The 217992-nt window shown below is 37.2% G+C and overlaps 1 protein-coding gene and 1 non-coding gene across 2 annotated transcripts; both read right to left on the bottom strand.

Moving 5' to 3' along the window:
* Window positions 1–813: 813 nt before the first annotated feature.
* ESR1 (estrogen receptor 1) lies at window positions 814–182668 on the bottom strand. The gene is made up of 10 exons (XM_062573729.1): window positions 182644–182668; window positions 175615–175673; window positions 129371–129875; window positions 97826–98016; window positions 82729–82845; window positions 56252–56587; window positions 28280–28418; window positions 9901–10034; window positions 2765–2948; window positions 814–1337 (listed from the first exon to the last, which is right to left on the bottom strand). The coding sequence occupies exons 2-10, from the start codon at window positions 175661–175663 to the stop codon at window positions 1103–1105; spliced, it is 1890 nt and encodes a 629-aa protein (XP_062429713.1). The 5' UTR covers window positions 175664–175673; window positions 182644–182668; the 3' UTR covers window positions 814–1102.
* On the bottom strand, window positions 9159–9230 carry TRNAE-UUC (transfer RNA glutamic acid (anticodon UUC)). The gene has a single exon. It is a non-coding gene; the product is annotated as a tRNA-Glu (tRNA).
* Window positions 182669–217992: the final 35324 nt, after the last annotated feature.

Here is a 217992-nt window from a genome sequence, read left to right as displayed (position 1 = left end):
CGCAACGAGAGCAGAAGCAAGGAAAGGTAATGTAAAGCATACAGCTCTGGCTGCAATGCCAACCCTCTTCTACCTGGGTAGGCAAGACTCTGACAAGTGCAATGGGATAGTCTCACCTGGCTATGTCAACCTCCTACTGTCATCCTGGCCCCTGAGTTGTTAGGGCAACAAAGTAAAGTAAAGCAGGTTTTTTTTTCATAAAATAGTACTAGATCATATATGTGTGTGTAAATTTCTTTTTTAAAAAGACCTGACAATTTCTGTAAATATTTAGTCTGATTTAAGAGCAATTGTTTGTTATCACTGTTTGCCGTGTTGTCCTTTGTACACATACTACAAAGCAACAGAGTGATTTAGCTTTATAAAATCAGACAAGATAGGGTGCACCCAATGCAATCTGGATAGAGGGTATAGTAAGAGGACTTGAAAGCTTGGTCAGTATGACCTTGAAAAGGAATAATCTGCTGATGTAGACCACTGTAAGGTAAAAGAAACCAGGAAAAGAAAAGAAGAAGAAAAATTATTCACAGACAGGGGTTCTTTTCTAGTGTAGGAAGAGAGGTGGGAATCTCCCTCAGTACTTTAATGAGGCAGTCACTAGCAGTGGAGTTTCACTACGGCACACTAAGATGCCAGTCAGCTATCCAGCATCCCTCACTGAAATACATCTGGGATCTCTACCAACCAGTTTCAAAGTTTCAAGCAAGTAAAGGATTAAATGGGCTCAGAATTTGGGATAGATACCAACAAAGGCTACCACTGTGCAACTACCTGTATGCACTGCTGGAATGGCCTATTAATTTACGTAGAATGAACGTTTATATTCAGATACCCAACTTACATGCAAAAGTAAATAAAAACACTGCAAATTTCAATTTAAGTTAGCCTGACAATCCAATCCTTGCTGGCTGTCCGTAGCAACAACATGTCTTCCATTTAGGAAGAACAATCAATTTAGGCAAGCGCTTGACAAACACTCAAATGGAAAATACAGGTGACTGATGTCACTGGAGTGTTTACATAGGTGGCATTATAGCTGAAATGAAGCATGAACTAGGTAGTATGCTGCTGGGTTTCTCATACCATTATAAGCTGTTTCTTTTTATATTGTATTCTGCATATTCTCCTCTTCTCTGTTGCTCATATAAAAAGACTGCAAGGAATGCGATGAAGCCGATGCAGTTGTCAGCTGGCTACGGTTCTCCTCTTCCATCGGTGCAGCACTCCTGGCTGCTGGGGCATGCAGTCGGTGAGCGTCCAGCATCTCCAGCAGAAGATCATAGAGAGGAACTACATTTTTGCACTTCATATTGTACAGGTGCTCCATTCCTTTGTTGCTGTGGGTTTTGATGAAAACAGATTACATTCCAAAATGCACTATAAAAAAGCTATCAGTTGCTCGGTTCATATACATTCTGGCTTATATAAAACACAAAATCTAACTTAATGTTGCAGTTGTTGTAGGCTCTTTTTTCCAGTAAGAAGAAGGTAGCATCTTAAAAGAACAATTCAGCCTGTTTATGAGCAGATCTGCTTTCTATGGGTGGCTCTCTTGTTCTCCTTTTCCTAAAAGACAACCTAGAACAAATGAACTCCTAATTTAGGCACTTCGATGAAGTGGGTAGGATGAATCTGGGCTTCCCCATAATAAAATCTAAAATATTGTCTTCTTCCTAGAAAATAACCTCAGTCAATTTGTTAGCAAATGCTCACTTGTAGCAATATCCATTCCCAAAACTGCAGAAACAATACGTAACTTTACTACATCTGGAACTTCACTAATTGTACAAATCCTTAAGAAAAAAAGAAAAGAAAAAGGATGGATCAACACGCAGACAAAGAAAGTCTACAACCTCCTCCCACCAAACACTCACACAGCTTGGCTTTTTCTTGAAGATCTGTACCAGCCCAGCAAGTAAAATCTGTATGTTTCAGCGTTAGTAGCTGTGATGTGGTGCTTACCACTATTTTAATTTTATCATTGAGCTAATGAAAATTAATATTTGTGTAACAATAATGTCACTTGTTGCTTTAAAAGAATAAAATCTATACTGTCTCTTTGTACTGTTTCTTTGTATAGGCACATTACTAACATGCCAGCCACTGAATAGCTACCTTAAAAGGTAATTAAGATTATAAGAATCACTGCTGAGACCAGTAGTGAATAGATTGCCTCACGCACTTTATCTCTAATTAGCAAAGGGCACAGTGCTCTAGACTGGGATTCAGGAGATCTGCATTTTATCTTTATCTATAAAATATCAATAATGATACTAATCTCCTTTCTAAAGTGGTTTGCAATCAAGCCACTTGTGAAAAGTGGCCATATAAAAGCAACAGTTTTATTAAGCCTTGTCTTACAGGAAACTAAGTCTCTAGAACTAGGCTTCTGTTACGTTATTATCATCTAGTGCAGTGCTTTTCAAACAGAATAAAAGAAGCACGTAATATTAGATGTAGATACTGCTTATGGCACTATCGAATAAGCAAAGGAGAAGAAAAGTAGAAGTAATAAATAGGGAAAAGCTTATTCTTTTCATACAGTAATCCAGCATACTATTTAGCACACAAGTTCCCTGTGTCTTTACAGAAAATAAACATTGATTTTTATTTTTATTTTTACGTTTTTTTGTAACAACAGCTCTATACAGTTTGTATTCCCACTTCTGGAGGAAAGTGCTATTCTGGGTGTTCCTCTGTGTGTCTGTGAAACCTTCCCTGCACCCCTACAGCGCAGCAGGGCTGACCACATGCTTGCTCTCACCTCATGTGCCTGATGTGCGAGAGGATGAGCAGGAGCTGAGCTAGTCGTCTGTGTTGCTGCTGCAGAGAAAGACCCGACTTAGCCATTAAGTGTATCAGAGTATCTGTGACTTTGTCCAGAACGCGGTGAATATAGTCTCTCTCTTCCAGAGATTTCAAGGTGCTGGAAAGAAAAGTGTACACACCTGGAGTAGGAAGGAAAAAGAAAACAAACCACAGACAAAAATTACTTTGATAGAGTCAGACTTGCCCAAGGGATGCCTCATGGCTGGCTTCTCTGGCTGCATTAAACCACAGGACCTGGCTGTACGTCAGCTCTCCTCTCCCTTCCCCTCCATCCTCTCTGCCTCCACAGTCTGCTTTGGCGAGAGGCAACTCTGGCTGCCCGAGACACAGTGAAGCACAGCGCTCGCCAAGCCAGTTGTTGACAGGAATAATCAGGAAGCCCGATGTGAGGCAGCACACCCTGCACCACGTCCTGGAAGGCGTGCTGGCTCATGCACATCTCCAGGCAGCCAGGAGGGATGTGGGGACAGTCACTACAGAGCACTGAGACACACGGGGGAAAGCACAAACCAACCAGATCTCTCAAGCAGGCTATTGGGAAATGGAGGTGTTATCCAGGAGCTTGTACGCAGAATCCATCAGCCCAAACTTCACAGGTTCATAAAGAAAACAACCCTTGCCCTGACAAAACTCACCCTGCTCCAGAGCTTGGTTTTGGCCACCCTGGCCAAAGAAGGGAGAGGAAGGCACCTCTTCCAAACCTGGCTCCATTCCACAGCCCAAGGCAGCTGCCCTTGGTGATGAGGAACATGTGCACCCAAGAGCTAGACCTAACTGTACGCTGTTCCTCTCATTCCTTGACTCCAAAACCTTGAGGAGACATTGTTCCTCCTCAAGAGCTCTGTGCTACTTACTAACCCAGCCCAGGCAATCCGCAGTATGTTCATTTTACTGTGTGAACAAAGCCAGTTTTTATTTGGCCACACTCACCTCAACAGGGACTTCCAAACCAACCAAGACCAAACCAATCAAACAACAACCTTGTAAGGTGCAATCCTTCACCTGCAAACCTGATTCTCTTCTAAAAGCTATGCCCAGAGCAAACCATGTAAACATGGTCATTTTATCTAGAAAGTGAGCAGCCAGAAGCTTTGGACTGGAAAGAAATTTTTTCTAGGGATGAAAACACCTTCAAACTCATCACCCAGCACCTCTTCTATGTCTATGTGCTCTAATCCCAAAGGCTTCCACTGGCAGCAATTCTTTGATACATGAAGCTTACCAGTTGTCTAAATAAGAAATTCTGAACTATTTTGCAGTTTTTGTCATAAATTTGTTCTGGAACACAGCACACAACGTCACACACTGGAAAAAAAAGAGAGTGAATTAAAACTGCTGTTTACCATTAAATAACTTAAGTGTACTTCAGGCACCTTAATACCCAGACTACAAATCTGAACAGTCAGTTGGTCTTCTGAATTGTGCTTTATACTGGTCTCTTGAACTCTCTAGTTTTTCCTGCTTTTTGAGGGGGGAGGGGGCGGGGGGGGGAGGCAGGGGTAGATGGCAGGGGGAGAATGAGGGGATAGAAGAATAACTTAGCTGGAATTCTCTGGAAAGGCAAAGTATTAAGCATTTCCACATAAAGCAGAGAATGACAGCTGGTAGCCTGGCAGAGTAATGGGAAGCTGGCCGTCAAGACCAATACGGATATACCTCTGAATTATCTGGACCAGTTAGATTCAGACCAAAAGAACAAGATGCTGACATCCAGCACCATGATGCAAATACAGGCAGTTCAGGTAGCTCACTTGCACATCAGACTCATAGCTGTGAAGCCAATGGTCAGTAGTATGGAGAACATACAAATTATTTGTGATCCAAGAAAAAATGCAAACACTTTGTTTGGAAAAAAAATCAAAGAGAAACAGAGACAGGAAAGGAAAGAAAGAGATCAAGATTATTAAAAAAAGAACAGCTGACATACAGCACAACCTCTGAAAAACATCAGTCAGAGCTCTTAATTCTGATGGTTTCCACATACTAGAACATTGCTTCGAATTTGACATATAAGAATAGCGCAATGATCTCTTTTCTCACATAGCTTTTTATTGTATTTTTGACTGAAATAAACTCACCAAAAATAACCCCAAAATTCTTTAGGCTTTTGTCAGCTGAATGACTCTTAACCATCCTTACATATGCCTACCGACAACACCAGGCATTATAGCACAGTAGTTTCCTGTAGGGACAACTTTCTTAACATGACTGATAAAATATAATCCATTAGAGGGAAATATTATTCTCATAATCCCATAGTGCTTCCATGGCATTTTAGTTCAGGCAGAGAATACTAGTGTGCCCTTGTAGGCTCACCTTAGTTTCATAGCTTTGAAATCAGCAAACAGAAATTCCTTGCAAGAGGAGCTGTTTCTCACTTAGGTCTAGTCCAGAAGCTAGTACAACTTATAAATCAAAAAAGTACTCAAAAAAAAAAAAAAAAAGAAAAAAAGAAAAAAAAAGCAACTTCAGGCAATTGCCAATCTATAACAACAGCCAAAAAAAAAGACTGTTGGTTTTCATTACTGCCCCAGGTGATTGCTCCTGCCCCAAGCCAACGACCTGAAATTTCCCCAAAAGAAATACCAGCTATCCACACACACACACACAAAGAGAGATTTGGAAGAAGAGAGCATAACGACTGTCCTAGAAAAGTAAAATTTAACAGCCTCAAAGGTCTTTCCAAGCTCTGAAGCAGAAAGAAAACCTTAATAGAATGAAGTTGTTTTCCAACTCTATATAGTATGTCAGTATCGTAAAATACTATAGGAGAGAGGTTGAAAAAGTATCACCCTGCAAGCACATGCCTACCTGCCTGTGTCTGCAACTGTTATGCACAGAACAGGTTCTCTCGGGGACTGCTGTCTTACCATGCCAGAAGTTGGCAAACAGTGGTAAAGGAATTTTTTGATATTACTGGAAGGAAAAAAGCCCTCCTCACCTGTTCTGTCAAAAAAAAAAAAAAAAAAAAAAAAAACAAAAAAACAAAAACAAAAAAACCAAAAAAACAGTTTAAAGCATCTTTATACACCAAACAATATCCCTGACTCTTCATCCCCCTCCACTATGCCTCACTCCTACATGTCTCCATCCCTGTAGCAAGCCGGACTGATCTCTGAGTAAATTCGGCCAAAAGAGAAAATAAATAAAAAGCATAATTTAAAAGGAGCTGGAAAAATCAAGAGAAAAGATGACAAACAATAGCCGCATGAAATAAGGCATCAAAAGGTCTGCAGGCTGCATGAAATCAACTAAATCTTTCCATCTGTATGGGCTAAACAATTAGGTGAATTAGTTGCTAAGGCAGAAGAGACCCATAGCTTCAAGTCCAAAATGAAAGCTCGTTGCTGTGCCACATAGCATCACTCTTCTTCTCAGATCTACTCAAAAAGTAAAGGTCTGGCAATGTGTTACCCTTCTTTGATATTTCTAATACTTGTTTTCTAGTGTTCCAGCATTCTATTGTTGGGCTAGATCTGTTTTTCAAGAATATAATTTTTTTTTAATTGAAAGGTTTATTGCTGTAGCTTTTAAGGGTAACTTGCATGCAATGATCCATGTATAATGTATACAGCAGAGACACCAAAATTCATTGTGCGTTTTTCTGCCGCTTCTTTAGTATAAGGTATATGTTTATTTCAGTATCTAATCACTGAATAAAATTTAGGTTTGAAGGAGGGGTCTGGAGATCATCTAGTTCAACTTCCTGCTCAAACAAGGCTTATTTCAGAGCTGGATTAAGCTGCTCAAAGCATCATCCAATTGAATTTTGTATCTCTGAAGACAGGGATCCTACAGTCCCCCTTACTGACCTGTTCCAGTACTTTATTTCTCCCTCTGTTAAGAACTTTCTCTGTTCATCTCATCAACATCCCCTTTGCTGCAGTTTGTCTCCATCACACCTGGTCCTTTCATTCTGCACCTCTGAGAAGCTTCTGGCCCTGGCTTCTCTATAACCCACTCGTTAGCTGCCTCAGTGCTGCAATTAAGTTCTCCCTTAGCCTTCCTTTTTCCAGGTGGAAGAAACCCTGTGCTATCCTCAGACATCCTGTACATCACGTGCTGTAAAGTACTTCACATTTACTGTGTGTCCAACACTGCACCTAAAGAAGGTTAAATATAGTCTGCCAAGAGAAGTATCTCAGAGGATAGTTCAGTGTACCTATGCTAAATAACAGCCATGCAGCTATTATACATACCCCAAATTATCTTATTTATCTGTCTCTGCAGCCTTGCCTCCTAATTTGCGCATCTAAAGGATCTGACAGCCAGAGATCCATGCCCACATTCCCAATTCCCAGAAAATAATTATTCCAATATTTCTAAAATTCATAGGCTATAGGAGTACAAAAACTGAAATAGAAAAGTAATTATGTTTATCCATTAAGGCAATTACAAGCAATATAGACACGCATTCCACAAACATATATGCATATATGTTTAGTTTACACTGTACTCAGATATACCATGCAGCACACAAGCCAGAATAAAACATGATGATTTGCATAACAAAGGTGTAAATTACTTTCACCATGAACCTGCAGCAGCTTTACTTGAACTGTGCCTTCTCACCTATTACCATCAAGACTCTTCTAAAACATGCAACTTCTGAAAAGCTACAAACATTCATTTAGTGTAAGAAAACAAAACAAAAAACTCCACAAAATCAGATCATTCAGCTCTGACCGTGTAGCACACACAACACCACTGAGCTGAAACACTTGCTGTGCAGTACTGAACATTGTAGGAGTTCAAGAGTTCAAGAGCTAGTATCTCCTAGCCTCACCCAATGGGCTCATCTCTTTTATGTGGAGAAGCATATCTGTCTCTGATTATCTGTCCACTGACTTCACTTGCAGTATTTTTTCACTATTTTTCCTTAGAGGAATCTTGAAACAAAAATCCCATTTTGAATGGATTGAATGGAATGAAACTGGGATGTGCTTATAAAGTATACCCGACAATGTCTGGCAGGGCATTGCCTAAATAACAAATCCAGTTTTCTGGATCAATACTAAATACAGCAGTGGGACAAAAACTCTTAACAGTGTGAGTCAATGACTTCAAATTCAAGACGAGAACCTTCAACGCATTTCATGCAAGCTTCCGATTCTACTTATGTTCTAACTTCAATTCAAATTTTTTATAAATCAAATATATATTCTAGATTTATTTAAGAGGATTATTACATTTGAACACATTAGTTAAAAATCTGGAGGAACATCACTTTTCATAAGGAACTAGAAAATACTCTTTTATAATCACCAAGATTATGAAAGGAAAATAAAATGTCAGACTTAATGTTTAATTACAGTTATCACACCTTGACATCCAAGATAAAATCAATAGCCCTTCATTCTTTGTATGCCAGGTGTTTGTTTCAGATGTCACCCTTTGGTAATTAGTGGTAATCACAACAAAACCTGAACCACATTAATATCTCATTGAACTTTAGTGTCAAATTTTATATTTAACAATGTTAATGTAACATATTGTTGGAACTTCAATCTTTTTTTTCTTTTTTCCTGACTAGATTAGGTCCAAATGTCCATAAAGGAATTAGTGCCTGGTTAATAAGGCACGTTTAGAACTGGCCGTTGGCGGAATTAGCTGAACTCATATTTCTTACAACTTGAAAAAATGCTCTGTTAAGCTACCAGATAGAAAAGACAGGCAGTCCTCCACAGGTGTTTTGTGCAGAGGCTAATACCATCTATGAGCTTAGGCTCAGTAGGAAAAGTGGCGAACAAGCGAGTCCTGGTCTCTCTTCCCTCTCAGGGAGTGCTATTAAATTCTGGCATCTCTAGCCATTAGGTAAGAGCTTAGCAGACACTTGAGTCTAAAATTTCAACTTCGGTGCCTCCATTATTGTTTTAGAGCTCTATCATTGCCATGAGAATATTGTGAGCTTCAACTCTGCATTTAAATGGAAATTGTCTGGAAATTTTTGTCATCTTAAACAGACAAAAAACCCTCCAGTGTGCAATAGAAAATATTTTCTGTCACACTCCACAACCTCTATTTCCTTATTTCAACCATGTGATGCAGAATTCATCTCAGCTGACTTCAGATATTTATGACATCTACATCTAAACTGGTTATCTAGCCACCTATTTTGATTTTTATAAACATACATATATTTATATAACCTGTATCATGGAATCATAGAATTGATAAGGTTGGAAGGGACCTCTGGAGATCATCCAGTCCAACTCTCAAGCGAGTGGTCCATATGGGGTTCAAACCCATGATCTTGGCATTATTAGCACCATGCTCTAACCAACTGAGCTAAACCTAACCCCCCAAAACTGATACCAACATGCCCTGGATTCCCACACCGGGAGTCGAACCCGGGCCGCCTGGGTGAAAACCAGGAATCCTGACCACTAGACCATATGGGAGCCCCTATACACACACATATATATATATATCTATATAAATATATATATTCATTTTTATCTTTTTTAATTCAGTCACCTATTTTTGAAGATTTACTTTAGAATGAGGTTTACACCCTAAAATACTTACATTTCATCAATTATAAAGGTAAAATGATCACATCAAGTTTAGATGTTTGCATTTTACTATAATGTAATCTATGATCTTTATATCAGTTTTGAAAAACCTAGTCACATCTTTGCCATCATTCCCCTCTATTTTACCATTACCAAAAAAAGGAAAGCATAGGCCCTATTTTAAAATTAGGCCTTGCTTTTGGATGGCATAAGTGTGACTCCAGCTACTTCAGTCTCTCCTAGTCCACACTTTGTCATGACCTGCCAGTACCTAACTCAGAACAATGGAAAAAAAAAAAAAATCACCCTTTATGTCTGCTGCGCTCTGTATATCAACTTCTTTTTGCATTAAATCACTGGCTCCTAAGTATAGCACTGAACAGGTTTACCATCCTTTATCCTTGCCTGATGGTCCCACACTGTATCTATGTTGATAGTTCCCTTTCAATTGCTGCTGTTTCAAAATGAAAACATCGTTCAGTGATAACAACCAGCATTAAAACCACATGCAGAAGCAGGAGCAATTACTCGAGTGAGAGCAAAGCACACCACTTACCAGAATTGAGCAGGATGATGGACTTAAGGCACACAAATTCCTCTCCCTGAAGATTCATCATGCGGAACCGAGCAGCAGTAGCCAGCAGCATGTCAAAGATTTCCACCATGCCCTCTACACACTTCCCTTGATTCCTGTGTGAAAACCATCAAGGGGGAGACATTCACAGCTTTAACCCTACAGCATGAGCTTTTCAATCCTGGATCATTCTCCTGAATTTGATTTCTCAAACACTGTCTCACTGCGTAGCACTTGATGTCCTAGTTTATGCTCATTTGGCATACATGTGATTACAAAAACATGATTCCCCGCATGCCACATCAAATGAATGAATAAATATTCTTTTTCCCAAAGCCATGACAATTTCACAGACTCGTCATCAGGAGGCATTACTGTGGTGGAAGGTATGAGACTGACTATATCAAAATTCACCTGGAGGACAAAGATTTGCTTAAATATCATTTTGATTTTTTTTGTGCTTCACTTTAATTTGTCCTTTTTTTTTAATTTCAAAGGTTCCAATTCTGTGAATTCATTTCTAACTAATGTTTTGTTCTTGTTTATACCTGCCCTTGCAACCTTTAATGTTCCAACCTGCTCCTTCTAATTTTCTTATATCAGCACTGTGCCTCCTTAAAGTCTAAAGTTTATTTATGAGCTGAAAGAAGGACTTTTGAGGCTAAAATTTTGTCTATATGAGGGGGTCTGATCTCCCCTCCACAAGCCTCACCTCTCTCCACAAGCCTCACCTCTTTTTTAATTATAACTTTAAACAAACTTAAAGTCCAAAGCTTCTGGGAAGCCTTCAACCATTCATTAATAATGGTAATTAATACTACCCTCTGCTCAAAATACTAGTTGTCTTCACTCGGCTGATGTTCATCTTGCACACCCAACCCACAGGCTGAGAATTAACATAAATTGTACATATTTTTCTTGAGAATCTTGCCTGCAACTTTGCTCATCACAAAACTTTAGATCATACATATTTCTACTATTTTTATCCATTTCTACTTTTATTAGGATTTCCTGGGTGAAATTTTGATTTCTCATAGTTTATGAGTGATGAGTAAATTTGCTGATTAAAAACATACCATTTTTAAACTATAGCTTTTATGACAAGAATTTTAAAGATCTTTACTATAGGAAACTGTAAAAGAAACTTCAAATTATCAGATGGCTATTCCATTTTAATCTGTATTTCAAACATCAGCTGAGCATTTCCTAATCTCTTTGTGACAAAAACAACAATTATTTGACTACTGGCGTAGATACACTGCCTCAGTCCTCATACAGTCACACTGTGGATACTCTTTAGCTGATGTCCAAACTTCCACAGGACTCTCTAGCCAAGCATTCACCACCTTTCATAAGACAGGTTTGGTTTCTCCTTCTTGTTCCAGCTCTCTGTTGGCTACTAAGCAGCTGCTTGCTGAGTGTCCTAAGTGCCTAATTCTCCCCATAGACTTCATCAGCACTTAGCTCAGAATTAGGATTTCCTTGGCAGGGCAGGATGCAGCACTTGGCAATGCAAAATTAATGGCCCTTCATAGATCTTAAAAATCTCACTGAAGAAATGATGGTTCAAACTATAACAGCTTCTCACATATGCCCAACAATCCTCTGATGATTTCATATATTAGGATGACAAATGCTATGGCAACAAGTGCAGCATAAAAAGAACTTAGACAAAAGATTAGCAGGCTTAAGATTAACGTGCAGGCAGGCTCGATGCAATGTTCCACTTAAAATCTGTTTTGCCTTTGGTATGCTCATTTAAAACGCCTTGAAAGAGGAACTGAACTAAAGGACTGGCCTCAGCCTGCTACATTTGAACGTAACTTTACTGAAATTAATAGTTCTGCCTCTTTTGTATCAAGGATGACTCTGAACTTGGAAATGCAGTTTTCAATTATTTGATGACTTATCAACTCTACACTTTAATGCTGGATGTGGAGAGCTCTTCACTGACAACCATCTTGCTGTCCTGATGAATCCTGTCTCAAGAGAATAAGGCTGAAAAACTGAACTAGTTGGTCTCTACTATATTTCTTTTCTGCTTGGACAGTGATAAGACAAACAAAGGCAATGCAATACTCAGTAGCACCACTGGCAAAACAGAAAGAGGCAAAAATCAGTCACTCAGAATAAGGCAGGAATATACAAAATTTACTACTGCCTCAGAATCTATTTTTTGTGTTAAAATTTAAATCCTATTGAAGCAAAAAAAATGCATGAATTTTTATAGTGGGAAAAATTCCTCTGCTTCTGATACAATGAATATTTTGCCTATGACTATTGGGGGATTAACTTTATGTATAAAAAATTAAGCAGTTTCAGAGGACTAAAAGCTTTTAAGCTTTTTTGCATTTAACTTAAATAATGCCCAAAATAGAAGCTTTGTTTAAGAATTTAGAATTTCAAAATTATGTAGAGAAGAAAAGTTTTCCATAAATCATATGGCAAATGGCCCATATTAAAAAAAAATAATAATAATCCTTTATGGCTAGTTAAGATATTCGCTTGCTTTCTAAAAACCTCAAATTAATGCTAGTCACTGTTCAAAACACTTTATAATATTACAGAATCTGGACAAATTGCCAAGACCACAATTAAAAAAAAAAAAAAAAAAAAAAGTAATCTCTTTTTAAAATGAGGCCTTTTAAAATACCTTGTGGTCATGCATGAGATGGAAAAGATATGTTAATAACAAATAAGAATTATTGCCAGGCACTCTATAAAAATAATTTAATGGATTGTAGTTTACAAGATCAATATTCTAATGTCTTATCAAGTGGTATAACCTACAGACAAAACTTGATTTTCAGTCCTATATGCCTTAGGAAAACAGATCTTATTTACCTTGTCTAAATTTCCATGTGTGCATATTTCACACCAATTCAATTCACATGATCAGTAAGAAATAAAAAAAGATGTAAAATTAAGAGACTGTAAATATCTTCTAACCTCATTTGCTTCGGTATCTATTGTGTGCAAAATACACAACATCTGTTGTCTGTGGCACCAGAGAACTCCATAAAAAAAAGAATAGACAAAGCACTAACGGCAAAGTGAGATACCTGGCTTTAGGTGTTCAGGTGTGCAAGCAATAATTTAGGAAATTTTGTTTTATTATCAGACTTAGACTGCAGATCCTGCCTCACTGAAATCAACGGGGAACTGGAGGAGTTTAGCATCTTTGAAATGCAGGCTTCTTATCAAATATTTTTATTATCTTGGCTACAACACTGGTTTTCTTTGTTACCCAACAGAAACTATTTGAAATAGGTGTTCCAGAGGAGAAAACAACCCTGTTCAGAAAACTCTTTTCTACTTGTTTGTCTCATTTCAGTGACTCTTTTCAGTGAGGATGATTTTTACAGCAAATTACAGGCATACTATGTATATAGTGATGCTGTCTCCAGTTCTCCTAAACTACCTTCCTACTTTTTAACATAAAAAGACAATATTATCACAGAATCACATCATGTGTTTATAGATGTATGTCCAATTGACAAAGCCTAGATAACATCACTGAAGCACAGATTAACCAATAGATTGTCTTTACCCCACCAACATGCTGTTGTCTATGTGTACTTTCAGCTTACTGAAAATAAAAGAGTAAAGGCATGTTTACTGCAAGGTGACAAATTACATTCTCAGAAGAATTCTTAAAATTGGCTATTGGGAAATGTTTAGGGAAATTAAGGCAAGTGAATTAGGCTGTTAAGTTTAATTATTAAACTGCATTAAGCTAATGCATATGAGTACCATGTGCTTTATAGTAAGTCTATAGAATCCCAAATCATTCAGGCAGAAAGGCTCAGGAAGCCTCAGTCCTACCTCCTGCTCAAAGCAGGGTTAGCTGTGAGCTCAAATCAGGTCACTCTGGATTTTATTCAGTCGGGTCTTGAAAATCTCCAAGACTGTACAACCTCTCTAGGCTAACTGTTATAATGCTTAATTACTTTCATAGTGAATATAGTGAATTATTTTCTCTCTTATATCCAGTAAAAAAAAAAAAACTCCTCTTTATCACCCCTCTATCTCCCGCCATGCATCTTAATAAAGAGCCTTAACAACATCCTAGTGGCTATTAGAAGGTTAGATATCCCTGGAGCTTTCTCTTCTCCAGGCTGAGCAGGCTCAGCTCCCTCAGCCTCTCCTCACAGGACACATGCTCTAGCGTCCAACCATCTTGGTGGCTCTCGACTAGACATGCTCAAGTTTATAAACATCCTTCTTATAATGAGAGGCCCAACACCAGATGTAGTATTCCAGATATGATATGATTCCAGATATGGTTTAATAAGTCTCAAGTAAAAGGGAAATAATCACTTCCCTTGATTTACTGGTTACATTACCATTGATACAGTCCAGGATACTGTTGGCTTTCATTGCTGCCAGGGTGCACTGCTGGCCCATTCTCAGCTTTCTCTCCAGCAGGAACCAGGTCCTATTCAGTAGAGCTGCTTCCTAGCCAGTTAGTCCCAGCTTGAACTGTAGCAATAGGCTAAGTCCATCATTTTTGTTGCTGGATTTCATGAGGTACCTGTCAGCCCATTCTTCCACCCTGTCTCTCTGAATGGCAGACCTGCCCTTGAGCATATTGACTGCACCTCTCAGTTTGGTGTCATTTGCAAACCTGCTGATAGTATGCTCCATCTCCTCCTCCAGCTCACTGACAAAGGGAATAAACCAAGTCTCATGGACTCTCCGGAGGAACTTCACTTGTAACTAGCATCCACATAGAGTGCAAGCCATTAACCACAAAGCTAGCCATTTTATCACAGACGGAAATGGGGTTGGTGAGGCATGATTTACCCTTTGTAAATCTACGGTAATTCCATCTCTGCTTCTCCTTTCTGTGCCCAGAAATGGCTTCCAAAAGGATTTGCTCTATGATTTTCCAAGGGACCAAAGTGATGCTCACTGACTAGCTCCAGATTATTTTTCTTTCCCTTTTTTGGAGCTGGGTGCAAAATTTTACTTTTTGTAATCATTGGGGACCTTCCCTAGTCTCCATAACCTCTCAGAGATGATAGAGAGTAGCCTTGCAATGACATCATCCAGCACTCTTGGATGTAGCCCACCCCACAGACTTGTATGTGTTCAGATTTCTCAGGAGATCCATAATTCAGTCCTCTTTTACTACCTCACTCCTCTCCTCCTTGAATTATGCATCCAGGTACTAATAGTCTAAATGTTACTTATGTCTTGGCAAGCCCTACATATTGGGAATGTCTTTTGCAACAATATAAGATCAAGTGAAAGACAAATGGGAAGGAGGGGATAGACCAAATTGCCATCTACAACTGTTTGAAAAGATGATGGAAGCAAACTCTTCTCAGTAGTGGCAGGTGTTAAAACAAAAGACAATGGCCACAAGCTGCTGCATGGAAAGTTCAGGCTGGATAGCAGGAAAAACTTAATCACTAGGATAGTAGTGCAGCCCTGAAACAGGTACTGAGAGGATACACAGCTGGCCTAAGCTAGTGTTGGCAATGGTCCTGCTTCAACTGGGAGATTGAACTAAATGACTTGCAACCAACATTGCTGTGATTCTAAGTGAATTTCTGGAGAAGTTCCTGAGAGAAGTTAGTTTCAGAGGGTTTGGTTAGAAGCAAGAATTTATTGCTAGTGTTGAGCTTTTTAATGAAGGATTCAAACATGCAGCCAGTACCTGACTACAGAATAAGAACAAACTTTAAATCATACATTTTGAATGAGATTTCCTCCACTAATGCAGTGGTAAAAACCCTATTCTATTACAGCTCTTTGGCTTCAGTTTAAAATCTGGAACAGAATATAAAATAGAAAAGAAAAAATAAAATACAAGAGTTAATCTGACTTTCTCATAATCTGAAACCTTTTTATAAGTTTAAACTTGTTTTGTATTTTGTACAAAGCTTAAGAAAAAGTGCAGTCCTGTCCTATTCATAATAATCTGTACATTATCAATACATAGCTCCTCAACATTTCATCCTCCTTATATTCCATTCACATATTTCTATTTGGTTAGGATTTGCTTATATTTCAAAGTCATGGCATAGGAAAGAAAATTGTTTATCTGTCCAGAGACAGGAACACAAATACAGAGGGAGGAAACCTAAAGTAACAGCATGCACATTTGTCAGAAAGGTACCTTTTTTTGTTTTTAGTTGACTAAAATCTTTTTCAGTTGATTTAGTACTCTGTTACAGTAATTATTTCATGTTGTTCAAATACAATATTTTTGGCTACTTATGCAAAAATATGTGCCATTAGTGTCAACATATGAATCACAGTCTGAGAATCACTAACAGCTGGGCAATTGGAGTAGTAAGAAACTGGAATTAGCATAGTTCAATGTGGAATCAATCTTTTTTTTGCCTTAAAGCAAGAGAAAGAGTTGCTTGAATCAGACACTTGCAATTAGATCTATAGATCTAATTAGATCTATAAGAAATGAAACTAAAGCATCAGTACCAAACACAATTTTGAGTGAAGAAAAGCAGCAGGACCAGATAAACACTCCAAGAGCAAGTCTACTTGAACATCAATGCTCATGGCTTCTATGACAAAAAAGCAACAATTAGGACTGAATCTGAGGTTCACATAGGCAATTCCCGTGTCTTCCAGCACTGACAAAGTCACCATCTGAACCTTTTATGATGTCTATTTTCTTTGTTCTTTGGATCAGCTCTGAAACAAAAGCTGCTGGCTTATCCATAGCCCAAAGGGGAGATGTTAAAATAAACCCAAACAAGAAAAAGAAATTCAGGAAGGCTTGGAATAGATAAAGGAAAAATTCAGCACAACCATGATTTCCTGTGCTATTTCTGAAGTATAGAAGATCTCTGAAAACCTTTTAAGAATTTGTATGTCCTATCCATTCAAGCATTATTGTAGGCTTTATACATAAATTGTGCCTGTCTTCAGGCCAAGAGACAATGTTTATATATGTTAACGCATTCTATTAATAGACATTGCTAAACACTTTCTACTCCTATGTAAAGTAAAGCACCCAAATATCTTAAGTTTGCTGTTGGGAAAGCTTCATCACTAGAGGTTTTGAGACCAAATCAGACAAACATCTTTCAGGACGTCTTAAGTATTGTCAAATCTGCTTTGGAGCATAGAGTGGACTCTAACTCTTTGAGGATTCATCCTTTTCTACAGTACTATGATTTATCAGTAATTAAAATACAACAAAAATGTGGAAAAGGTTTGGGGGGGGGATGAGCAGGAAAAAATAAAATCTAAAATAAGAACTCCTCTAACTTCCTGAAAAAAAGAACAAACTCCAAAGAACTTTGTCCCAAGGTAGGACAAAGAGAAGCAGAGATTATAAGTAAAATAAACCCCAGTATCAAATATAAGGCCTACTGATGACTAAAGAGAGAGAAATGCTTAGCTTACTTGTTGTTCTGTGTAGGTATTCATGAAGGTAAACAGCATTTGGCTTTTAAAAAAGTTGTTTTGGTCACAATAATCAGACTTGTACAGTCACATGAACTTGCAGCTGATCAGGTCTCCAGCTTCTGAGAGAGAGAGAAATGAAAAATACAGGGCTTCCTCTGACTTGTTTCTACATGATCTCTTTTTAGGATCAATTTGTTCATGTGCTTTTATTACTAAAGTTGATAACAAAGTAATTCATGGGTGATAACTTCTTTTACTCATCTCATTTTTCCCCAAACACTATCCTTCAGATGGCAGATCCTGAAGACACTACAGACTATAAGAAAGCACTTTATGATAAGAATAAAGTTCCCTTTAAAATTAATTTAAATTAAATTTAAATGTAATTCAATATAAATATCCATTGGTGTTTTTACATCCTCCTTTTCCTGTAGCATACTAAGAGAGCCTTTCTGTTTCCTTTTTGGTATAAGCTTCTCATCAGATAAAAAGTATGGATTGACTGCTGGCTAACATCTATTTTAAGCATTTTAAAGTAAGTTTGAAATTTAAAAGTCATTATGGCTGAATAGAAGATAATCATAGAATCACAGAATCGGTAAGGTTGGAAGGGACCTCTGGAGATCATCTAGTCCAACCCCCCTGCTCAGTAGGGTCACCTAGAGCATGTTAGACAGGGTTGCATCCAGGTGGGCCTTGAAGATCTCCAGAGAAGGAGACTCCACAACCTCTCTGCGCAACCTGTGCCAGTGCTCCATCACTCTCCCAGGGAAGAAATTCTCCCTCACAGTCAGGCGGAACTTCCTATGCTTCAATTTCTGCCCATTGCCTCTTGTCCTGTCACATGAGACAACTGAAAAGAGTTTGTCCCCGTCCCCTTGACACCCTCCCTTCAGGTACTTATACACATTGGTAAGATCCCCTCTGAAACTGCTCTTCCCTAGGCTGAAGAGGCCCAGCTCTCACAGCTGTTCCTCATAGGGCAGATGCTCCAGCCCTCTGATCATCTTTGTAGCCCTATGCTGGACTCTCTCCAGTAGCTCCATGTCTCTCTTGTACAGGGGAGCCCAGAACTGGATGCAGTAGTCGAGATGAGGCCTCAGCAGGGCTGAGTAGAGGAGCAGGATCACCTCCCTCGACCTGCTGGTAACACTCTTCCTAATGCAGCCCAGGAGACCACTGGCCTTCCTGGCCACAAGGGCACATTGCTGGCTCATGGTCAACTTGTCATCCACCAGCACTCCCAGGTCTTTCTCTGCAGAGCTGTTCTCCAGAAGGTCAGCCCTCAGGTTGTACTGATGCCTAGGGTTATTTTTCCATAGGAGCAGGACTCTGCAGTTGCCCTTGTTGAACCTCATGAGATTCCTATCCACCCAACTCTCCAGCCTGTCCAGGTCTCTCTGAATGGCAGCACAGCCCTCAGGTGTGTCAGCCACTCCTCCCAGCTTGGTAGCATCAGCAAACCTGCTGAGGAGGCAATCTGTCCCTTCATCCAGGTCACTGATGAAAAAGTTGAACAGGATGGGACCACGTACTGAGCCCTGGGGGATGCCACTAGCCACAGGCCTCCAACTAGACTCCATGCCACTGATGACGACCCTCTGAGCTCTGCCTTTCAGACAGTTCTCAATCTACCTCACTGTCCGCTCGTCTAACCCACACTTCCTGAGCTTATCTAGGAGGATGTTATGGGAGACAGTGTCAAAAGCCTTGCTGAAGTCAAGGTACACAACACTGCTCTCCCCTCCTCTACCCAGCCAGTCATTCCATCATAGAAGGCTATCAGGTTGGTTAAGCAGGATTTCCCCTTGGAGAATCCATGCTGGCTACTCCTGATCACCTTCTTTTCCTCCATATGCCTGGAGATGACATCCAGAATGAGCTGTTCCATCACCTTTCTAGGGATGGAGGTGAGGCTGACGGGCCTATAGTTGCCTGGGTCCTCCTTCTTGCCCTTCTTGAAGACTGGAGTGACACTGGCTTTCTTCCAGCACTCAGGCACCTCTCCAGTTCTCCAGGACCTTTCAAAGATGATGGAGAAAATGGAGATGATGGAGAGTTGCCTGGCAACAACATCCGCCAGCTCCCTCAGTACCCGTGGGTGCATCCCATCTGGGCCCATGGATCTGTGGATGTCTAGCCTGCCCAGAAGGTCTCTAATCCTATCCTCCTCAACCAAAGGAAAGTCTTCCCTTCTCCAGACCTTCTCCCTCACGTCCAGGCTGCAGGATTCATGGGGGCTGCCCTTAGCAGTGAAGACTGAAGCAAAGGAGGCATTCAGTAATTCTGCCTTCTCTGTATCCCTTGTCACCCGGGCCCCCGCCCCATTCAGTAGTGGGCCCACATTTTCCCTAGTCCTCCTCTGGCTGCTGATGTATTTGAAGAACCCCTTGCTATTGTCCTTAACATCCCTTGCAAGAGTCAATTCCAGCTGAGCCTTAGCATTCCTCGCAGCATCTCTACATGCTCTGGCTGCATTCCTATAATTCTCCCTAGTAGCCTGTCCCCTCTTCCACATTCTGTGTATTTTCTTCTTCTGTTTGAATTTGGCCAAGAGTTCCTTGCTCACCCATGCAGGTCTCCTGCCCCTTTTGCTGCACTTCTTAGTCACAGGGACGCACCACTCTTGAGCTTGGAGGAAGTGATATTTGAATATTAGCCAGCTATATACAATATCTATAATATTTGCAATAGATATTTTAGAGATGCACATTTATAGATAAAAACAAGTAACAAAAGTCTAATTTAAAGTGTTCTTCATCTATGAGTAGTCACAGAATCACAGAATGGCTGAGGTTGGAAGGGCCCTTGTGGAGATCAAACCAAATACCTGCTCAGAGCAGGGTCAGCTAGAGCAGGTTGCTCAGGGTCGTCTTTAGCAAGGCTTTGAATATCTCCAAGGATGGAGACTCCACAATCTCTCTGGCCAACCTGTACCTGTCTTTAACCATCCTCACAGTAAAAAAAGTATTTTCTTATGGTTAAGTGGATTTTCCTGTATTTCATTTTGTGCCCTTTGCCTCTTTTACTCTCACTATGAGAACAGTCTTGGTCTGTCATCCTTATAGCCTCTTATCAGGTATTTAAATACACTGGTAAGATTCTCCCTGAGCCTTCTCTTCTCCAGCCTGAATCAACCCAGCTCTCTTAGCCTCTTCTCAGATGAGACATGCTCCAAAACATTAATCATCTTTGTGGCCTTTGCTGGACTATCTCCAGTAAATCCATGTCTTTTTTACACTGGGAAGCCCAGAACTGAAGATAGCACTCCCAATGCGGCTTCAGCAGTGCTGACGAGAGGGGAAGGATCACCTTCCTTAACCTGCTGGTCACACTCTTCCTAATGCAGCACAGGATACCATTGATCTTTGCTGCAAGAGCCTTAGCTGTTAGTCAACCAGTTTCCATCAAGACCCCCAAGTTCTTCTTTGCAAAGCTGTTCTTCAGTTGGTTAGTGCCCAGCCTGTACTGGTGCATAGCATTATTTCTCCCAATGTGCAGGCACTTGTATTTCCTCTTGTTGAACTTCATGATATTCCTGTCATCCCATTTGTCCTTCCTGGTAAGGTCTCTCTGAATGGCAGCACGACCATCTGGTATACCAGCCACATGTTCCAGTTTTACATTATCTGAAAATTTGCTGAATGTGCACTCTGTCCCATCTTCATTAATGATGATTAATGTTATACAGGTATCAAGGTGAGACAGACAGGTCTGTAGTTCCCAGGTCCTCCTTCTTGCCCTTCTTGAAGATAGAAGTGGCATGTGTTTTCTTCTAGTCCTCAGGAACCTCTCCCAGTCAACACAAGATTTCAAAGATATCAAGAGTGGTCTCACAATGACATCAGCCAGCTCCCTCAGTACTCACAGGTACGTCCTATGGTCATGGACTCGTGTATGTCCATTTCGTTTAAATGTTCCTGATCCTCCTCCATCAACAGTAAGTCTTCACTAACCAGACTTCTACTCTGGTATGTGAAGCTTGGGATTCCTGAAGGCAACTCTTACCAGTAAAGACAAAGGTGAAATAAGCATTCAGCCTTTCCTTTGTTCTTTGTCACCAGGTCTCCTCCCCAGTTCCACAACAGATCCACATTTCCCCTAGTCTTCTTTTTGCTGCTGATGCACCTGTACAAACCCTTCATGCTGCCCACATTGTTTCCAACTCCTGCATACTTCCTTTCTGTGTATGAGTTTAATCAGGAGCTCCTTGTTCATCCATGCAGGTCTCCTGTCAACTCTGCCTGTTGTTGAGCTGGAAGTGATTCTTCAATACTAACCAGCTCTCCCTCTTCTCTCCAGAGCCATATCCCATAGGCTTTTCCAAGTAGGTCCTTAAGGAGGCCAAAGTACGTTCTCCTGAATTTCAGGGTCGTGACCTGCTATCTGCCTTGCTCCTCTTAGGAACTCTACCATCAGAAATTCCTCCCGGATTCCACCAGGCAATCTGCAGCAGACATCCACCACAACATCAATCACGGTCTGCCAACTAATCTCAACTCTTCATCTCTCAACAGGCTCATCACCTGTCCCCAGGCAGAGCTCCACGCATTCCCTAATAATTAATCTCAAAACTAACAATAAAGGGAAAGGTGAAAGAGAAATGCCATTATTTCAAGAGATTCATTAGTCCTCTACAGCTTGATGCATTCAATTCTATCATGTGAGTAACCTGATTGTCTGAGTTGGACTTTCAGTGAAGGACACATTGCAATAAAAGATGAGATGAAAATAAAATGCATTTTTTTTTTCAAATTTATTTTGAATTGCAACTTTGGATTTACTTAGTACATACGGATTTGTTCCCTAGGCAATACAGAGCAGCAGGTCACTAAAAAAGTGTTCGGAATCAAACATCTGTAACCTTTTTCCTTCTATTTTTCTGATAAGTCAATGGTAATTAATACACCCAAAATAACCCAATGCCAATAAACAAACAAACAAATAAATAAGTAAATATTCATTTGCTCAAGAGACAGACTGACTAACAGTATGATGTCCTGAGGTATTTGGAATATTTTGCAAGGTGACAGCCTAGCAAAACATTCTGTGATTTCATTCTGCGATTTCATTCTGCTACTGTTCTTTTGTATCTAATCTTTTGTCTGTCAAAACGTCTGAAAGTGCACAGAAAACTTCAGAAGATACTGTTTTCAGAAGTGGTGGGAAACTTGCAGACAATATCCATAAAAACCATAAATTATTCAGCTGCACAGTCATTGTGAATGTCATAAGTCTTTATGCTATTAACACTAGCTGTGGTAAAAAAGAGAACCACAGCCACCTGCCATTGCTCAGTAAAGGGAGAACTCTTCAGTTTCTTCTGGATGAGAAAAAGAGATGAAAACGCTACATCGAGAACTGGAAAGGGAAATGAACAGCAGTTTCCAAATACAAATGTGAATATTAGACACCTAGATTTTTCCATAAAAAGAAGAAAATAACCTGAAATAACTACATTTAACTGTTTTTTGAAGTTCTTAGACTGATTGTTTGCTGCTAGATAGTTTTTCAATAACAGTAAGAAAATAACAATAGAACATAACAGGAGAACAACCATACTGACTCGTACCAATGGTTTATCTAGCCCTTGGTGAAACATACAGACCTTTGCTTAATACTGGGTCTCCTGTATTAAGAAACATCATTTGTTTGTTTTAAAATTGCATCTGTTAATTTCATGTGATTACCTCTATTTCCAGTTTGGAAGAGATAAATAGTGGATTATTATGGATCTCAATGTGCTCATGACTTTAGAGAATTCCTATCAGTTCTGTTTCATTCTCCTTCCTCCATTTAGCTTCACAAGTAGAACAGTCACTCTAAAGAGTTATTTTTTGTACGGAAGCTCATCTTTGTCTTTGATCACTTGTTTTACCGTTCTGGGTACCTATCCTAGTTTTATAAGATTCCTGTTAAAAGTGGGAAAAATCAGAAAGGCACAGTCTTCAAAGTACTGATGCAACATTGATTTACACAGCAGTAAAATGATGTTACGTATTACTTCTTTTTCCTATCATAATGATTCCTAGGAAGGGAGGTATAGTCTATTTACTTTCAAACTCTTCGTGAGCAATGAATTGTTGATTCCACAGAACTCATTACTTTAACAGTGAGATCTTGTTTGGGGTGGAACAGTCAGCTAAGGATCCAGTTTATAAAGGTTAGGACTATTCTCTTCGTATGTGTACCAGCTGCTTTTGTCAACACAAAATTTCTCCTTTTTTTTTTTTTTTTTTTTTGTCAATAATTCGCATTCAATATTGTAAAGGTCTTTTTGCAGTTCTCACCTGTATTAATTTGATAACTTAAAGTCATCAGCAAACTTTATTGAGTTTACACACCTTTTTCCAGATCATGTATACTAGTTGAATAGTATAGATCACTATATGAACTCCAGATATGAAATATCTGAGAAAACTGACCATTTACTCCTCTCTTTTCCTTTAAGAATTTACTTAATCTATTTGATGACCTTCGCTCTTATCTCATGGAATCTTAGTTTCTTTAAGAATCTTTCGTTATCATTCTTGTTTAATACTTTTGGAAATCAAATGAGATCTCCCTCATCCATTTGCTTTTTAATTTCCTCAGAGAACTCATATATATTTTTGACACACGACTTCCCTTTACAAAACACACGGTGACACTGTCATACTTACCCATGCCTCCACTCATTCTCTTCATTACACTATCTGTTCTATCAGTTCTCCTAGAATGGACATCAGGCTTATCTGCCTGAAGTTTCACCAACTTTTTTGAAAAAGCAGCACTGCATTTTCCATTATGCTGACACTGAGGGTGTTTTGGGTGAGAAGTCATCTACCTCAGCTAGCAATTCAGCTATTTCAATCAAGAGTTTCTTTACAATACTGGTATAAATACCATCTAGTTGGTAAGATACTTTTGAGTGACACTCCAAACCTTTAAGTAACCACAGATCACAGTGATATTTCAGTGTAACAGTTTTAGAAAAATGATGACATACGTCTCTTTCGTCTTTTTGGAGAAACATCACATTTTACTCAAAATTATAAACCGCCTACTGTCAGTCCTGAAAAATTTCAGTCCTGGTCTAATGACATTTTTAAGGTCTAGTTTCTTGGGAGCCCTCCAGACAGGAAACATCTGGTTCATCCCATTGGAAATCTAGGCCTGTACTTCTGGATTTGCCTCATACAAGTTACTAACTTTCAAAAACAGAATATTAAAGTATTGCATTTATAGGATTTTTTTTTTTACTGTATCAGGTACTGCACATTAATTGCAAGCTCTTTGAGCTTTTGTCTTTGCTAATTAGACCTATTTTTCCTAATCTATAATTATTGTCAGTTGAGATTTTTAATGGCATCAATTGTACATTGTAAAATAAACTCGTTATATGTGATGGATAGACTGCTAAAGGTCCTGATCTTGAACCAAGACTCAGGTACTACATTAACCAAATAAAAAATGTGCATTTCCCACAGAACATTCTATCTAATTACATGGTAGAATAGAAAGGGAAAATGAGATGATACTCATCTACACAACAAGCAGTAGTTTCAACATATTGGCAGTTTAATTGTTCCCCCCCTTTTTTTTTTAAATAAGTAAGGCGAAGTTTTAAGAAGGAATTTGAAGTGAGTCATGAAGGGCTGTTTTGCAGCTATTTTCAAGGAGTCTTCCAGGTGTGAATAGTTGCATGGGAAAATCACACAGGTATTTACTTGAAAATTTAACAAGAAGACTAACAGAATGGGAAGAGACAGTCTCTAAAAGATCTTCAAAGAGAAGACAAGCTGAAGTTTAATATGACACAACAGGAAGCATAAACTGGGAGAACAAAAAAATCAGAGATGTTCAAAAAATGGCAGAGTACGGGTATTATTCTAAATGCTTTTCAGATAGATATGAACAAAGCAACATTGTATTTTTCTAGCCCAGAGAGAAAGACGTTGTCATAATGAAATGACCTGAGCTTTACACACAGATTGATACCAAAGACTATATCTTTGAGACTTTAGACAGAAAGAATCTGTCAGATATAAGATAAGCCTGAATGTGAAAAATGAAAGAGATGTATAAATTAGAGATGATGTCGGGCAGGGAATGTTCTGACAGAGGTAGAGGTGTGGGCAGAGTGTGGCAAAGAGTTCCCTATTCATGACATTGAACTTGAGCTGAACTCCAGAAAAACACAGGTTAGAGACAGGCTAAGATTTTAGTGTCTGCATTTAGTGAGTCTGGATTAGAGGCAGCAGTTAAATTTATATTTGCAAATGCTGTTAACCCCATACATCACAGAACAGGAAAAAAGCAATGGAGATTCAGGACAGAATGCTGTGGGTCCTCATAGGGAGATGAAAATAGTGAAAAGGAGTACCCTATACTGAATACGCTGAAAATTAAGGGCAGAAGCACAGATGAAAGAAAATTGTATCACTGTGTTTATCTTTTCCATTATTTTAACCTTTAAATGGGATGATTTCATTATTTAAGTTGACAGCAGTCATTCATTAAACAACTTGCATTCTTCTTGCAATATTTGTCCAGGTATTTGATTCCGTAGAACAACTCCATTGACTTAAACACACTTTGAATCATGCTCTGTTCTGTCTTTTCAAATTTGACAAAGAATATGCTTTTGCCCTATAGCATTAAAAAAAGGCAAGCTGCCTAAACCAAGGCAGCACACTGCTAACATGTAGTGTTAGCACTAATTAATTAGTATATCAACAGTTAATTAGCATTCAGTTCTCCCCAATGTCCAGTGCTTTTAGTATATTAGTTTCAGCAGATATCACCACCAAGCAGAGTGAAACAAGTACATGATGCCTTAGAAATACAAAATATGTTATTTATTTGAAAATGAGAACATATATCTGCATTTTTAGAAACAGTCTTATCTGAAAGTCAGAAAACAAAAAGCTTATTATAAAGTTAGTTGATTTTTCATCTCTAAAATAATGTGTAGTTCCAGTTGCACACAACCGTTTTCTTTAATCCAGCAGAGAATTGGCTGAAACTGCATGAATCATCTACTCTTACTCCATTTTATTCAGCATATGGGAATTTTTATTGTTGAAGAAGAAGCTTCCCCAGTTCCTCCTCTTAGCTAAGAGGAAGATAAACAGTACTCTGGCTCTACTCTTCCGTTTTCAAATTTTTCTTATAATCTGCATTGTGAAACGTGGAATGGTTGGGTCTTTGGAAGCTAGATTACAATTTATAGTGCACTTTTCAATAATATACTAGTTTTGCTTTTCTGCAGTAGTAAATTATACTTCTCAAGTGAGCTAAAAAAATATTTTTAAATAGCTGTGTTTTCTTGACTTTTTGCTCGGTCTAATAAGGCCATACCTGTAGATATTTTCACTGCACAAAATGAGAATGTGTTTTATACATATCTTGTTCCATGTGACAGATCATGTGCTTCTATAGGTAGAACAGTGTTTTTATTACAGCGATAAATACATCTACTTTTTATTGCTACAAAATATTATTATTATATACATATTATGCTGTTAGGCATTATAATTTGTATTTCATTAAAACACAAAGTGTAAACTTTATTTTTTTTTTTTTGCAAATAGACTAAAAAAATCAGAGGTTTAGCATGGTACATATACAGAAATGAAAGCTCAGTTTCCCACAGCTAACAGAGCAAAGCTACTCAAAACACATAGCAATAGAACATTGTTAGTAACCCATCAGACATTTGGTCATTCAGTTTTGGAGCTTAATGAAGCAGTGATAGTAAATTTAAAAGAAATTTAACAGCCCAACTATTTTATTACTTACTATAATGTTGATGTTATCAATAGAAGAAGAGAATCAGCTTTTCTGCTAATAAGAGTTTTGTCTCCTTAACCTAACAACTGGCTGCAGCAGTTGAAGGCACTACCTTGGACTTTGTTCCCAACCTCTGCTATGCTCTTCTGTCCGTCTGGAAGCAGGGTTGAAAGAGCAGGGTGCACATCTAGATCTTGGCTGCTTCACCACATGTTCTAATGCCTTAGCTCAGCTCTTCCTTCATCCTCAGTTTACACCAAGGTGCCTAGCTCTGCATGAAAGTGACTGATGTCTACACACAATCTCCCTCCTGCCAACTCCGTTATGTGGGCGGTAACCTTCAATAGAGGAGCGCTACCAATAGCTAGGATAACTATATCTTTACCACTTGTCACTAGATTTGCCACGGTCTTTTGTCAAACCCTTAGTTCACTCACTATTCTCCTTTAACACTCTGTCTCGGAGCTGAAATTTTTCATGACTGGAAAAAAAGAGCAATTGTGTATACATTAAGATAGCTAGAACATATTTTCAAAGCCTATCAATCTTCCTGCTTTTATTCATGGAAAGACTGCCAGCAAAAATCCAAGATATTGTTGTATGACAGATGCATATTTTTCCATCTCTCATTTAGAAACACCTACAGCTTCTTAGCAAGGCCGGCTAGAAGAGTCTTAGGACAGCAAGCAAGCAATTTTCACACATTAGACTATGGTGTTCAGGAAAAAAAACTTCTCTTCAAATGAGCAACTCTATAGCCTAGACTCCTTTGGGATTTTGTCCTGTAATTTTGTCTGGCTGCTTGGATCGACCAATTTTAACTTAGTCTACATGAGAGGATTTAGGTAAGCAGAAGTAATAATCTGAAATAAAGTGATTAGAATTCAGGAGTTTATCCTTCTAAGTTTCTCAACAAACTGTACATATTGTAAAAGGAGCTTTCTGCTGCCTTTGAAAGAAAGTACTTCTGGCAGCAAGTGACTTTCCAAAGTTTTCCATATCTACTAAATTACCAGAATCACATTCTAGAGCATGTCTAGGGTTTAAGAGAACCTTTTCTATTCACAACTAGGTCAATTCTGATTAACTTACAACATACTGTCAAACTGCAATATTAGCGAGATAACCAGAAGCTAAAAATTATTCTGGTTGCAGCAGAAAGAAATTAACTTAAATAATTAACAACAATATGCACACTGACCTGTCCAGTAATAGGTTAGGTGCAAATAAAAGCTTTCCCGGGTGTTCCATGGAGCGCCAGACTAAGCCAATCATCAGTATCTCTAACCAGGCACATTCCAGTAGATGGACCTGATCATGGAGTGTTAAATCCACGAATCCTGAAAGAATAAATAGGAGACAGAGTAAACATACTCTAGTTTTGCAAGTGGAACAAAATTATTCAGAGAATTGGATTTAAAAGTGCCTTTGAGCTGGATAACCAAAAATGAAAAGCAGTAAAACAGACATTTGTCCTCTTTGCATCGTCTAGGTGAGTTTTGTTTAATTTTAGGTGCTGTGTGGCTCCAATCTACAGAACAATCATCACTTTCCAGGGTCCTGGCTGTGCCCTGGCTGCATCCCATCACCAGAGCAAAGCTAGAAGCAGTGGAGCATCTCCCTCCCTGTGCCTGTGGCTCATGGCCTGGGAAGCCAGGCACACTGCAGAAAGGAGCAGCAACCTGCTCCAGTTCTGGTTTGCCCAGGACATGATGAGGGCAAAATGGGAAAACAACTCATATAAAATGCAATGACAACTCTAATAATCAGCTAATCTCAGAACAGTTTTCTAGTGGAATATAATGTTTCAGGCTCAGGAACATTCAGCCTATTGCAAGTGCCACGTCTGGGTTAAAGAGAGCCTAATACAACATTTAAAATAAATCAGCAAGCAAATGCTGATCACAAAATAGTTGGAACTCATTGATGAATCATTTGCTTGTATTTATATTGGATTATAGCATCTGAAGGAAGAAGCTGCCCTCTTTCATTGAATGTTTAAAAACACTGGAAAGGATGGATTGAAAATGAGGACATGGCTTATAGCAATACTTCAGTATAAGAATAATAATGAAGGCAGACAAGAAAGTGTAATGACAGTGGGTCTTTCCTTGGTTTGTTTCACAGAATAAATGATATCACTGTCTCACAGAGAATCTCATTTTCACGAAAACTCCTTTCAGTCCAAAGACTGAAAGTCCAAAGTCTGAAAGTCTTTGGGATTACACAACACAGTTTGTTAGACCTTAGCATGAGGTATTCTTTAGTTGCATGAACTTGTTAGGACTAAAACATGCAGACGTTCCCTCAAAACAAATATTATTATCCCTTAATAACTGTTACATAGCAATGGCATGTCTGTCTGAAACATATTATTGATCTTTGCCACAGATTAATATTTTTTGTGCAATATTCTCACCAGAGGCAGTTTCAAATAACAAACCTGACATACTCTGGAGTACTATCAGGGGGCAGGGCAGGAGTAAGGCGTGTGTTTGTAAAGATAATGGTTGTGGTATAAAATACATTTTTGACATAACAAAAAGAGAAAGAAAAAAAGAGTTCACAGAAAAATTAGAAAATATTTCTATGATATCTGCTCTATAAAACACCAATAATATTTTATGAAAATATTTTAGAGCTAATCAGTCCATTCATAAAGAATCATTCAAAAATGGAATAAGTTTGACATATCTGAAATAAAGCCACTAGGAGTGGATTTAGAAAGCTGCATTACCTGCTCTTCTTCTGAACATGGTAGCTATCGTAAAAAAATAGTTTTCTTTTTTCCCCTGTATTTTTCCTTTACTATCAAATGAAAAGATGACTTTCAGAATTCACACAGATGGAATGGTATTTGTCTGAGTCACCAAACAGCCTGAAACAATATTGCTGAAACTTAAACCAGCAACGTTATTAACTACAAAGCACTAATTACAAACTAGCAAAAATGAACTGCTATCCACACACATAGAGAACAAACAATAAATGCTAAGTTCCCAATTAACTGTTGTCATATTTGCTTATGGCAACACGTCACATGATGGAGTTTTAATCTATGATTGACAAGCACCACAGCAGTTCCCCGTGTGGTACCACACAGTCCCTGTGTGGCATTTGACGTTTGCATTCAGGGCATTAAAAGTCAGTTATATTGCCATCATTTCACATGATTGCACGCTGTTCTACCGTGGAATGATTTCTTTGCTGCAGAAAAACTGAGTTTGCTGCAATTGTGCTAATTCACTTTACTGTAAAACTCTGCTCATTCTACGATACTCTGGGTGCCAAAATGTTTGGCAATGCTGTGAAGTCAGAGCCATTTCTCAAGTCTAAATTCAACATAAATGCACGAACAAAGAAAGCCACAGGTTTCTTTTCAAACTCAGTGCACATTAAATGACTTCTTACTTTTCAATAGTCTTTTCCCCTCAGAGTTTTGCAAAACTTAAAACAAAACATACAGAAATAACATCATCATGCATTGAAAAGTTGCTACCTTTCCTGGAGAGGACAGTAATTGTATGCTATAGCAGAAACCAAGTAGGAATTAACAAATCTCATAGGGCTCAAAAAAGGTTTGAACTTCTTTCTTCAGTATGCCAAACAAGACCCCTTTCTTTGTTTAATTCAATTTAACGGTGTGTCAATATTTTAAAGGATTAAATGATTTTGCAGCCTGACATGTACTTTGGTTTATATAACAGAACAGTTAACACAAGCTTTGATTAATACAGGTTTAAAAGGCTGTAATACAATAATGAACATCAACTATAATTCATATAAAACCTTATGAAATAAACTCAATGGCTTTTTAGATGATATTGGAAGTTTAGCTGATGGTGTTTTGATGAAACAGGCTTCTATGAGACATTTGATTTGATAATTCATGGTATTTTATAATAAAACTAGAATACAAAAAAAATCACCATGCAACAGATTAAGTGAATTAGAATATTTTAAATGACAGATTACAGTATGTAATGGTAAGAGGGTAATGATAATCCTCATTGAACTGACTTGTTTTTAGAGGAACTCCATACATACCCCATACCTTCCTCCTACATAATTTTTTTAATTGATGTAGTAGAAGAAAATAAATCATAATTCACATGGCATGTAGGAAATACTGCAAAAAGTAGGTTAATAATGGAAACAATCTAGATCACTGGCTAGCTTCATGATAATAAAGACATACATTTAAAATGATGAACATTAGCCATATATACAGGATGTAATAACAGTAGCTCTGAAAAGGCCTTAGATATGATGGAGAAAAAGCTTTCAGTGTGAAGCTGCATCTAGAAAGATAATGTGCTTCTTTATGAAAATCTAGGGAAACTTCAACAGAGTAAGAAAGTTAAATTAATTTTGTGTTACCTGAATCTGGTAACCACTGTTCAAGAAGGAGGATGATAAATTGAAGAGAATGATGGAGAAACATCAAAATGACTACAGCATTGAAAACCAAGGTTGCTAGGGAAGAATAGCCTTTTTGAAGCCAAATGGGCTGAAGGGGTTACATTATTGTAATTAGTAAATATCTAAACAAGAGAAAGAAAATGTCATTACAATGATTATGGCGTAACTTAGAAGAGCCCATACTGGAAGTTAAACCTGCACCAAGTTGGACTATAAATGAAGGTCAATTGTTGACCACAAAGATAGCTATTATACAAGCAGCATACTACATAGTTCCATGAGTCTGCTGTGATTAGAAATGTTAATCAAGATTTAATTATTAGACATAATCTTGTCCAAGCATGTTAATTCAGAATAATGTTACAGGAGGTTACATTAAATAATGAATAAATCATTAGTCGCTTCATCACTCAGAGCATGCTGCATTTTAATGCAGCTAAAATTATGTTTAGATATGCACTACATCAGTAGGTTTTTTTAATGGTGGCAAGTTTTGAAAAAGTATTTTTGGACTCTAAATTTTCAGTAATTGTACTCCAAAGGAAAAGAAAGCACCCCATTTCACTGTTGATAAATTAGTTGCAGCTTATGGATGTAACCTATACCTGACTCTGAGTAAGAGAGTGGCCTTTCAAGACTTATCAAAATCCTTGTGTCGCCAAAAATCGCAAGACCTAGACTGCCCTTATGCCATCATGCATCATAAACTTGACAAGAGCATTTGTGGTTTAAACGGCATGGCTAGACCATCCGAGGCTAAATCATCATCACAGAGATTAATTAATGGTATTTTTGAGTGACTGTTAAAACAGAACACAGTGATTGTTCCAAAAGCTCTTTTATAAATCTGAAAACTGAAGAAAATGTGAACTTCTGAAAAGCCAGAACCTGCATATAACACAGCTAAGGGTAGGTGGCAATTAGATTTATGTTCTTAGTATAGAACACAAAACAGTAATGTTTAAAATAAACTGATTAACCCTTCTAGCATAAAACATCAGTATGCACTGCATCTGTGACAATATGATACAGCTCTCTCTCTACCAGACAGTAAGACACTCTGAAGCAGCAGCAGATTCATGGAGGAAAAGCTATAAGAATCCCTACACCAGCAAGCAAGACTTATTCTATAGAGGTGAAACAAATCTTGGAAATCCAAAATTGTATGATCCTACCATCCTGCAAGAAGAAAGGCAATAACCATGCCCAATGGGAATGAGCAAACCCCTTGGTGATCTGAGAGTCTGGACTATTGTCCAAAGGGAAGGGTCACCATGAAAGAATACAAGGCTTGCTGAAAGGAGTTTTAGGCAGAACATATATCCTTGACAACAATACAGAAAAGGTTTATGCAGTAAGTTGTCTGGTTATAGTATGGAAGGATACAACGCTCAGTTGATTTCCATGTATTACTACTCTTACATATATTGTGAACCATGCAATATTCTGAGACAACTGCCAACTATGTAGATATAGATATATAGACGCAGATACACACTTTATTTTACCAACCAAATATTTTGAAACTAGTAAGTTTGTAACCTAACAACTTTTGACCTAATGACTAGCTTTTTATTTTATCAAATACAATTTTTTAATAATTAACATTCTCTGAGACTCAACATCCAAGTGTCATTGCAGATTTAATCCCATAAACAAAAAATAATTCCACCACTGTCACTAGCATCTGGGGATCATTTAATTACCATCATTTCATGGCTTCTACTAAAACTCTTAAGATGCAGGTATAAAGTGACTATTCCTCAGACTGTTTTTCTTCCACCAGCAAATGATAAAGCAATCTTATTTTTTTCATCTGATTCAATCATAATCCTGTCTATATGTCTATATCATACATCTTAATTACCATGATGGTACCCGAAGTATCAATTTTGGCCCATTTTTGCAAAGCAACAAGCAACGTTCTGCCAGAAAGGATGACTCTCGTTCTCCAGCTGCTTTGAAAGAAAATGAAACAAAAGTAGTAAAAAGTTTAAAAAGCAATACCAAAAGCCCATCCAGCATGTCACGTGCTTATGGCAAAACAGTTTTCTCAGGCTCCAGTGAATTGTAGCTCAGGGACTTCTGGAGCCAGAAATGGTCTTTCTGTACTTAATCTTCCTTAACCTTTTTCCTCCAAGTTTGTCTAGCTGCTTTTTGAACCCCGGTAGACTTTTCATCCACTTCAGATTTTTCATGTATTCTGGCAGTAATATCCTCTGGCAAAAGTTTCACACCTTAAGTTAATACTGTGAAAATAATCACCTCCTGTTGTTTGTTCTGCAAAATTTCTTACAGTCTTTTGATGTCCCTATCCATTTTATTGGAAGACACCATCATTCCCTAAGCCATCATTTTCCTTATGTTTTCATTGATTTCTATCACATCTCTGTCAATATTTTCTTTTCCAGAAAGAACAGTTTTAGTATATATTTTCAGCCATTCTTCAGATGAAAATTGTCCCTTTCACCCTTGAACATCCATATTGTCCTTCTCTGAGCATTTTCCAGAGCTGATGAGACAGACTGCAGTATTTCAGCTTGTCTGTATCTTCATCACCTTAGTTGGCTTCTTATTAGCAGTAATTTTTATAACCAGTATTCACTCCTTTTTTTTCAGTTAACTTGTTGAACAGAGTAAGCACACCTATCAGACTCCAAACACTTTTTTTAATCATCTGTCTGCTTATCTAAAATCTCTAACCTGATACATTATCTTCTATAACAAAAAATACAAAAAGAAATGTCATGAGAAATTAGAACATTTTGCATCACGTATCTTAAAATTCCATACATTAATAACTATCTTGTTCTATCTTTTTGCAAAGTTTTGAAAAATAGCAGCAATCACTGGAAAAGGCTGTTATTTACAATCCAATACAGTATCTCAGCTATGCAACAGTCATACACTAGGCCACATTTGGAACAAAACTCTAATTAGGTTGGCAAAGACAGTGGGAAAGTAGTGGTTAGTGCTGCTACATAATAGCTAGCAATCATTCAATAAAACAACCAAATTAATAGGTTTATACAGACACAAAATGTCTAAATAGATAAAACAGGAAAACAGAGAAATAATTCCTACAGCAAATTCCACTCTCAAGAAACATCCAGCAAGAGGGGAAACAGCATCTGTTTCTCCTAACCTAACACACCATGAAAGGATCAATAGCTCAGTCACCACTGTGAGAAGCCAGTTTGACCAAGACATGAAACCTGTGGTGGCTGCCGCAGGGAGTTGGGACGATGCACAGCTGGGGTGTCAGTATCCACATCTCCATTCCAAGCAGAGAGGGGTGATACATACACAATGATTTCTGTATCTTGGGCATAAGGCAAAGTTTCTATCCAAATTTGCATGGGCCTTTTGGACTGATCAAGGCCTAAGGCTGAGCTAGGAAACCTCTTAGTCTGGCTAAGTGGCTAAAGCTTACACCTTGCCTATAGACTTGTCTGTACCCAACAGTAGCAGCAAGGAAAACCAGAGTCCACAGACAGGTCAGTCAGGGAATCACCAACACTATACTCCGTATTCCAAGAGTGTCGCTTTTCCCCAGGGCTATTTCTTACATTTCTTATTCCTACTTTTTTCCACAGATCTGAACACCAAAATAATTGGAAATACTTAATCCCTCCCTTCTCAGTGCATTTGAAGAATGAAATGTACACACTGGCCTAATTCTTGACACAAACCCAATGTTTCAAATCAAGCTCTATTTTGAGGACTGATGATCAATAGTTTCTAAAATAACACAGAGCAAGTGGCACAAATGTAGGAGACTAAACATTTTGTCTACTCTTTCTTTCAGAGTTCTCTCTCTTTTCACTGCTTGTGTAATTATAATATAGCAGAATGCAAATCCAAACTTATAAACTCTCTCCTCTAAGCCTAGTCTGTCAGAAATGAAGTGAGATCAGAGAGAAGAGCATCAGCTCTTAAATACAGTTAATTATTTAAAAACAATAAAAAATATTTCACGTTTACCATTATAAGCTCTACTGGTTCTAACTCTCTCTCTGAAAAATAACAGTTACCACCTACAGCAATAAACATAATCACAGTTACGGATGTTGCAGGGGGTCATATTTGTTGCTTTTATTTCAAATCCTATTTTAGGAACTGGTCACTTACGTTTCCACCTAAAAGCTGCACTGTGACAATTCCAAAATGTGTTTGCCAGATGAATGAGAACTACTTCAACCATTTTTCATTTGCAGAAATGTGTAAAGTACTACCAGTTTGATCAATACGTCTTACTTTCACAAGAAGCACATACTTTCTTTAGGCCTACCCAGTTCATATCTTTTCTGGATTAAGAGAAGAAAAAGCACCTGAAGACACTCCTGGTTCAAACAGCTAATGCCTCTTTCAGGGAAGGAATTGCTCCTTCCTTCTTCTGATGCACTGCACTCTACACTATGATGCACAAACATATCTGAGTACATCACGTCATAAACACTGTCCTATGCCCAATTTCCTACACCTAAGCAAGCCTGTAAAGAACTTATCCAAGTAGGAGTTAACGTATTCAACTCCTATATTTTGCACCAAGCAAAAGCACTCAAGTGGTAATGACAGAAAATCGCCACAGGTCAGACACACATTATCTTCCCTGGATAAACCCTTGCAACATTTATATGATACTGCTGTCCTGCCTCAGAAAAACGTCAGAGGTCCCCAATGCAGCACTGAGATGGTTGGAGTTGTTCCTAGGGAGATACGCCCGGCGCCGGCCCAGCGGGGGCGTGTGAACCCCCACGCCGGGTCCGGGCTCCCAGCTTGGGAGTGCTCTTGGGGATTCAGCGGGTAGTAAACTCTGGCTGAACAGTAACACTGCGTGAATTAGTCTATAGGATTTGATTGCCTGGGAAAATCCGTCCTGAGCTGATGGATGGCCAAGCCATGTGTCCAAAGCTGAAGGTTTCTCCCCCTCTGTCTCTCCCTTGCACAGAAACAGTTTGGAGAGAGGATAGCTTGTACTGAAATGTAGCTCCAGTCTATGGCTGAAATGCAGCACCGACATACCCTATGAAGCCAAGTGTTTTAATTTCCTGATTTTCATTGCATGTGTCAGTACGTCTGACTTGACTAAAACCCAGTTTTTATTTTGCAACTGTTTTGCTTGGTTAACAAAAGAATATTCCAGAAAGTGCATTACCCGTAGCAGTTAACACAAATACATTGAGGCCTTTCATCAGGGAACATAATAAATGTAATCGGCACTCACATAGCACTTTACATTTTCAAAGGGCAGTAAAGCCATTAAGTATTATTAAATGCATTTTACAGATAGAGCACAGAGAGGTTAAGTGCCTTGTCCAAAAGGAGCCAGGATTAGGACAGAGATGTGGCGGGCTCTTAGCACACTCTCTAATCCTTTCAGCCACAAAATCTTTGGGATGCAGAAGACTCTCTGAAATCAAGTGCCAACTTTGTTTCTTGCAAATCAGAAAAAAAGGAGACAGTCAGAAGTAACTAAACTTGAGAAGAGAAGAGAAGAGAAGAGAAGAGAAGAGAAGAGAAGAGAAGAGAAGAGAAGAGAAAAAAAATTTCCCCAAATTAGAGCTGGGGAGAAAGTGTTTAAAATGTGAGCAGAAAACCTGGATGCAGTTAAGTAAATAAACATTAATTCCTTCCTGGTTTTAACACACTGATTAATATATGAAGGCTGCCTCCTGATTTGCTAGTGAAGGTTTATTATACCGATTTTATAAAGCAAAAAGGAATGTATACATATATCTTCTCTGCAAGAAACAAGCATCTCAAAAGAGCAAAGCAAAATGACTTTCATTATTAAATGACAATTTCCTGCAACACTACACCAGTCATTATTTAAAGCATGTTAATTATCCTTCATCCCTGGACTGAGTCAGAGACTCAGGACAGACTTTGACAAAAGTAAGATGCTCCTTTACGGTACCTTAATCACCGAGAGCTATGCTTTTTCTCAAGGAGTTCAGGCTTGCCAATAAAATATACAAGGCACTGCCTGCATACAGAGCATGAGATATACCTGAAGCTGTTCCCAATGACTTCAAATGTAGGAGCAGGCTATCAGCCCTAAGTTCAGGCTTTCTATTTCAAGTAAGTTCTCTGGATCTGTGACTACAGAGGTTAAGGAGGATGCTATGCACAATTTATTACCTGCAGCCTAAAATGCACAGGGTAAAGTATTATATCTCATTTTGTTTTATTGTCTCAGCAACACCTAGTTCCATTACTCTAAATTTATACCAATATTCAGGCCAGTTGCAAGCAGGGTTGGGTTTATGTGAATTTATAATTTTTGAGAGGTCACTGTTAAGCAAACTGTTTTCCATCAATAGCAGATCCAGCTAAAATCATTAGTGGTGCCGATCATGCATTCTTGCCTGACTTTTATGAACACAAAAGACACGCTAAAAAATACAAGTTGTCCTCTCCACGTCATTCTTCCCTCTCCTTTTCCCACCAGGGCTGCTATTCTCCTGGTCTATTCTGTTGCTTTAACTGTTCATCTAACTGCTTGAAATAACATGGCAAAAAGAGCATGAAAGGATAGCAATGGGCAGCCATGGAGTAGCAACCGCTTAAAATGTGCCACTGGTAGAATCCTTTGCGTAAACGGGCCGTGAGTTTTAAGCTGAAGTCTAGCAGGACGTGGATTTTTTTTTTTTGTATTCAGGCTGCCACCAAGAAAGAATAAGGTTTTTAGCATTCGGGTGATCATCTTACTAAAATACAGGTCTTGTGTTCCAATAACAATCTAAATCAATGCAAATAAGTGATGGTTTTGTGGCTGTTATGAGCAATCATTTGAGTAAATGCATAGTAATGCACGATTTCCCATGGTGTGGTGCAGGCTTGCTGAGAGCAGGCTTGGATAAGCATTGCACACGTGGTGTTTGCTACTGCTCCAGCAGATTGGCCCTTGCTGAATTAACTCAGGGTAGAGAGAGGCAATGCAGATGTCTTGCACACTCTAATGCCATCCAGGTGACAAGACAGGGGTGACAAGTGAATGAAACTCCAGATTAAAAAGTGTCTGGAGACCTACCCTACCGCAGACAGCTCACCACTACTTCTCTGCATCTCAGTTTCCCCACTCACATTAGCAATAAAAATATCTCCTCACTCAGTCTTGAGATCAGATTAGAAGAGACCTAAAGTTTATCATTACACATTTAAGAACATTTGGGTAAGAGAAACAATTTGGTTAATTTTCCTTTATAAGGTAACAGACTCAGATCAACTTCAGCCAGTCTTTCAAACTACCATTATTCATATTATAGAAGCAATTAGATGCTGAAATTAATGATTGCTAACCCTATTCTTTGCCAGTTTTTAAATGTATCTAAACTCCTGGGTTTATATTTTTGATTATTTCTAGGAATTTTTGAACTCTACTACAATTAAAATTTTCATCATTTCAACTTCTATCTCCATCTATGCCTGAAAGCATGAGAAACGTCAGTTTTGAATTTAACACATTTTTGACTATAACAACTTTCACTTGTTAGAATTAGGAATTCCTCCTTACCCTCCCCCATAATTCATAAAACTCAGTGAATAAAACACTAAGTTTTCTGCTCCACAGTCTATTCCATCCCAAGATCTACTGTACTTACCACTGAAACAATTAACATTCACAGCATCTGGAACTAGCAGAAGAGTGGATTATTTTGCAACCCAAGGAAAAGAAGGAAAAACTGTCAAGCCTATAGTGAACTTGAAGATTAAAACTGCTTCAAGACTACAAATAGAAACTGCTCAGAACATAACGTGCTGTACCCAAGAAATGAAGCATAACCTCAGAGTTCATGGTCTGGTCATTCTTTATAGTCATTAGGAAATAAAACTAGCTAGACTAAGGCACCTGCATCCATTTTATTTCTTCTGATTGTTCACTTTTGGAGAAGTCCTATTTTTGTCTATTGCCCATCTATGTGAGCAACACAAACTATTTACATATACACACACTTCTTACTCATTGCATTAGCTTGTACCAATATCAAAACAGAAACATAAACATATATAAGTAGGGCTCAGATGTTTATTTCCCATTCGATTCTTTTCACCCCTACACAACTGATTTTGAACAGAACCCAATCTCTGAAAAATTATCCAAGAAATTGTAATGACACATCAAAGAGAAAAAAAGACAGCAAAATTAATGGCAGCAATTTCCTTTAACCACTACAACAACAAGAGCATTTTAGCAGCTGTGTGGGAGTGTCACCATATGACAGAGCAGAGGAATACATTACAGGGAAAGCAAGACACTGGAATGTAGCTGACCATTTATATTCATTTTCTTGTCCAGGGAAACCTAATAAGTTAGCAAGCCGCATGTTCCCAGAAAACATTGTTCACTTAAGCCCCTTTTGTTGCACACTCTTCTTCAATGGATAACAAAATCACAGCAAATTTCAGCATCTGCCAGGCTTCAGACAATGTAAGGAAACTCATGTTGCACGCACCAGCAACTCATGTTGCATGCATCAACCATATGCATTTAAACAAAACATAGATACTGTACTTGGAGAATCGCCTCCTTGCACTCAAACTCCTATACCGTCTCTGAGACATACATTGAAGCTAGAGCAGATTAGAAGTCCTCAGACAGAACATTTTACAAGGGGAAGCGACAGGCTGACAAATTAAAAATGTTCTAGAAAACCTCTTGACTTCCAGAAAACAAAACAAAACAAACAAAAAATCAAACAGGCTAGGTAGGTGCTATCAGGGAACACCTAGCACTCCAATCAGCTTTCTCATTAGCTTTCAGTAGTCTGGCTGGCATCTATTCCTCCTCAAGATTGTGAAAGCTATCTAACCATCTACTAAATTTAGGCCCTTTTTGGCAAACTTCTCTTGTCCTGATTTTAAATAAGTGACATGGCCCTGGGCAACCTGCTCTAGTTGACCCTGCCTGAGCAGGGGAGTTTGGACCAGATGATCTCCAGAGGCACCTTCCAATCCCAACTATCCTGTGTGTGATTCTGTGTGTGACTAAAATATTCAAAATCTTAATTAAATGTATTCTTTTCTATTAAACAAAATGTTTCATTTCACCTGAAACAGTTACTATCTTTCAAAAAAGCTTAAAAATGTGATTTCGTATTAAGCTGAAATAATTCTTTTTTATTGTTTGGAACTGCCAGGAAACAAAGAAATTAATTATTCACACAACTCTGATGGAGACATCTGGAAAAGCTTTGGAACAGTGTACAAGTTCATCCAAACTAACTGGACCTATAAACCTTATTTATCATCCTGTGTCAGGACTGGAAAGTTGCATGGAATTCCATTACATTAAAAAAAAAATCATAGTAATATCTTCTAATAAGTAAAACAGTAGAAAATAAAGAAGAAAAAGAAAGAAAAAAAAATAGAAGAAAAATGTGTAACTTAAAATTCAAAAAGTTATTCCTGTAACTATAATGTAGTATTTTTTTCAAACTATAAAACGTGGCAATTTTCATCTTCCCCATTTACATACAATACCTGATCTATTTTGTTTTTCTTCTGTCTTTCATCTGCCTATGGAACATGAATTTGACAGATATTTCTCAGATGAAAATAAAACTTTTCGCTTAGGTCGGGAGACAGAACCATTCCATACTGTTCAGACATAGACCAAGAGAACAGTTTATGAATAGCATCAAGACATCAAGTTTATTAATATAAATAAGGCTTTTTCAGGCTGAAAGCCTCTGTTCTCAGAAGGAGAACTGTGTTTGGTGCAAAAAAACTGAGGCAGTAAATATCATCTGACTGCTGCCAAATGATGTTGCCCACAGCTGGTGTTATCCAGAAGGTTCTTATGGCTGGAACTATTACACACGTCTACAGCTAATATATATTTATAAGCTCATACAAACACACTTAGACATAGCCTTACCTCTGCAAAAGTCAATTACACTTAATGCACTTAGAAAATTGGGAGTAAAGAGGCACAGTGTCAGGCTGGCAGTTTGTTAAGAAGGGAGGGGTCATCTCATCAGAGTTATACTAAAATAGTCAGGGAAGAGCTAAGACAATTCTACCATCCCCTATCAAATTATTTCAGAGCAGTTACTGACAAGCTAATATCACTCTATCTGCCACCTAGTAAAAATCAGCATTTCAAAGCTATTCCGCAACATTACTTGTAAATAGAGTATCTCCTAGAAAAGCTGGTAAGAATTATTCACTGTCAGCTGAAGAAGAACAGACCTGAATATATCAGATTGCAATGATGGACTTTTACCAAAATCTCTTAGAAGGCCTACTACTGATAAAGAATGTTAAAAAGGCTCATCTGGAGTTTAAAGAAGAGAGTGCTATGACTGATCTATCTGCTGAAATAAGATTGTAAGGGAAATGTATTTATATTGCCAGGTAGTGTCTCATTCAGATGTTAATGTTAGGATCTTTCTCAAACAACTGACTAGAAGTGGCCCCTTCAAAAAAATAAGAAATACTTAGAGTGCAAAAAGGTACAAAAACAGAGAAGAAACAGAGCTGAGAAATAGAACAGATGTCAAATAAATTATGTATTTTACTATACTACATTATTTCAGGCTTGGATATAATTCAGTTTTTCTTACAGATACCTAAATAGCAGCATCAAAGATCACTTCTCAAGATAGGTTTGCATAACACCTGGATAAAGCACCACATAAAATTTCTTGAAGTAAGAGAACCTGTGGCTAAGAAAGGCATACTGATGAGTCATAAAATGGGAGCATAATAAGTACAATAAAAACATAACAGATTTAATTCATATTTATACCTGTAGCTAAGTTGACTATGAGCCAGCAAGGTGCCCTTGTGGCCAGGAAGGCCAATGGTATCCTGGGGTGCATTAGGAAGAGTGCTGCCAGCAGATCGAGGGAGGTGATCCTGCCCCTCTGCTCAGCCCTGGGGAGGCCTCATCTCGAGTGCTGTGTCCAGTTCTGGGCTCCCCAGTACAAGAGAGACATGGAGCTACTGGAGAGAGTCCAGCGTAGGACTACGAAGATGATCAGAGGGCTGGAGCACCTGCCCTATGAGGAACGGCTGCGAGAGCTGGGCCTGTTTAGCCTGGGGAAGAGAAGGCTGAAGGGGGATCTTATCAATGTGTGTAAGTACCTGAAGGGAGGGTGTCAAGGGGATGGGGACAAACTCTCTTCAGTTGTCCTGTTCAAAAGGACTAGAGGAAACAGGCACAAACTGAACCACAGGAACTTCCGCCTGACCGTGAGGGGGAATTTCTTCCCTGGGAGAGTGACGGAGCACTGGACCAGGTTGCCCAGAGAGGTTGTGGAGTCTCCTTCTCTGGAGATATTCAAGGCCTGCCTGGATGCAACCCTGTCTACCATGCTCTAGGTGACCCTGCTTGAGCAGGGAGGTTGGACTAGATGATCTCCAGAGGTCCCTTCCAACCTTACCCGTTCTGTGATTCTGTGTAACACTCGTCAGATCTGGTTTTGTTTGTTTCAGAATAAGTGAGTTTAGCATGCTTCACAGCACTCCTATGCAGCAAAGTACTGTAATGGCTGTTTAGGCATGGAAAAACTGGCATAATATAAGAGTTGCAGAAATTTAACGCAGGGAGACACTGGCAGAGCTAGGAGCAAAATGAAGGTTTCCCAACGGTAAGGCAACATTCTTCCCAAAAGGCCCTGTGCATATAACCCTATATGCGTACTTGGAAAAACAAAAGTGCATTTGGTATTCACGTCAGAGTCAGTGAGTCTCCATATCTATATTCACATAAATACTAAGGGGAAAAAATGAAGTCACAATAGACTAAATAAGAGGAAAAAATACACTAGGTTTTCACTGATAGCTCTTCTCTGTCAGTTGAGAACCTGCTTATACATACAGCTTTTAATACGTGCAAGACATCATTAACCCATTAATACAAGTGGCTTATTCCACCACCATCAAATAATACATACCACATCTTTCCTTTTCCACAAAATTTGCCTGATTCTGTTATGCAGAAGAAGAGTAGAAATCAGTCATTGATTCCAAGTTTGCCAGAAGTCTACATTGATTCAGTCACTATCTACCACCCATACAGCCCAGAGAACTTCCAGAATTTGGTGTCTTCCTGGAAGCAAAGACAGAAGAAGAACTTCTGAAAAATAACTGATAGGGCATAGAAAGCAAACCAGAGGCTTCCTGTAGCCTCCAAACAGCACAGGCAAATGAGCAGCTAGTCTGTTTCTGCGTAGTACAGTCTCTTGCACCCCAGGAATGGAGGCAAAGCTAACAACTATGACTCTCTACGAACTACAGCGCCTGCTGACATAACAGTTTGAGATCTTCTCTAGACTTTCAAAACAAGGAGCAATGGGAAAATTACCCTGCTGCCCTCTCCCCGCAGCTCTCCCAGCCCCTCACAGTTCTGACATAACATTTCAGAACATACTACAGAACAAATACAAAGCAGATGTACAATGTACATTTCAGCAAGCAGTATAAAGACTGTAAATGGGGCAGTAACTAGAAGACTCTTGCCTTTTATATAGGAGAGATTAGAAAAGTCCTCTCTGTTAAAGTAGAAATAAAGAAAAAATGAATTGGAAAAAGACCAAGTTAATGCTGTATTTTACTGTTAACAATACAGATAAATGAGTATTTTTTTCTCCAGCATCTTCCTCTTAACCAAGCTTATGCCTGTTCTAGTGTCAGCCTCTCACTTCAGCTGGCTCACCTTCTTGGTGGTGAGCTGGACTGGGGAACTCACCACAGTTACAGGTGACGCAAAAAAGTGGTTTATTTCTAATCCAGATCAGTTCCTCCATCCTGCTACCTGCACACCGTCCAAACACTGCTACCACAGTAACTCAGAGGGCAGCAGGAGAGCAGGAACCACTTCAGATGCACCATCACAGGCAGATATAGTTGTGAATCTACAGCAAGAGCATCTCTCCACAGCAGTTGATGTATACTAGTAACTGCAATCCCATCTTCATCCTCTCTTTCTTGAGTTGTACATACACCTGCATTTCTTTGACCATGTAGTGAGGCATATTGCTCTTTTGTAGGGCTTTTTGTAGCTCAGCTCCCTTCATGAGCTCATCACAGCTGCATTAGCATAATGCCAGTGACATCAAGAGGTAGTAACAGCATTTGGGGATGAGGGAAGGACTGGACTGTCACAGCTGGGTTTAGACCTGTTAAAGCTGCCATGGAAGTGCTTCTCACAATTTGTGTTAGGAGTAAATATATATTTAAATCAGCAGAGATTAAATCTGTAGTATTCTAGGGCATAAAAGGCCAGCTTAACATGGTATGGAACTATGGATTTTAATTTGCAGTAAGGGTGCAAAGTAAGGTTCCATCAGTGCCTGCAGATCTCCAAAGTATGTGCTATAAATCTATGTGAAACACATAAGAAACATTAGCTCTGTAGCAATCAAAGGGGATTTTTGAAATAGGTCAGGCATACTCAGTAATACTATATTCAATTATATTAGCATGACGCTAATAGCGTGTATATTTTGGCTATATTCTGGTCAGTTTTTTCTAATGTAATGAACATACCCAATTCGACTGTTCAGTGTTTTGGTAAACACTTGGCTCACTTCTTGTCAGCTGCCTATACAGCCATTTCTCAGTGGGCAGCCATGTTTTTTGAAGGATAGCAGCTGTTGTAGAAAGCACTTCAATATTAAGCTATTGATAAGATTTAATATTCTCTTGAAAATTTATAACCAACCTGGTATGCCACACTCGCTATCTTTGTGAATCAAATAAAACGAGGTTTCTTGAATTTTATTTTCGTAAAATACCTCCAATGCTCCAAAATATAATTTAACAGGGGACATACTACATTTTGCCTATAGTCTAGGCAAGACTTTGAACTGCAGCTTTCCCCTCATTTATATTCTAACCTTATTCCTAGGCAGGACAGTAAGTCCAATTCAAGATTTTAACTCATCCCCCCTGCTTCTAAGACTTCTTCATTCAAGGGGCTCAAGCGGCTTTAGACCTAGATCTATGCTCATGCATAATTCACTTACATCCCCCTGCTGAGGACTGTGGTGGTGAGCTACATTTCTTAGAATCAACCAAACCATCTGTAAGGAGGACAGGAGACAATGTTTTTTTAGCTGAGAATGAGCTCCTAGAGGAACAAGGCAATCACAGACTTCTCATTCCCAATTCTAGTCTGGGATATGCTTCAACTTGCTTTCGCTAGCATAAATTCACAGAAGTCCATAACTAAAACACAGACAAAACAACATGCTCATTACACACAGTCCATTTCCTGAAGAGATAATCAGAGAAAATAACTGAACTGTGTAACAGATGTGTCATATAATGCACTATGGTAGTGATGTATCGGGAATGATAGGGTAAGAGCCTATCTAGAAGAAGTCTACAATAAATCTTTCCTAGTTATTTTTATGTATCTTAAAAACCCCTATATGTCTAACATGAGATTTTAGTGAATGACTCACTTGAACAGAAAATTAAAGCAGATAATATTGAAATAACCTCTAAGACTGGAATTGCAGCCTGTTGTGCTCAGAGATGTAGCACTGGAAAGAAACTAAAAGGATTAGGCTGAAGTTATTAAACCTCAAGTAAAAAGACCAATTTGTGTGAATTATGTGAACAAAGAACAATGGGTATGTGCGCATGCACACAGATATCGCATCAGTGCTTTTCAACAATTGCGTATTCTTTTTGTAAATTATTTTAAGAAATAAATAAATCAGGAAGGATCATTACTTACTGTTTATTTAGAGTGGAAATTAACGAGCGTTTCTTGGAAAGCTCTAGGGTTCAACATAGCTGAAGACTCTAAGACAGATATGTTAGGCTGAGTGTAAATTACTTATCAGTTAAAGGAAAACATAAGGAAGTATAAAAGGATAAACTGTAATATTTTATTTCTAAAAGAAATAAAGTATTTCATTTCCTCACATTTTTGTCTAAAATATTAAAATTATTACTGCAGATTCTCATTTTTGTTTGTTTGCCAAGACCAATCAAATTTCATCTTCAAATGTTTATTATCAAATGAACATGTATATTATTGAATGAACAATGAACTCTAATACATAAGTTTTTATTATTAGAATAATGTTAGCTGCTCTTTATCTGTTGTGATATTTCTCATCTGTAACTGTACAACAAAAAGTTAAACAAGATTACTTATAGGACATTAGTACGTCAATTTTGCTTGCTCAAGATATTTGTTATTCAAGACAACTTGTCTTGAAGCTCCAACATTCAAAAATTCAAAATGGGAATTCAAATATTTTTTATCCTGGAAATTTCAGAGCAGAGTTGGCCTTGTAACAGCACTTTGGGTCTTGATTCTAAAATGACATTGTACATAGGGAACTTTGCTTATGTTGACTAGTTCCATAATCTTACCAAATGTATCTGGATATCTGCATATTTGTAGAAACAGAGACTTACACATTAATTTTGATTCAGGCTTAAATTTAAATTTCAGCACATACTCAATTTAGGGATATTTAGATGAAGAGAGGCTCTTGAGGTTCATTGTTCTAAAGAAGGTCATTTAAAAAAAAAAAAAAACTTGAGTAAAACATAATTACTGAGTTAATAAATGGATGACTTTGGAGGTCTGTATTAACTGTTTTTAAACCATACACTTCCACAAAGAAGTGAACTAAGACTTATAGCAGTCAATATTCATTGGCCAATTTCTTATTTTTTTGCCTTAAAGTATAGAACTCTGGGAAAAAATGTTGTAGCATTTAAAAAGAAATATTGACATTCTTACTGAATAAATGTCATGCAAAAATTTTGTTAGGTATATTTCTTTCTTTCCAAACTTCAGAAACACACTTCATGTGAGAAAAAAAGTAAACTTTTACTGTATGTTTCACACTCACCTCCATCTTAAGAGAAACTCATTTAATTAGAAGGGCCACAACCACCTCTCTGCAAATGAATTAACTCTGTGAGTGAGATGAGATTTTGTATTTCTATAATGCTTTCTATTCTACTTCGCTTTTACACTATTAGAAAGAATTACAGACATTTTACTATGCTTTTAAACAAAACATCACCTCACATGTAAGTAGAGCTCCTAGTTACAGCAAGGCTAGCCACAGAACCTTCTCAGAAAGGGAAGCAAGCAGACTGGGGAAGTTGCATAATGGCACCAATACATGACTTATTCTTCAGTGCTTCAGTGACTCATTATTTTTTTAAACAAAAGAAAAATTGGAAATTTGCAGAACTAGCTTTGGGAATTCATAAAAAAAATCTAGTAAGAATTAACAAAAAAATGTGAAATGCATAGTTGCAAGGTATGTATAGGAAAACCTTCAAGGAAATGCCTCTAATCTTATTCAAAGATTCCCTTTCTTTCTGATTAGGGGCATGACATATTAAATCTTATTTATATTCCTAGAACTTAAAACAGCAAGCAAAGTGGATGTCAGGAGAGGAAAAAAAAAAAAAAGGTCTCGAAGGCACATGTTTCAAGTCCAATCAAGGCAATCATTCAGTTCAAGGTCCTTGTGTAATGGTCAGGCTGGGGAAACGGTTACTACCTAACCTAAGAAGAATGTTGATTTAACTGCAGTCCTGGAGCGATGGCTTCCTCAGCTATTCAGTGTTTCTATCTCTGCAATGTGAACTTTAGAGTCATCTACACAGCAGGTAGAGGACACTGATGGCATCAGCTTACAGGACACTGAACATACCTCAGATGAAGGAAGCAAATAGTAACTCCTTTTATTTGCAAGCAGACAAATACTTCTCTAGAACATGGGTTTTTATTGATCCCAATGTTCTGTAATTGTTACCTGCCTGACAAGTCCATCCTCCTCTTTACGCTTCTGTGGCGTCTGGCCTACAACAACTGCCCTACCCCAGCTCAGCCACTGCTTGCCCACAGTGTCTCACCACCTCAATCTCAAAAGCCTCTCGCAGGCCCTGAGGACAGGCTGCAGTTCACCAGTGCCCGGTTTCAGGTCTGGCTGTGGCCTACAGACTGCACATGCAGCACTCCACTTAATAAGCCTGAAGGCTAACGTCAGCAAGTTTTCAAAATAATTTCAGAAATTCAATCCATGTAAAACATTTTGAGAATAGAAAATGTGATAGAGAAAAGAGATAACTTGATCATGTTAAAAGGCAACTATTTAACCTGGAAGCCTTAACTCAGATATAGAAACCTTGATGACAAAAAGACAAGCTAGGACAGCGGTTATCAAACTTCTCTTCTCCTCACTTTGTTTCCTCTGTTTGAGAATTTATGCAAGTTGAAATGCCCCACTTTGAATTCATTCTTAAACACCTCACTCCTGATAGAAGAGTGGGGCAGGAGGCTCTGAGCCGACAGCCAGGAAGAGCAGGCAACAGCACACGTCTCTTGCTGGGGTGGGGGAACAGGCAACAAACAGATCGCTCAGCATCAAAGAGCCCCCGAATAAGTCACCATCTTCTGGCAGAAGCCTTAGAAATGAATAAGAGAGCTAAGGGTGAACTGCTGAAATTACTATTGGCTCAGCAGACTGATTCCCACCATCTTTTTCTTCTGATCCTATTATTTGTGCAATCTAATTTTTCTCCCATGGTGCTGGTCAGCTTGCTAATCCTAGCCTTGATACCAGCATATCCCATCCCGCCTTCCCAGCGGCTCCCTACAGTTTCAGTACCAGTGCATTAGGATTTATTCCATAACTTTCCAATGGCATTGCTGTTATTCAAAGGCTATTTTTTTTATTTTACTTACAATAAATCACTTCACGTTTTTCCTCACATTATTGTTTTAGTTTCTTATTATATCAAATATTCAAAGCACTGATTATTTATATCTCTGATCCCACATATCCCTACAGCCAAAGTCTATGTTCCTTTCTGAACACTTCCGCTGATTTTTTCTTGGTTTTGGCTTTCTCCCTTCCGACACAAGCCTCCAATGCATATAATTCTCTCAAAATTCTTGCTGTTCTTTAGAATCAGCTTCTTTCCTTTCTTATTTCACCTGCAAAACTTTGTGCCACACTGTCTGGTCCATTTTTATACTTGAAATTTCTCTACAAGAGGAAATACACCTCATTGCACCTCAAAAGAGCTAAAAGGCAATTCTAGAAATACTAACAACACAATCTACTTGCAAGAGCAAGTTTGTCTCATACAGCACCCAGAAGCTGGAGGAGAAAGACAGTTTTTTGTTCGTGTGTTTTTTAAACAAAATATAGACATAAACAACAAAGATGCTTCCAAAATGAAAAAAACAGTGATGGAAAGCCTTTAATTGATATTCAGTAATTTAAACTGTACCCTGCTGCCTCTCATAATCATACTATTTATTACATGTTACCTGTTTTGGTTTGGTGATTAAATTCAAATATGATAATATGGTAAGTGATTGCTTTATTTCACTATAAAGATTGATTCTCATCTCATACATTCATGGTAATGAACTGAAATTTCACAGAAATGAAACTAGTAAAAAGCAGTTTTAATGTAGTATCTAGGTGCTTGTTATCACTTCTCAATTACTTGCATATCTATTTGCTTCCTTTATTTTTCTCTACGAAGTCGGGGTGGAGTTAGGGTAAGATTATGTCAAACTAAGTAACTGAAAGGCAGAGATTTTTATAAAATTGTTAAAAGTCTCCTCAGCAGACCCCACTAGCCAAAGGAGGAGAGACAATACAGCAGATATTTTGGTGATTTTAATAAAAACTATTACAGCAATTGCAGGGCATTATTTTTTTATGCTAAGCATAAATTATTGCCAGAAGAATCACTATACTTAGAAGCTCTGTAAACCGTTCTGCACCTAAACACATATAGGGTTATTAACACACTATCTAGAACTGCCTTCCTGCCACAAAAAGCTCACATTTTCGCTGCAAAGGTTTGTTGTCAGCAAAGCGCAGGGTAAAACTGTGGCTATTGTTGGCCTCTTTACACACTGTTCCTAATTTAACAAACAGAACAGTTTAGAAGGTCAAATAAGAAAACAATATCTTAAGAAAATAACAACTTCTGTAGCTTTGAAACAAAAAATTCAGTGCCAAAATGTTTATCTCCTCGGTTCATGAAGCCATAAAATAAGTACAGCACCGTGAATCATCTCAAAACTTCAAAGCTTGTATGCCCAGCGTACCATTTTAGAGCTATTAAACTGTACAGCTACTGTACTTGTAGTAAATAGTTATACAAGATTGTAGCAGCAGTGCCAAAGATTTCACTCTTACAGCAAAATTCCTTAAAGCTACACTCTTTACCATGAACTCACTATACAAGCTCGTTATGTACCTTAATGTCTCAAGAGCTTCTCTACAAAGAAAGCATTATTGATCATCGCATTGAAAATATCAGCTTCCGATACTGAACAGAGTACTCCAGATATGGAAATTATGATATAAATAGTAAATGAATAATAACATACAATGTGTTAATTCCTTAGACATATCAGCATTGCTGTAGAACAGCAAATGTTCTTGCTCACTGGAACAAAGACTATGAGTAAAATTCACTAAAAACCCTACAGTATCAGACCGAAGACCGTAGTACATCCTTGACATGTTATATAGGCCAAGAAGAGAAGACAGCCATGTTTTTCAGGATTATATGATTCAGAAACAAGCAGGACCTTTATTGTCTATTCTGATACCATACTTGAAAGTGATTTTAGTGATTTATCCCCGTTAAATGGTAAAAGGCTCAATTTACATGTATGTGTATAAACTCTAGCTCACCACAGTCTGTTTGCACCTGCCTTGCGTGCAGCTGCTGACTCTTCCAGCTGGCTTGGGTAATCAGAAGGCACCACTGGTGTCTTAAAGAGACCATTTGGGAGGATTTAAGCCAAAATACTCATTAGGCTATGTAAAGAGGTCCTGGGGAGTATCTTTAATTTTTTGCGTATGTCATAGGGCACTGTACCAGTTCTTTTTGTCTATGTCATCTGCAAACCCACTTGCACCAGTAGCCAAGGTTTCAAAGAAAAATTAAAACAAACTTTAATGCACTTGGTGTATTATGAATTGCATTATCATGGGAAAACTTTCTTATGACCTCAGTTAACAGTCACGTTATACTTAGACACTGAAGATTATTCTCTAAGGTTATAGACAAGAAACTGCTAAACTCTTTTCCCTAGCAATTTGTTAACATCACCAAGACTGCAGGGTCAGCTTAGGAAAACTTGTCAACATGAAGTCAAAAGTTCAAACTAATGTTGAACATGTTACAAAAAAAAAAAAATGTCGATCAGTTGTTGCAATGACTTCCCAGTCAAGGCATGCTGCAGAGGTATTCACCCCAACTTGGAGATTGTCCTCAGCATGGCTCTACTACCAACCTCTGCCTCTGTTACACTAGGTAGCCCATCAGAAATTTATTTTCATTATTACGTTATTCCAAGGAAAAAGATTTCCTTCTAACCAGTCCATCTTCTAACTAGCTGTTTTTTCTTCCACCAGCAGAAAGACCAGCTGACAAAAACAAGAACATTACTAAATGCTTTGACATACCATTTACAACATACACAGCATGATAACCTTTGAACAAATCCCTGGAAGTCCTTACACTTAACTTGTAAGCTGCATCTTCATTTCATTTCTACTCTTTTAATATCAACTTCTCAATCTACCCTCAGTTCAGCCACTCATGTTCACTTTACTCCTTCCTCGCCCTTAGCTAAGTGCCTGCATTTAGGTAAGTGAATTTGTACAATGTTTTGAGAGGTGCACACAGGTAAGGTTATTTCCTTTAATTGCCTTTCTATAGGTAAAAAGTATAACTGGTCTTTAGAAAAAATGTTTCCATTCTAGATTCTAAAGCTTTAAATCTTAGTAAATTAATGGAGAAAATAACGGAGTGGAATCCCACAATGTTGTTTTACAAAATTCTCCACAAAACAGAAAAAGCAGTTTTTCAGTTTCTATTTGTTTATGCATAAAGTATATAAAGGTACTCTCTAACAAAGCAGTATTATATAATTCTTAGCAATAAAGTAGTATTCAAAGGCAACACACAGCAGAGATGAAACTATGATATATACTACCTGACACATTTCTCTTTAGAGTACAGTTATTGCCAGCATATTCCAGCAGAAGGAAACTTAGGCAAATAGTCTAACCAAAGGCTCTATCTTTGAAAAGTGATCAGCATTTCTAAGATTTAATAGGGCTGAAGAACTGATAAGGTGCTAAAGATTAAATAGGTGCTAAGGATACTGAACCTTTGCTGGGATCAAGTGACAGATTCAAGAACAGATTTAAAGCAGGTCAAAAATTGCTACTTCCAAAACCCTACAGAGAATCTAATTGTAGAGACTCTATCAGGCCTCAGGCTTTCTTTTTTAAAAAAAAAAGTTTCTAAAACGCTTTAAGTTCTGTTTTTGATCATGCATGCAGGAATCCAAGCCATGACCCCAACCAGCTGGGTGTCAAGCTAACACAAAGTTTCAGAATCCCCAAAGTACTCACACTTCTGTCTCTGTCATTTTAGGACTTTGATTCAGTTTTCCACACAGTGCCTAACAGATCAAACTGTGGCTGGGAAGGGATTTTTTTTTGACTTAAGGTCACCTGTTTTATATCAAATCACCTATTAGAGTACTTACACATGTATGTAGATAGGTCATTCATCTCAATTTCTTCTTAAGAGCTATTTGACACTCAACAGGCACATTTATTTAAATTAAAATAGAATATACACAAATATGTGACAACCTTATGCATTTGCTTTTCAAATTTCAGAAGACTGCTTAGGAAATACAGGTATATTTAGTAAAGCCAGCTTTTTTTGATCTTCACCAGATGCAATCATCGTTTGACAAGCAGTTTTATGAAGTTTTCACAAGTAGCTTAATTAAAAATTAAGAATAGATCTGCATTCCCTAACATAGTTGCTATGTACGTAAACACATTTTGATTAATTACACTAACTATCCAAATCAAATGTCATAGAAGACAAATGTTTCCAGGTGAAATAGATTTAGACAGCATAATGAATTTATAATGTAGCATATTCCTGTTGGGTGTAAATTAATAGATTTTAACAGAATTAGATTAAGTATGTGTGTAAAATCAGTAGAGATGTCATTTGAATTTACCTGTTCTGATTATGAATAAATTTAATCACTACAGATGCACACTCATTTTTAAAAAGAATTTTGTGAAGGCATGATCCCAAGTGTATATAAATTAACAGGAAAAACAGCTCTTGACTCGAAAAGATTTGAGATCAAGCCTTCATTTATTTTTCTACATTCATACCATTGCAACTTTGTCACGGACAAAATTCTCACATGATTTCTTATGAGATACGATGAGAAATGAAACACTCACAGGTTCTCATTGATCATAGCTGGAGCCCACAAAGTGACATGTGAAAAGTGGTAAAAAGGGAACCCATGAGGACTGGAAAAGACTCAGATTTTATGGGTTATTGATTTACCAGGAAGAGCCTTGCCAAGTTTAAAGGAAGGACAACAGGAAAATGGCACAACCTAAGTAATGCTGTTGAGGTAATGCACTCAGTAAGTGAAAGCTGCGGTAGTGTTCTCTCACATCCCTTCATAAAACAGCTATACAATGTTCACAAAATAAAGGCCCACAGTAAAAATTTGAGAGATCAAAATTCCGATGAATTACAAAGTCTAAATTACCATATAAACTGATATTACCATGAAGCTAAAATTACAGCATGCACAATATATTTTTAATAAATATTTACACGTTAATTTATGACAAACAGCCCTGAAGACTTAATTCTTTGTTTTAGCCACAGAACAGTTTTTCCATCAACAACGTAATCCTCCTCAAATTGCCCTATGAGCAACTTATAATTCTAGTGAATTTCAGAGACTTTTTAAATGTCTATTCATGCCTCAGTCATACTGCTTGGATTGACACCAACTGTATCAATTGTGGTAGCACACTGTAATACGTGCATTTAATTCCATAAGCAACAGATCAGAGATAACTAGTCCATTTCACATAAATTATTACATCTTTTCACTGCTTTGATTTTCAGTCACGACAGACAAGGAAAAGGTTAATTCTGCAACCAAGGTCTGTAACTGGTCTTCTGGACCAGTCAGTCCAGTGCACCTGCTTTATAATTTGGGTTGTAGCAGTTATGAAGTCTAGGAATGACAAGAAAGGGAGATTTGCAGAAGGAAACCTCAGTTGGTTCTTTCAGACCAGCTATTTAACTGGAAAAGTGAATAAGTTTTCTGGCTTAGGCACCTGAACTTAACTTGAAACAACTTCTAAGTAAGTTAATGTAGCCAGTCTAAGCACAAGATCCTCTCCAAAGATGAAACTGGCTCAGTCTTGTCTGGCATTAGGGATAGCATTAATGTTCAGACAACCAGGTCATTACACAGGGCAGGAACCAATCCAGGTAAAAATTAATAGACCAAAGAAAATAAAAAGAAACTTAAAAAAATGGTGAACTTAAACTAATTATGAAACTACTTTCTCATTTCACTGACATTAATTAATTAAACCACATAAAAGAATAGATAATGAGCATATGCAGGTCAAGGGAGGTGATCCTGCCCCTCTACTCAGCCCTGGGGAGGCTTCATCTCGAATACTGTGTCCAGTTCTGGGCTCCCCAAGACGAGAGAGACATGGAGCTACTGGAGAGAGTCCAGCATAGGGCTATGAAGATAATCAGAGGGCTGGAGCACCTGCCCTATGAGGAACAGCTGTGAGAGCTGGGCCTCTTCAGCCTGGGGAAGAGAAGACTGAGGGGGGATCTTAACAATGTGTATAAGCACCTGAAGGGAGGGTGTCAAGGGGACAGGGACAAACTCTTTTCAGTTGTCCCATGTGAGAGGACAAGAGGCAATGGGTAGAAACTGAAGCACAGGAAGTTCTGCCTGACCGTGAGGGGGAATTTCTTCACTGTGACAGTGACGGAGCACTGGAACAAGTTGCTCAGAGAGGTGGTGGAGTCTCCTTGTCTGGAGATCTTCAGGCCCACCTGGATGCAACCCTGTCTAACATGCTGTAGGTGACTCTGCTTGAGCAGGGAGGTAGGACTAGATGATCTCCAGAGGTCTCTTCCAACCTGACCGATTCTGTGATTCTGTGTGTAACTTATGGTTAACCAAAAGTGTACATACTTCCCTCAATTCCAAAATTCCCTTCTAGAGAAGGGATTTTTTTTTTCTGGCTAAAGCTAAGCAACCACAATGCACCAAAATGATTAAGATAAAAACAGTCAGTTTCAGTAGGAAAAGCTTTTTCATAAAAAGTGGTTGTTCTAACTCTCTGTTTTCAGACCTGAAACTCACGGGAGATCAAATGTTTGAAAAGACAAACTTGTCAATTAAAATAAATAATTACTAGATGCTAATATTTATGGGCTCAAGAGAAATGATAATTTTATGGCATACATTACAGACATCTGAGCAACCCTTTTTTTCAAAAGAGGTCTAAATAGTTAACATAATTAGATTAGATCAAATTGTTCATATCAGGCTGCTGCTAATCTGTTGCTAAACTTGACTTGTACTTTTGCTGTCTGTTATCTGGAAAAAAGGATTTGCATTCCCAAAACTGTACCACATTCTATAGTTTGAGGAAAATAGCTTTTCTTGAATAAATCTTCCTTTTAAAAAGTCACTTTCATTGCCAGTCTTCTACAAACAAACATAACACGAAATTTCTGATGTTTTTATGCATCTATACTTAAATGAACAGCTCGTGTGAAATTAGGAAATTAAAATCTTATGTGGAGATTGAAATGTGGTAGATGTCATTTTTTATTGATTTGTCAAATTGAGCCTTTTACAGTCCACTGGGACTTTTTTCCTTACCTGGAACTCTCTTTGCCCAGTTGATCATGTGCACTAATTCTCTGTCTGCAAGGTTGGTCAACAGGGTCATCATAGAGGCTTCGTTGAAAGGTCTATTAGGGTCATACTCAGAATAAACTATGGGTGGCTCAGCTTCCAGCAAGGCACTGACCATCTGTTCTGCTGTCAGGGACAGGGCCGGACTGTTCTTCTTGTTATGTTTAATCACAAGTGGACTTGTCCAAAGGGTGGGAGCTCTCAGCTCCGTAGAAGAAGCCTCTCCATTCCTGGAATCCTGTTCCTCTCGTTGACGTTTTTGTTTCATCATTCGCCCACCTCTGCGGTCTTTACGGATTCCTGGAGACAAACAAGAATATAATCAACTCCTTGAACACATATGTTACCTACATATGGGTTCAGCCAGTCAGTAGATATTATTGAACAAATGCAGCATTAACTGCTGGTTTATTTTGTCAAGAGTCCTTCCTATATATAGTATCTTATATGAATAGTTGGGAATAAAAATTATTTTAAAAAAGTATAATGTTAGGTATACTGCTCTACTTGAAAATTCAGATCAAATGGGCTCAAACATGACTACAGACCAGTGACAATGTGTACCTACTTTTATTTTACAACAGGAAGTCAGTAAATGGAAATAAAAAAGTATTTCTTTACAGTACAAAGCTTCAAAATTATGTCCTAACAACTAGCATGCAACTACCTGCAGTGTCTTATTCCTCAGTGATTGATCAGTGGTAACTTATCAATCAGCTTATCAACTTATCTGATCTGGGCAGGTCAGACGGATCACAAAAGTAGCTTTCCAAAACTATCAAAGAAAGTTTCGCTCAAGTTCACCAATTATTTAACCAACCATCATGCTATTACTGAGGAGTATGTAATCTTCATAATTACATAAGAACAATTCAAAAAAGTTCTCATCATACAATGATCTTATATGGCAATAACGAGTGCCCTATAAGCAGATAAACAGAAGTAAGATGAGGAAAGAGAAGATAATTGCAACCACAGAATCTAATGAGGGAGACCTATTGTCAAAAGGCTGTTAAGAAGTGAAACAAAAATCATCTTTGTCATTACATTTCTGCAATGTGCTTTAGTGGTGTATGACCCTGAACCTTAGGATATTATCAAATGAGCTGTAGTAATTAGAACAACAATGTAAGACCTTACAGTAGAACAAAATCTCTCTCTGCGCAAAGGTTACAAGAAAAATATAATGATAAAGCCCACATAAATTCCAACTATAAAAGGAAGATTAAGGCTGGCTCTGAGTGGAGGAGGCACAGGCCTTTTGAGGCTGAGTTCAAAACTTAGATCAATCATCAAGTGGGGGTGTGGGACAAGGAATAATAAGGAGTGCACATGAGGAACTGAGCCAAGAGGAGAATGCAGGTTATGACAGGACTAGTTCATTTGCAACCCAAACTGCAATCTCATCGCCACTGTGTGGAGCAGTTTGCCAGGTGCTCCCTATGGGCAGCCCAAGCACTGACCATTCCACTCCCCCCAGTTCCTGCAGTTCATTAACCCTGGCAGAAGCAAGGCAGTAGAAAGCACTTGGTGGCTTATGCACTTTTACAAATGTAGAAGCTAGGCCACAGCTGTTTTCTCCCTCTCACTTTCTTGTAGAGAAAAGATATGAAGAAGCTAGCCTTCCAGATTAGATGTCTGCTATTTACAGCACGTCCCTTAGGCAACACCGTCTCCTCTTTCTGAAACTCAGAGAAAAAGAGACAATAATTTTCAGTTTGGGCTCCTTCCATTAGGAAAGCAGAGCCTTAGCTACTGAGCCCCCCAGAGAGCACTACTCACAATGTTATAATACAGATCTTTTTGAGGGATAGGGGAGATGGAAAACATAATCTTTCCTCAGTTTTTTTCAGGCCACTAAAATTTAATAATTGTTCCCAATTTATTTTAGTAGTACCTTTCCTTCAAATCTAGAATTTCTTCATATAAATGCTCACATGAATGGCTTTTGGATCATATCAGCAGATGTCCTTTCCCACACTCAAGGAACAGGGGGGATCTTTAGATAAGTATGCCTTTTTTTCTTTTTAATATGGTGATATTGTCCTGGAATTAATACTTGAAGATAAAGTCTTTCGATTCTAATTTGTTCAAATACTAGCAGGCCTCCTGAATGTATTCTATTAATCTTTCCAGATAGAGTGAGTTCAATAAATCTTTCATCACTCTAACTACTTAACCTCTCTATGTTTCCCCATTAGTTAAACTAATGATTTGTAGGCCAAATGTCTTAAGTGCATTGCTGCTCCCATTTTTCACTCACTGATACCAACTCTTCTCACTCCAAGCTGTTTCTGTTTCAAAGAGGAGGGGAAAAATTTTGCTTTTAAAGAAAATAAAAGACTTATTTTGACAAAACATATTCTCATTGGTAGATAACTTTAAACTTAAGAAGAGACTCAATAGTAAGTCTCTTCCTAAAAAAACTATTTTTGATGTATTCTGTATATCACTATAATATTGTTGAAGTAAAATTACCCTGAAAAACAAACAAATATAATCATGTAAACAAAAGCCACATGACTCATATACACTATATCATTTCTTAACTTTGCTACATTCCAAAATCTACATCTGCTCATTCAATAACTTTAAAGAGTAGTGAGTACAATATTAACAGGAATTAGATGGTTTAATATATTTCTTCTTCATTGTGATGAGCATGTAAGTCATAAACATTTTCTAAATCAAGTTAAATATGCAGATAAGTTCATTCTGAGTACAGAAGGAAAATGCCTGTTTTTATAGCTGTCAGTGCTAACTAAACACAGTGTCACAGATCCTCTGTGAGAGCAGAGCACATTAGCACATTAGAAGAGCATATTAGCACCCTGTCATGGGTAACTCAAACTCTAAAAGAAGTCCATTCCATATTTTTTTTTATTCCAAGTCAATATTTGACAGAAATTGTGTGTTCGGGTCAACATAGGAAAAAGGGGGAAAAAATATCCACAAAGGTAGTAGTAACTAACCTCATTTTAAGGCTCCTAGCTTTGTGGTTAAAAAAAGTCTACATCTATCCCCAGTGGAGAATTCAATATGGTATTAAATGCTACTCTTTTAGATGGTAGTAGTGGTAGACATTTAATAATACCCTGATTAAAATACCTATATCATAGAATCATAGAATCAGTCAGGTTGGAAGGGACCTCTAGAGATCATCTAGTCCAACCTCCCTGCCCAAGCAGAGTCACCTACAGCATGTTAGACAGGGTTGCATCCAGGTGGGCCTTGAAGATCTCCAGAGAAGGAGACTCCACAACCTCTCTGGGCAACCTGGTCCAGTGCTCTGTCACTCTCACAGGGAAGAAATTCCCCCTCACGGTCAAGCGGAACTTCCTGTGCTTCAATTTCTGCCCATTGCCTCTTGTCCTGTTACATGGGACAACTGAAAAGAATTTATCCCTGTCCCCTTGACACCTTCCCATCAGGAACTTATACGCATTGATAAGATCCCCCCTCAGTCTTCTCTTCCCCAGGCTGAAGAGGCCCAGCTCTCGCAGCCGTTCCTCATAGGGCAGGTGCTCCAGCCCCCTGATCATCTTCGTAGCCCTACGCTGGACTCTCTCCAGTAGCTATGATGTCCTAATAGAAGAGTCAAATGACCACAAAGATGAGTGTAGTGGAACTGAACCTGAAATGCTATGTCTCAAAGAACATTCACCTTATAGGATTTCCAGAATGAGAGAGCATTTCATGACTATAGGTCATGAGGAAAAATAGGGTAGACTGAGTCTATATATTAGAAGTAGCAATGAATGGGAGAGTTTCTCACTAAAACCTATTCATTTTTTTTTAATACCAACCTGATAATTTCATTTTCTTGATGGAATTCTGGTGCCTTACATTATCAACCATGACCAAATTCTAAACTGAAAATTAACTAAGTAATTCTCCTCCTGCTGAATATCAAGCAAAAAAAAATCTTATGGAAAATTAATGTTTCCTTTTTTTCTACTTTACATAGGCATATATATGAAGAAGAAATCAAAAGCAAGCCCCACAGCTGGCAAATAGCTGCTTTAATATATAAGCAGATATATATATAGAGAGATATATATAGATAGATATATATTTTAAACCAAACCCATAGTGTAGAAGAGATGTTTCTCAAGACAAAATCTAGGCTGTTAGGTACAAATCAATAGACAAGACCCTCCATGGTAGTATTTGCTGAAATCTTTCCAGAGATCAGTTAGAGGACGAAGCAGAAAGATACAGCAGCATAGTTGCAATGTGTGTTTGAGAAAATGATGAAAGGAAGAAACCTCAGATTCATTAGCAATGGGGGAAACATTGGAACAAAAGAATTCTGAATAGAAAGGCTTCAAAAATTTTGATTTAGGCCACAGAACTTAATGAGAAAGTTATCAGGGAATTTGCAACTAGAATTGGAGAAAAGTTCACAAGTATGAAGAACAAGCAGTTGAGAAGAACATGTTTTCCAGATTTCAATTCATAAAAACTCCTTATTCCCTAGAAAAAGCTGACAAAAAATAGCTAAGAAATAATCAAAAATATTTAGGACAAACAGTTCAATCTAAACAGGACACTGTTAAGCAGAAAGAACTAATAAAACCTAATAAATGAATCTGTGCTTTTGCACAAGGTTATTAGTCAAAGGGATTAGAGGGATACAATACAAGGGATTAGAACAGTTACCTTTAAACAAAAATATTGACATAATAGGCATATCAGAAATACAAGTAAAAGAAAACAATTAACAGTAGGCGGTAATAGCAGGGAACAAAAAATACAAGACAAGGTAGGCCATGTATAAGTTGGTTATGCACATAAACTAGTACATAGTATCTGGAAGCAAAAAAAAAATGATGGATTGAAATTTCAAGCCTAGCTAGGAAATCTGTAGGATGTCAGTAAACAGTGAGCAGTACATGAGGGAGAAGCTGTGTAAATGAAAACTTATGAATATTTTATATAAGTGTTACAGTGGGGCATAATACCACATCTAGATGCTTAGATGCTGGAGATGACTGTTTCATGGAGCTACTAGATGCAGTAACACAAGATGAAAAGCAGATCTTAATTTGTTCTTGAACTCTGTGCTTGATAAATTTCAAACTTGTTATCAAAGAGCTATTCTAAGAGGGTCCATAACGAACTTAAGATCCAGTGCCTAAAAGCCAGGAGGACTGAACTGCAACAAGAGAAACTACATAAAATGTTTGTTTCCGCCACTCTTGAGGCTTACAGGAAGAGTACCAGGAAAGAAAAATCCAAAAAGCTTTTGGAAGATCAAAAAAAGCTGGCGCATCTAAGCAGTAGGGTATGACAGACTATTAGAAGCAAAATGGGATCCTCCAAAAAGAATTTGTGTCTGAATGAGAAAAAAGAGAAAAAAAAAGAAAAAATCTCAAAGCATAACGATTTTTTTCGAATACATCAGGATCAAACAGCTAAAGAGTCTGGAGAGCCAACAGACAGTCAAGCTATATAAAGAGAAGTCATAAAAGATAATGCCGGAGCAGTCAAATTAAATGAGCTTTTAGTGTCTGTTAATTCTAAACAAACACAAAGGTTTCTGTATCACAAGTCTTCTTTATAAGAACATACCAAAGAACATACCTCAAACTGAAGTATGAGTAAAAGAGGTTAAGTTAATAGACTGACAAAATGGACAGAAACAAATTTTCAGGATAAGATGGCATTCCCTCTAGGGTTCCTAAAGAACTCAAGAATGAAATAACTGAAATATCATGGTGATGATGGTTACCACTTAGGTTCACACTAGGACAGTGTGAAATGTGGTACGAACTTTTAAACAATGGTTCTGGCAAGGCTATAGGGAACTACAAATTATTAAAACCAGCTTGAATTCTACAAGTATCCTTGTTGGGGGCTGTATTGTTTAACATACTTATAAGTAGATGGACTCTGAACTGATAAAATTCAGAAAAAAATATCTTGGGGTTATAACAATACTGTAAAAACATCAGATAAGTTAGTTTAAAAATACAATGTTTGAAATTACCAGAAAAGGAAGGGAGGACAAAGCAAATCAGAGACTTTATTAACCCATGAGACATATACCATGAATGTTATTTGCAGCTCTATTCTTCCCGTATCAGAAAGAGATATAATAGAGCTGAAAGGGGGAAAAGAGAAAGGCAAGAAAGATGACTCAAAATATAAAGTAAGTTCTGTGCAAGAAACAGTTAAATTGGCTAGGACTGCTCAGCATGCAGAGCCAGATACAAGTTGTCAAAATCATGAGTAGCAAGGAGATGAATGAGGAATGATTATTCATTCTTCTCTTCTAAAATAAGATGGCATCGAATGAAACTACTCTGTGGAAAGTTCAGAAAAGAGTAAAAGAGGTTCCATTTCACAGCATGAAGACAAAAGCTGAGCTTGTGAATACATTAGAAGTTGGCGCGTATTAGAAAGCTACAGGTCAAATCTGAGGAAGAGAAAAATCCATCAAGAGTTACTAAACGCAAATAGAGCACATTTGACTTAAGAAATCTCTATGCCACACATTACTGGAAGGTGGGGGAGGATTTTTTTTGTTTGTTTTATACCTGTTCTGAGTCTGCATTCTTAAGTAAAACACAGTGATAAGCATTTGACAGAACAAAGGGAGATGGCATGGCTAAGAATGTTTAGCTGCTTACAAATCAACTAGATGCTAAATGAGAAAAATAATTTAATTTTAAGTTCATCTGCAATTTTCACATCGGCATTTCTTTACACTGAAGAGAAGTGGTATATTGAACAGAATTGAGCTTAAGCTTTTGCACTTGGAGAAAATGGCCAGTGCAAATCTAGTTTTATATTTTTATTTCAGAATTTTAAAAAATTCCAGGAAGCCTATATTTGATTTTTTAGAGACTAGATCTGAAAAAAATTTTAAGGGAGAGGATGCATTCCTTCTGCATCACATCAGCAGCTTTTATGACCACAGACAGAAAGGTCTTTGAATCTCTATAACCATCACACTCATCAGAGATTTATAGAAATTACTACTAACTCTGACTATCCCCTAGATGGAGAAGCAAAATAGTGATTCTATTATTCATTTTCTTGGATCAAACAGGAGTGAGTATCTCTCTGAAAAATGTAAGTGCCTCCAAATTTCTTTCACTTTAATCAAATTTTATCTTGGTTAAAAAGAATAAAATAATAATAATAACACATGGTCACTGATTCCAAAAAAGACAACTCTCTCGAGCTATAATTTTATGGCAAAAAATGCAATGATACTGTAAGGTTTTTTTAAAATAAATGAACCTGAATTGCCAAAATAGTATGAAAACCATTATTCTACCAAAAATGGAAGTACTGTGTGTCTTGCAAAAGCACTCACATAATTTTCAACAGAAGTTTTAAAGCTACAGCAGTAATGATTGTCAGAAACAACTTTCTAAAAACACACTTCTAAATTTAGTCAGTCATCTAGATATGGTAAGGTGAAACTACCTTGAAGGGCAGTTTTGCGTCACAGCATCTTTTAAGGATCCACTGTGATTGTTTTCCAGTCAACATGGCCAAAAAACCTGCTGAGCAATGACATACTCCCGGAAGTCAGTCAAACCTGATCAGCAGTGAAATCACCTGCAGATTGTGGAACCAAACTTTAACCAGGTGAAGCACTTCACCAGTGCTTTCGAATAGCACAAATAAATAAATAAATGAGAAAAAAAGAAAAATCCACATTACTCAAAGAAATCCTAAATTACCAACATTACATGAATACAGAGTCTCAGTCATCCAACAGCCAGCTTCTTCCTGTCTACTACAGAGAAAAAACTTCATCTTCTTATCTTCCGTATTATGTAAAATATTTAAAAATATTTACAGGAGAAAGAGAAGGAGAACAAATAAAATAAATTTGTTTTGCTTTATATCAATCATAGAAATATGCCTTTGGATTTAGAGATACATGTACAATTTCTCTTAATAGCAAACTCTGTTCATCTCTTATGGACTGATTTATATAATATTCTTTATTTATTATTAGAAATTTTGTAGGAATATCTGTTAAACAAAGAATATTTATTGTTTGCATAGCATATTGTCAGCCTATTGCTTTTAAAAATTATTATTGTAAGTTTAAATCAAGGACGAAGGGATTTCATAACTCCCATAACCCCCAAAATTTTGATGCACTAGAACTGCAAAAGCCCTGCTTATCTGATAAATTCCAAATAGCCATAATAGCCAAATAGCCATAAAACCCAATAAATTTTTGCTGCACTGAAAGTGCAAAAGCTTATTTGATAAAATTCAAATAGCCAGTATGTTTCTCAGTTATTCCTTCTGTTCACTACTCTGGAAGTGCAAAACATGACAGTTACTGCCTCTCCTCATGCTTGGAACACCTACCGGCTATTTGGAACACTTGCCATGCTATTTTCATTAACAAGATACAAGTCATGCAAAAGATCTTCATCTTCTCTTTCCCCCGCATACACAACATTTGCTCTGCACATCCTCATGCAAGGGGTGGATAATCACTTAGAAACTGTATCTCTCTGTCAGTGTAAAGCCTATTCACCTGCTGCCTATTCATTAACCCATCTCTTCATGCTCCATTTCAATTATGCCGGAGATCTGAACAGCTTTCCTATAACTGCAAGGAAGAACTACAATAGTGTTATTTTCTACAAATAGTACTTCTCTTTGAAGGATAAAGCTTTCAGTTAAATTGTGAGTTTAACCTTATCTTGTCTACCTGCAAATGCAGAAAAGAACAACCATTCCCCAATATTTTCTGAATGAAACCTACTCCAAAAGTCTACAAATAACAAATAAAGTGATTCAGAAACATGACTGAATGAAAGATCTAGTCCTCTAACTGCATTTTCGTACATGAATTTTCAGCAAATCAGCTTTATGTCTATCTGTGTCTATGGTTTTCAATCCGCACAAACGCTCGAAGTACTTTGTATGTGAAGCATGGCCTCACAAACATAAACTCTCCTGGATCTGTGATGCTTTTCTCAGAAAAGGTGAGAAATCATCCCTGAGCAAGGTACCCAATACCAGGTGGACCAGGGACCATTCTTGCAAGTTAAGCTTAGCTACAAAAAGACTGGGAATCAGTGCTTTGGAGAAGCAGGCTGGTTTATCAGATTTGGACTGGACAATGACTGTCAGCAGACACACGGTCACACAAGCGAGGCCATGGACTTGCAAAGCACCGACATCCCTGTAGTTACAGCACCTGTGCCACTCCTACACAGTGATACCTATATGCAGCCTAAGGAAATGTAAACCACTGAAAAGGGAAAGCTACTTTACAGTTAGGAGGAGATGCTAGAGGATAACATTAAATCAGCATGCTCTTACACTGGCAAAGTTTATAGCCCTACTCTGTGCTAATCTGTTTTTGTGTCCACGGCCTATAAAACTTTGGGCACTCTTTAAATCTCTGTTTCAAATACATCTCCACACTTCAGTTCACAAAAACCTACAAAATCAGTTACTAACATCATGATGCAAATTTAACAGCAGCTACAGAAACAAAGTTTTACAACTTTACTGAGGACAAAGCATACTAATAAAACCATACCATAAAGCAGTCCAATACAGGTCACACTGCTAATCCGTGAATTTTCTAACATTTTAGTAATTGACTTTGCAATCTTAATCAACTATTAGCATTTAATCAACTGTTAATATATTTTATTAATATGCTTCACAATTGTATACATCATAATGCAGACATAGCTTTTCCAGCAACTGAAGTGTAGCTGTCGTTGTATGACACAAATGAGTCATCTAAAAACACTATGTTCTAGTTCAGGACAGGACATGACTATTGTACTTTATAGAACAATTTAAGTAGGTAGAATGTAATTGCACCAATTGGGAATTTAGCCAGGGACCAATATCTCTTGACTTGTGATAAGGATGTTGCAGCTGCAGTATTTTTCTCAGCATATTCCATTCAGCAAAACTGGGTTAATCCAACTGTTTGGTTTAGAATAACTCACAGTATGAAACTGAGAGTTGGAAGTCATCATCTTCTTTCAAGAAATCTAAAAGTCCATAAAGATAAATTCACTTCTGAAATGATTTCTTTTCACAGCTCTCCATCAGTATACTGCCCCCAGGCAGGTGTTGTTCAGTAAGAAACAGCAGCAGGTTTGCCTTCAGAATTACAGGTCTATACAATGGAATGATACAGTATTTTATCCAAGAAAATGCCATACAAAGTCTACAGGAGGTAGGACTTTCTATTTCATTTTTTTAAAACAAAGAATTTTACCTTTTATTGCATATGCTTTCTCTGTGGATACATTCACAATCAAATAAGAATTTGTTTTGCCTTTAGGAGAAGTATTTAGGGGGAAAAAAAAGATGACTAGTGAGATGTCTCATCCCACTCAGGAGTTGATTCCTGCAGAAGAATGAGAAAAAAGAAAAAAGATTTGTCTTTGCTCCTTTTTCTCCTTGAAACATTCAGCTTTCAAGGGACTACTCTGCTGCTTCTCCTTCCAGCCCTGGAAGAGCCGGTGTAGCACCTAAGAACCCACAGGGAAAGCAGAACAGATAGAAAAGAAAACTGAGAAAGCTAGAAAGATAGAATTGATGGAGATCTGAAGGGTCTGAAGACAACAGAACTAAAAGGGGAATGGGAGGACAAGGACTAATCAATGCTTCAGGGTAATAATTAACTACTGTAGTGGGAAATAGTTCTATGGCAGAATTTTTCATCGTTTTATAAATTTTCACTGCCAATGTACTCCATTCAGTTTAATTCCTGTTATCTTTTTTTCTGGTATATCATTCTTGTTTCATGACAGACACTTTTTCTTTTTTTTTTCTTTTTTTTTTTTTTTTTTTTTTTTTTGGTAAAGCTTGAAACAAACAAGTCTAAGTGTATCTTCATAAAATACTTGTTTAATAATATAGCAGTCAGCATATCCCCATCTCTTTTCCCTATAAATGCTAACTGCATCTTCTGCATCTTTTTCTCACAATTTGCTGAGTTTATACTGCACAAAACATTTTTGAAGTACTAAAAGAATAACATTCTAATCTATCCCTCCTTTCTTGGGCAGTGCCGTGGCAGAAAGAACTAGTCATTTGTCTTTCCTTATAGAAAAAGATTTGGCATGTATTCTGAATTTGCTTTTTTTTCTTCAGAAAGTAATATTGATTCCACAATACAAATCTACTTTTAGTAGTTTCTGTTATAGTCATACTACAGATCATCAGACACATCATATGAGTAGAAAAATCTATAACTGGTCACAGATTGTAGCTGTGATAAAGTTGTGAATGCTAATATACTCTAATGTTATATTTTTAATATTTTCATCTGAAAAGCTCAGGGGTCTTTTAGTCCTAATAATTTTAACTTCCCAGTGAACAAAAAATTAAAATCAAGGGTACAAAGACTGTAAATCACACAGTGAAAAAACTGAAAACAACACCTAGATCACCACTGGTAAACTCTACCAACTTCATGTTGGTATGCATGAATATCTTACGTCTTACTTGACTCTCATTTCAATTTAAAGCTTTAGGCACACAAAATGTTTCTGCTTCTAGTATGTGCTAGCCCTGATGTATGCAAACAGGATGGATATCTGCAGACAGCGTCTTGGTTTACACATTGTGTTTCTGTGACAACAGAAAGGCTTTTTAATATAATAACTAAAGATGATTTTAATATCAGTAATCCCATACACTCACAATTTGAGTAACCAGTACAATAGTTTTCTACTGGTACCAGGAAAAGTCATATTTATTCCAATTCTATTTCAGATTCTCTACTTCTTTACTGGAAGTAATTAGATTAAGAAAGGAAATCCAGGAAAATGACAAGTCAGTGAACCATTAAAGCCTGTCCTCTACATTGGTGGTAGGACATGTACGTCACAGCACATGTGCAGCCGTCCAGTAATCTTCACAATTGTCAATGCTCAGCAAATAACATCCACTGCGTACTTGAAAGACATTCAGATGGCATTTCAAGTATTTAAACTAGTGGAAACACAGTAGATCTGGAAACTTGACAACAGTCAAAACATAAAGGCAAGGTAACTGCCAGAATTGGAGAACTGGAGCTCTGTTTCTAGGCAACAGGCACATAAGCAATAGCTTCTTATTCATATCAGTGTTCTTTCATATCTTATTGGAGCTAACTTGCAAAATAAGTAACTTTTAAGCCAGGAAAAAAGCTTCTACTTAAAAACTGTCTACTCAGAAATGAGCTTTTAGCTTTGAAGGTTTTCTCCCTCATTTTTGGCTTCTGGCAATGCAGACTTTCCCCTTTTGTGGAATTTTGTCCATTTCAACAACACAGTTGCTGTGGCTCCAAGCAGGAACAGGTACAGAACAGGGCTAGCAGAACCGTTCTAGGAAAGGGGAGCACAAGGATGCACAAGAAAAGACTAGAATGCCTAGGTTAGACAGGATCACAACATTACGATGCTAGGTTCATCAACAAATTGGAGGAGAAAACTTGGAGCAGAGAGCAAGAATGTGAGAGTGCAATAGGAACTGGGCAGAAACCTCATATAGCATCACTCCTGATGGACACCAGTGGAAAGCTCCCTGCTCTGCCAGTGTGCTGCCCGCCTCCACCAGCACATGGTCTATGAAACTGTGCTGGATTTCCAATCAGCAGTGCATGGTTACCTCTAAGGGAGAAAAATACATAGCAGGAAGGAAATTGAGCTTTTTGTCTTGGAGTTTTTGTTTGGTTGGTTGAGGGTTTTTCTGTAAGAAGGCAATAAAAAGGTAGATCTATTATTGTTTGTACAAACAGTAATCAGTAAACAGCGCAGTTTGGAGTAACCCTTGAATTATCTCCTCAGCTCTGCCAGTGAATTCCAGATGGTAAGAAGCAGTTGACACTTCTCTACACACACACAGCCTGCAGCATTACTAGCCTGCAGCTTTGCCCTTACAGTATGTCACAGGAGTATTTCAAAAGTGCTTTGAAACGCTTTCTCTTCTACACAATTTGTTACTCTTCTAAACTAATCTACCACGTCCTAATGATGTTGAAAACGATCAAAGGGAAGGAACGTCCAGTGTTTAGTAAATCAAACTCTGCTTCACTACTTGGTAATGTAAGAGAATAAAAGGAAGATGTGTGTAGGCAGATAAAAGAGGTTATAAATAAGAAGACCCTTCAAAGAGCCAGAGAGTCTATAGCCCAGTTGATGATCAAAGTATTAAAGGAGTCTGCAGAGAAGAAAAGGCCATGGCAGAGAAGCCACATGTATCCTTTACATCAGTGCTCAACATGGAAGAAACTTAGCAAATTCTGTGTCAGGAAATCTTTATTTGAGGAGCTGCAAAGGAACTTTCTGAAAGTGAAGTGACAGCTTAAGATGACAAAAATCAAAAAGACAAAAGGAACCCTAATAAATCACAAATATCAGATAATATTCAAATATCAGATAATATCAGATAAATTCAGATGATTCTTGACACAATCTGTAGCAGATCTGTAGAATTTCTCACCAATGAAGGCACTTGGAAGAGAGATCTTCTGAGGATTTACAAACAGACAACATACATCTAACTCAAAAACATCCCTAAGTTAAAAATACTTGGAGACTGTATCAGAGTATTAGGTCATATATCATACATGATCTCCTTCTTCCTACTCTTCTTAGGCACCCACTTGTAGATACTGTTGGAGACTGTATAGTAGGCAAGGCAGGCCGTTGTTATGAAGAAGTATAGACATCCTTATGTTCTTAAGGTAACAGCTGAAACACGGAAGCTTGTAGTGGTGGAAAGAATGCATATAAGCGACCTTTCGAAATAGGCTACTTATCCCCACACTGCCTCCTATAACCATACTCTCCTATTCCTGTTCAGTAAATACGACTGCCCTCTCCCACTAGCAGAAAGTGAGACTTCCCACTACTTCTTCCCACAGCTGGAACCTCCAGCTTCATCTTCACCTTCCCCACACGGCAGTCTGAGCCCATTCGCAGTGAGTGACCACCAAGACATTAGATGATAGTGTAGCAGATCAGCTAGTTTTCTTCCTCTTTCCCTTCCTGGGCTTTCTTAACACACTTCCGTTGTTGCACTATGTATACATGGCTACCGGCCTCTCCAGTTGCAGCCTTCTGAAGAGACAGTGGTAACCTTTTCATGAATTATAATTATTTGAGATCAAACAAGATCTGACATTGTACCAGTGATGATTAAACTGGGAATGCAGGAATGTATTGATCAGTTCACTGTCAGAAACTGAATGATTTAGCATTCCTCCCTGTCCTTCTGAGGACCCTGTAACATCTTGAAAACAGAGAATTAGACTGAGTGACCTAAATTTTCCCTTCTACCCCTTGTGATATTCCACTATACAAATATTCTTCAAATGCCAGCCATTTTAACAGCTCAGTTTTATAATATTGTTGTGTTCTAAACACAAAACACACACACAAAACCAGAACTTTTCTTAGTCCCTGTAAAGCATTTCCCTATTCTCAATCAAATGTATTATAAAAAATAAGACAACTTAATGGGGAAAGTTTTGTAAAAGCAAGAGCCTTTTAGATGGTTTTGGTTATGGTGATATATAAAGAACAGATTTTTTACAGTGGGTAAAACAACACAGTGTTATAAATGTTACTGTTAAAGGGGCTGGTATTTGAAGATTCAACAAATAGATCTTTAATGGTTCTTGTGTTTTAAAGATGGCTAACAAAGTTCATGCAGAAACGATTAAAAAAGATTTTATAAGAAGCAGAAAGAAATATTGAATATCAAATCAGACAACATAAGGTTGAAAAAACATGGAAGGAATTGGAGAAAAAAAAATCTAACATAGTAATGACTATTTTTCACAAACTGCAAAACCAGAAGAAAATTCTGAACTGCCTATGACCAACAGGCTAAGCACTACATACACAGCAGGAAGGCAGGAGCATTAAAGTTTTGATGAAACAGAGATGAACTAATCTTAATGGAAGTTAAAAAAAAAAACCCAACAATTAATCATAGTGACTGATATGTACATTGATATGTACAAGTTTTAATAAAAACTTGTACATTATGGCCAGGTAAACAAAGGAATTAACATATAAATGTCATATTATCAAAAGCTCCTGTTGAACTGTTATATTAATTGTTTCTCCTTGTATAATAGAATATTAATGTATAGAGTAAAATATAAGAGAATGAACATTTTAAACCAATAAATGGTGTATAAATGAAAAACATCTTTAAAATCATATACCAATTTGTAAGCCATTTCATCAGTGTTTTGTGAAGAAAGGGAGAGGTTTTGAGTCCACTTAGTAATGTCTTAGGTATGCATATAGTGCTTAAATATAGTCTGAAGAGCACTGAAAAGGTGTTTTGGAAAAGGAAATAAGTTCTCTTTCTAATGCTGTGTTTTTTAAATAAAAGATTATATTTTTGGAAAAGAAATACATTGATTTTTTTTACTCCAGCAGACCATGGCTGAATATTCAGATTTTCAAATTTTGACAGAAATATTTGTTTCTTAGAGAGATGAAGTCTACATTTCTTTTTAGCATTTCTTTTTTCACTTTCAACAGAATGTAAAGTGTCATAAATAAAGCTGGAATATTTTTTGAAAATTCACAAACTATATGCAGCCTGGTTCTTGCAAAGATACTGTGGTGCTCTCATATTCACCAAAATATCATCAATACTGCAATTGCTAAGGGAACTTGCAATCAACAATTGTGCTTACATTAATCTCAGTGAGAAACTTCCTAACTTTGTATTTCATCACTACTGACTAAAAGCACTAATGCAGGCTGCATATATGGTGAAAAAAACAGATCAGGTTTCACCTGCACACAGGCTGCTACAAGCAGTGGTGAGTCGGTGCTATGTCCAAGATACAGGAAGGATCCTGGGGCTCAGTCTCGATTCACACTGGTGCCATGGATGGGCAAGATTTTTTACTGGTTCTTGGGCATGAAGCCCAAGAATAACAACGTGGACAAGCCCTCGGTGCTCGTACTGGCACAAAACTGAGTATCATCTAAGTACAACGGGCTTAAGGATCCACTGGCAAGCCAGCTCATTATGCTTCCAGTAGCTGTCTCCATCCAACCTCTTATAGCTGTTTTGCTTCATAGACAGCCTTCATTAATCATACTTCCACTGAATTCAAGTTTCTTATTGACTTCATTGGAAATGAAATAAGATCCTAAGACTTCCTCTAATACGTAAGGCCGCTGCTGCTGCTGTACACAAGTAGAGGTTAGGAATATAATTATTATTCTTGATACATTTGTAACCGATGGAGACTTGCTGAAGCCAGCTATGACTGCCATATAGGTCTTAATCTTATAATGTATAACACACACAGCACAGTGGTCCTCCCGAGGAGATTTTGAACACTTATGAGATCTAGATATCTTTTCTCTGATTTCTTCTCTCTCTACATGAAAACCTTATCTGGTCACACGAAAGTGCCACCAAACATTTTCCAAATTTAAATTTTACAGGCTTCATATATTACTTTTCTTAATATGAGCCAGACAATTAACCCATGTATTTCACATCCATTTCTCATCAGACATTAGACAAATGTAAATTGTGCTGAAAACCCAGGTGGGCTGACAATTGTTTTAAATGATAAACATTGAGTGAAATCATCTAAAAAAAAATCAGAATTTAATGTCTAATCTTAAACAGGAATGTCTCAAGTGACAGTGCTTAAAAGCCTGGTTTCTGACAGCATATCTAGACAATATAAGGCAATATCTAAGCAACAGTATCAATAAATAACAGATTAGAGTTTGGTCTATGCACCTGGATGAAGGTATTTTTTCTATTCCTGAGTGGCTGATGAATGCTGTATGTCTATTTATGCTTCATCCAGAAGAGACGGCTAGGAGATGAACAGAGAGAATGAATTAAAAGCACAGCTGGGATTTCATATGGTTTGAGAGGGGTAAGAATACCTCCCTATGCAACACTTGTAACCACAACCACTAAGAGCATTTTCAAATGCTGTTAAACCTGACATAAAGTAGGAAGTGCATATTTTGAAAGCTTTTCTGCAGTTTCATTAAGCACTTACTTCCTCAGTGGAGTTACTATTCTAATGCCTCTTATAATAATGGCATGTGGGAAAAGAATAATAAGCATCTTTTTTTCTGACCTATAAACCACTTTCTTATTTTTTTCATACTAAACTCAACTATCAATTAACAAAAACCTTTAGAAAAATATCGAAATGTTTTTTTTTTAGAAACTCTTTTTGCTATTGGGCTTCTCGCATTAAACACTTCTTTCTATGACCTGCTTGCAGAGGATACAGTGGACTACGTGCTGGAGACCTAGCTAACTTCTTAAAATGCCTCAAACAGTACATTTACCACACTTATGAGTGAAGAATGCCTTGCGGTTACCCAGTTATAGCAAATAATACTTAACATTAACTAGGCTAAGGTAAAATGCAAATAAAACCATGAACAACATCCAAAATCGAGAATATAATAGCAATGTTTATAAAAAAAATAGGTGAAAAACAAACAAACAAACAAAAAGATAATCTATCCCTAGTTCACTTAACCCTAGCTACATAAGTTATATTAGAAAGATTCCTCTCCCTATTTTTTAGCCGATTTGATATCTTTCCTGAAAAACTGGCAGCAATTGTAGTCTTTGTCACTTTACACACTTTACATCTAGTAGAGAGAACTTATTTGGAATCCTCCATCAGATAATTCACCCATAGAAAACACATTATGGGACTTTATTTGGCCTGACTACAAAAGATAGTGTAGATATAAGTGAGCCAACAGAGGAGCGAGGGCTCAAATCTTTGATTAGAGTGGGATTTTTTTAATGTCTGCAAGCTGTTATTTTCAATTGCTTGAAAAAGAGATTGATTGTGAAAAGGAAAAAAAAAAGTTGACTGTGAGAAGGGAAAATGATGTTTCTCACATATCATTTTTCTATTTGAGAATGTCACTCAGGTAAGGCTGAACAGTTCACACTCCAGTTACATAATCCACAATGCAACACAGGAAAGGCTGCCTCTGACTAGTATTTAACATTTTCTGCCATTCAGAAATAAGAATGAGGCACATTGGCAGAATAAGAGACAAAATGAGTTATAAATTTATCTTCATCCTTCTGTAACCCTAACTAACTAAATGTATAGCTCTTAGAAGAAAACCGCAGTTTGTTCACCTATCCATCTACAGTTTTCTCCTGTCTCTGTCTCATACACATGCACTAACTGAATGGTTATTTACTTTCCTACAGAATCCTTTCCTGTTTCACTGCAAATTCACAGTGAAATTCAAGACAGGCAGCCATATTCTACATAGCAAAATAGCAGATCTTAATTTTCTTTAGCATTTGGATCACATGTCAGTTTTCCTTTTAATAAGTTTTTAGGCAGGATCCCAAGAAAATCATGCTCTCAGTTTCTGGTTGTTGAGAAATAGTTCCTCTTTAAACTTTGAAAAAGATTGCATTTTGGCTGGCCCTGAAGTAAAGTTCATTTCCAGCAAACACTTGTGAGTGTACTGTGGGGGAAATGAAGAACTACAAAATACAGGTAAATTTATCCATACATTAGTGATATGATTTTTTTTCCCGAAGAACAGATTAGTATACAGAAATTTCTATTCAAAATGGATCCTGTTTAAAATAGAACAATATTTGGTCTTCACTCAGAAAATGGCTTTTAGATTTTTTTTCCACTCTACCAAACTAGATCTGTGACGTCTTGCAGAAATTTCCTGAAAAAAATGTCAAAACTGAAAGTGCTTCTATAAGAATATACAAATTTTTATCACACTTCCACTAACTTAATATCTTAATACTATTCCTGGCACACAGTCTTTTTTCTCTCTCCCTCTCCTCCTCTTCCTCTCTCTCCTGCTCTCCTCCCTACTGCTGCCCAATCCTATTTTTTCTCCTTTTTGTTGTGTTCTGTACTGCTTTCACTCTGAGTCCTCCCTGTCCAGTTCGACCTTCGGCCTCTTTAGAAATGTTTTTTAGCAATGAAACAACAAAGTCCTAAATTGTAAAAATAAAAGAGATACATGTTTTTCCCCAAACTGTTGTTAATTAGATAACCTTTCTAAAAATACATCTTTTCTCTTTTAATAAATTTTATATCTACTACCTAGAAATTTATTGCTACTATATACTTCCAAGATTTTCCTCAAAAATTGCTGCAGAAGCAATAACCCCAAGGCACATTTAGATCCTACTATCACCTTTCAGTTGAGTGGATTTGTTCTCCACAGTCAAGAGAATACTTGGACCTCATTTCAAGGAGAAACAGAATTCCAAAACTAACACTAAAGATATTGTGGACAAATCAGGTTATACTAAATTCAGCATATAAATTCCTTTAGTTAAAAATTATAATAAAAAAAAAGGAAGGTCAAATTACAGTTTTGAGCTCTCCAGAAAGACACCATGTTTATACTAGTGTTTATGGATTTAAAGTACCTAACTATGCAGAACAATTAATTCTGATCTTTAGAACTACATAAGGAAGGTAATGGTGTATTGTATGCTTCATTTGCATGGCTTATAAAAACAAATTTGTTATAACAGGATGGGTACTTCCTCAGTTCTGGATAGGCCAGAGAGACCTGGAAAGGAGGCAAGATATCCCTTCATCAATATAGAAATGCCTCCATTGTATAACAATTCTGAATGTATGTGATATATGTAGATATAGCAAAACTATAGAAATTTTGCAGTATTTGCAATATCAGTTTTGTCTCTGACACCCAACCCTGTTATGCTTCCTTACCCTTAGAGCCTTGCAGCTCAGGCAGGGCTATATCCATGTCTTCTCCACTTCAGCAAGGAAAAGGCTGGAGGCAAAGCAGCTGAATAATTCTGCCGAAGTCCCTGATGCTCAGTTATATCCTTGCTATGGAATTCTATTGAATGGTTGAAGAATCTACTAAAAAATCTTCAAATGTTACAGAATGCAATTATCCTAAACTCAATTAGGATTTAATTTATGTAACTTTTCTGTAACAGTACCACAGAATGGTGGTACGAACCTTACATATATGAAAGTTAGACTAATTCTTGATATATGCCGTGGAGTGCCAATACTTCCCATCAGATAAGCTTCAAAGGGTCCCGGTCAGCAGGCCAATTAATACAAAAATGAGGAGGGGGGGAAAGTAGTGCCCATCTCATTTAACAGAACAAGCTGCAAATGAGATGTAATATATGCCAGTTGCTAATATTAAACAGATTATAAATTATTTTGGAAGTAATATTTACAAGTCACTTGTTAATAAAAGCTTATGTAATATTTATAGCCAAGTACTTGATCGTCAAGATGCAAGTCTAATGAAAGAAATCACAAGTATTGCAGCTAGATCATCACCCCGGAAATGGACCTCATGTTGAATATTATATTCTTCCAAAGCAATAATTTTTCATCACTGTTTATCAATAGGTGAATAAAGTCTTGAGAACATGCTTGGAAAGACACTTAAATCTATTTCCCAGAAATGAGCAAGGAGGACCAGAGTCTAGCATACCTCAACAGTATTCCTCTCTCTTCCACAGTAATTCACTGATCCCAAGATTTTCAAAAGCCTCCATCAATTCAGGGCACTTCCATGTTTGGATATTTCACCTGGTATTGGGACTTCATGCAATTCCCTATTCTTGCTATTAGAGAATAAATTGTATTCAACAGGGTCATATCAGATGTTTGTACAGCACCTAGCACACAAACAAAAAATAACTCATACGGTGACTGGTCAGCCAGCCAGCATATCAGGTTTGAGATGGTTAAGATTAGGCAACTAAAAATAAAAATAAAGCCTTTTCAGGAACCATGCCTCAACAAGAATATGGAAAAGCCAACTAGTTTTAGAAGTATGAGTCCAACTATATTGGTCTCAAAGACCATGAGAAATTGTAAGAGCTGTATTTTAGAAACCTCAGAACCACATAAACTAGATAAATTATTTTGGATATTAAAGCGAGAAGACCTAATATATCAAAACTCATAGTAAGAGATTTGAACTATAAATGTTTAACCGAATGAACAACCCAAAGCTCAGAAACTCTAGACGTATCTAAAGCTCAGGAAGGAGAAGACACTAGGTACCTTGATCTTGCATAGCCTAGCTCAAAGTAGTCCACAGTGATGCCCTAAGGCACCTTTTATAGCAAGAACTGGGAGATCTGGTGACACTGCAGGAATCCTAAGCTTCATTTAAAATTTATCAACAACTTAAACAGGGATTGTCTCATTGTTATAAATATTATCATCACAACTAAAATTAAATTCCTAATTAGGAATTTTTAAAGCATGTAAATGGACAAATAAACAAATATTAACAGATATAGAGATGTACTTAGTTCATACAATCTCAAACAAATGTTCAAGGGTAAAACATCAAAAATTGTGCAGTATTAGGAAAAAAATTCTTACAATACTACTATAGTGTAGAAGCAAACATAAGGCACGTTGTCCAGTGAGAAGTGTTTACAGCAATGTTCTCTTCCTTTATTTTGGGGCAGAGTGGTGGAGGTTATATTTCAAGACAATTCAGTGATACTTGGAATGTGTACAAAAGGGGGAAGGGGAAAATCACCAAAAAGTAAAATTTCAATTCCATGTTCTTTTCCAAGAGGTTGTACTAAATTGAGACAACATTGCTTCAATGCTTTTGAGTACATGCTTTCAGCCCATCAATTACAGCTTAAAAATATACATTTCCTCATATGTGTATCAGGCCTTGCCTATTTGCCTGAGTACAGAACAGTATGTCTAATAAATACCATAAAGGCTCTCCTCGACAAACCAACATAGTTTTACATTGTTAAGCCATTTTCCTTCATTCACTAATTTCTATTTTAATAAAATATTTCATCAAAAGATAATGACATGAAAAACTAGAAAGTCTGGAGCCCTTCCAGTTGTTGCATCGGACGTAGATTTACCTCTGCTTCTGAGAATGATTTTAATAATCCTCCGGCCTTTTATATTTGATCATTTAACATTAGTAAACACAGCATTCAGCAAGAAAGCATAGCTCTCTCCATTTAAAGACAAAAATCAGGAGTGGTCTCTTCTGAGAGGACAGTAAAATTTGCCAAGTGTTTTTTTTCTTTTCTCTGTAAAAGTTTTTCTTACTTAGAAATATTGTCACATTGAACGAGACAGAATCCCCCTGTGGCTGTAGACGGGCAGCCAGTTCAATAGTATCTAAGAGGACAGCTTAAAAGAGAAATGGCTTTTACTACAGTCTCTGGCTGTTAATGAATGTTTCCACAGGCACCTGGCATTTGATAACAACACACAGTTGGAGCAAACACAGACTTTTGCTCCCCTGAGCTGTACTGCGGTAACATGTGCAAAGTCCTCAGGTACTTCTCTGGAAGTAGCGCCGGAGGATTTAGGCTTCAGATGTGCAGTCATTTCATCATCAAGAGAAATGACACTTCTCACTCAGAATTTTCTACCTACGTCAGGAAATTTCAGACTATTCAAAGGTAGTCAGTACCCCTGATCATAAATGTGATCACCTTCTGGACCTGGCATATGAGTATTCAAAACCTTAGTCACTGCCCTTCATACGATTTGAGGTTGGGAGGCTCTCAGAATTTGTCAGCTGACAGAATTATGTAGGTCTCAGAGTGGTCAAAAGGGGATTACCAGGTAAATAACTGTATTTTCATTAAGGATCTAGCAGCTAATGCTATGCTGAATTTTTGCCACTGATTCCTCTTCCACCCTGCTGCTCTGTTCCCGCGTGGTACGATTTGATGTTAAATCTGCCTTGTCACACATGAATGGAGGGGAAGAATGTAGCATGCTAATAACTAGAAAATCATATTCATTTATTACATTATAAAAATATTTAAATAATATAGGTGCTTTTGATTTCAGAGAATGGAGGCCCTGTGGATCCAAGTCACTAAAAAGTAATTAAAACAGTGAAGAAATGGAAAACAAAATCTATACTGGAACAGAGATCACCTGGACCATTCATATCATTGAAGCTTCAGGATTATAATTGCTGTAAAAACTTCATTTGGACTCTGGAAACACGTTGTAGGATCCAACATAGTGTAAAATAGTAAGTTATCCTCTTTTAAACCAGAACAGAAACAATCTTCAAGAAGTTATCAGTGGATCATTAAAAAACAAAGCTATTCTTCCCCGCTACCCAGCCTGACAAAAGAGGCCCATGACAAGGAGTTTATTCCTCATGACTCGTTTATATCCACATACAAACATAGGGGTGCACAGACTAAGTAACCAATGGTGTAAAATTTTAAGGTCTTCTGGGTTCATTCAGAAAGACAGAATGAAGCATCTGGACAAAATATGTTAGCTATAAATTCTGCCTCAGATGCTGACCACATCAGCAGAGAATCTGGCTGTCCAATTGTCTCTAAAAGCAACATAACAACAGACGCTGAGGGAAACACTTGCAAACAGAAGAAAATAATTCTTTAGTACTGAAAGCAGTTTTTAAAAGATCAAAGAAAAGCTGGATGAAAAAAAAAGGAAAAAAAAATCCACATACTCATAAATAGAGGCTCCCAGAGTGTAACTCAGGAGATCACTTGAGGCCTACAAATTTTCTGAATGAAGCCCCCAAAATATTTTTTTCAATTGTGTGCGCATTGCTAAAAATCATATATATGAATTTTTTTATGCTGCCTTCAGTTAATTGACTCTCTATGAGAAAAAACTCAGAAACTATAGCTTATAAATTATGTTAAAACAAAACAGGAACAATTAATCAAGATTTTATCTAGCTCTATTCCCCATTATTACTGAAACTGAATAATTAATATCAGCTGTTGCCCAGAAGTTATATGATACGTATAAAAGTCACAACTTACCACCTTTGACAACTTACAAAGAAAAGTTCCACTAATTCAGTGAAAAAGTAAATTTGAGATTGTTTAGACAAAAGAAACACTGCAGAAATTTTCAACTGTTTCTAAAAGCCGTATCATAAGAAAATAAATTGCAGACAGAGAGATATGAGTGAGATACAACACAGGTGAATAGTTTTCAAATATATAATAGAATTAATCCCTTCAAATAACAGAAATTCTTCTGTATTAACAAAAGGAGATTATTTCAAGAAAACTGTGAAGTACTAAAGAAAAATATGGATCTTCCAGTTAACCACAATACTATGATTCAAGAGTGTTGAAGAGAAGTGTTACAAGAGGTCTAACTATTACAACAGAAAAACTTAAGAGATCTTCTCAGGGAAAACAAAACCAAACAAAAACATTTAAAAGTGTCAGTCCAGGTGGCATGCAAAGAATGTTCACATAACCTTTATCTTCATCTGAGAGAAATATGACAATTGGCAAGTACTCACTGAAGGAAAGGATTTCTATCTCTGAAGCTACTTGGATTGAGAATGAGTTCAGGAGAACCTTGATACTTCATCTTACATTATCTTTCCCTTACTTTAATACCTTTAAAAGTAAGCTTTACCTGCAGGCATGCCAAATTTACCATTTGCATCTATGGGATGTCAAGAGACTCTTCCCAGACTTCATAAAATAAATACTCTTAAACTCTCATCTATGAACCAGCAATGTATTTTAGTGCATTATTGTTGGTCCTATAAGAGAGGCAGGATTTATGCATATGCTCTTGCTCTATGCACCTTGTCAGCTTAGTTAAAAAAAAATCACATTCAATATTTTTAAATTATCAGTTGCTGTAGTGACTAGAGAAATGTTGTATTATTGTAAAAGGAAAGGATGACACCCATAGAATTCTACTGTAAAGTGTGAGCCACTGTATGAAATATAAATTTCAGAACCTCTATATTAGAAAAGGAAATCTGGATGTAATTGCAGTCCTTTTTTGTTTTCTTTAATCAACAGAATACTAGCTGATAATTCTGTGCAGTTTTTATATGGTTGAACACAAATATAAATAGAACTTCACCAGTGGAAAAAATTATCACAATGCATATCACAGCAAACAATTAGGAAAAACATCTACACTGATACAGTGGATAATTAATTAAATACATAAAGGTACAAATATACAGTCTAAGTTTTAGAACTACTAAGAGATTAGACACCTTCATGCTTCTTGCATCCCAGAACTGAGTTTGACAAAATCAGTCTCAGCTCTTATCTGATCCTCGAGATGAGAAAAATGCATATTCAACATCAACATGCAGAAATACTTGATTAGTGATAGTGGCGTTTTTTCTTCATCTTTCCTTTCTGCCCCTCAACATTGTCAAACTTGGCCTATTTTGCCAGAATGAACTTACAAATGATCGGTTGGTGTGACATGGATAAAATACGATGAGGCACTCTTCTCTCTTGCCCCAAAACAGCTTATTTTTCATGGAACAAGTAAATATTAGATGCGCTAAAGAAAGGGGGAACCAACCTGTAATTTAACAATTAGCTCCTTTCACATACAAAAAAAAGGTTCCAGTTCCTTCTGTTCTGAACACTATTTTGCTAGGATTTCCTACAGAAATCGGTTTAGATAAAACTAGTGAATATTCTTCACTTATAAAACCAATCTGATAATCTGATATTTTCAGTCATGTACCACAAGACTGTATTCTGTTTTAGAGTGAATATTACTCATATGAAACTTTATGATTTCCTGTGCTTCTTAAATATTCTTAATTTGTAAGGACATAGATTTTTAAAGGATTAAAATTAGCAAATTTCCACCTGTTTTGGGTAATTCTAAGGTACTGTAACATAGAAGAGAAAGACAGTTATCATCATTAATCCCAAATTATATCACAAAATAACTCTTCCACTTGAAGATACAGTTGAAAATACTCTATAGTATATATTGTCATATATTTCTAATTTTGACTCCAAAAGTTACACATCATTAATCTAAATGAAACAAATTAGTGGTATGCCACAATCAGCCTTATTCGTTCAGGGTTGATTCTATGCTGACATCATTATTACACAAGTGTTTTCTAAGAAACTGTCTAGCATTTACCTGAGTTTGTCTAAAATAAGAGTAAGGCTTTTAGTATTGCAGGATGAAATTAATACACATATTGGTATGCAATTTTGGAACAGAGGATTTGACTCTCCCCTCCAGGACTCACAGAACAAATATTACATGTTTGGAGTTTTGTTTTAATGAACATAGACTGATTTGAGACTATCAATGTTTTTTACACTAGACTGCAAAATGATACAAAATCTTGGGTTAAGTTTCATCCATGTTCAGGAGTCTACCAACCAGAGACCAAAAAAAAAAAAAAAATTATATAACATTATCAGAAAAATCCTACCTTCAAAGACAACATTCCTATAATGTTAATTGAAATTTGGCCAAGCATATTATCACAGGATTTGTGATGTTTCCTTATTTAATTGCTGTTAGATTTAACGTACTTCAACTCAATAAACCGAGTTGCTTCCTTCTTTAGGAACCATATCGGTTGTCCAAAGAAGTTTTAAAATACAGCAAGGCAGACACGAATGCTGGGGATTTGTGTTCATTGCTGTGTACATACCACCTTTCATCATTCCCACTTCATAGCATTTTCGTAGTCGGCAGGCTTGGCAACTCTTTCTTCTGTTCTTGTCAATGGTGCACTGGTTAGTAGCTGGACACATATAGTCATTGTGCCCTGTAAAACCAGAGGGAGAGAAAAGTAAGGACACAGCTATAAACAATCTCCAATTACAGAAATTTCAAGACAGCCTAGAATACTTAACCTTATTTCTCACTGAGTGTTTAGTACATCACAGTACGGCACTTCAACACAGGGGGAAGGTAGGGTTGCGAACACAATTTATCATGAAAATATTGATATGGATAATGAAGCTAACAGCTATTCACAATACAGCTACTCACAAGTGCTTTAGAAGTACTGTTAAAAACAAAATGACAACTTCTATAGAATAATTAAAATAATTAACAATCAAAGCAGTCAAAAAGAGAGTAGATGAATATGAACAAACCACTTGACTTTCTTGTGTTTCGTTTAGCAAACACAATGCCATCTGATCTGTACGCCTTTTTTGATGCTTAATAAGCAGACTGAGCAAAATGAATACTGGTTTATAGAATGAAAAAGGCCTATATAAGGATATTTTTAAATATCTACCAGACTTTGGAGCAGTTAAAAACAAACAACAATAACATAAAATAGAAGCAGCAACCATTAATTTAATTGCATCTCAGGGACAAACTGATCTCTAATTCCAATGGCATGCCTAATGATATGAAATATATGCAAAAATTACAAATTGTTAAAATTACGGTGTGGTGCAGCCTAGGTTGATATTAGCACCTTTTCCTTCAGAGCTCACCTCCCTCCTTGAATACCCTCTACATCTCAATTTTTGCTAAAAACATTGTCAGCATACCGTAATTTGTTACTGTCAAGAGGCCTCAATTTTAATCCTTTCTTAAAAAGAAGTATCAAAGGTATTAAGTCTGCTTTAAAATTATTTTACAATCTTAGACGAAGTTCAGCAAAGATGAAAAGCACTATTCAATATCTTACTGGTTCTCTGTATTCATCTAAACACAACTAAGGTACAGCACACAACGAAACAATTTTACTGCAGAACTGTTTGTTCTTTCTTTCAGATCAAGGGATCAGCTTGAGGTAGAGTAGGGTGGGGGCTTGACAAGAGGCCTTGGTCTCATCAAATCATCTATCCTTGACTACAAATTAGAAAATAGAGTAAAAATGACTATCAGATTACACCAGGAACATCTGCTCTCTAATGCTACATAACTGGGAACCAATCAAAATAAGCAGCCAAACTGTAAACTTGTTAATATGGTGACAGCAGACTACACACTGTCTCAAATAGACAGAGTTATTATTTGTTAGCCCTGCTTAGTCGAATAGTATATGACTGGAAAAATCTGAATCCACAGGCTTTGCTCCAGGTCTGAGGTAAGGAGACAGAACAGAAATGCTACCACAATCTCAGCACGAAAGACCATTTTAATTTTCAGTTCTTCTGGTATGATACAGACTGTTCTATATCTGATTCAAAACACTTCACATGTAAGAAAAAAAATCAAGTCAGAAAGAAAACAGTCTCAACCATATAAAGATGCAATATCTACATGAAAAAGTAACAGAAAAAGTAAAAGCCACATTTATAAGAAAAGGTAATTTTATTTGGTCTCATTAAAAAACAGCAAAAAAAATTGTTGCACCTGTCCTCAATTGTCAGCCTTGTTTTATAAGCCAAGCTGAAATAGGATCAGGGATGGACTGCAAACTTCAATTACACTTTTTAAAAACAAAGTAAAACCTTGACAGTTACAGTCTCTGATCTTCATCCTAGGGAAGTTAAAAGGTAATATCATAAAGGGAACAAGTGCTTGCCCTGAATTCAGCAAGTCATTCAGAACAACATAACACTGTAGGACAATCAGACAAATGTTCCCAGTAAGGTCAAAGCTGAATACAAGCCTACCACCATTGCTGCACTGTGGCCCATTAGGTTCAACACTTCGAAAAAAAGTGACACTGTGCAAAAATCAAAAATCAAGTGGAATCAAAATCAACAACTGTCCTTTTTCAGAGCGGATACTTCCTCTTTTGCTCTGAACCTGGATTTCCCTACGCAAGCTGTAAGCTTATGGGAATAGGCACTTGGGCTTATAAAATAGTATACACAGAATTGTCCTATATATGGTCGAGCCACAGCCCCTATTGAAATGAATATGATTCACATTATCATATTTTCACAGTGAAATATTTTATTTTAAATATACACTTTAACGGTAATAATTTCTCTGTTCTCATGCACAAGACCTGCACTAGCAACAAGCAACAATTCTTTCAAAGTGCTTGACAAGCTTCCCAGAACAGATCCTGTAAAATTTTCAACGCAAAAAAGAAGCGTCTGTGTGTGACAGGCATAGTTCTTCAGATTATGAGTGCTGTAACTAACTTCATTGTTTAGACTTCATATATGCTATCATTCTAGGAGAAGCTAATGCACTTAATATTTTTCACTTTTTTGTTTTTTAATTGAGTTTAACCAATGCCTTAAGAAGACTGGAACAAACATAAAGAACCTGGAGAAAAAAAAAATATAGTTATGCAGAAGAAAAGATCTAATGCATGAAGGAAGAAGGGAAAGGAAGGAAGGAATCTTTCCTGCTTCTCCACAATACCATCTGGTTTCAAGTATTCAGGCAGAGGAAGTGAGGAAGGAAGTTTCCTATGTAAGGAACAGAGAAAGATGAGGGCATTCTAGCTTGGGATGGCACGGAGCGGGAAAAGGTAGAAGAGCACAATTAAGGAAGAGGTAGCACTCAGAGATGAGCTTTATTTATAAGATTTAATAACTTAAGAACTCTGCTGTAATGAGTATTGTCTCTTAACTTTTCTGCCTTTTCTTTTATCTTTAAAGCTTGTTTCTTGGCCAAGATGGTTCAGAATGATTTGACTAACTAGAAGGAATCCCTCACTGCTGTGTGTAGTTAACCTGCAAGTAGGAGACAGGAACAAGTGCCTAGCTGCCCTATACACTATTTTCATGGTATCGCGAGAGTAACATGTGCTATAAGAGATGCTAATTAGACCATTAGGGTAGTGGACTATTGAGTCAAAGGACTATTGAGAGAAAATGTCTTCAGCGACCTGTGATATCCTTAAATAGTACTTTTTTATTACTTATCTCACCTTGTTTCAGTCCTGACATATATATAATCTGCGCTGTTGTGAACTACAAAGAATGAGATCAGGAGAGCTTCCACAGGAGATTGGGGCAGTGTAGGGGGGAGGGGGAGCTGCTTTTTCATGGTATCTCACTCATTGTACTGTAAGGCACAGTAGAGTCAAGTATTTTTACATCACTTTCCAGAACAGGGTAGAAGATCTGACCCCTTTCCCAAAGCACTAATTTTAGATGTGGTATTCTGAATGATAGTGTCAACATGGGAGCAGGGGAAGCTGAGGAAGCACAGTGTCAACAAGAAGATAATGGTTGAAATCAAAATGATTTTGACCTTACTCTAAACCTACTCATCATAATCAGAGCTGTTTCATACTGTGCACGCAGCCTAACTTTCTATTGCCACCATGAGTCATATGGCTAGCGTTTATGTTCACAGGCTCACATAGTTGTCAGCGTAAGGGCTCTCATGATGCATGTCGTGTATGCAGCAGCAGAGCGTGCTTCAGGCAGAGTGGGAGTATCATTTATCTTTGAGGATTTCAGTCAGCAAAACACTTCATATTTCATTTCATTTAAGTATTACTAAATCCAGCAGAACATTTAAGCATCTGTGTACTTCTGAGGAGTATTTCCAGCACAGTATATATGGTTAAAACTAAACATATGCTTGAAGGTTTTGCTGATTTGCAACTTTGAAGATCTGAGTTCATTTTGTCCTTGACCAGCAAGGGTGAAAATTAGGGTCATTTTACTGTATTAACAGTAATTAACGTAACACACAAATATGTCTTTTTCTTAAATGCATAGACAGTTGCTGCGTTATACTCCAGCAACCATCAGAATTATCCTGAAAGAACAATTAAAGTAAGCATTAGAGGAAAAAAAAATCAAACAAAATGAACTAAAGAACCCACAGGTCAGCAATGACAAGAAATGGCTTTAAAATGTTCAGTAAGGTTTAATTCTACCAGGCAAATAAAGGAATGTTTCTAGTCTGATAAATTTTGCATAACACCTAAACTGATGTAATTGATTCAGCTCATTATGTATTTCAAATGAAAGCAGTGATAACCATTATTCCTCTAATTACATGCATTCTTCATTTGCATCTGTGTGATGTAAAGATTGAAATAATAAATAAATAAATAAATATTACAATCTTCACATCACACAACTCTTGAACTACTTCTTACCTATCTGCATGCAGACTGTAAGCCATTACATGGAAGCACCAGGTCATTTTATAAACTCACTGTGAGAGTGAAATCAGCAGAATTTCATATACCTAGGTGAAGGGAAGGCTAGAGTGTGGTGTCTATCTGCACCTTAGTGTGGATCAAAGAGCTCAGTGACAAGTAGGACGAATGGGTTATAGACTAAAGAGAAAACCTTGGAAAGAATACACTCAACAGCAAGAGGAAAGTTTCCAGAAACCATGAAAAAAAAAAAAAAAAAAAAAAAAAAAAAAAAAAAGTACCTGGACAATAGTATTGTTACATATGCTAATCCAATATGAACAAATACTGAATGTAAATTAAAAGTTACATAAATTTAAGTTAAACAGTCCCAGTAAAAGTGTATAATGATTTTAAAATCCCACTCTTTTCTAACAGGTTTCACAAAAGAACAGAAGGTCATGTCTAATTCCTTTATAATCACAGACACTCAAATTCACAGCTTAATTACCCTCAGACAAGGTCTTTGGATTTGGAACTTAAATTCTCTTAGCAACTACCTGACCCTGCTGAGAAGATGAACTCTCTTCTGTTTTTAAACTAGGAGGAAATTACTGTATATGATAGTAAGGAAATGGGCCTAGCAGATTGCAAAATATGTCTTCTTTGCATCTGATGAACAAGTCTTTTTTCTGCATATCTCTGAAAGAAAAATCACAGTCCCGTAAGTGAAAGAAAAAGGTCAAAATCTAAATACTCTGTAATCTCTCATTCAGCTGTGTCACACAGCTCCAGCACTGAGTGTTTATGTTCTAGTGGAAGCTTCTTGTCTTCGTGTGTGTATAGCATTCTTCATATGAGCTGTTAATTCAAGTTAAATTATAATGATGTTGACCTTTCCTTTAACCTTTTCTTACGCAATTTCAAAAAATAAGAAAAATAAAGAAAAAAGATGAACAAATACTGCATGAAGATATTGAATTTGCTGCCGCTTCAACAATTTAATAATTCAGGAATACATACATGCAGAAAGAGTGACATGTAAAAAGTAAAGCATTACTTAATCTTTACTTTAGCTTTATAATTATGTAATTATATACATTATAAATAATAGATGTGTGTGTGTATACACACACACACACACACACACATATATAAAATATATAGCAGACCATTTCAAAAATTTTCTTACTGGCCTGAGTCCTAAAATTTGAATTGGTGTTTCAATTGCTATTCCCGGATTAGGATACAATATGCAAATTTTACTTCTACCCCAACTCCAGCTCCGTCTTCTTAATTTTAGAAAGTACAATAAAATAGGAAGTATATTTTTTCCTCATGACAAAGACACCAATCTAGATCCCAATCTCTGTAAAATCTGGCAAGGAGTACAACATCTACTTTCTGTTTCCCTATCTGATAAATCACAATGGTTTTAAACCTTTGGCACATGATTAAACCAACAGCTGTGTTAAAGGAAAAACTCCCACAATGTATTACTCACAAGCATCTCAATATGATCCTTCCAGAGACAAAAAGCATTTTCAGTAGAGAGTCATAGGCAAGCCATGGCCATTTTACTCCTGCAGACTTTAAAAGATCTTTGTTGTACTTTTAGCATCCCAATTTATTCGAGCTAAAATGGCAAGAGGAAAAATTCTACTATGGAAAACTCCTTCAGCTAGGCCAAAAAGTAAAAACAATTGCTAAGCTACACTTGTGCATGTAAAATCCAATTAGTTATGTGCAACAAAAAAATTAATACACTTCTATTTTAATTTCACATATAACATCAGTCATTGGATGTTGAATAGTGATGGCATCTATTCAGTAAGTTTTGCTAGTCTTACCTTATAGTTGCATCTTAGGTAATTAAATGGTCCCTAACACTGTAAAGATCACAAGGAGCTGAAAAGTATTCACTCCTAGAGTACCTCTGTAAGAGAAAGTGCTAGTATTTCCATTAAATAGATGGAGGTCCAAAGGAAGGATTTTTCACTGCAAATGACAGTGTGCAATGGAGATGGTGTTTCAAAGCACAGAGAGTTTTCAGCACGGGAGACTGCAAAACAAATCGTAGTACAGTCATCTCCTGGTATGGTTAAAATATTACACTAATCTGTAACATCAGTACTTTGACAAAAATCCCCTTTTATACTTGTGCAACACTTTCTTGTGCAAAATAAAAACCAGTTACACTCTTCTTCCTTTTATTGATCTATATCTGTGCCCCTCAGCTTGCTCACTTACACTCTAGCAACACTCATATCCTATAGCAGATTCATCCATTTTACATCCAGAAGGAACAACAAAGATTTAGTTTGATGTCCTGCATACTTGGCCTCATTTTAGAGTGGGAAGTACCTCTGATATTCATTACAAGGAAGTCCAACTATTTCAATTATTTGTGACTAAATTAAAAGCACATCTTTGAAAGGAATACATGATCTTATTCAAATAATCCAGACAATGAAATATTTACCAGATCTGTTACTAAATCATTCCAGCAGAGAAGTGTCATGCTAGCTCAGTGAGTTTTATTTTACAGTAACCTTGAGCTAAATACTTCAATCAAATTAGTTTATAGTCTCCTTTTGAAACTAAACTATGCTAAAGATCAGCTACTTCCAGTACACTTGCCACATTAGTTATCTTACACAGTTCTCTCTACTTTGATTTCCACTTCTCAGAAGTGACTACAAAGGACAAACTTAACCTGCTGAAAGTCTGAAAGCTCATGGGAGTGGAGCTTATGAAGCTGGTTTAAACTAATAGACCCACCTAAAGGTTACAATAAAGTATTTCTCCTCACACTCTGTTTTACAGAGTGGAACAGTTAAGATCAACACACAAATGTGTTCTACAGTAATTAGCTCTTTCTTTTTCCTAGTCAATGTTCTGAAGGGCTGACAGGCATAGCACCAAGCTAGGAATAACATGAGTTTGCAAATGTATAATTTGCAACATATAACTACTTCCCTCATATTTATGTACAACTTAAATGACTTTTTGCCACTTTTGATGGTTTTCTTTTGGACCCTATTAAGATCATCAACACACTGAAAATGATATTTTGACAATCTTATCCCTATTATTAAAACAGTCTGCAATGTCTTTTGGCCCATGAGTTCAAATGGTCACATCAACACTTCACAAATCAGTCATTAGGATCCTTGACATTCATAAAATACAGCCTACCTTTATGATGGGATTTTCAAGACAACGTAGGAAAGAAGCTCAGCCTGATCACTGAACCCACTATCCTAGTGCACTGCCTATTAATATTGTTGCCACTATAAAAATGTCAGGATGCTCAAGACAAGAGTCATCATACCTTGGTGGTACACCAGCAAGCCTTGGTATAATACTGCAGCAAGATCTCCCCTCCCTGGCTCTCACTCTGACTGATCATGACTTCTTCTCACCCTCCTCACCCTCACAGACCTTGCCCAGTTTCTTTCCTCTCATTCTTCCCAAAAGCCTGAGAGATACAGGAAGGCCAGCAGAGGCTCCTGTGGGGGTGAGAAGTCTGCATGCACTGAAATGGACACGTTTGATGTCCTTTATTCCAAAGCAGCAGGAAGAAGGAGTAGAAATCGAAGAAAAGATGAGAAGAAGGCCAAAAAAGGGGAAAAGAGATTCTTGATTCCATTCACAACTGCTCTGCAGTCTTGAAGAGCAGTAAAATAATCTCACTCATCCCTGAAAGTCCCCATCTAAAATCCTGTAGAGATGTTTGCAGATTTTTTTTCCATTTCCTCTCCACATTAAACTCACTCTGCTACCTACTACACAAGTGAATTTTCTATAATCTGGGGAAACCTTCAGCTAGTTGTCCATACATATCTGACCATACCTGAGGGACTGGTAGTTCATTTGTTTTCTGAAAAGTACATTTTTACTGTAGTCACTATTAACCATGTCATTGTATTCAGTTCAGCATTTAAGCATACAGTTTTTAACCATTCTGAAGTACAGTTTGAGGGAACATGAAACACTGTTCAGCTTTTTTTAGTTGCTTGATAAGGCATACCAATCAAACAGAATCTTCTAGAGGAAGTAAAACACCATTAAAGCTAATAATACAGGATACATTAAGTATTGTTTCACAGGGCTAGGAAATTTGTCTAGGAGGCAGGAAAAGCTTTAGACTTGGCATAAGAAGAACCAATGGTGGTTTATAAAATCAGACAGCAATCAGTGGGTATTCTCTACTTTCTGGCAAAAAGTATGTTGCCCAATTTTAGAGAGGCTTTCCATATTATCTGGGTGACATTTCATGTGTGAGCTAGGAAAACAGTTCAGATGATTTGAGAAAATCAGTCATGGGGAGTTACTATCATAGTTCACTGTTAAAATAGAAGCTGATATTGAATCAGGCTTCATAGTGTCTCTCCTGGATTCAGTTCTATACAGTATTTTCCTCAGAGATGGGCAATGGACCAGAGAATATATTTTATTAAATGTTATTCTTTCACAGATTATATTTATAGGTGTTATAAGAACAAAGAAAAGACCAAACTACTCTGCTAGTGAGACAGAAATAAATCTGAAATAAACGGCAAGTCTTCTGGAGTCTACAGGATAAGAATTCAAAATTACCTTGGCAAACTGGAGATAGCAGGCAATACAAATCACTATGTTAAAACTGTAATAACCAGATTCACAAAACAAGGTGAGGAACAAGTTATTAGTTCTGTAGGAAGGTATGCTCGAGCTTATTCTGCATTGCACACTGACAACGAGTGAAAAGTGTCATGTTCTTGCAAATAAGGCAAATCCTACGGTAGGTTGACGTAGAGGAAGACCATCTGCTAGTACTGAAAGGTTCAGCAATGGTGAAGCATCTTCATAAATGTAATCATACTTCAAGAAAAAAAGAAAATAGGACAAACTGGAGAATGTCCAAAGTAGAGCAACCAGAAGATTAGAGGTATGGAGAACACAGTCTGCAAGAAAAGACTGAATAAACTGGATTTCTTCAGGGTAGGTAAAAGAGACTGAGACAAAGGTGTGATAACAGTCTTCTGTACAGAGGGAAAGAGAATAATTTGTTTTCTGCAGCATGATAGATAGGAAAACAAGTGATGAGCTTAACATGTAGGAAGGTTCAAATTCAAGTTTAATAATACCCTTCAAAGATGAGGAGAGTCAAATAGTGGAACAGACAACAGGTTTTTAAGAAGATAAACAAAAACATGTAAAGAATGACATAGTAAGAGCTGACCCTATCATAGGACAGAAAGATGGACTAGGTCTCAAGCTCCACTCCAGCCCAGTAATTTGCTCAGACCATGAAAAATAAGGAAGTGTCTTAGATGCAAACACCTTAAATCCACACGCTTGCTGAATGCAGCAATTAAAATTTGTCGGAGAAGTACCACATTCAAAGTTGATTGAAAAGGCGGAAAAAAAATATTGAAATTTGCCTGTCAATAACACCTAGGTTTCTGAAACAAGCTCACCGTTGATAAGAATGCTGATATTCAAAATGCGCATTAAAAGGCAGTGATTGGAGTACATATTTAACTCAAGGACCTCTAGAGAAAAAAAATACTAAGAATCATAAAAATAAAACATGTTTCAGAAGAACCTGCCTGTTCATTGGCTGTTGGAACTGTCAAATAATGGATAAACCCTTCTGTTTTTCCAACATATTTTCTACACTTCTAATGGTCAGCTACCTCTGAAACTGGAACTGTGTTTTTCCATCCTGAGACTAAATACTAGTCTGCAGTCCCCTGTTAAATGGGCTATGATTACCTCTGCATGTCTCACTTAGGCTTATGTTCCGCAGTCTTGCTCTTTCTGCTGACAACTCATAGAATCAGTGGATAAGCAGTCTTATTAGGGAATTTCTGTCTTCTCAGCTGCAGGATCTGTGCAGCATTTGCAGCTGTTATCAAACAGATTACAAGAAATACCATGAAAACAGAAAGCAGCAATGGAAAGCTAAAGGGAATATCTCAGAAACCCCCCAAACTGACAAACTTGCAATTGCTACCTTGTGGTATTACCTGATCACTCACTCACTAGGCATGTTTTGCCAATGAAAGTCTTCTCCCCAATTCAGAAGAAATTATGTATGTATGTACCACCTCTAATGTTAAAAAATTTGAACTACGTTGTCAACAAAGTACAGCTCTATCACTGTGAAGCTAAACAACTGATAACACTCAAAGTCCACTGCCAAACTCTCCTACTTGATGTTCAGAAGGCGTAACTGTTAAATACAATCCATTTTCAAGCCACATAACTAAAGGACTTCCCAGCTTCAAGATTTCCCACACTTTGAAGACCACTAGGTCTGTGTAATTTAAGACATAAATGGCAAGCCTTTGAAATCCCTCATCAAGGCTATTCATCGATTCTCAGATGTCAACCTATTTTTGCCTACCTTGTATCTCCTTGCATCATGGATTAATTTTTAAATGAATATTTGTGAAATTTGCCAGATTTTCGTGTGAGTCTGCAGCTAAGAGAAAAGTCAGAGAAAGCATTTATGAAAAAATCAGAACATAAAAAGGAGACAGGAAAATAGAACTGAAAATTTCTGAAATACTATGGCAGTTCTGAGACCAAGATACACTTCAAAATAAGGAGTTACACTTTTGTTTGTTCTGAATCTCATGTGCTCCCCCGAGGGTTCTCAGACCCACATACATATGCATTTGGACACTAGTCAGAGGTGATAAAAGCAATTCCTTCCTATCTCATGCCTTTTGATGGCTATCTAAATAATAGAACTAGAAGGAGGGGGAAAGAGTGTGCAAGTCACAGGTGATTTTTAATTTGTAAATGGTATTTGTGAGGCTGATGTTGAAATGTTTCACACAATTCTGTTATCCAAATTTTAAAGAGGTTATTAAGCTGTGGGAGGATCATAAAAGGTGTAAAAAAGGAAGTGACTTGGAAGATAAGATATACACTGGGAGACTTAAGCATTTTAGTTTACTTAAGATATCAATATGATTTCATTGTAACATATAAGAATTTCAAACAGGAGACCAATACCAGATATTAAGAGAAGTTCATGGAGTGATGTGAAAGCCAAAGTAATTCAAGCTAGAAAGGTATTCTTTTTTAGCAGGTGGGACAACAAATCATTAGAACAAGCTATCATTGGAAATATGTTCTTGAGCCCCACAAATCAAGGCTGATGTCTTCCAAAAGATTTACTTTCCATAGAGTTACTGGGCTCTGTACATGGATAACACATAAAGTTTACACTAAAAAGAGGCCAGACTTAATGATCTAATGGCCCCTCTTGGTCTTAAAATCCATAAATATTTTAATAGAGAAGTACAGTGTGCTGTGATGTGACTGCTTGTTATGCCTCTGGATTCAAGTCAGTTGACCAAGTACATTCCTGAAGGCTACATAGGCTGGGTGAGGAATAAAGCAGTCTTCTATCACCAAGCAACACAGTGTTCTTTGTGTCATATGATTTTTCTCTCTTGTGAAACACTGTACATTAATATCAGTCTGCACAGTGTTTTCTCAAAACAAAGACACTAAAATCACTATTGGGATATAAGCTAGCAAAAGGGACTGACATCTGCAAGTTTTGGAGGCACTGGAGATTTTCACCAACCATCTGTTGTTTAAACAAAATTCAGTAATTGTATGTAGTTGAGAGACAGTCACCAATACAGTCTGTCTTTTTAGCTTTTACTATTTAACAGTAAAGAAAGACTTTAGAATCTGAAATTCACAGATTATGTCCAGAACCATCCCCTCTGGTAAGGTCCAATGAGGATGTGATTTTTCACAAAATTAAAGTAGTTACTTATGCAAATAGAGACTTCACTATAGCAATTCTGCTATGAAATCTCTGATTAAAAGTATACAGTAGACCAGTCATCTCTGCATCTATGTCCACATTGGGAAATACAGCATAGAAAAGCATAAATGTAGTTTTTGCATATTAAGTGTTTTACTCTATAAGTACCAGCAACAAAAATCACTGCTTCATTGCTGAAAGAATTCTGTATTACAATACAAGGATGTCCAGTTTTACCTCAATACAGTTGAATCATATGATTCCCAGTGAATTTTATTCATATTTTAGGAATGCATATCTTATCTACATTCCCTATAATATTTACACATTCTTCTACACATACTCCTAACACCTATAGCACCTAGAAATAGACAGTATTAATCACAACCTCTTTTACATCTTCATAATTTACAAGATAAATGGTGTATTTTCTCACATATGCTGAATCAAAAAATTACCATCATTTTAGTAAACTGGGCATGTGTTCAAGGAGAATATGGAGTTGCAAAGGTAGACATCTCTTCCAATTCCAGGAGGAAATTCAAAGGGTCCATTAGCTCATCATTTTATGACTTATCACTTTATGTCTTTAAAAATCCTTTACAAGGCTTTTCATACCAGCTGCGATCAATTGATAATTACAATTCTCTCATAAATACTCATATTCTTGAATTAGTTTCTTGATACTTATTGAAGATATTTCTTATGATAGCTGTTACCGCTCAAAGATATGGATCAATTGGAGAAAGTACAGAGGCATTCAACAAATAGGATCAGAAATCTAGAAAACATGTTCTACTGAAGAAGTGGGTTTGTTTAGTCTAAAGAAGAGAAGACTGAGGAAAGATATGATAACAGTCTTCAACTATGTAAAAGGTTGTTTCAGTAATTCTTCTTCATTCCCACAAGGAATAGGGCAAGAATCAATGGGCTTAAATTACAGCAAACATGATCTAAATTAAAGATTAAAAAAAGCATTTTAAGGAACACTGAGACCTTAAGCTTTTCATTTTTAAAGTTCTCACATTTAAAAAAATATATTAGGTATGTAAATGTAGCAAGAACTAAATTTACTAATTAGTAAGTACTGCAGAACAAGTAGATGTCAGATCCATTGCTGTGAACCATAACAATTAGAGACTAGGGCAGAATTATCTGTCCCGATGCAGAGCAGTGGAACTAAATGAAACAGTCAGACACATTTTTTTTTTTTTAATGACCAAAAGCTGAAGATCTGTGCTATACAGTTACAGGATAGCTAGTCCTTTACTTTTGCTTAAAGTATTGCGATTTTCACTTTGCTGCTGGGTTGTCCAAAAGCCGGTAATGCCAGTAACAGATGCAACAATTTGATTCTGTCAACATGGTAATGTTCTAAATGATAAAAGGAAGCAGGGAAACAAGGCATACTTCTCATACTTCTTTAAAAAAAAAAAAAAAAAAGGTGTTCTGGGTAAGAGGACTTAGTTCAGTTTAAGCACAAGGACAGAATTTCAAAAATCTAAAATTCTAAGAATAATTAAGATGCAGTCAGAGGACTCAAAAAATAAAAGAGCTGTTCTCCCTACTTCACAAGTTTCAATAAATCATTCTGATGTTAACAACAGAAAAGCATTTCACCCTTTCTTCCTCCAGTCTTATTATTGACTGCTGGCTGTAAACACTGTCTTTTCTTAAAATCATTTAGATGAATCTGGAAAAGCAGAAATACAAGTAACTATTAACTAATCACTGACATTCAAATCATTTCATCACTGTCTCCCCTGGAGGCAATCTTTCACTTTTTTCTTTAAAGCTTGAAGAAATTCTTGAGCTGAATGTTGGAAGTCTTATTTAACTCCCCTCAGAGGTACTCATGCAACAAAACAGGTAATAATCACACCTCGTGATATGAGGCAAAAAATGTTTCTCACCATGCTTACTTAAAAAAAAAAAAAAAAAAAAAAAAGAGCTACCAGAATTTTTCTATGTGTGTATCACTTGGAGCTGTAGAAAACTACAGAGACCTAAGTATAGTGCTTTGCTAGTTTTCTACTTGGAAAGGTAGATTTTTTTTTCCTATTTTCTTCTCCAGTGTAAAACATATACTAATAAGATTTTCAGTAGAATCATAATTTCATCTTCCTCAATTTAAGAGATGTTGCACAAAGCATAGAAGTATTCATTCCACAGAGTGACAGACATCTTAGTCAAGAATCACCCTGGTCACAGCAGTTAACACTGCTCCTGGTAGATGTGCTCTACTCCATGGACTCTTTGTACAGTACACTTTTAGCCATGCCATGACTGTGAACTATACAATTCTGTATATAGTTCAAAGCTCTACTTTTCTGGCAAACACACATATAATTTCATACAAGAAACCTTCCTTTCCACATTAGTTCTCAAAAGACATCTGGTTTAGCTCAGTTGGTTAGAGTATGGTGCTGCTAATGTCAAGGTCGCGGGTTCAGTCCCATACGGGCTATGCTGAGGGTTGGACTAGATGACCTCCAGAGGTCCCTTCCAACCTTACTATTCTATGATTTCCAAGTAGCTGGGATTTGGACTGAACAATCTTGCTAATGGAGCACTGAATATAGATTAAAAAATCATTCAATGTGCATTGATCTTCACCTGAGAGGCAGTTCTCAAGAAAAAGTTGTTTTGAATAAGAACTTGTTCACAGAAAGGAGCTATGCATATCCTGAAAGAGTTGACTCAATATGGATTTTTAAATTGTATTTCTCACCACTTGCATGATCAGATATACAGAAGCCAAGCAGAATGTAGACAGGCTTTTTTCCCCCCATAGTTACCTGTGACTAAGTAATTACATACTATATACTTGCCAATAGAATTCACCAAATACAGTGCTCAAAATACATGGGAGAGCACAGCAGTTGCTGATGAACACCCACTAAATTTCATTCTCCTGGTCTCAGTCTGTAATGTCAAGTAGCTTCACATTTCCTTTGGAGAAAAGAGTTAAAGGGATTCACTTGAACTTATTACCTTGAATGCTTCTTTTGAAAAAGGCTTTGCAGCCCTCACAGGACCAGACCCCATAATGGTAGCCTGAGGCATAGTCATTGCACACAGCACAGTACCGCGTCTCCTTGGTGGACTCCATGGACAGGGTCCCTTTCTCGTTGGTGCTGGACATCCTCTCCCGGATATTGTGGCGCCTATTGTCAGAGCTTGGCCTGTTAATAATAAAAAACAAACACAAAACTCTCAGAAGTGTTAAGTCTCATCCTCTCCTGAAGACTGTAGGACAGAAGATCAGATCTAGTTTTGAAGCAACAGATTTACAGCAAAAAAATCTCATATCAACCTCTGCCCTCTTCTAATTGGAAAGGTGTAGAACAAATAAGATACAGGAGGACTCTTTTTTACAAATTAAGTTGGTGTTATTAGGGCAAAATCTCCTATCCAAAGGGAGATTGCAATATCAGTAGGTAGTGTGAAAATCTGAGGTAAAAAAAAAAACACTTTATGGCGTGCAAATTCTGATGCAAACATCTATATTATTTATCGGGCTGTTTTCAAGTGATTGCACAACTAAGTAGGCAAACTTTCCTTAAATTCTCAGGGATACCACATTGTATAGAATTAATCCCTATTCTCATTTCAAGACCACTTACATAAAAATTGTAAAAGTGTTTTATACACAAGAAGAAAAATCAGAACATATTAAAAATTGATGCTGAAGAGTTTTTGACTTAGTAGTTTAAAGGCCCTCTTGTGCAGCACACAGCTGAAAGAAAACTGAACAAATCTGTAGAGGAAATAGTAATGAGTTTACCTCTAGTAAGAGGCTGTTATGGGTAGTTACTGCAGGTTTGGTAGACAAGATTCAAAAAGATGAGGGGACATGCAATCACTAAGAGGAACAGTAACAATCTCCTTTCCATCTCTTGCTTTCCATTAGAGAGCAAGTTTGCACTACAAAGTGCCCAAGGGACAAATATAACCCAGTGCAACATGAAAAAGCCTACTGTATACATTAATTACCCATTTACCATGGATGCTTTAATTGCTGATTATCGAACAGGTGGCACTTATCTCCTCAGAGCACCATCCTTTTCTCAAACAAGCTTATCCTGGTTTTGAGCCTGGGAAACTGGGGGCTTTCTCTTTCAGATTCATTCTTACATTCCTAATTTTGCTGTATTCCCTCCTTAGTGCAGCAAAACTTGCCGTGTTTTGATGAGCTGAGGTGTCTGGCACCAAAGGCACCTTCCTGCCCTAAGCCAGTACTCCCAAACAGTTTTCTGATGACTCGTACGCTCAACTGCTCTCTTTCATCTCCAAAATTCCCTGACGTCTCCTGCTGCAGTCCGTCGCAACTCCCAGAATGTTCATACCAGCCAAAGCTACCTGGAAGCTCTCCCAGGTGCTGCCAGCCATCCCATGGAGACACTTTTTATATGCCTTCGTCCCCTAAATATGCTATATTTTAACAGCTTTGAATGAATATCACAGTCACAACAGAAACTTAGAAATGTGTTAGCTAGCAGAGATTGTTATTGGCATGATTTAAGAAAGTTGCTTTTTTTTAACTCCAAAGTTTTGTATCAAGCTTTATGTACCAGATCATTCTGAACACTTATTTTTGGTTTTCATGGGACTTGTACAAGATAGAAGGAACTGCAAATGGTGAAGTACTGACATGGCAAAACTCTGTTTTCCTGGTGAAATTAGACAGTCAGGGCAGATCAGGATTCTGACACCTTAACAACCTAAGCAGGAAAAAAAAAAATCCATGTGTATTTTAGATGTTACGTGTAAAAAGGTAAAAACAGTATCATTAATAAACAAATTATTTGTTATATGTATTCAACACATACATGGCTGGATGTAACTACTTTTACGGACCTGCCAGGTCTAGACAGTTGACTTGAATCTTTCTTTGAATGTATTTTATCTCAGTACCTCATTTAATTTACTTTGTTTTTCTGCTGAGCACTGATCAAAGCTGTTGTTTCTTATCTCCTCCATCCGATTCCGTATCACCTGCAGCTGGATCACCTAATCCATCCTCCCTGTATAATTTTAAATTAACCCAGATGTGCTTTAAAATAGTAAATTTAAGTGTAATAAATTCAAGGACATTTTAAATATTTTGATTTAAAGAAAAACTGCAAGCAAGCAAATAACTGTCAATATAATTTTAACAGTAGCAAGATAATTCTGTAGATTAGGTATACACGTCTACAGGATAGCTATTCATAATTTAAATTGTTTTTTGAAAACTGCTACAAATATGCATGTTACAGAAGACAAAATTCCCAAAATTGTTTTCATATCAAGAAGAAATCAAAATAAAGTACAATTTTATAAAACCAGACTTTTAAAATATCATTTAAAAACAGTCCATTAAAAAAAATAAAAAATAAAGGTAAAATGAAGAAAATATCACATTCCAAAGCAATTGAATACTTCTGTGGACATGTAGTACCTTTATAACACTCCCCACTTAGTAAAGCAATCCTAGCTGGATATAAAATAAAACATCTCAAATAATAATGTAAAACTAAGTAGAATAACAAAATACCAAAGAGTATCTACCAAAAAGTATCAGTCACCACTCATACCCAGTAATTTACATTTCCAGCTTTTCAAAATACTTATTTTCACCCAGATTAGGACTTCATTCACCAAGTCATTTTTATTAAAACTACATTTAAGGAAAGAAGAGGCTGAAAAATAGCCTGAAACAAACAATAATGCTTTTTCTATCTAGAACAGCTAAGAAATCTCATGGAAAAATATATCCTCCAGAGAGAAGACAGACTTATAAAAACTACTGAGGCAGATGCAGGAAGGATAGGCATACTTTGTCATGCTGCTTGAGGGAAGCCTATGCCACAGAGTCTGTCCATCCAGCTCCCAGCAGTGGGGCCACCTTTTCAGAGGAAGGCTACAGACAGCTTGCTGCAAGTAAGTGCACCGGGGCTCCACAGGGTGCAGGATCAAGAGAAGCAAGGGAGCAAGGCCACTGCCCATAATGCCCCTGCATTTCTTGTTTTACTTAGACCACCATCGCCTCTCTGCTTACCCACGCTCTGTCACCCACTTGCTATACTGAGAGACCACAACAGATCTCTAACACAGACCTTCACAAAACAAAGTGAACCCAAAGACGGCCTTGCTGGCTTTCCTCCCCAAAAGTCAGTGCCACTCAAGCACAACTTGGAGGAAAGGTTTTGAAAACTGGCCTTGCACAATCATCACACCCAGGCTCTAGGGAACCACAAGAGGAAGCAAATTAGAATGCCCCAGCCCCATCCTCTCTAGAAATAACATCCTGCCACCTCTTTCCATGTTCAAGGAAACTTCGGATTATTGCAACTGCAGTACTTATTTGAGAGGGTGAAGAGGTAAACTTTTGGGAAGAGAGGATTCCAGTAACACAGAGCTTGCTAAGTCAAAGTATCATCTCAAATTTCATCCAGAAATCAGCTGCTAGCTAGTGCACATCACAGACCGCTGATGCTGTGTGTTGACAAAAAATAACAGTCTGCCCTCCATCCAGTTTTCAGTTAGGTTTCAAGGGCTGGCCTTCTGAAGAACATATTGCAGTAACTTAACCCAACTTAAATAACTTTGGCAAGACTATCGTACCCAAAATACAATGGCCTAACCTTTTCAACAATTTCCTTTGTAATCTATGCAAACAATAACAAAAAGAGACCAAAAGCTCTTGACAACTATGTTTACCAAACAGAAACAAAAAATCAAAAGGAGAGAAAGCCCCAGATAACCCCCTCCCTCTAAAGCCCCCAGTAAAACAGACTAGATTAGAAAGTAAAAAAACCACAGAGAGAGCATGATTTACTGCTCTTTTCTAAATGTAATAATACAGCAGACAAATGGAAAGTGTTTTGGAATCTACAGTGCAAGACAAACTGTCTTCTACACTCACTTTTATGTTTCCCACCTATATCCCCTATAAATGTTCACTCAGTTTGCTAATAAACAATGCAGCCCTGCTTTAAACATTCACTAATTGCCTGTTGCTCTAAATCAGCTGGAGAGATCATTAACTCCATGTTGACTACAAAGTAAAATGTGTATATTAAGAAATTATATTTTTGTAATGTAAATTCACATTGTTACATCATAATATTCTGATTGGCAGACAGGGTGAATTTAGACTATCCTAGAGCACACAATCCATGCAAGGGTTGAGTATAGGCCAATTTATTCACCACCTCAGCCTTATTTGAAATAAAGAGATTTCATAGGTAGGTGAGATTAAGGTGATTAAGGAAGGATAGTTGTTTAAACAGGTGAAGGAGACACCTTGAGAAAGTCTAGGTTTCTGAATTTACACCTATACAAACAAATCTGCAACTGCTAAGCCTTTACAAAAACAACTTGAAAGTTCCCAGAGTAAAAAGCCTCATAACCAATATTCATTTCAAATGCAACCAAAGTCCAGTCTACTTTCTAAACACTGGACTTATTATAACCCCATTCTACTATTCAATATGAAATGAGTTAACTTGCTGTTAGTATATGAATTTCCATCTGGTGCAAAATACTTATGAAAGATTATTTGGACAGAATTAAATGCTTGAGAACATTTAAAAGACATCTCACAGAGAAGTACTGCAATACAAATGATTGAGTATAGAAAAGACCAGAAAATTGCCAAGTAAATCAAGCACCTCAAAGCTGTACTTTCAGGAAGTAGCTCCAATGAATCAAAAAAAAAAAAAAAAATCTATGTTATCCAAATCAAAATGTTGGCTTAAAAGAGGTACCCTGAGATGTCTAGCATTGTAATTACACTCCATCTTACTTGAAGGAGGAGACAGAAAATGTTGTATGGAGTTATATCTCAAACTCACAGAATCATGGAATATGCTAAGTTAGAAGGGACCTTGGGGCATTGCTGAGTTCAACCTCCACCTCACACCAGGCCAGCATCAACGTTAGCTCTGTTGCAGCAGCCAGGGAGCTGACAGCATTCCTTGGCTATACCTGCTCAATGCATCAGGTTGGCTGAGGTTCCTCTTTGGGGCCAAGTGTGAGCCATCCATGTCAGTGGCTTCAAGCATGTTTCATTCATGCAGCTAAGCTCTCTTCCTCCTCAGGACAGGGTGGTCTCATCTATGCTGGCTGCTGGCAAAGACCCTCGCATAGCTCCTACCTGCAGTTGCATCACCTGGGAGAGGGCTGCTTAGCCAGAGTAAACCAAGCCTGGGAACGTGAAACAAGGGAGAGCTGTCGGGCCGCTCTCTGGGCATGAGTCCTGGCCTTGTTTAGCTAACTAATAACAGATGCAGGCCTTTCTTGTTCTGCTGTCCTCAGCTTATTCCCTGATCTTCAGCACATTGTTGTCTCTGGTTGCAATGTCAAAAAAGGCAGTGATTAATGTTTTCCTTTCATAATGATGACACTCCTTGCAGATTAGTGTTGGCCTCATGAAACATGACATTTAAGTTCATCTGCAAATTCTGTATGGGATGAAGATACACCCCTGAGTGAAAATAAAAGTCGGGATGAGAAGGAGCTGCTTGCAGTTCAGATCTGTACATGAACTGCATGGCCAGCCCCTGTTCTTCCATCTACCACAGCCTTGCACAGCTCCCTCGGCCTTTACAGCTCTTTCCACCAGTGGAAATACATAGTGCAACCACAGGGGCCACTACGGAAGATCTGCCCAGCAGTTTCCTTGCCACCTATGGCAGCACTCAAGGCGGAAACCTTCATGTTTGCTGGTTTGTTGTTCTAACCTCATTTCATTTCACGGGGTTGCCTCATTTTAGGGATTTGGATTCTCTCTTCTCTTCCTTCAACGTGAGTGTAGGGACACCTAAACAGTTGTGCCTGAGTAGCAGTGCCTAAGTCAGTGGTGAATGGATAAGATGGAGCAATAATTGACATAAAGGAAGGACAGTCAATAGGAAAAACTACTTCAAAAATAACAGAAATTAAAGGTGAAAGGAGACTATGAGAAGAGGGCAAGAAAATCAATTGAAAATAGGGGCCAGTTCAACGCACAAAAAGAATGAAAGGCAATTGAGAGGAGATAAATTAAGAAAAAAAAGACCAAGAAGTGAAGTTACACAGAAAGCTTGATATTAAAATATTTTACAAGTATTTCAGTATTCACAATTTACAGTATTTCACAAAGTACCAGAAAACGAATTTCACAGCCAGAAGACACAGAAATATTGTCATTAGAACTAGAATAAAGAACAACTTGATCTGATAGGTAAAGTAAAAACTTAGGAAAAATAATTCCACATTGACCAAGAAATAGGAGCACTGAGGACAGGCTTTGTCAATATGAAAGTAAAAATTTATCTCTTTAGGTCATCAAATCTTCTTTTTCAACATTAAATCAAACATTTCTCTTGACATTAGTTTAAACATCTTCTTTCATCCTTAATTCAGGTTAATTTTAAAACAAGTGTTTGAAATACTGCATTTAGATATGCCAAAATTAAACATATCTGAAAAAAGGCATTCTACATTTCTCTAAAGCCATTTGCTAAATTCAGGCTAATTCTCTGTATTTTCAGTCTCTTAAAATTTCATTTTTGACAAATTTAAAATTTTTATCAGGTGTACTGCTAATATTTGCAGACTGGATTAAATTCTAGAGATGTGTGTGTATACACATTCACTGTGTAGTCCATGCAGTCTCCAGAAATATTTACTAGATGTTCCATTAATTGGAGAGAAAGGGTACCCAGGCTTCTGAGTCACCTACTTGATGTCCAAATTTGGATGGTTTTTGTTTTTTCTTCTCCTATAGTTTCATTCTAACTATCAGTTTTCCATTTTTTGAAATATAAGTTAAATTATTTTAAAGTTGATCCCCTTAGTAACACAGAAAAATGTAGAAGCCTTTGGAGGGGAGAGCTGTATTTTAAAAGGAGAAGGCCACCAGTCTGCTTGGCAGTTCAACAGGCCTGAAATTTAAGCTGCTAGAAAAAAAATTGCTGGCAAGTCTGATATAAGCTGAAAATGGGTCTTGATCTAAATATTGAAAAATTGATTCTGTCACATTTAAGCATGTGTTTTGGGTGCTAGCTAGCTGTTTCTCAATACTGTTGGAATATAAATATGAACTTAGCTACAGGGTCGTTTTCTTAAGTAAAGAGTGTTATTGTAGCTGTACCTCATGGATTAGCCCAGAACTGAGAGTTCTGAAGCACTGGTAATTTCATTTTTTTCTTATGCATAGAATGCTAATAATTTCTTACTGTACACAAAGTGAATACAGAGACATCCACAAAATTTACTCTGAAATAAGACTAAGATTTTAAATATAGTATGCAGCTGAACTGCCTCTGCAAAAGCAACTGAAACCTTCATTTATCCCTCCTGTGCATATGCACACTATCTCTAATTATAAGATTGTACCTTTCACAGGGCAAGAGTTCATTCAGTGCACATAAGTTAAAGGAATTTATTAAATGAGATGTTACTCTGTGTTTGGTTTTCTCCTGATTGCTCAGTGACTGGCCCCACGCCTTACTATCAGCACACTATCTGAATTCAGCTATAACGTCAGAATAAATTTCCTCCCAGCCTTTCCATGGCACTATACCATTTGAGTGGTTGAGGGATGTTCATGAATGTATTTTTCCACTACCCTCATGAACTGAAAGGATGAAAAATAAAGTTGGGAGAGATTAAGGTCAAAAGTATATTCTGAGTTATGTAGAACCTGATTTTTCTGAGTTCTCACCACTACATACCATTTTGCATGTTCAGAGTGCTACTTCCCTTGACTGCAGTTGCAAGGATAAATGCTCAACATTTCCGTAAATCAGACAGAAGGACTTCCATTCAGCACAAAGGAAATTACAATAAAACACAAGTTTTGTAAAGAGTTTGATTTAAATGACTTCCCAGCTTCACAAAGGCGTTTGTGACAAGTGTTAGACAGAGAATTTAGTTCCTCAGGCCTGCAATCAGCTGCCTTCACCTTATACTTCTGGAAATCTTTTACCTCATTCCTTCCTTAGCTACCAGTCCTTGCAGCAAGTCCTTGCAATTATTACTATAATAACTGCATCATAATCTGGAGGCACAAAGGGAACATTTGCACAGTTCACCTTAATTTTGATCTACAAAAAAAAATACTTGGTTGGCAAACATATTGCTTCTTCTGGGTATACCTTCTCATCTTAGAAAAACAAAAATCTTATCCGTTGGCCATTCTTTCACCTACCTCCGTCTTTGGGCTTTTCAGTCCAGCCTCAGTCTCCTTGTCCAGAAAGGACAAATTTCTCTCCACCAGTGCCTGACCTGGACTGAATCTCTCTGACTACTTTTTCTATTCAACCACTCCCCACATCCAAAGTCTCATTCTCTCTTATTTTCACTTCACTTCAAATATGTTCCCAGTATCCTGGGCTGGAAAGTCCCTCTCTCCACCATTTGCTATATCCTTGTATCCCAGTCTGCTGTGACTACTTATTCAATCTTAATATTAATCTTATACTTTTCTTTAACCCACGCCACCAGTTTCTCAAGTCATAATTGAGATTTGCAACTAGAGGAGGACTTAGGGACCTTAGGATTATGATTTGTTGACTACATATAATTCATTAATCTTAAAGGAAGGATTCTATTTTCCATAATAACTTTCTGGAAACAAAATTATATGAATTTTTAACAAGGCTGAATTTAAAATTTCTGAAGTTCTGCAATGAGCAGCTCATTATAAATGCTAGAATCTTTCAGTGAGAAAAACTAAGATGTTCCCGGTCAGTCCAAATAGAATTAAAATATTTTAAAAGTGGTTTTTTTTAAATCACAAAAATTTTCTTTATACTACCTTTATGACCATGAAATTTAATTTTCCTATATTGCCTTGCTTTACCTGACTTGTCTGTCCCTTATTTTCTCCTCCAGACTGGGAGTGCATTTCCCATAATGCAGGCCCTTACCGTATTAATCAGACCCATTGGAGTCCAAAGAGTCTGTGTGTAACCTTTGGCCAAGACACTTTGCCCATTGGATAAAGTGGAGACCAGAAACACATCTTTAAACAATCAATTGAGAAATGCCAAAATATCCATCATATGTAATAACTGCCATAATATTTTCCTGTTTTTTTCCTAGAATTTCAGTTTTGAAATAGGAGAAAGTCTTCATATTTATGTTTTGAAGAATATCAAAAACCAACACAGAAATCCAGTTTCTGCTAAGAAAAAGCTCAGCCAAGAAACTTATTTTTTAATTTTAAAGGAAAAATCTTTTCTGTGATTTGCATTTTGCAGAAAACTCTATTTTTAAAAAGTTTTGATAGAAAAATATATAAACTCCAAAATATTCTTTTTTATGCATATTTACAAAGAAATCTATATATATAAATATATATATAATATGCAAGAAACACATTCAGAGGATAGACAGTTCTGCAGTTTTAACCATTCAGAGAAGTTCCTGCTAATTTTATCAGTGGTCAAAAACTGCACTGCTATCTCAGTGTGAGACCTACAAAAACAAACCCTGCAATCAGTGTACAATCAGTGTATGCTAGTATTCAGTAAATCATGAACAGACTATTCCACAAAAGACTACATATCTAGGCCTATCTCACGAGTACTTGTTTTAACTTGCCCTTACATTTGCAATGAATGAGCCTCCCTCTGTTTCACTAGGTGTTTCACTATCTAACGTCCAGCCCAAGTTCTCTCTGCTGCAAATTAAGAGGGTTGGGAGGGGGGGTTATTTCCAGTTAGCCTGAAGAACAATTCGTTCAGTCACCGCTCTCTTAAAACAAGCTTCTTCCTTTGGAGGATGCTTGCCACGTCTCCCCTCAGTCTTCAGCCCTCCTCCCACAAAGTCTCTCCTTTAGCTCTCCTGTCCTCTTGCTGCTCTCATGGGAGCTTTGTCTATGTCTTTCTAGAACAGTAACCCACAGGTAGACATGAAACTCCCAATGGTAGCTTGCCAGGCTTTCCTAAAACAGAATATTTACCTGTTTATCTATTTTTATTGTATGTAGTGCTCAGAGAATAAAATTTGCCTTTTCAGCAAAAGAATTTCATTGTATTTAGCTTATGACTCTCTCTACCCATTAGCTCTTTTTCTACAATCTACAATTGTTTTTATACAACCCTTTTGTCTAGCCAGTACCACAGTTATTCTACTTGTGCATTAGATTTCTGCTTTCTAAAGGCTGGGCACTGCACTGACCCTTAGAGGATTTCAGAAATATTTAGTGTTTCAGATTCCACTGTGGCAAGCAGCACTAGAAAAATGTTCCTTTATATGATTATCTATCAAGTGGCCCATTTACAGATGCCTGCTACTTTTAACAACAGGCAAAGTCATCTGTTTATTTAAAAATCTATGGTACTATTTTATCTTTGGATTAAAATAAACAGTACAAATTATTGTTTCGATATAGTATTTTTGTCCCAGATCGCTGGACGCTCTCCTATTCATTAAGAAACCATTTCAGTGAAATAGATACTTGTTTCGATTCCCCAGGATCCAAAATCGTGACCAGCTGACTTGCTCAGAGTTTCCCATTTCCACCTCCTGCCGGGCACAGTTTTGTCTGGTGCTATCTGTCTCTGACACGGTCTCTCTTACTCAGTTACGTCTCTCAAAGCCTCTGGTGTATGAAGAGCCATATAATCTCAGGAAACACCTTAATCCGCTGCATAAAATCATGCCAAACGTGATGAAGAAGCTGCTGACAGACAGAGAGTACGTGTGGGCACAGCACAGATAGGATTTTCTGGAGCAACGTGGCATTGGTGTGTGGCTGCGTGGCTCTGGGGACAGAAGCAGCAGGAGCCTGAGTGTGGCAATCAGCCGTGCCCAGAAGTATGTCAGAGTGGAGGGCCTGACAGGCAAAAACTCGGAGAGGGAAAGGACATCTGACATGAGTGTAAACAATCTGAATAAAATATGTCCTAAAAGCTGGAAGCATTAGAAAAAGCTCAGCTTTATCTGACAGTCTCTGGTGTATACCCTGTCCAGCTTTCACACATTTAGAAATATCTATTCCCCTTTGTCTCCATTAAAGTTATGCTAAGTTTCAAAGGCTAGGCTGAAAAGTCGTACTACTGCTTTTTTATATATATAAGCCTTTAGATTTAAAATACGACTTTTGTGAAAAAGCCGAAAATCAGCCTTTCATGTAAGAATCATACAACATCCAGAATAAATCTTATCTCCAGGTTTTGCTGTTTCTGGAGAACTTTGTTCAGAGTTACTCACTTCACCAGGCTAAAGGCTTTCTTTTCCAGGAGATCACGTTTCTGAACCTAATTTTCAGATGAGGTAGCACAGTCTACTCAAGTTCTGCAATCTGGAGGGAAAAGGTTAAATGCACTCAGCAGGTTAGAAAAGGGTGTTACAGGAAATGCTGCCTGTTTCTTACACCTAGTTCCAGACTATTTCAAAGGTAAATGCCAGCAAAAACACAGGAATCAGTCATAAATCTTCCCTTACCATGTCTTTGCAGGGCTTTTATGGACTCCTGTGTTCCTTTTATTCTTGGTCAAGCCCCTTTTCAAAGTATTTCAGATACAAATGATAAGACTTCAGTTAAATCAATCACCCAATGCTTCTTTAAATTCTTTTAAAAAAATTCTTTCAGCGATCGAAATTAATTAGGATATTTTGGAGAAAAATGCTTGAAGGAAATAAATGTTGTCTTTTACACCAACGTTAAAAACATGTTAAATATTGATGCAGATTGTATACCACAACATAACAATGTTTTAAAAACTGCAGTCTTAACTAAAACTATCATTTCAAATGGACATTTTTTCTAAAATGACATTTTCAACTGAGCTTTTGAAATAAAACCCTGTTGCAGCCACATATGGTCCCAACAGAGAGATCAGAGGGCTGTAGGCCACAAGAAAATAAACTTTCATAAATAAAAGACTGTTTAAAGTGGTGCTTGTAAACTCATCAAAGTGCAACTAGCCTTCTTGAGCTAGATGATATATAAGCACAGAGCAAAAGACAAATCCTTTCCCAAAGAGTTTACCACTCAAGCCTTCTCTAACACCCTATGTCAGCTGATAACAAGAACACAGCGAAAAGACTAAGCAGAGGTGCTATGCCTGAAGACATGATAGAGGTAGAATATGGGGAGGAATCTAGGAACTTGGGAAAATCTGTTTCTAACATAAAATAAGGCACAGCTGTCACCTGCATGTAAAAATGCTTCGGTATCTGTGTGAGATGTTGTTGCTTATCCGCAGCTCCTTGCTCAGGCCCAAACCAGTAAATCCTAGGAATAGAGCCTTTGAGGTCCTTGGACTAACAGTGCACCCTCTAGGGCCTCATGTTGAAGCAGAATAGATTAAATGATTCAAACAGCCCTTAGATACTATTCCTAGGAGCATATAAATGTGTAAGTGGACTTCTTTTGTCCGAGATAGAAACAGGTAAGAAAAAAAGGAATTCCTAAATGTAGGGACCTGTTAATGCTTAAGCCAGTTTCACCAAGCCAAGTTATTAAAACATGGGACCTGCACACTCCTAGTAATGCAGAGCGGCCAGCCTGCCATATCAGCAGCGTACAAAAGCCTCTGCAAGACTGGAAAATTGCAGGCTGTGGTCAACATTTGACTGACAGTCAAAAAGGCAGAGGAACTGATCCTAGTTGTTGCCCATATGCATGTAAAACATATCCTACAAACTCAAATTGACTGATCTTTGGATGCGTGAGAGTGTAACAAGTGTAACAGATGGGACAAAAGTAGATGATAAGCCCATGGTTGAGTGTTATGGATCAAAGGACAGGCAACAGATGCACGATAAAAGGCAAATAAAGAGCCAGTCTGAAAACACGTCATACAAACCAGTCATTGCATGCAAGAAGGGCTGTATTTCACCTGCAGAGCTGAGCTGCCAGACTCAGGACTATAGTGCTGTCTAGCCAAGAGAATATCCATGCATTTAGCTTGTTATTTACCCCTCTTCCTCTCTTTAGAAAAAATGAATAACAAATTGTGTCAACTTTCAGTCTTCTGAGGTCTGGATAGGGGGTCTGAGGTCTGGATAGGGGAAGACTCCAGAGTAGCATGCTTTAATTTGCCCTTGCATTCAAAATGCAAGCAAGATGGATGGACAGATATATTATGCCTCACAAAATCTGGGTAGTTTGGAAGGTGGGAAGAGGAGCAGGCAACATTGATCCAGTTGAGGTACCTGATTCATCCTCTGTAAATTGGCGAATTCTACTTTACATGCCAATTCTTTCTGAGAATCTTAATAAACAATAAACCATGTGATAAAATGTTAAGAGTTTGAAACAGCGCAATAAAGCCTGGCAATGCCATGTAATGTAGTTCTAATGTGTGTATTAACATTATAAGGCCAGGCCCTGTTGACATGCAATGAAATAAAATATAACTTATCTATTGCATTTGTCATACAGGAACTATAGAAACAGTAAGATATTTGTAAATAACAAATATAAAATTAGTCAAAAGTATACAAAATATAAAATAAATGTAAAAAGCAAGAATTAGAATCTGAACATACTGTCATTAAAGGGTACAATGTGAGACACCTCTCCTCCCCAAAAATTGATTTTCAAAGTTTCTTAGATCCTACAGTTGTCCTTCCCATCAAGGAGGCTGGTGAGTATTCAGCACCTCTGTCTATCAGGTAGGAAGTTGATCGTGGAGGCCACTTCTGAAAATTTACTGCTAGTGGCTACAAAGGTTGTCATTTTTCTGTACGTCCAAGAACCCCTAACTGAAAACTGCTGCCACACTGGGCAATCTTCCTCTTCCTTCATTCTTACTCTCCCTTCGTTTTTGGCCAGAGATGCTTACATCCAGAGCAGCAAACTAACCCTATTCAATAAAAAATCACAAGATTGGAGGCAAGGGAGGAGGCCAAAAGACTGGAGGGGCAGGAGGAAAGGAGTCTATCATCTGTGCTTTAACATGGGCTTGCTCATGCAGGCACATAAACCATGACAGAAATGTGGCAGGAGAAATGCCTTGCAATGGCAGCTTTTGGTTAGGTCAGACAAATATTTACATTGCAACTATATAAAACATTAAAATAGCAAACTGAAAGTCTGAACTGTATTCTTTTCCTCATTCTTCTGTATCTTTCCTCCCCCACCTGCAGACTGCAGATCTCTTCTGTGCTTCCTCATGTACATGTGTGAGGCAACTCTCAATCATGTGGGACAACCAAACAGTAAATAGTAACTTTTACGTATCTATATTATCCTAATTATCCTGAAGTATCTGAATTATTGCTTCAGAGAATGTCCACATTCACAATGCTGACGATGCAATTGTAACCAAAGAGTACATGGCTGTGAGCTGTGAGTTGGTTACATGAATATATGTCCTCCTACATACAGTATGTTTGCAAAACTGCTTGTTGACACATTTAGGGTAACTTACACAGCAATGCGTGAAAAATGAGGTCTGTGAGCAACCCTCAGACTGCCCTTTGTGCTGCTGCTAATTTTGTTGCTAGACTTTAAGAAGCTGTATTTTGTTTTTGGCAAACACATGTCATCCATTTGTGTCACTTCTTCTTCCTCAAAGCAACAGAGGATAAGTTGAAATGCTTGGGAGGTGCCGTAATATAGCATCTCATTAATCTTCCCACTTTTTATTGTTGGTAGACAGTAATTGCTCCCTACCCTATAAATTACAAAGGAAGGAAAAAGTCTATTAGATAGACAAATTCAAGTGAGATTGAATATACACTATTATGGACACAGCAGCAGCACTTTCATCATGCCAGTTATAAACAAATTAACCTGTTCATATGGCACACACATAATACTAGTGCACTAGACGCAAGGAATCCCTGCTGAATCTTATCACTCTTCTATTCCAAACATGCATGATTCTTATAAATGATATAAAAAACAGGTTTCAACGTCTCTTTGTTACATAATAATTTCTCACACTGCAACCTGTAGCAAAAAAGCCACCTATATACTCATTTCTATCCCAAATATTCAAGGATATGTTGCATAGACTTGAAGGCTGCAAGCATATATTGCACTAAGCTTGGCATGGCAAACCTATTAACCACTATGATCCTGCACAAGTCTCAACAGGAAAGCAGCATCTAACAGCAGAGCTGAGACTTCAGACCAACCACAGCACTCCCCTCCTCACCTCTACTGGGAGCAGGCAGGCAGGACCTGCTTGCAGGTGCTTACTGCTCCTGGGGCCATCTCTCTGGGACGGAGGGGTGGAGGAGCACGTTTCTTTCTCAGTCCTCACTAGTGGTAGCCGCCAGCCCCACAAGTCTGCAGCTGGGAGTGGACCCTGTTCCTCCATTCCTGCCATACTCTTGACAGCTCTGATGCATGTCCAAGGGATGAAAAACAGGATTCAGCAAACTCTCAGCTGGGTCTGAGCAGAAACCAGTAGCTATAACTCACCTCTCTTCAAAACAGCCTGGCAGATTTTGCATTTCTTTCTACCATCATTGTCCCAAAAGCTTTCAAGACCCTCAATTAGAGATTATGCTTCCAGAAACTCAGGTTTAATGACTTGAATAAGCAGCAAGTTAGGGCACAACTTCAGGCTCTCATCCAGGCTTAATATGACCCAAATTAAAGCTTGATTTTCAAACAGTCTAAGCATTCAAAAATATAATCCTATAAAAAATAGGTCAATATTTGATTTATTGCCTAAAGGTCTCTGTCCTTTGATTCATTACTGTTTCTGTTCTGTTTTCATTCTAACATTAATAAAAAATACTTTGAAACCTGAACTACAGTTTTAAAATTGTATTGGGTTTCTTCACATTGTTCCATTTAGCATCTCAGGTACTCAACTTTGAATTCAAGAGCGTAGCATTAGATATCCAAGTTTAAAACCATAGTCATTTGATTTCACATACCTATTTTAGACTTAGAGGTCACCAAGCTAAATAATTTTAACCAGCAAGTCTACTGTCAAGTCAACAATCACAGAAAGTTTGAATCAGGTTGGAATGTATAACATATAAAATGGAAAGGTAAGCCAACAGTGCTTCAGGTTCAGCCTGAAGAGGTCTTGGTTGTGTCTCTCATCTGCCAGCTTCAGCATTGCTCCACAGATCCCAGGGGAAACTGCCAGACAAGCAGTCTCTGTGATTCCCATTTTTACTTGGTGAGAAAACATGGAGAACCATCTGCATTCCTAGCGCAGGACTTCAGTTCCAAACGCCCAACACATATGCTGCAGCAGCTAAACCGTGCAAGACAAAGCAAGAGAGCAGTAGGCACTGAAAGGAAGGTGAAAAGTGCCTCTTACCTATGCAGCTCTGCATCAGGATGCATAAAGGTGGGCTTGCTAGAGAGTCAGAAGGTGAGAAAAAGACACAGGAAAGGGGAGCGAGAGAGAGTACCCTACCCCAGACATGATTCAGTTCTGAAGATCTCTGAGTATATACTTCACTATAGAGAATAGGGCCCTGCTAAGGACCGTCAGTTCAGAGCTGAACTCATAATGGAAATAAGTGCCTGCAAATAGTTTTTGGTTTAGATTTGATTTATGCACAAAGGACCATCAAGCAAATGGTTCAGGTTCATTTAGGGTGACAGGAGAAAGCTATCTGAATCAGTTTTCATCTAGATTTCAACTCCCTCTGATGCATATGTGCAGACACAAAGAGCAAAACAGGTCACAGACAAGAAACTGAACTGACCTCAAACTTTGTCCTAGGGGCTTAAGCAGTTGTTATTACTATTTTAGAAAAAAAAAAATGGTGACCTCAAGTTCAGCAAGATTCCTGATGCAATACTTTATTTCTTCTTTAAAATCCATGAACTCCCTCCAAAAAACACTGTGTAGTGACTACAAAGAAGTAATAAAGTAGGCCTGCTAAATTAATGAATTACAATAATTCAGTCTTTTGTTACAGAGACAGTGTGCTTTCATTATTATGAATTCATTTAATCTAGAAATACACTTAAAATGGGTTTATAGATTAGATCTATGCAAAATCATATTCAATAGGAACTGCTCTTTTTAAATGCAGTGCTAATTCAGATCAAAATTAGCCTTCAGTTAATTATATGTTAGTCTGCTCTTGGGTGTATCTGAATATGCAGGGAACTACAAACTGATCTTAGACCGTCTGATTGTAAGTATAAATTATTTTTTTACTGTATCATTTTCTGCAAGCCTATTCCTTCTATACAGCAGCTGTGCACAAGTCTAATGGTAGAAATGTAATACCAATGCCCTCAGAACATCCAAGGGTTAAACAGGCAAAAAAAAGAGAAGAGCTTGAAAATGCTGATAGTACTGAAAGGGGGATCAAAGGAGTAGAAGTAGCCCTTCAATTAAGTGTTCCCCATGACATTTTTACTGTAGAACCTTACACAGATAAAAAGCTGCATAGCACACTCTGTACCTGAACATTTCCCAGCTGCAGAAATATCTGCTCTAAATATTACTCTAGTGATTCCCATGTAATGATTCACAGTATTTAGTACTGTAAAACCTTCCATTCCTATGCTGAGATGACTGCTATGTAAAGTAAAACTGGTGATTTCAAATTTACTAAGTACTCAGATACCTGACCCACTTCTCTTTACATCCATACTTCCTTTTTACATACATACTTTCCTTTTTATTCATCATATTTTAATTGGACTAATGTACATTTAGCACTAAACTTCTTTAGGAGTCCTTCTCTCACAAAAGCAGTCTTGAAGATTTCTTATGGTCAGACAGTTAAAGCAATGATGAAAGCTCTGAATTTCATCTGGGATTCAAATTGGCCATGTTGCATAGCTCTTTTCCTCTTTTTTTTTTTTTTTTTTTTTTAATTCACCCCTTGATATCATAAAAGGATTGACTATTTGGCAGACACCGACCTGAGGAATTTCCCCAGGACAAGATGATTTTCCACAACGAATCTGTAATCAGGGCAGCTCTTCAGAGACCACCTCCAGTGTATATTCATTTTAAGGCAGTGTGTAACTGAAACAGAGTCTTGGCAGAAATCATGAATCAGAACTGTTGGAGAGCTATTCTCACTTATTTCTCACCATATCTCCTCTGTCACAAGCAAGACAACTCATTCTGCTCTGTTCTCCCGGGTTTTATTTGTGAAACTCCTCAGAGGCATAGCTCAAAAGCTGGGCAAGTCTCTCAGGCGATATAGCTTTCACATTACTCGTCACTTCCAGACTGATCCACATTTGTTGACAATAAAGTGAGTTAGACAGAAAGGAAACAAAGCACATATGAGTCAGAAGGTGGGTCATACACGAAAACAGCTTGAAACTATTAATACCTAATGCTGCCATTTAATGAATAATAAAATAGCTGGTGCTACCCATACAGTGATGTTCTAGTTCTTCTTCAAAAGACAGTTTTGACCAGATAATTTTCCTAAATGCTTTTTAAAAAAAGGAAAGGAGGTACAGACAGCAATTATTTGCATATATACTGATCTTTGTTTTGATGAATATCTCTTCCTCTGAAGAGTAAGCTCTTCAGTGCTTTGCTGAAACAAAACCAGCAGAATCCTTAAATACAGAATACAAGAATCTGAGAATACAAGAAACTGAGGCATGAAAAACTACTGCATTAAATCCTTTTTCCTGTGCAGTCATCCATCATCTACCTGTGAAACAGACGATGTAAGGTAACTGAACATACAGTTCTACAGGAGTACTGAAATGGAAATTTATTTATGCTGCATTTTTTCTGTGAAAAATATTGGGTATATGTGCTTCATAAGCCTACATGATAGATTGGTTTTGGTCTGTTTAATAATATCATTATTAGTTTCCAAAATTATACTCACTGACTGAACACCTACTCAGTATTTTGGATGTTTGCTTCCTTGCTTATGTTTCCTCAAGTATTCTTTTTTAGACAGTATTCAAGTCCGCTGTACTGTCTTACTGATTTTTCCATGGGTGACTTTCAGAAGCACTCTTCATTATAACAGCTGGTAGTTCACAGAGACCAATGAATGTTTCTTCATAAAGCTCCCATGTGGTAAAGCAGCAGTATCTTCATTTCACATTAGGAAAACAGGCAGAGAGAGATAAAGATATATGTACACAAATTTAGTTCTGGCATGTCTCAGCTTTGGGAAAGCTGATGTTATAATTTTAATGATGTTACTTTATTCTATGTTCTCCATATGCATGAGAAATTACATAGGTTTCAAAGAAATTAAACCATCAAAATCCAGGGAAAAAAAAAGGAAAAAAAAATCATTGAATCATTCTGAGTAGCAGTCAGTGTTTTAGGAGTGATGGAAGATTACATCAAGAGCACAGACCTCTGCCACTTGGGCTACTAGTAACTACCAATGTGGGTAGTCCGTTACCTTCTGGGTGAATCAGTATTGGACAGGAATGAAATGCTGAAGTTTTACACATTTACTGGAAGTGTGTTCTGCATAGCTACAAATCCATATTTCCTTTTCTCCCTCTCAGTGTTTTTTGTTCGATGCTCTGCAATGTGAGCTTGCTCTGTTTCAAGTCTCTTTATAAGCCCTGGCTCCTGCCCAAGACTCAAGTCTGAGTACGTCTCAGTTCTATTCCTTCCTCTGTCTCCAGCTCAGTCATCTTTCAGAGCTCCTCCTTTCAATTTACTTCCCTGGTTCATCCCAGTCTCTTACAATTCCTTACACCATCTCCACTTTCTCCTGCTAAATTGCTCCCTCATTTATTTGTCCTATTTTTTTTCTGCTAGTTCACAACAGATCACTACAGTATCCTCATCTGAGATTCAGAGTTTCTACCTGACCATCCTCACCATATCTCTTCACTGTCCTCATTCTGTTCTTCACAAAAACCTCCTCTATTTGTGCACCTTCCCATCCTTCAAGTCCAGTTTTTTACTGCATTTAGCCACTGTGAGTTTTGCCAAACTGTTTAGACCTAACATAGGTGAAGCAGGAAGACACTGAAAACACAAGAAAAGCTGCTCTTCTTATGTTGTGGCCAAAATAGTGAGATACTAGGTAGACAGATGAAGCATACGGTGAGTGGAAAATGGCTGGATTGCTGGTCTCAGTAGGTGGTCATCAGCAGTACGAAGTCCAATTGCTGTCCAACTATTCATAGCATTCCCAGAGATCAACACTTAGGTGGATATTTTATTAACAGGAACAAAGGACTAGGAACAAACTGCACCTGCACCTTTAGCAAGTTGATGACTATCCAGTTTGGAGAGGGAAGACAGAGGAGGCAGAGTGGCTGGTACACTGCAGAGCCAGGCTGCCAGTCAAACTGGAGAAACGGGCTGACAGAAACCTCATGAAATTCAACACTGCAGTAGGATACATCCTGCAAACAGGATAACTCCTGGAGCAGAACAGCGGGGGCTAGAAAGCAGCATTGCAGAGATGAGTCTGGAAGTCTTGGTGAACAAGTTGAACAGGAATCAGAAGTGTGCCCCGCCAGCAAAGAGGGTCAAACACATACTGGGCTGTGCTAACGCAAGTGTTGACCAGAGATCAAGAGCGGTGATTGTGCCCCTGCCTTTGGTACTTGTGAGACTGTGTCATTTTGGGCTCCCAAGAGAATCACTGACAAACTGGAGCAAGAGGGGTGGAATGTGTTTAGTTTTAAAGGAGAAGGCTAAGGCAGGATTTTATTGCTATCTTGGAATGGAATGGGAGAGTGTGAAGGAGATAGAGCCAGAGTTTTCTTACAGGTGCACAATGAAAGGACAAGAAAGAACTGACACAAGTTGTAGCAAGGAAAATTGTGACTACACATTAGGAAAAAGTGAAAAATTTTCACAGTGAAAGTAATTCAGCACTGTAACAGATTATCCTGCAAGGATGTGGAATTCTTATAGATACTCAAAACTCAGCTGAACAAGGTCCTGAGTAACTTGATCTAACTTTGAAGTTAGCTCTGCTTTGAGCAAGGGGTTGACCAGATAATTTCCAGAGGCCTCTTCAAATTTAAATCACTTTATTCTTCCCATCTCACAGTAACCTATCCCAGCTAAGAATTAGAATTGCAGGGAAAGTCTTGTTCAAAAGCCAGATAGCTATGCAAGTAGCCTCACACTGTTAGAGAAAGGTTCTGCAATCAAGTCATTATAGAATTGCTGACAGAAGATGAAATGTGCATGATATGGAGGAAATTTCATATAATTCAGCAATCAAATGCAAATTCCCACTGTGTAGAGTAAGCCCCTTAAGAGTCTGTAGCTTAAACTTAAAACAATTTCTCTGGGGAGAAACAAATAAAACATCACTGACTTGATAGCATCTCCACACTACCAAATATCAGATATTTATCTATAAAGCAGAGTTGTCTGAGCAGTCCAATGAAAAAGGATTTTTTTGACAAAGTTATCTTTTATATATATGTATGAAGATACATATACAAATAGCAAAAGAGCAAAATTTTCTTTCTCTTATCTCATACCCAGCAGGTTGAACCCTTTTTGTCAAAATGTTAAAAAATAATTCAGCTTGAGACAATTACCTGAAAATATGAAAGCAAAAATAACAAAAAAGAGAGGAACCTAGGCAGATCTAATAATAAGCAGCATTACTAAAGATCTGCCTGTAAATAAAGTGGAGTTTTCCTCTGGGGTGTTTAAAAATTTCTCTGCAGAACTGCATTTATTTTCATCTTATTTGTTATGTTTTCATCATTTGGATCAAGAAAAAATAGTATTAGTAGCTTAACTTATTAATGTGCAACCTGCTTCAGCAATATTTGACTTCTTAAACTGCAATATGCCTGGTATGCATTCTTAATACATGCCTGTTACAATTGTACTAATTTTCAACTGTTGCCATTAAAACCTTCAGTTATGTTATTTTATATAGATTTTGATCTCATCATGTTTCTCCATAAACCTTGTTAGAGTGCTCTCATGTTTTTAAGATTCTGCTGAACCACCATTTGCAGAATTTATATTTTATCTATCATTGATACCCTTACCGATGAAAATTTGGGCTACATTTCTCATAGCATGACACAAAAAAGCTAGAAATGCTTTTCTACCCAGATATTCTAAATAATCCAAACTTTGTAAAACTATTACAAGGTAATAAATATGCTACAGGGGCTCATATGTTGGCAACATACACATTTTTCCTTGCTTGTATTTATCTGTTGGACCAAAAGAGGAGTATCATTTTACTTTAGAATGGAGTAAACAGACAAAGCTCTTCTTTAACATACTAGTTCCCTAAGGACATGGAAATCTGGCACACGCGCTCAGCAATAGTATTCTTTGCAATTGCTAACCATTCTCTGGGTACAAGTATGCTGCAATATACAATCTGAAACTGGGATCTCATTGTCAAGTTCAAAGTGTAACCAGTAACGAAAGCAGGGAACACTAACTTGAACTAATTATCTTCGGACACAAGCTGATACAAATTATTGTGTAATAGTGCTTGATCAAGATAGCTTGTAGTACAAGACAGTACAATAAATGTTTTAAGTAAGAACATTTACTAGCTTTATAACCGAAAATATAGATGACAAGATACTATATTACATTTTACTTTTGTTGAAGATCATTTTTTATAGTACTGGTGTTCAGTAGTAGAGTTAAAAGATGATCTTTAGAGTTAGCACCTTCTAAGCTTACATGCATACACAGAGCAACTATGAAGAGGAAAATAAACTGTAAGAATCTAAAACTGGAACATCTGTCATGGATTTACAAATGCATAGATCTTGCCTTACAAAGCTGAATTTCATTAAAAGTTCTAAAAATTGAAATAAAAAATAGAAAAAGGAAATAGAAAGAAAGCAGTAGATATATTCCACTGAGATAGATCTAAAACATGCAGTGGATGGTATCTGGAAAACACAGCATGAGTTTGCTAGTTTTGTTATTTAAGATTTGAGACCTAAATTTTATGCTGCATCTCCTTCTGCTAGTTTTTCCATAGCATCTTTCCAACCATTGGCATCCTATGAACTGAGACTTTTCCTGTGCTACAGAAAAAATTCCTCTTCCCCTTTCTTCCTAGTTTAGAGACCATACTGTATCATGTCAGACAGTGCTCCATAATCACGGCTTAATGCACAAATCAACACTGAAGCAGGCTGTAGTGAGCAAAGCAATGTGTTGTAGGACTATCTGATAGCAAGTAATAAAATAATAGAGGGAGTACTGCAACACAGACTAATAAGACACTCAAGGATTTTCAATGGAGAAAGACAGGTTTTCCTTAGGAAATCCAGTTAAAAGCAATTTCCCTAGCTGGATATGATGATTAAGATGGAAAAATGGACTGCTTAGTCACACAGCTTATGAGCATGAAGTTAAATATGTGAACATTAAATGCAGCCAAGTGTTGCTCAGAGGTGTACTAGTGTGTTTTCCTCAAAGGCGGAAGAACGGTCTCCTTTGCAGCACTCAACAGGTACTCTAAGCAGATGCTGCTGCCTGAGTCCTGGGAGGCAAGTTTTGACAACTGGCAGTACTTCAAAACAGCAGCATGTTGAAATAGAGTGATATATATTCCATCAATATTGCCGAGCATGAACTAGGCTGTGCTCTTGAACAGCAATTGTAGCCAGAAATAGAAGGGGGTACCTTCACTTTGTTATGTGGATAGGAATGAACCACTGTAGTCCTTGACACATTTAGTGTGCTAAAAAGCATATTCTGAGGCTAACAAAAGAGAATTCTTAAGCTGCAGGACCTGTAGAACAACAGCAGGAAAAGTGCCTCAGGGGACTTTAATATCCCAAGAAAGAGAAGGATGAACAAGTTGTCCATTCAGGTGACAAGTCAAACTCATGGACTCAGCCAAGGCCCTGAAGCGTTGAATGTAGTAGCTGACCTCCATATCTAAGCCTTTCTAATATGAACAGAACATTTCTCTAGCAGATGTCTTCTTGCCTTCATGCTACAAGTTGAACCAATAAAGACTAGATATTAAGTGTGATTGAGAACAATTACTCCAGCATTTTATCATTAGGTGCAATGATTCTGAGTGAAGTTTCTAGGTTACTGGTGTATGAGATTAGAATCAGGTGGTCTCAAAACTGGACTGGAGGCTGAATGGCTCTGTGTCATACAGTATTATTAGGGAGCTACTGGACTAATTAAGTATTTGCTTGTTCTCATCTTTAGACTCCTTCTAGGAATTACGAAGATTAGTAGGAATGCATATATCATCTCTTCCACTGTCAGAAATTCTACCCATAGGACATTAACTGGATACAGGCAAAGCTGTTCATGGTTAGCTACCGACTACTTGCTTAGGAAGTCTTAGTTACTTCCAACACTTGACCTTTACTGTTATTTTCTTTTGCCAATAGCTTCCAATCAATGAAAATAGAGAAGGCATCCTTTCTTATTTACATATACCCTGGTTCTTATGTCATTAATTAAAATTGCCGCTATAACGGTTAGAAGACCACTGGGAATGTTACGTACATCTATCTAATGAGATTTATGTTTAGGACATTCATACTTAACTTCCATATTGATTGAGAACACTGTTTCTTTAATTCAGTAAAAGGTTAAAATAAACTGAGCAGATTACTCCTGATTAATTTGTTTCGTCAAGGAGGAAGTTTAGCCTGCACGTTAAGTATGATTTTATTTTCTCTAATATATTTTACTGTAAACATCTAGTAGATTAAACCTGTCAAGGAGTATCTCCCATTCTTAGTTTTGCATTTGAAGAAGAGAGATCTTGAGTCATATGATATAAGAACCCTCCCAGCAACCAGAATCTAAACTTGGCAGAAAAGCAGAAATGCCTTGCTTGATGTTGCACTGATCAGGGTTCCTAATGAGCTAAAGTAAATGATGACCTTTTACAATTCTCTGGAAAGCCCATCCAGATAAGCAGGAATAGTGTACAATCTCTGATGTGACTTGTCTCTATTTAGCAAATTTTCCAAGCAGTCCAAGCAATGAATACAATGATAACAACCTTGTCTTTTTTCTGGGGGCTATATCTGACATCCACAGCAAGGATGTTCTGGACATTATCTGATTTTCTTTCACAATCCCTTCAAAAAATGTCTAGGGGGCTGAGGTTTGCTAGGTGGAAAGGATCAGTACTAATATCAAATCAAAACTGGAAGCTGGCAAAATAGTGTGTCAGTTTGCCTCCCATGCCTAGAGAAGGCTAAAAAATCCAACTTGCAGGGATAGGGGAGTTGTCTCTGTATTTTGTTATGTTTTACACTGAATTAATTTTCCTTCAAGTATAGGCAACTACATTAGTAGATTAGTCTTTTGCTGAATTACGAAGGCAGAGGTAAGAAAATGTAATAAAATCACCGAAATACTTTCAGGGACAAATAATGATAGTTTTTCTCTCATTTGCCTTTAGACTGAATGTTATTCAGTAGTTTTACAAAAGCATACTGTTGCTTCCAAAAGTATGCATTGGTGTGCAGACTGCTCCTAAACAGAATTAATATGATCAGGATGTCTGAAGTTTTATATGATATAGCATTGTTGATTATGTTGATTAGATATGGGCCTTTTTGTGACTAATTTCTAAACACCCAATGAAGTATTAGGTTCTGCATTGGCACCCCCTAGGAAATATCCTGTGTTCTAGATCGGAGGTCACTTCCAAATAGTAATGTAACAGTATCTACTCAACATGAGGGAGCATGCATAAGCCAGGCACAACTATAAAGAGCAACACTTTAAATGAGAACGCTGAAGGACAGCATCTCTGCTCTAATCTCAATTCTAATGTCTGAACAGATAACAGAAAATTCCCTGCAGACAGACCAGTGATTAGTTTCAGTGTTTCATTGCCAATGATATGAAATTACTTAGTCTCAGTTTGTTAGGAGAAGTGGATGCACTTCACTTGCAGGACTCTTCTTTACATTTGTTAGGAGCTATGTCATAGCTCTGGCTGGCCCTTCCGGTTCACGTAATTGTAAGTGCCCAAGTCCTGGCATTTGATGTTCACTTTGCAACTGCTGAAGGAACAGCTGCCAGCAACTAATGCCTTCCCTATCAGAGCAGATACGGCCAGAAGTGTTTGTTGTTTCAATAGCCTCAGAGTAAGAGTGATCAAGGCCAATGACACAGAGTCAATTTCCCTGTCTTCCTCTCACAGGACATAGTGCAGTGGCTATCTGAAGGGAGATTACAGATGTTGACTGTTTTGATTCTTTAGAAAAAGGAGACACATGAGTAGGATTAATTTCATGTAATCTTGGACATTGCCATTTGGTATCCATCATCATTCAGGTAGGTTTCTATATTAGAATAAGCCACTTTAGTCATATTTTATAGTATAGAAAAAGAAACTTGCACTTTTAGAGCTTGATGCACCTCACCTATTTTAACCACGTACCTTATAAAGAGATAAAGTACATGCTTAGAGTATCTCTTTCTCTCTGTACCTACATAAACTAAAAAAGAGAGTCATGAAGGGATTCACTGTGAAGGTCTGATGATGTCGTCCATATTTCATGCCATGTGAGGTTTCCTAGATGATGACACCCACTGTCACCCACCTACTACTCCAGAAAGGCACAGGTGCAGGGTAGGTCCTGTGTCATATCCAATAGCCCTATCAGACATCAAGGCCTCTCAAACGGCACCAGAGGCCTCCTGAGCAGAAACTTGAATCAAGCCCTAGGTGTCTGCATTTTATCAGATGATCCCCATCCACATAGACAGCCTGAACAAATGTGGTTTTAGGCACAAGTTTTAAATCAATGTGGGAACAATTTGGTATATAGAGCACTTTCTAGGCCCATGGCTCACACACAAAATACTTCAGCTAAAGAAGTGAAGAAAGTTTTCCTCAACAACTGATATAAAAAGGGAGTTCAGGGAGAACAGGTGAGATCTATCTCCCTACTTTGGCACAAAAGGGGATAGTTGTGGGAGGATCACAGCTCCTCTACCCTTTTCTGTCACTGCCTAGCCTTGTTCATGGGCATGAGAAGGACCAGAACTTATGTTCTCTTCAAAAATATGGGTTGGTACAAACATACTTGGAGTGGGATCCAAACCAACATATTTCTAAGGAGAGCTGCAAATATGGAGAATATTGATATTTACATAAGCCTCATAATTGTAATATGAAGGTACAGGTTTACCTTTAAAATGCTCCCATGAGATAAGGAAATACGGAGTTATCCTGTATCTTCCATTACAAACACCTGTTGTAAAACTGAGAGGTATATCAGAGCAAGCTCTGAAAAAATAAACATCTCGAGTGTTCAGGAGACTGTGGCCAAATTTCATATATCACTGATACTTAGAGAGAAACTTAAAACAGATTGAGGTTTTACAGAAAAACAAACAATAAAACAAAAAAATCTACTACAGTACCTAATTATTCCCTCATGTTATGGAATACTTGCATTGTATTAAAAAAATATATATCCTTGAGTTTTGTACATTGTAACATTCTTTAAATTTTAAAATTTGGAAAAATTCTCTTTGTTTAGAATTTAGTATGAGCAGTCACAAAGTTTAACAATGAACCAAATTAAAAAAAAAAAAATTAAGTTACTTCAGTTTTAAAACCGATTAGCTTATGAATTACAGCAGAAGAGGTAATTTTCTTTCTCAGTTTAGTAATCTTCTTTCTCAGTTTTAGAAAGCATTAAAAATTAAAGTTATATCATATTGGTTGGAGCAACAGTTTCATAATAATTCAATGTTAATTTCCATATGATAATTAGTACTACATCTAAATAAACACTTTATTAATTAATTTATCCTCAGAGCTTGAGGTACTAGAAGAATCTCACAAATTAGCCACTGAAAGTGAGGAAGCAATAAATGATTTTTCATCTGATATTTCTATTTTTACATTGATTTGCCGTGGCGCCATCATCCTCTACAGGTTCATGACAACCCCCTCATCAGGAAGCTGATAGGTGCAGTCTGTTTCTGCATGGGTTTGGGGCAAATTTAGAAGCAGTATTAAACAGACGCTCGAGAGATCCTGATATATTTTACTTCAGATCTGAGAAGTGCGAACTTGGGGAAAACACAAAAAGTATCACACACTGGAACAACAGAAAGGATTCATCTGTTGTTGTTTATAGAAATTTACTGAGATAAATTAGCTGTTGAATGGTTTTCTGTTTTTCTCTGAATGCACCAAAATCTGCTGAAATGCATAAGGAAATAATTTGACCAGAATTCATATATAATAGTTGAGATCAAAAGAAATCATTCAATTAGTTTACAGTAATATCCCAGAGCAAAGAATTTTCTGTAATAATTATCAACTACTACTCAACACTTAATAAAAATAACTACTAAAAAAGTGATAGAGAAAATAAAATATATGTAAAATTTGACAAGAATTAAAAACATAGTAAGTGCTATGCCTTCTCCCTTTTATTGGAAGATACTGACACGGTAAGATAAGAAAAAGGTATTTTAGTTTGGCTCCCTATAAAAACATCCACAAGGTCAGACATAAAAGACAAGTTAAAGACAGCACAATTTGAATTAATTGAGTCCTTCCCTTTTCTCAGATCCTGCTGTCCTGTTATTTAAACTCCAGAAAGGAAAATTGGTGTATTTTTTGTATTCTTCTATTCTGCTAGATATAGAAGTCTGTTATAATTTGCAGTAAGAGGGAGAAAAAGTCTTTTGAAACGGAAACATAGTTTGAAAGATAACTTGAAAGAAATGAAATGTAACTTCTGAGTTAATACTTGTGTAGCTTTATGTCTCTATACCGAGCATGACTTTGAATACTTATTAATAAAAATCAGACCTTATTAAATGTTTTCCTCATTACATTCAGCACATTTTGAATTTAGTGAACTGAAGATTTTTAACATTTTATCCAAGTGTTAACAGAATATAATTCCAGCTCCAGCCTACAATGAATACTTATTGTTCTAGTCCCTTGTATCAGCAAATGCATTACCTGCACCTCAAATCCACAGTACAACAGGATGCTGCAATGCAAATACTACAGTGTTACAAGCCAAACAGCACAATTCTGTTACACAAAAAGGGTAAATAAGAATTCCAGAGCAGACTTTCTGGGTCTTAGGTTACATTATTTACTATAGCAAGCAGGCAACTGTATCATAAACTGATTGTGATCCATTTTAAATTTTTTAGGGCTTTTGGGTTGCTACTTTTTGTCTTTACCACTCCTACCGCTATGTTGTTCCAGAAAATCACTCTTCTGGTAGTTAGACATCTTCTAATCTCCAGCATCAATTTATTCATTGCCAGATTGCACTGCCCTATGCTTTCTTTTCTCCCATAATCCAATTGAAACCAATGAGATTAGCAAAATGAATAAAGCAAATTGGAAATTCATGTGTTATAATATTTTCAAAAGAACTTGTTCTTAAACCCATGATTAGATATTTAAATACTTCCCAGACACTGAACACCTATTCAAATTATTTTTAAACAGCCTATTTGTGATTGGATCTGTGCCAAACTACAGGAAAAAAGAGCTAAAACTTAATGTTGTCAGGATGATAACTTTGTAAACACTGTCTTGATGAAATGAAAACAGCAATGCTTTTATCAATTTAATTCTAACAATATTGAGCCTGTTAACACTAGCTAATCATAGCAAGTACTCAGAGGCACATTTCTTATTACCACATAAAATGTGCTTTACAGAATTACAGCTGGAAGGGGCCATTAAATCATTTCTATAACTCTGTACATAGCTAAACCACCTGCATATTCAAGATCATAAATTCACCAAATTACCCCTGCATTAAGCCCCATCAAATGTATATGGCTAGAAATATCAGAAATAGCAGGAGATGGGGAATCCAGTACTGCCCTTAGATGTGTGCTCCAGTAATTAAACTTGACTGCTTAAAGAAGTACGTTATTTTTATTTTGAAGTGTCTCCATTCAATTCACTCTTTAAAAACTAAAAGGACATTATTTCCGTCTTTCAGTGTTTCCTTCCAGATGATTCTTGTCAGGTTTATTTTATTTTCTTGAAGTAAAAAGCCTAATATTCTCTGCTTGCATACTTCAACTTCACAAACTCATTATTCCACTGTTTACATATCTAAGGTCACGTATACTTTTTTCATCATAGGTTTACACTGGATATTCATGTTAAAACTCTTGTGATCTAGCATAAAGTGTAGTTTCATGCTAAAATCACTCGTCCTCATGATCTTTATTCTCTGAAACGTATTCACTCTTCCTAAAGGTAATACATTTGGTTGTATAAAATGGATTTTTTTTTTAATCAATTCAGTTAACAGCTCATTTTGCTGGACTGCCTGGCATAACTGTTATCTGTCTTTTCACCAGTCTGTATTCTGTCTCCTCCCAAAAAGTGATTAATCATTTTCAAAAAATGCAATCATCATCTGTTTTTTGGAGCAGATTTGGCTGTTCTTACTCAGGATGAATTAGACTCTCTTTAAGGACATATATTACTGTTCACAGTAATATGTTATTCTGTGCAAATAAGTCTGACAGAGTCTGGACCATAACAGGGAAAGAATAACTTGTTTTTGTTTTTTGGCCTCATTCTTTTTCTAGCAAACTCACCAGTATCTCCCAAACAAACACAGAAACAGAGAGCTTAGAAGAAAAAATACATCTAACTGTTCACTTTGATTCACTAGAGCCCAGGGTAAACTGTTGATGCAAAACTACGCTACTAACAATAATGCACAAATATTACCAGTGTGGATATTGGTGTGTTTGACCACATTTTTGGGGGAAGCTACAGTTCTATCAACTTCAGCCACTTCAGAAATTATGTAAATGTTTTCACAATGGACAATAAATATTTAAACCAATGAAATGAATTCCCCCCATTCTAAGACACTTTTCTCTTTCTATCGCAAAAAGACCCCGTCCGTTATGGGATAAAAATAGAAGAAAAAGAAATCCTGCGTTTTGAAAAGCAGCACGCTAGATTTATGGTTAATATGTATCTTCCTGCAATGATAAATGCAGGTTCTTAGGTAAACAGCTCTTACAGTAGCTCATGAGGGTGGTTAATGACTGAAATACTGTCACTGAGTCAGCTCCAACAGTTTGATTAGGAAGGATACTGTGCCTCTGAACTACTTCCTATATAAGCCACTTTTCACACTGTAAAGAAAGCCAGAGGAGAGAAAGCCTCTTACTACCAGCTACGAGCTGAACAAACAACCACTCATAGCTAGAAACATGTGGTGGCAGAAGTCATTTTAGTATACCTTAGGCAGCAATTCTAATAAATTATAACAGGGAGTTTTCCATTCTTTAATCAATTATGAATTCATGTTTTCCCAGGAAACATTTACACTCACCTAATTTGTTTCTCATATGTGTACAGTTTTTAAAATGTACAGATTACAGTTACAATAGCAGTTTTGTTTTACCTGGCACTATTTTTTACCATCTAGCTATCATAGATGATTCAATCACATTACACAGTCCTTTCCACATAACAAAAGTTTAGTTCGTACATATTTCGACATTTTAATTTTGTCTGCATATCTACTAAAGAAAAAGAAAAAGAAAAAGAAAAAGAAAAAGAGAAGAGAAGAGAAGAGAAGAGAAGAGAAGAGAAGAGAAGAGAAGAGAAGAGAAGAGAAGAGAAGAAAAGAAAAGAAAAGAAAAGAAAAGAAAAGAAAAGAAAAGAAAAGAAAAGAAAAGAAAAGAAAAGAAAAAAAAGAAGAAAAGAAAAATTATCTGTAGCATTTACCTGTAGAAGGCTGGGGGAGCAGCTTCCCTCATTCCAAAGCTGCCCTGTTCGTTCTCAAGGTAATAGGGTACCTGTTGGCCGTGGTGATGGATGAAGGGTGAGAGCTGGGGTGCCGTCTGCAAGAATACCACAGGGCTTGGTGGGACATTGTTCAGTGAGTGAAATCCTGCCAAACTGCTGGACCCAAAGGACTCAGAAGTAGGGGCATAACTGAGAGTAGTAGAGCTGTACACGGGAGCAGTGGTAGCAAAATCGTAAGCGGCCCCTTCTGGGTAGTTGAAAACCCCTGTCTTGTTGCTCTCCACGTACATGTCGCTGAGCGATCTTTCCAGAGGGATCTTCAGCTGAGGTCTGCCCAGTGTCTCCAGCTCCGTGCCTTGGATCTGGTGCAGCAGGGTAACGCCAGAGGTTTTGGTGTGAAGGGTCATGGTCATTGCTAATGGCAGTGAGCAAGAAGCATATCTGCTTTTATTGTCAACAGCGAGATCGGCAGCTGGCAGTCCACCTAAAAAAGAGACCAGAACCTATTCTGAGGCTCAGCAGAAATCATATTAAAGCAGCACTGCACAGGTATTCATCTAATCTCGGCAAGGAGGAGGATACAATCAAAGGCAAAGTGAGCACTGAAAACACACATTCTCTCTCTCCCTCTCCCTCTCTCTCTCTTTCTAACTTTTAAGTACTCCTCATCTGCGCTAATATGCATTACAAAGGTGCTGGCCACAAGCCAGGAACTCTTGCCTTGTGCTGACATTGGTTTAACCATCACTTCAGAAACAATTAGTTTTGGAGTTATACCAAATAATTGTCCCACTAAATGTTACTTTATTCTTACTAGTCATTTAATTTTTCACTTCAGAGTAGCCAATGCTCCACGGTGACTAACGGAAAAGACCGCTTAAATCAAACCAGGAAGACTAGTCCAGTGGTCAGCCAGATTACTGCCTTTTATTTCCTCAGCAGGCTCCAATCTATCTGTGTTTATCTCTCCTCCTGTTTGATTCATTTTCATGTTTGCTAGAAATATGTAAAGTGTACATTGTAATGACCCTGGTTAGGACTATGCTGTAACTGAGATATGACAGAGCAGAATGTGTGTGCATGTGCTTGCGTGTGTGTGTGTGTGTGTGTGTGTGTGTGTGTGTGTGTGTGTGTGTGTGTGTAACTAGCCTCAGTCAATAAAACTAGCTGGCAGAAATGAAAGGATGTATGATATCTACGTAGGAGAAAAGGCTTATAATACACTTTCATCAGTAATGACAATTTGCAGCAACTAACCTAAGTGTAAAAGCAACATTGAAAACATGAAGAAAAGCTTTAGATTAGCTTATGAATTTTGGACTTCTTCTTTTGAGGCTGTAAAGTGATGAAACAAAGTGTCATGCAGACTTTATCACAGTAAAACCCTAACGGTTAGAGAAAAAAATGGTTTGATTACATGGCATGTGAATTGAATGCAGGAAATTTTTTTGCCTATTCCCATAAACAGAAGCTCAGCAAACTCAAATTTTGAAATCAGACTGGAAAATCAAGTAATCTAAAATAATCAAGATGGGATTAACTGTAAAATAAACTGAAATGCTTCTCAGTTATATTTAGAAAAAGGAGAGAGAACATAATGAAAAGGTGTGGTATGCATGCTTCATCTTGCACTCTCATTCCATATAATTTTAACTTTCCATAAACCAGTTATCCTGAACCAGCTAAAGGAAAACCTCCAAAAACTGTTTCAAGTTCTCTAGCATTATTGCTGTGGTCTGTGGTCCAGCCAGTGAAATAGGTTAATGCTAACCCTAAACACATTAATATAACGGCTCCAGTTAGTATGGTTTGAACACTAGCAAAGCCTGTGCTATACTTAAACAACTCCCCAGTTACTCAGCTCAACGTTCAAAAGACCGAGAAACTGAAAAACTCAGTATGCAGGTCACTAATAACATCAAGAAAACTTTACTAAAAATGATTTTATTTTAATGACACTTTTTTTTTTTAACTACTGAAACAGTAAAAGTTATTTATATTTGCAAGGCTATACAGAAGTAATATACATTTGTACTTCTGCATACACACAGCACACACATAAATAGGTACTTGATAGATTTCCTCACCCACCACCCTCCCTACCCTGTTCAAATTTCAGATCGTAGACTTTGATCAAAGAGATAAGCCTGTTTAAATAACACTGGACTAAACATGTTCCTAGTTAAAAAAAAATAATAATCAGACAATCCTACCCAGCAGTTCAGAAAGTCTTCGAAGAGTTATTCTGACAATATGCCAGGCAGTGTGAGAGAAAAAAAAGAGCGTGTGTATATGTTTGCATAGAGTGGGTGATTGTGCGTTTGCAGAGACTCACAAAACAGCAAGCGAGCATTGCTCTCAGCAGCCAGTCTGCAGGGCTACACAGGCCGAACTGAATGGCAGTTACAAGTTTAAGGTTGGTTACTCTTACAGATTTCATTTTGTGCTTCAGGAATACATACAGAAGGCATTTTTTCATATTATACTGCATAATCTGAGAATTAATATGGCTCATTCTGCCATAATAAAATACCCACTTCTACAGCAGCATAAAGGCTTTAAACTTTTTTTTTTTAAACATTATCTGATATGTACTCAACTTTAGAAATACTGTTTTGACATGTAATAAAATGCTACAGAATAATAGCTATGCAGAAGAGGGAAGATAAAAGGGTGCACACACAGACTGGACTTCTGAATGCATCCTGCGCAAACTCGGCGCTCCTTACATGCAATTTTTTAAAAAAATTGATTAACTGAGGGGAGTTGTGTGCTTTTAGGAAGATCAAATATTTTAGATTGACATCATATACAAACAGCATTAAAACACACTGAAGAGTTAAATAAAAGCGACATTATTTCTGCTCTGTACCACTTTAACCAGAGTCCCTGGGAGCAGCCTTCCAAAGCCACTGTGAAAGTTACCATCCTGCCCCCCTGAAAAGTCTGAGCAATAGGCAGAAATAGTTAGCTGCAGTATCATTGCAGCACATAGCCTGGTTCACATCTCAGCAGAAAAAAAAATGTCAGTGTCACCAAGGTCTTGAGGGCTGGCTGGGCATCCCTATGACAGCAACCTGAAATGTTTGGGTTAATTTTTTTGAGGGAAAAGAGTGAGAGAGGAGGAAAGGGCAAGGACCGGAGGGTTAATCAAGCCAAATCCCAGGACAGTAAATTTTTGACTTTGCATACTGTATATTTTGTTTAGATATAAAAAAGGTGAGAAGTGCTAGAGATTATCAAGCAGGTTTATTTTCCTTGTCTTCTGTTATGATGACTTCTACTCTCTCCAAATTAACACACAGAATTTCACCCTGCTTTAGAGATGAGGTTGAATATGTCTGCTTGTGGGCTCACCCCAAAAAATGAAATCTTAGTTTCTAAAACCTAGCCTTTGAGCTTAAAGGCCAGGATTTAATCACCACCTAGTTTAATGATTTTGATCTACTAGATATCAAGTTTTTCATGTTATGCACATTTGGTATTTTTCACCAGTAGATGCCAACATTCTTTTCAAAAACAAGGCTACACTAAACCCCATTTTATATGTGCCTTTAAAAATATGCAGATCTGCTAGAGCATCATCTGCCTCATTCAACTGTGTATCTAAAAAAATTGTGTAGTATCGAAACTAAATGAAAACAATATGCAGCAGTATCTTCATTTCCAGTGCCTGACAGATACGTTCAAAAATATTCAAATTTGGTAAGTTCTCCACTAGTTTGTATTCAGTTGCAGCCAAGCCACTCTATTTTTGAGTGGCTATTTGAGCCCTCTCAATTTTTTAAAAAGGGGCCTCACATTGCTTTGGAGTTAAAAAGCACATATTCAACAGCAGAACGTCATCTCCCCCTGCCTTCCTCGCACCCTCATAAAATATAGAGGTAACCTGGTTCTGAAAACTTCAAAGATTTGCTAAATTTGTATCAGGGATAGATTTGTTCTTTGCTATATTTGTTAAGTTTAGGAATGTACAAATAAAATCAGTGCTGGTTTTGAGCTAAAACAGGGAAGAAATAGGAAGAAAAGAGGCAATAGCAATCGATGAATACTGAAAAAGAAGAGAGGACAGCCTGCTGTAACCAAGGAGCACTAAGTATATGTTGGCAGGGAAGATCAAAGCATAAATTCCTTCTTCATGTACGCTGACATTTTTAGTGAGACTGACTAAAAGATGCGTTTCTGAAACCATGAAGATTAGACACTGTTGTTCTCATCAAAATGGGAAATGAACTGATTAAGTAAATGTAAGTGGAGGTTTAAATCTTGTGGTCCCTTTTTAAAAATATTAAACTTTCTATTTTCTTTTTCTAAGTGTGTCAGAGCCAATGACAAACTCAGATTTTGCAAAGTGAGGAATTCACTTTACACTAATAAAATACAAAATGTAGAAAAAATAAAACTAAGTCACATTTCTGTGCTAAATTAACATTGTTTACAGCTACAGGACATTTAGATGTTTCTGAAGGCAAACTCAGCCCATTTCAGTTCATTGATGCACACAATTTGCTTCTAGTTTTTACATTTCTATCATCTTCGCTGATAACTGACTAGACAGATCAAATAAAACTAGCAGTTATTCATAATATGCTTTGGCTCAGTTGGACCAGTACCCTCACCAGCTATAAATAGGCAGGTCCTGAATCAAATTCAAGATTCAATCATAATAGACAACCTGAATATATTTTTAATCAAAATCCAGAACACAGCATAAAAACAGAAGTAGCCTCTTTCCACTGATTGCAATAATGTGATGTGATGCCAGCAAAACAGACTGAGAAACAGAAGAAGGAAAAGAATAGACAGCTAAAAACCATAGAAAATATTACTCTAGGTTATCTAAATAACCAAAAGAAGGTTTGGGGATCTCCACGGCTGCCATCAGTTTTCTACCAACTAAAAGTCCTGAAAACCAATCAGGGAACAGTAAAGGACAAGTTCAATTTACAGGGAGAAAAAAATAAAAAGAAATGGAGGAAAAAACAACCTGAACAAAAATACAGTTTCTTCATTCTAGAAAAGATATAACAGCAGTTTGAGGGAAAGGGAGGTGGAAGTAAAAACAGTTGCTACATAAAAACTATTCAAATTATAGGAATCCTTAAAGATAGCAAAACTCCTAGCCCTATATTGTTTTCTTTTTTCAGCACTGGTTTCCAATTTTAGCAAGTATTCCAGCAGAAAATGGTAAACTCAGAACTGAGAAGGTATACTATAAATTTTCCCTAAACATGCTGACAGTGAGAGACCATAAACTTCATTGGTTCAGTTCCACAACTATAAAGATAGAAGTTTTTTTTAGTTACTGCAATTAAAGAAGAATCTATTGCACATAACAGGAGGAACATTATGTTTTTCCAAGATTCCACTGTAGCATTACAGAGAAATTATGTTATGTTTAGTCCAGTGAGGAAACTCCTCAAGATAGACAGTTGGAGAACAGCACCATCTATCCCACTGCTTTATAAATCTTCTCCAAAGAAGAAGAAGAAAAAAAAAAAAAGCCTTTGATACCGCTAGGCAAAGCATGAAGTATGCTTTAAAATTCCTTAGACTTTTAGTAGAGATAAGCTCTTCAATCTGTTATTGGGAGTTTATAACACTTAAATGTTTGTAAGTTGATAAGAGGATGTACACTGTTTTTTTCAGATAACTTACCAGAAATAGGCCTGGCACCAAAAGGCTGGACCCAGGCTTCTTAAAATTCTGAAGTTATATTTTAAGTTGGTTTTACACTTAAACAGGGAGTATCTGCTTTTATATGAGAATATTTGCATAAAATATTTTTATCCCAAACCAGAATATTAGCATATACATTTATTAATTTACATCATTTAGATATATCATCAGTTTTGCTTGTACTTTATGTGAGAAAGTCCGTTATACATCTAGTCTGAAACTATCCATGTAATCAAAAGAAAAATTTATGATACTATCAGATTTTAGCCATTCAGATGGAAATTTTCCATACTCAGAGACAATTATTTTATAAGTATCTAAGCCAACTAGGAAGAAATGTTTTGGTTTTACCACCTTAAAAATTTCTAGAAACGAAATGAGAAACCCTTTTTGCTATAAGCAAATGAGGCTTTTGGAGCAGGAACTTTGAATTTGGCAGGAAGCTGAAACTTAGTGTCACAAAACTGCCTTTTACTATTCCTCTGCAACTCCATCCATGTTTGGCCAATATTTAATCCCTTGAAAAATTAAAAGTTTTTAAGAGCTAAGATTTCTAAAAACTCTTTCCTAGCTGAGCCTGCTCTTTCCTCTCTCAAATCCTAGTCCTGACTAGGCTGTGCCTGAAACTTCCCAAAAGAGTGACTGAAATCTGGAAAGACTTCCCCTTTGATCACTGTTCTGGGGCAGAGCAGGAGTCTGGGTAGCTTGAACACAGATTACAGTGGCAGTTATCATCCCGAATTTCAGTTCCCAGGTGTGCATACTAAACTTCCTGACACCAAAATGAGTCACTATCTTTTCAATTCAGCATTAGAAAGCAACAGATAAAAATCAACCTACTCTTTTCCTAAAGGAGCAAAAGTTCAGGCTCCTGCAGGAAAGAAGTAAGGCAATAAGCAGGATTGCAACCCTGGATTTCAGGAGAGCAGACTTTGGGCTCTTCAGAGACCTGCTTGGAGGAATGTCATCGGTTAAGGTCCTAGAGGGAAGGGGGTTCCAGAAGAGCTGGCTAGTATTCAAGCATCACTTCCTCCAAGCTCAAGAGCAGTGCATCCCAAGGAAAAAAAAAAAGAAGTCCATCAAAGGGGGCGGGAGACCTGCATAGGGGAGCAAGGAGCTCCTGGCCAAACTCAGAGAGAAGAAGAAAATATACAGAATGTGGAACAGGAGACAGGCTACTTGGGAGATTTATAGGAATGCAGCCAGAGTATGTAGAGTGTAGAGATGTGACGAGGAAGGCTAAGGCTCAGCTGGAATTGAGTCTGGCAAGGGATGTCAAGGACAATAGCAAGGGCTTCTTCAAATACATCAGCAGCAAGAGGAGGACTAGGGAAAATGTGGGCCCACTACTGAATAGGGCGGAGGGGGGGCTGGTTAAAGGGATGCAGAGAAGGCAGAATTACTGAATGCCTTCTTTGCTTCAGTCTTCACTGCTAAGGGCAGCCCTCAGGAATCCTGCAGCCTGGATGTGAGGGAGAAAGTCTGGAGAAGGGAAGACTTTCCTTTGGTTGAGGAGGATAGGATTAGAGACCTTCTGGGCAGGCTAGACATCCACAAATCCATGGGCCCAAATGGGACGCACCCACGGGTACTGAGGGAGCTGGCGGATGTTGTTGCCAGGCAACTCTCCATCATCTCCATCATCTTTGAAAGGTCCTGGAGAACTGGAGAGGTGCCTGAGGACTGGAAGAAAGCCAGTGTCACTCCAGTCTTCAAGAAGGGCAAGAAGGAGGACCCAGGCAACTATAGGCCTGTCAGCATCACCTCCATCCCTGGAAAGGTGATGCAACAGCTCCTTCTGGATATCATCTCCAGGCATATGGAGAAAAAGAATGTGATCAGGAGTATCCAGCATGGATTCTCCAAGGGGAAATCCTGCTTAACCAAGCCAATAGCCTTCTTTGATGGAATGACTGGCTGGGTAGAGGAGGGGAGAGCAGTGGACGTTGTGTACCTTGACTTCAGCAAGGCTTTTGACACTGTCTCCCATAACATCCTCCTAGGTAAGTTCAGGAAGTGTGGGTTAGACAAGAGGACAGTGAGGTGGATTGAGAACTGGCTGAAAGGCAGAGCTCAGAGGGTCGTCATCAGTGGCGCAAAGTCTAGTTGGAGGCCTGTGGCTAGTGGCGTCCCTCAGGGCTCAGTACTGGGTCCCATCCTGTTCAACTTTTTCATCAGTGACCTGGATGAAGAGACAGAGTGCCTCCTCAGCAAGTTTGCTGATGATGTCAAGCTGGGAGGAGTGGCTGGCACACCTGAGGGTTGTACTGCCATTCAGAGAGACCTGGACAAGCTGGAGAAGTGGGCAGAGAGGAACCTCATGAAGTTCAACAAGGGCAAGTGCAGGTCCTGCACCTAGGAAGAAATAACCTTAGGCACCACTACAGCCTAGGGGCTGATCTGCTGGAAAGCAGTTCTGCGGAGAAGGACCTGGGAGTTTTATCAATAAATAAATATTGTCTATAAATAAATAATTTATTGACAAAAAATTGTCAATAAATAAATATAAATGTCTATAAATATCTTAAAGAAGGGTGTCAAGAAGATGAGGCTGGACTCTCTTCAGTTGTCCCATATGACAGGACAAGGGGCATGGGCACAAACTGAAACACTGGAAGTTCCATCTGAATATAAGGAAGAACTTCATCACTGTGAGAGTGCCAGAGCACTGGAACATGTTGCCCAGAGAGGTTGTGGAGTCTCCTCCTCTGGAGATATTCAAAACCCGCATCCTGTCTAATATGCTCTAGGTGACCTTGCTTGAGCAGGGAGGTTGGGCTAGAGGTCCCTTCCAACCGCAACCATTCTACAATTCTGTGATGTTCATATTTATTTATTGTGTTTATATTAAAGACAAAATGAATGGAGTGACCGCTTTCCATGAATTAACATTTCCAAAGCCTAGCAAGAAAACTGAGAAAGTCATTAGAAAGACTACTTTGTATCTATTAGGACTGGATTAAGGAAGAGGTATCTTCATAATGATTCATTAATACCATAATGCCAGGCTTCCAAAAATAGTTAGAAATGAGCCACAAGGTTATTATGCAATGATATAAAAAGTGACTGACAAATTTTGTTTGTGAGATTCAAAGTGTGAAAGAGATGAGGACAGTACTGCTTCTTAGGTGAGAAAGACAACTGTTCAACAACTTCTTTCTAGTTCCAAGAGGAAACAAGGAAACAAATTTGAGGAAACAAGTTTTGCAACAAACTCCTTAAATCAAGGAATAGGAGCTCTTGAAGAAGAGAGGTAGGAATGGTGTGGGAGGAAAAGATTTGTATCTGAATTAATTCTTAGGAAACCCCAAGAAAAGACTGCCTGTAAATGCAGTCCTGCTTCTTCAACGTAACAGCATAAGCTCTGTACAAGAAATGACCCTTTAGGCATGAATTAAGTGTCCTAACTACAAGAAATCTCTTAGATACTATCTTAGGATAAGGAACTATATGTACAGCTTTATTTCTGTTCTTATGCCTTATAACATTTGTTAGGATGCTACACAATACAACGTGCTACCTGTATTCCACATTTGTAAATTCTTAATTTAATTTAAACTTAATGTATCCCAAGGGTGATTTCAAGCTAACTGGCATACACCCCAGTACCACAACTCTGCAGTTCTTTAAGATGATATAGGACTATTAGTATAATGTACCATCCAAACATCATTTTCCAGATCACTTAAAGGATAATAGGCTGCACTTCTGTTAAACTACACAGATCAATTTGAATGTTAGTGATGAAGGGATCTGTGTGGAAGAAACATCTCAGATACTGCGATTAGCCAGAAAAAAATGCTTTTTGATGTGGAAGAACAGCAGTGTGGAGCACATAAAAATATGCTTCTTCCCCCTGCCTTTGCCCACACACCATGGGTCTTCCAGTGTTTCAGCAGTTTAGTTAGTGGATGTCAGCTCCATCTGCCAATCAGTCATATTTCATAATTAACTGGGCTCATTCACAGTATTATTTGTCAAGACTCGTTTCTCTGCCAAATGCTTGAATGTGCACTAGGGAGCAACAAGAGCTCTCAGGCTTCAGATTTAAACATGAGCATGCAAGTACTCTTGTGCAAGTGCATCCATGGGCATGCAAAATACGCATGATGAAACTTCAAGTTAACTACTCTCAGCCTCTCTTCTCAAATATTGCACTGTATTCTCTGCCTTAAGTCTAAATTTTTCATCTCTCTTGATGTACTTTCAAGTTAAGGTGCAATGGGTATCTAGTGGTACAATTCCAAAGAAAGCCTACCATTAAATTTTCTAGTGCAATGAATAAAAGAAGAAAGTGTTTAGTAGCTCAAATCTGAAGCAAAGTCTATTTCAGGTTACTTGGTAAAGTCTGCTTGAACTATTTGAAACTACACATTTCCAAATTTTACTTGTATGCATGCTCAAGCATCATGATTTTCAGCAATATCTTTCACCGATCATGACAGAGTTGGTCAGATAAAATGTTGAGGGTATTGAAACATCAGCAGCGAAGAGACTTCCAGAGGTCCCTTCCAAACTCAACCATTCTGTGAATCTGTGATTCTGTGGTAGGCATATTTGAGTTCCCATCAAGACTGAAGTGATAAATAGTTATCCATCTCTTGTAGCTTGCACAAAATAAAACCGGTTGCCTCTTTTAATGGAGACCTCTGTCCCCTTTTCCTCATTTATTTGAAAAAAAGAACTATCATTCTGTACATCTGTTTTCCTCTATCAATGTTTTTCTGTACATACATACAATGCTGGGACATGTTCGTTAAAAGTGACCAGTGTCCAAGTGTTTAAAGGGCAGAATCTAATCCTAAGACAGAAGATGGTGTACAATCAACTGATGACTTAAAATATTTTCTTCCGTAGTAAATGAATTCAAAGATACCACATTTGGTTTTAAGATCTCACACATTCACATTTCTTTGCTAGAAGCTGGCTGTCCAACAGGAAGGTCTCTCTCACCCCGCAAAATTACATTTATTGTGGCCCTAAGGCCAAAATAACTCTTCTAACAAGCAAAGTTAGTCCTCCCAAAGTCTTGCATTTAGTCAGTGCTTCAGCATCCCATCCCTTTATCCACCAGGATTGTTGGCTTCAACTACAGGTAGCAGAAGTCCGTCATTTCCTGGGCCCCTTCAGAGAACCAAGTATGCTTTGGATATTCCCCTAATCATTGTCAATCTTTCGTCTCTACTATCTCAAGCATGGCTACATATACCTGTGTACAATCTGCAGCTGGCACATAAGGTCCTCCCGTGTAGCCTATCTTTCCTCCATCAAATTAAAGACTGTAAGACAATCCATTGCCCACACAATCATTGGACACTGAGACAGTGCCACAAAAGGACAACATCTCAGTTGTCCTCTGGGCCTATTCTCTAACTGAGTGCAAACTCAGTCTTAGAGGAGAACTATACAAGGAGTTCTGTACCTGTTGTTGAAATAATCAGTGTTGCTACGCATTTTCATATGTTGGCTCTTGGATATCAAGAACTGGCTCGTTATTGTCAGCACCAGCAACTACTACTGCCACACCTGAGCACTTCATTGATGCCACTGGTCATCCATCTGGCATACGGTGTAGAATAGGATAGACAGCCAGCAAGTGTTCATTACAAGTGGTTGTGCCCAGCAGGGAAGGTGTTGGCTAGAGTCATCCTGTGCAGACCTCAGGCAAAATGGCAAATTCAATATCCTAGATGTAAAAAGGTGTGCCAAATGTTACAGGGAAGAGTTCCTGAGTTAGTAATAGTTCATCAGTCCTTTGTTCCTAGCAACAGCATATTTTGTCCTCAAGTATTATTTAAAACTATTGCTCACAAATTAACAAAATATTTTTAATTCTACACAAATCTGACCCTTCTCAAAGAGAAGTCTTACTGACAGTAGAAAGTTCCCTCAGAAGATGTAATTCCTTTTTAAATAGCAGAAATGTATGATCTATTTTAAAAGATGCATTTATGGAAGAAGCTGTTAATTAGCTCCAAAACAGTTATAGTAAAGATACGCAGGCCCAGGAAGATCTTGAAATACATGCTTATAAGAAATTTTCTAATAACTTTCGTTCTAAAAACTAATGATAGGGACTGTATCTAACATATAGTCCCAAATAAGATTGTGCTATATCTCCCATGTTACTTCGAATCAGACACTGTTTTCAGTGGAGCTGATTATGATGAGCTAAGTTAAAAATGAGTTTAAGTGCTTTGCTGGATCAGGGCCTGAGTCTCTGATCCTCACACACACATCATCTCTGACGATCAGAGAAGTCCAAAATTAACAACCACAGAGGTTATATTTCATTCTTGGGGAATAACTTGCAAACTTTCCAAAATTCTGTTTCTGTGACATAATGTATACTCCTTACTCCAGAGAAGTCCAATTTTAAAACTGACTTAAGAAGACTACAGGCATGGTCAATGAAATCTAAACCAAAAAGCAATGCAGAATGTTCATTTCTACAGTAATTATTATTTGTACTCAGGAGAAGCTAAGATCACCATCAGAAATTAGGTCCTCATTGTGCTAAGTACTAGAACAAAGAACATTTACTCAATAGCCTAGATTTAAATATCCAGGCTTAGAGTAATGACTGAAAATAGCACCCTTAAAGAAAAGGTTTCACTATTTCTTCACGAAATTCAAATAGGCCTGATAATGATCTCCTACTTCCATTATGAGGTTGCAATTATTTAATAAAAGTAAAGATTGTTTTCTAAACTCTAAAGTCTTTTGATCAAGCTATCTATTCAACAACTGCAAATACAAGAAACTTATGTAGCATAATAAATTAGCACTAACAAACAGAAATTGCTCAAAAAAGCAAGGAATTACAAAGCAGACAAAGATTACAAAGGACATGTACAAACTAGTCATAGTGTAACTGAAGCATCACTATATGGTAGAGCTACTGCAGACTTCAGTTCTTGCAAAAATATGGACCATGAGCAATAACAAACTGTCCATCTTCCATTAGCACATTCTGTCTCAAGGGGATGAGAAAAAAAGCCCACCCAAATAAATGAAAAGGTACGGGAAAAAAGGCTTCTGGTTGGTGAAAGCTTTCAAAGCCACTTTTATGATCCTGTAGAAAAACAAAATGCATTGTCATCTGTCAAGCGGAACAAATGGGACCTTAGTGATTCAGTAACAGTTGTGCTTTCTTGGCAGATACTAGCTTGTTTAAGGCAGGGAAGATCAAAGAACATAACTGGATGCCAACAAAAAAAAAGGGGGGGTCAAAGTTACTTATTATTTCAGCATTCCCCTATCTTTATTTGTTCTTCTACCATTTTCATTGTTTTATGCAACAAGATGGAGGTCTTCCTGAAACAGAGGAGTCAATAATTTAGTGAAATGGTTCTTCTGCAACACAGACTCTCCTTTAAGTTCAGAAAACCATCAGAGCAATAGGTTTTCCATTTCTAAGAGTATGTGAAATATGCAGTTCCACATACACCCTTGGCACAATAATCTATAAGCCACAGAACGAACTATTAGCCATTAGCAATGAATTAGAAAAGGGCAAAGAGTGAGCAGAAATCATTGGCATCCAATATAAGAATACTGATACTTGATTTGGAACTATACAAAATCCACGGTTAGCATTCAATAGTTGCCATTTTCCAAGTAGGTGAAGTTACAGCTAAGAAACTTTTAAAAGCTGCAAACATTGCTATCAAAATTGCTACAGCTGTGGTACATTAATTAAAACTTAGAAGTAATTTGTTTTGCCTGAAGAAATACCAATAATTCTTATTATGTAACTGACAGAGTTACTCCTAATATTTCCAAAATAAGATTTTGCCATAATAAAAACCGCAGCAACGCCTCACTGGTGCAGCAGAGAGTGGGCATATCTGCAAAGCCCAAAGAAGAGTGATGTAGAGCCTCCCAAGCCCTCTTTATTTGCCTCAGCTCTGGAATGTGAAGCAATACTGCTGCCACCATAGTGCCTGCCATACTCAGGGTGATTAATTCCTCTCTCACAAATAGCATAATGCTAATATGGTTATATTGCTTTGTAGACCAAGTTACTGTCTCTACACGGTGTAATTTATGAAGTAATTCACGCAAAAATGCTGCAAGATTCTTTCTACTTCTCTATCTTTCTCCCTTGAATAGGAAGGGCCTAGAAAGGCCTCTTGACAGGAAATAAAATTGCTTCGTACTATATACTCCTTCCACTGTACTGATTTTGCTCCCAGATAGTCCTGATATCATTAGAGCTATATGAACTAGTGACACACCTGGAACCAGCACTGTGACACTGTGAAGGGCACCAGGAAGCCTGGAGTAAGGTGGTTGGCACCCAAAAGTCAGTATCAACCGTCCTCATCAGAGACAACCAAACAACGTGGAGGTAACAGCAAAGGTGCTAGAAGTGGTACGAAGGAGTCTTCTCAGAAAAGTGCTTCCTTTAAAGAGCTACTGGTGGATGAAACTCCAGGCTGCTTCTACTCTAGTAAAGTACAGTGTACCTGCAGACAACCTCGGGTACTAAAATGCATGAGAATTGTCTGTACTGTTGGAATATTCCTGGGAATGAATCTGTCATGTGCCAAATTGCACTACCCTACACAATTTCTGAGCATGATTCAAGTACTAAAAAATTACAGAGACTGTTCCCATCAGTCCGTTTGCATCCATCCACTGCCCTGAGGAAATTACTAGTACACATACAGACAGTTCATCAGCTGCCTAAGAAATTAATCTGAGGTGTATTTAATTTATGTTCATAAAGACAGCCCTTGGCTTCTAAGTTTGATCCAAACAGCTTGGATTTCAATCTATTTGTTAGGTGCCAAAGTTCAAGAGCAAGCCATACCATTAAAAGCCTGGGCACACCTCACTCTTAGCTGCTTCTGCATGACCTGAGCAGACACAGAGGTCCCTGGGCTCTTCTGGCCTCAAGCAGCCAGGAATATGTGCAAGATGCAGGGGAAACAGACCACTGCTTCAGTGTTCAAGGAATTTAACTTTCTGAAAGCCAATGTGGAAAAAACAAAACTGGGATATCAGAGCTTTAAGAGTAATAGTTTTACAATATACCTGAACTGATTTAGTGATAAACTGTTGACAAAGTGGTGATATTGCTCCTCCTACCTTTACATTTCTGCCTCTTTCCATGATCACCGTTTGCAGAGCTAAGCTAGCAGAAAAGGTTTCCTGAAAAGTGAGCGTTGTGCTAACGTAGGTCCTGAGCCAACTCAAGGGAAGCTGTAGGAGCACATGGCCACTGTGGCAAAGTGGTACTGCTTTTTTCAGTAGCAGACAGCCCTTAGATTAATTTAGTGGTACTGCAAATGTGCATGCAAAAAGAACAAGCCAAAGTAGAAAGGAGGCAAACTGCCGAAGGGACATTTGTCTCCTGCACGTTCACATCGATTACGATGAAACTGAAACACGTATACCATGGATTAAGTATACTTATTACATGATTTATTTATGTTCTATTATCTCTATTATCCTCTGTTCTCCTTAATAAATTCTTCTGTTTGATGTAAAGATTCAGCATTTGCAAAAAAAAAAAAGTCCTTAAAAAAGTCCTTGTTTAAGACCCCCCAAAAAGTATTTTATTTTTCAGAAGTTTTTATGAAGATGATTAGTTCAGTTTTTCCACATTTCTCTGTAAAAATCCATGTGGTAAAATAAGGCATTTTGGTGAGGAAATTCTAAATATTTGAAGTTGGCCAATGTTGATGAAAAATAATAAATCTAAATCACTAGTAAGATTATTTGACACAATTGCACAGTGATACTGAGGCCTATTTTTTTTTTTTTTAACTAGAAGGTAGTTTTTCTAGAATATATACACTATTCATTAATGAAAGGGAAATAATATACTACTTCCAATTTCAATAATCCAAACTTACAGGCTTACTTTTTTTTCCTCTAAAAATAAAGGTAAATTTATCTAGGCTTTAAAAGTCTTTTGGAAGTGAAATACTATGGCTGATGGATCAATGCTTTCTTCTAATATAGCATTTGCTGTATGCCTATGTCTGTTTTTCAGAAAAAGATTCAATATAAGCAGATCAAATTACAAAAATATTCTCTATCACACTTGTAGTAACGCTGAAAGCCTGCATCTGCAATTGAAGCAGCAAATGTGCTCGTTCTTGCTTTCCACCACTGCTCACTGTTCATTAACCCAAAGTGTTACAAAGCTACGGTCTGAACTCTGGTCTCCAAAACTTGCACCACCCAGAAAGCACATGCGTAACACCCGTAACTGCTCACTGCAGACTACTGCTAAACTTTTACCTGCAATCACTGGAACATATCTTAGTATTCCAAACAACAGAATAAATATTATGTAGCATTTTGCCTAACTGGCAGCTGGTACAGTAAAATGTACCCCAACATAAATCTACACATTGCAGTCTTCATGTATAAAAAAACCTGCCAGAATCACCTTTCTAATTCAGCCTCGCACTGACACGCAGTATACTTCAACAACATATTTGGAGGTTAATGTAAAAATTACTGTTCTCATGCAAAATTTTATCCTACAGTGCTCACAGTCCTGGTTGGATGAAAATTGGTTTGTATTCTTTTACCTACATTTCAGTGAACCATTTTTCTTTTGGTGTTTGAGAGACTGGTCTATCGGATTTTTGTGTATGGTTCTGGAATATATTTACTGAGATATGGATTTTAGGACAAGTATTCGGAATTTTCTTGAACAGGTGGATTTCTTGAGCTTATCCCATAAATTAGTTGTATTAGTTTTAGAAATAAGAGTTAAATTTCCTGATATGAAATAATTCAGCTATGGTTAATATTCTTACAGTAATTTCAAGCAAAATGTGGAAGCTATGTTTGCTCTGAAAAACTGAAATGGATGTCAGGCTGTATTTTGGATGATATATAAAAACAGTTGGTTATCAATCCACAATATTTTTAAAACAGTCATGTTTGACATCAGTGCCTGTGATCCATGCTCCAAAATTTTTCAGCATATAAAATATCATTTTCACAGTAGAAATTATAGCTTCAGGATTTTGCATACCATTGGACACAACTCATGTTCCCAGTGCGTGCAACCTACTCTTCCCCATGTGGTGTTCTTAACTTGTTGATCATTGTTTAGGATTAAATAACTTAAAACATACATTTAAACAAAAAATAAAAGTACTATTACAAATCTACATCTGCTCTGTGACAAAATGGAAATGCATGCCAAATGCAGATGGCTGCTTACTTTATCTGAAGTATCCAAAACTTATAAAACCACCCTTGATAAAACTGAATGGCCTTTATCTAAACTTAAAGAAGTAACTGACAAATTTGCATTATGAGCATGGCTGTGTTCTCACTTAAATCAATGAATAAATAATCCCTGTAAAAAGCAATAGAATTATTTATTAATAAATTTTCACTAATGCTAACTATGTTGAAATATTACAGTCCTCCTTATTAAAAGGAAAAATTCCAGCACTAAGTAATATTATTTTCTTTCTGCTGTGAAATATTGATTCTGAGGAAATACTGGAGCAAATGCTAAAACAGAGCCTCACTGACACAATTAGCTGTTGATTTTGTGACTGGAATCTCCTACTGATTCCTTACATTTTATGCATCTAAGCAAAAAATAAAAAGTAGATACTGCAGGAGCCATGTCTGAACTTCAGCAAGGTGAATGATTTCCTTATTTTCAATGCTCGGTTCTTCTGCTTTCAAAAACTGCAGGGATAAACTTTGTCATTTATTTTAAATTTCCCTTATGTTGTCAGTAATCGCTAGGGATACGTTACAACACCTCTAGCCAAAAGAATATTTGACTTATTTTGCTCTCATGGTTGAAAGTCTATGCAGCAAAACAGAATAATCTTACCATTTTAAGCACATGATAGATAAATGTGTTCATTTTACAGAGCAGCAACAAAATGTATCCATTTGCACTTCATGCACTCTTCCCTTAATAGATACAGCAACTTTAAAAACACATTTGGCAAATAACAGCCTATTGTAAAATACTGTCAAAGGCATCACATTTCAAAAAATAATTTAGACAAGACTATCAGATCCTATAGCATTTTATTTTTTTTACTAAACATTGCTTAAAATCATCAACCTGGAGTTGAGTGCTTAAAAGAATCTATAGCTACAAAATATGTAATAAATAAAACAGAACCTATGGCTTTCCTAGTACTCAACAAAAATCCTGAAAATAGCCAAATCATTCTAATATCTTATATTTTTCAGCCTTTCTAAAATCCCCTAAAGCACACTCGCAATAAGACTTGCAAGTCAAAACATTTGGCCTACACAGGACTGAGTCATTTACTTCATATTTTGGATCAGATACTTAATAGTAGCTTCATGTCACCAACTTCCTTTCTCCTAGGCCAAAGCAGTTTCATTAGCATTTTTGACTGAAACTACAGCAGCATCAAATTGAGGAGTGAAGTATTTTTTCAGGGAAAGCTTCATAAATTCACATTACTTAAAAATATAACTCAGAAAGAAGCAACCAAAAGAAGAGTGGAATTATCCTGGCATAAAACTTTCGATACTACAATCTCATCTCAAAGAGATGGAAGCACATATAGCATCACAGAAATCTACCTCCAGAAGAAGTTACTGCCTTCAAGGCAGAAACTGATGGAATAACATTAATTTTGATCAAAATTGAGGCTTGAACACCTAAAAACAGCTGAAATTCTAAAACCACTATCAAAATTATCATCTCTTCAAGTCAATGGTGAGAGGTACATATCTGCAATTAAATGGCTAGTAATGCCTGTCACTGCATCATCCCAATTGCTTTCCAGAATCTTTGAGTTCCACATGAATATCATTTTAAACTCAAGCTACATAATCAGATCTTATTCCATTTACAGCCAGTCATTACGCAAATTACATATTATGCTAACAGAAAAAAAGCATCAATTGAATAACTAGTACTGCAAGAAAAAAAAACAGTGTAACGAGAAGTAAGCACCTTCTGATGTTAACAGAGTCACAAAATATCATAAAAGAACTTTTATATGTGCAACAGATCTGCAGCATTTTGAGTACAACAATTAGAAACGTTAAAAGGTTGTTCAATAATCTTAAATTTCTGTAACTAAATGTCTACAAACTGCTTTTTCTTCAAAATTCTGGATCAGCTGATCAGGTGAAAGGTAGACTTCAGAAACTATCCAATCAATTAAAGAAAGTCTGGATTTCTTATATCGGTATATTGTACAGATAGGAAGTCTTGGGAAAAAGTGAGCAGAACCAGTCTGGATGGCTGGCTTTGTCCACATCACTTTGAGTAAGAGTTAAACAAATCTGCATTACATTTGTTTCAGCAGCTTCCAAATAACCTTACAAAAACTTCAAAAATGTATCCTTCCATGGGTATATCACCAGGTCAAGTTAGCAGTCCTTGCTTTTGGGACTAAAAAAGCTCCTTCATGAACGAACACCATAAAATCCACACACCAAAAAGCCTGATGTATGTACATTTAGCAACAGTCCTCTGTAGCCTAAACGTAGCCATTAAGCACCATCTGAGATCATCTCGGACATCCAAGGGAGCATGGGGCTAGCACATATAATCCTGTAGCCAAAGGAAACCTCTGGACCTCTGGAGCAGCTGAAGATCAGACTGAATACTCTAAGGCATGTCAATCGCCCAAAGGAGACATCCGTGTGTGGGCAACCAGCAGTTACATCTCACAGGCCATTGTGCTACTGTAGATACGCATATATACATTCACATATATATGTGTGTCTGCATACACATACATATATACATATGTATGTATGCATATCCCTCAGAGATTAGTATTTTGGGAACAAATGATATAAACTCTTTCTACTGATACTTTAAGAAAACAGCAAAAGATGAGACAGAATAATTTGCCTGAGTAGCTCGCACACAAATACAGGCAAAAGAAAAATATTCATTATAGCAATCAATTCATCTTTAAGAATCTTTCTACCAGCATAATAAAAGGCATTTGTCTATTTTTTATAAAAAAATTTGTTACCTATATTTTTCGTATTTGTACTTTAAGGTTAAGTGTGGCCCACAGAAGCCACACATGGATAATGCAGACCGTGTTACCATTTGGCATTAAGGTGTACCTTCTATTGGCACTACTTTATTAGCACTTCTTATACAGAACTACAAATGAATTTCAAACATATATTTTGTATACAATTCCTTCACCGTAGCAATTACAAAAGACAGCATTATAAAACATGAACTGAGAATGATCTCTATTCAGCTTAAAAAAAAAAAAAAGATAATAACACCTCAGTATTTTCCAAAATGTTTTGGTTTCTGGAATAAATATAGCTATTATTAGCTTTTCAGATGGAATTTGTTTTCTTCTTATATTACCAGTATGTTTTTTAATTTCAAAATTGCAAAATTTGACAATGTTCAATTGGAAATTTGATAAAGTTCTATCCCATGGTCTTTTCATTTTATGAATCAAAGGCAGAATAAAAGCATTAATTCTACTTTTCCAGGCTACTATCAATGTTTTACATCATATTATAAACATTGATTCATATTCCCTTTGGAGACTTACCAATTTTCCACTACTGACTGAAAGGTACAATACTCAAACAAAGCTAAAAGAAAATTTTATCCTAACCTCATAGCTTCCATTTTCCTCTCACAGAATTTGCTGAGCTTAATCCAATCACCTATTTATTAATCCTGAAAAGATTATTAAATCTTTGAAGTAGCTTTCAGTCTCCCTTCAACCTGTATAAACAATTTGCATCCATAACAACCTTTGGCAGGGAATCTCACAAACCCTCACCTGTTGGGTGAGGAATTAACTTCTCTCTCTTGTTCTGAACCTCATTTATTTAAGCTTCATTGGATGGGTTAGGGGCCCATTCTTTTATTGGAAAAACTAGTTATTGCTCAGTCCCTATCCACTCTCTCTTCATTACATTCAAAACTGGGGTCTGAAAAGACCCATCAAACCAACACCTAAAACCAAATTGGAGGAACCTAAATTCATTAAACATCTCCCCGCTTTATCTGAAAGTTCTGGATATAGTTGCATTTCTCCTTTGTCACAGCACTGCAGCTGTCCTCCCTTAGCAGCTGAGGACCCAGTTTGATGACTGAGGCAGGCTGGAATATGAAATAGATACAGAACAGCATTTAAATCCTCTGTGGACCATTTAGAAGGAGTGTCTGAGTACGTCTAGCACATATAGCAAAATTAAAAAAAAAAAAAAAAAAAAAAAAAAAAAAAAGCCTTAGGAAGAGTAAGTTGTTTATTTTATTTTATTTTTAAGTGATGGAAGTATGAGTGGAAGCAAGACCGTAGCCTTGTGGTTAGAATTTTCACTGGGGAAAACTTGCATTTTGGTCCTGCTCCCAGAATGATATATGTTTTATGCAAAATCTGTTCTCATATAATATTCATAAAATAAGTCTTAGACTAACTTTGTAATGTGCAGCCTCAAAAACCAGGAAATACATGTGAAGTATACATGCAGGACATGTAGCCGCAAGAGAGCAATGCAGGTTCTAAAACCTACTGTGGACGTACTACATGTAGCCATCCATTGCCAACAGTAAGTCGAGGTCCCTGCTTATGGAAGAGAAAGAGACTGGAAAGATCTGGCAGGCTCTAATCATTAGATACAGAACAAGATTTATACTTATGACATCCCACTCTGGACCCATCCTTCCTCGAATGCATATTTAAGTGTGAGGCCCACATTCTCATTGTAATCCTGGATGATAATGCATACTCGCACATGTAATCTTTCATTCAAAACATAGCAAGGCAATGGGTCTTTTCTAATGTTTCCTGGGGGAAAGGATTAAGGTAGTACATTAACAGGAATTATGGTTTTCCAACTCAAAAATAGAATCTATTTTTCACCAAATTTCTCCTCACTAATGATTACCTTCCTGCCAAATTTTCAACTGTTTATTTTTATGCCCTACCTACCAGGAAACATTAATATTTTGGTGAGTGAGAAAAACTAAGGAATTCTAAAGTGAATCTGCCACATCACTGAGGCTCAGTTTTATATTTTTATATATAATTGCAGACCTCAGTTGGTATATCATAAAAGCAGTATTTCAGTGCTATAATACTATGAAAAACAATAGTTAGAGTGCTATTAACTTGTTTACTTATCCTCACTAAAGTATGCCACAGTATTACATAAAAAACATTCATCATGTGGTTCTTTTGTGCCTGACACACTTCCCTGTTTTCAGTTCCCTGTATCCCAATCTCATATACATCCTGTAACTATGTAATACCTCACCCGATCTCACAATACAATTTATATGTTAGCACTAATTAGTGTTCTCAAAATTGTTTAGAAATATTAAATATCAGCAATATCTTTCCTTGTATGGCACAGAGAAATTGCAGGGTTAATCCAAAACACACTGCTTTAGTAAAGTAGGCTTAAACCTAGGAAAAGGAATAGTAGTTTCTAGTCTCTTGATCTTACTATGCAGCATTTCCTCACTAAATATCATTCATTAATAAACCATATGTCTTAAAGCTCAGTTTCAACTACAGTGTATTATTTTGTAGGATCTCAACTTCTGACAAAACTAAGAAATTTGGAGCAAAAATAAGGCAGCATTTGAAAAATCAAGAACTATGAAATTACTATTCTTGACAGCCAATATTACATTATTCCCATCAGCACCAGCCAATATTATATTATTCTTGCATTTAATAATATTCCTTGCTATCTAAAGGTGGCAAATACCCATGGGAATGACTTCTATCAAACAGACATGAAAGCCCACGAGAAGATACCTCTACACTGTAATCCAGACTTCTATCTCTACATTTCACTGCAGGAGTTGCATCTGGAACAGATGAAACTGCATTGAGAAGTGGTAGGATTAGTCAGAACAGTCTGAAAGCCACTATAAGTGGCTTAATAAATAAAAATATACATATTTTCCCCAAAGACATATTTTCCAATTGTGGAATTTTCTTATTGTTGCTACCTAGCAACAGCAGTCATTTTCCATATAGAAATACTCCTGGTATATTGTAAGAGCCCCAGGCAAACTTGCATATATAATATTCATTATTCTGAACGCACAAGTGGAAAAAACATACTGAATTCAAAATAAGTTCATTATTTGACAATTCTTGCCAAATATCTTTGCCTGCATTCCAGACAAAATTTTACATTATTAATCAGAATTGACTTCTCTCTGTATAAAAAAGAATTTCTAAAAATCTACAAATCTCTGAAATTCTTTCCTCGTCACTGCCTTCAGTAACGCTGGGAGTCACAGTGAAGTTCAATAGCTCTGAAACTGTTTCTGATACCATTTTCTATAATTCTAGCTAGAATAAGTGATCAAACATTATAAATGCTGGACACTTGCCTTCCCTAGTATGTCTAATGACACCAGCAGGAGGGGTACTTTGGGAAGAACAATAAAGTATTTCGAAAATTTGGTGTGTACTATCATACCACTGCACCATCAAAATATAAATACTGCAAGAGTAAATCCTTTTCTAGTTCATTATAATTCAGTAGCATTGTGATTTTTCAAAGGTGTTAATTAAAATCTGGCTGCACTGTTAAGCCCCATCTGTTCTCCCTTCCTCTCTTACCCTGTTGGGAGATTGGTTGGAACATTCATATCCACAGGAATAAATCATGACCTGTAAAGATGGGTATCAGATTAATAGAGGAATGGGTGTAGCATAAAGAAAGATGCATTGCCTCTGTGAACCCAGTTCAGCAAAATCTTTAAGTATGTGATTAAATTTCTATGGAAGTTCTTTAAAGTTGTTGTCAAGGTTTGAAACTTTGATAAGATTGAGGTCCTGTACAGTCTTAGATATTCTTTCCAGACTTTCAAGTACTCACTTTCAAGTAATTTTTGTCTCTATTCTTCAGCTTCTCAACATCCCTTTAAAATCACAGACAAATAAAACGGTATTTCTTTGCTGGTATACTTAGAGCACCCTTCTCAATCCTTCATGCAGTTTCCCTTTTTCAAAATCCAAGGATTACATTATCTCTTTTTGTCACAATATTGTACAGGCAGATCATGGTTGCTGAGCTCCCTCCATGTTCTTTTCAGAACCATTGTTTCCAGAGACACAGAATAAGATGGTAACAAATGTGCAGATACAACATTTCCTTGGCTCATTCTGTGATTCACCCCAAGGCCCCGTTTCCTTGACAGACTAAAGCGCTGTACTTCTGAAGTATTCTAAGTATTCTGAAGCCCTTTCAGAACAGCTCTACCCTCATGCAGAACTGCTTGCAAATTCTTCTCTTGAGACCTGGCATAAGATGCATATCCTTATCGTTCTGGTACATTGTTACAACGCTCCGTTTTCTGGGACATAAAAAAAATTACACTAATAGTGCCTCTGGGCCACATGGGTGGCAGTGCTCCCCGCGCTAGGTGGTATGGATATAATCGGCTCACTCTACTGAGGGCTGATCTTATGTTTGTTCAATGGCATGGTCCACAAAGACAGTATGGACACAACCTAGGGTGTTATTTACTTTTGAATAGATGGGTCATTGTGTAATCCAGTTCAAAAAAACAAATTTACATGGAAAAATACTGCTGTCACTTCAAAATAGCTAGATGAACAAAGTTCCATTGATGAGATAAAGTTTCTTACTTGCTAATGCAAGCATACCGAAAAAGGGATACAAACTGAATTTGCAATTAGGTTGACCAAACTTGTCTACAAATATGCTTGTCTCTACTTGGTTACCAGTCACTGTGGATAGGCAAACTGCATATTGCAATATTCTTTACCTGGCTTAATTCACTAATTCTCTAAAATGTTTGCAGGCTTTCACTTAAAAGACAATACTAAAATATTATTGTCGTGATGATGCTTCAATGACTGGAGAGAATAAAGAGAAATTTGTAAAAATTGGCCCAGAATGAATGCTTTCAGCAGACAAAGCAGGATGTCATGCACTGCCACTGCAATCAGCGTTTATGACATAGACTATCATGAACATTGGTGTAACACCCAATGCTGACAAGGGAAAGCATATGTAAAACAATACATTGCTTTAAGCTAGTTCATTCTAATCATCTGGAGTGATTAGATTCTAATCACCAAGTAGTGGCTTGGCGTCTTACCTAAGATGGAACTTTTTAAGACCTTAAAAGTGAAAACTAGAAAATAACTCTGGAGCTAGTAATGCTGGTTACAAAAGTAGTCAATCTGAACTAGAAAAATAACAGAAATTTTCTCTAGAAAAATTGCAGAAAGGGAGACATTTGTATACAAGTAGATAAAAGCTGGCATTCACTGAAAATATATCACAATTACTACCATTTGAAATACAAATTCTGAAAAAAATGTAGACATATTTAACTATCCATTCAGAATAATTGTGGAACTGTTGTACTAGTATAAAACCCATGCTAATTAAGCCCAATCTGAATAAGGTAATTTTACTGGAGTAGGAGGGAATGGAATAAAAAAGATAATCCATGCAAAGGCTTTAATCAAATGACTGCAGAAGAAAACAACTATTTAAATAAGATTTCCAGATGTAGACAAACTCACAGAAAATACAACACAGTAGAAAGCTCTGGGTAATCCACTGAAGGAAAATAGTGAAATAAAAATTGGTACCCCTGCTACACAGTGTTTATAAATGAAAAAGCAGTAAGCTCAGTGATTTGGTGTAGATAAAATTAGGAATGGGTTACCTGTGCTCACCTTTGATTTTACTACTGGAAAAGCTATCCAAGATGATTTAGTTTCAGTATATTCTAATTATTGTATATTGGAGGAAAACTGAATGTCATAAATATGGATCATAAAATCAATGTAAGTATAGAAAATATTATAACATTCAAGAAATTATTTCAGTACTTTGCTACCAGATACTCTATTTGCTATTGCTGCATCAAATTTAAATTCTGAAGTGAAGTGGTATTTGGACAATCGGTTTCAACCTTCCTTTGGAAAGGGTAGGGAGGAGCTAAGTTACAGATAACCACTTTTTAACCAAAAGTCTGATTTGCAACAGGAACCTTCTACATCTAGAATAAACAAATCTTGACATCTAAGAATATTGGTCTGAAGTGACAGCAAATTCATAAAAGTAGAAAAGATCTTAGTGAACACATTACATGTGTTTTCCAGTGCTTTTAAAAAAGAAAGCGAAGACTAACAAGCATAAAAACAGATTCATAGAGGAGGGTAATCAGCCCATAGATTTGGATATATGCCAAGAGTCTGAAAGGAAGAAAGGAATGGACAGTAAGAATTTGTACAGATTTAAAGCTGTTGAATGAAGCAACGAAATGAGAAAGATTTATGTTTTATGGATTAGACAAGTATTGCTCTGAAATTAACTGAAGCCTATGGGTTTTTTTTTCTCACTCAACACTCCCCCATGGGTTTTGGCATACACTTCTGCCCAGTGACAATGTAGAATTAACAACAAGTACAATCTCAGATATACAATCTCTTTTTTTTCAGCAAACACTCTTTTGGAATTGCCTCCTTAATGGAAATAAATGTCTGAATTTTGAAGTGTGGCAGTAATAATAGTTGTTAGCAGTAACGTCAGCCTTATAGGTTAGAGAGAAATGGGGTAGACATTGACAGCATTGAGAGGAAGATAATTGACACAAGTGTACTCAGCTAATTTGCCTCTGGCAAATAGGGTTTCTCAGGGAGAAATTGCTGGTGGAGATCCTGGAACTTCCCTCCTCTGAAACAAGATGCCATCTTCTTTTTCACAGTTCATGAGAGTGGTTCATCAAGGGAAGCCAGAAATAATCCATGTATTCCACTTCTTTCTTTTGAAAGACACACTCAAAGATGTCTGCCTTTCCACAGCAATACTGCCATTCTTACTTGCAAAGCTCTACATTTTAGATTCTTTTAAGAATGGTATTACAAAGCTCTACCACCACTTGCTTCTCCTAGAATCACGTCCTGACATCTTTTTCTTCATTTCAAAGTTATGTAGTTCCGCCGTGTTCTACCTTCCTTGATGACCAGTCACCAAAATCTAGCATCCAGCCACTGATTTTCCTGTTTGTCTTCCAGGTCATGCCCTACTCACAGTGCCAGTGATACACTGGAAGAGAAAGATCCTACCACTAACTCAGGAAGTGAACTGCTGGACATTGGTAGACTATTTGGGGGAAAATATCATAATAAACTTGTTCTATTCTTATATCCTTAACTAATCATTCACTGCTACCACTGCTGGAGGCAGGACACTGGACTACATAGACATTTGGTCTGACCCAGTGTAGCCATTCTTTTGTTCTTGATGTTCGTTTGAACCAAACTGTGTTTGCTTAGCCTACTTAACTTCTGTTGCAGAGATGAAATCAAATGTCTTTGATCTCAGTGGATTATAGGACAGCAAGGTACAAGTACACTGCATCTTACATCTACAAAAAAACTAGTTTAGAAATGTTCTACATCTGCTGACGAAAATACATAGTAGAATAGAGGTTTAAAAAATCAAGTATATAGACAAGAATTAAAACCACATCATACAGACTTGCTAACTCGTTTATCAAAAACAGAGAAATCTCAAAGTAGGGGTAAGCTTGCGTACACTTCCTCTAACATCCACAGAATTCAGTTTTACAGATACACCCTTGTAACCACTGTTCTTCTTGGGACAGAGGAAGTTCTTCCCTCTAGCATCTTTTGTAGAAACTTTGGGCAGGTTCACGTGAGGCCCTGAGCTGTTTTCTAGAAGGAACTTTCTTGAAAGGAAGCATAAAGAAATTCTCCAGAAAAGCTTTAAAAGCTGCCTGCTACTTTGAAGGGATTATTACCAGCAGTTTAAAAGTTTAGCAAAGTTTACACACAATCATAAAGCGCGGAAGCAATGCCGCAAAAGGAAAAGCATATCGCTCGACACAGACTCCATATGTACTGAGGGCCCAGCTAAACTACGTCGTGATTACAGTAACTCATTTTCACAGCTACAGGTGACAGGCAGCCCAAAGTGACCCGCGGTCATAATGACATTCTCAGATTCAGGAGGACAGAAGACATAACTGCTTCATGTTTGCAAACAGTGCTGAACACTATGATTAAAATTAAACAAGGGCAAGTGCTATGTTAAGAAAAGCAAAATCAGGGGCATAACAATACACAACTATATGAGCCCTCGAACAAAAAAAAAGCAAAATGGCAACCCATTTACACAGTCTGAAGATTTCCTTTTACACAGCTCTTAGAGGATAGACACAGATCCAGACTGGGGTCTGCTCAGCTGTAAGTATATCATATGGCATGAGCACAAATGCCTCAGCCAAGACTGCCTATCCATCCCACAAAAGCTCCTCACTAAACTCACACCTGCTTGCCCTTTTGGACTTATCTCAAGTTATATTCATCACCAGGATGTCTGGCCACTTTTTAAAAGTGTCCATCCTGATCTAATTTTCTTCTCTCTCATGGACCTCTGCCCTACATTTCTCTTCCTGTGTCTCCTATAACTCTGCCTTCCACAATACTTTTTCCCAAATGTTTAGTAGTTTATATGTTCCTCACCTGCAAAACACCCCAGGAGTTTCTGAGGGAGCAAAGGGTAAGAAATGGTCACAGAGTAATACCTTCTCCCTGGAAAATGGGAAGTAACTGCATCTTTTATATGAAAGAAAATAAAAGGTATTGGATTGAAAATAGTAACTGACCATAGTTACCCCTCCCCAGGATAACTAGCAGGGCTCCCAGCAGCACAGGGCAAGCTTTCCATAGTTCCACAGGTTCTCACAGATGAACTCACTCCATGGACTCCTCTTCATTACTCAGAGATTTCTACAGATTATCCTAAAACCAGGAATGTATATGCATTATTTGCACTGTTTTACAACCATAAATAATGTTTAGCATTTTAGACATAGCACTGGCAATGGAGTTAAAGTGTATCCATATACCTATCCGTCCCTGCAAAATATCTAAGTTGCATAAACTTTCTGGAATTCAGAAAGCTGCTTAGACAAATTATTTTCAGACATGACATCTAAGATTCCCCAAAAAAGCAGACAGATGCTTGGCATCGAAAGGTTTTGAAGTTATCAAGATCTACGCTTGAAAGACTGTAGGTAGTAATGGTACTACTATTGGGAAGAAAGATGACTAAGATTATGGCCACTACTTGGTTGAAGATTGTCAAAGGGAAGGGACAGATTTGTATTTTTATTTCTATGTTTAAAATTAATCAATATTAATTTTTTAAAAATCAGAAAAACTAAATAAGAATCAAGTTACCTTTTAGTGATATCGGTCCAGTTTCGCTGTAGTTTTTTTCTAACCTCATTTGTCTAAGTAGCAGGATTTCCCTTTATTCTTCAGTCTCTGTAATAGCTTCTTCTCTGCTCTAAGATACCGTAATCCTTTATGAACTGTAGTGAAATCTTAACCATTCTTGCAGCAATAAGACAACAAGAAATATACATGTAGGAAAAGAAGATATCATTTCAGAGTGAGAAGACTCATGTTGAATAGCATTTTATCATTTTGCTACAAGATACAAAAAGGTGACTAGAGATTTGCTGTCCCCACATGTTAAAAGGAAGGAACTGGAATTTTGCTTCCAGGAAGCAAATTTTTTTTTCTGATAAAGACCATCCATCCTAAACCAGGATCCAGGGAAAAACACAGCAGTGTTTCTGGCACATGAGGTGGTTAGGAAACTCATATATACTTTTACATACTTAAATATAATTATATCTGATATTTTCCCTAGAAATTAATCAATTTTGATCTTTTCTCCTTACCACTTTCCACACAGAACATGATACAATGCCATTTCACCAGATGAAAATGCCCAAGACAATACCAGCTATTAGAGCAGATGAACTTTTCTTCACAAGTCAATCCATTTTTAATCACTGAGCTGATTAAATTTATTCAATGTCATATACATATTGTCATATTTTCTTCACAGAGCAGATAACATGACTCTAAGAGAGAGGGGTAGCTGAACTGGAGGCAGAGGAAAAATTTAAGTTCCTATGAAACAAGCTGAGGACCAGGATTTCAATGGTGACATTCTTCGAATGCTTCTGGTACTCTGCTGATAACCACAAAGAGAGATGGAGGAGCAAAGATTTAATGCCTGCTTAAGAATATGGCAGAAAGAGAAGAGATTCAGATTAATCAAGAAGTAGGGCTGCTTTCTGAAATAAAAGGAACTTTAACCTGAAGAAAACAGGATCCAAAATTGCTGGTGCTTAGAACTCAGAAAGAAGTTTATAGGGTTTTTCATAGAAAAGTGAGAAAAGGCCAATGGAGGAAAGAGCCCACACCATGTAAGGTGACATCTCTGTTATGATAAAGATACGAAAATTGAGTGTCATCAATATCAGAGCACAGAAGTAGTCAAAGAGGCAACAGCAAGCAGACTGACTTTAAACAGAGCACCAAGAGAATGAAAAGGATGGTACACATACTTCCACATGAATGCTGGAAGGTGTAAGAGATACAATGATGGTACTGCAATGGCTAGCCCTATATGAAGACATGGACATCCTGGGCATATGGGAACCTTAATGGAAGACCTGTAATACTAAAATACTAAATTTAAAAGAAAGATAGAGCAAGCAGTGCTTCTGATAGAATATCTCTGCATATTAAAGAGAGCTTAATCAAAACAAATTGGCAAGCTAATCACCTCAGAAAGTAGCATAGACTCCATAAGGACTGAAATATCAGGCCTAAATAGGGAGAAAATGCACAGAGAAAATACACAGAGAAAATGCAATAATGTAGGGAAATTTTAGTTATCTCTGTGTACATAAATAAAATGTTGTAGGAGGATATAACACAATGACCAACTTAAAGACACCATCAGTGACTGTTTCATGGAGCAGCTAGTCTGGTAGTCTACAACAAAAGATGTAATATACAACTTGGTTCAAAAATCTTGAATAGCTGAAGAGCCTTTCTATATAGAGACCACAACATATCTAAATTCAGTATCTCTGCAGAGGTATGAAATTCTAAACAACCCACAATTGTCCTCAACCTCAAAAGGGCATTAAATAAGGAATCATATTAAAAAGGAACCAACAGGGGCAGCTAGGAGAATTAAATCCTTAGAAGTGCCAAGGAAGCTACTTGAGGACACTATTACAGAAGTCCACAGCCTGTTAAAAAAGACTTGAGAAAGTACAGTGGGAAGTCAGCAGGGAAAGGGAGGTAGAATAGAAGCCAGAAGGCAACTTTGCAGAAGATGGAGTTGTGTCTAAATGGAAAAAAAAAAAAAAAAAAAAAAAAAAAAAAAAAAAAAAACAGAAAGGTTGATGAGCTCTGGCAGATAAATGTAAGCAGGTCAAATAACAGTCCAAAGAACAGCTGAAGAACAAAAACTAATATTTCATTTTTTCTTGAAACACATTAGGAGCAGGAAGCCTGTCAAAGTGTCTGTGGGGCCAAGTGAAGATCAGGGCACAAAAAGAGTGAGTATAGCAAAAGTGCAATCCTTTGAAGTAGGGTGTGGAAGTAACTAGGGAGTTTTCAAATAAAACCAGAACTTTATTAATGACAGTCTCAGTAGAAGATCTATCTGAAGTTTAGGTGACTATAGAATATGATATAGAAAGATTTGACAGAATGAACACTAACAAATCGCCAGAAGCACTTGGTATCCACATAAGATCTAAAGAAACTCTAGAATGAGATAACTATATTATAATAATTCTCAAAACTACCTTTGTACATTAAGATTGGAGAGTCAGATATGATGACAACTTTTAAAAAATATTCTGGGAAGCTGTACGCCTTACAGGCAAATTAATAGAACATATAAGAATAAAATTAAAAGGGATATCTGCATAAATATGATGTACTCAATAAATATCAGGCTGGTCTTTGTTACAGAAGATTTGTCTTATTAATTTCCTGTCAGTCCTTGATCAAGCTCACAATGACAGTTTTCAAAAGCCTTTTACTGAAGACTCTTGCCAAAGCCATGAAAACTGCTGAATGCCTTTACAAAATTGAGTGACTGGTCAACAGTTAGGAAGTTAAAAGTTCTGTATAAATAAAGATGAAGAGATGCACATGAGGAAAAGCAATCCTAAATTCCCATATACAATATCACAGTGTAGGGTACAATTCTGACTACTTCTTCCTAAGCAGGATGCAGAAGGACAGAAAAGGTTCAAAACACAAGGATGACCGGAGATCCGGATGTATAAGGAATGTTCCTCCAGTATGAAGAATGAACGATAAGATAAACTGAGACTGCAATCTGAAAGGGAGGAAGTTTGAGGAAGAAGAATAGAGGTCAACCAAATCATAAATGACATGAAGAAACTGGGTCGGTTTTGACTGTTTACTCTCTTCCCATAGGGCATCAAATGAAGCGAGGTTCAAAACAGTAGAAGCAAGGTTCAAAACAAACAGTTCGTAAAATAGAGCGTTCCTTGACAAAGGATGCTGTGGATGCTAAAAACTTACCTGGATTCAAGGGGACACAAGACAAACTTAGAAGAGAAATCCACTGCAGACTACTAAATACACAAAACCTCCATCTAGCTCAAGGAAAAATTAACTAAACTAACTGAAAGTAGGATGAGTATTAGAGGGAGTATACATGCATGACTTCCCTCTTGCCCTGTTCTTATTTTTCCCCAGGAGGAACAGGGCATTGGGCTAAAGGGAAGAGGAAACGCATGCTCAATATCACTTTGAGCTTCCCCACAATGCCTGAAGCTGGATTCTAGTGCATGTAGAGAGAGGGTCTCTGAACACATCTTTGACCTATCCAGTAGATCTTATCCCATAGCCTCAGATCACTGCTGTATGCCCTGAGGAGCCTGTACCATTCATAATGAGCAAACAGACCAGGTCTGTCCAGGTTCTGCACAATCCTAGTGGAAAACAGGAAAGAGGATGAGGGCAGCAGTATCTCCCTCTTCAGCAGCACTTCATCAGAGAGAGCAGACTCTAGATTCAGTACCTCATCTTGGAACATTAGCATGCAAATATCATCATATGCAGAAGACCACTCTACCTCTATAGGTATTTATGCAACCCCTGTCAAGCACAAGTGTTTGGAGAAAAGAGAGAGAAACTCGCTCTAATAAACCTGATTATTTACTCCAAGTGCACTGAAGATTTTGCAGTCATGATACACATGAAATAGTTACTCTCTGCTGCATACTATAGTTCTTACCACTTCATTCATCTATATGTTTAGCTCTTACAAACATTATTATTTGATTTAAAATGCAAGTAATTTGACTTCATTTTAGGAAGTCTTCTGACATTGCCTGTAATTAAGGTTGTGCAACAGTTCTTTTTATATTTTCAGTGGCTTATAGCAGTTTGGACTGAAATTAATTGCTATGATTTGTGTGCTGTGCACAAGCTAATTTTTTTTCTGGAGAATCTGAGATGTTCCCAAGGACGATGCTAAGGAAAACCCATCATTTTGCCTGCATTAAAAAATTCAGTGACCTGTTATTGACCATCTCATGCAATTCTGTACTTTGCAGCAGAGATCAAAGCCATAGCAAAGCCTGATCTTTGTGTCAGGAAGGTCCCTGACTTCTCTGTGAAATTCCGCTTCAGTTTGGCCAAGTTATGTAGTTCTTATCAGAGAAAATCTCTCAACCTCAGAGAAAAATTATTCTAGAATCTCATTCCCCACACATTTTTAAAATGTTGTCTTATTTCATATTATCTTTCGTCTCAGTTGTTCTAGCATTCTTTTAGCTTAAATAGCACTTAATGATTATAGTCCTTGATGCACAAAATTCAGTAATCTCCTTTCTTACTTCTTCTAGACACCTTTGAAATTATAGGTTATACGTTTTTTGCTCATTCTCTTGTTCAAATTAATTTTCTGAACAAAGCTAAACAGGATTCTACACAATATTCCAAGTGAATAAATCCATTTATTATTGATGAAATCTATTTCCTTCATCTAGAAAATCTACTATCACAAAAAAGGTAATCAGGTTAGTCTGGCACAATCTACTTCTGATAAATCAGAGTTTCATTTTAATTCATTTTCTCTTGACCACCTCTCTCTTATTCCTCTTTCCATCAAATGCATTCTAAAGCACAGCATGTAACTGAAGCCATGTTGTAGTTAACCACTCACTGTTTTCCTATATTCCTATATTGCAATATAATTGCAATATTTACAATTTGCTATATGATAAAAATATTAGGCTTGGAATAACAAGAATAATTTCTCTCTAATTATCTGATTCTCCCAATTTAAGTATACTCAGCTGAGTTTTGATTTCACCTTCCTTTGGTCATCCATATCCATATTTATGGATAGGGAAATTCTTAGTTCATATGTACTTAATACATACGTAATATAATACATACTTAAATACATTATAAAACATAGCTATTTTTTTCAGTTTTCCTGCCTGTGTTATCAGTTCTTATTGAAAACCCAAAGAGGGTTTTTCTATTCATATTTAAATTATTTTCAGTGACATCTTCACCTTCAGAATACCTAACCAAAGAAATCATGTCTGATTTACAGAGGAGGTGAGAACTTAAAATTACCACTTATGCCTCAGTTTCAGATTTGTATACATAAAGTGCTTTAAAATGCTAAGTCCTAAGAAAAATAAGGTCTAAAATGTCTCTAAATCCTACTAATATTGGTTGTCTATTTTTATCTCATCTGTTTTTGTTTTAGTTCACCATCTCTAAATTAGAAATAATACTGCCCTCTTGGCCTCGGTGATTTTAGAATTGTGTGTTATATTAAACCAAAGATGAAAAAAGGACTTTCCTATACATTACATAATAATGATGAAATACGGAATACTTCATCAGTTATGCATCTTGTATTCTGTGCCTGAAGAAGAAATATTATGATAAGAAATGTCATGCAATCATGTAATGACAACTTGATCATATATACTATGCATACACAACAAACTTAAATTAAGGCTTCCATAGCAGTTCTTAAAAATTTTGCAGTCTTCATGCTTGTTCTTTGATGTTAGGTATTTGTCTAGTGAAGATGTCACTGATAAGTTAGTTAAAAGTATCTCTCTCATTAGCAGCATTAAGGCATCAAGTATATTTATCTATGCCTACTTTAAATTTGATATTCTAAAATACAGTTTCACAGCCGAGAAAATACTTTAATGTAAATGTAGAAAACACATGGTTTCCCAGGCAACTTGCTGGAATGTGTGCCAACAGACATTGTCTGACACACTAAGAAGTGTTGTGATATCTGCCAATAAATATTAAATAGGATGAAAAAACAATCTTCCTTATTCTTATACATAACAGCATTCCAAAAATAAATGTAGAGAGGAAAGAGGAAGGCAAGCAATGTTTATAGGGTAACTGCAACAAACACTATTCTTTTCAAAATGTCTTCAAAACTTCCTCTTGACTTGCAGTGGTTAAAAAAAAAAAAAAAAAAAAAAATCTGGTAGCTCCTTCTTAATCACAAGCCACTCCTTCAACTCCTTCAACTGGGGCAGAAGAACTGTCTGTGGGGTGTACGGTTTTCTGATCCAGGATTAAAGAAAACATATATACACATACTTCTTTTTTTTTTTTTTTTTTTTTTTTTTTTGACTAGTTTCCTGATCTGGATTACAGTACAATTCAATAGACAGTGTGCCAGCACTACTAAAGGGGTGACACAGTAAATCTGTGAGAATCACTGTCAGTACGGCATGCATATGTCAACTCAGCCTTAATATCAAACCCTTCATAATATGAAACCACTGCCTTACTTATTTTTCCTGCAATATCAAAATTCACATACTTCATCCATGGTCTTACTGGTTGTAATTCATTCATTTTTAAACATGTAAATTAATTTTAGTATTTTAAAGGCTATTCTTATTAGCAACCAAAATATTTTCCCCTTTATTATTTTTAAATATAAATTCAATTCCAATTCCCACCCCCGCACCTAAAATAATTTTCTTATAAATGTGAAAGGCCTTCAAAGTCTGTATAGGTCCCTTTGAAACAAATTTAAACATCATAAAAGCTTTTATGTAAATACAGATGTATACACACAGGTGTACACACAGAGATGCAGACACACACATGCACACAAAACTAGCATACGCTATATGTGTCTGCAGTCATGGCTCACTTGCAAGTTGGAGACAGGACCGATACCTGCATTTTATTCTACACTGCTGGCAGTGGGAAATAAATTATTTTACCAACTGTTGGAAAGCAGTTTACCTGATTTGCAGAAAGGTTATTAAAATATTAATAGAACAAGCATTCATAAATTACAATAAAATGGTAATTAAAACCTACAGTCTAGGATTTAATTTGTACAGTCTCAAATAACCACTTCTGGGAAAACATTGTGGTGTTGAAAAACCTTGGCCCAGGGCTTACTTCCCACAAGCCATCTGTCTAATCAATTATTAGTTCATCATTCTAACACACAAAGAAAAACAGATTTGATATGATCTCTGTGAATTTACTGATGTCTCCTTTGCACTCAGGCTATATGAACATTCACGTACACTGTGTTATCAGTTTATTAAAAACTGATTAGACTCATACATTTCCTTCCTGCTTATATATATCTGAATGATCAGAGTAGAAGAAAAAGAATAGCAATTTTCTGACTAATTAAACTGCTTTTGAGAATATGTATTTGAATTAATTTAATCTTGCATAGTATTTAAATGGAAGAAAACTTGTTTTCAAATAGTAAATCTTCAACTGAGAAAGTTATTTTTTCAAAATCACCCCAGTGCAAATACATATGTAAGTATATATTTCTATAAGTGGGTTGTATATGGGAAATAAAATGCCTGCCCCCTACTTCAAACCATACTGCATGTCCTTGCTCTTTAACAAAGGAAATCACATTATCAGGGTAAGGTTCATCATCTCCCAGGGCTGAGCTCCTTTTATCCATTCACTCACTCAGATTGTAAGATTCACATATATAGACGATAACAGAAATCCAAGGACCTATGTGAAGTCTAGTCAAAACATGCACGCATACACACTGCTTCTGCCACGGAAAGAATTTACCTAAGAAACAAAACTCCTAGAATGTGGAACAACTGTAAAATAAAAAATACAGTAAGTTTTATGAGGCTTCTGCAGCGACTGCTAAACTTACATAGATTATAATGCATATACCTATAGCACCCCCTGGCCTCCAAAATTAAGGGAATTGTTGCAAAAATAAATTTAAGCTCGTTACAGAGAATTTCTAAAGAGAGAAATGAGAGAACCGTGAACTGTCATTGAGCGGGTTTTTTTGTCATATAGTTTTCCCGCAGATGCAAAGTGATTTCTCTAGAGATAGCAAACTATAATATACGATTGTACAAAATATAAGGAGGAAATATAAGGAGGAGACTTCCTTCATCAAGTCCAGAGATAGAGATGCTACTATATACAGATGACTATTTTTCTACATTCTTAATTGTAACTAAAGTTGCAGTAACAACGATGAAAAAGACAAATGAAAGATTTGTAGATCAGCCTGATATGGAATATTTAGGAAAACAGAAGAAATAGTGGCATTGAAAACCTAAATGCTTTGTCAAGTAAATTTCATTTCTGATTGAATCACAGTAAGACTACAGAAAACATTGCTATTTTTCCATAAGTAAAAGATGTTGCTACGGGGACCTAGACAAACGAACAGGCAACAGCAGGGAAAAAACAAGCAAGGATGGTTGGAAAGAAAAATTTTCAGTGAAAATTTCAGTATTTGAGAATGAAAATGAAATGAAAATTTTCAGAAAAACTGTACGGCAAGTGCTCTCATCTGTGGAGAATTTTGATACAGAAACTTTTTTTCAAATAACTTTAAGTCCTTTAAAACTAACTGAAGGCGTATTGTAAAAACATGCAAGTGTTTATCTGTGAATAAAACAACTGGGCCCAGTAGTACTCAGACAGCAATAGTTTGCATTACTATAACGCCATCAGCGTGAACATTTAAAGAATCTATCAATATTCGTTAAGTAAGGTTTGTATCACAGCTATCTAGCGCTACCCCTGCCTAAGTAAGAAAAAACACGGCAATGAGGAATGTCCAGGTTTTTTGACTTTAATATTTTCACCTGCTATCTTAAGGAGATTTCTATTATAAAATTATTGTTCATATACACAAACCAATAAATTGTCACTGTTTATGTTCCAGATTCCTTTTGGTAGAACCTAAGCCAGAAGATGTTCTCCTGGAGCACTCTGAATGCTCTCCTACAAATAAAGGGTAGCCCGGATTACAGGGCCAGACTAGAGTTATTCCAAAGCAAAATCCTCTGAAACACCGACAGTACAGAGGTCAGGTTCCTCAGCACCAGCTGTCCTGCCTTATAGACCTGCTGCTATTCTGCTTCACTCCTTGTTAATGCAGGACGTCCACAGTGTGTAAGGACGAGCCTATGCTCTTTGCTTCTGGACTAATCACTATTTGTGGCCAAAAGAAAACATGAATTGTTTGTTTGAACTAAAATAACCAAACTATCCAGATCACACTATACCAAGGACCTGTCTTTTTAATCAGTATTTTGTCCACTGTAAACTTGAGTGATGGTTTGATATTCTTCCCCAAATATAACAACTTTTTTTTTTCATTTGTTGAAATATTTGCAATTTTTCTACTTCCTCCCCTCTCCGAAGTGAAGAGCTATGTCTTCCATTTGTCCCTTTCTGTACTCTCACCATTTCTAATTTTCCAGTTCTGGCAGGTTTACATAGAGGTAAGAAATAAAACAAAGACAGCATGTCTCTCTTGGGCCAGATTTTATAAGCACTCAGACTCTTTACACTCAACAATACTATGTCTCCAGTCACCTTTAGAAACAAGTTGCTACTGAATTAATGAATAATTCAGTTAAAATACTAAGCCTCCTTATTTGCCCATATATATATATACATATACATATATACATATATATATATATATATATATATATATATATATAAAAAAAAAAAAAAAAGCTGACGTGCTCATGAATCAAATTTCTGCTATGAGAAAGAAGGGATCTTTCTTTGTAAAGGAAAGAACGAAGGCTTCCTCTTTATACACCTCTGACCTTCGGTGTCACCAGGAGAGCGTGCACAGGCGCAGCAATAGCATGCCAATTTAAAATCTGTGAAAGGTACTAAACGAGTGACACTGTCCACCTTTCCCACTTCCCCAACCGCCAGGGAATTGCCTATGTCTGTTTTTCTAATAGTTCATGTAACAACTGTTAGGTCAACAAAAGTATCTGTGCGAAGTCTGAAGCCTGATTCTGCAGGAGTAGCAATCATAGTGATTGAGTCATTGAGTTTAGAAACACTTGCCTGAACTAGTCTTTAATATTTGCCCAGCTCATAGGGTTTTGCTGAACAAGCTATACTGAAATCACTCTAAGGTGCAAGAGCAACCTTTTAGTCACATAAGTAAAATATATAGAAACCTACACTAAATTAATATATCCAAGGAACACAGCAGTTTGAGTATACCTTTTCAGAGCAAAAGCAAAATACACTTTCAGGTCTGAAATAAAAGATGTATCAGAGTAGGGGGAGAGAGAAGCAAGCAGTACCTCTTCAAAATGAACTTCTTGATATATGATATTATCTTTGTGATAATGTCACATTCATTTTATATATATGAATATTTTTATATGAATATACATAAATATGAATATACTCATTATAGAATGAAAACCTAAGTCTTTCTCAATATTTGGTCAGACTCAGAGAAGTCTGCAGTTTTTCTCCAAAGAAAAAATATCACTTCAAAGATAATTACAGACATCACAGCTTTGTGTTTGCTTTCTTTGACACAGATTTTATGGCAGTTAGACTTACTTTGAAGTGAGAATAAGCTGCAGAAATTTAGGGCTGTTAAATCTAGCTGAATTCTCCCTTCAACTTCTTTGTTCAATCTGAAAATACTTCTGTAATCAAAACTACCTCTGAACCATGAAATAAACTGAAATTTCCTGAGCCACTTAAGATTGGGGGGAAAATTCAGATGCTTTTTCATCATCTGAGAAATCTGAATATTTTAAAAATATTCTGGTCATGCTCCTCCTCCCTGCTCAAGACAACTTATGCAAACCTTCCCACCACTAATATTTGCTGCAGAGCTGGTAGCTGCACACCTCAGGGAGACCTCTGAATGGCCTGTGCCACCAAGAGCCCCTGTCACTGGAAGGAGTGAGGACCTTCCATGAAGGAGTCAGGGAGCAGCATGCATGCAGAGCAGAAAGTGAAGTTGAGGGTGGCAACTCATGACAACACCACCAGCTAAGAAGCTGCAGAGAGAATGCAAGGATAGTGCAGAGGCTAGAATCTGGAGGGAAAAGGAACAAAAAGATAAAACAGATAATGACAGAAGAAAATAAGCAAAAGGGAAAAAGTGTTGACTGTCAGTATTATGGTCATCAGCCAAATGTAGAATGATCATCAGCCAAGAGACTAAATGTTAAGAGCTTCCTCTGAACCATGCATCTAGTGCGACAGCTGCAAACTCACATTCAAGAAGAATAGCATGGAAACATGTATCTGACACTGCTCCAGTCTGGGCATTACAACTGACTACAGCAAAGCTGAATATGCCTTCTGGCCTAGGCAAAGCTCGAGCATGCTCTGGCAGGGGATTTGTACGCTAGCATTAGTAGCAGTGTTAAATTCCTCCTTTACTTCACCCTGCCTCCAGGGGAAAGACAACTTTTTTGTCAGGCAGCATTGCTTCAGGTTTTCTTCACAAGCGTTTGCTATGTTACATTCTGCAGAAGGAAAGAGCTTGCCAGCAGTCTGCAAGAAATCCTTCATTGGGATGGAGGAGGCCGTATGTCTTGATTAGGCTGTGCATCACATTACCTTATAAACTAACCCACAGGGCAAAAACAAAACAAAACATAACACACTGGGGAAGTGTCTTTACCCCACAGACTGAAACATCTGTATCAACTAAGGCAATGAAGTTTTTTGTTGAAATGCGTGCCCTCAGCAGAACTGCATATCAGCTTTCCTGCTCGGGTTGCCAAGCAAAAGTGAAGACAATTGCTGAGAGCAAACAAGCATGTCCTTTTGTAACTATTTTATTTTAATCTATGACTCCCAAAGCCGACTAACATCCTCTGAAGCTAGCTGGCAATTTGGAGAGATCTTGCTATTTGAATTTAACAGCCCATCTAGGATGAACAGAGCAGTTCTGTTATGAGGCAGAGAGGAAGGGATTGAAGAAGTAGGGATGGGAAAGGAGAAGCAAAAGGAGGAATGAGAGGAGAACAAAGGGAAGGAAAAGAAACTGTCACCAACTAGCAAATAAGGTCAATGCTCTTGTTTACCAAAAGAGGGTAAGGTTCATGGCTTCAAGTTCATTAATCTCAATGATTTTCCAAGAATCTATAAACTCTGACAATGCAGAACCATGAGTGCATTTTGTGTATTAGCTTTTCATTTCACTGGTAATATTCCTCCATGCCCCCATCAACTGCTTTTTTAGGACAGCAGCATCAACAGTTCCATGAAGGGGAACCCATCAAGGAAACATCAATCACTGTATCTACATAGTTTTCTTAATTACAGTATTATAACCCAGGAGTTAGACTAGAAAGAAGGACAAGAAAGAAAGAAATAAAAAAAAGCATTAATTATTGCATTCCTAATCTTTCTTGATGTACATATCACTTCAAAGTATAGTCATTTTTTTCAATACAATAGGCTGGTTTTAATACTAATAAGACACTGTAAATGAATACAGTGCCCAGAATAGTAACTTTGATAACATAACTCTAACTCATTCTTCAGAGCCAGAAACTGTGAGGAGAGATGGAAAAGAATGAAAAGGGAGGGCTAGGGAGAGAAGCCAAGAAGGGAAATTGCATGAGAGATGTGGGATGTGTAGACAAGGTAAGGAAATAATATAAAAAGAAGAGTGAAGGATAAGAAAGTGAAAAGCAAGATAAAAGTGCTAATAAAAAAGGCAACAGGGACTGTGGCCTATGTCCAGAAAAGCTCTTATGTTTTTAACAAGTATATTATTAAATATATGAGGAACACCACAAATAAATATGCTTTGCAAGACTGAGGAATTAAAAAACTGAGAAGAAAAGAATAGTAACAAATGAAAGAGCAATAAAGAAAGAAAGAAGGCCAGCAGAAGACCACAGTGAGTGCTTCTTTTTGAGGAATATATCCTAGTAATGAATCTTTGAGTATTCTAAAGATCATACACAATAATTTCTCAATTCAAAAATGGCTGGACCAAACCAAGGGAAATTCCTTATCATTTGACCAAAAAAAAAGAGTCGATCATTTAATTACAGTGTCTATAATCACATGGATGCAAATGATAGAAATTTGATGGCAATAATGTGTAAATAGCATCAATTACAAACAAGTTATGTACACATACATACCCCTTCTTCTTTAAAAGGGACAAATTCACAGACCTGAAAACAGCTAAGTTAGCACTTAGAGACAGCACTTTCCCAGAAAATACAAACAGAATTTGAAAAACCTTTTTTTACATATACATTACTAGCTGTTGAAAAAACTACAATTCAACAAAATACCATTGTTCAAGGAAAAAAAAGGGGAGAAAATCAAATTTGGTTAGAGACTGAACAACAAGTGAAAAATTATAAATTCAGTAATAGTCTGAGGTAATAAAACTTTAGATTGTCAAATCATAATTGTAAGCTTAAGTATCTGCAGGGAATATATTCCTAAAGTGAACCAAGTATGAGACACTACTTCAAGAATTCTAGAAAATTAAAAACTGAAACAAAGTGACATAAAAAGAAGACTATGGGCAGTAGTTAAGGAAATGAAGGCAGTTTCCTAAAATATTTAGGAGAAGAAAGGAATCCTGCTATTAGCACCAGACTATTTTCCGGTAAATCATTCCCAGGTGAGAGTTCTTAGGCAAAACATTAGTATTCTCAATAAGAGTGATGAGAAAAAAAAAACACCACAGGAGCATTCATATCCTTCATTAAATCTGTTTTTGTTCTGGAGGAGAAGCCAGATGATACTGTACTACTCTCCATTCTTGTAACAATTCACAAGAATGTTAACCAGCAATTACTGATATTAAATTTTTTCATCTACCATGTCCAAAAATTTCCTGAAAGATTTACGAGAGCTGGCCAATGACTCCTCTGCACATTAATTATGATTTCAATAAATCCTGAAACAGTCTGACAATTTGATTAAGGTAAAAATGTGAAACAAAATAAATTATCACATATTAAAGAAACATCGACCCTCCAAGCATGTCCTACTGGGGTTCCACAGAGATGTATAGAAAATGCAATGTTTGGAGGAATAATATGCCTTTAATGATAGAAAAAAATTGTTTTATAACCTGCCCTCATGCAAACAGCAGAATTTCCACCATAGTTAAGTATACGAGCATACCTAGGAACAAAAAATTCAAGCCATTCGCTGGACAGAGCGCTCTGACTGAGGAGAAGCAACTTACAAAGATTTGGAGTAGGGGCAGTCAGCTAACACCAGCTGTCAGCGTTACCCCATGGCCATGGGGCCACAATAGTCCTCATGCATGTTGCTCAGTCAGGAAATAACGAAAGGAGAGTCACATTTGCCTCTATTTCTCATTAATGCAACGTCTACGGGGTAATACATATAAAGACCAGACATAAATAGCACATTTTAACAGTACAGATAATTGGCCATTAGAAAACTACTCTATGCTTCTCAGAAAAGAGGACTTCTTTTTCCTAAGCCACATATACTTTCAAAAACAAAATAATTCAGAGAGGTCTTATAGGTTGTGCTACACAGGAGGTCAGCCCAGGTTATCAGAATAGTTCTTTTCAAGTATGTAATCTCTGAAAACAAGTTTGCAAAGGGCTTGCGCCCATATTGTGAGAATTCTCCATAATGCCAATGCTACAGAAGAAACGACATGTTGCATGGTATGTCTCTTGAAAGTCCTCACTCCATACAGATGCCAAGAGAAACCAGAGCCAAGGGGAGAAGAACATGTTTGAGGCAGACTGCAGCACACAAAGACGTGAAGAATCTAAACGGTACCAAGGCTGAGGGCTGTCTAATTGATGGTGAGGCTTTTCTGGCTCCTTCAGATGGCCACAAGCACACGAGGAAGAAGTGGAGTTCTTTCTACTGTGGCTACACATTCTTCAAATACACAGAATCTCTGCTGCAGCATATCAAGTTCAGTAACTTGGACACCACATAAAGCAGAAAGATATTGTCAGATTGGAAGGTATTCAGAAAAGAAGAAAAGATCTGAGCTAATAATATATCAGCAATTAATAAAATAAAATCACTAGGGCATATTTAGCTGGCCTATTTTAGAACATAATATATTAATAGAATATAACACAGGAGATGCATAATACAGCACAACTTAAGAGGGTATATTTAGAATGAATGAAGAAACAGAAAATGTAGCTGTCAAAAAATTTACTTGGTAGAGGGATATTCAGCTATATAACATTATTTTAGGGAAGAAGAGGAAGAAGTTTTTGAAAAGCTAGAGTACTAGCTAGAATACATTTTAAAAGCTAGCATATTAAAACAATCCAGCTCTGAGAGGAACAGCCAGTATGCCCATGCTATTCCTGATTTCTTTGAGAAGGCTGTAGCTGATGATTGGCTATATATTCCAAAACTTCAGAGTCAAAGTAAATCATTTTGGTAGACTTCAACTGCTCCCATATTGATCTGTCACATTAGGGCACAACTGCAAAATGAAACCTTCAGACACGGTAAAAGAATGCTTCAAGGAGCAGCTAAATGGGCAACACACAAGATAAGCAGACACTAATTTGATTGTCCTCTGTGTGAAGGACCTAGTGCAAAATGTTGCTACCAAAGAGCAAACATGTAAGGGCAGTCATAATGTACTTAAATCTATGTATGGATACTGTATCCTACAGTATCTATGTAGGAGCAAGCAAAGCCAATAAATCCCCTAAAATACTATTTGATTAGAAAAATATGAATTGCATAGAAATAAAGGAGTTGTTAGAAAGGATCTACCAACTGTGCAGACAGAAGAGCAAAATGCTTGTAGGTAGTGCACAGAATAAACTGAGTGATACAGAACAAACATAGGCAACACAGTTAACTTCCAATATAGGAAGGTTATCTGAAGTAGTTCTTGAAGTTCTTGTCTTTAGGACAATTGAAGAGAGAATAAAAATCTGGCAGATTAAATGTAAAAATGCAATAGGACAGGCCAAAAGGCCTGAGAAGTAACTTGCAGGCTTTGTTGTTGTTGTTGTTGTTGTTGTTGTTGTTGTTGTTGTTGTTGTTGTTGTTGTTGTTTTAAGCACAGCAAATCAGGAAGTTTGCCAGAGTGTCTGCAGGGCTGACATGTAAAGGTATAAAAGCAGCACTGAGAGAAGGTAAGCCTATGGCAGGCAAATTAAATGAAGTTCTGCATCCATGCTCATAATGAGGACCTTAAGAGAAATTCATACAACAGAACCTTTCTTAAGGGGTGCTGTTGAAGGATCTGTCTGAAATGAAAGCATTATAGAAGAACCAACAAAGAGAATAAAAAGTCACCAGGACCACCTGGTATTCACATAGGAGTTTTAGAAGAACTCAGGGGTGACATTGTCAGTATCAGAAGACAGGAAGGAGGCAAAATGGGATGCCAATTTTCAAAAAGGATTCAGGAAAGAAAGAGGAAGGGAGCGGTAAATCTAAGGTAGCTAAGAATTGGTGCCCAGATATCTCCCTATCAGGCAAACTGACAAAAACTGCTACCAAGAACACAATTAGATCATCTATAAATACAACGTTTGAAGAGTCATCATGGAAGCTTCTGTAAAAGGAAGTTGATTTGGAGTCAATACAAATGTGGAAGGAAATAATTAAATTTATTTGGATTTCCATAAGTAGTGCAGCAAGCTCCAAGGATACTCAGAGAAAGTGAGATGCTATAGAAGGGTCCCCATGGAGTTAAATAATTGGCTAAAAAATAGGACATAAAGGCAAGCACTAATGATTAGGGGTTTTTTTCAGTGGAGGGAGGTCATGAGGGAAGTCTTTTTATTTGTACCAGTGCTATTTAATATATTTGCAAGTGACCTGGAAAAGGGGAATAACAGTTGGGCAACAAAGTTCTCTGATGGTAGAAGTTAGGATAGTAAAGCTAAGAGCCAATGGCAACGAACTGTAAAAAGACTTTACAACATTAAGTGACTAGATGATAAATTGAATTGCAGCTGCAATTCAATAAAGTTCTGAAGAGTGGAGAACATATTAAACAAATGGAGGCTAAAAACTTGGCTTATGTAGACTAAAAAAAAACAAAGATGAGAGGGAATCGGACTACTATCTCTATAAATGCAACATTGGGCATAAACACCAAGGGGTGAAAGATGTATTTAAGCCAAAGGAAAAAAGCTGGCAGAAGAATAATTCACTGAAAACAAATTTAGGATGGAAATTACAAGACTCCAAATTGTCAGAGGAGTGAAGCTCTAGATCAGCCTGTCCATAAGAGAAAGGAAAAACAGCCAAACTAGGGTTTAAGACGAATGTGGATAAGCACTGTGAACAAATTACACAATCTGGTTGCTATGACAGCTCAGTACTGAGTTAGCTGCCCAACTTGGATTGGATTCAATAAGCTAAACTAAAGCAGAAACTTACCAGCATGTAGCCGATGCACGGTGACTGTATTTTTGGAGGAGTACGTCATAGTGCATTACCTACACAAAAATAAATTTCCGCTTAATGCCATAGGAAATTTCTGCTTCTCCCTTTAGATTGAGAGGACGCAGAAAGCCTTGGAGATAACTAACGATAACTCAGTCATGTGCACAACCCTTCTATCACTAGAGATATAATTAGATATAAGGTATTTTTCTGAGAGAGAAAGAATGTTCCGCTTTTATCAAAAATGCCTGCTTTTCTCTTTGGTTATGTTTCTATGACAGCAGCGATGGCTTTACGTGTAGAGATACAGGGGCCCGAATGAAGGCCTGGTCTTTTGCAAGCATTGGTTTGACTAGCTGAAGCAGATTCAGTGCTGAAACAAATCAGTGCTTGGTTAGTTGGCTGGCACAAAGAAGGCCGTCAGTTAACGAAACCAAGTTGTGTCTATGCTACCATTTTTGATCAGTGCCAGAGTAAGGTTTTGAAGCGATTCCCCCAATGTCGGGTTGGTTTGGTTTGCCGAGCACTTGGGGAGCAGGTAAGCTAGATTCCTCTGGGGGCAAATTAAGCTAGAATCTGAGCTCCAAAGGCATACCAAGGACACTTCAGCCCCTGATGGGGACATGAGGGTTTGAACCCACAACTGGTCCTTTGCACAGTCTCAAACTACGTGCGTGACAGGGCCCAGCCCGCTCTGCAGGGGCAGCCACGTGCCGCTGCCACCCAGCCGGGACACCCGGCCCCCACTCCCCCGCCGCAGAGCTTCCAGGCTCACAGGGCGCCAGACACAGGCGGCTGCAAACTCACCCGGGAGGGACAGGACAGCAGCACAAACAGGCCCCATCCTATGCTAATATCCAAGCAGGAGGCATTTTCCCCTCAAACAGTCCACCGTTTGCTAAAATAGAGCACCCCAGTTATTTTACAGAGGCAGCAGGTTGGGTTGAAGGGCTTTATAAGAACGGACAACTGATAGCGGCTCATTTCGTAACACATACACTTCCCAAGCATAAAAATTCTGCCTGGAATATAACGAATTGTCCAGTGTTTTCTCTGGGTTTCAGCCATCTCATTTACCAAAGATCAAAATTTGCTTCGTGGTTTTTCTTACTTGCCTCAGTTTCATCCTTTAGGGAAGAAAAATCAATTTTTACTACTTACGTTTCTCCTCCCTTAAAAAAATCACAACTGACTCACCACCTGTTCATAAAGTTTCTTATTTGAGTCTCTCTTGACTCAGCTTTATCTAGTATTTTTCAGTACATCCTTCGTGTTGCTAGGTTTCAAGAGAGAAGACATAAGAGAAGAAAACAACTCAATATTTTTTTTAAAAATAGCCCTTTGTCTTGTGACAAAATAAAGTATGAAAGTAATCTTCTATCACATATGTGCCAACCTTCCCAACAATTTTTTTTCTAAATTACTCTTTTGTTGTTTGTGATATATACAAAACTGTGCCACTGAGCAACAGGGAATGCTTTATCAAGAGGAAGATTACCTAAACAAATCAGGTGTTAATGAAATAATTATGATTTCATAAGATTCACGTGCCATGTAATTGTAAAATTGCATTTATGTGATGCCATTAATGTCTGCCTGCTTTAAAGAGTATGTGTGTGTGCACATGTTTGTGTGCAAACATATGTGTGTAATCAGTCATTATATATGGAAACATCACCAAATGCAGTCATGCCTGCTGCAAAAGAGCTGCTTGATAGGAAACAGTAACATATGCAACAGTTTAGGACAAGAGGCAAATACATCCAAAACGTATCCAGTTCAAATTGCAAGATGAATTTAGGCTGACAAAATAGAACAGTCACACTGGCTGAGACAGAAATATATCACTCCTTACTCTTGTAAAATGTGCCATCAGCTCTCTAATAACCATGTGAAATCAAGACTGCAGTACTACTTTCATATCCAAAAGCAAGATGTCAACGACTGAACTGAAAAAGCCCTGCAGACAAAACCAGAGGTAGTTAATGCAAGCAGAAGCAGAATGATTTCTTGAGACAGTGGGGATGTGGTGTGGCACCGGCTGTGGGTATATTCATGTAGTGAGCAGTGGTATAGTCTGAGATCTATGGTATTTTTCAAAGGAATAACCAGGTTAATGATTTATAACAATATAGCAAGGTGAGCCCACAAATACTGAGTCCATTACCTCAAAATTGGTGATACTGATAGAATGAGACCCAGCTATGAAACACTTATTTACACTATGAAAAAACCCTCCGTGATCTTGTTTACAAAACTATGTCTGTTTTTTTGTATCTCTACTTGAAGAACTTTCAAGGTAAAAGTATAAAGCAGTTGACCTAGAGTTATCCACAAACTTTCAGAGACCAGACAACATCCAAAGCAGATTCTAGTTCTCTCTGGGTTTGGATGTCAAGGCAACAGCTTTGAAAAAAAATGGCAAATTCAAATCGTAGCAATTTTGGCTTCACAATGTACTTAGCTGCCATACAAGATATAAGACTGAAGCAGAGAGTTAAGATAGTCCACAGACTATCTGGACAGATCTGGCCTGTGACTGTTCATGCAGAACGCACTCCTGTGCTATTGAAAGCCGTAACAATTGTGAATGAAATCTATTTGGATTTTAGTAAACACAAAACTACTATTTTTATACAGAAATCTAATTGGATTCCAAAAAATAAAATGTTTGAAACATATCTATGTAATTCTAGACTTACATCTTCATAGATTTTTCTTCTTCGGTGATTCATTTTTTTTTAAGACAGTCAACCACTTGATAAAGGATATTTTTCTTAACAGTAGGTTTTTTCACCAAGATAATTAGTAAAATTTTCACACTAGTACAAATATAGATGAACCCCCACAAAAATATACTTTTGAAAAATAAGATTGTTACTTAAAAAAAAATCACTTTTATCATTTAGACTTCAGTGTCTTAAATGGAAAACTGATAAAAGTCTGTCCTTTTATTTGTTGATCTACCTTCTGCAGTAAATAGTGGTAACAACAGAAACTATTGGAGAAAAAAAAAAGATAGCAGAAACAACCCAAATTATAGCTCCAGAGAATTAGAAATGAAATTACTTAAGTAAACTTAGGACCATAAAGAAAAAAGGGGGGTTTCCAGATCAAAGAGATCTGCAAATCTGAAACGTTATAATATGCAAGTGTTTGCCAAAAATAAATAAATAAATCTTGTAGAGCTTAATAGCTTGTATTTTTTAAAAAATCTTATCATCCAGTTTTATTTTCTTCCTCAGACTAGTTTCCAGCATGAGCTGAATGTTACAAAACTGAGCTGTTACAGATACTGGCTCTGCAGAATGTGTTATTTTTTTCCTAAAATGAATAAAGAGGATCACAGTATATTTGCAGAAATCAAATGCTCATATCCTTCAACAGAAAAGTACAGCATGAATTTCTTTCACATTCATCTGCAGCGTTGCTCTCCAAAAAGGGGGGGGGGGGGAGTGAAATAATTTGGTGAAAAAAAAAATATGGTCATATTTTTAAGCTGTGCCTGATTCAGAACAAAATAGTGAGTTTAAATTCCAGTAACACTATTTAGCAATAATGGAAATGAGATTCTGAGTCACAGAGTGTAATCCTTGCTACCGAGCCTTTGCCTCCCATAACCTGTTTTATAAACTCACTGCACTTTTTATAAACAGGGACATGTCTTATAGCCTACACCTTCCTTTGGAAAACTGAACCAAACTGCACTGATGAAAAGCAATCATCCATGAGATTCTCCATTTCCCACTCCAGTTTGAATTCATTCACAGTAATACCAACTTGGTTTTGTGTCAACAGTGTCATTGAGGGAAAGTATTTAGGTCTCATCAAGCTAAACAATATTTAAGCAAAATCATCACCTACACCACTATGGCAGAAAAGATAACAATCACCTTCCCTAAACATAAGTCACGTTATTACCATTTGGTATTTTAATTTAAAATTCGTGTTTATATGTCAATGTGAGTGGAATTAAATGAACTGTCTATGCTTTAATTTTTGGCAAGTACATTTTACTTTTTTTGTGTATGTGTCTCTATAGACACGTGTGTGTGTGTGTAAATACATATATAGAGAGAAACATAAAACCATTTAAAACTTTGTTTTCACATTTTACTGTTCTTGTAGGTTTATTTATTGCCAAATCATCTCATGTTTCCCTGCATCAGTCACAAGACTGCTAGAGTACAACTCCATTTACATTATATGGGTTTGGGGCTTAAAATTTTCTGCAGCCACTAAAGACTTCCATGGCATTTGCTTCTTCACTTCCTTTCACACATCTTGGCATATGTTTTGCAAGCTCTTGTATCACTCCCTCAGTTTCCAGAGGTTCCTTACTACAGTAAGATACTGCGTTCAAGTACAGCGATAAGACATTTATAAGAAGCTAGCGCACATGGGCTCTGACCCTCCACTTCCTATTTATGCTTTTCCTGCAGTAGTCTCATCCTTTATTTTCCTCATCCTCTTTCTGCCAACGTCTTGCTGCCGTCTCCAGTGTTATCTCCACCACCCTGGAACTGCTTCCAGACGGTAAAGCTTACGGTCATGAAGAGCTAGAGAGAAATGGCTACGTTCATTTCTCCAGGGCTCCTCCCTGCTCTGCGTGTTGCACAGCAGTGCCCAAGGAGACAGCGCAGCGAAGAAATGGGATAAGAATCTGCTGCCCAGAGGATCAAGAGTAGCTTTGAACAGCCAGGATGAAGAGGGGAAAAGGAAACCCTGTTCACTGCTTGCAGCTGCTTATAAGTGACATGTCAGATGGCTTGCGTGAGACAGTGCCAGCAAGACATACGTGGCCATCACTCCAAAGGAATGATTAATGACGGACTCGAGACAGCAAAGTGATCAGGTCTAAAGTACGAGAGTGTCATTCTAAGATTCAGATCAACATGCGACTTGTGATCTCCCCTCAAGTTAACAACGTTGTCTGCCCCTCCAAATTGCAGGGGGAGTTTTTCAAAGAATCACAGAGTGGCTGAGGTTGGAGAGGACCCCTGGAGAGCACCTGGCCTAACTCCTGCTCAGAGCAGGGCCACAGCCCATTGGGTTAAAAAAAGAATAAAGAAGTTTTTTCTTATGTTTAAGAAATATAGAAGACCGTTAAGCAAGAATAAACCAGTACACAAAAAAAACCCAAGAAAAGTGATAATGCAGATCCTCTAGTTTAATTCATTGTATTTTCCTGGTTGTGATTTCTCTGATTATCACAGAAAAAATGGCACATCTATCAGTCTGGGGGGTCGTGCTCACAAGCCCTAGTGCTAAACTGCAGGAAGCGTCACAGATTCCAGCTCTGAAGGCAGTGTCTCAAAATTCCAGTTATGGGCAGGCTGGACTTGACAAAGCCTTGACGCAAAGCTAGCTATGTCAAACTGAATTAGAATTTGCTCTATCATGTTATGAACAAGCATGTTTTTAAGGCAGTGTAAACGGTCTCCTCTCATGCCCATGCAATACTTTATCAACCAACAGAACAGTTTAAACTTTTAAACAAAAATTCTAGTAAGATTGGCTCCTAAATTTGAGAAGATGGCTGTTTATTTCTAATTGGTTTCGGTACCTGGAGTCAGGTATTTACACCTGGATGCTGTTGTGCTTCTGACACTGCAGGAGGGAGTAGGAATATTTAAGTTGCAGCAATTCAACCAACACATAATCCTGAACACAGAATTTTCTTTCTTCACCTATGACAAAGGGAGGAACTGGATTGAAAAAACAACATACCTCACTGCTACTCTTTCTACTTCAATAAATTCATTAAGTGAAATTTCTCTACTCACAATCGACTTTTAGCAAAAATATCAGAAAGGTTTCAAGCAGACATGTCTTTCACCTAATCCCTGCTGATTATGGCATATATCAGCAATACACACAAAAAATAAAAGACGTGCAATGATAGCCCCTGCACCTATTGGCGATGCAACTTGAGGTCCAATCTACAGGCTGAGAAGGGAAACCAAAATATTCCAACTTATTTCACTGGGTCTGTTTCACAAACACTTGTTCTCAAACTGTATGCAAATTCCAAGATTTTTGTAAGAAGCAAACATGTATCACATACTGATCCCAATTTAAAACAGATTTTTGAAAATGAAATGTAAATGTAATGTAATGTCTACAAAGACAGCATCTCTAATTTGAAAAAATGAAATACAAAAGGAAAAACAAGGTATTTATATCTAACTATAGAGGAGAAGGGGTTTTGGAAAGTCATATTTATCCAAGAAAAAAAAAAAAAAGTAGGTCCACTACACAAAAACACTACTCACTAGTAATTACCAGGTAAGTTTTGCCTATTGAGTTTACACACTGTCTCAAAAAAAAAACGGACAGGCGAGACACTGACATTGCACCAGGAACAGCCTCGGAGATGGGAAGAAGACGACCAATCTCAACAAGCACATGCTGTAAATATCAGACGCTGTAATTACGACCCAGTAGCAGCCGAGATCGCCGTACAGTATTGCTGTTCGTTCGTGAGCTCCCCCGCACGCGGCGCGCTGCCGCCTGGATGCGCCTGCCTTTTAATTGAGTTCGTTTAATCGCTCGGCGCCAGCCAACCGGCCGGGACGTGATCATGTGATTTCAAATCAGTTTGTTTACTGTTGTCTCCCTACCTAAGGGATCGATTTTGGCTGAGGGAGCGATTCTTCCTGGACTGCAAGCTAGGATTTTTGACACCATCTGTAACACAAATTGAACAAAGTACTGCTACGCTTGAAATATTCCCTATTAAACTTAAACGGGAGTTTAGGCAACCCTTGGAGCGCAGTTGTTTTGTTTTCTGCTGCTTTTTGAGGCTTCTCAACTACATTGCAGAATACAGGAAAAAAGGAACATAGTAAGGAAAAGTAACGTCAGAAAAAGAGGAAAAATCCCAAAACAAACCAAAAAACCCTTCTAAACATTTCCATGGGCATTACTAGGTGTGCCCAGCAAATTTGGGGGTAAAAGCAGCATTTTAAAGTGAGTGTGAGGGACAGAAACTGAAAAAATCCAAGAGTTTTTTTCACTTACATTTATCCAAGAAGGTTGTTGCCATTACTTCTGCAGGGCTCTCACTGGCTGGGAAGATCATGTGACCCAGGGAACTAAAATAGAAAAGTCTCAGTAGTGAGGAAACTGAACCAGAAGCGCATTTGCAAGAAAACACATATCACAGGCAGAATATCACGCGCTTTACTAGCAAAAGGTGATAAATTTAGAAGCAAATCTGTCATGTATGGAAAAATGGACGATGCCTTGAACCTTACAGCCACCGGTATCTGTCGCCTTTTCAACGCATGGGAAATGTTTTTGCTATAAATCTCAGCTCACGTCAGTATGTAACTAAACCTGGTAACTGCACTAATAAATCTCAAAAAATTACCAGACCTTGAAAGAAAATATGATCTAGAAAATTTAAAAATAAACTTCCACTACCAGAATCTTTTTCATCTTCAGACTGCAGTTTTTATAGTTGTTTGTATCAAGAAAGGAAGCAACTTTTGAAAAAGCATATGTTCCTAACATAATTGGGAGAGCTGTAAGCACTTACTTTGGAAAACTATTTTCAATTCTTTTACAAATACAAAATACAGTTGCAGATCTGCAGACTGTTGGAACATGCACTATAAATCTGTAAGTTATAAATAAAGAGCAGGTTCAAAGAATCCGATGCAAAAGCTGTACAGATTGATTTATGGCCAAATGCAAGTCCCATGTAATGATATAATGTTGTCTGATTTTGAGGTTGCTGTTTAGTTATCCTAGTCAGCAGAGCATAAATTCTACTTTTTTAAAAGCTTTTAGAAAATAAAATTCCAGCTCAGTACTGTTGTTTGGATTATAGGAAATATGCACATTAACTTTTGTAACAGTAACTTTTTCACCATTTACCAGTTTACTTTAAAGTAGGTTACTCTGGTTTTATGTTTATTAAATGTCAAGCATCTACTTGTCACTAATGCATGTCTTGACAGTTATTGTAGAGGGAGGTTTTACTGAAAAATACAGACAGCAATATGAAGGAGATTGTGATAAAGGAAGAAGAGAAATATGCTGTAATACACTAACAGAACAAAGGCAGCAAAGAATTTATTATTCTAATCCTTTAATGGAATCACCCCCATCTTGCAAAATATTGAAACTCCCTGCCTTTCAAAGCAAATGGCTCGTAAGGGCTTTTGGATAAAAACAAAAGGTAGAAAACAAAGCAAAATCCTTCACAGCAGACTCCCACAGTACACTCACACACACACACACACACACTTATTTGTATGTGTAAAATTAAAGAATATTTTCAACTAAGATACTTTGATTTTACATAACCAATATCTATCTTATTCTACAGGATATCTCAAGACTTACACTGGACATTTCACAAACGAGACAGCATTCCCCCTAATCACGGTAGCATGAAAAGGCTGGTCTTATCTTCCCTATTCTTATTAGAAGTTGTGAAAGGAAACATGAATATTGACTTGAAGTGATAGAATAGAAAAATACATATGAGCTGCTATCATTATTTGAACATAAAGGAAAACTTTTCAAAGTTACAAAGTCTGCAATATTATTAATTTTATGTTTTTCTTGAGCAAGTACATTTTTAAATCTGCAGTTCATATCAGTGTGTATCACCTCATACACTATCAGGTACACGTTTTTATCACTGTGGTCTCAAGAAAAGTTTTAAGTAACTTGAATTTTGCCATTTAGCAGATCATGCGGCAAAACTGAAGTCAATGAAGGTTTTCTGTTGATTACAAGAAGAGTATTGGGGTGCTGAAATTGGTACACTTTATGTAATTTATGTACTGTTCATTGATTTAAAGGGTCTATATGAAAAATCATTTCTTGGATCAATTTTAAATGTAACACTGGTGTACCTAAGCATATCTTAGAGAAGGTCTAGATAGGTGTAAATTAAAGCCTTCTCAGAGTATTCTCACTGCATGTCCCACATACACTGCAAATCATCTCAGCAACCCTTTTGCAGCCAAACATGTATCTTGGTGTGGATATTCTATTTTCTCACATTTCATTTTTCAGATTGAAATTATGAAGGCTGTAAAACAGAGGAGGAGGGCTAAACATACTAGAATATAAAACTAGCTAGTTAGTGAGATGGAAAAGTAATTATAAGCAAAACAAACCTACAAAGACAATGAATCAAATAACTACAGGAAAGTCAATGCAGGGAAAGAAACACCCCCTTCAGGGGAAAAGTGTGGCATGAAAGCAGTACATCATATCTCAGACAGAAGAGAGAACCTTAGATTAAAAACAGAAAGTCAGTAAATGCTGGGGTCTAGTACAAGGTGAGCAATGTTAGAATCAGAGTACAACATCTGTTTAAACAGCTGCAAGCATTCACCTGTGGCTTTAGGTCTGTGTTATTCTACACACCTATTTCCCCTAGCTGTATTAACACTCAACATAGCCATGTTTATCCCTGCCCTGATAGTATATTTCAATGATCAAAAATCAGTTCTGAACCTATTGAAGAATGCTATTAAAATTAAATACTATACGGAATAATTTTACTGATTTAAGTCACTAGAATCATTCTTTCTGGAAAAGAGTCAAAAACATGTTCTTATTTTACTCCTTTACTGGCCAACTTAATTCTTGAGGTAGCAGAAACCAGTAATTTTTTTCAAGCTGTACTTGTAAGTTCAACTTACTTCCCTAGTTATAACTAGATTGAACCCCTTTTGTAAGAGTCTCATTTATAAATTAATAAAATACTTGCAAGCAAAATAGAAAGGCCAGCAGGCTAGTTCAGATATAAACACAATATTGTGACCCCTTTTAATTCACAATACTAATATGTCCTCAAAGAAGTTTCTCCATCAGCTTTAAAAAACTACTATCACCGAGTTTCTCTATGTCCTAAAAGGAACAATTTTCAGTAAAATCTTTAGGAAATTTCAGCAAAAATGTGCAAAAATAGATTAATAATCTGTTCATCTTTCTTTATGTACTCAAATTAGCCCAGTTCATTTCTAAAAGAAGAGGAAAAATTAGTTAAGCATTTTAGTCTTAACAGACGTACAAAGCAGGAGTAAATTATATCACTCATTTCATCTCTCCAGTGTATAACTATAATCCATAGCCATTTGAACAAACTCTAATAATCCTGGTGTTAAGATTGGCCTTCAGGAGCCTAAAGATAAGCCTGTGTAACAGATGGTCCCCTAATTTATTTAAATTCACCAACAAATCTCTAGAAATTTACTAGTATCTGGTGATACATCTGCTCTAAACACTAACATACATAAGCTACTCACAAGCTGCTCTCCTGCAAAACACCAGCCCCATGTAACATATTTAAAACCATTTAGTGACCTTCAGTGATTGAAAATACCAAGTAGTGGTACATAACTAAAGAAAAGATTATATACCTTTCCTCCTGGAAAAATAAAGAAGCCCAGTGGTCTCCTGGGCTGCATTAGGAAGAGTGTTGCCAGCAGGTTGAGGGAGGTGATCCTGCTGCTCTACTCAGCCCTGGGGAGGCCTCATCTCGAGTGCTGTGTCCAGTTCTGGGCTCCCCAAGACAAGAGAGACATGGAGCTACTGGAGAGAGTCCAGCGTAGGGCTACAAGGATGATCAGAGGGCTGGAGCACCTGCCCTGTGAGGAACGGCTGCGAGAGCTGGGCCTCTTCAGCCTGGGGAAGAGAAGACTGAGGGGGGATCTTATCAATGTGTAAAAGTACCTGAAGGGAGGGTGTGAAGGGGAGGGGGACAAACTCTTTTCAGTTGTCCCGTGTGACAGGACAAGAGGCAATGGGCAGAAATTGAAGCACAGGCAGTTCCACCTGACCGTGAGGGGGAATTTCTTCCCTGTGAGAGTGACGGAGCACTGGCACAGGATGCCCAGAGAGGCTGTGGAGTCTCCTTCTCTGGAGATCTTCAAGGCCTGCCTGGATGCAACCCTGTCTAACATGCTCTAGGTGACCCTGCTGAGCGGGGAGGTTGGACTAGACGATCCCCAGAGGTCCCTTCCAACGTCAACCATTCTGTGATTTACATTGTATGTTTTTTACATCCGAAGCATCTAACTACAGAATAATTTTTTCTTTATAGCCAAGACTTTACTCCAAACCAGAACCAACTTCATTGTCTTCCACAGGAACATAGTTATACATAAACTGTGAGAATTTTTCCTATCATTAAACTGATGTTCCAGGAAATACGTTACTATTTGATCTGGCCAATCCATAAATCACTTTGCCATCAATGAAAAAAACCCAGAGGCCTACACTGTTAAAAGCCATGAGTGATTTTTTAGTACTTCAAAATGTAAGTACCCATTTCAGGCATAGATTAAATAGATCGAATTTTTGTAAAATTATAAACATACAATCTTTGCAAGAGATAGGCTATGAAGGTGAGTGAGCAAAATGTTACGCTGGAAATATACATTATGAGTCAGAGCTTCATCAAATAAAGTAATTTAACAGGGAATGTCTTCATTTCTATAAGATATTTAATATAAACTAGAGAATGTGCTAATGAAAAATTGCATACCATTGCAAGAGTAGAGCCTAGCTTAAAAATTTTATATAAAGTTGATTAGTCTTCATTAACTTTTATAATATCTTTTGATACATGTATTTCAAGTACATATGATCTATCTGAATTCATCAAGCTGAAACCTGCATTGTAACTTCCTGCTAAAAAGAGACATGATGAGTGAGAAACATGCAGCAAATTGAGGCCTATTCAATATCCACATGTTGATATGACCCATTTCTAACCAAAAGAAACATTCTTTTCAAAAGAATTAATTCAAAAGAAGTCAGACATTCACTGGCAAATACAATAAAAGATTTGGCAGACATAAAAGAACACAGGTAAAACAGGTGTATATGTATGGCTTGAAAGCATGTATAAGCAAAAAATCTTAATTGAGGAGAAGATATGAGGAGGTAAAAAGGAATAGATAAAAGATCACAGGGATGTAAAAAGCTACTGCTTTCAGGTAATCTGTATGTTCATTCTATTATTCTCTGTGCAAGGCTGGATTTCCCTGGTGGTCACTGCATCTATGCAGGACAGGACTGAATTCTAGCATACACTCGTATAAATATATACAAGACATAGACTAATTCTATCACTTGCACATATACACCCACAAGAGCATACATGTGTATTTTTTGTATATACAAAAGCTCCATGAACATGGAGCCCTGCTTTATGATCCTTATCCAGAGGGAAAAAATAAAACAAAATAAAAAAACAACTTCTCCTCCAGCTGCCCACAGTAATTCTTGTGACTTCTCTGAAGAGGATTATAATGGAGAAAATTTATACCATCACCCAGAAATACAACTGTGGCAACAACCCTTCTCCTACATGGGATTAGGAGTCACATGGGCATGAGCCAGGAACCAGTAAAAATCAGCATTTATCAGTCTTCAGACAGCACAGAGTTGCTCACTTCAACTACATCACATCTGTTCAGCAGTACAGGCTACCAAGAAAATAAATAATAATGCTCAAAGTCGCTATCTTGATCTTCCAGAGATCCGTTACTCATATGGATCATTACTCATATTACTCAAATATCAAACAACATCTAAATCTTTGGGATGCAGGTGAAGAAAGCTAAATTGTGCAAGAGACCAGGTTATTTTATACCCAATTCAAGACTGCAGAATAAACTCCTAAGTAAGAATACACTTTCATTGCTTAAGCCAAAACTCTGTTTATAATGATCAGATCTGGACAATATATTTGCAGTCAGATAATGCCATGAAAATATTTCTACCATACCCTTCCTCCTGACAGACTGAAGCTATCATAGCTCCTGAAGCTATGTAATTCATTTTCATTTTGAAGATTAGACAAAACTGGCTGCCTACAGCTGAGCTTTCCCTGCTCACACCTAACTGCAAGCAGGTTTTCGGCTGAACATTAGTAATATGCCATGCTGTACTGATCCTCATGTCGCTTTGGGCCACCACTAGAACCAGTGCTTAGAGCAAATTATGCCTTCTGTATGTAGAGGAAAAATGACCACCAGGTAGAAAGTGTGTCAGGCCATGCTGGGTCAGACAACCATCTGCCTCACCTCATAGCCTGCCTCCAACACTATCCGAAAGCAGATGTTTAGCAAAGAATAAGAACAGGTAAGTGTGTAAGTCACTTCTCCCAGTACTCACCCAACCTCCACCTATTTCCAGTTATGGAGACATCCTAAGCCAGATGCGATTTCCACAAACCATGTATAGAGCATGTGTATACCACTGAGAAGGTTATTTGAGGAAAAAAAAAGACCAGAACTCAAGGACCTCCCTCTCTGGTCTAGCTTAATACACTGTATTAAGTATTTTCAGTAAATACACTCTTGAAAAAATTCACATAAAGCAAAAACCTGTGGCAATAGAGAAATACAAAGGATAAATAAAACGAGGGTCTTCTGTTCTCAGCCCTACTTCTTAGAACAAAATAGCACTATCTATCATCGAATTTATCCTTAACCACATTCTTTATGTTTTAATACATCTTTAAACCTTTTTTGTTTGTTTGTTTGTTTTAGAAATTAGTACATTCTGTTTCCTTTTAAATTTCAGGTAGCCCTCATCCAGCCAATGGACTTCTCCCCATTAAAATATGAGTAGGGGAAAAAAGGGAAAAAACTTTTATTATAAGTCATCAAAAAAAAAAGCCAACAGGAACATATTGACAAATTTTATAGGGTCAGGCAGATAGATCTTAATCTATGTGACTGTGCACTCCCTAAGCCGTAGGAAGCAGTCACTTCGATGAAGCGATGAATGCTTGTTTAACATGGAAGCCAAGAATATTCCTTGCATCTTCTGTCTTAAGCAGGCATCGCGTACTGGAAAAAAAGCAAATCTTGTTCTTGATTTGAACTCTTGTCTGAAATAAAGATGAACTGAAGAAAAAAAAAAGTGTGTTAAGCTTATAATAAATAGTTGTAACCTACTAGTAAGTTAATTCACACTACACGAGCAGAACAGCTGCTTTGTTCCAGTTCGTTACACAGCTCTGTCCCAGCAGCAAAGCAATTAGGTTGTCAAGTGATAAACTGATCCAATGTTGCACAGTTCAGGTAAATTTACTCCATCAGCAACACCTGTGACACACTTGTCTTTATACAACAGAGGTGGTTACAAAACAAGAGATAAAACAAAAACAGAGAGGCTGAGGTAGGTCCTTAAAAGTCCAGACTCACCTCTGCTTGAGTGCTGACATGGCAAGGTGGGCCTGGTGATCCCTGGCCGCAAGCTGCTCCTGCAGCAGCAGCCTCTGCCTGCCTCTGGGGGGACCAGCAGCAGCAGAAGTGGCAGCAGTGGCACATCTCCTACCTCTCCAGAGCTCTGGCACCAGCACAATAAGCAGTGCCATCTACTCTTGCCAACACAGGTCTGCACTGAAATCTAATGGCTAAATTATATCTAAGAAGTAGGAAAGATCTGAAAGTTAAATCACAGTAAAAGCAAGAAAAAGGAGAAAAGGAAACTGTTAAGGGTGTCCTAACTGTGAAAGTAGTGAAACTAAGAAGTGTGACCTCCCTGGCTGAAGTTCGGTGCAGAATCCAAGGGACTGCGGTAACTGGGACATACGTGCAGACCTCCTGCCTTATTTTACACAAACTGTTACCCTACAGATAGCAAGCTGCCAAACTTTATGAACAAACTTGATGAGCTGTCAAACTTGTTACATAAAGAATTCAGAAATACTGTATTTGAAATCTTAATTAGTATAGCTGTAATGGGCTCTTTCTCTAATACTCTGATAGTTTATACACCACATGGGCCAAAGAGCTAAATCAAAGGCAAGCTGAATGCAGCTCAGCAAGCAGGGGTGCTTGTGCTCCCTTTCCCTTCAAGTATATTTCTTACCTCAGACTGCTACTTCAAACAAAGTCCTCATTCTTCATGTTCCCAATCTTTTTTTTTCGCAAAAATCTTTCAGTCCATATGATTGCCAAATGTAAATATTAAGTTATGATCTAGTTGATCTAGTTTGGTTTGGATTTTTTTTCTTTCTCTCTCTCTCTTTTTTTTTTTTTTTTTTTTTTTTTAACCTTTATCTCTACATTTGTTACCTTTTGGATAAGATTTTCCAGACTTTCTTTACATCTGTGAAGAGCAGACGTTCATTAAAAAAAAAGAAAATAAAAAAGAGGAAAATGATGTAATCACTTTTATTTGGGGGGGGGGGGCTATTAAAAAGCCATCGCACTGTGTAGCAAGCACAAGTGCCTTCTTCATGCCCCCTCCCTTGCTGGATACCAGCCCTCATGTCCCTCCTCCCGCCTGTTCCCTTTCCCAGTCCTCACGCCTCAAGCCGTTCACCATCCCCAACCTCCTGGGGCCCCTTGTTGGCCCTGGTCTTGTTACTTCACTGCCTGGGCTTCAGGGAGCTCCTTGCAAAGGCCTCGGGGTAAATCCACTCCTAACATGTTGTCTGCATATATAGATCTTTTTTTCCCCTAAGAAAAAGAATCAGGGGCAGGGAGAGAGGGAGGGAGGGAGAAGAATAGTCTGGTATTCAAGACAATGAGGAAAAGAGATAGATGCCAGTTATGGCCATGCAGACTGACAAACAGATAGACTGATGGGTCTGATGGTTGCTGAACCATATAGGCAATTTTGATTAACATCACAGAGAAGAGGGAATTTCAAGGCAGGCTCCAAAGCCTCCGAAAAGCACTCCAAAGAGTAATTTTCTGGATTTCATTGGGAACAAGGAATTCCTCCTGTGTGAGAGGGACTCCCCAAGTGGGAGAAGAAAACAAAACATCATCTGGCCTGAAAATCTAATAATTAAGTGGTACAGTCTAGTGTCAAGCCTCATTAAAATTAGGGATTAAGGTTCAAAGTTAAACTGCACAAACCAACACTGACACCGAGGCCAGAGCAACATGAAGGATGAGAGTTTTGTCCACAGTGATTTAAAAAGGAAATAAGGGAATGTGGAGAAGGAAGAGGAAAAAGAAGAAGAAAAGAAGACGAAAAGAGTTCTGTTTTAGCTCTGTTTACTTCAAGCTGATAGTCAAACACCTATGACAAATGTGCCAAGATTGGATTAAACTAAAAGGAGAAAAAGCTAACACAGAAAAAATCCTCCCCTTCCTTCCACTTTTACCAGGAGTACTAGAATATAAGGAGGAAAGAATTAATTGCCTGGAGGACAAAGTGCAGAACAGCTTAAAAAAAAAAAAAAAAAAAAAAAAAAAAAAAAAAGAAAAAGAAAGAAAAGAAAAAAGAAAAGAAAAAAAAAGAAGAAGAAGGAGAAGAAAAAAATAGAACTGAAGACTTTAGAAGAAAACCTGTGGTTTGCTACCAGAATTAAGGACTTTTTTTTTTTTGTTTATATAAATGTGGAATAAAACAAATTTGAGATTTTTTATTAATTGGAGATGACAAAATTGTTAGTTGGGAAGAAAGGAACGGTAAAAAAAAAAAAAAAAAGCAGATTGATGTCCACATTACTGGGGACAACAAAGAATTTTCAGATCCATTAATATCTGAAGAAAACATTAAATGACAATTATTAGAGATAAATATTTGATAGGTTGTACCCCACGTCACTGTTTGAGCTAGCAAAAGAAATCTTTGGCTTTCTAATGTAGCTTCAGAATAATTCCAAAAGATATTCTTGGCACTATCCAGAAAATTTCCGGAGACATGTGTGGTAGTTCACACCTATTCATCAGTGATTTGGAAGTAATTACAAAATCTGAAAGGATAAAATTTTTGCAGGATTTGAAGATTGGTCATCATACACAGATTTTAATTACTTTATAGATTTTCATCACTCAGTACTTCAGGCTCATTCAAATCAAACCCAAAGCATAAAGGAGTGAATGCAGGTTGCTATAATTGAGCAGACTTTATCTTGTACAGTAATGACTCTGAAAAGATTTGGGCTGCTCAGTGCCCCTCTGTCATAGTCATGTTTAAACACCTGGTATTAAATGGTCTGCTAGCCTAGCCAAGCATCCTCTTCAACTCCCCCAGTCTGCACAGCATTAAGACAATATATACGCCTTCTGGCCTGTTAACTACAATCTTAGGAAAAATGATTCTCCATCCAGCACCTTACCTAAGAGCTGAGACTGCAGTTATCAGCTGCATTGATCTAGCACTGGATCTTAGTATCCCCAAGAGTTTTAAAACTCTTTTCCAAGCCTACAAACTCTCTGGTTCTCTGGTTGGACAATCAGAAAGAAAGATCTAAAGAAAAGTAGAAGGTGGGTGGAAATTTAATAACATCTATACATCGGTACAGACAATGTACCCCGTAGCAAATTATGAGAATTTTCTTGTTGAGAACATCTGCCAATCTTCTTTTTAAAAAGTTATTAATATCTAGGGAGAAATTATAAGAAAGGAGAAAAACAAGTAAAGTACTTTCCAAAAAAGAAGAAAGAAAAGAGAGTGGTTCTGGTAACCTTCCTGTAAACATATCTTTATTGTTAAACAAGTAATGGAACAAATATTAAGAAAAATATTTACTGGCTAGCAATAGGTTTGTGTGAACCAAACAGTATTAAATTATGAAGGGAAAAGCTTTTCAGAAATCCATGACTCCTTCCAAAAAAGCAATCGTAAAATGAAAGGAGAGAATACATTAACAAGTAGTGAGTGTGACAGTAACAAAGACATTTGATATATGATAAAAAGCATAACATAAAAATTAATTCCAACTGACCTGGATAGCAGAATTGCCAAATTCAGTAAAGTTATCTATAGTTACTTTGTTATGATCATGTAAAATTTGTAAAGGGTGTAGAACACAATCAGTTTTAAGACTTGTCTTCCATGAGATAGTGAAAACAGTGTACTTGTTACAGTATTACATTAATGCCTTTCCAACATAAAGGATGTATTTTTCTTTAAACTCCATATAAATAGACATAATTTAGTTTCATGCTGCAGTTCTCCCGCTGTCTAGTGGTGTTCCTCCTTTGACCCACAAACAAGGCGCTAACCTCTTGACATACTAACCTCTTGCTGGCAAAAAATATTGTGAATCCTCCAGCCACCACCAGCTTTTGGTTTAGAGCTGATTCAACCCTGCATGTCCATGGTTTCCGCCTGCTCACCACACAATCCGAGAACGTTTCCAGCAGAAAACAATGGGAGGGAAAAAGAAACAAATGCAAACAGGCAGCATCCTGTGCTGCCTCCAGAGGGGACAGCATGTGCCCAGCCGCGCTGGCAGCTGCCTGCGTGGGATGCCTGGCGTGCGCAAAGAGGGAAGGAGAGAGGAACTGGCCTCCAAGGCACAATGCGGACACCTTGGTGAGAGTACATCTTTTGGATCAGCTGAATAACGTCCACTGAAATTCCATGCTACTGCAACACCTGCAAGAAAGTAGCTAACCTAAAAATTGCTGAATTGAGAGTAAGTGGTAAAAGATGCTTTCACTGCATACCTTAGCTCTCTTCCATTCAGCTCAGGCATCTTCTGAACTGTGAGGCTGAAAGAGGAAGGATGGCATCTTTCAAAACATTTGTAGCAAGAAATAGGGTTATATTACGCACATTTGCAATATGACAGGATTCTCTTAATGGCATGGAGACATTAAGATATTACATGAATTTTAGGGGACCTTTTTAGCCGCAGAAGTCTTGACAAGGAGAAAAGCTAGGTAGAAGAAACAAAAACAAATAGGAGCTGGCATGGATGATCTACAAGGAAAGATATTAAAAGTCAGATAACATACTTTGGCTAAGCAATGATTAAGAGTTCAGTGGACTGCAGAATCTGAAAGGTGCCAAGAAAAAATATTTAACAAGGTATAACAAAACAAATGTGCAACATAGGGAAGGTGGGATGAAATTAAAAGGAAAAGGTCAGAATAATGAAATCTTCCTTACTGTGAAATAGGCTTTCAAAGTGGACAATAGCTAATGTCCTGGGATTTCCAAATCTTGAGCAGGCCAGATGCTTAAAAACAATCAAAGCTGTGTATATTTTACAGATACACTTACAAAGATACACAAAAGGATCTGACACGGCTTTTCATCTCCTAACTTTTTGTTCTGTTCACAAGAGTACTACTTTAGTCCTTAACCAAACACTAGTCTGGATTTAAATCATTTGAATTCTGTTATAGGAAGGATTAAAACAACTTGCACTGAAACTCTGCAGAGCAGACTTACTATTTCTAGGACTCCGACTGCTAAGTTTGAAAGCTTCCACAACCTCCATGTAACAAAGAATGACTTCTCTCTTATCTGATTGCTTAGAAATGGTGATGTTCTGTCTTCTGTCCTGAATTTAAAAATTTATTCTCTTCCACAAATTCTGTCTGAATAGTCTACCTTGTGCTGTATGACAGGCCCAATTTGTTAGTCCTTTATGTCTCACAGAAGAAAGTAAGTTGCTCCTTTGAATGATTTACTGCCCTCTCTATTTTCACTGATAGAAAAAATACTTTCTCTGCATTTCTTTAAAGAGTCTTTGTATGCAACTCCTCCAGACCCATGAACAAGCTTAACGAGTGCAGACAAATGCTTTAAAGTGCTATCTGTTTTCCAAGGTCCAAGACACAAATGTCTCTTTTTGGTAATGCTGCCTGCCATTGACCTCACTGCAAATCTGTTGTCTTCTATTAGAACACCACCTAGACATGATTTGCAGGAGAACTTTTGGGGATTTGGAAGGGCTTTTTTAGAAGCTAATTTGAGTTCCCAAGCTGCTTTTAAATAGTTTATCTCAATATTGCTGCACTTTTTCAGCAGGTGATTTATACACAGATATACTGCCACTTGCCAAATTGTGAAGGTATTAACTAGCAAAGAGGGAAACATTCATTTAAAATTCTTTCCAGTTTTGGATCCCCCCCCCCCTTTTTTTAAAAAAAAAAGTTTTCTGATTCTTTTCTGATTCTTTTCCTTTCCAGCTGTTCCTTTTCATTGTTATCTGTATTTTGCTATTTGGGAGAACAACTTATGACTTACATGTATGTATTTTACAGTTACACCTAATTCTGAAAAGTTACTCATTCTTTGAATAAAGCTTGCACAGAGTAAACTGGTAGGTTTGTGGGGTTATACTCTGTAGTTTCTTTTGATAATCTGTATATTTTGCAGTTACTTTTTGAAATGCAAAATTAATTCTATTTCTGAAGGAGACATTTTCTTTCCTCTTCCACTAAATCACAATGGTATTTATTATATTAGATTACATTTTATGCCCCTCACTGATTAGCCAAAAAAATGCACCATGGAATACCTCCTAAAAGAGAGTTGAAATAAAGCCTGATGAAATAATTTGTAGAGGTACCACTGAAGGAGTGAAACTGGTGATTCTGTGATGCTGTTAGGAAACTGCCTTGGTTTCCAGTAGCATGACAGCATTACAAATGATCTGTTGGTTCACACCAAGGGTCCACTTCTCCTAGTATTTTGTCTCCAGCACTGGTCAGAAGCAGATACTCAGGGAAGAGTCTGAACAAAACAAGTACATGCACTACTTCTGAGTACATTGCTACCCTCCGGCTATTCTCAGCTCTTGGAATTTTCTGAAATGGATCTGGTTTATCCATTTACTAACCCTGAGCAGCTCTCTCTTCCATGCACTTATCCACTTTCCCTTGAATATATGCAAACTATCACGTTATATGTACATATACATAAACTATCTGTAACATCCTTTGGCATGAATTTCTAAGGTTTATCAACTGCTGCATGAAAGAAACATCTCCTTCTGTTTGTTTTGAACCTGGCTTCTATTAGCTTCACTGTACTGAAAGAAATGATGAACAGCAAATGCCACTCATAACTTTGCAAATTTCTGTCAAATACCCCCTAATTCATCTCTTTTCATGGTTAAGAGTCCTAACTTATTTAATTGTTCCCCATTCAATCTCACAACATGAATAAAACTGACAAGTTTGTGAAACTCAAGAGATATTGTTAACAAAGTTGCATAATTCTGTATTTATCAAATATAATGAAAATACTGTTAAGAAAACACAATTTTTTAATAGTCATACCTGTTTGTTCCACAGCACCTTTTAATTAGGACGTACCTGAGAGGTGGTTTTTCTTTTCTATATTCTATGTTTATTTTATATTAGAGAAACCAAACTATGGTTTCTTACCATCTAGAAAATCTTACCAAACTAGAAAATAATCAAATCAAATGCACAAACACAAGATAGGTAATATTTGGCTAGGTAGTCGAAGTGTCCCTTATATTCATAGGAAGCTGTTACTTTGCTGTATGAATTCTGATGAATTCTCAGAAGGAGAATTAATTTCACCAAATTTCAATAATAATGCAAACAAATCAGATCCCAGAAGAACATAACAGTGTTAAAGGTTCTAAACAGAGGAGCAAACTAAAAGATAAGAAAGACTGTACTGATTGGGTTTCTTTTCTATGAAGACATGGAGTCTGAGGAAAGATACAATAATGATCTTCCAATATGTAAAAGAGTTCAGTGATCAATAGCTTAAAAAGGCGAGCATGAAAAAGAATTTGTAAGATGACTGAAGACTTAAATTAAGAAGACCCTTCTAACTGTCAGAGGAAAGAAATACCAAATTAGTTTATTATTATTTAGAGATCTGGAATCCCTTCTCCTGAAAGCTTTTAACTTCTTCAGGGATGACAGGCTTGATCCTTTCCTAGTTTATGGAGATATGTAAATGATCTAAAATTCCTGTTAGATTTGCATTTCTGTGGTTCCTTATTGATGTAACATGTGGCTTTAATGGGAGACAGCTGCCTAAAAGCATTTTACAAGTTCTGGTAACTAGCCAAAGGACCAATCTATGGACCTGCAAATGGCAGGAACAGGACACAGAAGCTATTGTTCCTAGTCATATGGTTTTACTTGTATGTTACTTTGTTTGAAAAGATTAAATCATGCCTATTTGGTTTTTGTTGATGCAGTCTGTTTAAGGCATACAAAGTGGGAAAATAACAAAATTGAAGGAATAAACATAATTGCAATTTTGCTTGAATTAAAACATTTTTGGCTGTTTTTGTTTCTCTCTGCTTACCATTATAATTGCCCAAGACCTTAGGGACCTAGGTCAATTAGGTTCAATTGACCTAACAGGAACTCACACTTCAGTGTATTCTCCAAAACTATGTCTATCACACTTCTTTATATTCATAAAATATAAAATCACAAATCTTCCATTTTTTTTGTGGCAGAATTGTCTTTGATTTTGCAGACAGAAATATATGAGCAACGACTGCTGCATCTACTGGAAAATGAGCTCATCATTAAGGCCTTCTCATGACAGTTCTGTACTGGAAAGTATGAACAAGAATTTGTCTCACTAGACACTAATAGATAAAGTTCCAAAGATACCACACTGGTGAACTTCAATTTGATAATGCTACCTTATTCTTGATATGCACATCTCATTTGAGTTTCCTGTATAATAGGAAAAGTGAAAAGAAGTGTGTGCTAATCTACAAACCAACCAGTTGACAACCAGATACAGTTCCTAACAGGTACCCAAGATAGATGCTTTAATTTAAATGCATAAATCTTCTCCTTTGGGTGCAAGATATCATGACTAGGTAAAGAATATTATAACGTGTGAGAGCTTTCTTCTGCTGAGGAGCTTGCTGTCTGCTGACTAAGCAGTGGCAAAATTTTCTGACAGCAACAGCTGCAAACCACCCAGTAAGATATAATAAGAACAGAGATCTAGATAAACACTTGCAGAAAAATATGCACAAAATGTTTCATTCTTCCAAACAGATCTCCAGAAATAAAGTGAAGCTTTATATACACCTTCCAATTTTGTAATGAAAAGAGCATTGTTGTTTAATGTGTTTTAATTAAATGCTGATCCTGTGTTTAAAAAGCAGTTCAATTCTCCTTTATTCATCAGAGACTATAATAATAATTCAGATATGAAATTTTCTGAGTTCATCCTCATGTATTTCACCTGACAACTGTACAAAGTTCTTACCTACCTTTAGGTAGAGTCTAGAGTGACAGGTTAGTCACTGTTAGTTTTACTCTTAGATGCTGATCCACTGTCGTCCGCTCTGTGTGTACTATTTCATTGCTGGGCTCTCTTATGGAGAAAAACCACTAGTTTTCTCCAAGACAGCTATTAAAAGAACACTATTAGGTGACAAAGCCAGACACTCAACGGTTAAGTAGTGCTAAAACAAAAACCAGTTGCCTTTATTATTTCCTTTTGTACATCTTCATTGCCACTTAGCTGCATACAGTGCTCCCTGGATGACTCGCGATTCGCACAGCTAAACCGTTTCACATAAGGAAGGAGCACAGCCTGGAGATGTCTCACATAGCAAAGACTACTCTGAGCTTTACCCTGATCTCAGTGTTCACGTTCCGGCTCCTCACCACCCTTCCTTACTGCACCCATTCAGTTCCTCCTTTGAACACTTGACGTCTTCACAGGCTTTCTCTACACACATACCATTGCAGTGTGGTGAACATAGCCCTTTGTTATCACAAACAACCATAGCACATAATATCTTTCATAACGTAGCCAAACTCCTTATTTGAAACTCAGCAATGTTTTTGCTCCTACAACTCCAACAATTCCTACCATTCAAGAAACTTACTATTGTCACGATTTAAACCTTATTCTCATTTGCAGCCTCTATTTATTTGTAGCCATCTAATAACTACTTTTCCTGGTATCAGTGTAATCCCTTGGTATAAATAATTCCTTTACTTCTTGAGGTACTACAGATGACAAACAGATTCTTTCACAATCTCTGTTTTAGAAAGCAAAAAGGCTAAGCTTGAACTAGTTAAACTTGAAGAATTTGGTCTTTTTAGCCTTATATGATGTGTTTCATGCCCTATCTGATCAATCTTGTAGTTGCACCTATTGCAGCAACCTCAATGCATCTAATTCAGTCCGAGTTTGTCTTCCCTGTAGACAGACCATGAGTATTACTGCAGATGAGGGTTGGCCCATGGTTTATAGAGGAGTATCAGTATTTCCCTACTAGTACTGAAATTTTATCAAATTTTTTTCCTCATGGTTTCAGCTTACTAGCTGAGTCTTTCAAATTATTTCTTTCACAATTTGTTCTGAAAAGCTGACATATTATTCAGGTCAGAACAAAAGCTTCCTTGTCACCTTCTCCTCTCTACCTATTTAAAATATATGTGCTATAAATGGTAATTCTCTAATGAAATTACCACTTAGTGTGATACATGTGTAAAAATTCTTTGCTACTGGCCTTACAATAACATTAAAAAAACAGGAAATGATCTTTCACAGACTATTCAATACCTACATTCCGTCCATTTGCTATGGAATAAAAATTTTTTCAGGATGTGTATGAACAAAAAGCCCAAAATGAAGACTGCACAGGCTATTTTAACTCTGGAGTATATTCATTCTATGTTACTTACATGGCAGCTTTGGTAATATATTTAAAATAGATTTTGTGTACAACTTTCTACGTTTGAAAAATAAACTAATGAATCATATTCCTCTCTCAAAAATTCAATTACATGCCTTCTGACACCCTCAGTTCCTGTGAAGAACTAAGAATTATAGACCAGTCACAAAAATCTCTTCTGTCCCTTCTCTTGCAGCCTTTCTTAGGCTGTCTCTTCCTCACATACAACTCTTTCCATTTTTGCCTTTCTTAGCTAGCCTTGATCTTTACTACTTAGGCTTAGGATCACAATTCATCTCCTCTGGGAGGCCGGGATGGGACACCCTTTTTCCCTTTCCCGTTGCTCCCACAGGAAACACCCACTGAGGCTGCACGTGTCCTGCCAGTCCCATTTCTTCTGTTCAAGCCTTGTAAGAGCAATCTCCCCACATTTCCTCCAGCTATCCCCCTTTAACTCTTTTCCCCATTCCTAGTCCTAATCTCTTTATCCAGCCTATGCTGACCACTAAATCCTGTCCTTTTGCTCATCAAATTAACCCCAATGCCCAGGTTCTTCTCCCCATAAAACCTCCAGTCCCAGTACCTCATGGTATTCTACACCCAGACCCCTTGTCCCAGGCTTTTGGCTTGATACCTCGACCAAGGTCAGGCTGCCTGCTGTCATTGTTTTCAATTTTAGGTGGCTTCCTCTTATACGGTGCATAGGCAATGAAGAGAAAGAGCTCCTGGGCTTCATACAGATGTCCATAGCCAGCACAGCAGGAACACCCAGAAACTCCAAGCTATAGGAGCAGTCTGCTCATCTCTACACAGTTCCAGCCTGGGCACACAGAGATAACTTCAGGGAATTCAGTGGAGAGCACCTAGCAAATGTGAGCATTTTTGAATTACGTGTTCTTTAAAAAACTTAAAGTTTAGTCAGACCTGGGCTGATTTCAGAGAAAAAGACTACCCTTGAGCAAATGGCCGCTTCTCTTCCAAGTGTTAAGACTCTACTCAGAAAGCACAGGGGTACTCATACAGGGAAGCTTTCGTTTAAAGAGGGCCAAGCAGGAGTTGAAAATACCTTTAGCAGGCCACACAGAATATGTGCAAAAGTTCTTAAGGGTCCACATTTTCTGCACTAATACAAAGCCTACACTGAGTGTCATCCCACTGAGGTCATGAAACTGTGACCTGCAGATCAAAGGTTCCACAGCTACGTTAAAGTTCCACAAAGAAAGCATTATCTTCACTGAGCGAAACCATACCATTTTCTCTAGTGACATTTTCAAAAAAATATTTATTGGCTAATTATGATTAATTTTTTAATAATTAATATTTTGCCTAGAATTTTCCCAAAAGGCTTGCTTCAGTCAAGCACTCCAACATAAGAACAGATCAGATTTCAACTCAAACAGTTAAAATTTGACTGTATTGTAAGCATCTGAAAACAAACTCCTTAATGGGAAGTGTCAGGCAACTTTAATAATAGGTGGGGCTGATACAACCTCTTTATCATAGGGAAACACACTACTTATGCAGGGAGATCAGCCATAAAATAACCTCCTTCCCGTTATTACCCTCAGATCCAGTAGCTCCCACACTTGAAGCCACTTGAGTTTTGGCAGCCCAGTGACTAACAGCCAGAAGCACAATTTCAAGCTGATGATAAAACGTGAACCTCACAAAACAACTAGTAACGGCTTTTCCAGCTTGTGATTTTAAATGGGCAAAATTACAGTAGCCGTACACTTGCTGCTACATTAAGTGCACTAAGTCATCGGTAATTCTGGAAATTTCTCCAAACCAAAACCTGTAGCTAATAGATATTTTCTGGAACTGGCACTGACACACTCAATAAGCACACTTTGAATCTTTATAAAATATTATTATGTATTTCTAAAAGTAAGGTTATCTCACATATACTTCCACAAGCCAGTGCACACACTAAAAAACTGTTATTATGCCAATGGGTATTTCTGCAGTATGGAACTTCACAGGAAGCTGCATACATCATATTTTGTTTGGGGAATGGTAGATAAGCTGCTGGTGCTGCTTGGGGAAAGGGGAAACCTACATCTTAGTTGGTTATTGCTCCAGAAGCCAGTTTTCATGGAAGGAGGTTCAGAGTCCACTCTCATAAACTGTAACACAGATACTCAATAGGTACAGCACAAAAAAAAAATGCATACCAACCTACTGCACATATAAAAATACACATGCACTTAAGTTACAACAGATATGAATCAAAACATAAATGACAACAAAAAAATAGATTACCTACTTTGACAGATTCATACCTGCAGTCTTCTCATTTTAAAGCACGAAGCCAGGAGGGAGAATATTCAAATTTCTTGCCCATTTGGGTGGCTTCTTTGCACATGTTCCTGAATTTTCAGCTATGATGAGATCTGCTCATTGGCAGTCACCAAGAGGCTGATATGACCATGAAGTAAGGAAACATAGTGAATGAAAAATAAGGTACTAGCACCACCATTTGCTGAGGGCTGGAAAAACTAGCAGAAACTTCAAGAGACTATGTAGACCCGTTTCTGTAATGTAAGTTGCTTTTAACTTGCTTAGCACTGCTGTTATTGGAGTTGCTTGATCAAAATATGTTGTCAGCATTAATAATTTGCCAGGAAAATTCTAATGAAGTCCAGATGATGATTCTTATTCACAGCACTATAAATCTGAAAGTTTAAAAACTGTTTTGTAGAAGGGCTTTTTTAAATTATTAGAGTTAAACAAAAATATTACTGCGAGCTAACTTTATTTTGGAAATGAACACATAGTGGCTGGCAGAGGTGGACTGAACCAGTTTCAGAGACTTATTATGCCCCTGGGAAACATAGGTGTTTTATCGAGAGTCCTTGTCACCCCAGTGAAGAAGCTGGGGGTTTCTAAGGAAGTGACCCCTGAAGGGATTAGTTCTCCCCTGCCGGGGCAGCCCTTCCCCTCTGTCACACACGGTTTCCATTTCTGCCTCCTGTTTCCTGAAGCAATTTGCTTCTGAGAGGAGCTCTGTGAAGCAGAAAAGTACCCCAAACCATATCTAAGCAATTGAAAGGAGCACAGTCTGGTTTTAAAATATTTATTAAGAAACAGATTTTGACACCTGTATTGCAATCTATAAATGAGATTATCAGCATTGATGTAGAGTTTTCAAACTGATTGCGCTTTGGGTGGTATGCTAGTTTGTTTCGTTTGCTCTTCTCGGCAACAGATGCAGCATTTACTTGTGACCATCTTCAAATCAATTCATGAAAACAGATATGTTAAATTTTCCATTGTTTCAGGAGACTACATTGTGGAGGGTAAATGGTTTAATCTAGGACAAAAATATCTCTACAATTACTATTTTATGGAAAATTAATGTAAACATTTCTATTGCACTAATCACCTAAATGACCTAGTAATGTCCTTTTTCCAAAGCTTTTTAAAAGATCACATTTTTAATTCCTTACTCTAGCTTCCACTTTCCTATGACCAAAAAAAATTAAATAAAATAAAAAATAAAAGCTTTTTGCTAGATTTCAATGTAAGGATAAAGAGCAAAAAAACATGTTCCTAGTAATATTACCTGATGTCTACTCAATGCGAAGTAAATTCAGAGGATGAAGAGGAGAAACTAAAAAATATCTTCATTTACTTTTCAATTATTTCCTGAAAGCTATTTAGACTAGCACATCCTCCCCAGATTGCTGTTGCAAATCTGTATCTTATTTCCTTCTTCTGCTATAATATGACAAATCTTTCCACAAACAGCAAACTTCTATCATCCAAAAGCATCACAAAAGCAGATACCTAAAGCTACCGGGTGGCCTACAGTTCAGGTAACAGTTTGTATTCTAATTCTTCAGAAGTTGAAGATCCATAAGTAATTTCTCACAGTCACAGCCTGTTGGTGTAAAACCTCAGCTTACTTGGTTTAACAAAGCATCACCTAGATTTGAAGGCAGGACTGAGTAACAAAATAAATATATCAGCTATTGAGAACAAAGAAAGATGAGAAGAGTTCTTTCTTTAAAGAGAACTCCTTTCTAGGGCCTCATCTTTGGCTGACACTAGGCAGCATAACCTGAAGGAAATCAGCAGAAACTTCCTTGATATACAAAAGCTGGAGCCCTTGCATTAGATACACAAGAGGACACACATAAACAATTATACTGATCGAATAGTAGCTATAGACACAATGAAAAAGTAAGAAAACACAGGCCATTTTTTTAAAAAGCTAGATTTTTGCGGGCAGGGGGGGATCAGAATTTCAATTATTTCTTATCTTCTGCCCAACCTGCGCAATTTCATAGAATCAAAATGGATTTAAAGCTATTGCCTTTTATTCCTCAAATATTTTCCCCCCTCAAATTTCCCTCTACTATGGAATCACTTCTAGAGCCATTTTAGAAAGCTAATGCAAAAGCTATCCATTTCTTGGAGAAGTATCCTCAGGACTTACTAGACTCCTTATTGCCATGAACTTTGTTTCAATATACAATATATATTTTCCAATTTTAGTATCATCCCCTTTCTTCTGGTTCTATTGACTGAACAGTTATTCTTATCATCCTTGATATTTCTGACTTAGCAATTGCATTCACACAATTCAAACCAACTAAAATCATAATGAATTGCCAAATACTTTAGGTTGTGTGTTGATTTCACATCCTCATTCATTGGTGTTAATGTTTTCAAAGCCTAGGAAAATCCTAAAACCACATTTCTCAAACATTTTCAAAAATTTTCATCACTTGCCCCAAATCACAGCTGACTCAGCTGAATTTATCAAACTCTTCAATCAAAAAAAAAAAAAAAAAAACTCAAAAACCTATCAGACAGTGAAAAATTAGACTGGAGAAAGCTGCTGAACAAATGTCCTGTTTGTCCTCCAGGAAGGCAGAAAGATGAGATTAATGTGACATACTAAAACAGAAGGCTTCAGGCCCCAAAACACAGCCAGCTTGACTCATGTCAAACTACATCAGAAGAAGGGAACATCTTCATAGATAAAATTGTAGTTTCACGTACACTATTCTGTCAGGGCCACACATGCTTGTAGAAGATACTGTTAATATACGTACTTACATAAGCAGTCATAGTACAGTGTCACTACACATACTGGGGAAAACATACAACCTTACCTGAGTGGCTTACAATGTGCAGGTAGTAACACCTTTTCCACAGTAATGCTGAAACTACTAAAAATATTGCTCACAAACAAGCACACAAACCAAAAATGTTTGTTACTCTCCAGCTCCACAAGACAACAGAAGTAGATGATAAAACAAGCATAAAATCAGGATTTAACAAGTAAAAGTAAATTAGCATTTTCAGCATGCTGCAAATGGCATCAAATGGGCAATTGCAGAATTAGCAGATGTGTACAGTAATCATATTTATTTGCAGCAATCATTTAAATAGACATATACAGCATAATTACTGAGGGTTTTTTTGAGAGGTGCTTTTGTCTAATAGTATCATGATGCATTTACTTAATATATTCTGTGAATCTACACATGAAATTCCCATTCCTACTTAAGGACCAGTATAATCCTATGTTAAAGACAGAGTATATCTCTAATCCTTTAAGAATTTTTTTTTGAATCATAACAATTTTTTGCTTTTACTTGAAAGGGAGAACATGGATGTAATAGTCACGATCCTCATAAAAGAGGGCACAGCAGATAGTAGGTGCCAGAACAGTGGAATGTGAGAGGACAGAAGATACGACAAAAGAAGCTATCAGCTTAACAGAAAAAGCAGCTTCTCTGTTTTATACAAGAAGCATACATTTCTGGTATTTTATAAAACAAATATAAATATTAAAAGAAAAATTATAATCTACCCATTAAGACAGATTGTCTAATTTCCATTATGATTTTACTGTGAGCTGTGGGTTTCTAAAACTTTACAAAAACAAAAGCTATGTAAGTCTGGAAACAATATGTGTTCCCTAGTATGAGAAATGCTGCAACAGACACGCAGAAATCAAAAATACTCCCTCAGTGGAGGCATGACAGAGAGAGATTTAGAATATCATAGAGATGTAGACATTTAAGCTGGCTCATAGAGTTAAACAGGTAGAGCCAAAGGTATCTCATGCCACTATATTCTTAATGTGTATTATTTCTATTATTTTTTCCTAAAAGAATGTATGCACGGTATTGAAAAATAAACCAGCTGCTAACCAAGAATAGGAGGGAATTTCTTTGTCTGAAAGAACAAGCTTTTGTACAAACTTGTTCATGTTAGAAAGTTCCTTAACAACTGTCCTCCTTCAGTAGCATCTAATATTGGTTATTTCCTTACATAAGCATCAGACATTAAAGAATAGTGATCTACTTCGTTATGGCAGGTCACATAAATATTTTTTCTAGGCCATTAATTTTCTATAGAGAGTTAAATCGGTTTTAAATCATTTCAAACGTAGATAAAGAAAAAGCAGTCAAGGCTTTATTCTGCAATTTGAAAGGTAAATCTCTACATAGAATAGTCAGATAGTCGTCTTTTTCCCCTTGACAGTTCTACTCAGTCAGTTTTACTGTTGGGAAGAGTCGTTTGACTACACTAAAAGTAAATAACATTTTTAAAAGATTAAAACATAATGTTTTATTTAAACCTAGATTTTTGCTGTCAAGATTCACAGAGAACCTCTGATGAACAAGAAATATCACCAGGAAACTGGTGGAACTCATATTTCTGCCATAAAATTTCATTAAAGATTTTTTAATTGATACATATCCGATACTTCTATGAAAATAGCACATTTTCCTTTCAAAACACGAAATGAACTTATGACTGCCCAGGTCACTTAGTTTGTGTACTGACTCATTGGATTCTCAATAGTTGACCTTTATCAGATTGGCTGACTGACAGTCATTTGGTCGGTCATTCTGTTAAAGGTAAATGAATATTTTGTGGCCCCAAAGAAAAATATTAATTAATTAACATCATATGGACCCTCATTTCATTTCAATATCTTTTTGTTTTTATTATTGCTAGTATTAAGGTTCTTGATGTTGCAAGTTTAGCTAAATTATGAGCAATGAAATTAAAGTCTATTTAAATCAATAATTGCATTTAGAAAATTCCTATCAAAACTATAGATACCAGTGCTCTGGACCGTTTCTTGCAAGAATTAAAAATGTTGGCTACTCAAAGACAATATTCACTCCATGAGTGGCTGGACTAACTCTAATTAATCCAAGATATTGGGTTAATATCCAATTAGGAACAAGACTCCACAACTGAATTCTTTTCAGTGTCTACATTGATACATAGTTTGATGTTTTCTCTAGTTTAAATTTACCAGGTCATCATAGGACCAACACAGGCACTCTGATACCCTTGATAGGAGAAATGTCTCCTGAGCATGTTCGGAAGTGACTTCCTTCAGCTCGTCAGGATTTTGCTCCTCCAAGAGGCATGCACACACATACGCACACACACACAAGCAGCTAATTGATATATATCCTATGCTAATCCTAAAATTGTATGATCCTAATGAACTGAATGTATTAGTTGAAAGCAATGAATGAAAGTCCTAGGAAGCCCCAGCATCTCACGGTTACCTAACAGCCTCAGAGTCTCGCTGCCTGGTAGCAGGGACCCTTGTAGCACTTTGTCTCTCAGTTGCGTTGGATGTTCCTTACTAATATTGTCAATATTTTCCATTTTGTTGTTCTGAATTTCAGTTGCATCCACGACAACTATTGCCTGCTTCCTAAATGTGGCTGGTTTACTTGGGTTTCCAAAGGAACGTTTCCACAAATGCATGCAGCATCTCTGAAAATGCACTAGGCAAAAAGCTAATTCCTTCCTCCTACAGAACCAGCTCCTAAATTGTATTATGCACTGGTATTCATCTTCCTACACTATTTCATATGTAATTAGCATTGTAAGATAGCATTTCCCTGTTCACAATAGTACTTCATGCTAGACTAGTCTGTAAAATATGACACCTGCAGTAAGTGCCCATTGTAGCATCCTGCCAGTATTTAATAATAGACTAAATAGACCAATAGTAGGCTAATGATAGACTAAAACACATAAGTATACATATAAAGTACACAGAACATTATAATGTAATGTTAAAGAAATTACATTTAAGATTTTTAAAGAAATTAAACATATTACAATTTGAAAATTTAAAGTAAAAAATAAACATTTTGTACTGCTTAGGTTTCTGAGCAGAATAACACTTAAATCAGTTTAAATAATAAATCCCACAATAGCCAAAATATTTAACTTATTACCAGAAAACAATTACCTTCATTTTCGATTTGACAGCTTATTTTTCCTACTGTACCTCTTTCAAACACAGAAGTATTACTCTGCTGTGGGTAAGATTTTAAAAATAATTATAAATAAAATCCTGAGTTTACCTTCTAACTGCAAAAGCTGAGGATAAAAACAATATGACAAAATGTCACTATGGCTATTTATATTGATGCAAATATTACCAACCTTAGGAAGATCTCTAAAATATAACAAAACGTATTTCTGGACGAAAAGAATCTTACATCCATCTACTCCGGTCTCTCTTCTTGTGAAGGAATGATCAAGTTCTCCTCAGACACATCTGTCCCTCTGATAGTCCTGCCATATCTTAATCACAGCAACTACCACAAGTTGTTGTGACAGATTTTTCCAGACTAATGACCCTTTGGTAAATAAGCTCCTCCTTTGCTGCCTGTTTATTACTGGTCTACCAATATGCTCTTTACCAAAGTTTCTGCAAACTATTTCCATTTCACGACTACAAGTCTTTTAAGCAGAAATGAGAACTGATCGTTACTACACGAGTTGCCTTCAGTGTGAGTATGAAAACATTCAGAGGGCACTACAAACTGCTGAAAAAAATGTCATTTTTTCAAGCATGCATTTTATCTGGATTACAAGAATAATAAAACACCATATAATTCATTTTACATATAATTGACTATAACTGAGTTAGAGATGGCATAATAAGTAACAAACATCATCTTATCCTGTGCTGTGGATAAGCACACATCACAGTCCCACAACCTGGAATCATTATATGCTAGAAAAACAAATAATGACAATAACACAGTTGGAGATATGTGAAGAAAATACATTAAATCCGTGTGGAAGCTTAATTCAAATATTTCAGGTAGGTCTTCTACACTGGCATCAAGTTATCACTTTCTGATCTGGTCCTATTCCTCATTGCATTTCTTTTCATTCCAGGTCTCTGTGCCACAAACATCCTGATCCCCCAGGCCAGCCCTTCACAACTTCACAACTAACCTCCAGTGTCTGTCAGAGGAATGAGTCTTCATGTGCCACCTGATCGCTTTTACTTCTGGGCTTTTTCAACTCTTTTTTTTGGGGGGGGGGAGGGGGGGGAGGAAGACATATTTTGGGGTGAAAAATGTTACCCTTCATTTATATTAAACATGTTGAGCCTTTCACATCTTTTTGAGACTCATATATTAAAATTACAGTTGTTTTCCTTGTGGAATTGTGAAAAACAGCATGCCTAGCTGCAGAAGTAGTATGTGCTTCCGGGAGAGACAAAACCAAACCCATCCTGAGGTAATCAGAAGACCTAGGATTTTAATATTTTGACTGCTCTTAATTATAAATTTAAAGTCTCCTAATGCAGATTAGAACCAGGTTGTTCTTGTTAAGACCATTCCACGCAGGAGAGTTTTCTCTTTTCTGCCAGCTGATCATATAGCAGCATTTGCTGCCTGAGTAGCAGACTGCCATGTCCTCACTTGCAAGGCTTTCCTACCTGCTCTACCCTGGGCTGCTGGGCTCTTTAAATCTCAGAATTTCTTTCCATTCGCTCTGAAGATCAGGTCCCATTGCCTTTACTTTTTTCAAATGAATTTATCTTTTATGTCTTTACTCTTTCCGAATGAATTTATCTTTTAGTCCATAATGCTCCTTTTTTGGTTCTTCTATAGGTGGCTGCTTGACTCATGATCATCTGTTCATTAATTGCTTGCTGAATTAACCCCTTCTTTGCTCTATATAGACTGTAAATTCTACTGTGAAATATAAACCTGCTTCATAAAATATCCTGGGGCATCTCTGGATCCAAATATGAAGATTTTCTGTATTTTCTGGAGACTATTTTGTGATTTAAGACTTACCTGTAATTTTTTCCTGGATGTTCCTCTTAGTTTCATTACCTGTATTAGAAGTCCTTATATAAGTTTGTACTCATGTCAGATGTATTGCAGACTATTTGCACTTACAAATGTTTATTTGGCATTTATGAGTCACCTTCTCAAAAATTATATTTCTTTATCATTTGGTCTCCAATTTTTTGCCTGTGATAAAATATCTCTTTCCACTAGACTGCAAATCCTGTGTTTTGGATTTCTTCTCTTAGAAATATAAAAATCTTTTTTTTTTTTTTTTTTTTTTTTTTTTCCCTAAGCTGGATTTTACCATATCTCCTGCTTTTATTTCTAACTTCTCTGGATCTCTTTTTATACCGCTTAGTGATGTTGATAAGCACCTTCTATTTAGAATTATTTACAAATGTTTGTGGCAATGCTATTCAGATATTTTAGAAGGGAGAGTAAAAGCAATGTTACAATTACACCCAAGCTAAATACAATCCCCGCATAATTTCAAACCCCATTCCATATTGTCTTCCAAGCAGACTTAAGTTCAATTCAGATTGCAGCTGAGCTGAGTTAGTTTTCAGGTGTTTCACTGAGAAATGTATCTCGTTTTAGTGAAGCAAACGTGTTTACTTTAGCAATTGTAAAATTGGTAATTTGTGGTATAGCAATAAACACGTTGCTGTTACTAATTTCATGCCAGGAAATATAACCAAAAAAGAACCCAAAAAGCAGTGAAGCATCACATTCAGACATAAGACAGAATTAAGGATCAGCACTAGGACAGAATTCAGATGATCCTGAGACCACTTTGTGCTTTGCTGCGTTCTTCAGCAAGTACCTTCACGTTATTGTAGTTTCTCTATCTGCAAAAATGGAAACAGTGGCCCAGCAATATTCCCTTGTGAAGCACTCCGCGATCCTGTCATAGAAAGAACTATGTCAGAGTATTAATAGATATTTGGCTTTAAATCATAAGTAATTTAATTAATAATTTATTTTACTGCATTTTAATATAGTCTAATTATAAGTAAGTTATTATTAAACATTTACTAAGAGATGTGTTAACTAAAAATAAGTCATCATTAGGACTTCATTATCACTATCAATATTATCCTTATTTGACAGCACAATGTGTATTTCCTGCTCATCGCATCATTGCATTTTTGCATTCTGACACTTTTTCTTACAATGTTGATTTCATTTCCATATGGGCGATGGACATGGTGCTAAACTGTGTTTAAGGTCTACAGGATGAAACAGATAAAGGGAATATATTATCACGGTATTCATTAGTTAAGGGTTGCTCTCTCAGTAGGTTCACAAAAAGTAATCAAGGTGATTAAAAGGAAAATGTTAGTAGCAGCAGAAAGTATCAAGTCCCACACCCGAGAGCCTCGTATACCTTTATTCTTCAAACCCAAGAACACACTTTCAGCTTCCCAAAATGTAAGAAGAAATGGCGGAGGTTTAGGCAGTTGCACCTCCCTTACTTTTACAAAAAATGGGAAGATTATCATGAGAAGGCTTTTTCTTTTTAACATTGAATAACAAGACCACTAATCTGTACCTAACTGAAAAACAACACAGTGGTAAAACCAAAGGAAGTGTTAACTTCTGACTACAATTCTACTTGAAGACAAGCATGCTCTCATCTGTGAGGTATTTATTTAAATCTTATTGTAGTCAGAAATTTATTCTGTAAGTAGCCCAATTTACCCATGAAAGTATATGTCACACACAAGAAACTTTTCAGAACAGCCTAAACTAGTATTCTTTTAACATTAAAAGATTGCAATTTCTGGGCCACTAAAAATTACAGCCTATCTTAGAAATAAACATCATTACATTTTATTGCAAGCTAAAAGCAAAACTAGAAGCAAATAACATAGAACTACATTTTCAAAAATTTCTAAAGAAAAAATTCACCAAATTATAGAGAGTTATAGGTAACTAAATATAATTTTATAATACTCTAGTGCTTCCTCTACAGAAATTTTAAAGAACTTTCTAAAGTGGGTAGGCAACTGTAATTACCTTCCTTTTAAACAGAAAATAAAATCTTCAGTGCTTAACCTTCATAGAATTGGAGTCTTGGCCAATGGAACAGTAAGGAACTTTCTCCTCTTACATAAAAAAAATATTTTGCTCTAGCAAAAAGAGCTTTTAAATGTATTTTTGAGGTTTATCTATGACAGAAATATTGGCCAAAGTACATAACAAAATGTATTCTACACATGTTAAAGTCTAAAGTAATTCTGACATTCACAAAGTTTTGCAGAATCTGACTCATACAAGTGCTGTCATGAAGTACATTTGTTGCTATAAAGATGGACTTTCAATATTTGGGGTCGCAAAGGGGAAATATCTACTTACTAGAGCACTAGGATTTGTAAAATAGAATATGATGTTTATGAAATTTTCCTCCTTAAAACAGTAGTACAAACAGTAATTATATGTTTTGTGAATCATGCTATGGATGTTGATTAAGACTTCTGATAACCACCAGTAATGTTCTTTTCCCTATGAGAAGCATTCATTTATTTATTAATTTCACTAGTTTGTTTTATTAAGTAGGGTCTTCTTGGTGCTATAATTATAATTATCTTTCATACCTTACACACAGAAAAGATTTTTAAAGTCTTATTTCATTTGGAAACTATAAAATGAATTGCTTTATCATATCAGGAGGTACAGGATTCTCTGCTGCTATCCAAAGCTGCAGTTCCTCAGATCTCCTGTGTTTAATAACGCTGAAATCACATCCATTGGTCAAATGTTTCATTCAGCCAAAGCTAAGGAAACTCCCTGAGACACCAATAACAAGTCAGAAATTCTTCCAATGGAAAAAGTGACTTTTCTTCATGATAATACTTTTTCATGGATAAGGTCACCTTCTGAACATTTTGCAGTTTTCCAAATAAAAGAATCAACGTTCCAGCTGTGTCCTGTACCAAGTAGTGGTGTGCAGGCAGGTATGAGCAGCTTTGCTGAGGACAGTCAAAACACAGAGCTCTGCTACCCCATGGTGAGACTATGTCTTGGTCATCTGTTGATGAGCAAAAGATCTCTGAAGGTGGCAGCAAGAAAGGGAGGGATTCCCCTTTAATTTCTCACTTTTCTAAACCAAAATTGCAGTTGCCATTATAGTAAGCAAAAAGCTGAAAAGCACTGGTTGCAGAAGATTATTCTTTTCTTAGGAATTCCTGTGTCTGAAGGATTTATAATTTTCACCTTTGCATTTAGACTACTTTCAGTGCAGCTTTTTCTTATTTTTTCTTCATTTTGACAGTAATGGTGAGGTCTGCCAGAGGCAGGAAGCAGATTATTTTATTTTTGGTTGTATATGCTTTTGAACTCAAATTGTGTCCCTAAAAAGAGGACCTGAGTTTCAGGGGATATGCACCCTCTTAACTCCTATTGAATTTAACCATCATTCTGGGTTCTCTGCACATCCAAAACCCAGATATTAAAGCCCTTCTGATAGAAGGAATCCCTGTATATAAAGACAATATTAAAAGAAGATTATAAATTGCACAGCCAAGTCTGCAGATGATGCAAAAAGATGGAAGTATTGCTGCTTGTGCAAACAAAATTGAATCAGGCCAGTCCTTGCGAGAAGTGAATAAGGAAACAAAACAGTACTGCACAAATGGAAGACAGAGGGCACCTTCAGCAGCTGCGGCGATACACACACAGAGCCCGGTCAGAACAAAACGCTGTGATAACGTGTGGTTTCGTATTGCATTTTCCATCCTCCGTCACCTTACTTCCTCCTACTCTTCCTCCTCCGTTTGTACACAAGCACCAACTTCCTCACATCGTTCTTGGTTTTTGCCCTTACTGCGCCCAACCGTCTCAGTCCCAGTCTCTGTCTCGTGGCTTCTCCGGTCTCCGCCTGTCCCTCTTCTCCCCGTGGCTGCCCCTCGCTCCCTGGTTGCTCAGCTCCCTTAGGAGCCTCCTTTCCCCACCGCAGCCCAACGCAGCCGCTCGCGTCCCTCCCCGCAGGCTCGTGGTTCACCTCTCCTATCCCTTTCCCGTGCAACTCCCTTTTTCTTGCTTCCCTCTAAAACCTTGGCTTCGGTCAAACGTCTTCTTTAGAGGTGCCTTGCCATAATTAGCTTCTTCCCAAGCCTGTCTCCCGCTCTGTCAGGCCACTCCTTTCACCACAACACAGTTCTTGTGAAAAGGCCACGAGGAGCAGAGAAGAAACATGTTTTTTTTTTTTTTTTTTTTATCCTGGCCCAGAGCAGCCAGGGAGAGTCATTATAAAGGAAGTAATTTTTTGCTTTGAGCTGACTTGCTCCATGTTGTTTTTTTTTTTTTTTTTTTTTTAATAGACGTAAGCAGAATTATGGATTTGTCATCAGTCTTATTCTTAGGAATGTCTGAACTATTTTGGTTTGAATTTTCAAATGAATAAATTCTGGCTGAGGCAGGCAGCTGGCTTGGAAAACATTGCCTGTATTGCACATAAATAACAGGAAATTTTTATAAAGGAAAACATCAAACTGCTTAGTTACAAGCAATGCTACTAGAGCTTTAGAAAAGGACTATATTCACTGGACTCTCAAACCAATCAATAATTTCTTAGAAAAATGGCATAGGATACATTTGGGGAGGAATACAACCTCTTTGCTTTCCAGGCCCAGAAGTCATTATAAAAAATTTATTTACAGTATTTTAAAGCACATTGTTTAAGAATAAGAGAGCTGCTGTAAAAAAAACATTATCCTTACTGGAGGAATAATGGTTCTCTGTCACTTGGTGCAGGCATTTTATGTATGAAAGGGAGAGATCTAAGCAGCAATCTAATTGCTCTCATTTCTAGAGCTTCATGAAACTTAAAGAAGCTTACCCTTTTTGATTCAGTAATCACTGGGAAGCAATTCCACCAACAGCTTATTAGCCCTCCCTCCTACTCCAGCATCTCTTTTCCATCTTCATCAAGGGCAGATTTCAAACTGCAACCAGCTCCTCTTCTTTCCATCCCAAAGCCAGGCAAGAGAATTTTATAGCTTTGCAGATCAGATATACATTTATCACCAAAGAATTATTCTGCCCCTACTCCAAGCTCACTCCATTATTTTCTGTTTAGGTCATTTACCCAAATCCATCTTTACTGTTTGCTTTTTCAAATATTTGTTCTTTTTAAAATCCTATGCTCTCCATGACCTGCTATCTTGACCTATTAAAACGAGGGAGTAGTAGTTATTAGTAGTAGAAAAGGGAATGTAGCTTATATCAGGAGAACAAATAGTATCATATGGATTAGTGGCAACCAAGGAATTCCTGCTAGGTGATGCAGAAAACTAGATCAACCATCCTTCACCACTTCATCAGAGATCAGTTAGATACACACTTGTATTGGAAGATTAACATACAGCAAATATTATTAAGTGAAAATTTACCAGAATTTATGCTTTTTACCCCCAGGCTTTCCTGGGCAGGTTATGGTTTACCTAATTGTTATTGTAATTACTATTTTTAATACTTTTTAAATCCTAAACATGAACCAAAAAGCCAGTAATTGCTAACTGAAATACAAATGCAATGGCTTCATCCATTTTGTAAGTACAAAAAATATTACAAAAATATCTTTTAATATATTTTTAACCATTTGAAGTCAATCCATTTCAACTTCACAACTTTGTGGGACGTATCTCAGACACTTGCTCTCCCCACCTCCTTCCACAAACCTACCAGGCAGCTAAATCATGTAGTTGGTACATGCCTAGATTTATATGTACCTTACCATCTCTCTTCTTCATTCCTGCCGGACACATTCCAGTTTTATTGCTTATCCTCCGTTCAACCGTTTTCAATGTGTATCTTCTAAGGTAGCTAAACTAGCTGATAGCGTCATGCAGCATAGTGACGCCATACAAGAAGCATTATTTTAAATGTATACAATACCAAACATTATTAAAAAGATTAGGAACTGATATTATTTTGATAATCTCAGTACTAGTCTTTCAATTTTCTCTACACTTCCCTGTGCAACCTGGCTTGGACCAAATTCCAAGGAAAACTATGAGGAACTCTTATGCCAAAACCAGCAGGGTTTCTTCACCTATGTGGATAGTTATGGTTCTTGTAAAAATGTTACCTGTTTAATTCACAGATATCTGCACCTGTGATACTACTTCTAGTTTGCCTGTTGCCATCATTTTACCCTCATACCGTTCCTACTGCTACCATGAAGCAGCAGTAGCAAACCTGTGCCCTTGTGGTCCATACCTAGGAACTGGCTGGTTCCTAGGATCCATTTAAGGCCACGAGAAGCTTTCTGCACTGTCTCCTCCCCACACAAGAGCACACCTACTGCTTCCATCCCAACAGCTCCAGCAAAACACCTAAAAAGAGCACTGGGTATGCATATATATATTTTTGCAAACAGCGCTTACAGCGTAGAGCCTGAAGCACAGCACAATACCCCAGGTATCCAGCGTTATGGCTGAGGAGGGGACGCAGAAGCAGAAAGGGTGACCGGTTTCACATGTCAGCTGCAAGTGCCCTCAGATACGCAGCCCACACCGAGGTGCTCCTCAGCTGTGGGCTCCAGTCCTGCACCACTACTTACGTGGTGTAACACTGAGGTTGCCTTTATTGCCTTTCAGGAATAACTGCCCTCAGCAGGCAGCTTCACAGTTTTGGGAGCAGAAACTAAGCTTATTCTTCAGGAATTAACTGAGCCCCCTTATGCCCTCAATAGCATTTACTAGTTACTACTAAGGTGTGTAAACAGGAATATTTTGTAGATCAAAGTTCCTTCCCAAATTAAATTACATTCAATAGCATATTTTAAAATAATATTAAAATATATGGTACAAACATTCTTTTCCCCCACTCAATAAATTAAAATTCTAGTAAACACCTGTGTACATATACATGTACAAGTACTAGCACTATTCAGCTCCTACTCCCAACTTAGGCTTCATGATCTACAGGCCCATTCCTAGGATTACCAAAAGGCATTGGACATAACTGGGACCACTTGGGATGGAAAAGTCTGGACCCCATTTGTTCTCACTGCAATCTTCTTTTTCTTATTTCTCCCACTTACCAATGTAATGTGTAATTAATGATCATAGGAAAAAAACTTTTTTAAAAAGTATCAACTATTTTATTCATTGCCTTCTCAAAAGAAGTGTTCTTTGCCTCATGTTCATTAGCTGATGTTTAAAGTTATCAGAAAAGTCTTTTTTTCTTTTTTAAGCAAATTATCTTGTCTTTTTTTATATAGCTTGGTTATTCCCAAATAATTACAAACAGTTTTATAAGCTCATCCTCCCTTTTTTCCAGAAAAGAAAAGTCCTATGTAGGATTCTTACTTGCTATGTTAAAAGAGCAAAGCAATCTAAAATCTTCCATTTGCAAATGATTATGTTTGAACATTCTTTCCAACTTACATTCTGGCAAAATATCAATTTTTCTGTTTTCCACACAGTTAACTGATTAAAAATGAACCATTATTTTGTTTTCTGTGCTGCAATGATATCAGAGATCCTTTTTCTCTCAATTCATAGTGCATCATTTTGTTCTATGCTTCCCTTTCTTTTGTTGGTCAAAAGAAATGGTCAGCATCTGTAATATGAAAAATACTTTTATTTCACATGAAAAAGTTTTGGTCACTATGGAATCAGTATTTTTTCTGTAGAACTATGCCTTTATTTCTAGAAATGTGCCTGATCCTCCAGTTGCTTTTTTATTTAGCACCTATTATGATTTGGGTTATCTATATTTCCCCCTGCATCTTAATTTACACATGTATTTAGTAACTGAACAGCTCAAGTGATTATTTTTGTTCACCTTCACTCCTAAGAAAGTATGGATTGTGCATGATATTATTAAAAAAAAAAAAGCAAACTGCTTTATACAATACGAACAAAAGACTCTGGAGCAACATAAGGTGAGAAGTAATATACTGTGACCTGTCTTTAC

The sequence above is a fragment of the Rhea pennata genome, chromosome 3, assembly GCF_028389875.1.
Source record: "Rhea pennata isolate bPtePen1 chromosome 3, bPtePen1.pri, whole genome shotgun sequence".
In the NCBI taxonomy this organism is placed as follows: domain Eukaryota; kingdom Metazoa; phylum Chordata; class Aves; order Rheiformes; family Rheidae; genus Rhea; species Rhea pennata.
Note: the sequence above shows the minus strand (reverse complement) of the source record. Positions and strands in the feature narration are given on the sequence as shown.

Coding starts and splice junctions, on each gene's coding strand:
- ESR1 (XM_062573729.1), bottom strand. CDS start 175,663: ATGACGTACTCCTCCAAAAATACAGTCACCGTGCATCGGCTACATGCT. Junction 129,876..175,614: donor CGTGCATCGGCTACATGCTG/GTAAGTTTCTGC, acceptor TCTCTTTTTTAG/GTGGACTGCCAGCTGCCGAT. Junction 56,588..82,728: donor AGTGGGAATGATGAAAGGTG/GTATGTACACAG, acceptor GTTTGTCTCCAG/GAATCCGTAAAGACCGCAGA.